The sequence below is a fragment of the Trichosurus vulpecula genome, chromosome 5 (assembly GCF_011100635.1).
Source record: "Trichosurus vulpecula isolate mTriVul1 chromosome 5, mTriVul1.pri, whole genome shotgun sequence".
Classification (NCBI taxonomy): domain Eukaryota; kingdom Metazoa; phylum Chordata; class Mammalia; order Diprotodontia; family Phalangeridae; genus Trichosurus; species Trichosurus vulpecula.
Window position 1 is genome coordinate 86,505,303 of NC_050577.1, and position 288,358 is coordinate 86,793,660.

General features: G+C 37.6%; 1 protein-coding gene across 3 annotated transcripts; it reads right to left on the bottom strand.

Moving 5' to 3' along the window:
- Window positions 1–43,101: 43,101 nt before the first annotated feature.
- On the bottom strand, window positions 43,102–212,443 carry UBE3C (ubiquitin protein ligase E3C). Of its 3 annotated transcripts, none has more exons than XM_036760064.1 (23): window positions 211,845–212,443; window positions 184,319–184,372; window positions 179,951–180,025; window positions 179,190–179,336; window positions 178,615–178,730; window positions 175,371–175,528; window positions 172,025–172,178; window positions 171,163–171,383; window positions 170,434–170,588; window positions 167,640–167,827; window positions 141,226–141,312; window positions 131,442–131,599; window positions 131,063–131,295; window positions 118,123–118,227; window positions 115,855–115,942; window positions 110,990–111,087; window positions 109,393–109,525; window positions 98,576–98,823; window positions 70,725–70,937; window positions 58,602–58,790; window positions 58,433–58,499; window positions 55,837–55,967; window positions 43,102–44,815 (listed from the first exon to the last, which is right to left on the bottom strand). In XM_036760064.1, the coding sequence occupies exons 1-23, from the start codon at window positions 211,908–211,910 to the stop codon at window positions 44,645–44,647; spliced, it is 3,255 nt and encodes a 1,084-aa protein (XP_036615959.1). In that variant the 5' UTR covers window positions 211,911–212,443; the 3' UTR covers window positions 43,102–44,644. The 3 variants fall into 3 exon arrangements, with proteins under 3 accessions (XP_036615959.1, XP_036615960.1, XP_036615958.1); XM_036760065.1 differs by having other exon boundaries at window positions 110,990–111,084; window positions 211,845–212,387; XM_036760063.1 differs by having other exon boundaries at window positions 115,843–115,942; window positions 211,845–212,146.
- Between the last annotated feature and the right edge of the window lie 75,915 nt (window positions 212,444–288,358).

Here is a 288,358-nt window from a genome sequence, read left to right on the forward strand (position 1 = left end):
GTAACAACTCTCCTCACTGAGCAAGCTTCCCTCCCCAAGACCTGGGTAGTCACCATGATTTCCATTGCTGCTTTGGTGGAGATTCCACTTGGGGCAGTCAGAATTCCTCCCCAACACTATGGCTCCCTTTATGGCTGCTTTGTGTGAGACATGTTGCTCGCTCCTAGCAGCTCTTACCATCTGCTGCTCTCAGCAGGTGTGGGGGTCATTGCCCCTTCTCAGTGCTCCCATCTGCTGTCTTTCTCTATCTCCTAACATGTGGTGGCTATGTCCCTGCCAGGACTGTCCTTCTTAGCCCCTCCTCCCTGCTGCTCAGATCTCATTCCATCCCCTTTTCTCTGTGCCCATCTGTGGCTGCTGCTCTCTGTAGGTCAATCAGTTCTGTTTTCCTCTAGCAATTGCTATTTCTTTCTGCAGAAACCATTCAGCTCTCCTTCTGCTTGCTGCTCACTGAGGTTTAGTTCTCCTTAAGCAGATGGCACTCATCTTTTCTCCTGGCACTTCTCTCCCTGGAACTTAGCTCTGTAATGTGGTCTGTATGAAGACAGATCTTTGTGTTCTTTGTAGCTCAGGATCTCCACACCATTGTTTCTGTACCCCAAACCACACCTGGTAACTCTTCCTTCTTGCACCATGTATGCAAGTCTCCAATCCAAGAAGGTTAACGATGAGTCACTGTCCTGCCTTCTCTCTCCCCTAGCATGTTGGGGGAGTACATCTCTTGTTAGGTCTTTTCACTAGGTCTTGGGGTTGAGGGAAGCATCCTCATTCCCTGTCTTTTCCTAGGTCACTTGGCTAGGTTATTTAAATCATACAGGGCTGCTTAGGAAAGGAACAGGAGATGGCGCTGGCTTCTCCCAACATGGGTACCCAGAGGTTAGAAAGAAGGCAAGACTTATAGTCCCTGATACATATAGAACTAGAAAAGAAAGTAGGTTGGTCATGTAACAAGAGCAAGGGATAACAGGTGGCCAGCCCAAATCTTGCACCACCACCTACAAAATGTTAAAAGACCTAGAAGACAGACCTCCACCATACTGGGCTCCTCCTTTTAGGAGGATGTTTCAGAGGCTGGGAAAAAAGAGTTGCACAGGATGAGAGAAGGTAGATAGGTTATGATCTGTACTACTTAAAGTCTTGTGTGTGCTTGAAGTGTACCATGGGAATCATGAAGACCAAAGTGTTATGCAAGGAGATGGAAGTTCAAATCCCAACTTCAACACTTGGTAGCTATGTAACCTCGGGCAAATCTTGTAATCTCTCTGTTCTCTCTTTCTTCTTATATTATAAAAAGGGGTTGGATTAGATGATCTTTAAGGTCCTTTCTAGTTTTAAATTCTATGAGACTGTTTCAAATGATCAAGAACAATGGCGGATGAATGGTTCCCAAAAAATTTGGAAGAGATCTCCTCTTTCATAACCTTCTAGAAAAGGCTTCCATGTTTAAAACTTTGGAAGAAGATTGGCATATAATTTTTACTAAAAAAAACAAAATAAACACTCTCCTTTATCAATCCAGTTTCCCTGTGAGGTAATTGAGAGGTAGAGAAGGAACTTGTATTCATGGGATGATAGATCTATAGAGTTGTAAGCAACCTCAGAAGTCATGTATCCAACCCCTTTATTTTATAGATGAGGAAATTGAAGTCCAGGGAGGTTGTGACTTGCCCAAATTCACACAGGTAGTAAGCTTCAGAGGCAGGATTTGAACCCAGGTTCTCTGAATTCTTATTTTGTAGTCAAGGAAATCAGGCCCAGAGAAAGCCAATGATTTGCCAACAGACACAATCAGTGGCAGAACCAGGTCTCATACAAAGGTCTCCTAACTCTTTGGTCTAGGCCTCTTTTCACCAGACCACCCAAGCTGTTATTCTCTCCGGCCATTTCTGTCATGCCCCCAGAATAATCTTTGCCAATGTGAATTCCTGAGTGCCTGAGAAAGCATTCATTCTAATTACCCACTTCATGCTGGCCATGTTCTGAGCACTGCCAGAAGGAGCCAAATTAGTTGCCAACAGAGCCTGGAAACCCTTTCAAGTCTAATTCCAGGACAAGCTCTTGGAGAGTAGTGCGGAAAAAAAAAACAAAAAAACCCCTACTCCACGCAGGGTCTGACTGAGCTCATGGAGGGTACTAGAAATCACCCATGGTGCACCTTCATACTTCTCACCTGGGTTTGCCCCTCCTCCCAGCAAGGAGGCTATTTTCAGAGAACTGACAAGTTTGAGAAAGCCCAGCCGGCCCAGCAGATGTTTGGGATGGTTGGAGGGGGCCTGAACTCTGTTCCACAGCTGAGCTATTTGGCATCCCAAACAAAATGCTTTACCAGCTCTTCCTGCCAGGGCTTAAAAAAAAAAACAACTGTAGCTAATTTGTTTTTCTTTTATTATAAAGCGGTTTGAGGATAGTTAGCTAGGAATGCTATACATCTATGCTGTTGAAGGTTTGAGAATCACTGTGAAATGTGTTACCCAAGCTTAGGAGAACTTAAAAACAGACTTCTCTGACCTTGATTCACCTTTCCCTTGGCACTTCCCAATCCTGTTTGGGATTCTCATATGTAAGAATGAAAACTGGCATTAGCAGGTGATAGGGTCATCTCTTGTGCTAGGAGTTATGGGTGACAGCTTACCTATATGGCAAAACTTGAGGGATACCAACAAGTCCCATCCAACCAAAAATATTTCACATTTCCTCCAACTCAATAATTATTGAGATGGATTTGTGACCTCACCAATGTGGATGTTCCCTCCAATGATACGGAGCATAATCCAACTATGCCTGCCTTATCATGTACAATTTGATTCTCAGTCATAGCCCACCATAAAGATCCCAAAGGGAGTCAACCCAATGTGGACTTTGTTCCTCTCTCATATTCCGGTTACCCTGACAAGGTACCACTGGAGCACTCTGGCTGTCCAGTTGCTATCCCTTGCCATTGACACATGACCAGTCCATTGTCCCTTCCCATCATAAACTTTTCTGTTGACAGTCCTTTACCACCCTTTTCCTTTGGGTTCCTCATTTGTCATACCCACTTTGTTCCTCTACTTAGGAGACTGCCCATTGTGGGGTACTTGTTTTCAATTCTTTCAAGACTGTTGTATTCCAGCAAAACTACCAGGATGTTGGTATTTAAAAGTTGAGCCACCTTCAATTTCCAGAAGAAGCTTGGGGGGTCATTAAAGGAAGGTTGTTTTTTTTCTGAAAGCAATCAAGCCTGCTTTCTTCTTCCTGTTCAGTTCTGGGCCCAATTTGCCCATTTGTACCGTTTGACCTGGATATTACATACTGATGAATAAGCTCTCTAGGTAGTCCATCCAAATACATATTGTTTTCTGGACAATAGACATTCTTCATCCATTTGGTGTCTCTTGTGTGGATGGTCTAGCCAAACCCTTTTGAGTGGTAACAGATCCCTTCCAGAAGGGCTGCACATTTTCAGAGCTTTATGCAACCAGCACAATGTCATCCATAAGCAGGAGCATCTGGAGGAACTTATCATCCACAGAAAAACATTCTTCAGGTTGGACTTTGTGCTGCTGCTTCTCCACAACACCTCTGGAAGACATGCATCTCTCTGATTTATTCTATACCTGTATATTCATCATAAGAAGGTTACTGAACAAGGTTATTTCTGTTGTTACAGCTTTCAAAGCTTCTAGAATGCATCTCATAGATGATGACTTATTGGAAGCCTTTAATGTGGTATTCTATTTCACCAAATCAAATGCTTTTTCATAATAAAACAGTGGAATATTGTACTCTCTACATTTGCCAGTCAATTGCAAAGTGATAAAGATAAGGTCCATTGCAAAATATAGCTTGGAAAAGGCGATTTGTTCCCTGCCCCTGCCTTGAGTGTGCTCTCAATCCATGTGAAAACGAGTCTCAAAAAGTGTTTGTACAGATGGAAGAGGGTAGCTAGGTGGCACAGCGGATAGAGCAATGGGCTTGGAACCAGGAAGACTCATCTTCATGAGTTTACATCCTGCTTCAGACATTTACTAGCTGTATGACCCTGGGTGAGTGACTTAACCCTGTTTGCTTCCATTTCTCATCTGTAAAATGAGCTGGAGAAGGAAATGGCAAACTATTTGCCAAGAAAACCCCAAAATGGGGTCATGAAAAGTTGGGCATGACTGAAATGACTCAACAACATAGATGGGAAAATCAGCATGGAAGTGGTCTTAGAAGTTAACTCACCCATGTGCTTATTTGTTACATTTTTCCTGTTTTTTCTTTTCAGTTGGGAAAGGAGGTAAGAGGGAGAAAAAAGTAAGTGCTCAATAATTGAAAAAATAATTTAAAAAGAAAGAAATGATCTAGTCTGACCCCTATATTTTATAAACTTGGGGTTGGTAAGTCAGGTCTGACCTTTTGTTGACAGACAAGAAAATTGAAGCTCAGAGGCGTGTACCCAGGGTTATAGAGCTATAGATGACAGAGCTGAAACTTCATCCCAGATCTCCTGAATGTTCTTTCCACTAACTAACACAACGGCTTGTTCCTTTCTTTGGCTCAGGGCATTATCTTTTCTTAAAATTCAAATGTGTTGGGAAGGATAGCAGATTGAGCCATTATAAGGGATTCACTGCCTAAGAATCAGTTTGGAAGGAAGAAAGGACAGGTCCAGAACACAGGTCATTCCCTGTCCAAAGAAGGTAAGCTTATGGAGGTTTTGGTGAAAGGAGAGAGCAGGTGGTGGCTTGAGGGATAGCATGAAGACATTAGGTGTGTGGGAAAAAGGGCCCCACAAGAGAGGAATAAGGAAAAGGAAATGGGTACCAATAGACAAACTTCTGAGTTTGGTCAAAGACTAGCCTTGCACAGAGACATCCAAGACTAATGCAAATGGGAAAACTGAAAAAAGGCAGGTCCAAGAACTTAGATGGGGCCAGTCAAAATGAATAGCCCATAATATGGGCTTATTGCCTGTTGAGTCACTGGAAAGTTCTACCTTCTATTCAGTTTGGAAGCTAGTCTTTTTCTCAGGGCTGAACATCACAAAGTCCCAGGAGATTGTATTAATAATTTGCATTTGGTCTAGTTTCTTTTTTGTTCCCTGAGTCATGGTTCTAATCAGTGAGGTTACTAGGGATTCAAGGCCTCCTAACAAAACCCTGAAAAATAAAAACTTTCTGTACTCTTTGCTTACTGCAAAAGAAATCAGTCCATAGCATCAGCCTCCAGGATCCACCTCTATTTTCAGTATAACTCTCTTTTCCCCGCCTCAATTCAGAGGCTATTTAGGTAGAATTTATAACTATGAAGAAAAAGGAGGACTTTTATGCATTCAGTTCTCCATAAGTAAGTGAGGGAGTCAGTGGGTACCTCCTTAACATTTTGAGAGTTTAGCTGAATTGAACACTGTTATATAATTCCAGTGTTATGTAAAGACTTAGAGATCTATGAATACACTGTCAGTATTCCTTGTTGTACCTGGCATTCTCCCAAGGGTCACCACTAGCTCCTCTTATAAACACTCAGGCTCACAAAGCTTTAAAACATGACAGTCTTATTTACATAGTAAGGGTTACAGAAAGGCCAAATATTGGAGACCACAGAGAGTTGAGATGCCTTCCTAATGGTCCCACCCTCCTCTAGGAACCAGTACAGTCTCCAAAACTTCCCAGTGCTCCTCTGGATGGAGCCCCAGCTTGGGAGGAGGCCAGGACTTGCTCCTCCTCCTCCTTGGTGTCCTACACAGCACTGGCCTTTTCCTGATAGTTTTCTTCTAGCTGCTGCTTCTTCTTGGTGTTCCTCCAGTCCATTCCTGCCAGGTCATAGGTCCTTCTCAGTGCCCTTAGCACTTTAATTAATCAACAACCTATGACTCAGAGAGAGAAAGAGACAGAGAGAGACAGAGAGAGACAGAGAGAGAGAGAGAGAGAGAGAGAGATGCCCTCCCTGTAGGAGTATAAGGCATGGTCTCTTTTTTAAGGTATTAACAATCCCTTTGGGAAGAGAGAACTTAAACACATGTAAACAACAGCAAATGACACAAAGCTACATGTATGTGAATTGGGAATGGAGGAGCAGGACCTAGGTTTTCATCTGTGTGGATAATTTCTGGTGTGGAGAATCTCTTCACCAATGTAGATGGGGTACTCATCTCTAACTTACAGTCATACGGAGTTGACTATGGACACTGGGAGTACCCATGTGATTTGCTCATGGTCATATAACTAATAGTTTTCAGAAACAAACTTGAACCCAGGTCTTCTTAAGGCTTGCTCTCTATCCACTACACTGTACTATATATAAATTCTGAATTGTGGGCAATAGACTACAGTGTTTAGGGAAGAATTCATGAAAGAAGTGGGATTGGAGTGATGCCTTAGAGAATGGATAGAATTCAGATAGGCAGAAAAGTAAGAAGGCATGAGGGAAATAGAGGCAGGAATAAATGTGGCATGTTCTTGGGACTGCAAACCCAGAAAGTGTTTAAACCCTGAGTCAATGACATTCAAATGTGGACAGTCTCAGAAGCAGCACAATTTTATTTGGGACCAATGTTCTCACACCTCTCTCCCAGTGGTAGATTAGTTTCTTTGCATCAGGGGAGAGGTAAGGCTCACTCTGATAGAAGCATCATATTTCTTCCATGATTGAGCATCATTGATTATTCATTATAAGCTGAAAGCAATTAATTGATTGAGTGAATTAATTTAAGCAACTCCCACCATCAATCCACTAAGGAAATAGCCACTCTTCTGTTGGTGTTTATTTTATTCGGTAATTTTAGTAATGTTATGACACTGAAAATGGATTTATGGGAATTTCATTCCTGAATTATTGTACAAGTTAATGAGATGGGAACTAATTCTTTGCATGTGATAGAAACTAGGGCAGAGAAAAGGCTGGTATCAGCTGCTCCACAGCTGGGGTGGGGGTAGCTGGAATGACATCCTAGGCTTTTTGTCTGTCCACACTTAGGGAAGCAAGCAGTGCAGCTTCCGGGTCTGCCCAGCCTCTGTCCCAGGTTTCTTCTTTCTTGGGGCTTCTTCCCCTGGATCAGGTGCAGATGAAGGTCTTTTACTGGTTTCCCTTCCCTGCCCATCCGCAGACCAGCAGTGAACACCTGCTCCAGCCACAGTAAGGGTAGAAAGGTGAGAGGAAGGGTGTCTCTTGGACCACTCCAATTCCTGGTGATTGGCCAGAATGAGAATAGGAAATGAAGAGAGTGAACCTTGACCAACCTCTTTGAGCCTGCCTGGTGCCTTATTCCTCAATCCAGCCCAAGGATTCTTCTGCAATGAATCTCATGGCTTGGGTGAGTCATGAGCCCATGACTGGTGATTTATACTGTACTCTTTGGTGTCCCTGGAAGGGGTCTTAGAGATTGTAGGAGGAGTCAAACTGAACTGACAACCAAAGGATAAGAACCTTTTCTCCAAAGAGCTCAAAGCTCATTCTTCTGTCTTCCCTCTGCATCTCTAACAGACTTGAGTCCTCTGTGGGCTTCAGCTGGAATGAGGAAGGTGTCCATTCCCTCCAAAACTACAAGGCACTGACTGTGGAGTTAGGAAGACCTGGATTCACATCCCATCTGAGTGTGACCGAGGGCAAATCATTTAATTTTTCTGTGCCTTGGTTTCCTCATTAGTCAAGTGAAGCATTTTTTTTGATGACCTCTAAGGTCCTTTCCAGCTCTAGACCTATGATCCTTTGCCAAGGAATCTCATTCATTCACCCCAAAGTCAAAGGAAAGAGGAGTATATACTGCTCCACCCACACCTCTCCCACACCTCTTTTCACTTTCCGTTGCTCTCATTAATGTGAAGGCATTCTCCACCACAACAGAATTCAGTCCATCCCTAACTTCTTAGTCTGCCATTTGTCCACCAGTCCCCATTGAGGATCTACATAATGGAGGCTTCCCTCTAGTTCTTTCAATATTTCATATATATGACTGCTGGCCCACCAACTTTTCCAGGCATGCTCACCAATCAATTAGTCAACAAGCATTTATTTCAGCACCTATTATGTGGCTGGCTCTGTGCTAAACTCCAGTGATACAAAGGAAAAGACAAAAGCAAAACCGTCTTTAACCATGCTTTCTTTTTAAAATACCGCTCCCTATTCTCTTTGGTGAAATGCCGTATCTAGCTTACACCCACCATGTGTCTTTCTATTGTCTGGTGGATCATCCATAACTTTGATTGCTCTGGGACTGTGATGTTTGGTGACTCACAGTCACAGAACATCACTGGGAGTACATTGGGGTTTAAGATGGGCTTTTGCAACAGCAAGCACCTAGTTACCACTGAAGGCACTACACAATTTCCCAGATGCATCCCAACTATTTAGATTCTGGCCCACTCAGGTGCCCAGTGTGTTGTCCACTGTAAGAAATGGGAGGAGGAGTTTTGTTTCCACAGAACTAAAGGTGTATTTCCCCCTCCCCCACCCCAGCTTTAGCAGAAACCAGGCCTCAAGGTCGCTCTGGTGAGAGGTCAGAGGCTTGTATGCATGCACATGCTTTTTGAGAAGGCAGTCAGGGGAACTAGAGAGGCCAAAACCGCTTGAACCAGTTTAAGCTTATCTAGGGTCTGGTCTTGGTCAAGAGTCCAGGCCTACTGATTTGCATAATTTGCATATGTTAAAGAGGGAAGGTTGGGGAAGTAAAAGAATGTAGATTAATCCTAAACTAAGACAAGGAAAATCTAATTAACTTCACTTTTGCTTCTGTATCCTTATTATCCTACCTATATAAATTGTATAACCTAGGAAAACTATGTAAAAAATAAAGATTGTAAACTAACCGTAACTCTAGCAGGAGTGGAGGGAATGGTTACCCCCTGCTCCTGCAGCTATGTCAGTGTGAGTGTTCCAGTGAGCACTATACCCACTCTCTGAAGGATCGTAATAAATGCCTTCCTCTGCCCACTCTGGTCCTGAGTTCTTTGGGTGAGAATGGGTAAATCACATGGGTCTTCCCAAGGTCATGCAACCAGGAAAGCAACGAGCAGCGGAATCTTGTCTTGGACTGACTTCCTGATCCTGCTTTGGGGAGTCCTGTGATCCCCAGTGTGGTGTTAAGAGGGCTACCACTCAGAATTTCCCCGGGGAACCCTATGGTCTGCACAGCTTTCTTAAGGGGACAGCACTTGGGTCTTCTGGCCCTGTCTCAGGAGTCTTGTGATCTTACCGCCATCCTAAAGGGACATCACTTGGGTCCTCCTTAGGGTCTGACCCCTAGGAGGCCCTGTGATCCCCACAGATTAAGGAGGGCTACCACTTGGTCTTCCTCTGGGAGTCCTGTGGCCTGCACAGCCTTCCCTAGGGATTATCACAGGGTTCTTCCTCAGGACTTTGGCCCTGCCGAGGAAGTCCACCACGTTTCTCACATCCACTTAGCCTAAGAGATAATAATAATAGTGATGTTAATTGCTGACATGTACATAGCATTTAATGCTTGTGAAACATTTTATGTGCATTATTTCATTGAAGCTTCACAGCAACCTGGGGAGGAGATAACAGGTTTTATTCCTATTTTATAGCTGGAGAAGGCAAAAGATATCCATGATGATACACTAAATTATTGGGTTATCTGTCTAATTGCAAGAAGTAATGGAGAAGTAATGCATGGGAGGCAGCATGGTACAGTGGATTTGGAGTCAGAAGAACTGGGTTCAAATCTTGGCTTTGCTATTTACTACCTATGTGTCCTTGGGTCAAGACATTTCACCTTTCTCTGGGTCTCAGTTTCCTCATCTGTAAAGTGAGGGAGTTGGAGTCAGTGGCCTTATAAGATATTTCCCAACTCTTAAATCTGTAATTTTTTGTTACTACAAAATGACTCTTTCATATATTTTGATTTCCAAACATCATATATTTTTATTTCTAAACTCTTAAATCTGTAATTCTTTGTTACTACAAAATATGACTCTTTCATATATTTCGATTATATTATATAGGCCTAATGGTGAGATGGTAAATGTTTAACAACCAGCTTTCTGGAAGAAAAGACACAGGCACACACATTTTTAAGTTTAATCTGAATTATTAACATTTCCTCCATCATTTCTTACAGTCTGGAAAATCAACAAAACAATATGCCAAGCCCTGCTTTGTACCATTTGCTGATTTCCAAGGTGTAAATGCTCACACTGAAAATTTAACAGTGGGCTCTCACAAGCCTATTCAAGCTTGTTTCCAACAACTACATTTCTATATAGGCCTCTTTTCAGACCTCACATGAGAAATAAAGAGTAGACAATAATATAACCAGATAGAGACATCTGGGTGGCCTAGCTCAAAGAATAATTGTTAATAGTTCAATGTCATCATGGCAGAAGGTTTCCTAGGAGACCCCTAGATCCTGTACTATTTAATATTTTCATCAATGATTTAAATAAAGGTATAGTTGATATGCTCATCGAATTTGCAGACAACACAAATCTGGGAGGGGTAGCTAATGTACTGACTGGTTCAGGGGATGAAAAGATCTCAATAGGCTAGAGCAGGGATTCTTAACCTGGGGTCCATGGACAGATTTCAGGGGGTCCATGAACTTCAATGGGAAAAAAATAATATCTTTATTTTCATTGACCTCTAACTGGAATTTATTATTTATTTCCTTCACGTATTTAAAGACATCCTGAGGAAGGGGTCCATAGATTTGCCCAAGAGGCACATAAAATGAAAAGGTTAGGATTCATGCTAGAATATTGGGCTGAATCTAATACTATAAAATTCAATAAGCACAAATATAAAATCTTGAAACTGGGTAAAAAAAATCATCTCCATAACAAGAATGATAAGAAAAATAAAAATTGCTAGAATGCATAGAGTTGCAGTTTTGCAAAGCACTTTACAGATGTTCCGTTTCATCCTCAACAACAACCCTAGAAGGTAGGTGCTGTTTGATCCCCATATTACAGATGAGGAAGCTGAGGCAGGCAGAGGGTAAGTGACTTGCCCAGAATCACACAGCTAGTAAGTGCCTGGGAGCCAGTTTTGAACTCGGGTCTTCCTGACTCTGGGCGCAGTGCTCTATCCACCATGCAGGTGTAAGATGAGGGGGTCGTGAGTAGGTCTTAGTGGAGCACAAGCGCAATAGGAGTTAGGAGCATGATGTATAAAAGCTAATGGAATCTTGGACTCCATTAAGAGATGCAGCTTCTAGGCAGCTAGGTGGTGCAGGATGACCTGACTTCAAATCCAACCTCAGACACTTGACATACTTACTAGCTATGTGACCTTGGGCAAGTCACTTAGCCCCAATTGCCCTGCCTTCCCCCCTCCAAAAAAAAAAAAGAAAAAGAAAAAACAAGAGATACAACTTCCAAGAATGGGGAGGAGAGGGCTCTACAGTTGTTGGTGATGTACTCTGATCTCATTAGGCCTTATCTGGGGCATCATTTCTTTTTTTTTAGCTCTGGGTGCCAAGGACATTGATAAACTGGAAAAGGAAGATAACTAAGATGGGAAAGGACGTTGGGACCATGTCATTTGAGGACTTGTTGAAGGAACAGGCCTTATGTAGCCTGAAGAAAAGAAAGGAAGGAGATAAGCATTTATTAAGTGCCTACTGCATGCCAGGCACTGTGCCAAGTGCTTTACAAATATCTCATTTGATCCTCAGAATAACCCTGTGAAGTAGGTGCTGTTATCATTCTCATTTTACAGTAGAGGAAACTGAAGGCAGACTGAGGTTAATTGTGTTGCCAGAGGTCACACAGATAGTAAATATCTGAAGCTGGATTTGAATTCAGATCTCCCTGACTTCAGTGTTTACTGAGTAGGCCACTATCAGAGCTTGTGTGAAAGCAGGCCTACTCCCACACCACAAGGAGGCACCAGGTGGGACTTTGTGGTTAATGCTAAGGTCCTTCCTTTGCTGTTGGTCCTGTCTATCTGTTCTCCTGCTTCCCCTCCCTTTGCTTTCCCATTTCTCTTTGACCTCCTTGTTATTTTCCTGATCCTCTTAATAATACTAATGATGATGTTTATTGTTTGTTTGTAAAATTCTTTGGTCTCTCCCTCCCTCCTCCCCCATTTTGCACATGTTGCGGATGAACAGACAGAAGCCCAGAGTTGTGCAGTGACTTCCTGAAGGTCAGTATTGGACTCGACTAGTGTCCAGCTGTCCTAGGATTACAGGATTTCAGAACAAGAAGGGGCGTGTGTGTATGTGTGTGTGTGTGTGTGTGTGTGTGTGTGCGCGCGTGCGCGCGCATGTGTGCACTGGATCCCTTTGGCAGTCTGGGAAAGCCTATGGACCCCTTCTCAGAATGATGGTTTTAAACTCATAAAATAAAATACATGGGATTACAAAGGAAACCAGTCACTGAAATAAAGAGGTATTCTCCCTCCTCAACCACAGACTACCCAAGGATCCCAGGTTAAGCACTTCAACCCCCCCTCCTAGTCTAGTGCTCTTGCACTGATTCCAAATCTAACACCAAAATCTAAACCAATGGTTAACAAATGTGAACATAGAGTAATATATGTGCATATATATATACATATATATACATATACATATATATATATACATATATATATATACACTATAGTAATATTGTGTACTCACAATCCATGTATACACACACGCATGCACAGGACACGTAATAAGAAGTCGCCCTCACATATCTATACACATTGTGCCATATACTTGTGCGTGGATACACTCATGCCATTTCCCAAAGCAGCCCTCGTAGGTCAGCAGCAGACTGGTCAACACATGGACTTACTTTTCTTCTTTAGATGCGCAGAATCAGCTACGGAAGTCATTGGAATTTTCAGACCACCCACGACTCTGGGAATCACTCTGGCCTTGACTGCCCCAGCCAGCTCTGTGGATTGTAGAGAGGATGGGTTAAAACCCTTCCCTTTGTCTTAATATTCAGCAGCCCCAAACCAAGGCTTAAGTGGATACAGATGGGTCAGAAAGGTTGGATGGTGGGAAGGGGCAGCAGGATCCATTTTCCTCATCAGCAAAATGCAGGGGATTCGAAAGTAGAGGTCCCTCCCCACCCCAACTATTGTGATATGGTGATGCCAGCTCCTTTTGGGGGAGTCTTAATTTCATTTTGTATCTGCTGTGTGAGAGCTGTTCTTTTCCATTTTACCCTTTCTGTCTTCTCTCTTATTACGGGGCTCTCAGCCACCCCAAAGGGAAGCAAGTGAAAGAAGAATATTGAGTGCTGGGTATCATAGACTGGAAGACAGAAGGCTTGACTATCATGGCTCCAGCATTGTGTGATCTTAAACAATTCAGTTCACTTCCTAAAGCCTGAAATAGGGACAGTAATAGAGGTCTTATCTACCAGATAAGATTGATGAGATAACACGAGATTGCAGGTGGGAGAGCACTTTAAGAAAAATTTTTTAAAGTATTATACAAGTATAAGGTCTTATTATCAATATTCCAGGGTGAGAACAGGCCAAGAGGAAGGGACTGAAGGAATAGTAAGAACTATTCTGCTTTCTTTCTTTTTCTCCACCTCAAACCAAATTTATAATCAGGATGGGAAGCATCCCTTTTAAACTCAATGGGTCTGTCAGAGTTTTGGGCTCGCTCAACCTTTTCCGAGAAGGCATTCAGTAAATACTCAACAAATGTTTATTAACAAAAGGCAGCTTTGTATAATGGAAAGAGCCCTGAAATGAAAGATACAGAATCTGAGTATGAATTTTGATGCTGCTTCTATATTACTTTGTACATATCACCTGATAATACCGGCTGACATCAGCTTAGTCCTTTATGGCTTATAAAGTACTCCATATACATTAACTCAACCCCCCAGTAACCCTATCTGTGTTATTATCCCTATTTTACAGTGGATGAATCTGAGGCTCAAAAACTTTATCTTTGTGACGCGTGCTTTGTATGGGATTTCTGGGTCAAAGGTCTGGGTCACTGTCCTCTTTGATTTTATATGCCTCTCTAGGACTTAGCTCAAAGTCTGGCATGGAAATATTTAGTAAATACTCTATGTTCTTTTTAAAACTTTTTGTCCCTATCCATTGAGGGGAATTCATTCCATCTTATGAAAGGGCCATACCCATCAGCAGGCTTCCGAGGACTGTGGGTAAAAACTAGGTTAGATTGAAAGTAAAGAGATTCATTGGCATGCTACAGAATCCACCCTTATTGATAGCAAATCCAACTATCTGGGGCACGGGTTTGATTTTTATGACCTTTCAGGCCTGCTTGGGATAAAGAGTCAATCAGTACTATTCTGAGGCAATTGAGGATTGAAAAGGAAAAGCATTTCACAGGAAAAAGAGAGGGATGATTAGCCATGGGAGAAAAGGAGAGTATTTGAATTTAGAGTGGCAGGATTTATCATCAGAATAAGAAAGTATTCTTATTCAAGCACAGAGACAAGGAGAAGAGAACAGAGACTTTTACAATTGTGAGAGGTATCCTTTTGGACAAAGCTACAAGGTTTCTTATCCAAGGACAGCAAGCAAGCAGTTATCACAACAGTGGATGAAAACATCCCCTCTACCATGTCCTTGCATAGGGGGTGGGAACTTTCTAGTACTAGGCCGGCAGGTGGTAGGGAGATTTCTACATTGTTAATCCATAACGATATTGTAAAATAGTTGTGGTTCCTATTTCCTCCCAAATCTCCAAGACAGATTTGATGCCCTCTGTTTCCTAAATCTAAATCCACTTGTCTTTCTACTACAGCCTTTAACCTCTCTGATCATTATCGGTTTCGCTAGCTACAAAATGGAGATAACCATTCTTGCACGATCCACTTCAAAAGGTTGTGGGGAAACAGCTCTGTAAACCTTAAAGCACAACATGAATATGGAGATGACGTTATTTATTGAGCTCTTGTAAAGCACTGTGTTACGCCTAGTTGGAGGTTCAGTGATCAATAGGACCCCAATCTCTGCCTGGAAGAAATTTATAATCTAGTAAGAGAGAGAAGATAATACAGAAATACTTACAATAAACTATAGAACATGGTATAACAGCCTTTATGTGCTAGAAGAGCCAAGAACAAAGTACATGGGTAAATCTGTAGAAAGATAAGATAACTTCTGACTGGGTGGACTAAGTGTAGGCATAATTTATGCTGAGTTTTAAAATGGGAAGGGTTTCAATAGGTAGAAAAGAGAAAGAGGATATTCCAGGAATAGAGACAATCACGAAGGATGTAGAGTTCAGAAGAATGAGGAGAAGGAAGAAGGAAGAAGAAAATGGAAGAAGGAATAAGCATTTATTAAATGCCTACTATGTGCCAGGTACTATGCTAAACACTCTATAAATATCTCCTGTGATCCTTACAAAAACCCGGGTGGGTGAGTACTATTATTATCCTCACTTTACAACTGAGTAAACTCAGTCAGACATAGGTTAAATGACTTGCCCCGTGTCACATAGCCTGGAAATATCTGAAGCTGGAGTTGAACTTAAGTCTTCTACACTGCAGACTAAATTCTCTATACACTGTGCCACCTAGCTATATAGTCTACTTTGTCTGAAGCATAAAGAATTTGAGGGAGGATCATATGGGATAAGTTTGGGAAAAGAGGCTGGAGCCATCCTGGAAAGTTATGAATGCCAGATTAAGGAGTTGGGACCTTAGTTGGTAGGCAGTAGGGAACTATCGATAGTTTTGGAGTGACAGAGCAAAATGACGAGAGCAGGGTGGTAGAAGATGAGTCTGGCCATGGTGAGAAAATAGATTGAAGCAGCCAGAGTTTACAGGCAAGAAGATCTTCTAGGAAGACAAGGGTAGAATCCAGGTACGTGTCCGAACCAGGCTGGTGGCACTGGGAATAAGGGAATGAGTATGGGTGGGACAGAGAGATATATTGGTATGACTCTCTGGAAGAGAAATTTCAGTGGGTTTTGGCCTGTTAACATGGCTCTGCCTGGAGAAGCTTCTTACCCAGTATTTCCACCTTGGGCATCCAACCTCCAGAGTGAAAATTTTGCCTTGGGATGGTAAGACCATTTCTTAGTGTGGGAGTGTAGGGAACCATATATGATTTACTTCTTCCTTTCCCCACTGCATATGATTCTTATTTTATAACAAGCCAGCACGAGGCCTGTCAATTCTCCGTGAATCTCCTGGCTCTAAGGTAGAGTTACCCTGATGCTGAAAGATTGTAGAATATTAGCGTGCAGTAATTGAGCCACCTCGTGGTCATGCCTAGGAACTGCACCTTTCCCAGAATCCTGATGTCAATCAATCGGCCTTTATTCAGCACCTATTTCAACGAATGTTCATTAAGCATGTTCTTTGAGCAGATGACTATATTGGGTCCTAGGGAATATCGAAACTTTTTATAAGACACATACCCAGCTACATACCCAGAATTCAATTCAACAAAAGTTTATTGCTACTACCATGTATCACAATATGACTAACATGGAAATATGTTTTGCATGACTGCACATGTATATCCTATATCAAATTACTTGCTTTCTCAATGAAAGGGGAAGGAAGGAAGGGAGGGAACAGTTTGGAACTAAAAAAATTTTTAAAAATGAATGTTAAAAGTTGTTTTTTACATGTAATTAGAAAAAAAAGAAAAATTAATTTTTTAAAAAAAGTTACTACCATGTATAATGTAAGTGCTAGTCATGGAGAGAAAAAGATTTAAAATGTCATAGTCCCTGATATGAGAGGCTTATAATTTAGCTGGGAGAAGAGAGATGGGAAACATGCGAAGCAAAGTAATGTATACACAGAAAAATGTAAGTTGGAATCAATTTGAAGAAACCCCACAGAGAAGCATTAGAGACAGAAAGGAGGAAATCCGTTCTAGTTGGGAGACTATATGAAGGCTTCAGGGAAGAAGTGACACTTGAAATGAATTTTGAAGGAAGAGTAGGCTAGAGATAAGGGAGTCAGTGGAGATGTGGGGAATCTCTTCCAGGCATGAGGGTTCTTGTGTCCTTCTTGTTATAAAATCTGCCTCTGATGTGGTGACGAAAGGTTTACAAATAGCGAGTCTACGCTGGCCTCCTAGGCTTTCAGAGTTGGGTCTACTTCCTTGTGTTACAATGGAGACAACTCTGTTCCAAGGTTACACGGGTAATTAGTAGCAAAAATGGGACTTGAACCCAGTATTTTTTTTTCCAGCAAAAGAAAAATAAAGTTTTTTTTAAAAATCTGCCATATTGGCCAGACTCTTAAGAAATCTCAGCACTGGCTAGACTCTTGAGGAATCTGAGCGTTTGTGAAGCTTGTATTGACAAGTGGGCCAGAATGAATCTGAGAAGCCAGCATTTTTTTACTCCCATTCAAGGGCTCCTTCATTCTCACTGACTCCCTCTACTTTACATCAACAATCATTTATTAAGCATCATGTATTAAGCAACCATTTATTAGGCACCTTCTGTGTGCAGAGATGTGTGGCATAGGGTTAAAGATAGAGATACAGATTTTTAATAAAAACAGAATCCTTGCCTTCATGAAGCTTATAGTCTAGGGGGGGGAAAGGAGATACAAATACAGATTACTATAACATACAAACCTTATTAAGTTTGTTAGAGAGGCACAGGGTTGTGTGAGGTCCATTGGGGAAAGTTACTACCCATAGGGTGGGGATTAGGTTTGAGTTGGCCTTTGAAATCAGAATAAGAAATCAACAAAGGGGAAAACATTCAGGAAAAGAAACGGTTGCCTCTCCCCTTTGGGACATAATTTATCAGGGTTAGTGGATCTGAGCTCATTTATGACAACTGGGGGCCTCTAATGAATATCTCCATCTGGCAGAAATTTATAGAATCATCAATTAAGAGCTGGAGAAGACCTTTGTTTTCATCTAGTTTAACCACTTCCTTTTGCAGAAAAGGAAACTAAGGCCCAGAGCAATGAAAAGTTTTGCCTGAGCTTACAGAGATAGTAATGAATAGCAGAGCTAATATTTGGACCTAAGTCTTCTAACTGGAAAAAAAAATGGCAGACCACTCCAGTATCTTTGCCAAGAAATCCCCATGGATAGTACAGTTCACTAGGCCATGAAGACTCAGACACCACTCTCTCCAAATCCAGGAAGCCTTTCTTAAAATCTTCCCTCTCACTAGGGCCTTTCCTCTGTGATTATCTCCAATTAATTCTGTATATTTCTGGTTTGTAAATAGTTCTATCTATGTTGTCTCACCTAATAGACTATGAGTTTCTTGGGAAAAGGGATTGTCTTTTACCTTTGTTTGCATCCCTACTGCTTAGCACCATTCCTGGCACATAGTAGGTCCATTAAGTACCCAACTCACCGACTAAGAAGACAGAACAAGACCCAGGACATGAAAGAGGACTAGAGTGTAGTTGTTGTGAGGAGGATAGAAGATGTTTCTACTCTAAGTATTCCTGCATTTGGTCTAGGGTTTCACAGTTTCAAAGGAGAATTCAAAAGAGTGAAGGGAAAGGAAAGAAAGTCATTGTCTATATGGTTCATTGGAAACAGCACTAGATTTGGAATCAGGAATTGCATTCAAAACCTGGTTCTTCTACTTACTAGCTATACTATGCCTTAGCCTCATTGGATCTCGGTGGATCTGATCACAGAATGAGAAGGTTGGATTAGATGAACACAAAAGTCTCTTCTAGCTTGAAAACTATGATCCTACCATCTTTGGTAACGTCACAAACCTGGGAAGAAGTGCAAGGTGACATCTGTCAATCCACACAAGGTGACAGCATGCAGGGGATGAAAGCCAATTAGTCTCTGTGCCTACTCAGAAACCCAAAGAGAGGAAAAGGACTTTGATGGACTACCCCTTAATTGAGCTCCTCCCATCCCCATGCTAGTCATTCTGGGGATATGCAAGTCCCTGTCCTCAAGAAGCTTACAGTCTAGTTGGGCACACAGGACTAAAAGATATGAAGTGGCATTTCAAGAATAATATCAGACAGCACAAAAAGCATGGGGCTGGCTCCTCCCAGGGATATTCCCAAAGAAGCACCAAGCCCCATAAATGTAAAGCTCTAATGGCAGAATTTTAGGTTCTATAACAGGCAGAGATATGGTGAAACCAGTATGAACTTGCTTGAAGGAGCCAATTGTATTTTCAGTATGAGGCTTTGCACCTCAGAAATCATCAAATGCTACAAATCAGGTTTGGGGTTGTCCAGACTTAAAGTGATGAAGAAAATGTTAATGACGCAAATTCAATGCAGATTAAATGTAAAAGTATGTCATGGCTACGTTTTTTTCTTTGGAGAACTAGTTGTTAAACATTTACCAGCACACAGCAGGTGCTTAGTAAATGTTTATTAAGTGACAGGCTAGTGGGGAGATATTTTGAAGCACATTAGCTTCCTGAAATTCTTTAAATCATATCAAGTAGACATGACCATCAAGGTGGTTAAATGCTAGAATATTTTTCAGAAGGGGAAATAAAATCTTCACTTCCTTCCCTTTCTCCCTCCCTCCTTCCCTTCCTCTTTCCTTCCTTCCTTCCTTCTTTCCTTTCATCCTTCCTTCCTTCTTTCCTTTCTTCCTTCCTTCTTTCTGAGTGGATTATAAAATTGTGAAAGCTTCCTTATGAATAACTCGGGCAAGGCAATATTCAAAATAGAGATAGTACAAATTTAGTTAAGATGTGAACCTCACCAGGCCTAAGTTTCATTTTCTTCTAAATCATATGATTTCGGGGAAACCAGATGATATTCCCCTCTCCCCCTCCCCTAGCCTACTTACAAACTGCCATCTTAGCATTAAAGTTTCATTATAAGGTAATATTGTAGTTTCTGTGCTTGTATTGGGTAAAAATTTATTTCTTTATTCCTGGTTCGATTGTGGGGCCACTCATCTCCGCAAATGGGGATGGGGTTCCAGCCTCTGGGGTGGGATTTCTTAAAATTGTTTGTTCAAGGGTATATATCTCCCTGCTTGCCTTCTGCCCCTCACCTCTGTTCACTGCTATCTCTGCCCTAGTAGTGAGAGATGCCCAATTCTCGGGAGACTTGATCAAATAAAGCTTCTGGTTTTTTTTTTTTCCTGCCTTGAGAAACTGAGACACCTCTGCTTTTTTTTTTTTTTTACTTGAGTCAGAGGTCTTTTGACCCACACACTTCCTTTCTGACTAGGCAGTGGATAAGGTGAACATGGAAGTACCTTTGGAATTCCAATCTGAGGAGTTCATAGTCACTCTAGAGGCATCTAGAGGATTCAGTCTCACTGAATGGCCAATTATAGGTCCAAGGCTAAGCCCCACTTGGTCATTGTCTGGTCCCTGATTGGCTCAGAGTAAATATAAATAGCAATTGTTTCTGTTTTGGCCAGAAACCCTGAGGGTCTTCCCCTCCCAGACTGATTTCTTTCTTTCTTTCTTTCTTTCTTTCTTTCTTTCTTTCTTTCTTTCTTTCTTTCTTTCTTTTTACTAAGTAAAACAGGCCATTCTTTGCCTCATTTCTTACCTAGCCTTAATCACTGAATGGGGTTGCCTCAGTCAAGCTAAGACCTGTAAAAGACTTATCTTAAAAAAAACCCTAGGTCTCCCACTACATCCTGGGCCATCTCCAGTTGTCCTGATAGATATCTGGCCACTGGACCCATGTGGTGAATTGATACAGCCCTCTCTCACTTAAATCCAATCCACTTGCGTATCATGGCATCACCTCCTTGATGTCATGATCCTCTTCAAATACCAATGACAAACAATAACAGATGATACAGTGGATAAATTGCTGAGCCTGTAGTCAGGCAGACTTGAGTTCAAATCCTTCCTCCTGCAATTATTAAGCTGGGTGACCTTGGAAAAAGTACTTAATCTCTCAGCCTCAGTTTCCTTATCTGAAGCTAAATGGGGGTGTTTGGACTTAATAGACTCTGAGGTCCCATCCAGCTCTAAATCTCTGATCCTATGATTCTAGGAATAGAGGCAAAATACAAAGACAAATGAGATGATGGTGGAGAAGTGCTTTGGAAGAAAGGACCCACATAAACACTAAGCTTCACCATCTTAATCATCATTTTTAAATGATATCACTTAGAAGCCTGAATTATGCTCATTCCCTTTTTCTTTTACCCTGGGCTAGCCAAGTGTCCCAAAGGGGACAAGCGGGCCTCTATAAATCTCCTCTTTGGTCTCTGTGGCTAATCAATGATCATCTTGGCTGTCAACTCATTTTAAATGTATCACTTACAATGATTATGTGATTCAGCAGCCCCACACATTTAGTTGAAGTGCTTCCAGATTACCAGTCATGCTGATTTATAGCCAATCTCTGACACCCAGTGCTAGAGATGGAGTTGAGATCAGTGAAACAGCGAATTCCCCTAAGGCCCTTATTTACAGATGAGCTATCTTAGCATCAGTCATAGCCCAGTCCTGCAAGGCCCCAAGCACGTCCATTTCTAAAAGCTGCTTCACCTGAAAGGCTTACCATGCCATCACTTTCCTACTTGGGTTGTCACTGTGGAAATGGCAGAGAGAAAACCCAAAGATACCCATCAATAGCTAAATTCAAATTCTGGATCCTCAAGTAAAATTGTAGAGAGCTGGGACTCTTAACCTGGGGCTAATGAACTTGGATACACACACACACACACACACACACACACACACACACACACACATATGGTTTCCTTTGTAATCCTATGTATTTTATCTTATGCATTTAAAAATATTATTCTGAGAAAGGTTCCATAGACTTGACCAAATTGCCAAAGGGATCCACGACACAAAACAGATAACACACCCCTGAGGGATCTTCCCATCCCTTCCCTGAAATTAATCCACAAGGAATTACTGGGCACCCATTAAGTGCAGGGGTCTGGGCTGGGTGGATACAAAGAACTATAAGACATGGTTATATAACAATGATAAGTGATACATTAGATGGTCCAGATGATCATTGATTGACCAAAGAAGAGATTATGAACGTGAACTAGTTTGGAAATATTGGCATTTGTTGTGCCTTTAGAGATGTTACAAAAGACAAGAAGCAACATAAAATGCCCCCAGATCATCTTTATAGGATGCGTTCCATTACAAGGGTGGTGGTAACAGATTCTGGGACCCAGCCAGCTTCCACCAGGGAAGCCACCTGGACCACCAGGGAGGTGCCACCTGGTTTAGAGCAGCCGAGAGAGGGAGAAGCTTGGCAATCTGGTAGCTTTCTATTTTAACTAATTGTTCTTGAAAGTTTAGCACTAAGTTCAGGTGTTTGCTGCTGAAGGAGTATAAGGGCTAAAAGCACTTCCCCAAATTTTAGCATCCTGGAAAAAAGCCCTACTGACTCCATTCTAATTATGGCACTGCTTGGTTGATTCGGAGTCAAAGGAGAAAGGAATTGTCCAAAAGCAAAATGGATACCCACAGAGAATAGCTACAATGTAGTAAAAGCAATAGCAACAGCTAGAATTTATACAGTGTATCAAGATTTGTAAAATACTTTACAAAGTGATCCTCACAATGACCCTGGGAGGTGGGTGCTGAAATCATTCCCATTTTAGAGATGAGGAAACTAAAGCTGATGGGTGAAGTGACTTGTGTTGGATCACACAACCAGTAAGTGTCTGAGACTAGATTTGAACTCAGGTCTTCCTTCTTCCTGACTCCAGGTCCCACATTTTCTGTCCATTGAGAATGGTGATGGAGATCCTTAGCTGTCCTTAGGATACAAAACCTAAGTAGAAATGCTGTGATAAAATGATTTTAAATGCTGCAGTTTGGGTCAGCAAGACCCAGCCCGAATCCTACCTTTGACTAAGGGTGTGAATGAACTTGGGCTAATCCTTAACTTCCTGAACTGCATTCTCTTCATTGGATAATGATACTTATGGCCACTACACAGAGTTGTTGTAAGGCTCAAGTGAAGTCATTCATGTGAAGTGCTTTGCAGACTTGGCTAGGCTACGTAAATGTTGGTCATTGTGAATAACCAACCATTATATTGGCTATTATACATGTTGGTTGATGAATGTATAAGTGTAGGACAACTTCCCTTTTGAATGGTCTCTGGAAGGAGGTTTTCTCCCTTTTAGACTTTGAAGCTTGTAAAGACTGTCAGATTTTGGCCTGATTGCATATGAAAAGGAAAGGAAGCTACTGAGGACTGCGATTTGTCTTGCTTTGGCCTCTGGGGGAGATTCTGGGAGACAAGCAGTGAAAAACTGGAAGAGTTAACAAGGCTTAGTCTTTCCATCAGAAGAGGATGGAGCTTGGCACATGGAGCTGGGATCTGTCTTGCAGATAGCCGGCCTCTAGGCCCACACTTGGGATATTCCTAGGGTATGGGTACCTCTGAAAGAGCATAGCTGTGCTAGAGGCCAGGATTTCAGCTGAACCCAAGGAGAGCTAAGCAGCAGAGAGGCCACCTTCAGGGAGGAGCAAGTCAGGGGGTCCACCAGGTGACACCCCCTCCCCAATTACCTCTCTAAGGGAGCAGTGGATAGATGTCAAGAGAAATTTGCTTTTACAATGGGATATTTATTTCAAAGATATAGCAGTGATGGGGTACAGACTCTGGGAGTCCCCTTGAACTCTCCTTGAGTCTTCCCGCTAGATGAGGCCATAAGCTTTTCATTATCCCTAGGTCCAAATCTCTAGGTTACTCTTAACCTAGCTTAGCCCTCCATTGTCCAGCTACTCCCCACCCTTGATCCTATCAAAGTGCCTAATCCCAAATCTGTTACCCTTAAACTAGCCTAGCCCTACATTGTCTGTAGTAGCCTTCAGCTACTTCCCACCCTTAATCCCATTCTCTTGGTTCCTGGAGTTGGACTTCACCCCAGTCGCCCCAGTCCCATTCTTAGACTTCTCCTCAAGACTCTCCCTAAACCCCTCCTCCTATCACCCCAAAACCACCCTAGATCCCTCCCACAATCTTTTTTGTATATAAATCTCATCTTGCCTCCATGAAGGTGCTCAGATGAATCTGGCCTGCTTGTGAAAAGTGTCACAAATGGTGAGATTTCTTAAAAGTCTACTCAATATGGTGAGTCTTTAATAAACTTTGTTTTTCTTTGGCTGTGAGAATGCTTGAGTCGAATTCATTCAAGCGGGACTTGGCGTGTTGGTATTTTGGGGTCTCGAGCATAGCTTTACCTAGTATTGGTCTCACCAAGTTCAGGTACAAATATGGAATAGCCATCAGAAGAGTCTTCATCTTATCACTGGGCTGGTTCCCAAAGTTTGGCCCTTGATCCTCAAGCCATTGATGTCTGGACTGACTGCAAAAGCTGGCCTGTGTTCTAACTTCTGGATGTACACATCCAATATTCTTTACCTAAAATGAAGGAAGAAATGCCCACGCAAAGAACCAAGGCTCATGTTCACAGGCCACATGTGATTCTTGGATGGAGAGGACACTTTATTGTCTCTCTTCTCTCACTGGAGTGCTGACAGGCAGTGGGAAGTCAAACCAAGAGAAGATACAGGTTTTAGGCAACTATTGCTTTTGAGGGGTCTCTCAGTTCTAACTATGATACCAATCAAAGGGATTAATAGACTAGAACGGTTTTAGAATGTCTACACATGCTTCAAAATTCAGGTGGGGATTCCATCACCTGAACATTCTGTGTATGCTCATAAGAGCTGGAGTCATTGGCCAGCCGCCTATTTTGTGCACATGTCACAGTACCTCAGCAAGGAGCGAGCACTGATCCACAGAACATAGAAGTGCTCCTCACCAGGCCATGTCCACACAACCTTTGTGGCAACACTCCTTTAAATTCTGCACCACCTCTGAGCAATTCAATAAAAAAGAGGTGGTACATGTCCTGGTGTAATTCTTGCACAAGCTTTGTGCTGAATTTTTTAAGAATAGGCATTGGGAGACAACTTGGCTCGTACAATTCAGATCCTTCCTCCCTATGTGGGGGTATTAGAGCAACAAAAGTCACAAATCTGGACTGACAGATGGCCATGAACAGTCCTTTCCCCCTGTCTCTATCATCAAGTCAAAAGAAGTGAGAAAAGCCCGAGACAAATACTGCCATCCCATGTCTTCTAGCCCTTACTGGTGTCTCCCTAGGAAGCAATCTACTGACTAACCCAATGCTCTTTCTCTCCACCAAATAATACTGATCTACGAAGCCACCAACTGTTCATATCTACCTTCTTACTATCTGGCACCTTTAATACTTCATCAGCAACGCTGCTGCAATCCAAAACTTCCCAAATCGATCCACTAAAAGAGGATGGCAGAGGAGGTAACTCTTTCTTGTTGATGGGTGAACTTTTGTCTTATCTGGCCCAGAACCGCCAGCACTGTCACTTCCCAGCCATTTCCAAATCACATCCCGATTCTCCTCACCCTCCTCTCCTACCCCATCTCCTCTCTACCATTAGAATGTAAGTCTATTCAGGGCTGTGCTGCAAGGTGCTCAAGATCGTGTGTGGATGGTTACATTTTCAGCTGGAGCATTTGCACCTTAGAAATCAGCAAGCTATAAATCAGGGCTTGATTTACTGTTTGGTTCATTGTCTACACCTAAGAAAATGTTACTAATGTACTTTTATTTTCAGTCAACAAATATTTATTTTTATTTACTGAACTTTTGAAACATCTATATCCATTATTTAGTTTTAGCATTCTTTTCTTTTAAATTTTGAATTCTAAATTCTCCCTATCCATCCCATGTCCTCCCACACCTCCTGAGAGGGCAAGCAATATGATATTAATTATATATGTGAAATCATGCGAAACATATTTCTATATTAGCCATATTTTTTTTTAAATCAAGAAAAATAGGGGCAGCTAGGTGGCACAGTGAATAGCGCAATGGCCCTAGAGTCAGGAGGACCTGAGTTCAAATTCAGCCTCAGATACTTGACACTTACTAGCTGTGTGACCTTGGGCAAGTCACTTAACCCCAATTGCCTTGCCTCCCCCACTCAAAAAAAAAAACTGCCGATAAAATCAAGAAAAATAAAAAGAAAATTATACTTCAATTTGTACAGAGTTTGTCAGTTCTTTCTCTGGAGGTGGATAGCATATTTTCATTATGAATCCTTTAGAATTGTCTTGGATCATTGTATTGATCAGAGTAGCTAAGTCTTTTACAGTTGACCATTATTACAACATTGCTGTTATTGTGCATAGTGATCTTCTGGTTCTTCTTACTTCACTTTGCATCAGTTCATACAGCTCTTGCCATATTTTTCTGAAACTGCTCCCCTCATCATTTCTTGTAGCACAATAGTACTCCATAACAATCATAGGCCACAACTTGTTCAGCCATTCCCCAATTGGTGAGCATCCCCTCAATTTTCAATTCTTTGTTGTCACAAAAAGGGCTGCTTTAAATGTTTTTGTACAAATAGGTCCTTTTACTCTCTGGATCTAAAATATCAGGAGAGTTTTCTTTGATAATTTCTTGAAATAAGATGTCTAGGCCCTTTCTTTGATCATGGCTCTCAGGGAGTCCAATAATTCTTAAATGATCTCTCCTCAATCTATGTTTCAGATCAGTTGTTGTTTTTTTCCGATGAGCTATTTCACATTTTCCCCCTATTTTTTCATTCTTTTTGACTTTGTTTTATTGTTTCTTGATATCTCATGGAGTCATTAGCTTCCATTTGCCCAATTCCAATTTTTAAGGAATCATTTTCTTCCATGAGCTTTTGTACCTCTTTTTCCATTTGGCCAATTCTTCTTTTTAAATCATTCTTTTCTTCGGTGAATTTTTTTTAACCTTTTTTCCTATTTGGCCAATTTTGTTTTTTAAGGTATTATTTTCTTCAGTATTTTTAGTGTCTCTTTTACCAAGCTGTTAATTCTCTTTTCATAATTTTCTTGCATCACTCTCTTTTCTTTTTCCAATTTTTCCTCTACTACTCTTATCTTTCTTTAACTGTTCTAGGAATTCTTGTTGGGGTTGGGTCCAATTAGCATTTTTCTTTGAGACTTTATTGGGTAGCTGTTTTCACATTGTTGTCTTCTTCTGAGTTTGTCTTGGTCTTCCCTCCCACCATAGTAGCTTTTTCATGGTTAAATTTGTTGTTGTTTTTTGCTAATTTTTCTTGACTATTTCTTGACTTTGAATTTTATGTTAAAGTTAGGCTCTGCTCCCCTGGGTGTGGAGTGACAGTATCCCATACTTCAGGCTTTGTGTTGCTATTTTCAGAGTTAGTTCTACCGGTCAGCAAGTTTTTGGTGTTTCCAAGGTGGTGTGATTTGGAGAGCATTATGGTCACTGCTCTTCTGGTCTGCACTCTGGTCTTTACTCAGGAAGGGCCTGTCAAGTATAAGTTTGCTTTGGAACTGTGACCAGCACCCCTGCTCTCTTGTGACAGACCACAAGTGCACCTCTCTGCCCTGAAACTGTGACCCAGAACTGGCATGGGCAATAGAGTTGCCAAGCAGCACCTGCTGTACCCAGTGCTAGTAATAAGTCCCCTGTAATCTCTTTCTGACCAGTTGTCCAACCCTCTTACTGTCTATGGGCTGAGGGCTCCTGAAGCTGTTGCTCCCACTGTGCGTGGGGGCGGCGGGAGGGGTCTGGACAGGCCTCTGCCCCACAGTCGTAGACTTCTGCCAACCTATTAAGGTTTTTTAGGCTGGAAAAATGTCTCACCCTGACATTTTGTTGGGTCTACCACTCCAAAATTTGGTCTGAGGTGTTATTTTAAAGTTGTTTCAAGGGGAATATTGGGAGAGTTTCGCTGGGTGGCTGCCCCTCATCTACCATCTTGGTTCCCCATATCAAACTTAAAAGTGTGCTGTCTGTGCATTTTTTTTTTGAGAGCGGGTTGTTAAATATCTAATAACACACCACTGCCCTGAAGGGTAGGGACATCTTGCTTGCTTGTATTTCTGTCTCTAGCATTTAGCACAATGACTGACATAATAAGCACTTAATTATTGTTCATTCATTCATTCACTCTGGTTCCCCCTTCTCCTAATACATCTTTCATACCAATCGCAGACTAATTCTCCTTGCACCTTTCTGATGATGTTACTTATCAATTCAGAATCTTCAATAACCCCATATTGCCTGAGGACTATAGTCCAAACTATTTAACCTAACATTCAAGGCCCTCCACTATCTAGTCCGAAGTAATCTTTCCAACTTTATTCCCATATTCCTCTACATCCACTCTATATTCCAGACAACGTGGACTACTGACCACTCCCCATGGAGGCTTTCAACATTTCTGACTCCACCACTTTGCCCATACAGTTTGCCCCTCCTTACATGCCTATTGAAACCCTATTGATCTATGATCTCCCAATAAGCAGATGCTTGCGTTGATTGAACTGGCCTTCTTGCTGTTCTTCACAAGCATGATTTCTTTCTCATCCATGTTTCTTTGTACTGGCTTCCCCCCATACCTGGAATGCTTCTCCTCTTCACCTCATCTTCTTGTTACCACCTTCTGTATATAAAAGGCCATCCTCTCTAAGGTTACCTAGTATTGGCTCTAGTCATTTTTCAGTAGTGTCTGACTCTTTGTGACACCATTTGGGGTTCTCTTGGCAAAGATATGGGAATGGCTTGCCATTATGCTTCTCCAACTCATTTTACAGATGAGAAAAGTGAGGCAAAAAGGGTTAAGTGACTTGCCCGGTCACACAGCTACTCTGAGGTCAAATTTGAACTCAGGTCTTTGTAGAGGGCCAGCTCTGAGAAAGTCCATTCTGGGATAAGATATAGGCCAGGTTTTCCCTGAAGCCTGTTCTTGCCCTTGGGCTGATAACTCAGGATGTGGGCTCTCCAAACTCCCTCATGCTAAACACCACCCGTGGGCTGTTAACATGATATTGTTACAGCAAAAAGGGAACAAAGCATGAGGAAATCACGCAATGTAACAAATGTTTCCCACGAGAACTTGTTGATCTGCTTGCCTAAAAAGTATACAAGCCCTTTCCCTCAGCTTAATGAACGGAGCTGTGCCATACTCTTCCGCCTGGCCTGTGTCTTCTTTTCACTCTCTGCAGCATCCTTTTTCTCTCTGGTGACCTGGCCCCACAGCCGCTGGCAGCGGGTCTTCCTGACTCCAGGTCCAGTGCTCTATCCACTATATCCAAAAAAAGTTGACTGGACACTTGCAAAATGCTGAGCACAGTGCAAAGCAGAAGATCTAGCTAGAAGCAGGACAAGTCTCTTTTCCCAAGGAAATTACATTCCAATTGAGGAAGATAACACTTAGGGAGGAGCCAGAGGTGGGTGGGGAGAACATCCAGTTGCTAGGTTTGTAGATAACCAGGAAATGAGTGGAGGCTTGGATCCAGGCAAGGTAAGGTGGATCATCCATAGGAGCCCAGGGATGTTCCTGAGTCAGAGTCCATTCCAGTGGAGAGAAAGCAGGTGATAATGGGCAGAGAGCAGGCAGGCATTTACACATATCTACTTTCTATGTATCTTGTCTCTGCCTATATGTGGACATGATGTACAAAGTAAGTTCTTTGAGGGCAGTGATTGCTTTCACTTCAGTCTTTGTTTTTTAGCACTTAGAACTGTGGCTGGGAGAGTCAGCACTTAATGAACGCTTGTTGATCAATTGTGACAGAGCCAGGACCACGACTCCACTGTATCATAATGCTATTCTCAATACCATGATGAATCTCTGAGACTCAGTTTACTTATCTATAAAATGGGATAATAACTCTTACTTTAACAGGATTGTTTTGAGGCTAAAATGAAATTACATACACACACACACACACACACACACACACACACACACATATATATATATATATATACACATATATCACTTTTCAACCTTAAAGCACTATATGTGATCTATTATTCCTTTTAATAGCCAACTGTTGTGAAAAGACATTGTTAGTGAAGTAGTGTTATGCAGTGGTCAGTGAGCTGATACATTGTATGAAGTGCTGAACAAAAGACTCTCAATGAGTTGTTAACCTGCTCACTGCACCCATAATGTCCTTAGGGTTTGTAGACTGGAGCAGGAGAGTTGAGTGAAATCAGAAATTCAGAACAAGAACAAGACTTTGGTCTTCATATTGAGTGGGATGGTGAAGCCCTCTCATGGAATCTGGATCTCAGCCTTTCTGTGAGTTGAGTGGAATGAATGGGGGGACCTTTCCGCATGGCTCAGGGCATCTGATTGACAGCTAGGACAAAAAAAATCACCTGAACTGTGTCCTCGCCAAATAAGGAAAAGAGTGTCTTTAAGGATTTGGCATCGGCTAAATTGTACCTGGGGTAGTAGACTTCCTCGAAATTGTGAGCCTGGACTCCACCAATGAGAGTAAAAGGGCAGTGGTGGTGGGGCCCAAGGTGGGGGGGAGTTGTTTATGTTAGAGTATAAGGCTGCGTTCTGCCCTCTGGGCCCCACCTCTCCCTACCACTTGTCTATGGATTCAGAGACAGCCCTTTCCCACAGGATCCTAATAAAGAAGTTTCTCTCTTCCTAAATTTGGGAGAACTCTGATTTTTTTAATTAATTGCTGGCGGGTGTTCTCACCCCACACAATATGAGATTATGATCACCTGTCCAGGAGAGCGTTTCTTAAGCATCCATCTGCAGAGGAAATGGATAAAACCTGTGAACTTTGGGTTGGGGAGATACTTCTCACCAGAAAAATATAATCTTAGAGGTCAAAGAAACAGAGCTACAAGGTTATGTAAATGGATACCCTGAGGGTGGCAAGGAAGGGATGAGCCTTACTGATTTCTTCTGGAAGGCAGCCTCCACAGTCTTAGATATTCCTTGCCCCACCAGAATATTCTGGTAAAACTAATCTCAGAAAACTTCATTATCCCACTGGAATGCAACTTCCTGAGACCTCTTGGACCATTCTCCCTCAAATTGCCTGATAAAGTTGTGCAAAATTATGTGTGTATCTCATTTTGCTATCCACTTGGCAAATACCCATCAGCTGATGCTAATTAAATTTTTTTTTTATCCTCTAGTCTAGCCCCTTTATTGACTTCTAGTCAAATGAACCAAGGTGGAAGGATTAACTCTCTGGGAGGATCTTAGGACCTGGTTGAGGACACAACACAAACAGGGGTTTAAAAACAGGGCTTCTTTATGAGAATGGCCCATTGTCAGCCATAGGATGAGTCAGATTCTTTCTCCACTTTCCTTTCTCTCTCCAACAATTATAATGCTCAAAGATAAATAGCCTAGACTTGGGAATGGAGGGTAACAGCTAGCATCTTGCTTCCTCACTGGTGCCCCTTAGGAAGCAAGGGTGTAGCCTTTACACACATCAGAGATGAGACTTTTCCAGTTTAAAAGGAGAAATCTGGGGAAATCATCTTTGGCAAACCATCACCCCCTTTTCCTCCCTACTCCACTCCAAAACTGTGTTGGATATTGTATCAACAATTCAGCCAGCAGCTTCCGAAGGGGTGTAAGATCCACCAACAACCAGCACCCAGAAAGCTGCCAACACAGGTCCTTTTGATCGGCTTTACTTAAGGAAAGCAACATTAAGGGGTTAACAATCTTACTTTAATCCAGCATACAAATAACATCCACCTAGCTCAGGGTAAAAAGCCAGCACCCTGAATTACAGACCAAACATAATTAGTAGTTACCAACATCTGGGTGTGCAGCCGGGGAGCTCATTAGAATGGCTGGCCCAGAGTCACTCACCACTCCTGCTGTGGCTCAGAGCTCCCAGAGAGACCTCTGCACTTATATATCCTGTTCAGGGATGTGACCTTACCCAGGCTGGACGTGGAAAAGTTCCCCACTCCCAATATCACATCAGATACAAATCAATGGCTCCCAATTGTCTCAGTGCTGAGAAATACAAAAACATCCCACTTTATCTGCCCCATTCAAACAAAGGCCAGATTCATTAAAGGTCAACAGCAAAAAGTCCCACCTTAAATACTATTACAGATATATATTTGGAGATTTGTAGAATCTTCATCTCTAGCCCTCCTCAGTCATTGGCTATGCTTGAATATATCCTATTGGAATACGTATATTTTGTGTATGGGTTTTTCCCCCCCTTTTTTTTCCTCCTGTGTATGCTGATTTACCACAGTATTATGCATTTCTGACAAATGCAGGGATTAAAATGAGTGGGAAGACTTCAGCAGTGCTTTTATTTTAAGGAAAAATCCTACAAATTCATACTAATAACATCAATTCAAAGTGGTACCTCTTTAGCGTGGATGGTTTCAACGATTTGGTACCAGAAGGTCTGGGTTTGAATCTTGACTCTATCACTATTTGTATGACCTTGGGTAAATAATTTCCCTTTCCTGATCATCAGTTTCCCCTCCTTTAAAATGAGTGGCTTGTACTACATGGTTGATTTCTAAGGTCCTTTGGAACTGTAGAGCTTCTCATACATATTATAAGAGAGCTTGAATGCTAGGAGTTGACTAACATATGGCTTCCAGTCCTCTTCTTCAGTTTTGCTTAGTAGAATCAAACGGTGCTCAATTAAAAAGCATTGTTCCCCCCCCCCATCTCGGCCATCATTTTAGCCACTGGACCCAAATCTTTCTGAATCACTCATTCTTCTTGACACAGTCTAACCAGATGGAAAAGAAAACAAGGCACTGAAAATATATGAGAGAGTATAATTCAGCCCTGGCATGCGATGAGCTAATTATTACTTTGCAGCTCTTAGCTTCTGTTTCTATGAAATATGACAGGTGAACTCAGAGCTATTACCAGAGAGCAGGCAGGGCAGCTCTGTTTAGAGTGAAAGGCAAACAGAATGATGAGAAACAAAGTTGACTTTGGGAAGTTGGGGTCGGGGCAGGAGGTGGCAAGAGCAAGAGATTGAGCTGGCAGGGGTGGTGAGTGCAAAGGAGGGCGTCTGGTGCAAAGCCAGATAACTCCTCTCCCCCACCACAATACACAGACACATATTCACATGCATATGCACACAGTTTCTGGGAATAAGGTAGAGTCTGAGAAAACAGCTTTGCTTTGATAAAGCATCACTTGGTAGGAGCACCACATAAGTAGGTATTTTTATAGTGGAGCCAACAAGTTTACAGATGACCCAGAACCTACAACCATCAGGTCTTTTCTGGTTTCCCTTTAAGCTTTTTCTTTTGTTTCTCTCATTTCCCCAATGCTGCCCAGGACTCAAAACCTATGCTTGGGGTAGAGGAGATTGTTAGTTTGTGAGAGAGGGTAGATTCAATTTTCAAATACTTCTATCAACACTAGTGTTGCTTGATAGGATGCCATAGACCTAATTGCTAGGAAACTTCTTAAGATGAATTTTAGTTCTCAGGATAGGTTGCTACAAAACCAAGAAATGGATGTGATCTGTCTTCTTTCCCTTCTCTTTGCAATTTTCAGGGTAGGGAACTCTGCTGGTTCCTTAGCGCCCTCAATACTACCACCTTTCAAAGCCACTTCAGTTCTGACCTTCCCAGACAAGCTCTAGATCCTCTTTCTGTGCTTCTGTTCTCTCCCCTCACCCTCAATTAAAATTGTACTTATCCCCTCAGGCCTTCAGAGCTCCAACTTCCAGTTAATTTGATGAACTAATAATATCTAACGGATGTCTCAATGTTTTGTGACATAGAAGAAACCTAGGATTCTCCAAGGCTATGTCAGCAAAACAATCACTGTAACAAATTATATTCAAGATGGAAAGGTTTTGAATGTGGGTCCCATCCATCTGTCACTTGGGGGATAGCCTAGACAAATTTGGAGAGCCTGGTTCCCAGGTTGGCCACAGCAGCTCTTAAAGACTGCTTACTAAAAAGTGTAAAGAGGATGCAATCTAGTTTGGTTGCAGTATCCACCCCAACGAAATAATGAAATGAAGTCCAGTGTTCCCTTCCTTTAGCTATTCTTCTACCTTCTGATAGAGGTCAGGATTTCTCTTTGCCTCTTCAGGTCCTTGGTTTTCACCCAAGCCCACCTTCTGTTTTTTTTTTCTAAAGGAACGCTGATGGATGACCAGGAGGATGAGCCTTTTGAACTTGTCTAGGAGGAAAACCAATTTGTACTTTGAGCACCACTTAGTGTTTTAGCTGTGGCAAAAGTGTCTAGCTCACTCTATACAAGTCATTCATTCATAGTCTCCGCCTTCCGTACTTAATAGAAATCAACTCCTCAGATTTTAGTCTTGCTAGCAGCTCTTGGAGGTCATGATGCATGTGCCTGGCTGGCTAGGACTTTAAAAACTTTTTTATGGTCAACTGTTGTAACCTTTGAGAATCCAGAATTACCCCTATCAAGTAGGAATTAAGGAGGGATTGATAATCACTCAATTTACAGTGTTTTAAAGTTTGCAAAGTCTTTTCCTTAACTGTTGAGTGAGTGGGGTAGTGCAAGAGTTGTTTTTTCCAGTTTTATAGATGTTAAATGACTTGGCCATAATCAGGGAGATAGCCAGCACTATTCCACCGCATCACACAGGAGTAGGCATGCAAGAAAAGTAATTTTTTTTTTGGAGGGGGGAGGCCAAGGCAATGGGGGTTAAGTGACTTGCCCAAGGTCACACAGCTAGTAAATGTGTTGTAAATGTGTCCAGTCTGAGGCTGGATTTGAACTCAGGTCCTCTTGACTCCAGGGTCAGTGCTCTACTCCCTGCACCACCTAGCTGCCCCAAGAGAAGTAATTTCTAAACATAAATTACTGAAGAGTGTGAACAGGTCTGGATGACGGACTTTGCATAGTCAGAGGATGGGCATTAGGAAGGCATAGTGAGGTATAGGAGACAAATGGTACTTGCCAGGTTTTAGCTACAATTAAACAAAATTCAGAATTAGCTAGATTTTTTTCTCTGTACTTAATTTTGATAAGACAATTTTTAAAAAAGTTGTCAGGTTTAAGTTAATCAGACAATGAATCCTCTGCCTATCAGGTGTATCGGGGTGGTATCACGGGTGTTATTGGACATTTAGTTTACTCCTACCAACCTTGGACAATATGAATCCATATTCATTACGATGACTTGTGGCCTCAAAGCCACATGTGGCTCTCTAGGTCCTCAAGTGTGGCCCTTTAACTGAATACAAACTTCACAGAACAAATCACCTTAATGAAAGGATTTCTTTGGTAATCAAACAGAACATCAATTCTATTTACTAGGGTCTGTTAAAGGTAGGGAAATGGATTAAAAAAAATAACAATAGGAAGAGAAACAAAAAAAGGTTTTGACTTAATTCTCACCACCAGAGGATTATTTTTAAAATTAACAATTTCATTTCTTTCAATTAATAAGCATTTATTTCTCTTCCTTTCCCCTCCCCTTTTTTCCCCTCCTCCATCAATTAAAAAAAGAAAATCCTTATAACAAATATACATAGTTAAGCAAAGCAAATTCTCCCATTGGCCATGTCCAAAAATGTGTGTCATTCAACATCTTGAGTCCATTACCTCTCTGTGTCAGGAAGTGGGCAGCATGCTTCATCTTCAGTCCTTTGAAAATGAAGTTTGTCTTTGATCAGAGTTCTCCAGGCTTTCAAAGTAGTTTTTCTTTATAATGTTGTTTTGTGTAAATTATTGTGGTTCTGCTAAATTTATTCTGCATTAGTTCATACCGGTCTTCCTAGTTTTCTCTGAAACCAGATTTCGTTATTTCCTATGGTGCACAAACATTGCACAATTTGTAATCATTCCCTGTTAGATGAGCCCTCAAACAGGGGATTCAGTTAACCAGAATCCCACATTCCCTCAATATTTCAGATTGCATGAGGTGGCATGGAGCAGTGGAAGGTGGGCACCTGTTATTGGTATGCTTTATTAGCTGTTCCTTACATCTCTGTTTTCCAAAAAGGGATAGCATGACATGACTCAAAAGCCCCCAGTGCCAGCAATCACTGTATAACTCTTGGATTGGTAGCAGCTTAGGAATGAATGGAACAATTCTCCTGTGCAGGAGACAAGATATAGAGAGCTACAAATCTTTAGACAGCATCCCCAAATTCTTGGTGTTTTATGACCAGCTCCCTGACCAATCAAAGCAATAGGAAGTCAAGGTACACTAATCAAGTAGGTGAGGGAGAAGGGAAGGGAATAAGCATTTATCAAGTGCCTAATACGTGCCAAGCACAACACTTAGTGCTTTTTACAAATATAGCTTCAGACCAACCCTTTAAGGTGCTATTATTATCCACATTTTATAGTTTGGGAAAACTGAGCCAAACAGAGGTTAGTGACTTACCCAGGATCACACAGCTAGTGAGTGTCTAAGGTCAGATCTGAAGTCTGGTCTTCTTGACTTCAGGCCTACCACTCTATTCACCATACCATCTAACTGCCTGGTGGTACAGGAGTACTAGACTCAGAGTAAGGAAGACCAAGTTCAAATTCTGCCTTACTAGCTAGGTGGCACAATAGATAGTGTGTAGAGCCTGGAGTCAGGAAGCCCTGAGTTCAAATCCGACCTCAGACATGTGACCCTGGGCAAGTCACTTAATCCTGTTGGCCTCAGCTTCCTCTTCTGTAATAAGCTGGAGAAGGAAATGGCAAACCACTCTAATATCTTTGCCAAGAAAACCTCAAATTGGGTCATGAAGAGCTAGAGATAACTGAAAAAATGAGTGAGCAACAACAAGCTATGTAACTATGGGCAAGTCACTTATCATCTGCGAGCCTGTTTCCTCATCTGTGAAAAGGGTACAACGAATGAAAATTGTTAAATAGCCTATGTTAGCAAACTGTAACAAATGGTTAATCTCTTTTACTGCTAGAGTAAATAAGCATTTATTAAATACCTATTGTGTTCTAGGCTTTGGGGATACAAAACCAAAAATGAAAGTCCCAAATAAATAAATAAATACAAGGTACTTTAGGGGATGAGGTGGGTGGGCATTAGCACCCGGGGGAAAGGAAGAAATTAGGAAAGTCCTTGGTTGTACTTAAGCTGAGCTTTGAGGAAGGAGTTTCTTCTAGGTGTGGAGCACAGCCTGTCTTGAAAGGCAAAGGGACAGAGGATGGAATGTTGTGTATGAGGAACAGTAACAGGCCCATCTGGCTGGACTGAAGTGTGCATGAAGGTGAGTAATATGAATATGAGTTAGTCAGGTCTATGGAGGATGGACCGAAGGAGAGATCTGAGGCAGGGAGCCAATCAGGAAGCTATTACAGTAGTCCAGGTGAGATGTGCTAAGGATCAGAGGTAAGACAGCGACCATGAGTGGAGAGAAGGGGGCAGATGTGACAATCAAGACTTGGCAACTGATTAGTTATGGGGGATTAAGGAAGAGTTAAACAGCTGAGAATTTCTTTGAGGTTACAAATGTGGGTGAAAGGATGGACGTGCCCTTGACAGAAATGGGTGAAAGTTCATTTAAAAAATTTTTAAATTTTCAACATTCATTTTTATAAGATTTTGGGTTCCAAAATTTTTCCCCTTCCCTCTCCTCCCCCCTCCACAAGATAGCATGCAATCTGACATAAGCTATACATGTACAATCATATTAAACATATTTCCACATTAGTTATGTTGTGAAAGAAGAATCAGAACCAAAAGGAAAAACCACAAGAAAGAAAAAACAAAAAAGATAAAATAGTATGTTTTATTGTGTATTCAGATTCCATAGTTCTTTCTCTGGAGGTGGACAGCATTTTCCATTATGAGTCCCTTGGAATTGTCTTAGATACATTGCATTGCTGAAAAGAGCTAAGTCTGTCAAATTTGATCCTCTAATAACGTTGCTGTTACTATGTACAATGTTCTCCTGGTTTTGCTCACTTCACTCAGCATCAGTTCATGTAAATTTTTCCAGGTTCTTCTGAAATCTGCTTGCTCATCAAGAAAAGGGATGAGTATGGATGGAAAGGTGAGTTCACTTTTGGGTATGTCAATTTTGAGTGACCTCTTTTGAAATGATCCATTTTTGATCCATTTTGAAATGTTCAATAGGTAAATGACAGAATTAGAGCTTAGCAGAAAAGATGAGAGCTGAATATATAAATCTTTAAGTTATCTGCATAGTTGAAGACGTGAGAGCTGATGAGATCACTAAAAGAGAAGATATAGAGAGGCCAGAGGGCCCAGGACAATGCTTTGGGGGTAACAACTACAGTTGAGGGGTGGGACGGGACGGGACGGGACATACAAGGTGAGGTAGCAAAATAAATTGAAGAGTGGCCAAGAAAGCAGCATCACAAAAACCGAGAAAGGAGATAATATCCAGAGGGGTGTTAAACAGCATCAAATCCTTTTTAAGTCTAGGTAAATGATAAATGAGAAAAGGACATTGGATTGAGTAATTTAAAGATCACTGATAACTTTGGAGACAGTTCAGTGAAATGAGGCTGGAAGCCGCATTATGAGGCTGGGAAGTGAGAAAGGAGGAAGTGGAAGCAGCATTTTTAAGAGTCTGGCTGACAGACAAGGGAGGGAAAAATAGTTTGAGGACATAGTATTTAAGTATGGAAGAGATGTGAGCATGTTTGTAGGCAGCAGGGAAGGAGCCAGTAGACAGAAAGAAAATGAAGATTTGAGAAGGGGCATAATTGCAAGGCTAATCTTCCAGAGATGGGATCAAGGGTAAAAACTGAGGCAAAGTTAGCCTTGGCAAGAAGGGTGGCCTCTTCTTTTGAAACTGGAATAAAGGAGGGGAGAATATGATATTCGAAGTAGTGGAGAAGAGGAAGCTAATGGCATGTGGCCTTTATTTTCACAGCAAAGTATACATCAATGTTCTTTGGCGGGGGTGGGGGGCACAGTAGGAGGAGAGTGGCTTGAGAAAAAAAGTGAAGACTTAAAATAGCTGTACTGGGGAATTGGAAAGGTAAAGAAGAGTAAAAAAGACAGCCTTGCTGCAATGAGGGCATGGCTGAGATTAGAGAAATACAAACTTGTAAAAGACCTGGATAGAATGTTGCATGAGCACTGTTTAGAATCATGAGTGGCAGCAGAGGACAAAGACAATGAGAGTAATCTGGGGTTGGGGTCTGGCAAGGCAGAAAGCAGTGATGGGGCAAGAGTTTTAAGAATAGAGAATGGTGCAAAGTTGAACTAGATTAGAAAGGGAGGAAAGTAAAGCCAGAACAGAAGGGATGACAGCCTGTCAGAGAAATGAGGAGCGGTGGAACTAAAGGTCATAGTGAGGATAAAGAACACATTTAGGAATGAGGCATAAGGAAAGACAGACTGATAGCACATTCAGATAAAGGAAATCCAGAATTGGAATTCTGGAATTCAACCTATGGCGGATGGGGCAATCAAGGGTGTCCCAATTTCTAAATGTCTGAAGTGAAAGGTTTTGAGTTTAGAAACTGAGGATGAACTGGAAGGCCAGGATGTCTGAAATAAAATCAAAATGTATCTTAAAGCCTCATACTGCTTAGGATAGACAAGAAATGTGAACTAAGCATCAAGTTACTAGAAAAGGAGGAAAAATGACCTGGGAGGAGTACAAGTTTGAAAATAAAAAAGGCCCGTCTGCCTTTCCCAGGCAGTACGGTTTTTCTGATCTCCCTTGAAGTAAACTTGCTGCCTTGCTCTTGTTCTGTTGGTTTCTTCTTGTCACTAGGTGGCTGAGTGTATTTGTGGGAAGGTAGGGGGGAGAGGCGTGGAGTGGGGGCCGAGGATGGTTTTGGGATGGAGTGGTTCTCCACTGCGGTATTGTGTATCGAATTCTTTGCTGCTGTGATGGATTGGACTTACTGGTTATTTGGTGTTTGAATAAATGGTCTACTTCTTCTACTTTCTATGTGGAACTTCATATATTTTGCAGTACAGAACCACATAGGCATTTTGACAATTATCTATACTGTGATTATTGTCTTGTTGATACAGAGGTCAGGAGAAAAAAGGCTGGAACTTAGCACAGAAATGAGAAATCTCATTCATGGGAACTGGGTTTATTAGAAGAGGACGCAGGAAAGAGCCTTGGGGAACAAAGTAAAATGGAGAAAAGGAAGAAGTGAAGACCTAGTATGCTTAGAAAGGGCTAATGCTTCCTAATAACCTCTGTGGAAGGAATCATAACCAAGATCCACTTTTATAAAAGACTAAGGGCAATAATAAAACTAGTGTTGGAGGTGATTTGAAAGGAGAAGAGTTGACTTGCAGTATATACAAATCTATATAAAAACCATGTGACTCACTTCATGGATCTTTGAATTTACTGGTGTAGGTAATCCTGCTGCCAATGTGGATTACAATCCTTCTTGACTATCTTCAGGATTCTCTGTGGCTGAGTTTATTGCTTGCTGATCAGCCTTGTAGGGAATGAGCTAGTAGTTTCAGAACTGGCCAAACTAATTCTTGGATAACAGATATGAGATGAGCTAAACTATAATGAAGTATTTTTAACCGAGTTCTATTATAATTGTATAATGTTCCCCACCTCCATCCCCCACCCAAAAATATACTCACATTTTTTTTTTTAATCTCATGTTGAAACATTCTGGTGAGCCTGGGGGTGGGAGGGAATTCAAAGATTATCCGTTTCAAATGGAGAGTTAGAACTGGGACCAGTAACCTCGAACTAATCCCTTTTCAAGCATTGGCTTGCAAATTGCTAGTCCAAGAAGGACCGCTATTTACTTACATACCCAGATTATATCAGAGTCCTCTATTTTTCCTTATGCCCATTCTTACCCTGACAAGTCAGTGAAAGCCCCTTGAGCTCATCAACTTTTAGACATTCCTACACTATGAAAAAGACTTCCTGAGCTTTAACTGTACACGTCAAGATAGTTGTTTGCAAACATGATTGTTTAAGAAGCATGCCGTGTTCTGACAATCTTTGTGGCAGAAATCACAAGGTCTAACCCCTGCACTTACAGTCAGCAGTCACATATCCTCATATTTCCCATTTTACTGGCCTTGTCTCTCATGTGTCTTCCTGGGAAATGTCATATTTTGATAATGTAAAAACTAGATCTTTTCTAAGAACTCCCTAAGCTTTTTGTAAAAGTGTGAACTTGATTTCTTAACTACCATTCTATCAGAGACTATCCGGCAAGAGAAACTAGATAAATTACTAAGCAGTTGTTCCAATAGCCACTGAGAGAATTATCTTGTACTTAGGTAATGGAATCAAGCAAACTATCCAAATTCTTTAGTTTAGTAGTATTCAATACCAAGAGATGGCTAGATCTTGGAAATCTATGTGTTACATTGCAGAGATTCTTTTATTAGCTGTAATGGCACCGTACCTTTAACAATCCGTATGTGAGCTGACCCTGAGGTTGAAGAGTTCCTAATAATTATTTCCTTTAGTTTTCTGCATGATGGCAATTCACTCCTAAACCAATGGTAGTTTTGATATGGAGGATGACACTTAAATTGTGTGTCCACTTGATGCCACAAAACTGTTTTGCAGAACATAAGGTTGGCAGAAGAGCATTTCATCTTAGCATGACTGTTGGAGCAGCTGGCTTGGTCAGTCACAGATGAGTATATGTCTAAAGGATAATGACGGTTAGATTGTAATCAATAAATGGGTTACTGCGGAAGGGGGGCAGTCCTTGGAACCCAGTTATGATTAAAAAGGATTCTCACTTGGTTGCTGGCATTTTCCAACTAGACTCAGACCTCCTCTGGTTCCTTGGGTAGGATGCACTCAAGTGAAGAATGGAAATGAAGGTAGTAATCCAGAGGAAGACACGGGAGTTGGAATCAAAGCTCTTCTCTTCCACCATAAACTGAACTAAAGTTCCCTAAGTGGACTAGATGAAATTGACTAGCTAGGATAAAGGTGCTCATGGACCCTGCAAAGATATCACTATGAATTCCTTTTCAATGGTTGGTTGCTATCTTTTCATCACAGAAACAATGACCGCAGCTGTAAAGGGCCTTGCCCAACAACATGAAAACAGCATCACAGAAAGAGAAACAGCTATTTACCGTTCCCTGCCAGCCCCTCTCAACTAAGATAATCGGTTTTCTGTCTCTCACACAAAATGCCAATTTCCACCTTCATGCCTCAGTTCACACTATTCCCCTTAACTTGGAATGCTTTTCCTGCTCACCAATTCATGTCAAATACTTCAAGACCAGGCTTAAAATCCAGCTACTTCAAAAGGTTTCCCTGGAAAACTGCTCCTTTGTTCATGTCCCCAACACATTTACTTTTTAAAGTTCTCTGTCACTGTAAGTCTTGGGGCATTTTATGTGTTTACTTTGCCCAACTAAACTGAATGCTGCTCAAAGGCAATGACTATGCGCACCCTCTACTTCTGAATGCCTTGTACTACAGGAAACTACTGTACTAATATTGTGTTCTATGAGTGCTTGCTAAATAATATGTTTCCAACATCTAGCAGCACTAGCAAGAGTCTCTTAAACATGAAATTTAGTAGTTTAAAATAGTAGATTAAAATACTGCAAGAATTGTGGTAATAAAAACACCTTTAAAAATGAAGTCAATGTACAAAGGTTAATTTATGCATGTTACAAGGGGCAACCCATTACAGGACCAAGGGCAAGTCTTCAATAGACAAATCTAAGACAACTACTTCTCTAACAGTGTCTTTGGCTTCAGGCGCATAGTTATCAGTACATTACAGATAAATAGGTGTGTACTCAAAGACAGCAAAGATCTGACCAATGATTACAAGGATTTATCTACAAAAAAATCTTACTAACTACTGATAAAGCCAAGTTGTTTCCGGAAAGAAGTGGTAGAAACCCTGTCACTAATCTTATACTATAAAAAGATAACGGACTGCCAGTTAGGTATGTTCCAAATCACTGGTCCATGACTATACACAAAACTCAACATAGACCTGGGAAGAATATGGTGCTACCTTCATTTTACTAGGTCATGGTTCCATATCCTAAGGAAATAGATACACTAAAAAGCTAATGGAACAGAAGTCTTTAATAATATTGATGTTAGGGCCTTATAAGTGAGGCATGCTCTATCAGGTTTTTCTATCATGGTATTAGGTTTTAGGGATAAGATTTCACCCATATGTGAATCAATATTATGAAGACTATATTAACTGGTGATGAGAGGGTCTTGTAAAAGAATCTGGATTAGTGCACTTAAATGCAATCAACCACATTAGCTTCGGGCATGACTGACACAACCTTGGAAGTATGAGCATTTAATACAAATATTTAATTTGCATCAGAACTTATAAAACAATAGTCTAGGGAAAAAAAAGGAAATCAACTTAATCCCAAAATAACTTTAAAATACTTAAATAATAAGGAGCTCAAATAAACAAGTTCAGATTTGAATAAAAGAAAGCTAATAATAGCAACCATTGATCTCTCTTCCATACTAAATATTTAGTTTTCATAACAGTGATAAAATGTACATGAAACCAACTTACAAGTAAAGAATTTGTAGAGTATGCAACATTCAACATAAATAAAGCAGTCTAAAGCAAAATAAAAAGAAAAACAGTTATTTTATTTCCGTATACCAAGACTACAAATAGCATTTGAACACTTCATTTATTACCCAAATTAAGAAATTATACAATTTATATTGATACCGGTAAAGATCTTACAAGCATCATTTAGTCTTCCCACATTTATAAGTATATTGCTGGTTACTGTCAATTAAATATGACATCCAACAGAGACTCCAGTGACAGTAAAATATTTTCTGCATAAGAGATGACCAAGAAACTGATTATAAATTCTGGTGATTACCCACCCACCCCTTCCCTCTCTAACCTTAGAGAAAATGCACTTTATTTTCCCAATGAATGCTCTGAGTTGTTTACCGTTTTTAATCAGTTAAATTAGATATGAACACAAATCTTGAACCCATAAAGTGCCTTATTATTAGAGAATAGCTTCTTTCCTATATCAAAGAAAGATGCTTCCCTGGCAATCAAATCATATTCAGCGACATGTTCCTCCCCACCTTCTTGTCTAAACAGCAGCACTCAACTCAGCAGCTGAAAGCGGAAGCTGCTAAGCCACAAAAATAAGTTGGTTTCTACAGCCCAGAAATGACAATTGAAGGCAGCAAAGTCATAGAAAGAATATGATCACAGCAGGCTACAGATACAAAAGATGAAGCCTGTTATTTCGGTTCAAATGATTTTTAATAGATGTTACAATGTATCTTCTTTAAAGTCATTACTATTGCAGGTAGTGTGTATGTCATGGGAATAGGATACATACCAAAAGAAATCTGTACAGGCATGAGGGGTAGGAGAAAGGGGAGAAACAGAAAAAAGAAGCATGTATACTTCACATCTATTTAATATAATGTCCAACTCATCATGATGCAGCCCAATGTAGTACTTAAAATAAGCATGCTAATCCCATTTCTGGAAAATGGTTTCAAAAGCACAAATAAAATATTACCAATGTTACATATTTTTCAAGCTTACCATTTCAGGAGAAGGCAGCAGAAAAGAGATGCATTTAAGTTTTAGTTGCAACAACTAAGGATTGTAAACAATTCAACCACATGAGAAGCAATAAGGGGGGGCTTAATGGTAAACATTTTTAATCTTCCAGGCCCAGGATGTCTGCATACATCTTCAAGATGACATTTGCCCAGTTATATCCCATTAAGCAACGTGCTGCAACTTATAACTTTATTGCTAGCTCATAAAGTTATCTTTATTCGAACAGCACAGAGCGAAAGCTTCATCTTTGGTTAATTCACTGAATATACTGAGTTTGCCACTGTTCTTAAAATGTGCTCTTCTTGGCATAAACACTAAACCAGCCACACTGCACACAGCATTGGTTATTTTGAGTCACTGGAAAGCGGTGTCCATGTAAATAAATGAGTTACTTAATAAAATCATTTGTGTTTTAAAAAATAAACCTAGGAGGACATCTGGTAAGAAAGAAGAGCTGCAGAAACCTAGCCTGAGATCCCTTGGTTTGTTGGTGGGGGCGCTGCTTATGGTGGAGGCACTGCTTAGTTTCTCTCTGCAGAACACTGCATTTAGCCTCTGCACAACTCAGCTTAGCTCAAATCCAGCAGCACATTCAATGGCATACAGAAGCTTGCTTCGGAGAAGGTTCTCGTCGTAAAACTCAGGCAGCTTCAGGAGGTTCATGCAGGTACTGGCAGTGGGAAGTCGGTCTAGGTCAGAGCCCCCATTGTGAATGCAAAATGCAGGATACAGCTCCTGAAAGAATACATTAAGTGGGAAAGGTTATTTTTGTTTTTGAGTTTACTTAAAAATCACAGTCCTTAAAAGTCAACGAAGAAAGCTTGCATGAACTGCTTGCCCAATTAGACATTAGAGAATATTTTCTTTCCCTTGGCATACTAAGAACCACCTTAAGAGGCAATACGTTATAGTGAAAAGACCTGGATTTGAGTCTGCTCCACCACTGACCGTGAAGAGCAAATCACTTAACTTAGCAACGTCTTTTGTCTGCTCAACTATAAAATGGGTATATTACTACTCCCCTCACGGGGTTATTGGGAGCAAAGTGATTCATAAACCTTCAAATGCTAGAAAAATGTGAGATGTCAATATCAGCATCTATCTCTTGGCACCTTTATTACATTATTCATAAGGAACATCATGTACTTGGCCCTACATACAAGGACATAGTAAGGACAAAAGGATATGGAAATCATTCCTATAGAAACTTTGTGCCATTCTTCCTTTTTTTTGGGTAAAATGACAATTCTAAGCTTAGCTAGCTCCCAACCGAAAAAAATAATAAACGAAAACGAATGTGCATAACACCGTATTTCACATAATGTATGTTAAATAAAAGTGTATATTGAACTTTAACAAAGCAATAAAAACATCCTATTTGCTTCCACATTCCCTTCCGATCTTTTTTTTCAAACTAAAAAAATTTTGGTTTTATAATTATTTAAATAATTGTTACAGTGAATTACTGTTCTGTTCAGATTCCGCTTTTTTGACTGATACATGTTTTTTATATAGCAGTCAAATATGCAGAAACCCAATGCTACCCATATTCTCCCAAACTATGAAAACAACACAAAAGAGTGGTTGTAATCGATAACAAGCCACCTTTCATTTTTTGTTTTTGGTTTTCAGTTGTAAGAAACTTGTCTTTTGTTGCCTTTTAATGCTCATTTTATTTATCTTCATAGACAGAAGGGTTTAATGGATGGAGAAGTGGCTGGAAAAACCTGAGTTCACATCCAGCCTTTGAAAAATCCTGGTTGGGGAAGTCATGTAACTTCACTAATTCTCTAAATTCCATAAAAGGCAGAGATGTTAATCTGCATTAGCAGAGGAAATTTCCTTATCTGGGAATTCCCTAAACCAATGAAATCACAGGTCCAGTTACTATTACTATCTTTTAATTTACCTACTTGTAGTAAGTGTGTACATTTTTCTTTGGGAACTGTTTTGTTTTCTTTTAAATCTATGTTAATCCATTTAAATCTTTCCCTAATTTGAATTTTTCATACTTTTTAAATGCCAGTCTTAGTGGGAGCTCTGAAGAATAGGGAAGGACATTCAGGTAAAACAGAAAGAAGGCTGTATTTACTTTAAAAATTTGGGAAAGATCTTCTAAGTGTTAACAATGATAGTAAAAACAAAAATCCTAAAGTAAAATTTTCCTTGTTACTATAAATACTAAGTTTATTACTGCAGTATGCTAGCATACTTTCATAACAGTATATACTTAAAATGAGCCTGGGCTAGACATCAGTAACACAAGGGATCTGGCACTGAAGTGAACACAATGAAAAGAATCTCAAAGGTCCCTTAAAATAAGTCTGCATTTTTCTATTGCCAGCCAACAACTTAATTTTCCTTCTTCTGTTTACTTCTTTGGCCCTGCAGGAACCTAGATGAAGATATAGTTAATCTTTCCAAAAAGCAAAGGACAAAGTGTGGGGAAGCATGTCATGTAATGTTTCCAGACATTTTTCCTGAAGGTGGAGGTTATTTTTTTTCCTGAAACCCTTCAATCAAATATGAAAAATATTGTGTCTACTGTTTTGGGAAAACGCTGCATGAAACAAATGCATTTTGTTTTGACCACAGCAAATGGCCAAAGATAAAAATAGGTCTATTTTTAAGACAATGGTGGAAAAAGTGATGATCCGTTATTGCCATGACTGTAAAAATTACCATCAAGAGAAAGTCTCTTCAAAATTATTATGCATTTTAAGAGTTAAAGTAAACTTCTAAAACTTCAAATCTAACTTGCTATGCCAATAACAACAAAAAGAAAATCATCTGCTTGAAATCAGTCAATTGGAACATGTCAATTCCTGTTCAAAACCTTTTAAGGCAACCCATTCCTACAGAATAAAAATGATTTAATCTATTGGAGTTTCAGAGACCATCACTGGTTTTTTTTGCCCAATGAAGAAACTGAGACACTGAGACAGATTAAGTGACTTGACCACATTCACGAACCAAGTCAGTGGCAAAGTCAGGGCTAGAATCGAGATTTCCTAACTCCACATCCCAAGGGACTGGTTAGCTAAGGTAATCCTTATAGTTCTATTATTCATACATTCTGCCCACCCTGGGCCCATGCTAACTAGTCCATCAATGTCCTATGCCTGATTTCCCAAAGTTGTCATGCCAACTAATGTTAGATATTAGTGGCGATAACATGTGCATTTTACCAGAGAACGACTGATGACAGAATGCTTTAATCTGAGATAATCAATCTAGAATTTCAGGCACCATGGTAAGTTGGTAGGAGAAATATTTTAGGCCGGGGCAGGTACCTCTTTCAGCATCCTACAAGGAACATCATGTAGAAAGTTATTCCTTTTACATGTAAGGTTGGCCCTGCTATTCTCTGCTGTGGTGAAATGTAAAGATATGTATCTTTCATTCTTATTTCTTTCTTCAGAAGTTTTTCTCTTGCTGGAAGCATTTACATGAAAGAAAACAGCAATGATGGTTTTTTCTTTTTCCCTATTATAATTTATAAACTGAGAAGCCCTCTGGTAGGGCTGGACTTTGTTCACATATATCAAAGAATTGAACAAACCAATATTTAGCAGAAGTTGCTGCAAGAAGGTGATGGAAATGATATCTGTACCGTTCACTCTGATTTAAGGATACTGAATTAATGGGTCAATAAACTGCTCTAAGTTTCATGCACCTGCTTTTCTCACTTCTATTTTCCCTATCACAAGAAATTAATTTAAGTCCCTGTTTATCTTTCATTGCACTATTTGGTTTTTGAAACAGAAATAATATTTATCAGCATTATGGTGTTAGGAACTGTTAAATGTATCCTCACTACAACTTAAAGTGACAAATTTGATGGTGGCCTGGCTCCAAATAAAACAATCACCATATATATATATATATATGTATATATATATATATATATATATATATATATATATACATCTTGTGCACGCATGCACATGTGTTGTAACTTTTTAAATTTTTAAGTATTTTTTTTGGTTAAATGTTACTCAACTACATGTAAATATTTTTAGCAATCATTTTTTAATATTTTGCTTTCCAAATTCTCTTCCTCCCTCCTGTTCCTTGTCCCTTCCTTGAGAAGATAAGCAATTTGATCATTATAGATGAAGTCATGCAAAACGTATTTCTATACTAGCCATATTGCAAAGGAAACACAGATAAAAAATAAAACAAGAAAAAATTAAGTAAGCTTCAATCTGCATTCAGAGTTTATTAGTTCTTTCTCTGAAGGTGGAGAGCATTTTTCATCATGCGTCCTTTAGAACTGTCTTGATCAGAAAAGCTACATTTTTCACAGTGGATCATCCTTACAGTATTGATGTTACTGTACACCAGAGCTGTCCAACCTTAGGTTTTTATTGAAACAATAGACAATATATTTTGAGTTGCCATTTTAGCGAGAGCTCAAACATTTATGTAAATTTCTATGCTTGTAGGCTGGCCGCATAAATCACACTACGGGCTACATTTTGGACAGCCCTGCTGTATACAATGTTCTTCTGGTTCTGCTCCCTTCATTTTGCATATGTTCATGTAAATCTTCCCAGATTCTTCTGGAATGATACCACTTATCATTTCTTATAGCACTTCATCACAATCATATACCACAACTTCCTTCAGCTATTCCCCAATTAATGGGTATCTCTTCAATTTCCAACTCTTTCCCACCACAAAAAGAGCTGCTATAAATATTCTTGTACAAATAAGTCCTTTTTCCTTTCCTTTGGTTTCTCTGAGATACAGACCTAGTCGTGGTATTGCTGGGTCAAAGGGTATGCAAAGTTTTATAGCTCTTTTGGCATAATTCTAAACTGTGCTCCAGAATGGTTGGACTAGTTCACTAATGTATCAACAATACATTACTGTCCCTATTTTTCCACATCCCCTCCAATATTTGCCATTTCCCTTTCTGTCATGTTAACCAGTTTGATCATGCGGGGTGGCATCTCAGAGTTAATTTGCATTTATCTAACCAGTAGTGATTTAGAATACTTTTTCATGTGACTATTTGATAGTTTTGATATCTTCTTCTGAAAATTGCTTGTTCATCTTTTAGCTATTTATCAACTAGGGAATGGTTCTTATTTTTATAAATTTGGCTTAGTCCCTTATATATGTGAAAAATGGAGCCTTTAGCAGAGAAATTTGCTATAAAATTTTTTCCCCTAGTTTCTTGTTTTCTTTCTAATTTTGGCTAGATTAGTTTTGTTTGTGCAAACACATTTTAATTTTACATAATCAAAATTACCTATTATACTTCCTGTGAGCCTTTCTATCACCTATTTGGTCATTAACTCTTCCCTTATCCAGAAAACTGACAGATACATTTTTTCATGCTCCCCAAATTTGCTTATATCATCTTTTTAGACAATCATTTATTCATTTTGACCTTATCTTGGTATACAGTGCAAGACGTTGGTCTGTGATAAGTTTCTGCCAAACTGCTTTCCAGTTTTCCCAGTAATTTTTTTCGAATGTTGGGTTCTTACCCCCAAAACTTGGATCTTGCGTACTATGGTTATTTACTACTGTGTATTCTATATTTAACCTAATCTACTGATCCACCACTCTATTTAATAGCCAGTACCAGATTGTTTTGATGATCACCACTTTATAATTTAGTTTGAAATCTGGAACTGCTAGACTGCCTTCACATTTTCCCCCCATTGATTTCCTTGATATTCTTGACCTTTTGTTCTTCTGAATTTTTGTTAGTACTTTTTTTCTGGTTTTATAAAATAATTCTTTGGTAATTTGGTAAGGCACTGAATAAGTAAATTAACTAAATTAAGTAAACTGTCATTTTTATTATGCTAACTTGGCCTAGCTGTGAAAAATCAGGCAGAGGCCTATCATCAGCAGTTTAAATGGAATTTCTCTATCTCTTTCTGCCGTACTATATCATGGGTTTATTTTATCTGCTATACCGTTGCTGAGGTTGTTAACTGTTTCAACTAGTTTTTCAGTTGATTCTCTAGGTTCTCTAAGTATACCATGGTATTACCTGCAAAAAGTCATAATTTTGTCTCCTCTTTGACTATTTATATTCCCTGTTTCTTTTTCTTGTCTCATTGCTATAGCTGGCATTTCTAGTACAATCCTGAGTACTAGTGGTGATAATGGACATTCTTACTTTACCTCTGATCTTACTAGGAAGGCTTCAAGCTTATCCCTGTTTCAGATAATGCTTGCTCTTGGTTTTAGATAGACACTACTTATATTAAAAAGGGCCCCATTGATTCCTATATTTCTAGTATTGCTAATAGGAATGGGTCATATATTCTGTCAGCTACTTTTTCTGCATCTACTGATACAATCATTTGAATTTTGTTTTTGTTTTGTTTTTATAATTGATATGGTCAATTATGCCTATAGTTTTCCTAATATTGAACCAGCCCTGCATTGCTGGATGTACACATCTTAATATATCAAAATCAATAGAGGTTTGTATGTATCTATACATGATATGAAGAATGTGATTTATTTATGGTTCCTTCCTTAGTAACCAGTAAAATTAGATTATCTTTACCCTTCAAATAGTCTTAACTTGCTAAGGGTTGTAGCTGTACCTCACATGGATTTCAATGTGCTGAATCAAAAAGTTATAAAATGTTAATGAGAGAACTAGAAGATTATCTAGCCCCGGGCTGTCCAAAATGAGCCCGCAGTGTGATTTATGCAACCCACCTACAAGAACAGAAATTTACATAAATGCTTTAGTAAATTAAGCCGACCTACCGCAGAGCTCTCACTAAAATGGCAAATTAAAATAAAAACCACGAAACCACATTCCAAATATGATGGAGCACTGACAAGGCTAGGACTATATTCTTAAAGGGATATTTTAACACCTCTTTTCCAGCTTAGTACTTTCCCAAGCTGGAAAAAAGTCAGTGTTCTATTTATTTTTACAATCGACCCCAGAAATAGTACGGTAAATGTCAATTAGAACTAAAAGAGAGAGTAGTTCAAGTCAATTAACACTGATTAAGTGCCTACTGTTTACAGAAGCTAGTACTACATATGTTCTTTGTATTACATAACCATAATTTTGATAACCCGGAGTCCCAGCCTTCAAGGAGCTCAGAAGGGAATAACACATATGCATGTTTCACATGAAAATAAAGCTGAAAGAGGAGACATAAGAGAGCAGAGAAGGAATATTATTAAAGCTCTTTGTCAACATTCACCAACAGAGGAACATTAATGTTCTCAAAATCACAACTCTGAAAGGAGAAAATTTGATTTTTGAACTTAAAAAGGATTTTTTTTTAAAAGGCCATACAGTCTTTAGTGTAAAACTCAAAAGCCCTTGAAGGCAGAAGGTCAGTCAGCACTAGTTAAGTTATTGTGTAAGGGGAAAGCTTAAAATATATTTCACAGCTAATGCTGCATTTTTACTGTTCCTTTCACATTGCTAATTGAAATTTCTACTTTGAGTCTTAAAAGTGTTAAAAATGAAGTTCTACATTGAAATGCTAAGTCAAGGGCACCATTTCTTGCATAATTAAACACAGTAGAACGGGAATTTGCAATAGTTTAAAGTGAGAATCATCATCAATTTATTATGTGACCTGATGGTAACTTAACAATTTTCTACAGCACTTTAATGATTTTTTTTTGGTCTGTAACAATCACATTTATTAAACTTATTAAAGTTTAATTAGCTTTAGCAAATGTTATTCTTCTCCAATAATCTGACACTAAAGGTTCTCATAACTTTCAAATGATGCCTCCTTGCCTGTTCTATTTATAGTCTCAGAACTGAAAGATATCCTTTTGTCTTAAACAAACCTGAACTAATTCTAACAAAGGTAGTTCTTTTGCTAAGTGTACTGGGTTAAAAATTTAAAAAATTTAAATTTTAACAGTCATTTTAAAAACAAGCTTTAGGGGCAGCTAGGTGGTGCAGTGAGTAGAGCAACAGTCCTGGAGTCAGGAGGACCTGAGTTCAAATCTGTCCTCAGACACTTGACACACACACGCTGTGTGACCTTGGGCAAGTCACTTAACTCCAATTGCCCTGCCTTCCCCCTTCCAAAAAAACCCAACACAACCCCTCCAAGCCCCAAGCTTTAGTATTTAATTTAACATCATTAGAAACTTTAGATATTTAAGGCTATTAATCAATTTTCATATTTAACCTACCAGAAGTCATTTTACAATTATTAAAAAACAATATATAAAAACAATATAAAAAGCATAATTCCGAATGAAAAAAAAAATGGACATTTGATCAACTGGCAGGCTTTCAGGACTCTCTTAAAAAAAAACCAAACAAACCCAGAACTCAATTGAAAATGTGACATATGAGAGACAAGAGAAATGCAAGGTACATACCAACGTCCAATTACAAGGCACTAAATAAGGATAGAATATCTACCTTTTATGTATGGAAAATGTAAAACTTATGTCTAAGATTGTTACTAGTAATTATAAGATTAATTATAATATTATATTAATTATAAGCTTGTAAGAAGATTGGAGTAGACCTGAGCATGATGTGACTTCAAAAAGTAAAACCGTTCATGAACAGCTAAAAGAATAATTACCTTATACAAATGAGGTGCAAAAGGAAGAATCAACACAGGATGGGGGAGGGGAGCTGTTAGTTCTGGAAACCTACTTTCATTGGGAATGGGTTTAAGAGGGGAAAATACATACACATCTAGAAGAGTATGAAAGTTTTCTAAATTTAAAAAGAAATAAAACTCTAAGGGATAGGGAAAGGGGAGAGTATAAAGGAGGGATCTTTAGAAAGGAGGGTGAGGGAATAGGTTAAAAGGGGGATATAGGAGGATCTTTAGATTTAGGGTAATAGAAGGATAAGGTAAGGATTGATGGAATGGGGGTAGGTTAAGTAATAGGAGGGCCAGGTAGCAGGTAGAAGTAAAGTTGAGGAGTTAGGAGAGATAGGAAAAAAGATATTCACAAACATAAAAACAAGCTTAGGAGTAGAAGCTCTTAGGCAAAGTATATGTGTGTGTGTGTGTATGTGTGTGTGTATGTATGTATGTATGTATGTATGTATGTATATGTGCATGTATATAACAATATCTATATATAAATATATCTATGCTCAATTGTAGCCTTGGGGAGGTGGATGGGGGGAGGTAGAGTGAAAAAAGAACAAAGTAAAAAGTGTACAGCAGAAAACAAAAGAAAACCTATAAGGAAGCAAAGAAAAGATGGATAGCTTTCAACATAATGCACAGTATTTAATATATAGGCTTTCTTGAAAAGTTATTGCTATATATTCTGAATCCTCTCCTATGTTTTGCTGTGCACATGACATGTTTTTTTATATTTATATTTAATGTTTCTTTTTCTTTCCTTATTATTTAAGTTTTCATATTTGTCTAAAATTTTTAAAATGTAGGAAAAAAAAGAATGTAACTACTTCATCTTATACAAACAATGTCAGGGACACAATTCACAGGGTCTCCTGACTCAGGAGAGATGGAGGGCAGTGCTGGGTAATCTCTGCTAGAGCCTCATACCAATCATTTTGGGCTATCCTTTGTCTTTGGGATATTCTATCAAGCTCTTCATTCTCCACAGAATTGTCTTTGTCATATTCAGTTCTTCATTCTCCCCCCTCATTCCCTTTCTTCCTTCTGTCCTCTTTGACACTTGTGATTTACCCTAGCCCCTTCTGATTTACTCATGGTCCAAGAAAGAGAGGAGAATTAGGTAAAAGGAAGCCTAAAGTGGAAGGGCCTACCATAACTCTGTAATTCACTGACCCAAAGTACTTTTATATCAGTGAAATAAATATTTCTGATGCTGAAAAACAAAAATGCCCCCTCTTATGTTTCCAGTCTTCTTACACCTTATGCTTCAATCCAGCGAAAGCCTCTGGCCTATTCCACAAACAAGACGCTCCATCTTCTTGGCTTTAAACCTTCTCCCTGGCTACTCCCATGTCCGGAATGCTCTTCCTCCTCTGCTCTAACTACTGACCTCCCTGGATTCCTTTAAGTCCCAACTAAAATCCCACCTTCTACAGGAAACTTTCCCAAACCCCTTTTAATTCCAGTGCTTTCCCCATCTTAATTATTTCCTATTTATCCTATATATAGTTTGTTTATACATTATTTGTTTGCTTGTTGTCTCTTCCATTAGATGGTAAGCTCCATGAATGCAGGGACCATCTTCTGCTTCTTCTGATATTCTCAGTGCTTAGCATGGTGCCTAGCACACAGTAGATGCTTAATAAATGTTTACTGATTAACTGACAATCTAATTCACTCATTTTGCTGATGAAGAAGTCTAATTCGCTCATTCTGCAGATGAAGAAAGTAAGGCCAAAGACATTTGCCCAGTTTCTGAGCCATATTCTTAGCTTGGGAGAATTCTCATAATGCCAAATTTGGCAATCGTAATAAACTCAAAGCAAAAAAGGAAAAAAGCGAAAATACTTATCTGTATATCTGAATAAATTTTTCTGCTGTGTTTTACTTGGATATATACAATATTTGAAATGATAAACATCCCCTATTTGGCCTGGATCACTAATGTAACAAGAAAAAGAAAATTGAGTCTATACCCCAACTAGTGGACGATCTAACTACTTTGTAGTCTGATGCTAATAATCTTTCACTGAAATGAAAATGGTTTACAGGCTTATATTTATGCAGAGAAACACAAATTACTAATCACCTTTTTGCTAGTTTCACAACCTAAAACTGTCAGACTGTGTGAAATAGGAAAGGTTAAGAAGAATTTCATTCAACAACACTGCAAGATAAGAACTCAGCAGAACTCCTTAAACAAAGGTTATTTTAAAGTGAATGTCTATCTACATATTCTATATGAGCACATCTGATGGTTAATTAGGCTGTATTCTCTATTAAAGTGTTAAAACCTTGCCTTATTCTTTTTAAATGTTTATACACACATATACATGCATATGTGCGTGTGTGTAAAATAAATACACAATATTTACTAGACTATTTTAAAGACAAAAGATAGGCAAATCTACAAGAGGTGATTTTTTAGGGATGGTAAAATAAAGGGGCCCATGTACTTTAATATAATAAACCACACTAGAAATCACATAATAATCCCCTTCATAATGGACTAAAATAGTATATCAATATTTAATCCTCTACTTATATAATTTAAGATGCAATATTTAAGTAAACAATATACACTACAAAGAATAAATGAATCATTTCAGCACATCATTACGTGCCTAATATACAGCTTAAAATGGAAGAAAATATAACTGTCAAATGAGAAGGAAAAAACCAACAATTCAACGACGATAATAACAACACCCAAAACCAAGTGACTCCAGACTAAAAGGCTGCCCTCCTGCTACAGGCGTCTTCGACTTCAACTATTCTCTGCTTACTCCACCACACAGAAGTCTCTCCAAACTTCAGGGACAAGTATTTAAATTTAAGTAATGGTCTGTACTACTATCTCAAATTATCCTGGGCATCATATAAACATTAACACAAATAATACATTATGTATCTATGTGTATCTCACACTGAAACCAATCCATGGAAAATAACTTCTGAAAAAAATCTGTAATCACTTAAAATCGACATTTTTGGGAACTCAAACTTTCAGAAACCAAAGGAAAGAATGACTTTCCCCCCCAAATAGAAATTCAATTTAATGTTTTCTCTTCAATATTAAAAAGGCCATCAACTAAATCCATACTATACATATTTCCTTTAATTTTTCAATGACAACGAATGCTTATAAGCCAAGGTTACCAAAAGCCATACCTTAAACCCCAAAAGAGGTGGTCGAGAGCAACTTGTTACAAATTTGAGCAATTTGCGCTTTTCTTCATCAGTGAAACTTTCTACAACTTTCCAAAAGATTTTAATTACAGGATGATCTGCAGAATAGCCTCCTGTGAAAAAATGAAGAATTTTTATTAAAATTATAATGTATCATGAGAGGGTTTTTAAAGTACTTTTTTTTTTAAACACTAAAGACTTCACGGTGACTAGTTTATTTCATGGCCATGCTTGAGGCCCTCTCTCCACCTGTCAGATGAATACAGGCAGATTTCGAAGGAAGACCCCTTCTCTTGGCCATTGAGGTACAAAGTAAGAATCTAACACAAGGGGGAAGTGGAGAAAATTAAGAAGGAACAAGGGTGACGAGGACACTGTAGCATGTAACTGTGATCTAACCACCCCAATCTGCGAAGTTGGAAAATGAAAAGATATCTGTGATGAAGTGGATATTGGTAACAGAGGTTTTAAGAAATTTACCCTTAAAAAACATACACATAACCAGATTATATCTCTTGTGCTTGATCTGTGAAAGCCCTAAATAAATATAACCAAAGGTGACAATTACATGCGAAAACCAAATGTTTGATATTCATATGACTGGAATGGAAAGGCTTCTTTCATTTTTCACAAAGTTCACATGCCTAGTCACTTAGAAAATGCTTTACCACTCCTAATTCAAAATAATTCCTCATGTCAATGGTTTCTGAGTCTAAATTAATTCTATCAGGAGACTGCTGACTGCTGTTGGTGATGCTAAAAACAGGACTAACAACCCACCCCAGGAACTGATTAGACCCTATCTGAGAATACGGCATGAGGCTGTTTATGGTTCTTCATCAAGATAAATGCTTATTAAAACTAAAATAATTGTTTTATATCATTCCTTTATTGTTAATGTGCTCAGGAATATCATCAATAAAGTGTCTTAATTGGTGCCTAAGTGAAAATGATAGTATTTTAAACCTATTTACTGGAATAGCTAGGATCTTCAAAAGGTATAAGCTCTCAATATAGATAAAGATTATGTAGACAAGAAGAGAGTTTCTTGGTATTAAGAAAAGTAAGACTGATTGCATTTTTTAAAATTATGACTTGATAGTGTAGACTGCTGACACTGTTTGCCTTTACAGAAGGCACTGAGGTCTCACACAGCATAAGAAAGTGTCACTGTTGTAAAGAACTTTAAAAAGAGAACTTTCTTATGTAGAGCCTATATTGGGTTGCATACCATCTAAGGGGAGAAAATTGAAAACTTATGGAAGTGAATGTGGAAACTAAAAATAAATAAATTAACTTATTAAAAAAAAAAAGAATTGAAGCAACCACTAAGTAGAGTCCCTGGCACACAGTAGGCATCTGCTAAATACTCAATTAATTATATGGCATAGAAACACTTCCAGAGAATCAAAGAATTTTAGAATTGGAAATAACGATACAGTAATAATCCAATTTAATTCTTTTGGGGGGGGGAAACTAAAAAAAGATTTGTTGTAGGTTAATTTGTTTAAGATTACACAGCTATTTAGTGTCAGAGTCAGGACTAAAATCTAGGTCTCCTAATTCCCAAATTCAATTTTCTTTCTGATACTTAACACTGTTTCACATTATTCATTCCATTTACTACCTGGATCTCAAATACAGAATCTCAAATACCATAATAACTACTGCTTGGCATTCTACCATTTAAAAAATACTTACTAAGCCTCTAACTATGCACAAATCATTTTGTGGGGAAAACTGTGGGAGGTATGCTGGGGAAAGATAAAGTATATGATACAGTTCTTATACAAGGGATGAAATGTGAAACATGGTGTCCAGATCACGGTGGTGATACACTCAAAATGCTGAATAAGACATATATTACACACATTCTGGGAAATGCCCAATGCAGCTATCTACTTTGTTTGACTAACCCCATTTGTTATGAGGATTTTCTTTTTCTTTGATTTTTTTGTTCAATTGGGGATGGGTGAATGAGAGAAAATAAATGTTTGTTAACTGAAAGAAAGAAAATTAAACTTTAAAAAGGACATACATCTTACTGTCATGAAATTTAAAATCTGGCTGGGGAGAAAAGATACATGTACAAGAATGCTCTATGAACTCATTTATGTAAACATATGGTACAATAATAATGGATGGTTCCTAATGATCATCACCACCAAGGGAATTAAAACATCCCAAAGTACCTTCTAATAATTCAAAAAGGAAAAATTAAATTATTTCAATGTAATCTCTAATATTTTATATTTCACTCTATTCTGATGACCTGAAAATTGGTAATTCATGGATGTTATTATACTAGATGGCAATTTATAATTAGCTGGGATGTTCTGACCAATTAGAAGTCTATTTTCTAATTATGCATAATAATTGTTCTCTGAACCTGCTTATTTATTGACTAGAATTTTCTTCCTTTACTAAACATAATACTGATTATTTTCGACACAAAGATGTTCACGTTTCACAGAAAAGTTATATTGGACCTGAAACAACTTATGGAACACTTGGGAGTTCTTCTAGAACAACTAAACTATAAATAAAGGCTGTTTACAACAGAGTAGTAATAACATACCTGAATAGTTTGTGAAGGATTTGAGGTCCTCTAAACTGATGGGCACTTGGGCACCAGAAATTAACACCTGAAATGCCAAGTTTAAAAATTTAAGTTTAGGACAGAAATAAGAAACTTCTTCTATCACAGTGAGGCAATCTCTGTTCTTAGAGTCAAACAAGTATAATACCTGGATTTCTTGCTGGTCAAACATTCTGAGCCATTCAAGATTCACAACATTGGCCAGACCTTGTCTGAAGGCTAGACAGTGCTGTCGGATCTGCTTGTTTAGTCTATAGTCTGCTACCAGGTGGATATATGCAATTCGGTTAGCACTGGTGACAGGAATATCCTTTCCACCTGGCTTCAGTTCAACTACCTATAAACATAAAAAAAGGAAACATATAAATATTAACAATACTCAAAGTATGTTTGGAAATTTGCAATGAAATTGAAATGGAACTACTTCAGAGGAAATGTACTGTATGAGATGGCACCCTAAAATCCATAAATGTTCAGACTTGTAAAAAAAATGTTTAACAGGCATGTATATATTTAAGCAACACATCTGTTGGGATTCTATTAGCATTGTGTTCTATCTTTGAAAAAGAAATGCTTTTTTTAGATTTACACCCTGTTAATGATTCACTAATGAAAAGATGGCTATTTCATAAAATGAAAAGAAGAAATCAAAAAGTCTGAAATAAGTCAGAAATTACGACAGAAATCAATCTAGAAATTCAACTTGGGAAGAAAATGAAAATGAACTTGGTGAAGCAAAAAATTATTTCAATGGATTGTGATCTTAATGATATGAGGATTTTCTCCATGAGTTTAGATCCCATTTCATCTAGGCCTATTCATATATGACTTGTGTTCATTTTCTCCTCTAAGGGAAAGAAGAGCAGGTTGGCTTATTTTATACACATTCGCACTTATACAATAGCTAATGAAGGTCACTATAAAGTAACTAACGTCTGGGGAAATCCTCTTTCACCCAAAATGAACTTTCGTTTGTGACAGAATGTTAATTAGACAAGAACATTCAATATACTGGCTGCATTTGGAAGTCTTTACAGTGAACTTACTCCCTAGTTATTTGAATATAGCTTACAAAGATGATAGTTTAATCACCAGTTACCCATTAAAGCTGAATTATGTGGACCCTCTAGATAATTATCCAGTATTTCAAAGGTAAGTCTCTGGAATGTATACTTCAAAAATTTGTTTCTTCTGACTGCTTCTTTCACATTTTGGTAGGGAAATTTTTTAAAAACATAGGACAGTTCTTGTCTTTTCAATGACAAAAATACAATGCATTTAATTTGGACCATCAGATCTTAGATGCGTTGAATCCATGTTCTTAATTTTTTCAACTTTTTAAATTGTGCTCATTATCTTCATTCCCTCCCTTCTCAGCTGACATTCCATCTGTTAACTAACTCTCCTGAGATTAATTGTTACTTACAATGCATCAAATAGTATATCCTATAATACCCAAGCAAAATGTGCTAAATTATACACACTATTTCCTTCCTGTACTCTTCCTGCAATGACCTTGCTGTTTCTTACACAAAATTCTCCATCTCCCATCTTGCCACTCATGAACTAATAAATGCAGTCCTCCACCTCCATTTCATCAAATTCTTCACCACAAGACTCATCACTAAAAAAGCCTTTTGGATTTCTTGCAACAAGGTAAAATCCCTCAACCATTCTGCATATACTTATATATGTCATAGTGGAGAGATAGCCTTGGGGCCAGGAATACCTGGGTTCCCCTATATGACCCTTGGCAAGTTATTTAACCTCTCAGTGCCCAAGGCAATTCTCTAAGACTGGATATTGTAGAGAAGATGATAACTTCTACCAGTAGAGAAAGGGAGCTTCCTCATCACAGCATTCCCTATAGATTTTGTCTCTGTATTCCCAATACTTAGCATAGTGCCTGAAACAACCTTAATAAATTCCTTTAGAGTGATTTAGCTCCTCTCTACCTCTTTTATGGATGGAAGACAGGTAATAAGATGTACTTTAGTGATTTAGAAGGTGTAAGTCTAGAAGACTGATAGATCTAATATGAAAGAACTCTTAAAAAATCCTTCAATATTTATTTTAAACAATATACATATTTAAGAAATTTTAAAAATGTTAATAATTTATAAATTATTTAAAATGGCTGAAATGCAATAAATCATAATTAATTATACTTATGCTACCATAGTAAAAAGTATAAAACTGAAGTTTTAAAATTTTTTTACAGTATTAAATAGTACAATTGAAAGTGATTTTTAGTGTTTTGTAATTACCAAAAAAAATAAGAGTTCTAACTAGAATGTTATCTAACCTGAAAAAGTTGGTATTTTTCTTAATTACCACACTGTATTATCATCCACACTTTTTTAATGGATTCCAATATTTGAACAGAGCTTTAATGGAACTACTGCTTACCTAACAGCTAAGTTATTGTAATCTATTTCAGATGGAAGAGTACGAAATATTCCCATTAGCAATAGCTTTGGAGAATTCATTATAGAATTGGTTGATGTAAAGATTTTATTCTATTTTTAACTAATACCACTAGATGGTGCAAGGCAATAGCGTACATAATTTTATAGCACGAACTCTCTTAATAATGGATGATGTACAATAGTGAGGTCTTCCTATATAGTAACCCATTTTTCCCTACTCTTTTGACCTTTGTGCCCCTGTGAAGACCTTGAAAAGCTATAACTCTTAAATAATCAACCCTATTAGCTATTTGTGATACCCTATTGGAAATGATTCCTCCCTTTATTGCAGAGATGTACACCAGACACTTATTGGCCCTTGTTATGTCTCCTCATTTCTAACTTCTGAAGAAAGGGGGAAGTGAAGGAAATAATAAGAATTCTGTAACCACTTCCACAAGAAGCCAAGACTTTGGTGTGGGATTGAATTGTCATATGGAAGATACAAAAATCCTACACATTGTTGAAGAAGAAAGATGGGGAGCTTAGTAAGACTAAGATGTGCCCAGTTCAGGGGCAGCCTCTCTAGACTAACACTAATACAAGCCTTTTTCCTATTATGGCCTAAATACCATTACATTCAGGGATTTAGCAATTGAATTCTCCAGTGACCAAGATTCAGTTGTGTTTTTCCCCAACAGCTGTATCTTATGGCCTGAATAGCTCTTCCTCCTCCAGAACCCATCTTGTCCCTAGCTACCTCAGGTTAGTAGCCTTCCCTTCTGAAAGAAAAATACAGAAAAAACTGAGTTAATCTTCCTAAGAAAATGAGTTTACAGGACAATAAAAAAATGCAGTACAATAAAAAATTTATTAGTTTAACAAAAAGTGGAAGAGAAAGAAAGAAATCAAAAGGAGCAGACACTGAAATGTCACAATATCTCATCCCAATCCATCTTCCATAGCATAGGCAGGACTTCACACATACGAGCAATCAATGAATGGATAGAGTGCTGTGCCTGGATTCAGGAAGACCTGACTTCAATTCTGGTTTCAGGCACTCACTACTATGTAACCGAGGGGAAGTCACTTAACCTGTTTGCCTTAATCTACTGGAGAAAGAAATGGCAAACCACTCCAGGATCTTGGCCAAGAAAACTCCATGTACAATACTGGCATGCTACGGTATACATGGTCACAAAGAGCTGGACACTGAACAACAAAAAATTGTGATAGATAAGTAGACAGATAAGGTACTTTTCAAGCACTATATTCTAGGTACTGTTCTAAGAATTTAAGCCTCACTCTTTCTTCCAGAGTCACTGATGTCCAGTGGCAAGGCAAAAGTCAGGACGACTGGCAACAGCCCGGAATGCAGTGGATGACCTCGGCACCTCTGATGTCTTACCAAGCTCTAAGTGCTCCACAGTGCCTGCTTCAGCTGCCTTCATGGCAACACATTGTTCTCATCTGCCCATTCTGCTGGAAAAGTCTTCATATGCTTGGGGTAGGCATCCCTCTAATTCAACAACAGTTTTAAATCCCACTGGCTATGTTCAACCTGATTTAGCCCATCTATCAAGATGGTTTACCAGGGTGTAGCTGCTGCGCATGCTACAGTTTCTTGGAGCCACAGGTGAGAGTTGGGTGACAGGTGGACACTCAAGGTGGATGAGTAGCCCTGAAAAGGAAGACAACCCCTCCCTTCAAAGAGTTTAAATTTGAATGGAGGAAGACAATAAAGGAGAGCAGGTAGGGCTGGGGTTATGGTGTGGAGACTTGAGCCTGGCAAGTTAAGGCAACAACTCACCTATAAGAGCTGAAAAATGCAGGAGGGGAGTCTTGGTTACTGGGAGGAAGAGGTACTGTTCTAAAAAGGGACGGCATCGCGTAGAGTGGGCTGGGAAGAGTTAGAGGAGTTATGAAAACTTAAGCAAACTAATGCATTTTTAGTAGAACTATGAATTGATACAACTATTGTGGAAAGCATTTGTGGAATTACGCAAATAAAGTGTCATAATGTCCATATCCTTTGACCTAGCAATTCTACCATTAAGTATATGCCCCAAGGAAGGTCATTAACAAAAAGACTCTCTAAACACCAAATTATCTGTAGTAGCACTTTAAGAGAATAGTTAAAGTTTAACCATTTAAAGAAACTGTGTTACATGAATGCAGTAGAACATTAGTATGAGAAACAATAAACATGTTAAATATATAAAAGCATGTTAAGATAGAAGAACTGATGCAAAATGAAGTACTCAGGGTCAAGAAAACAACAAGAATAATGACACAACAATGTTAAATGCTAAGAACGTCACAAAACAATCACACCTGTTGTGAAATTATAATGACCAAGCTTGGCTCCAAAGAAGAGATATGAGAAGACACTCCCCCTCCTGCTTCTTTGCAGAGATGAAGGTCCATGGGTGTGGAACACTGAATATAATGCCAGATTTTTTTTTTATATACTGTTTGGTTTTGCTCATTTTTTTTCTTGTTCCTCTTTTTAAAAACTTCCTTGTTATAGGAGCGAGATAGAGGGGGCAATATAGGTAATATAAAAACAAATGACTAATAAAATCTTTTGAAATGTTTCCACTAAAATTATTTCCCTGATTAAGCTTTAGTTGTATAGAAATTCAATTGTACTAAAAATAACTTATTCTCCAACAACAGAAAGGACCAGCAACAACCTTCTTAAATATTAAGTTCTGTAGGACTAAATTTAACCTCCTATAAGAAAAATGCAGTTCAGTTGAATAACTGACAGATGATTGTACACCGATTTTTCTTTAGGGTGATTATTATTATTATTATCATCAATAATAAATGAAAAGCTGGCTATGTGATTTAAAAAATTATACTTTTCAGGTTTTCTTGGTAATTCAGTTATCTACTATTGGTACCATAGTCTTGAAAAGCACATTGCACAATAAAACAAAAATAAAATAAAAACTGTTGGGAGGAATCTCAAGGAAGACCCATGCATTAGACTGTGCTGGTACAATTTAATGTTGACTCACTCCACTCAGTACTCTGTAATACTTTTAATAGTTCTAGGAGAAAACAGACATTGGATAAATATTGCAGAAAATGTTATTAGATTATAGGTTACTGCAAGCTCCAATATTCATATATTCAATCACTATATTCATAATGCAATAATTATTCAACTGTAATGAATACAGATGAAAGGCAGAGATGATCATGTAGCATGAGAGAAGTGTCTTTGGTATTTTCTTTTAGTGTAACCAATCTATATTAATGGGGAAAATGCTATTAGCAAGTCATTGCAGTGGCAAAAGTAATTTAACAGAGCAGCTGGAAAACTTTCAAGGTTTTAAAAATGCAGTCTGTTTCCATGGCTCTGTAGCCATAACCATTCCTGAGTTATGCATCAAGATAAAATTGGTTACTCAAATTAAGTGCTGAGGTCACAACTTAATTATTTAAATAACTAAATCACTGTTAAAACTACTTTTACTTTTCATTAAATCCCTTTAAAAACCATGTTTTATCATTGTAGTGACATAAAATCTGACTTGATTAAAATATGTCAGCCTCAGACACTATTGAATTTTCTGTATTTAATGTGAACCACTTAAAGTATCGAAGATTATTAAAGGAAGGTAGGGATATTTGGATTATATCCCTTACCCTTTGGTATCGTTTTCAGAGACAGCAGCTACATATTCTCTGAGTGTTACCACCATCGAGCCAGAATACCGAGATGCATAGGCCATTAACATGAATATTATGATAACAAAGATAGCTTACAACAGGTGTCAGTTATTAGTTGTACTTGGGAACTTCATGACTCTCATGAATAGTAGAATTCTCTATCTTCAAGGTAACTGATAAAGCCTCACTGAGGGCTGACACTTGGTGATATACACTGACTAGTTCTAAAAATAAGAAAACTCCTGTCCTAGCAAATTTTAAAGATTTGGTGAGCGAGGAAAATATGTTGGTTTTGACCTCAAAGATAGTGTTGTAACTGAAGTTTGATAATGTAGTAAGAGCAAGAAATTAAGTACAACCTTATTCCAAGTTAAGTTGGCATAGTTTGACACATTACTTTAAAGAAATTAAGACATAAGATTTGCTTTTCTATCCATTTTGTAAAAAGATAAGGAGATGAGATGATGGGTTTCATGTAAAGATACTTGAAAATGCAGGCATAATTTTTATCATGAGTTGAAGACATGGCTGGTCCTTTGACACTGAAATACGCTTTTCTTCAGAAAAAGACAAGTTATTCAGTATAAGAAGATTCTCAGATAACATAGAATAGAGCTTCTCAAACTTTTTCTACTGGTGACTGTACTGACAGCACAGCTGAACAGGTAGAAATTATACAATATAGCTTTGGCAGAGAAAGCACATGATTCCCTTCCAAGAAACATGTTCAGATCTGATGTTTTTGTCTCTTCTTCAAATGATGGAGCAGCAAAGCCAAAAAAGAAAGATGTTGATGGTCAAGGCCAAATAAAGAACAAATTTAGGATAAATGAGTCTTTTATTTTTAATTACCCCTTGTTTTCAGAAGTCCTCCTTCCCTCCACCCCTTAAATGAAACATGCCTTCCCACCTCCAAGCCATCACTTTCCCAACAGCAGCCATTATGTTTGCCCTTACTAAATAAATGAGACTTGTCTTTTTGGAACTTAAGTTGCAGTTACTAGCCTACATATTTACTGATGAAAACAACAAACCTAATGCCTTACCAGAAAGGCAAAGAAGAATTTCCCTAGAACTCTCTAGACTAGAATGATTGAGTGGGATTATGTGATATGACAAAAATCTATAACAACTACACCATTTCTTATTTTTTGGATAACAAAGTACTTTATAATTCGCTTTCTCTTGCTTCTCACAACAGTATTATTTGATGGGCAACAGAAATATTGTTATCCTCATTTTATAGGTGATGAAATTGAGATTGAGAGAGAAGATATTAGTTTTCCAAGGTAACTCTGCAATAAGTGATAGAACTGGAACTCAAATTAAGATCATCTGACTCGGTCTAATGACTTTAAAAAACCTTTTTTACTATGCCACGTATCTTTCTCATTATGAAAGGAATGGATGAGAATGGGGTTAGTCAATAAAATATTGACCTTAGCTCAAATCCTACCTTCTGCAAGAGGGCTTTTCTGGTCTCCAGTACTTCTGATGCTTTTTCTCTGAGATTATCTTATATCAGCTCTTTATACATATCTTATATGTACATAGTTATTTGCATGTTATCTCTCTCATTAGAAATTTGAGTTCCTAGAGAGCAGGAAATATTTTTTGGTCTTTCTTTGTATCCCCAGCACTCAGTATAGTAAAACAGTAAGCAATTAATAAATGATTGTTGACCAATGATTAGGGAGAACCCTTGATAAAGTGAAAAGGCTGTTTAGATTAAATAATTTGAAGACCAATATATAACAGTTTAAACAAAACAAAAAAAAATGACTGGGAGTGTATCTCTAATATTTGAAGCTAATTAAAAGAGAATAACCAAGTCCTCCCATATTTTTCACAATGTTCTTTGTGTACACTGTCAGAGAAAATCTTTGGCTACATTAACCACAGATCTGACCTATTACAGAAGTTCTCTTATTCATTAATATAATTCAGATGCACTCTATTTTGGTTAACATGAAACATTATGTGTAACATTAAATGTGTTAGCAAAGAAAAAGAAAGCAATGCGATGTAGGTGATTAGACAATAATTATGAAATCTGCACTAATTCAAACGTTCTCAAAATGTACTTACTAAGTCTGAAACAAAATTAGGTATTAATACCGACTAACATTCCATAAGGGTCTACATGGGACCACTGTTTCTTCACTAGTGATATGAATGAAAGAAATGGGCCTTCTTGATAATCATGTTGGATTTTCTAACACCTGGAAAACTAAGAAAAGAAATCAAAGTGATCTTGAAAACAAGAGGAATGGAATGTGAAAACCAGAATCAATTCCCCATACAAAAAAGTCTTGTAACCAAATCTAACTAGATATAGTTGAGATAACAAGAAAGAACAATTAGGAAAAAATCAGAAACTTTAGAACTAGGAGAAACTAATGTTTCTATTATCATCCTAGGAGATGATTCTATGGTCTATCCGATATACAGCAACAATTTAAAATTTCCAAATATGTTTGATTTATTGGCTACTTGGCTGGGATGCATCAATCAAAAGATCAAGCGGACCTTAAAATGATTGAAAGTTCAGGCTACGCGGACAAACACCACGCAATATTTAGGTTTTACCAACTCTCAGAACACACATTTTCCTTTCATAAAATTTTTGAAATTGAAGTTGAGAACTAGTGATTCAAACCCAGTATTATATTCTTTGACTAAAATTCAGCTCCAAAATTCTCAAGTATAGCTGTCTATTAGGACTGTTTAAAGGTTATCTGTTTCTACCTAACTTATTTATCAGTGCAAGATCCTCTTTATGTTATACCCATAGTTCTCTCAATTTGTGTGACTAGTAGCAACTTTATATGTACCACCTTTTGTGGTCCATTTGATGATTTTCTCTTCAATGTTTATTAAAAATAATAGATTCTGGAGATAAAGATTTAATTGATATATGTATAATATATTACATATGCAGAGATGCATGTAATAATATTTAGCATTTAAATAAGACCTACTATGTGCCAGGCCCTGTGCTTTTACAAATTATCATCTCATTTTATCCTGACAACAACCCTGGGAGGTAGGTGTTATACCCATTTTACAGTTGAAGAAACAAGCAAATAATGGTTAAATGATTCGCCCAGAATTGCAAAGCTAGTGTTTGACGCTGGATTTGACCTCAGGTCTTCTTGACTCCAAGTCCTAGCATGAAATGGCCCTCAACAGAAACGTTGGTCAATAAACATTACTGACTACCTACTAAGGGCAATTTCCTCAACTGTTAAACCTAAGAGCTTAGATTTGCCCAGTGTCATTCAGTTAGCTAGTAGTAGGACCCTAATTAGAACCCATGTCTTCTGACATCTAAACTAGGGCGAAGTATGGCATAAAAAGACAGACACATATCCAGTGACAAGTGAGTCAGAATTATAGTGCTGTCATTAAAAAAAAAACACCATACTAGAAATATTAAAGTAATTTCTGATGACAGGAAGTGATCTTTCTACTTTATATCTAAGAATTTCATAAAATGTGAGGTGCATTTAAAAGAATGATGGAAAAACTGAAGAAGATCTAAAAGAACCATAAGACTGATTATATGTAGAGAAAACATCCTACAGGGAAATTGTTAAACAAGTTGAAGTTTACTAGGAAGACTATGAAAAGACTAAGAGATGATAATTATTATCTTCAAGGAGACTAAACAGATGTGTTCTCCATCTTTACTTTGTTCAGAGGCCAATGAGCCCCAAAATTCCTAATGTCTCTGTAATGTTAATGGAATAGGAAGATCTTTCCCATCCATTAATAGGCCTATGTGACCTGCTTTGAGCCTGAGTCACATGGAGCCTGTGGTGGAAAGAGCATGACAAAAGAGTGGAGCAGGAAGCGAGAGTGAGGCAAAACAGTTAGTGTGAGGGAGAGAGGGAGGCATTTTGCCTACAGGAACTTGTTTGTGGGGAGGGCTGACAGAGGGAAGTCTTGGGGATGGTGGTACTCCCTGCATTGGTGATGTGTACAGACTTCTTTGTTACTATAGTGAATCTGGCTTTCTGGTATGTGAATAAATATCTTAGTTTTGTCTTTGAGGATGAGAGTCTATTATACATTGCGATTCAAACCTGGAAATACACCTGCATATTCATAGCAGCTACTGTGGGTATCGCATTGGCGATATAAGTCTCCAACTAGATCATCAAAGTTTCTGACTTCAAAGCTTCCAATGAAGGGAAACTCACCATCTCCTGAAACAACCTATTTCAATTCTTAATACTTCTTATTGTCAGGAACTTTTCTTTACATCAAACCTAAATCTTCTTTTATGATTTCTATCCATTACTCCTAATTCTGCTCTCCAAGATCAAGAAGATTAGGTTTCTATGGTACCTTTTCCATATTATAGCACCTTAAATACTAGAACACAACTATTGTTTTCTATCCTCACCTCCAAAGGTGGCTTATTTGGGGGAAAAGGAGGAGACCAGACCTGTGATTTCATGAGTTTAGGAAACTCCCAATGAGGTAACTCCCTCTACTAATATAGACTGGCATGTGCTCTTCAACTCAAGTCTTTGAGAGTTTCCTGGGGCACTGAGAGGTTAAGTGCTAAGCAGTTCAGGGTAAGATAATCACTGGTTGTCAGAGGTAGGTCTTGAACCCAAGTCTCCCTGACACCAACACCAGCTCTCTAACAATTGTACCATCCTGCCTCTCTTTCATGTCCCTTTTTAAGTCTTCTGTACTTTCAGGTTAAATAGTCTCTAGTCTTTCAATAATTAATTTTGGTTACTCTCTTCTTGAGAAGAATCTCTACTACTTATCTATAGTTTATCTATGTCTTTCCTAAAATATGGCACCTAAATCTGAACATATTACTATTTCTAGCTGATTTAGAACTTTTCACATCCTGTCATCCAAAGCATTGGCAATCCCGCCTAGATTCATACTGTTTGTTAATCTCACATGCATACCAATCTATACCTTCATCTAAGCCAGTGACAAAAATGTTGACCAGCACAGGACCAAGAATATGTCTTTGGATATCAGAGGGCAGGTCTGATTCATGCAGGTAAACTGGTATTGGGAATTGGAACAAAACGAAATATTCACTGATCACCTAATAGTTAGGAGGTTTACTTAGAGCATGGAAGAGACTTAGCAAAGATACAGCACTGATTAAATTTAAAACAGCTTTCCTGTTTGTGTTGGTGCCAACAACTGCTGCCTCCTCGTGGGCTGTTTTTGTACCCAGGCTGACAGGAAGCTACATCAACAGCATAAGCCAATTTTGGTCTCAAAGATAGTTTTTAATACCTTTTAAGAAAAAAAATCTGTCTGGTCAGTGTCGGGGTAGACATTACTCCTACATCAATAAGAGTGAACCACTATACACCTACCAAACTGACATGGAGCCATTAATGATAATTGTGTCTAGCTACAGATCCACATCACTCCAGCATGTAATTAATATTTTTGTCTATTTTGTCGACAACCACAGAATGAGTGATTTTGTTAAATGCTATCCTGAAATCTAAGTATACCATATCTATGGAGCTATTTAATCATGTTATGTGGTTAAAAATAAAAGGAAATTAAATTTGTCATGACTTGTTTATAATGAAGCCCTGCTTAATCTCTTTTATCATTGCTTTCTTTGTGAAGTGGTCACAAACAGTCCTCTTCATGTGTTCCAGAATAGAAGTTAAGCTTACTTGTCTTTAGTTTACAGAGTCTACTTTTTTCCATTATTTGAAAAAGCAGCTATAGTCCTTATTGAAAATCTACCTTTCTGCACCTTTTCAGACCAAGTAAAACACTGTTAGTAACTCTTCAATAGGACAGCCCTTCCAATACTGGAAAACATTTATCATATCCTCTTCTCTGCTAGTCCTCTTTTCTCCAGGCTAAAATGTGAAGTGTCTTCAATGGATCTTTATTATCATGTGCTTCAACAAGGGCTTCCAGAAGCTGATTTAAGAAGCTAAAGCAATCTGTAATCATGAAACAGACATCTTTTTCTTTATTTCTTAATTTATAGTAAATTCACAAACTCTGAAATAATAGAGGCCACACCTTTATTGAGAGTGACACAAGTGTGAGTGTTCAATATGTGCCTTATCTCCTCTATCGTCTAAGGGCAACAGGGGTTGGGAAGCAATCATTAACTTGCTGTGCTAAGAAAAAAGGAGACACCTCAAATGCCCCAGTCTTACCTGTGCCTCTCCAAGATCATTATTCACCACAGTAAAGTTTAGTCCAAGTTCCTCCACATCACCTTCATAGCTCTTGAGGAAAAGCAAATTTTTGTACATTTCAGGATCTAATGATGCCAGGTGATGAATATCCACATCAGCACTTGTCCCAAGCAACTTGGAAAGGAAAAAACCAGCAAAGGGCAGCTCCACTAACATATTTTCATAGAGAGCCTATAAATAAGAATAATGGACAATGCAGTTTATTGAAAATTTACAGTTACAAAAAAGTCCATACCCTTTTCCCCAAGATCCCACTACTAAACATATACCCTGAAACATCCTACATGTACCAAAATATTCACAATAGTACCAAAGAATAGGAAAGAGATTACATGCCCACTAAATGGGGAATCGCTAAACAAATAGTGGTACATAGATGTAAAGAAACAGTAATGTGTCATAAGAAAATGCATATGAAGTCTCCAAGGAAGTAAAGGAAGACCTAAATAAACTGAAACACAGTACCGTAAGACGAACTAGGAAAACAACATACACAAGCACTACAATAATATAAACGGAAAAAACCAATAAAACTGGATGCTGTGTAATTATGTTAATCAATCTTGACTCTGAAAAGGAACTGAGAGAGGGGCAGCTAGGTGGCACAGTGAGTAGAGAGCACCAGCCCTGGAGTTAGGAGGACCTGAGCTCAAATCCGGCCTCAGACACGTGACACATGTGCTAGCTGTGCAACCTTGGTCAAGTCACTTAACCCCAATTGCCCTGCCAAAAAACAAAACAAAACAAAACAAAACAAAAAAGAACCGAGAAATCCCTTCCCAACCTCTCACCCATGTTTTCATTGCTAACATGAGGAACTATGATATGGAATACTGTAATACTGTCAGATAGAATCAATGGATAGGCTGGTTTTGAATGGCTTTTTTTCAACTGTCTTTTAAAATCTCTGTTATAAGGAATGGTTCACTGGATAGGGAAAGGATATACTTGGAATGAATGTGATGTAGAAACAAAAAGCATCAATGAAAATAAAAAATTACATTAATAGTCTTAAAAAGCTCCATTTCTGTTTGTTTCTGAAACAGGATTTTTCCTTATTTTAATGTGGATATCTTCACATGAAAACTGTAACATTTTCTTAGAAGACACACCACATGGGCACACCACAATGACATTGTCATATCAGAATTTTTCAAGTACAAGGGGACTAGGTGATCATCTAATTCACCATTTTACAGATGAAGAAACCAAGGCCCAAGTGATTGAGTAAACTGATCAAAGTCACACCACTAGTTTATTGCAGGGTTGAAAGGAGCTATCTATTTACTATTGTTTGACTATGGGCAATTCACTTCCCTTAAGGGCCTCAGTTTATTCATCTTTATAATGCAAGTTCAGAGTTTTTTTCTTCAAAATAGAGCACTCCATCCCTTAAACTTAAAATTCAAATACACAAATTTTAAAAGCTAAGTGAATTTTGGATAAAGTAATAAAATATAATTCTTAATTAATTTCCATTTCAGACCATCTACCTCATCACACAAAATATTTTTACAAGGATGAATGTATTTATTTGATTTTCAAGTCAATAGACTTCAAATGTAGAAAGCTTATTTATCTCATTTCCCGAGTCATCACAGAATTTTAGAATTAGATGGGTCCCTAGACCCATTATATTACTCCATTCTCCATTAGTAGCTCTGCTTGGTTTCCACTTCACTGAATAACAAGGGCTCATCCCCCAAAAGTAGACCACTTGAATCTCAGCACCATGAAAGATGTCTCAGGTTTTTAAGTTTACACCTTCTTAACTCACTCAGCCTCCTCTCCCCTCTAATTGGAGGGTGGAGTACTAAACTCCTCTCCAAGCCTTCCTAAGTCTGTTTTCCCCCTAAGATGGTCCTTAAATTATCACCTAATGTCGCCACTTTCTCTCAAAGGCTAATTCTGTTATGCTCTGATCCAATGCCCTTCTACTTCCTCCTCCAGATCCTTGCTTCACTAATTATGCTTTCAGATCTCTTCATTATGGATTGGCTCCCTATTATCTGATTACAAATGACAGGATTTTTCTGCCCTCCCCCCTCATCATCCTAAACCTCTCTTCTGCATATGATACTGCTGATCACTGTCTCTTCATGGATACTCTTCTCCTCTACTGGTTCTCATTACAACACTTTCTCTGGTTCTCATCTTACCTAAGTGCTCTTTCTCAGCCTCCTTATCGATCAGGTCCTTAAAGGTGCATGTTTCCCAAGGTTCTATCCTAATGCTCTTTTCTTGACCTCATTAGCTTCAAGGTCTTATCACTTCTATACAGATGACTCACAGATCTGCATCTCCAGCTCTACTCTTTCTTTAAAGCTTCATTTAGACTCCTAATACTAATTGCCTCTTGGAGACCTCAAACTGGGCTTCACAGAGATATCTAAAGTGCAACATGTCCAAACAAAATCTATGTTCTTCTAAACTCCCTTATTTCTGTTGAAGGCACCAAATATTCATCAAGAGTCTTAGCATCATAACCTCATCATCATTCATCCATCACCTAACCATGAACACTGATTAAACACTGACTGTGTGCTAGGTTCTGGAAATGCAAAGAAGAGAAATCAGTCTCTACCCGCCAAAAGTTTATTATGTTAACAGGCAGACAACAATTACGTACCTTAGTACGCATGGAATATGAGGAGAGTAAGTACAAAGTACTAAGTTACATATTGTCATTAAATACAAAGCAGTATGATAAAGAAGACATGAAAAGTTAAGAAGATCACAACAAGCTTCATTTATAGGGTAATACTGGAAGGTGTGAAATCCAGGAATGGGGATGTCCAGTAAAAAACCATAGGGATGGGGCACATACTGAGAAATGTCAGGACAGAGACAGGGCCAGTTTGGTTGGATCTCAGAATGCAGGAAGGGGAGTAATATACAATGAGTCTAAAAAGGTTAAGATAAGGTTATATAGGACACAGAGGGCCAAACAGAGAACTTTAACTATGATTCTAGAAGCAACACAAAGCCACTGGAGTTTACTGAGAGGAAAGGGGCATCTGTGGTTAAAGAAAAGGACTTTCAAAGATGGACTGAAGAGGGAGAGACCAATTAGAAGTAAATTGTTGCAATAATCTAGGCAAGAAGTGATGTAGGCCTCACTCCTCCTCCTTACTCTAAATATCCAATTAGTTGGCAAACCTTGCTGTTTCCACCTATATAATCTCTCTCACATTTGACTCCTTTTTTCTACTCTCTATTCATACAGCAAACACTTTAGTTCAGGTTTTCTTTACCTCTTATCTAGATTATTACAATGGCCCGCTATTCAGTTTCCTAATTGGTCTCCATACCTTATAGTCTCTCCACTCTAACACATTCTTCAGACAGCTGCTAAGGTGAATTTCATTAAGTGCAGAACTGATCTACTAAAAAATTCTAGTGGCCTCCTGGTGCCTTTAGGAAAAAGATGTAAACTTCCTCAGAATGTACTCCTCTTCTTATTTCCACCTTCCAGAATACCCCTCCACCCTTATGGCTCTGTTAAGTACCATGTTTTACAGAAGTTCTGAGCATATTTTGTGTCTTAGCCCTCTTTGGCAGTCTGGGAAAGCCAATAGGTTCCTTCTCAGAAAATGTTTCTAGGTATATAAAATAAGACACTTAGAATTGAAAGGAAATCAATTATATCGAAAGTTATCAAAATATTTTTAAAAATCATACACAAATTTATGGCTCTTGGGTGAAAGTCCCTTGTTCTATATGAAGCCTTTCCTGATCCCTCTAGCTCCTAGTGCCATCCTTCCCAAAGTATCTTGCATTTATTCTTTTTGTATTTATTCTATACATATGGATATAGGTTGCTGAATTAGAAGGTAAGCTCCTTGAGAATACAGATTGTTTCACTCTTTGTAGTTGTATGATGCCCCGTACATATGACGGACACAATGTTTGTTATTTGAACGATACAAATACACTGACATATAAACATACCAGATATTGCCTGACCAGAGAAGATTACAGTAGGACAACTGTATTGGGGATCCTTGAAGAGTTTGGCCTTTGTTTCCTTTGATTAATTCAGTGTCTGATTAAATCTTACTAGGTGCTAAGCCCCAGGCCCAAACCCCTATTAGGTGCTAAGCTTATGTGGGTGTGAATTGGTAACTAAGGTTGGGCTCCAGGTGGGGCCAATGAAGGGAGGTGCTAACACCAGAGCCAATCATAGGAGCCTAAGTATAAAAAGGGAGAACAGAGCTATCAGCCTAAGGCTCTCACTCCTGGAGGCCTGGGACTCTGGGCAGCCGCTGTAAAGGCCTTCCAGCTGAACTCAGATGTTGATGGTTTTCTTGGTAACTATGAATTGTATTTGGTCTGTTGATGTTTGTAATTTGTTTGTATTTGCTCTGAAGTTCAGGGTGCTGCCTTTTTCCCCTGAACTAAGTGAATGATATTTGTATGCTGCATTAAATTGAGATTGTTAACCCCTTAACGTTGCTCTCCTTAGTAAAGCAGATCAAAAGAATCTGGGCTTGCAGTGTTCTGTGAGCTGGTTGTTGTTGGTTTTACACCCCCCCACAGCAGCTGCTTGCCAGACTGGTGAAACAACAACTAGCTTCCTGGCCCTAGGTACTCTGATTCTCAGTGTCAGTGGACTAAATTTTGGTTGCCATGTCACACTGTTGAGTCTTCTACTCCACTAAAAGTCTCAGCTAATTCTCTTTCTAAAAAAAAATTGAAACTTTTTTTCCCTATTAACAAAAAACAAATTTCTCTCCTCTTACCCAAATCCATTCGAAAAGAAAACAGAAACAAAACCCTTGTAAACAGACAGACAGACAGACACACAGTCAAGCATAGCCAATTCTTGCATCAGCAATATTAAAAAAAAATAATAACATCTCATTCTACAAGCTGGAGTCCATTTTCTCTTTGTCAGTTGGTGGGTAGTACGCTTCCTCACAGGTCTTTAGGAATCATGGTCCTAAATATTTCTCAAAATGCTAGTTAGTAATTTCACTCACAATACCTAATTTGTGAGACTGACTTCTAGACCTGGATGAAAGATTTTGTTATGATGAAATAATTTCATCTTACTAGATTTGGCCCAATGTTTTAGCCCATAAAGAACTTTTAAAAATTTCTGATTATATATTATTTATAAACTTAAGACTGAAAAAGAATATACCTAATTAAGCTTGCTTAGTAAATATTTCCATTAAATTACTTTTAATACATTAAAAAAGAGGTTTTCAGTCACTTCAAATCTCCATCAACATTCTTTGTCTGTTCCTTCTCATTTATCCCTCCTCTTATATGGTCATATTCAGAGCATATTCTAATACTGAAACACAGGTCTGACCATGTCACTCCTACTATTCAATAAATTCAAGTGGCTCACCATCACCTCCAGGATCAAACACAAAATCCTTTGGTATTCAAAGCCCTTCATAACCTAGCCCCATCTGCCTTTCCAGTCTTCTTATATCTTACTTGATGCTGCCGGGTATACCTGATCCAGTGACACTGGCTGTTCCAAGAACAAGACAAGCAATCTCTTGGCTCTGGGCATTTTCTCTGGCTGTCCCCTATCCCTGAAATTCTTTCTCTCCTCAATTTTGCCTACTGGCTTCCCAAGTCCAAACTAAAACCCCCTCTTCTACAGGAAGCCTTTCCCAACCCCTCTTACTTCTAGTGCCTTTTCCTCATTTATTTCCTCTATCCTGTTTATAACTTGTTTGTACATTTTTGTTTATTGTCTGCCCTACTGGACGGTATGCTCCTTGAGGGAAGGGACTATCTTTTACTTTTTTTTTTTTAAATCTCTAAAGCTTGTCACAGTGCCTGGCACATAGCAGGTGCTTAATAAATGTCTAATGACTGAATGAGAGAGCAATGAAGTTGCAATAACATTTATGTTCAAGTCCTGTCTCTACCACTAAGTAGGGAAAGTAACACTTGAATCTCAGTTTCTTCATCTATAAAATATATAGCACTAGCTTCTTCAGCGTTGTAAGGATAAAAATAACCAATGTATATAAAGTACTTTGTATCCATAAGGTATTATCTAAGTGTTAGCTACTATCTAAATGTGAGCTATTATCATTACCACCATACCCAAACCTAAGCTCATAATCCATTACCAAAGCTACCAATCCTGCTTCTATTAGCCACAAACACAAATGTATAAATTTTTTTTTAAAAAGGCACTAAGTGGTTGAAGTTATGTTATTTTCCCTTTTGCTATGAGATAACTCTATATGTGTTACCCGATTTTTCTTAGATAAAACAAAACTTTCTGGCAGGAAACATTTTAAAAAAGCTTAAAAGCTCTTAACTGTTTTGTTTTACTCTAAGACAGAAGGGATTCAAGTGTCCCTAGAGTTGCTTAAACTTTGAAATGTTTAACCTCATCACACATCCATGTAGATCATCTGGATCCACCACTAATGCTATATGAATAATGAGTCCAAAGCCAAAGTGAGCAGTCTTCAGAAAATAGCATGATTTATTCAAGGTGTTGAAGGCAAACCCCTCACTTGTGTAGCTGACTTTAAAAGTAAACTGGAAGTATAAATCATTGATGTTCAATGTATAAGGTCAATGTTTGCCATTCCTGCATTAGTAACAATAAACCATTGTAATTCTTTAAATATATCAGAGCTACCTGAATTTTAAATGGAAATCCCATCTGTGAGTCATAAAATGTAAATGTAGAGGTATAATTTTTTACATAAGGCAGGTTTAAACCTTTAAAGCATTTAATATACAAGCACTAATAAATGATAGCACTAAAAACTATGATTGCATCAGCTAAATGGATTATAAATTAAATTTCCATAATGTATGCAAGTTAGATACAAATGCAAACATAAATCAAGGTATTTTCTAAACACAGGTTAATTACACAACTTCAAAAAGTGTCTATTTTTATGCAAAATAATCCACTTAGCATTTTTCATATTGGTCTTAATTCTTAGCCACTTGCAACATTTGCTCCTAGAAGCCTATCAATAACTTCATGTCACGAAAAAATAGCAATAGGTATATTGAAGAAACTTGTAAGTTATTTTTCAAGTGTCTGTCTTTTATGAGTGTTTATTGCTAGAAATTGTGCCAAGATGATTTGAAATAAAAAGGATTAATTATAGAAGAAGCCTTTTAATATAAGTAAGTGCAGTAGCAATGCAATTAATGCAAATTGTGGCGCTATCAAGAGAATAAATGTGAACAACATCACAGGCCATTTCTGTTTGCTGCCAAATAACTTTAGTAATTTACTACATTAAGAATCAATAAAAAAATAATGCTTTTCAAATGCATCACTATCAATCTTCAGGTACTTCTAAAGTGAACATTTATAACTTAATCTAAAAACTATATAAGAAATGATGCCCTATTTTAAAGGCATATTAATTGGGCATGAAGATAATAATTTTAATTATTTCAGGTTATACTAGTCAAGTACCTTCAAAAACATAAACATAAGGGAAAATAAAGAGGATAACCAGTTGACATTCTAAATATTTTAAGGTCAAGTTCTGTTAATCAATTAAAACTTGAAAATTACATTCCCCAGTCTAGCTTTGTTTATTTGCAATAATTTGTAAACTCTAAATTCTTAATGGCAAGCACTATGTCTAATCTTTATTGTGTGCCCCTAATTATATAGCATTATACATTACATTTGTTGGTGCTAAATAGATATTTGGTCTTTTTATATTTCTGTAGATTTTATTCATATCTTTCAAAAAGTGCAGGTTCCTCACTGAATTCTTCCCCAGATAATTTACAAAGAACTCTTTCTCTTTGCCCTGAACTCCTATAGGGCAGTTTTATCTCTAACAGTTATCTGGATACTTAATCAAAACCTTTTATTGCTTTCTGTTTCCAGACTGTAGGAGTATAAAGCTGAGTGTGTCCCTGACATTCTCTGGACCTCAGTTTCTTCATCTTCAAAATAAGGAGATTGGACAACATGATTTCTAAGGTGCCTGCCTTCTAGCATTAAAGTACAATAATCAGTAGGAAACCCTAGACTCCCTGGAAGACAGGATCTATTTTCTTAATTTTTTGTGTGTAATCTGCTGCTAAGATAGTGCTTAGACTCTGTAGATACACATTAAATAACTTGTTGAATTAAACCATGTTTTAGAATAATACAATTTTATAGATGGAAAGAAACTAAAATATCAATTTGTCCTGTTTCCTTTTTTATCATTGAGGAAAACAAAACACAGAAGAATAAAGTTAAATGACTTTCCAAGGTCAAACTATTACAACGTGTTATTAAACTAGAACAGAAAAACCATATTCTGTTCTTACTTTCTGGACAGAAGCTGTAAGTACAACAATACAAAGTTCTCGGGCCAAACTTACCTGACACATTAGTGCTGTTAATATGTGACAGATTATTTTACCCTAACAAAAAAACTGGTTGACAGTAACAGATAATGAACACCCAGGAATACCACGCATTCACTGGGCTTTTTCTTTTTTTTTTTTAATAACTAGCATTTATATGGCATTTTAAGATCTGAAAAGAGCTTTACCGATATTATTTCACATGATCTTTACAACAACCCTATTATTATCATTTCCATTTTACGAATGAAGAAACTAGAGCTAAGAGTGGTTAAGTCACCTGTCCAGGGTTACATAGCTCTTAAGTGTCTAAACTGGGATTTGAACTCAGATCTTCCTGACTCCAAGTCCAGAACTCTTAAGGCACTGAATCACTGAGCTGCTTGTAATCCAAAGTTCGGGCCTAGGATTTCATGGGTTACTACAAACATTATGTAAGATATTACAAAGCAATTGTCCCACATACTCCTTGTAGAAGTCTGAGATTAAATATAAAATAAGCAACAACAACAAAAATTTTGGAGAATCTAGGAAATCTAAGCATTCTTTGTCCCCTTGCTATGCTCCATCTCCAAACTCCAAAAAGGACTAAGCAAAATCTAATTAGGACAATTAAGTCCTAGCTAAACTCACACATTATTTGACATGAGCACAGAACTCTCCCTCATTCTCCTTGATTAAACCATTGCTTAGGGCTGGACCTATATATTTGATTATTTTTGGTCTGGCCTTGTGGTTTCATCTGCGAAATGAATGTTCCATGTGAAAACTCTCTCCACCACCAATTCACATGGATAAGTTCACCTCATCTTACAGTCCTTTAAAAGATTTTCTCCAGGCAATGAATTGCCCAGGGTCAAAGAAACAAGTGTTGAATCTACCTCTTCCTTATATCTTCCCTAGCTCTATAATGATATTCATATGCAAAAGGTGCCCTAGGTACCTTGGTATCAGAACAGATAAAATGACAGGCTAAGAGGATATCTTATAGAACATTTTTCAACTATAAGGAGGTATTACAGTAACATGAAGCAAAACCTTCACTGATCAGGTTTCATTAAAAAGAGTGACAAATTAGGATACTAAAATATTTTAAATTAATTCTGATAAGATGCTCAATTATCCAAATGGCTACTTCTACCGATTATAGAATCCCACCGTCTTTATGCTACAAGAAACTGAGGTCATGTGAAGCCTAATATATTAAGTTCCTTTATACAGTAGACGTGATCCTAGAAAGTTAATGTGTAAAACAGAATTCCAAATGACACCAAACATAAGCAATATTTTAAATTCAAGGAAAGTGGAATCTCATTTAAATCTCCCCATATCTAGGCTCATAAAATCACAGATTGAGAATTGGAAGAGACCTCAGAAGCCATGTGGTTCAATTCTCTCATTTTACCAATGAGGAATTGAGAAGTCCAAAGAGATTAAGGCACTGGCACACTGCTGCAGAGGGGAGACAGGGTATGAAGTCAACTCCCGGATGCAGATGAGGTCCTACTGTAAATGGCACTTATAAGGATTCCCACAGACTATGATGATGATATATATTTAGGTGGTAGAATTAACATTTGGAATAAAACAGCTTACTGTGCATTATGAAAAAAATGACAAACTTTGCTGAAACAACATATGCAGATAACAGTCAAATTTGAGCATAAAAAACTTTTTGATATAGATGGCTCGAGTAATAGTGTACACATCTCTGGACAATATTCAAATAAGCAGTTTCACAGGAGTGAGAGAATAATGGCCTAATTCTTAGTGGCTTTTTATTAACATCAAAAACCCATGCACAGAAAAAGGCAAATCTCAGGAGGGGCAAAATTCTCAGATAAGGCAAAGTCATTTGTAAATGGACACTATCCTTGATTTTCTGACTCCTGGAAAAGCTGAAGGTCAACATAAAAGCAAGACCATAAAAACTACAGCCATTTTGGATAAATGAATGTTTCAAAAGAAAGCTTGCTTGTGAAAATTTGCTGAACTCAAAGAAAAAAAATCTAAAATTGATTGGAACTTTGTGATAAATGGAGCCTGGAGTAGAGACTGAAAGTTGAACATTACCCTACAAAAATCTGAGTTTGCATAACACCACTCAATTTGGCTGAAAACTATAGCCAGATCAAGACAAGACTTTCAACAACACAGACCTTGAGTTTTTGGATTAAAAAGGCCATGTCCTAAAGGAAATGTTCAGTGAGAAGGTGAGTAATTTTCAAAACGAAAGCATTTTTTCCCCTGACTTTAAATTACCAGCATTCTCTACAATAGAATATAATACCCTCAACAAATTAACTAAGTACTTTTAAAAGAAGGGTCTAACTTATAATATAGCAGAAAATACCTACAGTATTTAATACTATTAAATATACAGATCCCCAATCTTTGATAACTTTAAATAGATTCTACAAAAATACAAAATCAGAACTCACGACATTTCATAATTTGTCAATTAAACTTTTGAAAACTATTACCCAGATACCATGAAATAATTTGATTTATAAGCATTCCATTGAAATTAAATCAATATTCTATAGTCAGAAAGGAGCCATTTTCTAATAGAATTCAAATATGACAAAGGATTTACTTCAATAAATATTCCAAACTTAATTGACTTAAATGGACCTAGGTGCTTCTAACTGTGAAAAAAGATCAAGATGCCATTACCACATACTTTAACTGTTTATTTATTCCCTGTCCAGAAGTCTGATTTACAGGCAATAAAATGCAATCACTACACAAACCAGAAGCAGGAATCATCTGCTAATGGAACTTTTAATTGAGAAGTGACCAGTGACATGAGGTAATTCTTCCCATATAGGATTGCTTGTGAAGACCTCTTTGCACTTTATCACAGTAAACAATCACTAACATATGCATTAAAGAAAATTTAAATACATTATGACCCAATAAATATCACAATCAATCAATATATTCTTTTCTCTCCTTAAAGATTTAATGTTTAAATACCACACTATTAATATTATAACACACTCTTTTAAGATCAAGACCATACTTACAATGTTAATATAAAATTTAACCATTTGTAATCAAACAATAATTTAAAGTTAAGCAAAAGATCATGGAAACCATTATTAGCATAACTAATAATTCATATACAGTAAAACCAATTGAATGGATTCAAATCAACCAAAACTATTGTGCTCATGGGATTTTATTTGTTTACTTATTTACTGCAGAACTCTACTCCTTCATTCACATTAAGGAGTAAGCCAAAAGAAAGTCTGATGTTAAAGAGTTTCTCCAACTCGCTTCTGTGTCTATATGTACACAAATACATACGCTCTGTACTGCCTGAAGTACAGCATTCAAAACAATTTCTTAAAACCTCACACATAAGAACAACACCCCTTCAAAATATGTTTAAGGTTTAGAAATTCATAGTAGAAATTTGCCATCAGAATGATAAATAACCTGAAGGGATAGCAAAATCTGTTATAAATAGGAAAAGATTCAATTTATGTTTGGACTACACTCATTAAGGCAAAGCTATTTTTTAAAAAATATTTAAAAGTCTGAAAGAAAAAGGTTTTCAGTTAAAATACTGCCATAATAAAAAAAATGTCAATTTTACTATTCCTCATACAATGCATAAACATTTATAGGGGGATTTAAAGTTTGCAAAGGCCTCTCCAAACATGAGCCAAACAAAAACCCTCAGAGAAAGGTACTACAGATAGTGTTATCTCAGTTTTTCATAAAGTACACTAAAGTTAAGAGAATTGAAGTGAGTTGTACACAGTCACAAAGCTGACTACTAGGAGCAAGATCTGAAGCCAGGCCCCAGGGACCTTAAAGTCCAGCACTACACTACACTAGGCAACAGACCGAGGTAGCATTATCACATTTCCTAGGGCTTGATGGAACAGGGCTAGTTTACAAAAGAGAGAAGGTAAAATTGTTCAATTATTATTTTGTTTCTATTTTCTCTGGAAAGAATAACCTTATGCTCAAAGTGACAGAACAAAATTGATTGACAGAAGTTGATAGCCAAACTAAGAAAAGCGTGTATGGGTCAGAGACCACTACTAACATTAAAAATATTCAGAGACCATTCTTCAGAAAAGGCTTCACTATTTCAGTATTCTACTCAAGAGTTAATGAAGAACAACTCACTAGCTGTCCTTGATGACTTAGTCAACTGGTAAAGGTGAACTATACCCTCAGGTCTTAAATTAAGAACTGGTAGGTGTAGCTGCTGAGCCACTGTCAGTGATACTTGAAAGATCATGGAAAACAAAACAGTACCACTCTTAGTGTCTTTCAAACAATACTAAGAAACAAACAACTGGTATAAGCTCTTTCACAAGATGAAGAAGCTGTCATTATCAAAACAAATTAGTACTGGCTAAAAAATGGAAAAGCTGATCAACAGAACAGATTTGGGATACTCGTCCAGTAAACAAAAGAATGTATACAATCATAGCGCTTGATCAACTCAAAGACTCAGCTACTGCAGTAACAACGGTGGCAGCTACTATTTCACTATGTTAAGTGCTTTATCAATACTATTTCATTTGATCCTTAAAATACTCTGAGAAGTAAGTGTTATTTTTTCCCCTATTTTTACAGTTGAGGAAACTGAGGCAAACAGAAATTAAGTAATTTGCCCGGAGTCTCACAGCTATTAAGTGACGGGAGCCAAATGTGAACTCAGGTCTTCCTGACTCTGGACTCAGTGCTCTATCAACTGTACTGCCTCACTATTTAACAAAAACTGCTGTTCAGGCCCAGAGCTTCATTCACTGCGCCACCTTGAGGCCTTTAGTAGGCAATTAATGTTTATTCACTGAAAAGTCTCAAGTTGCCCTTTTTACAGACAATGCTAGCTCTGTTTTAAAGTGATATTATTTACCATATTAAGAAAAAGTCTATTTATTATGAATTTTAACATAAATCATTACTATAGAAATGCAACTCACATTGGTAAAGATGACAACAAAAGAAAATAACATTGGGATGGAGGGATGTTGTGAAACAACAGGCACACTCATACACTGTTGGTGGAACTGTGAGTAAGTTAAGCTATTCTGGAAAGCAATTTGAAATTATATTCCAAAATTCACTAAAGTGTCCAGATTGTTTAACCCAGACATAACTATAATAGGTGTATGCCCCAAAGAAATCGAAGAGGAAGGAAAAACGTGTATAAACATATTTACAGAAGCTTTTTGTTGTAGCGAAAAGTGGAAAACTAAGGGGCTGCCTACCAAATGAGGAAAGACTGAACAAATTATAAAATGAGAATGTAATGAATATTATCATGCTGTAAGAAATGACAAAAGGGGAAATTTGCAAGATGGATAACATGGAAATGTTTTACATGACTTCACATGTATAAGTGTATACTGTTAGCCTTCTCAATGGGTAGGAGAAAGGCGAGAGATTTGGAACTCAGAAATTTTCAAAAATGAATGTTAAAAATAATTAACTGAAAAAAGAGGTGAGAAGACTAATGGTAAAGTGAAAAGACGCAGAACTGTTTGTACAATGACTATAGTAATGTAAAGGAAAACAACTTTGAAAGCCTTAAGAACTCTGATCAATGCAATGATTAACCATGACTTCAGAGGACCAATTATAAATCATGCTTCTCATATTCTGACAGAGGTGATAAACTAGTGGTGCTGACAAAATTTTCAAACATGGCAATGTGGCGATTTGTTTTGACCAGGCTTATATGTTACAGAGGAGGGCTTTTATCTTTATTTTTCAAGAGGGCATGTCAAAGAAGGAAAGAGAGAAAGAAGCATCAGTGAAACATTTTTAAACATATAGAAGAAAGCAAAAAATTCAGCGGGAGATAGACAATTAATTAGGGCAGCTCTGGAACTACCATGATAAGTTTGTTGCAAACTTTAAAAACAAACAAAAATCTATAGTGGAGATGCATGGTTTCCTAAACAATCCTTTTTTCCCTGTGTGTGTGTGTTTTGGGGTTTGTTTGGGTTTTCTTTGGTGGGGGGCGGGGGGGAGTTTTTAAAAGTGTATGGTTGATGCATGTCAAATTCAAAATAATTAAAGAAAAAAAGAAGTAGAACGATAGACTTCTTTCCGGAAGATCCAGATCTAGAACTGGATTGACAGATAAGCTGACCCCATCATCTTGAACCAACAAAATCTGATTCATTTCGGTTCAATAAATTTATGTATTCTGTGTGTGTTGTGTGCAGAATGCTGGCACAGATAAGGAATTTAGATAATAAAGACCTCATGGAGCTTATAGGCTAGTAGACAAAATCAGATATACAAAATTATAGTGCAAAATAATATATCAGAAGTACCATTAGAGAAACACAAATTAAGTTTTAAGATCAAGGAAAAAATGGCTATTTATCAGTTGAAGGTATTGGGAAAGGAGGGCTTCAAGGAAGTGGCATTAAAGTTGGGTTTGAAAAGATAAGTAAGACTTAAATAGGTAGAGCTGGACATTATAATCACAGGAAAAATACAGGGCATATAGTCGTCCAGTTTATTTGAAACAAAGTAAATGAAGGCTACTGAAAACAGATTATGGAGGGCCTTGAGTGTCACACAAAGGAACGTGAGCTTTTCATTAATGTGAATATTTCAATTTTTGTCGTATCTTGATAAACTGAAGTTTTACTGGGTATAGAGTAAACATTCACAAGTTAAGAGAAAAACATTTTCTACACTATTATTATCAAGGAAAGCAAAAGGGGGCAAGAGAGCATTGAAGATTTTACTAATCACTTAAGGTCCAGTTTAAATACCACGCTCTGTATTAAGCCTTTCCTGACCTTCATATTGGAACTCTTCTCTCCCTCCTGCAATTCTCGCAACACTTTTAACCTCTTTTAAAGCACTTACCACACATACTCTACCTCATAAAAGTAAGGAAGCATAAAAACTATTTAAAATGAACAGAAGAAATAAGAATATACTGATCTAGGCCACTGAATATATGTCCAAATAACTCTATGTACTTAATAAACCTTCAGAGTGTCATGTATCACAGCACAGTACAGTAATTGTCATCCATTCATTCAATGAACTGCAAAAGTCTGTGTAGGCTGCTGTGGGGGGATATAAAAGAAGCTATAGTATGTTGCTGCCATTATGGAAATTACAGTTCAATTAGAATAAGAGGACATGTACATACCTAGGTATAATGGAAGATAAAACATGAAAATGTGTTCAGAAGTACAAAACGCTATGTAGAGGAGATGTTGTTTCTGGCTAGAGAAGTGAGTGTGCAACTTCAGTTCAGAACGCATAAAGAGGTGAGAAATGAGTTAACACATGAGGATGTATCCTGCTTTCATCTTTTCTTCTTTCTCTTTCCTCCCCTTTTCCTTTTACCTGATGTCTTCCCCCACAAGCAGCTTGAGGGCAGGGACTGCTTTTCTTGCCTCTACTTGTATTCCAGCACTTAGCACAATGCCTAGAACATATTAAGCATATAAAAATGCTTCTTGACTGACTTAAGTAGAGAAGCAATGATAATAGCTTCTTTCAGGAATTTGGCTTAGAAAAGAAGGAAATGTATAGAATAATAGCTTGAAGGGTTAGTAGAGGTAATAAAGACGTTTTAGGAACAGCATAGATCTAGGCATGTTTGAAGGCTGTAGGGAAGGATTTAAGACAGATTTAAGATTCGAGAAGGAATGGGTGACTGAGAGACAATCTTCAGGATAAGATGGGAGGGGATAAAATGAAGGGCACATGGAGGTGGTTGGCCTTGACAAAGATAAGTGCCATCTCATTTTAAGAGACTAGAGGAAAGGAGGAGGATGTTGGGGATGAGAAATGGTTTTAAGATGATGAGACGGGAAGAAAAGGGACTTCATGGAAAATGGCTTCAATTTTCTCAGTAAAGTAAAAAGGTCATTAGTTGCATCGGTAGGGACAGGGGGAAGTGTAGGAGGCTTAAGTAGAGAAGTCTTCAGGTGGCAATGATCATTTATAATTACTATCAGGGGCCATGATCACACAAGTTTTTATCATTCACTCCCAACTAAAACACATATTTCTCCCAAGGGTAAGGATGTCTTGAATACTTTTTTAATTATTTTAGTATCAGAGAGTATATAAATATTTTAAATGCTAGGCACTTAGTTCTTGATTGACAAAAACCAGAATCAGAGAGTTTAATTACAGACTATAGTAAAACAAGGTTCCACTGCATAATATACAAAGGCACTAATACAGAATATTAAATGAATAAGTCATAACAATAATATAGATATGGTGCTTTTCTGGACATGAAGTTTCTTTATACTCTACAAAGAAAATTAATCAATCTCTCTCTCTCTCAAAAGAACCTCTCTCTTAAGTTGTGTGGCTCAGTCTAAGAGAGCTGATAGGAATCTCTCAGTTAACCATTCTCCATTTCCAAAGCCCAACTCCTAAGTTCCAGTTAAATAAATTAAATTAAAACTTGTAATTGGCTACTTTGTTATGTTTAATTTTAATAATATCTGAAAAGTTTAATGGTGTTAAGGGTAAAAATTATTTACAGTTAATCAAATGTGTTATATCTAATGATCTCTATGGAAAACTCAAGTAGTATGCCCTTAGTCAGTCACATTACCTCCATGCCATTAATTCTATAACAAAATTATATTCCATAGGGAATTGTTTACTAACCACTTTGTCATTTGAGCAATTACTAAAATTTAAAAGCTGAAACTATATTTACCTAAGAGATAAGTTAAACAAATCTAAAAATATATGAATTCTTCTCTAGTATCTTGTAGGAAGAAGTAAGCTACAAAAAGCAATTATTATTGATGTTTGAGTGGATCAACAAACAAATTCTGCTATTGGCATTATTTATCAATTTGGGGGAGAAATGGAAGTCATCCTAAAAGAAATGCATTTTTCAACTAATTTTCTCTTAAAAATAGGTAGTTTTCCAAAGTACTGATTCAGTTAAGTCCTCAGGTTGAACTGTCCTAACAAATAATTATATTCCTGAATAAGTACAAAATGGTTTCCTGTTACATGACCTAGCCACACCAGCTTCAGTGACCTTCTTTCAACTAATCTTTTTGAGTATATTTCAAAATATTTTGTAGCCTTCCTAAAAGACAGCAGAAGTTACAAGCTTAGAGGAGATAAGAAACTTAATCATGGCGGGGAGAGCCATGATGGAGGAGTAAAGTCTGGGACTCACATGAGTTCTCACAAATTCCTCTCTAAAAAACCTTTAAAATAATGCCTCAAAACAAATTTTGGAGAGGGAGAACCCAAGAGAAATTAGGTGGTTAGCAGAAATGGTCTATTTCACTGGTGTGAGAGTGGAATGCAGACCAGCAAAGGCTGTGGACCTTCAAGCTAGCAGCAGGCCTTACGAGTAACTGAATCAACAGAGGCAGTTTGTGGACCTCTTGGCCTCCAGACAGGAAGGGGGTCAGGCAATAAATCAGAAGATTACAGGGGACCCTGTGCTAGCACTGGGTGCCAGTCTCTGTGGTATTACCCATACTCAGTTCTGGGCTGAAGTCCCAGGGCAAGGAGGAGCACCAGCACACTACAGCTTGTGACCACAGGGAAGTGTGACCCTGGTCACAGTTCAGGGTAGAAAAGAGTGCTTGTGGTTGCTCACAGATCAGAGCGCAGGCCAGAAAAACAGTGACCACATCTCTCCTTAGATCATACCACCTTAGAAGAACTGAAAACTTAGAAACCTCTAGCACTTGCTCTGAAAACAGCTGCATTAAAAAAAATGTGAAGCTTGGAAGAGTGGCACTTCCACCCTGGGGAGCAGAGCCCAACTTTAACATAAAGTTAGAAGTCAAGAAATAGGTTGGAAAAATGAGTAAACAAATAACAACAAAAAGAAACTGACCACAGAAAATTACTGTGGTGACAGGGAAGATCAAAACACAAACTCAGAAGAAGACATCAAAGCCAAACCAGCCACACCCCAAGTCTCAAAGAAAAATATGAATTAGCCTCAGGAACAAAAAAGAATTCCTGGAAAAGTTCAACAAAGATTTTAAAAATCAAACAAGAGAAAGAGAGAAGAAATTGGGAATAGAAATGAGAGTGATGCAAGAAAATCATGAAAAAAAGTTGACAGCTTGGTAAAGGAGGCACAAAAAACACTGAAGAAAATAACATCTTAAAATATATAATAGGCCAAATTGTAAAAGATTGCAGAGAACTGAAAAGGTGGTATAAATTTTACTGAAGAAATTAATTCTTTAAAAAGCAGAATTGGGCAAATGGAAACAAATGACACCATGAAACATAAATGATAAAACAAAATCAAAAGAACGAAGTATTAGAAAATGTGAAATAGCTCACTAGAAAAACTGACATAGAAAATATATTGAGAAGAGAAAACTTAACAATTATTGGACTACCTGAAAGCCATGTGTATCTCTGCTTTGCCTATCTTGGCATCTATAATTTCTTTATCTTATTATTATTGCTATAATTTACAGAACTATATCAAAAGAATGCTTGCATTATTGATATTTAATGATAAAGAGTTGGGTGAATCCCCAGTGCACATGATGCCTACTTTTGGTTTTAAACAAATGTTTTCATTATATATTTTTAAAAAGATCGTTCTAGGATAAGTATAGTTCACATTCAAGTGAGGGAGATAATATGCAAATAACTATTTAGTGTGAATATATATGAAGAGTTAAATGGAAAGTAATCTTAGAGGAAAGGCTCCCACTGAGGGGTAGGAGGTATAGAGAAAGGAGTCCTTTTGAAAGTCGGATGTGAACTACATCATGAAGGAAGCCAGGAGGTGATAACAAGGTGATAGATCATTCCAGGCTTAGGAGACAGGCACTACCAAGATAAAGAACTGGAAGACAAAGTGTTGTTTGAGAGGACCCAGCAAGAATTCCAGTGCAGCCAAATCATAGGGTGCCATGGAGAAGAATAAATTATAAAAAGACTGGAAAGCAAAGAAGGGGCTAGGTTGTGAATGGTTTTAAATACCAACGATACCATTTTATATTAAGCTAGCTCCCAAGGTTTATGTGCTTTTTTCGAGGCCCAACAAAAGGCAAGTTGGAAGTAAGTAATCCTGCTAACACGGTCTGGACTTGGCAGCTAGAATGTAAAATTGAGCATTTGGACCAAACAGAAGAGAACTGTAGAAAACAGCTATATTCTTGGAAAGGTGAGAGTTGTACATAACTCCCAAATCAGATCATTAAGGACAGAAATTGTACTGGCCATAGTTAAAGGCATGCTAGTTACACAGTAAGGCAAGCTACCATGTGTATCTAATATTAAAAATACCAAGTGACACTGATTTAAGTTTGAAAACCAAACAAAGTATAAATCTACTTCTATAATCAAATGAATGCCATTTTAAATATTCATTCAATCTTAAGACTATAGGATTTTTTTTAAATGGCTAATTCAGCTGTTACTGCTAACCTTTTCTCTAGCACAAACTGCATTCCTTTTTTCTTCACAAATGAATCTTCTTGGATTCACCCCTGCATGAACCAGGAACTTTCTTTTTTAGACCCTATCTAAAAAAACATTAGGACCTATTTACCTAAATGACATAAATATCCAAGTAAAATCATTAAGGCCATAATTCATCAGGTTCCTATGAAAACTACTGAAATAAAAGCACTAGCATTTGTACAACAGCATTCTCGCCTACTTCTATTAAACTGATATTGTCATAGTTGAAATGCACTAAGTATATTAAATACATAATAACAATAGGATACTGTTCTCAAAAAATTCTTCAGGTACACTATTTACTTGGTGAACATTCTACAGGAATCTGACTGACTATAAATTCTTAGAATATTTAGAAAAATGTGAATTGTTTCAATCAACAGTATCTGAGTCTACTAGATAATAGCTAGAACAGGACCACACAGTAAATGTTAAAATTTTTTAACAATTAGTCAAAACGTAAGCTTTCAGAAGGTGAGTGTAATCAAACCGTCATATTAAAAAATTAATTTGGCAACATGGTTGTGCGTAAAATAGATGAACTCAAGACAAAATACTTATCTTCAGCCAGGTATTTATCTTTAGCTTATGGTCCTTTATCAAATTATGGATATTACCTCCTCCTATCTGTTATTTTAAAGTGCAAGGAATAAAAACATGTAAGGAATAAATGTGTAAGAAATTCAACTTATCAAAAATATAAAAAGATGTTGATAATATCTGATTGTTTCCAGTCCTGAAACTCTTCAAGGGCATTCAGGATTAACAAATGAAGTAGTATACTAAGTATCCTTGTAACATCTGGCTAACTAGGAGAAAGATGAAAAGCTAGAACTTGGTAGATCCAGCACTACTCTATAGATCATGCCCAATTAAATAATAATAAAACTCTGATTTGATATGGGTAGCAAATACTAAAAAACAAACAAACACATTTTTATCCAATGTTTATGAATATATTACAATTATTCTTCAAAGAATAGAAATAAACTAACGTAATTTCTGCTTTGTAAAACTTAAGAGCACTATTTAAATACGATCTATTATTACAGTAAGTTAGAGATTATCAACCTTTATATAATAAGGAACTTTTGACCCACGCCTCTGTGGAAGGATTACAGGGAGTTGATGGAGAGGTTATGCCAACAAAAGGAAGGGCTATACTTCTCTTCAGTAGTTCAAATAACTTTAATTCCTAGTTAGGCCTCTCCCTACGGGCAATATTAAAGAGAATATCATAGGCTTACAAGAAAACCATCAAAAAACGTTTAGTTTTAAAGAGTTTAAATACTGTACTTCTATCTTAGAATATTTCTAAAATATGTGGAAAAGGTTTTAACTCTACCAGTATCAGAATAACATTCTCTTTAAGAAAAGACAGAACTTCTGAGACCACAAAGTAACTATGACTCTCAATATACTACTGAAATAAAAGACCTCTAAAATTTCATAATTTAGTAATTTTTAAAGTAATGTGCAATCAAGACTCTAAGCATAAAGGCAAAATTTGAATCAAAGGGAATAATAATTATAATTCCTAGGGAAACTGCTTTAATATTAACAATAAATCATTTACTTTTCATCTACTATTGTTAAAGAGAATTAAATTCAAAATAAAGAACAAGATGATAAAATAGGCTAACTAACATACTATAGCATATAAACCCACATAGCTCTGAAATTATATTAATTTGGATTGGCAATGACTACCTATATACCTATTATTTTAAATAAATTATGAAAATTTTAATGTTATTTATTTTTTGATAGTGTGAGATGTAAGATAACTCACCAGGGTTACAGTGTTTACATTTTACTTTTATACAAATATTAAATTGCTGTGGATGCTAAATTGCTTCCTTTGTAGCAGGTTCAATTTATTTACAAAGAACCTTTTAATAATGTACTGCAGGTTTTGAATAATATTCTGCAAATGGATAAATGGAAGCATTCTTTGGAAATGGATGAATGAGTATTCAATAAGGTCTTTAACTTAGACCATAAAGCTGGCAGTTATTGAACAGCAAGGACGTGCCTTATCTTTCTGTTTAATTCGTCAGTTTGGCAAACATGCCACAAAAGAGGTGCCTACACACCTGAGGGAGGGAGGGGAGAGAAAGTTATTTAATAGCACTGTCACTTTATCCTTTGGCGAATATGTATAATACTCAATAAAGTAATAATCAAGGGTTTTCTTTTGCTGCAATCTAAAAAGTTAATTTGCTATGTCCCTTCAATTTATTCACAATTATCACCTTTTTTGTTTCTGAAAAGCCACTTTGTAAGTAATCAGAGTTCCAGTAGTGCTTTATGTTAATGTGCAGAGAATATATAAATTTCAAATTGGCAAGTCATCCTAGGGATTTTATTATTCTAGCCATACCACCTCAAAAAAATGTATCCTGTTACTATCATCTTCTATTTTTTCAACTGAGTTAGTCCACTTTCACATAGGCAGTTTAAGGCCTGAGTATCTTTCATTCCAGCAAATTTATGATCTGTTGCATCTGGTTGTGTTATGGCTTTTCTTCTTCATCTCCCAGCTTCTAAGCCACATTATTGACTTTTGTCAAGTATCACAACAAAAACTTAAGTATCAGACACTGCTAAGCTCTGAGGATACAAAAAGAGGCAAAAAACAGTCCCTTGTCCTCAAAGGGCTCACAACCTAATGGGTAGTAATCAGTCAAAAAGGACTCACCTTTGGAAATCAATCGTGGGGTAAGCATTAGTGTTTACATCATAGGTGAAATGTAATCATATGATCAAAAAATATTTATTTTTACAAAAGTCTTTTTGGTTACAGTCCTTAGCACAAATTCCCTAACAGAATGGACACTGCTTCTTCTGTAATGAGCAATTTTAAACTGGGAAGAAAAAATATTAGCTCAACATAGAGGTATTATACAAAATACATTACTCCTGAAGAGTATATGCAGAATTTTTTGAATTTTTATAAATCAGATATATTAAGAGGATGGCTAAACCACACTTTCAAAGTTATATTAGTCTTCAAATATAACTTTCAATTACTTGCAGATCTTTACGGGAGATTTCTCCTTTCCCCAAATAACCACCAAATAAATTCCAGTAATGAATGAAAGATAAATAAGTAATGAATGCAGCACTAAGGAAATCTGCAATTTCAAGGGTCCCATTACAACTCCCTTCTGTAAAGAAAGTACCTTTTTGTAATAGAAATCATCCTCTCCCCAAATTCATTTGTTTTTGTTATTCTGTATTTAAATATATGGAAGGCAGCATTATGTAGCGGAGTAATCTATTAATAATCAAAGGACCTGGAAGGAAATTATGACCCAAGTAACCCTCAACAACTCATATCAAAATTTGGAGCTCAATTTCTTCTTCTGTAAAATGAAATATGACTTCTAAATTCCCATTCAACTTTAACTCTATGATTCTACTAACATATTAATTTTAATAACTTCCAACTTCCGGGACTGGAGCCAAGATGGCGCCTGGAAAGCAGGGACTTGCGTGAGCTCCCCACCACATCCCTCCAAAAACCTATAAAAAATGGCTCTGAACAAATTATAGAACTGCAGAACCCACAAAACAGCAGAGGGAAGCAGGGATCCAGCCCAGGACAGCCTGGATGGTCAGAGGCCTATCGCCCACGGAGTGGAGCGGAGCAGAGCTCAGCGTGGGAGGCAGCAGGACCAACCAGACCAGGAGCCAGGCAGGACAGGCCCTAGCACCCTGAATCAGTGAGCTGTGGCAGTTACCGGACTTCTCAACCCACAAACACCAAAGACAACAGAGACGGTTAGTGGGAAAAGTTGGTTAGTGGGAAAAGTTGCGGGGGACAGAGTTCCGAGGTTCGGCCACCGCCCTAGGGGCAGTGGGGGAGGTGCAGCTACAGAACTACAGCTGCAGTTACTTCCAGCCCCAGGCCAACGTGGTGGGAGGAATTAAGTGGCAGATCAGAGCAGGAATGCAGAGCCTGCTGAAGTTTTGCGTCAGGTCCGGGTTGGTGGTTCTTGAGGAAGGAGGAGTGCTAGGGTGGCAGAGCTGGCTATATAGAAATAGCTCTGAAATCAATGGCGCATCCTCTCAAGCTTGGAACAAAGTACTCTTTCCTCTACAAGCAGTCATATCCTGACGAAAAACTCAAAGGTCAAGTAAGTTGGATGGGAACATGGCCAGGCAGCAAAAACGCACCCAGATTCAGTCTCAGACTTGGGAATCTTTCTTTGGTGACAAAGACGACCAAAACATACAGCCTGAAGAAGTCCATGAGCCTACACCAAAAGCCTCCAAGAAAAACATGAACTGGTCTCAGGCCATAGAAGAGCTCAAAAAGGAGTTGGAAAAGCAAGTTAGAGAAGAAGAGGAAAAACTGGGACGAGAAATGAGAATGATGCAAGAAAACCATGAAAAACAAGTCAATGACTTGCTAAAGCAGACCCAAAAAAATACTGAAAAAAATATTGAAGAAAACAACCCTTTAAAAAATAGACTAACCCAAATGGCAAAAGAGCTCCAAAAAGCCAATGAGGAGAAGAATGCCCTGAAAGGCAGAATTAGCCAAATGGAAAAGGAGGTCCAAAAGACCACTGAAGAAAATACTACCTTAAAAATGAGATTGGAGCAAGTGGAAGCTAGTGACTCGATGAGAAATCAAGATATTATAAAACAGAACCAAAGGAATGAAAAAATGGAAGACAATACCAAATATCTCACTGGAAAAACCACTGACCTAGAAAACAGATCCAGGAGAGATAATTTTAAAATTACTGGACTACCTGAAAGCCATGATAAAAAAAAAGAGCCTAGATATCATCTTTCAAGAAATTATCAAGGAGAATTGCCCTGATATTCTAGAGCCAGAGGGTAAAATAGAAATTAAAAGAATCCACCGATTGCCTCCTCAAATAGATCCCAAAAAGAAAACTCCTAGGAACATTGTCGCCAAATTCCTGAGCTCCCAGATCAAGGAGAAAATACTGCAAGCAGCCAGAAAGAAACAATTTGAGTATTGTGGAAACACAATCAGGATAACACAGGATCCTCTAAGCATCTCAATTCTCTAATTTGTGGGTTCCTAGAATGAAAGGCTACTTTAGTAAAGGCTAAAAGTGTGTTTATGAGGCCTGTGAAATCAAGGGAAGAGATAGGGGCATAAAAAACTGAAGAGCCAATTTTCGGTCAGGTTTAAAATTTTTTTTAAATGCAGTCAATGGGAAAAAGGGTCAGGTCACTCTCTATTGCCAGTCACATCTGTAAATGAGACAATTAAAGAGAAACACGATTCAGTTGTGGTCTGTCTGTGTACAGACCACATCTGTACTATTGTATTCTGTTATGGATGACACATTTTAGGAAGGACATTGATAAACCAGGGAATGATCAGAGGAGGGAGAAATGGTGACAGTTTCATATTCATTTCACATGAGGATCAGCTGAAAGAAACAACTATGTTCGGTATGGAGAGAGAAGATGTAAGGGAAATATAACAGCTATCATAATAGACTTTGTACAGTTGGACCCATAAGGAAGAATAAGGTGTGTAGAAGTTGCAAAGAAACAAAATGAAGTTGTGTGTAAGGAAACACTTCCTAACAAATGGAGCTATCCAAAAGTAGAATAGACCAGCAGATCTTAATCTGTGGGTCACAACCACAGTTTAAGAAGAGCTGAAGGGGTGGTCAATGGAAAAAGTTTATGGAGTTCTGGAATAGACTACCCCGGAGATAGTGGCTCTTTATTACTAGAGGTTTTCAAGTGAAGTTGGATGAGCACTTACTAGTAAGTATGTAGCAGAAGAAGCAGTTATGCAGTAACAATTTGAACTAGACAAGGAAAATAGACAGTGTTATATTACCAATCCCGGAGAGAGAAGAAAAAGAAGTGAGAAACAGACACATCCTCTTGGATCTGCAGGTTCTTTAGATGTAAAATGAGAATTACAATACTTACACAACGGAGTTTTTGTGAGGATCAAACGATCCTCACATATCAAGTGTTATAAACTCACTTGTATAACAAATTTTATAAAGTACTATAACTACACTGGCAAGTCTATTATAAATGATTCTACTGAGTAAAACCTGAAATTAAGAATAAGTTGTATGAAGAAATAAACTTAAGGAATTTAGTCTAATCTCCAATTGATAAGACATTGACTAAAAAGATATAGCAAACTCTAGTTTATCCAAAATTGTGAGGAAATGAAAAATTTTAAATCACTTGATTGCCAAAATTGTGGGATTGTGGGCCTTAAGAGTCACAACAAGGGGTCCAAGAATCCATATGCACATTAGGCTTCCAATCTCAGAAAGTTCCAAAACAGAGGCACAACCGTCTCAGTAAAAAACTTTGATAGACTCAATGTCTAGATCATACATGTGCCTATGGCTGTGACTTGTAATATACAAACTGTGTTAATGAATTAACAATGTATTTTTTTTACCATGTATTTACACAAAGAGACACAAATCGTATCTATAAAAAAAAGAAGTTTAATGTTGCAAGAGAAGGGGAGCTAGAGGAGTCTATAAATCCTTCATTCTTGAAAAGGTTGGGAACCAAGGCTTTTACCTTAAGCATCTATATCAGTTACCATATAAATCATCCATGTAAGACTATTTTACAAACAATCAGAAAAAAATTTATTTTAATATATAAGAAAAACTACACTAAACAACTGAATTTTTCTTTAATAATCTCAAAAGTACTTCAAGATTCTGAAGAACATAAGGGTAATTATATTTCAAAGCATTTTCCTTAAAGGGAAAAATACGGCATGACTATCTCCATTTTAAAATGGAAAAGAAAAATAACCAGCACCGCCCTGCCCAATCAGTGAGCTTAAGTGACTTGTTACTAACAACACAGATAGTGTTAGAAACCCAGCATACAACATGGCCTCGTCTTTATCTTTACATCCAGTTCCTTTTGAGTCACAGATTTAGAACCAAAAAGGACCTTAAAGGCCAAGTTCAAACACTAGTTGAACCACATCATGTTGCAGGTAAAGAAAGTGAGACTCGGAGAAATGAAATGACTTGCCCAAGGTCACACAGGTGACAGAAGCAGGATTTGAGCCCAGGTCCTCTGTCTTCCAAGTCATACTTCTACTCTAAAACACTGCCTATATCTTACCCGATAACCCCCAATGACCAAAAACAAAACAACCACAAGAATAACAACCCTCCCCAACCTATTCTGCCAAAACTGCGACAAAATTCTGCATCCCAGTGACCTATATCTTCGCTGTAAAATAGCTAAAGACAACGGTTAATTTTTCCTTCTTTTCTTTGCTGTTTGGGGGTGAGGTGGGGGTAGGGAGGAGTGCTTGGGAGTGGGGAGGGAAGAAAGCACAGACTTTTGGCATCACTGTAGTAAGAATATCCCAGGGAGTAAAGACCCAATATCAATGCAGACTGCAACTCTTCTGCAATTAATAGTCTTAAGAAAGTTGCCTGGGAGTACAGAGATGTAAGACTAGTCTAAGGTCATGCAGCTAACATATCTCAAAAAATATATGCTATTTGAGGTCAGAAGCTGCATCATCTGGTGGCATACAGTAATGAATTAGATTAGAAACAAATTATTATTAATTGATTCCTCTATACATTTATGCAAAGCTGAGCTGACTCTCCAGAGAAGTACCCTTATGTAACAGCAAATGAACACTTTTTGAGTCTGTTAATTATTATATATGGATGCACCAGATCATTCTTTGAAATTTTAAATGTATTTTTAAATGTATTTGTATTTTGGAGGTGAAGGGGAACATTATTTCTATCACACTAGCATATAAACTGAACATATCTGATGACAACCACATGGGCTATTTCTGTTCTAGTTTTCATGGATTGTAGTCTTTCTAAAGAAGTTAAATATTTTTGAATAACAATCATTTTAGTATTTCATATAAATCTAGGGTAATGACAAAAATGCTTCATTTTAAGCAGAAATCTATAGGTTGGGTCAATAACAAAGAAACCCAATATTTTCCAAGAAAATATTTCCCAAACACAGGTTTTCATATTTATTCCAATATAAAATAAATTCTTTACCTTTCCCAGCATTCTGCCAAGAAAGTAGTAATGTCTGGCAAAAGAATCTCCAACAAGCATCTGTGCAGCAGGGTTAGGATACAGAAGCCCTTCATTAGTGGTCTTAAAAAATCCTTGGTTGGGGTTAAACCCTGATTTCAGTAGTTCATTCAGGAACTCTCTAAATATGCCACCACCATCAATGCCAGCTTCATCTAGGCCATGTGCATTAAGTAAGTGCACACGAATCCGCTTTTTCAAATCAGGCTCTAAAAGAAAAACAACAACAACAAAAAAACAGGTGAACAAATGAAAATAATCCCAACAGATTAATGCATCAGGACAGTTTATGCAAAAGAAAAATCATAAAATTACAATGAACCCAAACAGCATCTTAATACAAAGAAAATAATTTTCCCAGTTTAGGATAGGAAAACAGTATAACCACCACAAATGTTAAAAAAAAAAGTGGGAAAAACAGCATTTTTGAATGAACAGTAAGACTGAATCAGGTAGGGACAGAACAAAAAGACCCTAGCAAAAGAGAAAGTAATGACAAGAGGTAGAGTTGTTTATATAATCTCTTTTACTCAATAAAAAAAGCATTCTGAAACACTGTAGGAAAAATTTTCAATGCAAACATTTTGAAAAAATTATTAATTGCCAATATATATGAATTATTTAAATATTTACAAGTACAAATAAAACATTTATAAAAATTATAAATTTTTCAATACAGCTGGACTAAATCATAGCTCTACTAAGAGAATATTGATATAAAAATGTACTCACAACCAATCCAAACAGCTATTTCCACCTTTTTTTACCTTCTTTGCCAAACTGGGTGTGAAGTGATGCATCAGAATTGGTTTAATGTGTACTTCTCTTATAATTAAGGGTTTGAGACACTTCTATATGTAGTTATTAATTGTTTGCATTTTTTAAATACTTTTCCAGTTTTATTAATACATTACAAAAAAACAAACAGGAAAATAGAAGGTTACATATTTTACAACTCTGGTGAGAGAGAATTCAGAAACAAAGAAGAGAGTAGCCTCCAAAATACAAAATATACAATTTTGATTAAATTAACATTAAGGGCTGTTGCATAAAAAAAAAATAAGCACAACTTGGAGAAGAGAAAGGTATAGGGGAAAAACATTTTACAGCAGCCATTTCTGATATAAAATTTTGGTATACAAATTCTAAATGGTACTGATACAAATATAATTTAAATACAAAAGCTATTTAAGTGATCAAAAGAATAGTTCCAGAAAAAAGAATTTAAAGCTATGAACAACTGTATGAAAAATTGTATTAAACATTACTAGTAAGAATGCAAATTACAACAACTCACAACGTTCAATGTAGCAAAGACGCTAGAAGTATAGGCCTTCAACTCATGAGGGTTAAAATGCTTACTCAAACTTACTGAGTATGTATCCATGATCTAGACACTTGAACTGCAGAAGCTCAGGCTCTTGATTTTTTAAAACAGATATGAAAATTTCCTTAGTATTAACCTCACAGAGTTTTTATGAGGTTAGAATGGAATAATGTATATGAACCACTATGAATCCCTCAAAATGTTATATAAATATCAGTAGTTATTTTGTGACTCAGCTTTCTCATCTTTAAAATGAGGGGGTTGAAAGAGGTAATCAATGAGGTCCCTTCCAGCTAAGAATCTATGATTACTTTAGAGTCTGTTGTGGTACATGGTGTAAGGGGCTCATCAAAACCTGCTTTCTATCACACTGGTTTACATTTTTGGAGCAATTCCTGTCCAACAGTCCTTCACCCAGTAGCAACCTGAAGAACTGCAAAGCTCAGCAGAATAGCAATCATGTCCATGAAGATCATTTTGCTACTCTGGAACAGTTTCATTCATCTCACACACTCCTCTATGGAGTGAGTGGGAAAAATCATACCCACTCTATCTGTCTGACCCCAAACCATACCTTCTATCCCATACATCTAATCACCAGAAACCAGGGGTCTACCCAGCAAAGAAATCTTCCCATTAGCCTAACAGACACTTATATAAACATAATTGCCAATTGTCTTCAACCACTACCAACTTGTTATGCGAACAGTAGTCAAATCAATACTACCTAAGAGATCTAGTAGAAAGGATGAGACAACAGACTGTCTTATTTTTCTACTCACAAACCCTGTGACTCCCTAGACTGAAACTCCTTTCTCTGGTCTCTACTCTCCAATAGCTGTCATATCACACCTAGCAGAACAGAAATTCCCATGGTCTTAGTTTTGTGTTTGCATCTCCAGAGACTAGCACATGCTAGTTCATTCATTCATTCCTTCATTCATTCATTCATTATTTCATAGAATCTTGGACAAAAAAAACAAGATCCTAATGTCAACATGTTGTGTTTTTCCTCGCAGCTACTCGTTGATGGCAAGGGAGACAGAAGAGAAAAACTGATTTCAGAAATGAAATGTTTGTCTAAGAAAATGAACACTGTACAGAGTAATGATCCAAAGACAATTTCGAAGGACTTATAAATAATGCCATCCACCTCCAAAAACCTGAAGGAGTATGCATGTAGCTTGAAGCATAATCTTTTCACTTTTTTTTCTTGTCTTTTTTTGGGCCAATATGGCTAATATAGAAATGTTTTGCATGATTTCATATGTATAAATGATAGAACATTTCTTGCCTTCACAGAAAGTGAGGAAAAAAGAGAGAAAATAGTATGCTTCTATCTGCATTCAGACTCCATAATTCTTTCTCTCATTTTCCATTATAAGTCTTTTGGAATTGTCTTAGATCACTGCACTGCTGAGAAGAGCCATATCTATCAAAGCTCACTGTTGCACAATGTTGCTGTTACTGTGTACAAAGTTCTCGTGGTTCTGCTCACTTCATTCAGCATTATTTCATATAAGTCTTCCCAGGTTTTTCTGAAATCTACCTGCTCATCATTTCTTACAGCACAATAGTATTCTATTATATTCACGTACCACAACTTGTTCAGCCATTCCCAAATTGATGGGCATCCCATAAGTTTCCAATTCTTTGCCACCACAAAAAAATCTGCTAGAATATATTTGCACATGTGGGTCCTTTTCCCTTTTTTATGATCTCTTTGGGATACAGATCTAGTAGTGATATTGCTGGATAAAAGGGTATAAACAGTTTTATAGCCCTTTAGGAATACATCCAAATTGCTCTCCAGAATGGTTGGATCAGTTCATAACTGCACCAACAATGCATAAGTGTTCCGATTTTCCCATATCTTCTCCAACATTTATCATTTTCCGTTTTTTATCATATCACCCAATCCAACAGGTAAGAGGTGGTACTTCAGAGTTGCTTTAATTTGCATTTTTCTATTCCATAGTGATTTAGAAAATCTTTTATATGACTATAGGTAGGTTTAATCTCTTCACCAGAAAACTGCCTGTTCATATCCTTGTATTCCTATAAATTTGACACAGTTCTCTATATATTTTAGAAATGAGGCCTTTAATCAGAGACACTAGCTGTACAAATTGTTCCCCAGCTTTCTGTTTCCTTTTAATCGTGGCTGCAATGGCTTTGTTTGTGCAAGTGTTTTTAATGTAACCAAATTATTCACTTTGCATTTCATCATGTTCTCTTTCTCTTGTTTGGTAGTAAATTCTTCCCTTCTTCATCAATCTAACAGGTAAACTATTCCTTGCTCTCTTAATTTGCTTATAGTATCACCCTTGATGTCTAAATCATGTACCCATTTTGACCTTATCTTGTCATACAGTGTAAGATGTTGGTCAATGCCTCGTTCCTACTGTACTATTTTCCAGTTTTCCCAGCAGTTTTTGTCAAATATTAAGTTATCCCAGAAGCTGGAGTCTTTGGGTTTATCAAGTAGCAGATTACTATAGTCATAGACTACTGTGTCTTTAAACCTAACCTACTCTACTGAAACACCACTCTCTTAGCCAGTATCAAATAGTTTTGATGACTGTTGTTTTATAAAACAGTTTTAGATCTGGTATAGCAAGGCCATGAAAGTAAAAAAAAAATGTTTTTATTAATGTTAAAAATAAATTATAATTAAAAAAAAAAAAGGAACAGCAGTCAAGAAGACAGAAATTCACAACAGATAAAATCCAAAAAAGAAACCAGAAATAAAACTCATAGCCTCGGACGTCTATAGACAAATGACCAGAGAAAAGCCACATGCAAAAATAACTAGAGGCCACAAGCAGGCAAATTTTACCTAACAGGTATCAATGAAACTTGGTACCATGAATTCCCAAGTTATGGAAACTTTATTCAAAAGAAAAGGAACAAGGAAAGTGTGGTGGAATATCAATGTATATTAAAGAGCAGCCATGTGAGGAAATTCAGGAAACAGAAAAAGAGCAAAATGCAAAAAGAGTAAATGCAAAAATGTCCTGTGGAGGGACAAAGAGACATGATTTTGTCATCAGTATATACTATAGACATAGAAAATGAGAAAATGAAAGAGGATTTGGGAAAACAGGCCACAAATATGACACAGGCAAGAAATGTTTGATAACAGATTTCAATTATACAGGCAGCTGAAGGAACTTACTCTCTTTCAAAATGCTCAAAAACATCTTGACTTGTTTTAATGAAAATTTCATTCTTCAAAAGTTGGAAGAACAAGAAAGGGAAATTATATACTTGATGCATGTGAACTGGCTGGTGGGTAGAAATTATAGAAGCTTTGGGAGAAATGATCACTTCCTAGGGTTTGTGATGAAAGAGAAGTAAATAGGCTCTAAACCCAAAATTTGGGGAGAGCAGATTTCAAGCGATTTGGAGGAAAGACTAAAATTCTAGAGGGAAATTCATTCTGGAAGGGATATGAAATCCCCAAGAATGAAATTATGAAGAGACTGAGGATGAAAAAATGAGAACTGTCTAAAGAGTCAATTTTAGTCAGAGAAACCTGGAAAGACTTGTATTAACTGACAGAGGGAAGAAAGCAAAAACAAAATAAAATTAGGACCAAAATGCAAAAAAATAATAAACAAAAAAACCCACCAAAAATAGTTTATAACTCTGATACAAGAACTAATCATGACTTCCAAAGAGTTATAATGAATCTTTCCACCTACCTCTCGGAAGACCAAAAATAAAATATGAAATATTATATGAAATATGTTTTCTGACATAGCCAAGGAGTTGATTAATCTTAATTTGGAGCTTCTATGTTTTGAGAGGAATAGGGATGTGTAAAGGAAGTAATTAGCAGGTAGTGGAAGATGCATAAAAGAACAGTGATAAAGCTTAAAAAACACAGAACACTACAATATTCCAAGGACAAATCAGGGCAATTTTATTACTACTATATTAAGTTTAGTACACATTAAAAAAAATCAAACTGTATGTAACAGAAGTCCATAGCTTCATATACTACTCTCTTTCATGTCTGCAATTCATAAAGTTACATACTCTGTCAATTCAAATCATCGTGTTAGACTGTTTTACTTAATAGATTGTTGAGAAAAGTATTGGAAGGTGCTATTTTTTATGAAAAAACAAAAATGCATCATTAAAATTTTTTAAATTACAAAGTAAGTGGAATTAAAAACTAGCACAAGGTAAGCAGCTTTACTAGATATTCAATGTGAATTGTCACTAGGATTTTTGTTTTATATTTAGTTTAAACTTTCAGGATATATTCATCTTATTTTTATTCCAAAATCCTGGTACAGATTCTAAAGTTGCTTACATTCTAGCTGTTTTATTGTTCCATCTTTGGGTTCTCCCCAGGCAAAATCCATCCTACTTTAAAACCATAACAGGATAACTGGCTAGCAAACATACTTTATGATATGATTCGTTAACTTGTATGAGTGCTATAAAAGTCATCGTCTTTTATCTTTTTAAAGGCAGAGTGCAGCACTTGCACTTTCAAATCCACTAATCTTTATAATATACTACACTGCCATATCTAAAATAAAAACCTAACTGATTAGAAATCAAGGAAGTGATACTTAAAGACAAAATACTGAGCTACAATTTTTCAAAAATATATATGGTACTCCCATGGTAATAAGTCATTCTTTAAAAAAAAGCAACATCTAGAAGATAAACATATTTCTCCTATAGTTTAAGTGCCAATGAGTCAAATCAGTCATCACATAACCTGTTACAACTAGTACACTAAAGTCGTTGTCAAGCATGTGATGAGAGAAAAGGTCAAAGTGGGGAGGGGGAGAAAAGAATATAAATAAGAGCAGAAAAAGTCCAGTTAACTAAGGGTTAATTCAGATTAGACCAGGTGCTCTTAGTCTTAGCATTTCCCAGGATTTTTCTTAAGACTCTCATGTGAAAGTAAATCACAATTTTCTATAAGAACTTGGTGAGGTATAGATTGTTTCATTTCCCTCTTTCCTAAAATATGAAGGAATTGTAACATTACCTTTGGTTTGATTTTGGATAGATCCCCCAAAAGATCAGATTCTAAAATATGAGCTCTAGAAATTTCCACTTTATAAAGAAACTAACAAATTCTGTGTTCTGGATATTGCTAGGTAAACCTCACATTTTATTTCTATCAAAGTTCCTATTCCAGAATGCTAGATATCACTAGAGAAAGACAGGAAATACAATCTTAGTTGTGTCCTCAGTGCTGCCAATTATAAACTCCTTATCTTTCACTATGGCAAAATGGGGAGAAAAGAAAAGCAGCATCCATTTAAGTTACCTAACCGGACTAAATTTCATTGTCTTTAGGCCTTAAATATCTGTAAGTTGGTCATACCTCTCACAGACAGAAAAATTAAATTTTATTCAGTTTCTTTTTGGCACTCTGGAAATTAACTGCAAGTAGTCTTCTGTTTTCTGTAAGAGTTATAACACTTAAAACCTATTAAAAACCATTCTCTCTTTTTTTTTTCCTATGAAACCTAAGGCCCTTAAATGCTTTTGTTGAATTTCTAGGCGTTTTCATCAAGAACATATAAATCATTTTCAAATTTGAGTTAAAAAAAAACCATAAAAATCAAGGCAGGTCCTTTATTTATTCTACTCTTAAACTGCTAAAAGTTTTTAATGCATACTAGATTATACTGCCAAGCACAATTAAGGGGGAACAAGGTGGCAAGCAACTTAGTCCCCCAAACTGAAACCTAAATCATGCATGCAATTCCTTGATTAAATTAAAATACTTAAATGAAATTAAAATTTAAAAGCCTTAAACTGAAAGTACAGATACCATTTTCTAATATACTGATACGGGATATTTCCTTGGCATCAAAGGCATTGGCCATTAAATGCTGAATGTCTCAAAGTTTTTATTTGGAAGAATATAACAAGAATAATAGCAGCTTATATTTCTACAGTGCTTTACAGTTTGAAAAGCTATCCCTTCATGTTAACTATTAGTAAGATGATACAAATACAATTACAATAGTAATAGCTGAAATTTTTATAGTGCTTTAAAATTGGCAAAGCACCTGATAGGTATCACTTCATTTGCTTTTAATGACAACTCAACAGAGGATACATTACAACTATCATGAGTTCATTTTTGAAGATGAGGAAACTCAAGCTCAGAAGTACCACATATCTAGTAACAGAAAGCCAAGTGAGATTCAAACTCAAGTTTTCACCAATCCAAAGGCACTACTTCCACTGAATCACACTGCTGAGTTGGTACTCTCAAATATAAGGAAAAGGACCAGTCATGTACTAGCACCAATGAAATCTTTTTTGTCCAGCTCTGTCAATTCATCAGTGTAGAGAACACGGAGGGAGAAAACTACTTCGTCACACATGTTTAACAATTTGTCCTCTTTAGGACTGACAGGTCAAGGAACTTGCCCAAGGTCACAATGCCATTTTGTGTTAGGAGATTTAACTTGGTTATTCCTGACTCTTTACCACTCAACTGCAAATGGTCATATTACGAGGAACACAGGAAGGAACACTTCCCCTGTCTCAATCTATTTGAGATGAGTAAACCCTCACTAAAATTTAGACTGAGTCAAAGTCTTACCTTTAATAATTCTGAGTAAAATATCAGGATTCTAAAATAAGAAACATTTTAAAAGTACTTCAAGGTTGACTAAAACCTTAATATGAGTTAACTGTGCAATGCAGTCAACAAAAAGCTTGGATATTACTGTGGGTTGTAATCGTGTAAATACAATATACACTTTAAGGGAAGCTCAAGTTTCACTATTTTCTCTGCCACTGAGGCTCCATATGGTAGAATCTGTTCAGTCCAGATCTACAGTTCAAGAATTGCTGACCACAAGAAGAATTCGAGACGATCAAAAAGTACAAAAATAGATATTCCATGTAAATTTGTCCCGGCTGGTTCCCATCAGTGTGATCTTAGACAAGTCACTAAACCCCTCAAGGGCTCAGTTTCTTATCTATAAAATGAGGCAGTTTAACTTTACAATCAATAAGGTCCCTTCCAACAGTAAATCTGTGATCCTATTAAAAATCTTTCACATTAACAGAAACCAATGCAGGTAAACTAAAAAAAAGAAACTATTGACTGGGGAAAAAACATTTGCATCACATTTCTCTGATAAATGTCTGTGTAATTCATTCATATTCTCTCTTTCTCCTTTCCCCTACTCCTCAAACATGAAATCAGAGTTTTTATGCCCTAATTCCTTAACAAGTCATTTCTCAATTGGTAAGGAGTGGATAGCCCCTCCACTGACATATATCGCTACCTCTTTATGTCCTTAACACCAACGTTTCAAAAATGGTATAATCAAAAAATTAGATTACTAAAGAAAATGTTGATCATCCTGCATCCTTTTTTAATTTTTCACATTAGTCATTGTGTAATGCAGAATTAGAACCAATGGGAGAAACCATGAGAAAGAAAAAACAAACAAAAAAAAGAGAGCACATAGCATACATCCATCTGCATTGATATTCTACAGTTCCTTTTCTGGATGTGGACAGCATTTTCCATTATAAGTCTTTTGGAGTTGCCTTTAGATCCTTAGATCCTTGCCCTGCTGAGAAGAGCTAAGTCTATCAAAGTCAGTCACATCACACAATGATGCTATTACTGTGCACAAGGTTCACCTCATTCTGCTCACTTCATTCAGCGTCAGTTAATGTAAGTCTTTCCAGGTTTTTCTGAAAGCAGCCTGCTCATTATTTCTCATGAAATAATAGTATTGCATTAATCTGACATAGCACAACTTGTTCAACCATTCCCCAGTTGGTAGACATGCCCTCAATTTCCAATTCTTTGCTACCACAAAAAGTGCTGTTTTTTTTGTACATATGGATCCTTTTTCCTCTTTTATGATCTCTTTGGGATACATACCCAGAAGTGGTATTGCTGGGTTAAAGGGTATGCACATGTTTATAACCCTTTGGGCATAGTTCCAAATTGCTCTCCAAAATGGTTGGATCAGTTCACAAATGCACCAACAACGCATTAGTGTTCCAACTTTCCCACATCTTTTCCAGTGTTTATAATTTTTCTATTTTGTCAGGTTAGCCAATATTGTAAGCGGGATGTGGTACCTCAGAGTTGTCTTGATTTGCATTTCTCTAACCAGTAGTAGTGATTTAGAGCATTTTTTCATATAACTATAGACAGCTTTAGTTTCTTCATCTGAAAACTGCCTGTTCATATCCTTTGACCATTTATCAACTGGGGAATGACTTGCATTCTTATAAATATGACTCAATTCTCCATAAATTTTAGAAATGAGGCCTTTAACAGAGACACTGGTTGTAAAAATTCTTTCCCAATTTTCTGGTTCCTTCTAATCCTGGTTGCAATGGTTTTGTTTGTGCAAAAGCTTTTCAATTTAATGTAATCGAAATTATTCATTTTGCATTTCACAATGTTCTCTATCTGTTGTTTGGTCATAAATTCTTCCATTCCCCATAAATCTGACTGGTAAACTATTCCCTGCTTTCCTAGTTTGCTCACAATCTCAACCTGTATATCTCAATTGTGTACCCATTTTGACTTTATCTTGGTATACAGTGTAAGATGTTAGTTTAAGCCTGGTTTCTGTCACACTATTTTCCAGTTTTCCCAGAAGTTTTTATCAAATAGTGAGTTATCCCAGAAACTCTAATCCTCGGGTTTATCAAACACTAGATTACTATAGTCATCTTCCACATGAGTCTTCCTGACTCCAGGCCCAGAAGTCTATCCATTGTACCACGAGCTGCCAAAGGTAGCATAAAGCAATAATACCATATTAAGAGTAAGCATCTGAAAAACTGTGAAGTTTTTTTAATAACAAGGGTTATGCCTACAATTTTATTTGTATTAGCTGGACTGGAAATTTGCCTAAATTTGGCCTATACTCTACTTATTATTTAAAACGTGTGTTGGTCAATATATCTTCTGTTGCTTCCATCAAAAAAATTGTTTTTACTCAAATTTAAGTTAGACAAAGTCTGTACCAATCCTTGAAAGAGCTACCTACCTATAATTTTGAAAGCAATATTAAAATTTCAAAATATAAATCACTATAAAAAGGAGGAAAAAATACCTACCTTTATATAAAGCTGGCTATTTTTAATCCTTAGCAACATACAATTCTTTAAATCAGATTCAATATAGCTCTTCTGTTTTCAAGACAGGGAACAATTTATACAAATTGGGACCATGTATTTAGTTTGAGTAACTCTAAAGAACATCTAGACTAATCCTCTTCATTTACAGATGAGGAAACCAAGGTCCAGAAAGGTAAGTTTACTTCTTCACAGTATAAGAAGAGGCAAAGAAAAGATCTGATCTCAGTTGGAATTACTCCAAACTACACAACACTGTTTCCCACAGAGAAAAGATGTTGATAACTTATTGTTTTGATGATCAGTAACTGCAGAAAAACAATATTGTTAAACGTACCATTTTCTGGGGAAAGTTTATCATAAGCATCTTCATAAATATAATTTCTTCGGATTGTAACATTGATTCCATCCAGAAATGGACCATCTCCTTGTACTTCTTGTTTATCAGCATAGATTAATCTTTGAAAAATCTGACAAACAAGAAAAAAGATCAAAACTACAAAATATTCCTTAGGTGAAAATCAGCTAATAATGTCCTAATTGCTCCATAATCAGAGTAAAAGTTCGACTAAATGATTATGAGAAATAATTATTTGAATTACATTTTGATGCGCTATTACCAAACCCCTCGGTCAATGAATTCTTGATATTTATCATATATATCAAAGCAACTTCACAAATGAAGATGCTTGTTTTCATAATCATGTATCAATACTGTCATAGAAAATACCTTACATATAATTTGAGTTTTTACTGTCTTTCATAAAACATTTACGGTAATCAAATATACATATATATGTATATCACTGATATATCTATCATGATATATATGTATATAATTTTCAATAGGATAAATTTTGCATTAACCTAAAATTATTTTTCCTGAAACCCTTACTCCAATTACTCATGCATATTAAGAAGTATGGGAAACAACTCATGCAAAAATAATTGGTACAAAAGATCCAGCAGAGGGAGCTCAGAAAGTGTATAGTAAATTTTAAGGTTTTTTTTGTCTTTAAAACACATAAATAAGATCTAGCAGTGGTTCTAAAAGAAACTCATTTAGGCCTTTCAGTAAACACAGTAGGACTGTGGAGGGGGGGATCTCTCCAGCGGCCATTTTCTACCTAATCCAAAAAAGACAGTCATGACAAATGAAATTTGGTCATCAGAACATATCAGACTTCTAGGTATCCATTTTGCTAAAAGACCTATACAGACTACATATTATTATGACTAAGTTTATCCACATACATGTGAAACAACAGCACTCTGTGCTAGTGCAGGTGCCGGTCTCAGCATCAGGAGACCAGGCTGGATGCCCCCCCCAGCTCCCACACTTACTAGCTGTGAGCTGCAGCGCCATTCACTGAGCCTCTTTGCTTCAGTTTCCTCATCTGTAAAATGGAGATAACACTCGCACTAACTAACTCACAGGGCTATTGTGAGGAAAGAACTTTGCAAATCAGAATGGCGTCTATGCAGTTCAGTTTTATTACAGTGTGTCTCAAGTCCATTATGTTTTTTAAAAGCAGTATTTATAATGAATGTCTATGTACAACAATTGCCTTCAAAATAGTCCTACTCAACAATTGGGCAATATTATTGGAAACAACAGTTAACTCCCTTTGTAGTACTACTATTGGGGCTGTTTACAGGCAAGCTCTTACCTTTTCAGAATTTAACTTGACATGACTACACACTAAAGTATATATTAATAAGCAATGAATATTTAACAGGGTTCCATTAAGGTAAAAAAAATGTTAAACCTTCCGTGCTATATAACTTGACATTACAAAATTCAAATAAGAGTCAGCTGAGGAGAAGACAGCTTAATAAAATTGTAGTTAGTATTTCCTGTTTTCTTTTAACAATAAAATAAGGGATTTGGAAAATACGGTGATCAGAGATATGAAATAAATGAAATCACCTACCTTTACCCTTTCTTCAAATGGAACTACAAAAGGCAGTTCTGTGAGAATCGCAAGCTGCCTCTCCTCAGATACTGAAAGTGGAGCTGGTTCCAGACCTACTATAAAAATAAATTTTTAAAGTTTGGTTATTTCATTCATAACTTTCTATCTCTACTGTATGACTTTGTCAGCTTTGTACTTCAATAACTCCCCAAAATCACTCCCTTTGTAAAATTCTACAATTCTAAAAAGACACATTGTTAAAAGGTTCATTTTCCAAAAGTCACTACTATTATTGTTGACATTTCCCTACCTCAAAACCAACAATGGTTCTCTTTCACCTATGCACCTTAGCCTGGCATTAATAATCCTTTGCATTTTCACCCTACTGTATCTTCCTTCCTCAATTTTGTCTCTTATCTGTTCTACCAGAGATATACTCTGACCCTACGCCTTTGCTCATCTAATACTCTCAACCATAACGGCTCCTGTTCCATCTTCCCAAACAATTATCTTTCCAATCTTTTAACAGATGATCATAGATCAAGAGCTAGAAAGGATACTAAAAGTCATCTAATCTCGGGCTTCTTAAACTTTTCCCACTTGCAATCCCTTCAATGCTGATCTAATCCAATCTTTTCATTTTACAGAGGAAGATCGACTGAGGACCAGAGAGGTTGGGTGACTTATCTAAGGCCACACATTTAAAAAATGGCAAAAGCAGTATTTTAATTTAAGTAGTCTCACTCAAAATTCAGCCATGTTTTACACTGTATGACACTGATTGCTTAAGTCCCACAGGAAGTAAATAACCAAAGACTAACCCTAAATTCAGCATACTTTCCAATGTTCTCTTTGCTCCTTCATGAAGCTGTCCACAACGATCACATGTATTAGCAATCCTTTATTCCTTAATACTCTAGGACTGCTCAAATTAGACCATGAGATATACAAAACTCATATGATCTTACATTAAATGTATCTGTATTTTAAATCAGTCAACAAATATTTATTAAACACTTACTATACCTGTCAGGAACTGTTATGAAAACAGCTCTATACATACAAGATAGATAGAAAGCAAACTATAAATAATCTCAGAGGAAAGGCACTATCAGTGTTTTTATATCTTGGAAAATGTAATCCTGCACGACGCAATTCTAACTCAATCAACAGAAATGCTGGATTAACTTCCAATACCTTTCTTAAAGAAACAAATTTATCAGCATTTATTAAGCAATTATGTCTCAGGTATTATGCTAAGTGCTGAGGATACAAACACAATAATGAAACAACTCAGGACCTAAAGAAGGTCACCTATCATTAGGGAAAATGTGTACACAAAGTAATTTGGGGATAGAGGTGCTAGAAGCCAAATTATCAAAGCTCTCATATGGGAGGTGACACTTTAACTGGGCTCTAAAGGAAGATGGGGCTTCTAAGAAATAGGCATGAGACAATTACTGCTTTATAATATACTGTGAGACCCACAAGTGCCATGCTCCTTTTGTTCCTCTTATTTTTTTCAGTACCTCCTTAAAGATTCCATAACAAATAGTCTTCCAAATGAATTTTCCTTAGTAGTTTGATGGTTGGAATAATAAGTTAATTTTGGTAGTATATACATTATTATATTGCTCTAGTGCAACCATGAACAATCAATATTCTTCCAATTATTTAATTCTGCCTTTATTATTGTACTTGTAATATTTTTAAGCATGCCTTGGTAAGCTGACTCATGGAGATTTTCTTCTTTGTTTTTGCTATTCCTATGGAGAAAAGCTGAAAAATTTTATGATTATATTTTTATGCTTTCATTTTACTGAAGCACCTAATTATTTTAATTACTTTCTACTGTTGATTCTCTATGAAAGCTATGTCATCTGTTAACAAATATACCCTCTTTTGCCAATGTTTAGACACTTTGTTTCTTCCTTTTACCTTACTGCAATAGCTAGCTAGCACTTCTACAACTATGTTAAATAATAGTGAGAGTGGGGACAGCCTTGCTTTATTTACCACTGTAGGCAGAATTAAATAATTGGAAGAATATTGATTGCTCATGGTTGCACCAGAGCAATAAAATAATGTATATACCACCAAAATTAACTTATAGCTTTAGTATTCCAACCATCAAACTACTAAATAAAATTCATTTGGAGGAATAAATGTTACAGAATCTTTTAAGGAAGGACATATGGACAAAAATAAGAGGAACAAAAGGAGCAGGGCACTCCAGGTCTCAAACTATATTATAAAGCAGTAATCGTCTCATCTCTATTTTTATTTCAATAAAAACAATTTGTTTGAAAAGCAAGAATGACTCTATTTTATTTATATTATAAATGCAGATAAGTATCTTCAAATTTTAAAAAAAATAGAGAGAGAACCAAAATTGCTATACAATCTTTTTCACATCTATTACAGAAAAATAAAAAGGAGACTTATGATCTAATTACTCTTCAAATTATGGTGCATTGATCAAATTCAGTGATGACGAATACCTTCTGATATAACTCAAGAAAAATTTAAAGGGGAATTGTTTTTCATTTTCAAATATGAATAAAACTTCATATATTAAAAAAAAGATAAAACTTGGCCAGTTTTTCACAAAACATCACTTGCCAGATTATAAAATAATCCAGAGCTTCTATTTAATAAATCATGTCTTAAGAGGCATTAAAAGGAGAAAAGGCTACATAATTTTCTCTCATCAGTACCATCTCTAACTGCGTCTGATGCTAATCTGGTCAGCAGACATTGCTCGTTAGCTTGAGTTAAGAAAAACAACCTACTGAATTACTATATACCCTGGCAAAGAAATATAGGCATATTGGACAATCCAGGCATACAGAGGCAAGGAAAACAATTACTAGACCATTGTAATTGTCCAGGAGAGAGGTGATGAAGGTCTAAGTCCGAGGTAATGACTTTAAGAGTGAAGTGAAACTATGAGTTATTTCAGCATGTTGAGTTTGAGATGACTGTAGAATATTGGGGTGCTGATTACCTAAGAAGCAACTGGTGATGCTGGACTAGGGCTCAGGAAAGAGATATGGATGAATATAAAGACATGGGAGACATCTGCACAGGGATAACAAAACCATGGGTGCTTTTTTAACAAAAAAAAATCTTAAAATGTCAATGCTTTATCTACTACAGGTATAGAATACCTACCTATCAAATGTAAGTTTTAAAGAAAGAAATTTGAAGTTTATCATTAGAAAGGCATATACTTATGTTTTAGGATAAACACTGCTTACACATAATACTTAGATCCAACTATTTATATTCTCCACTAACAGATTAGTAACAGTTTACCTGATGGCTACTATTCAAATGAGTCAACTCTCTAAATATCACAATTTGGATTCAAGTCCAGAATACTGTCTGCTTTTTCTTTAACTTATCAGCTACTCTGGGGGATATTGTTAGTAAGTAAAATAGGAGAAACTTTGTTCTTTGATCTCCTTTAAACTGCTTTTTATTAAAACAATGACGCCTAAGTATTATTTGCTCTTACTTTATTAGTCATTCGTAAGAAGGACAACTAAAATTAAAGGACATAATGGAAACAAATGAACTTTTTTTTTGCAAGTTCTAATTACTAAAGGGAAATTTCATCTTACGTTATGAAAAAACTCTAAGCTTAAATATCACATAAACAAAAGTTCTACACAAAGTAACTTCTGATCAGTACCATCACAACTTTAGAAAATAAGGAAACCCTACAATCACACACTGGGGCAGCTACTTGGGCAGTCTACAGCGTTCTAGGCCTGGAGTTAGGAAGACTCATCTTCCTGAGTTCAAATCTTGCCTCAGATACTAACTGTGTGACCCTGAGCAAGTCACTTAACCCTGTTTGCCTCAGTTCTTCATCTGTAAAATGAGCTGGAGAGGAAATGGAAAACCACTCCAGTGTCTTTGCCAAGAAAACCCCAAAAGGGATAACGAAGAGTCAGACATGACAGAACAACAAAAAACCCCCACATACTGCTCAGAAGTGTCCATGTGAATGAAACAGGAAGCAAAACATACTGTTACCTAAACTAACACTAAGGAAATGAGAGAATTATATAAATCTAAAAATTAAAACATTTGGAAGACAATTAATCTAACGGCTACTTGTCTACAAAATTTTAATTGTATTAGGTTTTAAAACCAATTTTGTTTTCTCTTCCCTTTTTTATGGATCAGACCTATGGTTTGTACCTCTCTGGAACAGGCCTCATGGAAGCTCCCACAGCTGATGAGATGCAGTCATCTCATATCAGTAGGATGTTAAGCAATTCCTCCATATTTATAGAGCTTGTGGAGACAGGAGAAGGACTTGAGTCCAGGTCCCCCTGGCGCCAATGGGAGCTCGCTAGCTATTACTCCATGTTTGCTGTCTACTGAGGATTAACTATCATTAAGTAATATCAATTAGCAGTCTACCTATTCCATAACCCTCACTTATTATCTATAAATGAAGAAATGTTATAGGCAAAGATCTAAGTTCAAATCTGGCTTCAGACACTTAGGCAAGTCACTTAACCCTGTTGGCCTCAGTTTCCTCATCTGTAAAATGAGCCGGAGAAGGAAATTGCAAACCACTCCAGTATCTTTGCCAAGAAAACCCGCAAAAGGGGTCACGAAGAGTCAGACACAACTGAAAAACCACTAAACAACAACAACATCACAAGATAACAGATTCAACAAATCTCCTGATGACCTATGTATTGATAGTATATAAGGGAAGGAAGGCAAAAGCCATGAAAAACCATGTATCATTCTCCCGGTACCTAATAGTACTTTGAGATGTGCACTTTCGACACGGTAATAATATGGCAGTTAACCAAAGGAAGGTAAGAAGAAGGAAATGAACCCACATTTGAACTCACCATCCAGGGTAGACTGCAATGGACCTATTCTTCCCATTCTTCGGACTCTCCATACGTGTCTAGCCGAAGGCACATAGAGCTGTGTAACCTATGTAATGACCAAATCTTGTTAATGAGGTCTTTCTTATATTAAATCTTAAACTTTAAATTTACAGTTTCTAAGCTGAAACCAGGCATAATATTGATAAATTACGGCAAATACCATCCCATCCTTGCATCACAAGTATCTGCCTTCAAATTATTCTAGATCCTTTTTGAACCTCTATTTCTCACTCTGAGTATTCTTTTCCTATATTTAACATGACATTAGATTTTTTTCTAATATATACATTCTTAAACTCTAACTATTCTAGCTAAGACTTCAGTTGTATAAAATTATGTTCCAAAATAAATGGAAAAACTGCAACTTAAGGGTTCAGTGATCACTAGCTCAGTAAATAAGGAACATAATTAACCAACCTGAGTGCCAACAGGCCTTCAGGGAGTATGACTGCAAGTATGGCAGTTGATCATACGGTTACCAAAGAAATAATGCAAATTTTGTCAATTCCTCATTAATTAACTCATGTGCAAATGTTCTGTTGATGATGGAAAGTCCATAGCAAAATCTTGAAAGGTAAAAAAAGTCTTCATAAATATACATTTTAGTCATTTGGTGAATAATCTTCCTGCATTTACATATCAATTCTAAAAGTTATTTATTTTTGTGATTTGATCAGGTGTCTTAACGGATTTGTATTTCTGGAAGATGGCTTCCTGGCGTAATATATAAAACCTCAAAAATCCAAATATACTTGTCAAATTCAAATGTTCAAATTTCTTATTTACTTTCCTCTAATAAATAATACAGATTCTTGTTTGGTAAACAAATAATTAGCCAGAATATTTGCTTATGGCTACTTCCTATTAATAAATTAATATATCTCATAATAAATTAATATTAAAATTCTCTAAGGGGATGATATTTTGATTTTCCACAGAAATCTTTTTCACAGTGCCATCAAGTCTTCATTAAATCAGAAGAGTAAGGAACACAGATTCCTTCCTGCATGAGGCTACATACATGGCCAGTTTTATCCAACTCCCCAAGGAGAAATCCTGTTTTCAGTGAAAATCTTAACAGGAATTGGCAGAAGAAAATAAACAGGAGAGATGTCTCAGGGAAAATGGAGGAGAATATAGGCAGTGTAGCATGGCACCAAAGTTGATTTCAATGCTCCAACTGCTCTGTCTAGTCCCAGCCCTGGCTGTACCACTCAAAATTTCCTAGGATGTCATCTCTGCATATGTGCCAACGGCCATGAAATTTTGTGCTATAACCTAACAGCCACCTTATTCTCAGGATCTGTACTGTGGAATCATGTTTTAAGTGATACAGTCTTCTAATGAGGTCCTTCTGGTACTTCTAGCATTAAGCTGCCATGAACAGATTACAAGGTAACCCTACCTTATACTGAATCCCTTACACCATCTTGTGCTCTAGATGTTTCTAATATTTACTTTCTCCCCGATAAGACTGCAACTTTCTTGATGGCAGGGACCATGTCCTCTACTTCTTTTGTGTTCCTCCCAACACCCAACACAGTGCTAGGCACATAGTACAAGCTCAAAAAGTATTTGCTGACTGACTGATTCCATGGTACGGTAGGCATATTCTTAAAGTGAAGCAGAAGAAATTTGTGTGAGTATGCACACCTCATCCATGTACGTATTTCATTACTACCATCAAAAACAAACATTTATCGAGAAGCTACTATGTGTACTGCCTATAACAGAATTAAGAGTCAGAATGTCATATTTTAAATAGTTTTTAAAACATGCTTCTATTTAAACATTCATTAGGATAGGACTCCTTAAGGAACTATAGAAGTCCTACTGTTATAAATAAAAATAAGGACAAGTCCTATCTCCTTTAAGCTAATAGTCCAGTCTTCTCACTCCTGGAAAAATCATTTCGATCCAAAAAAAAAAATAATAATAATCATTGGGTTCCAATGTAATTTTATATTAAACAAAGTAATTCAAACTTAACACCTCATTATAGAACAAATCTAATTTTTAAAAGGCAATTATGTTAACTCTGATAATACATTGTTTTCTACTATTTAACCTTATAAAATTTCAGTTGTTAATATAAAAAGTCTATATAATAAAAGCAAATCTCAATTCTCAACAATTAATTAAATTTTTATGAAAAGGTCATTTTTAAAAAGGAATCTGAGCAGGGTGGACTTTATGCAAAAGATTACAAAAACACTTCATGAATACCTTGTCTGCCTTAATATTCTCTTGTTCTGACAGCCAGTGATTTGGTGGACAAAAATTTCGTCTTGTATCCCTGGACTTCAACATTTTTACTAGATTGGTGATAACCTAGGGAGGAAGAATAAATCTATTCAATATAAACAAGTTTTGCTGTAAGTACTGTGCAAAGGCAAGCAATACCACTAATTAGAAATCAAAGACAACAATATAACAGGACACTACCAAATTCTTTCATTTAAATAACTTAAAAGAATACATCATTAAGTAATTTAAGAAATGGCTATAAATCACCACCAGAACCAGTTTACCTAAAAGTGCTTCCTCTTGTAAATCATAGCAATGTATCTTACATACAAAGCAGTTATCTGCCAGAGAAAATGAGCCAAAATTAACAGAAACAGCAGCAAATGACTTGGTCAAGATGATAATTTACAAAAACCAAGAGATTGTTTTACAAAATTTAAAAATGGAAACATCTGGTAATATATTAGCGCGTTAAAACTTGTATGATTCACAGTTATAAGGAGAGAAGTATACATTTTTTCCTGACAAATTCATAGAAGTAATGACTTTTGTTCCATTTCCACGAATATTCAATATATCTAGCCAGAAGAAATCCAATGGACTCAAAATCATTTGACAGCATTATCTCCTAAAAATAAATATTAATTCCCACTACACCATGTATATAAAACATCCTGCTTTTGTCAGAACAGTTTGCTCAACTGTCACATTTTCATGCTTTGGTTCTTCTCTATTTTTTTTAATTTAGGTTTCATACTCATCCAAAGTCTTGCTCAAGACTTTTCTCTTTTTTCTGAAACATTTAAGCATTCTCATGTGTATGCTGGTCATTTTAAATGCATGTCTATATATCATCTGGGGTGTGTGTGTGTGTGTGTGTGTGTGTGTGTGTGGACTGGTACCAAGTGTTATCAGCACCTATCACAGCAAGTGGGCATGCATCCAATAAATAATTTAATAATAAGAGCAAAGCTGCGTATTGAATGACTTGAGAAAATCTAATAATAGTGATCAAAAAAATTTTTTTTTAATTACAACTTCTCTGGCGTAAAATCTAATGATACTTATAAAAAGAACTAATCTTTGGCATGGTCAAATATCACTAATAGAAAAATAGAAAATCTTAGTTTTAAACATAAACCCTCTACAGCCCCAGGATCTACCAATTCAACAGGAAAAGAGGTAAAAAAAATGATACAACAAAACACTAGAATTCTTCAGGAAAAAAAAAAATCAAACAGGCTTGCTTGGAATAGAACACTAAACAACAGCATTCATCTATCTGAATGTTTTAAGGCACTTGCCAAAGAAAATAAAAGTGGCCTCACAATTTACTTCCAAATTATGTACTTTTGCGTCTTTAAGCAGGGGATCTCAACTTTCTTTATGCATCATGTATCCCTTTGGCAGTCTGTTAAAGCCTATATAGACTCCTCAGAATGTTTTGAACTGCATAAAATAAAAAACTACATTGATTAAAAAGGAAACCAATTGGAGAGGATTCTGGGAAGATGGTAGAGTAGGTCAGAAAATTCCAACCTCTCAAAGATTCTCCCCCACAAAAGAGTTAAAATAGCACCTTAGCGTGAACAAAGCGTGGATGGAGACAAAGAAAAATAGGGCACAACTGGGTCTTCCTCGGACAGTTTGAGAAGATCTGAAGAAAAACCCCAGGACCAGGTTTGGCCCCTGCGAGGAGTAAACACCTCCGGGCTAGGTTCCGTTTTAACAAGTGGCAAGCCGCTTAAATAACTAGTGGCAAGCCCCAAGATTAGTTCGGTTGAGAGGCTGCCTTGGCCTCTGCACTAGAACTTTTCACCCTGGGATAGTGAAAGTTATGATCAAAAAAAGAATCTTGATACAATGATACAAGAAATAATTAAAGAAAATTGTCCTGAAGCATTAGAACAAGGCAGGGAAGTAGAAATAGAGAAAATCCACCGAACACCACTTAAATGATATCCTATGAGGTAAACTCATAGGAATATCATAGTCAAATTCCAAAACCCTCAGCTCAAGAATAAAATATTAAAAGTATCAAGATTAAAACAATTTAAATATGATGGTACCACAGTTAGAATTACACAAAACCTAGCAGCAGAGACATTAAAGGACCGCAGGTCTTGGAATACAATATATCGAAGAACAAAAGACCTGGGGCTCCAGTCGAAAATATCATACCCTTCAAATTTCAGTTATTACCTTGAATAAAAAAAATGGACATTTGACAAACCCTCAGACTTTCAAGACTTTGTGAAAAAGAATCCCCAACTTAATAGAAGATTCGACATATAAGAATCAAGAGAAACATAAGGCACATACCAAAGACTGACTTTGGATTCAAAAGAACAGATTGCTTACCTTTTATAACATAAAATGTATGTCTAACATTCTTATTAATAATTGTCGAGCTCATAAGAGGGGGATAAACCTGACTGTGATATGAATTTAAAAAGTAAAACCATTTAGTAACAGCTAAAACCAGTAACTATTTTATACAAAAGAGGTGCAAGAAGAAAGGATACAGAGGATTTAGATGGGGGAGGGGGACTGGTAGTTCTTGTAACCTACTTTCATCGCAAATGGGTTTAAGAGAGAACAATGCATATAATTTAGTAGAGTATAAAAGCCTTCTAAATTTAGAAGAAATAAAATGGTAGGGGCATAGTGAGGGGGCAGAGGACAAGGGAGGGATTAGGACAAGGGAGGGATTTTTAGAGGGGAGAATGAGGGAATAGGTAAAGGGAGTTAGATCAACGGGAATGGGAGGATAGGGAAGGGATCCTTAGAGGGGGTAAGGCAAGTAATAGGAGGTCAGAGTGATTGGGGAGGGGAGGAGTAGGCAAGTGATAGAAAGGCGTTGCAGCAGGTAGAAGTAGAGGAGGCAGGAGGGATAGGAAACAAAAGATACGTGCAAATATAAAAAAACAAAGAGCAGGAGTAGAGTATGTTTGGGAAAGTATATGTCTATATATGCATGTATACATGTATAAGTGTGTGTATATATCTGTATGTGTACATATATATCAAGAAATATATCTAAATTATATTGTAGCCTTCTGGGGGGGGGGAGGGAAAAAAAAGAACAAAGTTAAAAAGTGCACAGCAGAGAACAAAAGAAAACACAAGGAAGCAAAGAAAAGATGGACAATTCTCAACATAAGGTGTATTTGTCATACAGGCTTTCCTGAAATGAAAATTTATCGTTACATATTTTGAATCCTCTCCTATGTTTTGCTATGCACATGACATGCTTTTTTTTCTTTCTTACTTTATATTTAAGTTTATGATATGTTTTTGTTTCTGTTCTCTATTTTGTATTTGTGTTCTGGTAAAATAAAATTAAAAACTGTCAAAAAAAAAAAAAGGAAACCAATTAAATCATATTGAAATTGTTATCAAGATGAAATTTTTAAAAACTTTATATGTAGCCTGAGGCATCAAGCCAAGCTTGGCCTCAGAATCAGAAGGATTCTACCTCTGACACATACTACCTGCAGGACCTAGGCAAGACATTAAACTATGTATGCCCTAAGGAAACCTTTAAGACTACAAGTGGCACTGTGGGTGCTAATCTGTATTGGCAGAGTAAGTACCCTCAAGGAGGCGTTCCCTATACCAAGCAAATCACAAGCTCAGTCCAGAAAAAAAATGTTTTTAAGGTATAAACCTAGAATATGATTTGGAACCTGAGTCTCCTAAACAAAAATAGTAAAATGCCTCCCTTTGCCCCATCTGGTGAATGAAAATGAAGGGAAATACAGGTTCCCTGAAATACAAGGACAACTTCGGTGATCACTCCTATGAAGAAAAGTGAGAACATTTAAAATGGCATTTTCCCTACGCACATTTCCATGAGTAAATGATGTTCAATGAACTCAATAAATCTTTACCTAGTGAGTATCTCCTACAAATTTAGAAGTCAGTATTATATTCATACATATAATGTATGCCAGGTTATAAAGATGTCCTTTGTGAATACTTTTGTTTTGTTTTGCTCTCCATGACCAAAGAACAGACATCTACCACAGGCCTGCCACCTTTAAAATTTATGCCACTGATCTTGCCAAAAGGCAAAGAGTGTATGAATCCATCAGTCTAAATAGCTACACTCTAAAAACTGCTTTTAACAGTGAAACAGTAGTAACTTTTTATGTGAAAGAAAACATGTTTTTTTCTAATTCAAAACAAATACCAATATTTTTAAAGAAATTCTAATTTTAAGATGGGTAGAGACAAAATACCAGTAACAGAAAATTACTTATTAAACTAGGCACCATATTCTAAACAATAGAGAATAAACAAAAAATCTAAACATGCCTAGCTTACAAGAAACACACATTCTAATTAAGGAATACATACATAAGGAGGAGTAGCTTCAGGACAGAGGGAAAAACAAACAAAAAAAAATATCTAAAAGGAAAGATTCCTAGTCATTAGACCTTTGGGAATCAATGATAGAACAGAAGCTCCTTAACCAATGGCAGCTGGGATGGCGTAGCAACCCATCAGCTAGAGTACAGCAGGTGTATGAGTGAGGGATGTGGAGGAAAGAAAGGAGTCAAAAACTAACCTGGAGGAGGCAGCCAAGCGGTAGGAACTAAACAAAAGAAACTATGTACATATACATTCATACATATATATATTCTCTCATTTTCTCTCTCTCTCTCACACACACACAGAGTTTTCTCACTGAACTCCTATTCAGAAATCAGAGTTCTCTAAAGGCACAAGGATATGCACAGGGTCTCAAAGGCTAGACCTCTGGAGTACATATTTGGTAGTTGTTAGAAAAATGGAAAGACTTTTAGCATGGATCTCATAATGGCCAATGCGTTTGGGGAAGCTTCTCTACAAGGTTGACCAAGTCAGCCTAGAGGTGATAAATAAAATAGAGGCCATAGAAACTGACTCTGTTTACCAAAGTGTGGAAGGGCTGCAAGTTGTGGTAATGCATGAAGTACTCACATCAATAGAAATTACAACTCCTTTGGAATACTGAAGTATATATTTATATGGCTACATACCTATTCCACATATATCAAAACTTATGTGCAGATAGTTATCTAACTAGGTTCTGGTGAGATTCCTTATGAAAAATCTCTAGAAAACACAATAGGAAGAAGTAACATCTGGAAGATTTCAAACCATTGCTGTATTTTTTTTAAATCTTGTTATTGACATAGTTTTTATTTCATTTTTATTTCCAAATATATCTCTTCTATCCATAGCAAAAAAAGATTTTAAAAAGAAAAAACAGCAGTTCAACAAAACCAAACAACTCATCAATAGTACCTAATAATACAAAATATTTTACATCCACAGTCCCCATCTACAGAAAGAGTAAGGAAGTATATTCTCTCAATTGGGGCCATGATGTCAACACGAATACACAGCATCAGGTTTCTTTTTTTAATTCTTTTGATTTACGTTGTTATAGTTATTTTACATACTATTTTACTGATTCTACCACAAAAATTGTAAAAATTACAGTTTTAACATAAATTATGAATTGCAAATCAATTCTTGCACTAGATCAAATTTTTTGTCGTATCACATTCTTATTGCATATAAATATAAAGCTAAACCAACATATGACCACTTAAGCTTTAAAGAACTGTTATTCACTGAGGAGATTGTTTCAGTTCTGAACTTCTGTTTATGTTCTTTCATGCCCTCAAATATAAGATAATGAAAAACAACCCATTTATACAGCAGAAATTAGGACTCAAAAAATCACTATTCTCCCTAAGAAAGCAAAAAGAATGGAGGAAGGAATTATGTGGGGGGAAATTCATTCTATAGCCCTTTTAGGGAAAAAGGACAGAAAAAGAGAGAAATGGGAGGCTACAAAAAAACTAAAAAGTTTTAACAGCAAAGAACAAAGCAAATTCTGGGTAAAGTCCTGAACTATAAGTATTCTTCAAAGACAGCCACAGAGATATCATGTGTAAAAACTATATTCTCTGAGAAAAACATTTTCTTTTAACTATACATTTTGTCCTTTATCCTTGGGACCTTACTATGATATAGAATAACTACAAGACGAAATACACATAAAAGGAACAAAATTATCAAATATAATCCCAAGATGCCAGAATCCTGCTGTCACTACCATTAAAATAGATTTTATTTTCTCAAAATTAACTTTCATCACCACTATTCTGATTCTTGTAAAAAATCTCTATTGTTGGGAAAAGTGAAAAGAGGTAATGTGAAAAGTAATCAGAATTTGGTAAATAACAAGAAGGAAAGTATATGTTTATCAACTGAGGAATGTATAAACAATTGTGGCATATTAATATAATGAAATTTTACTACATAAGAAAAATATAGCCATGAGGAAATACAAATACAAAGAAATTAGAGAAGAGAAACATCAAATAGTGTAGAATGAAGCCTAGGAAAAAATATATATGACTACAATATATACAAAAAGAACTATCTGCCCTAATGATTAGCTCAAAATTCTCAATCTTTTGCTGCTTAGAACTGTGTGACACTGGACTGGTCCCTTGACCTTTCTGGGATGTGGCTACTTGATGATACAATGAGGAGGTTGGGCTAGACACCCTGTAAGTCCCCTCTGACTCTGAAATTATGAGTCTATGATCATAGGTATATAATTATTTCTCAAGAAAGCACTTTGAAAACCATAAAGTATTACATTTAAACCATAAAGTATTATTATTAGAGAAGGCTGGACTAAAATATGAAATAATTACTGGATTTCAGAGTAATCTAGTCCCATCTCCTACCTTCTCTGTTTTAGAGCTGATGAAACTAAAGCCCATATAGTTTAAATAAACTTCCCATGGTCCCACTGCTAGTTAGTGCTAGTTCCAGACTTAAGAAATTAAAGAAAAAATGACCATCTACAGTGACTAAGTTCTTCCTCTATAAAATGTCTCCCAGAAGTCCAAGGGCAAGTGAAAACAGGGCAACCAGCAAAATCAGAGCCAGCACACACAAACAAGTTCACCTTTTCAGCACGACCAGACTAGTGAAGCTTATGATATTAGATCTTTAGAAGCAAGGCTTTCCCACTGCAACAACAATGCTGCTTGCGCCTGCTGTGGAAGTGAAAGGCCAATAACACCAGCACACAGGAGGGCTGCTAGCACAGGTTCTATGATCTTCTTTTTTAAGGAAAGCAACTTCAAGGGGTCTACAATTTCACTTTCATTAAACATAAATATATCATTCATTTAGTTGAGGGGGAAAAGTCAGCACCCTGAACTTCAGAGAAAACACAAACAAAAATTATAAGCAGAAATTATATAAACAGAGCAAATAACAAAAATCAGTACACAGAGCTTCTGCCTGTCCATAGCACTACATACATAGTTACCAGAGAGAGAAGCACCAACCTCTGGGTTTTCAAAGCTAGAGACTCCTTAATGTCTACCCAGAGACTTCTCTGAAGAAATCACAGGAACGCTCTTCTAATGAGTGAGTCCCCAAAGCAAAATGCTCACCTCAGAGTATATATACACTTCTTCAGGGTCAGAGGGTGTCACAACCATGTGACTCAAACTCATGTGACTTGGGCTTTCTTGTGACTCAAGCAGGTCATCAAAGACTCTTGATTCAATAAAAGACTTTTGATTGAAACAAAGGCAAGGCTCAAAGGCACTTGATTACCTTAGTGCTGAGAAGCACTAGAACTCCGAAAGAAAAAAGAGGAAAACAAAAAGTGCCACTTTGCTTGCCATTACAGCCACCCAGAAGGCCTCAGGAAGATCAGAGCCTTAGGGTACATACCTGGGATGGTAGAAAAAGACATCAAACTTAACAGGAAAACAAGCTAGGATGGAGAAGGGACAGTTAAAGATTATGGAAAATACTGGAGGAAAGAACAGCGACAAGCAAAATAAATTTCCTCACAAGGGGTAATTAAAAAGGGAGGAAAAAAGAAAATAAAAATGAAGAACTGGCATCTAAGAAGACAAACTGTGTCCATCAATTGGGAAATGGCAGAACAAATTATGGGATGTAAATAATGTAATATTATTGCATAAGAAATTGCATAACACATGATTTCAAAGAATCTTGTGGTGCCACGAATTGAAACAAAGTTAAGCAAGCAGAACTGGGAAAATAATTTGTTAAAATAACAATACTGTCAAGAAAAATATTTTTGAATCCTGATCAATGCAATGTCCAACATCCTCTCCAGAGGACCTATGATGAAACGTTACTTAACTCCTGACAGAAGTTATAAACTCAAGACGCCACCGCCCCCCACCCCCCGCCAAAAGGAAAGAAAAGAAAAAAAGACTATATATTTTTGGGGGTATGGCCACTGGGCACATTTGTTTTGCTTTACTATGGTTAGTTAAAAAAAATCCTCTCTTTCTACTCCCATTTTTAATTGGGGAGATGTGGACTTATAATGGAGAAGGGCAGTTAGCAATAGGGATGTCCAAAAAGTCACTGAAACTTTATTTAAATGAACTAAAGAGAACAGAAGGAATTCAGAAGAAATCTTTGAATCTTTGAAAGAGAGAAGCAGAATCATTTTCAAAGTAGTGTATAAACTTTAGTAAATACCCTTAAAATCCAAGTGGCATGAAATGGAAATTATTGATTCATATGCAATCCTATTTTCTGGTATGTGTGTGTGTGTATGGAAATGCTCTCTTTTGATATTTGAGTTCAAAATTTTAAATACAACTTTTATTTAAAGAATCATGAATCTTCTGGATATGGTTACCAATATCAATTTTGAGTACAGATATGCAGTACACCAAACTGGAATGAATGGAAAAATTAAATAGTTTAGATGATATTTATTAAAGTTCAAGCACAAGTGACCATGACCATGTAAATTCTTGAAAATTATAAAGCACTAAAAAATGCAAAATGATTTCTATATTTAAATGTCATTAAATACTATGCATGTAAAAATGTAGTAAGTTGTAAAAGGGAAAACACTTAAGATACCAATTATAATTTATTTTAGCCCAGAACTAAGATGCAGATTTCAGAGAACAAAGGCTGTGAGTTACTTTCTTTCAATTTTCCCAACTGTAAAATGTGAATAAGGGCTTGTAAGGAACAAATGAGATAATATTTGTGAAAAGTTTAGCACTGTGCCTGGCACATACCAGGGGTGGCTTAATAAATGCTTGCTTCCTTCCTTCCTTTGAAATAAAAAGTCCTTGTTACATTTGATCTCTCTGTAGGGGAGTAATACTAGATGTAATTTAGACAATGTAAAAACAAGGGATACATATAAAAATTTTTTCAAAAAGGGGAAATATTACCATACTTGTTTGATCTATTTTTAGCTATACACAACTGGTGGGTTTTTCCCCCCTTTCATTCTTTGATATAAGGAATGAATCTGGGAAGGAAAGGGAGAGCAAAATATTGGAAAATGTAGGTGCTGTAAAAAAGTGAGCAAAAACTTTCTATATCTGGAGGATATAGAATGTCAATGAGATAAAGAAGACTTAAGGAAAAGAGAGGAAAAATAAGCCAGTTTTCAAAGCAAAAAAAAAAAAAATATACTGTCACAAGTAAACCTGGTATTCACCTAGTATGTTCAAAACTATATTAACTTTGTTCTGAAGTTAGCCAACCATATCCAGACAGGTTACAGTTCTTACCAGTGCTGAGAAATTGTTCTTAACTTTGATTAATGATTGTTTGCTCTTGCCGGATTTTATTTTAAATTTAAGTACCTGTTCACCACTACTATCTTGGGATAGTCAATAACTTGTCTGGGCCTCAGTCTCCTCACCTATATAAGACAGCAGCAGATCGCCACTAAAATTCTATTATTATTTCAGGCTTCAGTCCAGAGGATTTACATAATTTAAAGTCATGTATTTTCATAATTGATATTTTAGAGAAAATATTGCTAGCACCTTAATTTTCTTATTTGAATCACAGAGAAACCTTTAGTTCAACCCAATTTAAGTGCTTACTACTTGTTAGAGAGACAGCACAGCATAGTAGACAGAACTGCCTCCAAGATAGAAGGTGACCTCTGACACACACTAGCTATGTGACCCTCTCATACCTCTCACTTAACCTCTGTATGTTCTAGAAAATCTCTAAGGTGCTGATTTGCATTGGTAGAGAGTTTCCTCATCTGGGATTTCCCTGTACCAAAGAGATCACAGGTCTAACATCCTACTATTTGCTAGGTGCTAGGGATGTAAGAACAAAAATTAATATCAAATAATAAATCTTTAGAGTCAGAAACATGATTTAAAGGGTAAACTAACATTTCTTTTTGAGCAACCATTTGACTAAAAATGGTTAGTTTCCTTCACCTTACCGAAGGCTTGAGATTCCATTTTCACTACCTACTTCTTTGTCTATCCCCACCAATTTGCAGCAATGAATAGAGAATCCTACTGTAGAACTCATACTGTAGAACATTTTAGCTTCTGTGACTAATTTCTCAGAAGTTAACATTAAGTGCAAGACACTCATTTGTGCCTACAAAAGGGCACATCAAAAATAGGATTTTCTTTCTCATCATAAAGCAAAAGCAATTATGGTTGTAAATTAAACTTCAGGAAGAGTTTATAAATGTGATAAATGTGTAAACTGTTTTAGTCGTGTCAATGGAAGGTTTAGCAAATTGACCTCAATTCTTATCTTGACAAAGAAAGATGACTGTATCCACTTAAAACTCAATGTTGTGCTATCAGCCAGAAGAACCTCTCACACAAATTATTTCAGAAAGTCTATCATAAAGCTAGAAAATGAAAATAATTGCTACTTAAAAGTCAGATATTCCCACTCTGAAATTTGAGAAAATCAATTCAAACTAGAAATTAGTCAGGTTAAAATTTTTCTTTAATTTGCCTTTTCATAAAAATAAGCAGTTTTATTTCAAATATGGCCAAGACATTTGCAAAATCTGTATTAACTAAAATTCCTAAGACAACAGAGTGGTGTTCAACGAAAATAAGATTTTGCTTTAATCAATCAACAAGCATTTATTAAGTAACTACTTTAAGCTAGACACTGTGGATACAAAGACAAAAAAGAAGTCAGCAAGGAATGAACATTCTAGTCTGAGACAACATGCAATTATGTATGTGTATGTATGTACAACCATATACACAAGTACATATAAAAACACAAAAATACAAGTTACTCAATACTTGGGTGAGGGGTACCCTAGTAGTTGGGAAAACAAAGAAAAGCTTCATACAGAAGGTGGCATTTGTACTAACTCTAGAATTTTCTCCTGGCTATAGAATTCACTGTTTTAAACTGCTATTTTTTCCCCTCCCAGGAATGTATTAAATACACAGCTGAGGAAGACAGAAGGGAAAGGGACACTGCCTTTGTCTTTATTTTTTATGCTATGTGTTTTTCATCCAATTAACAGTGATCTAAATTTCCTTGTCTTTAGAATAATTTATTTTCAACTCCCCAAGGCTATTGAAACAACAATTTCAGAAGTCCAAATCTTTTGAAAAAAGGAAGATGAACTTTCACTTCAATCGTTAAGAACTACATGAATTAATTGGTAGTAAAAGGTTCTGGAGCTTAACAAAGAATTCTAAAACTACCATTTTGTATTTTTTTTTAGCCTAAGGAAAAAAAAATTCTCAAGAAAAAATGTATATAATAAATGGCATAATTGAACTGAGACTTCTAAGTCCTAAAGAAAAGTTACATGGGCAACTATCATAAAACAATGCTTTCTGATATTGTATATGAATTCTGGTAGCAGTTAACAAGATGATGGAGTTTAATTAAAGAAAAAGAAAATAACTTATGTCCCTGTAATGACTACAACTAGAAAAGAAACTGGCAAAGATAAATAATTAAAAGTACCAAACAGATAAAATGGATTATTCCAACTTAGAAACTAAGTTCTAATGAGGTACTAATCTTTTAAAGAGACACACAAGGAATATCCTTATATTTAAAGTTTATTTAGAAATATAAAATACAAGTAATTTAATTAAATTGCGCAAATATATATTACAGTAATCTGTACAAATTATAAATTCAGTGATGGATTAGTATTATAGTCAGTGCAATCCAAACATTATCAGCTATCTTCACTGCTACTAATGCTGATGCTCATAAGTGAAATGTGTTGTAAAATCAGGCAGAATGGGCTGGATAGAGACTATAGTAGACTTGTAGAATGAATAAGCATTCCTTAATTAGCCCATCAGGTTAAGTGCAAGCATTAATGGGCCTTTCCTAAAGTCTAGCATGACATCTTTCTCCAAACATGGCCAAGAAGAAAGTTCCATTAGCAATATTAATACAAGCTTAGTTGATCATTTTCATTCAATTAACTTCTTTCAATTAAATAGATAGCTTGACAAAAGCAGTGATAAAAGACCTGAAGGGACAGCTGATGACTCGAACTGAACATTAGTGTGCGAGAGGTCGCTAGTATTAAACGGACTGTAAATCTAGCATTCAATTTGGAAAATGCATTTCTTCTGCTCTCAGTCTGTTAATGAGCAATTTTAGCTGACTAGATACGTTTGCGGCAGAAATTTCATGGCAAGTCAAGCACCCTTTTTCTCTTCTTTTTTCCCCTCCAATAGTTAAATTCTTAGTGGTGGTGGTTTCTTGCCAATATTCCAGCCACTGTAACTTACAGCTTCTTGCCTGCCATAGTTAAAAGATAAGAATATGCTGGATATTTTGAAATAATTTACATTAAGCTCACATTAAATTCTCTTATTTTTACTGCAGCAAATCAATTAAAATGTGACAACTAGAAAAAGAAAATCTGTAAAAGATCATCTAATAAAAACAACATGCCATGAGGGTAACACAGATTATTTGATAACCGGGAGAAATTTGCAGAATCCCAACAGGCATCCTAAAACAATTTTTTTTAAATTAAATTGAAACAAGCTGAAATAAAGCTATATTTCCTTTGAATTACACTAGTTTAAAAGGAAAAACACTATACCTTGAATAACTGAATCCACCGTTTTTGTTCCATTTGTATACATTGCTGCATTTCAGTATTAGTTGTAACTCCCACACTTTTAAATGCTACAATATACTCTTCACGAACTTCTGGCTTGGTTTCAGGATAAGCCAATTTAATGATTCCTAAACAGGCATCTCGAAGGCATCGTGATAATATTATAAGCTCTTGTAATGTAAAAGGCATCATTGATGATTGTCTCTGACCTACAACTAAAAAAAATCTGTTATGTTTTCTTGTAAAATTAATGTCATTTTTTATACGCAGTTAAATGTCTGATACACTCTACTATTCTCATGCTATTTGCTAAAATTATTAAGCTGTGTACTCAGAGAAAGTCAATCTTCAAAATGCTTACCTTCTATGGGATCACCGAAGAATTCATTATCATGTATGGAAATTAGTGAATGGCTAAACAAGGAGCTAAAAAGGTAAAAGAGTGGTATGATTCGACTGGAATCTTCTAAAGACATGGGAGAACCTCTTGATATGACCTGAAGCAATGGTACCATGGACCTTGAATTGAAGGAACAAAAGAGAAAACTCACAATCCACATAAAAGTAGTTATAGTCTGTGTATAAATTAATGATTGTTAGTATCTCAGAATAGGGCAGCCCAAAAATTGAAGAGATTATTTCCTGAGGTAGAGTACCAAAACCATCAGAAATGTTCAGGAAGAGGCAAAAGACTGAGATGTTGTAGCAGTGATTCTTACAGCCTTTAAAGTCCCTTCCAACCCAAAGGTTCCACAGTTCTACAAAACACTTAGTAACTTTGCTTCTTTGCAGGTACAAAATCCAATAGGGTAAAAGGTATCTGAAGTCTAAAACAGAATCTTACCACCAAGGACACAATTAATTAACATAATTCCAGAAGGTACTGAGGTTTGAAATGCCAATATCTGCAGATGACTTCCTTTACAAGTCATCATCACTCCACCAATACATTTTAGGAGTCTCTGACAAAAAACTGTAACCCCACCACAAGAAATATTTACCTCTTCTTTTAGATTATGAGTTCCTATGAGAACAGATGTTTGGTTCTTAGCAATTGTCTCAGGAACGAAATATAGTGCCTTGCAAAACAAATGGGTGTTTCATAAACCTTTGCTAAAATTAATAAAAAGTTCTTTACTTTTTCATTTTTAATAAAATCTAGTCAGTAATAATTCTAATAAATTGTCTGTGCTTACACTTTTGCTCCAGCAGGTAATTATGGAGATTTTTTTTTAAACACTCTTTCCTCTGACTCTAACCCTAACTCCAACTCCCACCATAACCCTAATGCTGACTCTTATCTATAGTCACACACAAGACTCTATCACTGTAGATTTGTGAATCTGTAAACAATAGTTGTATGACCTTGGACAAATCATTTAATTCTCCTGGGGCTCAATTTTTCTTTTTTGCCAACTCCAAAATTCTCTGATTCTAGAAAAGCATATGAATAGCAAGAGATATCTTAAAAATAAACAAGCTTGACTTTGTTTTAAACAAACCCATAAACCTCTGGGAGACAAGAAGAATTAAGCACTCATATTTTAAAAGGAGAGAATGACTGGCAAAAAGAGTCAAAAATCTTGCTCCTTATGCACCAAGGAGCAACAGTTGATGAAACAAATCTCTTTTTCTTCTACTGACTTCTCCCCCTATATGCTTCAATTCAAATACTCATTTTTAAATGTATCAATCTCGAAAGTTATGAACAAATGAGAGATATTAAGTAGCTCTAAAAGAAAAAAAAGTCTAGGAGCCAGAAAATCTAATACAAGAGGATCTAGTACAGACCACCTATGACACCTTACACAAATATTTCAATTTCTGTACCTAATAACTTCAGAATAATCCAAGCTTTTACTAAGCAGTCCCTTTACTACTCAAGGACATGGGAGGAAAATGATTCACCATCTATCAATTGCTGAGAGATTATCAAAGTACATAAATTTAGGGTAGGGATAAGAATAGGGATACTAGACGTGTCAATTCAGTTGCATAGGCAATTACTAGTGAGAAAATGCCTTCTATCTATGCCAGCTGTCACATTCTTTGCAACATATATTCTTAGCTTCCTAAAGCGCTGAGGAGTTAAATGACTTGTCCAGAATTACAAAGCCTAAACTTGAGCCCATGTTTTCCTGGCTCAAAGGACATCCCTGTATCTACTACACCACATTACCTCACCATTTACTTAAATGTGTACATTGCACAATAACAAGATTTCGACTAGACCAATATCCCAAACTAATTTTCTCAGAGCACACTTTGCAACTTAAAATGTATGAACAGAATCCATCCAGAGCTTGAAAAGATACAGTATACAATCTCTCATGTAGAAAAACAAAAACAAAAAACCCAATATTGTTACTACTAAAAATGCAAAGGGGGCGGGGGGTGCGCAAGATGGCGGCTGGTAAGCAGGGACTAGAGTGAGCTCCGTACTGAGTCCCTCCAAACACCTATAAAAAATGGCTCTGAACCAATTCTAGAACGGCAGAACCCACAGAACAGCAGAGGGAAGCAGGGCTCCAGCCCAGGACAGCCTGGATGGTCTCTGGGTGAGGTCTATTCTACACGGAGCTGGGAGCTGGGAACGGAGTGGAGCAGAGCCCAGCCTAAGCAGCGTGGAACAACCAAACTTGGAGTCGGGCGGATGGGGCCCCTAGCGCCCTGAATATGTGAGCTGCGGCAGTTACCAGAACCCTTGACCCACAAACACCAAAGGCTGCGGAGAAGGTTAGTGGGAAAAGCTGCGGGAGTGGAAGGAGTTCGCGGTTTGGCTTCCAGCCCCGGGGGGAAGCGGAGTTGGGGCAGCTACAGTTGCTGCTGCTTCTGGCCCCAGGCCCACCTGGTGGGAGGAATTAAGTGGCGGATCAGAGCAGGAGTGCATAGCCTGTTGAAGATCTAAGCCCAGCCCAGGCTGGGGGTTCTTGGGGAAGGAGTAGTGCTGGTGTGACAGAGCTGGCACATCCCCCCCAAACGTGGAACATAGAACTCTTTAGTCTACAAGCAGTCATACTCCACTGAAAAACTCAAGGGTCAAGTTAGTTGGTTGGGAATATGGCCAGGCAGCGAAAGCACACCCAGATTCAGTCTCAGACTTTGGATTCTTTCTTTGGTGACAGAGAAGACCAAAACATACAGCCTAAAGAAGACAACAAAGTCATAGAGCCTACAACAAAAGCCTCCAAGAAAAACATGAGCTGGCCCCAGGCCATAGAAGAGCTCAAAAAGGATTTGGAAAAGCAAGTTAGAGAAGTAGAGGAAAAATTGGGAAGAGAAATGAGAAGGATGCGAGAAAACCATGAAAAACAAGTCAATGACTTGCTAAAGGAGACCCAAAACAATACTGAAAAATACACTGAAGAAAACAACACCTTAAGAAACAGACTAACTCAAATGGCAAAAGAGCTCCAAAAAGCCAATGAGGAGAAGAATGCCTTGAAAGGCAGAATTAGCCAAACGGAAAAGGAGGTCCAAAAGACCACTGAAGAAAATACTACTTTAAAAATTAGATTGGAGCAAGTGGAAGCTAGTGGCTTTATGAGAAATCAGGATATTATAAAACAGAACCAAAGGAATGAAAAAATGGAAGACAGTGTGAAATATCTCATTGGAAAAACCACTGACCTGGAAAATAGATCCAAGAGAGAGAATTTAAAAATTATTGGACTACCTGAAAGCCATGATCAAAAAAAGAGCCTAGATACCATCTTTCAAGAAATTATCAAGGAGAACTGCCCTGATATTCTAGAGCCACAGGGCAAAATAGAAATTGAAAGAATCCATCGATCGCCTCCTTAAATAGATCCCAAAAAGAAATCTCCTAGGAATATTGTCGCCAAATTCCAGAGCTCCCAGATCAAGGAGAAAATACTGCAAGCAGCCAGAAAGAAACAATTTGAGTATTGTGGAAACCCAATCAGAATAACCCAAGATCTGGCAGCTTCTACGTTAAGAGATCGAAGGGCTTGGAATGCGATATTCCGGAGGTCAATGGAGCTAGGATTAAAACCTATAATCACCTACCCAGCAAAACTGAGTATCATGTTCCAAGGCAAAATATGGACTTTCAATAAAATAGAGGACTTTCAAGCTTTCTCAGTGAAAAGACCAGAACTGAATAGAAAATCTGACTTTCAAACACAAGAATCAAGAGAAGCATGAAAAGGTAATCAAGAAACAGAAATTGCAAGGGACTTACTAAAGCTGAACTGTTTTGTTTACATTCCTACATGGAAAGATGATATGTATGATTCATGAGACCTCAGTATTGGGGTAGTTGAAGGGAATATGCATATATGTATATATATATATATATGTATATATATATATATATGTGTGTGTGTGTGTGTGTGTGTATATATATGTATATATATGTATGTGTATGTTTATGTATATATAAGTGAATGTCTATGTATATATGTATCTATGTGTATATGTATGTATGTGTATGTATGTGTAGATGTATATGTGTATATATATGTGTGTGTGTATATATGTATGTGTGTGTGTGTATATATGTATGTGTGTGTGTATATATATATATATGTAAAAGAGAGAGAGCAGACACAGGGTGAGTTGAAGATGAAGGGAAGATATCTAAAAGAAATAAAATGAAATTAAGGGATGAGAGAGCAACATACTGAGAGAGGGAGATAGGGAGAGATAGAATGGGGTAGATTATCTCGCATAAAGGTGGCAAGAGGAAGCAGTTCTGTGGGAAGAGGGGAGAGGGCAGGTGAGGGGGGAATGAGTGAACCTTGCTCTCATCAGATTTGGCCTGAGGAGGGAATACCATACATACCCAGTTGGGTATCTTACCCCACAGGAAAGAAGAGGGAGGAAGATAAAAAAAAAAATAAAAGGGGGGGGGATGATGGAGGGGAGGGCAGATGGGGGTGGAGGTAATCAAAACAAACACTTTGGAAAGGGGACAGGGTCAAGGGAGAAAATTCAATAAAGCGGGATGGGTTGAGAAGGAGCAAAATGTAGCTAGCCTTTCACAACATGAGTATTGTGGAAGGGTCATACATAATGATACACGTGTGGCCTAGATTGAATTGCTTGACTTCTTAGGGAGGGTGGGTGGGAAGGGAAGAGGGGAGAGAATTTGGAACTCAAAGTTTTAAAAACAGATGTTCAAAAACAAAAAAAAAAAGTTTTTCCATGCAACTAAAAAATAAGATACACAGGCAATGGGGCGTAGAAATTTATCTTGCCCTACAAGAAAGGAAGGGAAAAGGGGATGAGAGGTGAAGGGAGTGATAGAGGGGAGGGCTGACTGGGGAACAGGGCAACCAGAATATATGCCATCTTGGAGTGGGGGGGAGGGTAGAAATGGGGAGAAAATTTGTAATTCAAACTGTTGTGAAAATCAATGCTGAAAACCAAGTATGTTAAATAAATAAATTTAAATTAAGAAAAAAAAATGCAAAATGATAGTAACAGCTTGCTTTTGGAAAGCATTTCCATATTAACTGGGGAATGGCTGAACCGATGACAATATATGAATGTAGTGGAATACTACTGTGTTATAAGAAATGATGAAGAGGATGGTTTCAGAAAAAACAAAGATGACTTGTATGAACTGATGCAAAGTGAAGTAAGCAGAACCAGGAAAACTATTTATATGGTAAAAGCAATATCTTATAGATAGTAACTCTGAAAGATTTAGTAATGCTTATCAACACAAAGAATAAACACAGTTCCAAAGGATTCATGATGAAACCTACCATCCAACGCCAAAAACAGAACTAATACACTTAGAGTGCAAATTGAAGCATATTTTCTTGTTTCTTTCTTTTTCTTCCTTGGAACATAGCTAATGCAGAAATCTGTTTTGCATGTCTATAAATATTTGTATTATGTTTTATTTTCCTTACTTTCTCAAAAGGTAGGGGAAGGGTAAAAGTGAGGGGAAAATATGGAACTGAAAATAAAACAAAACTGAATTTTTCTTAAAAAACACTTTAATTTATGACTGCTTTCCTTTGTTTATTATACTAAAAGCCTTTTATGCAGTAGGGAGGAGAGGAATTATTATCCTCCTACTACTGATGAAATTAAAACCCAGAAAAGTTATTAAAGTCCATGTCAATCTAGAGTAAGGAACAAGAATAGAATCCTGGATATGATAGTGTTGGTTGTTAGGGGATCTGGGGAAATAAAGTTACTAGGATGCCTATGAGATAAGGAGAGTAGGGGAGATTTCAAAGCACAATATATGAAATTAAGCTTATTTTGATACCAAAAATTTGTTGCATTTTATTATTTCTGGTCATTTCATATTAAATATTTTAAAGAAGAAAGTATTACTAGTAACACAATTTGCACTGCAGAGATCACCAGTTTTTACCATAACAGTATTTGGGAAAGGTTACATTAAGGAGATAGAATTATGGAATGAAACCACATTATAGTTGTTATGATTTCACAATATGTAAGTGTATTAGGGAAATAGATGTTAACATCTTTATTAAAGGGCTCTATGAAAGATTTTTGACCAGCTTTGGTTCATCTATTACTTAACAGAAAATGGATTTAAGTTTCAGTAGGACGAATAGAGATTAGAAATATGGGAAACCATCTATTTTGCATGGGACTCTTAAATAACTAAAGAAGCCTGTTAACATTCCTCCCCAGGAAGCTGCTTTTAAAACAATATATAAACAGTTGAGAACTGCCACCTCAGGAACCAAACTTATTGATGCTTATTCTGCAAAAATATCTATCAAACCAGATATGGCTGATATCTAAAAATTCAAATAGTCTAAATTGATAAAGGCAGAATCATAATAGAAAAATCCAGTACTTTCCACAGACACAATAAGAGATGCAAGAAGGTCAACACAATGACTTTTGGCCTTGCCTCTTCTTTTCCTTCTTTTAGCTATTTCTTCACTTGATAAGACACAGAGGTTGCACAGAGTTTAACTGCCTCTGTTGCCCCTTTCAATATCAAAAGAACAACGAATGACTGAGTAACAACGAATAAAGGTTTCACTCCACTGCCTTGACACTTGCCTGACTGGCTATTATCTGGCTATTAACATAGTAAAAATGCAAAGCTATACCAAGTTCCTGGCAAACTATAAATGCAACTGATGCAAATGCCTTTTTTTGTCATTGTTCAAATGATTTTAATTACTGTATTGCACATTTTAAGTACACAAATAAGTTTTGAAACCTTAAAAAAATAGCATATAGTTACCCTTTTAGGATAGTCTAAGCATAGTATTCATGTGAGTTAAGAAGGGAGACCTAGAAAACTTAGAAATTTCTTTTAGAACTATAACATACAAGATATTTCCATTCTTAGTGCAACTTTAAGCTTTAATGCCTTACAGCTACAAAGACTTTAAGGCCACCATGTATTACACTTCAGTAATTACTTTCGAATTAAACACAAAAATCATTTCTCTGCCCTCCTCCCAGAAAGGATATTTTACAGCAAGATGCCTTAAAAATTCGCTTCTAATTACCAACAATGATTACTTAAGATTTCATATATTGAAAATGAGTTCAGTATAAGAAGAGTCACACAATCAAATAAGATAACATTTGTAAAGTACTTACCACAGGGCCTGGCACATAGTAGATGCTTAATAAATGCTTGCTCCCTGCCCTTATTCCCTTCCCAGACTACGAGAAATATTTAATCATTTAGCACAGTCTAAACATATAGTGTTCATAGCAAATTTCTGTCTAGAGTGTAACTCAGTTTACTCTAGGCTTGTACTAGTGTACTTAAAATTTAAAATTTTCACAAAGTAAATAATAGCCAAAATCATAATTTTAAAACCTCTGTCATTATATAATAACCACACCAACCCTATCAATAAACATGGGGGAGTGGAGGTTAGGGGGTGCACACCGCAATGTTAATTAAGAATTTGATAAAATTAATATCCTATTTTTCTTTCACAGATCATGGCTCCATTTCCTGGCTAAGGGGCATCTGTTCCTAACAAATAAGGAATGATCAAGCAGAGTTACAAGCAATATCTGTTGCTAAGCTGTGGCACTACAATAGGTAAGTGAAAATTTCCTGCCATACTGATTCCCAATCTCCCTCTCTATTAAGCTAGGTTGCACCAAGTACAGGCAACAGGTGTTAAGGTCATAAGAAGTGACAAGGAAAAAGTCAACTTCAAACCTCAACAAATGAAAGTTAACACTATGCTGGAGTGAAAAAAGCAATTAGTGAGTTCAAATCATTGTTTTATGTGATGTCCTACAAAATAATGCAAAGTAGGAGTCAAAGACATTTTGGGTTTGAATTCTGGCTTTAGCACTAATTTAATGCAGATCTTTGCAATAACCTAATTTTTAATTTTGTCTATTAACAATAGGAATAATATCGAGCATATCTACCACATAGTACTATTATGAAAACCAAAGGAAAAATGACATATCTCAAAGTGCTTTAAAGAGGCAACATATTCACCCTAAATTTACATTCCTTTCACAGTAGCGGCATCTATTTCTTTTTTATAAGAAAGATCTGGATGATAGGTCTAGTCCAGGTAGGGAGGGATGTCTATGGTCAACGCCAGAAGGCACTAAAAGGCAAAAGGAATCACCCTATATGACTCCTACGGAACTCTAACCCTCATGGGATCACCTCTTAAGGTTTTCATTTTGGCGCAATATATCCCCACGCAAATATGGGCTACACAAGAAGATGCTGTAACAGCTGGCTTAGCCCTTAACCTTGGACCAACAAGGAACATGATGCCGTGATTTCTATGCCATTGCCTCCAGTAACCAGAATAGCTCTTGGTCATTTAGGAATTTGAGGTGTGAATTGAGACTTTGGTCTTCTGAGGCTAGCTCATGACTGAAATACTACAGGAACATTTTCAATTTTCACAGCTGTCTTTTTCCTACTTGGACAGTAAGAGTCACAGACAGTCTTTCTTCCCTTTTCTTTCTTTCAGAAAAATAACACTCACTGGGAGGGCAGGGGTCTTCCAAGTAGAGCTACCTTGTGATAGTAGGAAGAACAGGGAAACCTCTCATTCACAACAGTAGAGAGGTAACTTGGAAGCAACAAAAGATCCTTTCAGCTTCTAGGCTGAAGCAAATCATCTATTCACAATTCAAAAAGTAAAGACCAATAAGTAATAAAAAAATTATGTTTCAAATTGGATTCAAATCTAAAAATTGTTTGACTTTTTTGTTACCTTAGAGAACATTTGTACTTTACTCCGGGAAACTGGAAAACTGTACCAGCATGCTACTAGGAAAGAGCACTTTTTAACAACGGACCTTTATGCAGGGAATTCTCTGCTTACTACTGTCTAGCAAATATCACAATGATCTATAATTTTAAACTGGCTCCTTTGAATTTAAGACTGAATGTGATATTCTGATTAGTTGTCATTTAAATAAATGATGTTTAATAAATTTTAGCTGTATATATGGATTCTTAGATAAACACAAAAATTTCTCTAGGAACAGTATGGCATAGTGTATAGTTCTGGAATTAAGGGTCAGAAAGACCTGGGCTTAAATTCTGAGTTTCAGTTAAAATGGGAATAATCATGTCAATAATACCTCCTTGATAAGGTTATTGGTAGCTTCAAAAGAGATATAATATATGTGGCACTTTGGTAATGCATTTTGTCAATTTAAAGTGTTTTTCAAGGGCAGCTAGGTGGTACAGTGAGTAGAGCACCGGCCCTGGAGCCAGGAGGACCTGAGTCCAAATCCGGCCTCAGACACTTGACACATGTACCAGCTGTGTGACCTTGGGCAAGTCACTTAACCACAATTGCCCTGACAAAAAGCAAAAAAAAAAAAAAGTGTTTTTCAAAAGCTAGTTATAAAGGAAAGAAAAGTTCTGAAATTTTACAAAAGAGAAAAGGAAAAACTGGAACAAGATAAAGTCCACATTTTTAATGCAACTGTGGAAATAGACTGCGTGTACCATCTTAAAAAAGCTATATGTGCATATATAAAAGTCTCCTTATTTGAGGAATAGAAAGCATTAAGAATTATTGCCAATTACAAACATATTGAAATGGCTAGCAAAATGCCTACTTGCAATAAGCTTTGTCTGTATTCATTTACTTTGTATACCAAAACTTGATTGCCCCATATCACTTTATCTCATTTTTGCAAGCATTTAAAATACACACCCTGTAATCATCCGGGTTGTCATTGATGATATTAGATACCAAAGGTGTCTCAGAAACCTGGCATTGAAGGCTAAACTATAGAGAAGCCTAAAAAGAGGAAAGAAAAAATTAAAGTAAGTAACAGTTTTGACATTCACACAATAAATATTTATTTTTCATGGATAACATTTTGTAAAAATAGTAGAAATATTTAAACTATCAGTTTAATAATTTCATGGGGGCTTTTCCCAATAATTGATAACTAACAGCCATAGGCATTTAACATAAAACACTTGGGCTGCAAGCCCTCATTAAATCACACCAAGACCAATATGGTAATCTGCTGTTGTTCTCTCACTATCAAGCCCCATTCTAGTTCATTTGCCACTTAGCTGTCAAACTGATCCTCATAAAGCACAGGTTTGACTATGTCAGCCCTGTAGACAATAAACTCCAGAATCAAACATAAAATCCTGGTTGGCATTCAAAATCCTACATAACCTGGAGCCCTCCTACTTTTCCAATATTCTTTTATCTTACTCTTACCTGACCCCTCACATATTCTGGTCTGGTTCCTGTGATGTTCGACTCACAAAATTCTATCGCCTACTCCAGGCATTTTCACTGGCTCTCCTCCATTCCTACACTACTCTCCCTCCTTATGCCTTCCTCCTGGATTCCCTAACATCCTTGAAGATAAACTCCTACCTTCTGCATGAAGTCATTCCTGATCTCCTTTACCCCTAATGGCTATGCTGTACATATTATTCTTTAGTTGTTTGCATGTTGTTTCTCCCCAAATAAATTGTGAGCAACCTAGAAGAAGGGATTATTTTTTGCATTTCCTTGTATTCCCACTGCCTGGCACACAGCAGCAAATGCTAGTTGATTTGCCTTGACTTCAGATGGACATAGATATAACAAAAGTAAAAAGGCTAGATGGTAATGGCAGAGACAGATTTAGAACACAAGTCACACTATCCCTGCTGCTACTGTACTATACTATTTCTAGTAAATCGCAGTATCTCTCACTGGGAGTTGAAACTTAGCAGTATATACTACCACCTCAGAGTACTGAACCATTTTAATTTAATTTACTCAGTTAAAATGACTGGCATAAAACTCAAGGGTTCCCAAATGATAAAGAGAGCAACTGATAATAGACAAACTATCAGAGCAGTAATCTAGGCAATACATCTCAACCAATTCAATAGGTAGTAAGCAGATGAAACCTTAACAGTATTTTCCCAAAGGCCTGACCTCATAAGATCCCTCAAATTCAGTCAGGATATAAAAACAGGAAAAACTCCTGACCCATAACTTGTTCATTTCCATAAAAGCTTTAAGAATAGTTTACACTTATATTGATAACGTTCTTGATTGATTCATGAGAAGAAAATAAGGAGGTTTACAAACCATATTCTAGAGCAAATCCCATGTTTACAGTGACACAACTGCGTAAATGTTAGAGAGAATACAGGGCCCTATTGAGTTTATTGTTGATCACAAAAAAGCATTGTTTCATTTACCAGAACAAAAAACGATGACCACCAGTAAGATGTCTCCAGTGGATATATTAAAATCATAAAAGATTTCCTGATGAAACAAGATAAATTTGTTCAACGATTTTCCAATTATTTCTATCGAAACTCAAAACACCGCAAAGCCTATCAAATGAGATCTATGCTAACTCAGGAGAATCAGCCTAACAACCCACACAGGAAAAACCAAGTAGATTTTAGAAACTGTGCTGTACACGACTGACAGTAGAGGGCAGCATGATGTAGCCGACAGAAGACTGGACTTGGAGTTAGGAAATCTTTGCTCCAACTATGCCTTACTAGCTAGGTGACCTTGGCCAAGTCACTGAACCTCACTAGGTCTGTTTCCTCATCTGTAAAATGAAAAGAGTTGTAATTTATGACCTCTGTGAATTCTTCTATTTCTATACACATGATCTCCATGATAGGACAAAAAACTGCCCCATGAGTCAGATATCTTGGACAGATGCTGCAGATGGATACTTCACTGGGCCTAGAATTGAATAAAAGGAAGACAGTGGGGGAAATTGCATTTGGAAATTGTGTAGTATGTTTGATATTTTCAAGCTTCTGTCTAAAACACAACCTTTATTTTTAACACCAATAATTCCCCTATTGATGATATATAGTTTTGATCAAATTAAAAAACCATGGGTCTCTCAGGAATCAAAATTTCAGGTCATTCGAAGGGCAATGTAGAGATGTGTGATAGGCATAAATAGTCTATAGCAGATTGGCATTTTTCTATAAATGATATCAAAGTGATATATGACTGGAAAAGGAAGTGGACAGGTCATATAAACAGAGCAAAGGATAATAGTTTGACGGCCCCCAAGCTGCACTGGCATCCACGCTGTCATAAAATCTAGAGCAAAATGCCCAAGCAGGTTGGACAGGTCTCCTACTAAAACTTTGTGGGAGAACATGCACAAGAAGACATGATGGTTTAATTTGTACTACTAAGGGAACTCATTTTAATGAGATAACAGATCCAAATGAAATATGAAGTTATATCTTTATTGTTGTCATTACTAAAATCACATAGGCTAAAATTGTAAAGAAAATTTATGAAAAACAAAAGACTATAGAAAGACACCCCACTTACAGTGGGAAGGCAGTTTCAAAATCAATCTCAGTAGACAAATGATAAAGGCTGGACATGCTAAATTACTTAAAAGAAGAATTAGAGGTGGTTTCTAACCAATCTAGGAAGCCTAAAGGTGAATTAAAAAGGAAGGATGGAAGAAGCTTTCATGTACTTTTAATTATCCGATGTCAACATTCTCTCCACTACTCTATGACTCTCACTATACTCTCTCATACCGATCCTAGAATGGGAATATGATTATTCCTTTTCTCCCCATTGCCACTTCCTGACCCAGGTCTAGTCATCCTTAAGCAACTTCTCTTCCTTTGAGATTCATTCTATCCAAATATCCTTTGAGTGGTTATTCACCGATCTCTACTCACCACCCAGGCCTATGATCACTTTCTTCAAAGAATGTGGTACATGGCTCACAGTCTTTCTCTCAACCCCAGACCCTGTACTCATACTAGGTAACTTTACCAAACATTCCTGCCTCTAAAATCCCTCAAATTCCCATGACCCACTCTTTCAAACTACTGAAAGGATCATAACCTCTACTTCACTGTCACCCACAAATTTTCCACTCTGATGACTATGAATTCTAAAATTCCTTTATTTTTAAACCTAAATTTCTATATAAATGTTAGCTATTATTATTACTATGTTTAAAACAGAACTCACTATCTTTACCCAAAAATCTACCTCTCTTCTGAACTTACCCATATCTGTCACGGGCACTACCATCCTTCTAGTTATACAGATTTAAAAACCCTAGAATCTGATATTTTGATTTTTTGGAGACTGTCATATTCATAGCCAAGGAGGATCTCTTATCTCAAGCATCTCCTTGAAATAAAAAACCACAATCTTTTAAACATTCAAGGGTGACTTTTGTTTCAAGAAGCAGTTAGGGATAGTTAAAAGTGCTATGCATTTTCCCATCTGCAATGTCTACCTAAGAATTAAGTACTGATGGATTAGTTCTATGGGCTACCTATCCAGGTTATCATAGTCTAAACAACAGGCATTCTTAATCCACTTAGATTTTCCTGTGTAGATTATTAAATCATATTATTTTGAGGGATTATAGTTACATTTAGGAAGCTCTGAACTATTCCCAGAATAATTGTACTAAAAGTTACACGTGTGAGCTGTTTTATTTCTGAGTTAATAGCTTCTAATAATAGATATGTGCATGTACACAAACACACACACACAACATAGTTTTCCATAATTAATCTTTTAAAATCAATCCGAAGGGCAGCTAAGTGGCGCATGGGGCAGCTAAGTGGCACAATGAGTAGAGCACCAGCCCTGGAGTCAGGAGGACCTGAGTTCATGCAGCCTCAGACACTTGACACACTTACTAGCTGTGTGACCTTGGGCAAGTCACTTAGCTCCAATTGCCCAGCTTTCCCCCCCTAAAAAAAAATTTAAAAAAAAAACCTCAATCCAAAATCTTCATGGGTAACTCTTAAGAACTACAACTCTAGCAGGGCAGTTAGAAGGAGTATACATAAACAGAGGGTGAGAGTACAAGTTGACTCTGATGTGATGATACAAAATCTTGGTGGGCAATGAATACAGTATATAGGTAAAACACTTCTAATATATGCAATATACATAGTTGTTATATAAGTACTACACTTGTGGGACTGAAGAGCTGTAAACTAAAAATAAAAAATAATTTTTTTTAAAAAGGAAAAAAATGTATAAGTATTGAAGGAATACAGAATAAGAAAGGATTACTTCTAACTAGGAAAGACTTCATGGATACACATGCTATTTAAGCTCTTATGCACCATTCAATTTATACCAATTCTTTGGGACCCTCGTATTTTCTTTTATGTTCATGTTAATTGTATTTGAACTGCAAGTTCCTTGGAGAGAGGGGTACATTTTAGACAAAACTTGTTAGACTAGATCATCAAAATATCTAAGTCCTTTCAACCTCTAAATCTATGACCCATCAGAGCTGGTGAACTTCTCTGTTCTTGTTTTCTTTTGCTAGGTGGTTTGGGAGTTAGGTTAGTTCTGACAGTAGCAATGTTAAAGAGAAACGGACAATTCAGGTAAATAAAAGGACATAAAAAAGCTTAGCTATTCCTCTGTTCTTCCCTTCTGCCCTGACAATGAAAGCAGCCAAGAATTCAGCAGGTGACTTTTATTCCTGTTTCGTGAACAAGGACAAGGTGGAGAAAAGGCTAGAATTGGAATCCAAGTACTTGAGTAAAAATCTGAATGTCTTGCCACCTGTGGGATCTTGGGGACCTCTCTGGCTATTAATGTCTTCATCTATATACGCTAGATGAACTTTGAAGGCCTTTGCGTCTCTAAACTTATAAGCGCAAGTTACAGATAAGTACAGTAGAGCACAGAGGTGAAAGAACTTACTGAGTCAAGTAACAGATACTGAAATTTGATTCAGGTCGTTTGACTCCAAATCCAGTATTCTTTCTAATATACCAGGCATAATCCATTTTAAATACTTGAAAGTCATTTATCTCCATGAAATATTTTCCAGATCCCTCCCTCCACCATTTCTCACAAAACTAGATTTCCCAACCCTTTAAAATGGGGATTGACCTTCTCTGTAAGAGCTCCAGTTTGTAAATAGCTTTCCCCAAATATTACAGTGACATACTTGTGGGAAAGATGATTACCTGAACTGGATGCAGGACTTCAGCTCCCAGGAATAAGACTCCAGTAAAACCCGAAGTTCCCTTTAGACCAAATAATGATGAAGAAATCAAATAAAAACTAAAATAGGCAAAATTTTTCACCTAAATATTATACAAAAAAATCAGTCAGGAGCCCAGGGGAAAAAGAAATGCTCTCCTCCTCCTTTCCCCAAAGCTAAACAAGAATCAGAATGTGACAAGAGATGAGGCATTTGTAGCCTGCAATGCTCTATGTCCAGAGATAGCAAGATTGGAGAGCTCCTTTGAGAAAGCCTTGGGGTGGTCAGGTTGGAGATGCTGGAAATCCTGGGAAACAGTAGAAGGCAGCATCCAATTTAGTATAGCTGTAACTTAGTGTTGTAGCACTAAGAATGGGACAGACCAGGCTTAGGTAGTCTGAGGTCCGTAACACTCTGTCCTGAAATGCAAGAGAGGGCCCTGAATATCCAGCACTTTAAACTACAAAGACCAGGGGTGGGTCTAACCCCAGGAGACAGATATCTGCACAGAAAGTGAGGAGATTCAAAAAAAGACTAAGCAGGGACTACAAACCCAAGGCAACAGGGGTGGAGCCTGACTCTGGCACGAAACATAAATTTAGTAACTAAAGCTATGGAGATAAGTAAATCAAAGAAAATACAGACCAGTATAAAAAGTCATTGCAAATACAGCTCCATTAAAAAATTATAAGCAGAGTCTCAAAAGAAAAATAGTTAAGGACTATGCGAATACTTAGATAAACCAAGAGATAAAAAATTAAATAAAAGCCTTGGAGTCAAGATTTAAAATAAGGAGCTGAGAAGAGAAAGTAGTAAACTTTTCCCAAATAAGTTAAAATGATAAACCCTGACCAAATAACAGACTCCCTGAAAACTAGAATAGATCAAAGAGCCAGTCAGTCAATAAACATTTATTAGGTGCCTACTATGTGCCAGGCACTATGCTAAGCACCTGGCAGAAAATGAAGAGATGGGTACCCTGAGTCCACTCCTGAAACAGAGAATCTGGGAGAAGTTCTCCATTGTCTACCTTCCACCCTCTCCAAAATGACAGGGAGGAAGAAACCTCAGGGGCAGGGGGTACCAAGGAAGTGTGATTTTCAGAGGTGATTTGATCTTGCAGGAAGATGAGCTTCTTAAGACAATAAAGAAGTCCAAAAGAACAATCAGTTAAGAAATGATGAGATGGCTGCTCTGTGCCTCCTCCATAAATGGAGGATATGCGAGAAGCTTTTTCATGAAAACATCCTCTACCTTCATGAATCCATGAGACAACAAAAAATACTAGAACATAATTTAAAAATTGACCAGAAGAAAACTTAAAGTGGAGATTAGCACAGACAGATTAACTGATATAAAAAAGTAACCTGGAAAACAAGTCAAGAGAGATTTTAAGAATCACCGAATTCCTGAAAACTATGGTGCAAAAAAAGTCTAGACACAAGAAATCATAAATGAAAACTCTCCCTTGACAGTAAATCTGTCATAAAAGGGGAAGGAGGGATAAAATAAACAATAGGAGAATACAAGGAAAAAAGACTAAAAACACCAATGATCTCAGGAGGAAGAAAACTCAGTTGTCTGTACAAGTGTATAGATCAAGAGGAAAGATATTAAACAAAAGGGGAAATAGCTACAAAACATCTATAAGACTGTAAACATCTCTAAATAAATATGGCAAAACAAAAGAAATTGAACCAACAATGGAAGAGAGAGATCTCTGAATTTCCAAACCAGCACTGAACCACATGAAGAAGAATGTTCCTGAACGATGTAAGAAAAGTCAGAATCTTGAATGAAAACAACAAACGGCAGAATTTATGGTCTCCACAGTAGAAATAATTGGGAATATAAATATACTGAAGTAAAAGACAATCTGGAAGAAGAGAAGAAAAAAGCAGTAACATTTTTTAAACTCTAAGATAAGAAGATATGGGTTAAAATCTCACCTCTAACACATTGGCTATGTAACCCTAGTCAAGTTACTTAAAGTCTCTGATGCTCTTTAAGTCAGTGGTGTCAATCTCACATAGAAACAGATCCTTAAGGTAGCATACTGACTTAGAAAACTACAAATTAACATTACCTAAGTTGTATTATATTTTCATCTATTTTGTTATACATTTTCAATTACATTTTAATTTGTTTCAAGTCTCACTGGGGAGTTTTCCAGGCAGATGCCCAGCAGAGGGTTTTGCAGGCATACTCACCTCTGCTCTAGGTGACTTATTCTAATAGAAGTTGGTGAAGAAAGTGAGAGTCCGCATTGGTAAAGGAAGTTTCCTCACCTGAAAGTTCCCTGTGCTAATGAAATCATAGGTATAATCCTTATCCCCAACATCATTAAAAGATAAACTCTAGTATCACACGATCATCTTCTATTGAATATTCAGAAATATAATTATCATCAGACCAATGAGATTTCAGCGTCTAGATGTCTTAGTTTTGTTTAAGAGCCAACATTTTTCTTCAACTATTAAAAGTGGCAACTATAACTTGGGCAACTAAGTAGCACAGTGGATAGGATGACCTGGGCCTTGAGTCAGGAAGACTCAACTTCCTGAGTTCAAATCTGGCCTCAGACACTTACTAGCTATGTGACTCTGGGCAGGTCACTTAACCCTGTTTGCCTCAGTTTCCTCATCTGTAAAATGAACTGGAGAAGGAAACGACAAAACACTCCAGTATCTTTGTGAGGAAAATCCCAAATGGGGTCACAAAAGTTGGACATGACCAAACAATAAAAACAAAATTATATCTTAGTCAAAATAAGAAACCAACATGAGTATTTGTATGTGGCACTAACAACAGGTGATATGCATATAAGCCACTTTAATATATATAAAGCAGGGCTTTCTAAATATTAGTTATTTGATCCTCAGATCAACCCTGTGAAGTATGTAATTCAAGCTTTTATTTTTTTGCTCAGATTTGCAATTTCATGGTGTAAAGGAATATTCTATGAATAAACTCTCTCTATTAATGCAGAGATCAACTGTTCTTAAACTTGTTTCAGGGGCACTGAGAAATTAAATGCCCAGAACCACATAACCAGGATGTGTCAGAAAGGAAGGAAACAAGAACTTATTAAGCATCTACTATATACTTTACACTTTACCAACATTATCTCATCTAATTCTCACAACAGCCCTGGGAAGTAGGTGCCATATCCCCTTTTACAGCTGAGGAAAGAGGCAAACAAGTTATATGGTTTGCCCAGGGTTACAGATCTAGTGTCTGAAACCGTCTTTGAACTCAGGTCTTGCTGACTCCACGTCCAGAATTCTACCAGGATTTCACTAACTTAATGCCAGCAAGTTCTTTTCTGATCCCAAGGTCAGTTAATTATCTATTTCACCAGTGTCTCTCATGCAAGATTTATAATTTGGAAACTAAGGCTTAGAAAGGAGAATTAATTTGCCCAAGTTAAGTGTCAAGAGTAGCTCAAAAATTTGAAATCAATTCATAAGAACTATAGGTCTAGAGTTGAAAGGGTCTTTAAAGGCCATCACGTCCAACAACTTTGTCAGATAAGGAAAATGAGACTTGCCCAGGACTATACAGCTAATAAATGTCTGAATGAGGACTGGGACCTAAGTCTTCTGACTCCAAGTCCATGGCTCTTTTCCCTATACCATATTTTGTAGATATGAAAATTATTCATCAAAGAAAAAAATCTTTAAAATCATGTTCCTTTTAAATATTCTTGTATTTCAAAATATACATAGAATCAGGTCATAAATTTTGGAGGAAAAATCCCACAAACAATGAAGCACTTCTTCAAGCAAAAAATACCCCAAGTATTAAAATACATAAAATGTTATACATATATGTAGATTGCTTTCTAAAAATCTGAGCTTTTAATTTAGAAGTGTAGACTTCTAACTGGCATCACCACTACTGAAATTAAAATAAGCACAGTCAACTATATGTAGCAACAATATATGAACTATTTTTGAGAGTATCTAGTAGGCATTAAGTAGTTGCTTACATAACATACAAACATTAAAAATCTTTTGTCCTGGTCCTTCTTCTGATGACAGTGAGTCTATCCTAGTAGAGAAACATGTGAAATTCCTCCCCACCAAAAGGATAGATTAAAACTTATCCATTAAGCTTTATTTAGCTGAGATACCACTATAAGTTAATTAGTTAAAGGCCATATTTTCAGCCCAAGTCATAAATTGAGACCAGTTTCCCACAGAGATCATTTAAGTTAATGAAGAGAACACAAAAGAAGAGACAAGCTCAAGCAGAGTAATAAAGGTCACCAAAACAGACTAAGCACATTTCAACACCTCTTTTGAATAGCAAGATGTCCCAGGTAAGAGACAGAAATTCAATGATCAATTCAATAACTCCAGTATACAACTGCAAATTAAAAATACTTTTATGCTTCTACTGCATATGGTACACTTCACAAAGGAAAAGATTCTAAAACACAATAGCTTACCTCAAGACATAATTCAAGTTAAAAAGAAATTCCAAGTTTCTCAGCTATATCTTGCTGACAAAGAGTAAGTTTTGTCTCTAAAAAGGAAATCCCCAAAATGTTTTGCCTTTGTTTCATTGAGCAAATACTCTCCTAATATACTCCTTACCTTAAAGTTATACCACCATGTTAATTTCTCAACTTTCATTTTCTAAGAGTAAAGATTAGTGGTACTGAGAAATCCCAACAGTAAAGAAGTATCAAGATTTGGAAGCAAGTTACACAGAAAATTTGCATTTATCCAAGAGAAAAGAACAGGAAAGTATAAGTAAATGAAGAATGCCTAGTTGGATAGACAGCCCATAGAGCTACAGTCAGTACCGAATCAGAAAATGGATACTACATTCAACAACCTCAAGCTCCTCCTTGATTTTTTTTTTAAATTGTGGCTTTTAATTTCACGGAAAAGTTTAGGATAAGTGATGCTCTATGGCTATGAATCATAGAAGTGGTAAATTTCAGTCTGATGATAAAAATCAATGGTCTAGCTACCTAGGTGAGGTGCAGAGTTAAGATGGGGTAGAGGAGTAGGCTATGAAAAGAAAATGAGTAAAATGACGAACTGGTAGGATAGGGTATTTGAGTGAATATCATCCATATGTATGTTGAATCACAATTTCCAAAAAGCCAAAATTTTAGGTGAATCAAAGAACAACAAAGAGTTGTAGAGTAGATCAAAGTCAAGTCTGAAAGCATTTATTAAGTACCTACTACATGCAATGGACTAAGCACGTAAGGATACCTCCCCCCCTACTTCTTCCCCCAAAAGAAGGTGAAACTAGTTCCCCACCTTCAAGGAGTTCACAAAACAACAAGTATTTATTAAACACTTACTCTGTATGCTACAGAGTTAATGATGTGGGTACAAACAGAAGTAATAAGAAAGATAGTCCCTGCCCTCAAGAAACTTAAGATTCTAATGAGAGAAGACTATATACAAAAGGGGACTGAAAAGTGAGGTGAGGGGGAAACGTACTCACAAACCAAGTCAAAGTCTAGAAAGTCAAAAAGCAGATCCAAGAAAAGGGAATAAAAGGTGGCCAGGCTGGGCCCCTCCTCAAAGTAGAGGTCTAAGGAAGAACTCACCAATGAAGGAAGTGAGCTAGAAGAGCATGATTTCACAACCAAATGGGGTTAATGTTGAAATTATGCATAATTTTACACACACACACACATACACACACGACACTAATGTTAAACAAGATGGAAAAGGCTTCTTAAAGAAGGTGACATTTTAGCTAAAACCTAAAGAAAGCCAGAGAATGAAGGTGGTATAAGTGATAAGGGAATTCCAGACATGTAGTATACAATACAGCCTATGAAAATTCCAGGGAGGTGGAAAATACAGTTTCTTCTACAAGGAAAAGCAAAAAGGTCAGGAGTCACAGGACCTCAAGGTGCACAAAGACTGGCAAGTGATGAATGAAGCCATCAGAGGGGCTACCTGACCTGGACTCCATGGTTAGAGCAGGTCCCTAACAGATGGAACTAGTCTTGTGAAACTCCCCTATGCTGCACCCGTCTGTTCTGACCAAACATTACCACTCCCCAGTCTCTACAGCCTTCCCTATGGACTTTTGGTTGTTATGCAAAACAATATGTGTAAAAGCTTTGCAAGGTTGTGCCTTCCATGAGACTACTTCCCTGCTGAAATGTATTCAGACCCTACCCGTTCTGCCAGGACTTATGTGCTTTGGGGTATCCTGAATTACAATTCCTTTGCCCCAATTAAAGATACTAGTTTTTGCTACTTTAGTAGTCTTCTTTATTTCAGGCTGACAAAAGGTATGAAGGTGCGAGGTTATGAAAGGTTTTAAAAGCCAAAAGATTATATACAGGATATCCCAAAAGTCTTAGTGCAGTTTAAGAGAGAATGAGGAGTTAAACATATTGGCTGTAAATTTTCATGACTGGGGCAGATAGTGGTATCCTCAAAAGTAAGAGAAGTTAGGAAGAGGGGAGGATTTAGGAGAAAAAGATGAGTTCAATTTTGGATACACTGAGCTTGAAGAATATCCAGTTCAAGATATCCAATAGACAGGGTTGAGAGACTGGAGGTAAGTAGACAAAAGTTTGGTTAAATAGAGAGGAGGATCATTTGCATAGAGATGATAACTGAATCCATAGGAGCTGATGAGATCAGGAAGTGAAATAGTACAGAGAGAAGATGGTACAGGACAGAGCTTTGAAGGCTACCCATGGTTAGCGGGCATTCCCTGGATGAAAATCTAACAGAGGGGAGAGAAAAGAAAAAGTCAGACTGGTGGGAGAATCAGGAGGGAGCAGCTTCACAAAAGCCTAGAGAAGAGAGAGTATCCAAATGGAGATGATCAACAGCGTCAAAGGCTGCAGAGAAGGTCAAGAAGGATGCAAAATGAGAACAACGAGAAAAGGCCATTAGAGCTGGCAATGAAGAGAACATTTGTAACCTTAGAGCATTATAAATAAAGCTGCAGTATATTTCTAAAAAGTATAGCATAGCAGGTAACACACAAATGAGATGTATGACCAAGAAACAAAGTAGGTTGCCCATGTAAGAAAAGGAAGGAATAACAGATGAGCTGATCACATTGTTGAGTCCCAGAAAAACCCCCAAAATAGTAGGTAGACATCCTGAGAATTCATGGGGTCATTTACAAGAGTCATATAGGGAAGTAGCATGACCCACACTGCTGGAAATTACAATTCTATTAACGTATATCAAAGATGACTACATTGCTTGAATCAGCAGTAATTAGAATATTCAAAATTTAAGTTATTGGTAGACTATGAAAACTAGCAAATTCATACTAAACCATACTACATAAAATTTTATTAAATGAATGTTATACTTGATTATGCTCTCTCAGAGTATAGCTTATACTTCAACGTAAAATTTAATCTAAATAAAAGTAGATGGTATTAGGATATATGTTAATCTCAGGCTTGAAAAAGCTTAATTTATCCATTTTCTTTTATGAACTCTATTGAACTTATAAAAAAACAAACAAACCAAAAAAAACAAAAAAGATTTATCAACTTTACATCAATGGATTGATAAAATGTTTCATGATCTATGAGCATAACTTGAGATTTCTCCCTACCAAGTTATCTTTTAAATAAAATTTAATGAAAATGACAACAAATAATACTCTCTATTTCCAGTAAATTGAAAGATAAATTAATTTTCTTCACTGCTACAATTGAAATCATCATTCCATCCAAGACCTATTTTGAAGCTAAGAACTGAGCTTCTAAACCTAGTGGTGAAGAATATTGATTACTAAGGCATAATTTACCAGTTTCGAGTACACATAAATACTCTAAAAACATTCAGCATAAGAGGGATTTAAGCAGCGTATTCTTAAAAATACCTGGCACAAAAATCAAGCACGTGTGAAAATTAGGGAACCCCATTTGAAATGTTCACAGTCAATGCCTTTCAATGCCTTTGCACGGTAATAGCAGTCAAGTTCTGATATTCGTGACTTGCATGTCTCCTTGCAATTTTAGTCCTCAAAGTACCCAGATGAGTGGAAATTATTATTTCAAAACATATAAGGCTGTATCCCCTTTAGCCCAAATTAGCACTATTGGTCTGTTTCCCACGGTGATTAGGGAAAAAGGAGAATGACCGATACGTTCTAAAATATTTGTAGCAGCTCCTTTCGTGGTGGAAAAGAACTGGAAATTGAGGGGATGTCCATCAACTGCAGAGTGGCTAAACAAGTTGTGGTCTATGACTGCGGAGGACAACTACTGTGCTGTAAGAAATGATGAGCTAGTTTATTTTTGAAAAATATGGAAAGACTTGTTTGAAGTAATGTAAAGTGGAATAAGCAGAACCAAGAGAACAAGGTACTCAGTAATAGCAGTACTGTCTGAAGAACTGTGAATCACCAAGTTATTCTGGGTATTATAAATATTCACAACAACTACAAAAGACCTATGAAGATGCTAGCCACTTCCAGAGAAAGAACTGATAAATAAAAGTATGCACAGTATGATTTTACATATATTTATAAATACATATGAAATGGTGGCCTTCTCTAGTGAGGGGTGGAGATGGAGGGAGACAGTTTGGAATTAAAAATGTAACAAAAAAATTCATTTAAAATTTCAATTAAAAAAGGTCAACATACATAATATTTTCTTTAAAACTGTGGTTAGTAGTACAACTACTATTATTTGTCTTGCAAATAAGGAAACTGGGGTCCAGAGTTCATAAGTGATTAACTGATAGCTTCAAAGCTAGTGTTTCAGAACCAAGATCAGAAAATGTTTCCTCAATCTAAGTCTTACAATGTTTCCACTATACAAATCTGACTCTCTACGTATGCTGAAAACAAAATGAATTTATTTTTAACAAACCAAAAAACCCCACCATTTGAAAAGATACTATTAATAAAGAGAATGACTAAGAATTTATGGGAGATCTAAGTCTCAGTGACACAGCTTGTGACACAAGTAAAAAAAAAATTAGCTTCTCTCACATAACCTGATAGTCATATATTCTGGGAAAACATACACAATACAAATTCCTACCAGGTTTCCCAAGCAATTTAATAATACATCATACCACCCCACCTACCATTTACTGAATTATTACGAGCACAATTAAAAGAAGCCATCAGTTTGAAAATAAATACAAACTTCATTAAAAGCTACTTTTAACAACTTCAATGGCAGAAAAAATATTTGTGCTCATGTTCTTAAAGCATACTTACGCACTGAAGAAAAGGAGGCCAAAAAATACTGATTCAAATATCAGCCTGGGCCATTTCATGTCAACCTTTATTTTTCAACTATTCTTCAAGTCACATAGGTATTCTTCCTCAGGAAGGTTAAAAGTTCATAACTAGTCAAGGAGAAAATACTGCAAGCAGCCAAAAAGAAACAATTCAAATATCATGGAACTACAGTCAGGATCATGTAGGATCTTTCAGCTTCCACTTTAAATGACAGGAGAAATTAGAATATGAGATCCTGAATGGCAAAGGAGCTTGAACTGAAAATCAAGGATCAACTACCCAGCAAAACTAAGCATAATTTTTCAGGCAAGAAGATGGACATTCAACGAAATAAGGGAATTCCAGACCTTCCTGATGAAAAGGCCAGAACTCAACGGAAAATTTTATCTTCAAATACAAAACTTAAGAGAGATATAAAAAGGCAAACAGAGGGAAAAAAAACCCCACAAACCTTGTTAATAAGGGCAAACTGTTTACATCCTTATATAGGATGATATTGTTTTATATATGCTATACATATATATATATGTCAATCTTTTTTTTAAATTTAATTTATTTATTTAACATATTTAGTTTTCAGCATTGGTTTTCACAAGAGTTTGAATTACAAATTTTCTCCCCATTTCTACCCTCCCGCCCTCCAAGATGGTGTATATTCTAGTTGCCCTGTTCCCCAGTCAGCCCTCCCTTCTGTCACCCCACTCCCCTCCCATCCCCTTTCCCATCCTTTTCTGTAGGGCAAGCTAAATTTCTACTCCCCATTGCCTGTGTATCTTATTTTCTAGTTGCATGCAAAAAACTTTTTCTTTTTTGTTTTCGAACGTCTGTTTTTAAAAACTTTGAGTTCCAAATTCTCCCCCCTCCTCCCTTCCCAACCACCCTCCCCAAGAAGTCAAGCAATTCAACATAGGCCACATGGGTATCATTATGTATAACCCTTCCACAATACTCATGTTGTGAAAGACTAACTATATTTTGCTCCTTCCCAACCCATCCCCCTTTATTGAATTTTCTCCCTTGACCCTGTCCCCTTTCGAAAGTGTTTGTTTTTGATTACCTCCACCCCCATCTGCCCTCCCCTCCATCATCCCCCTCTTTTTTTATCTTCTTCCCTCTTCTTTCCTGTGGGGTAAGATACCCAATTGGGTATGTATGGTATTCCCTCCTCAGGCCAAATCTGATGAGAGCAACATTCACTCATTCCCCCCTCACCTGCCCTCTCCCCTCCTCCCACAGAACTGCTTCCTCTTGCCACCTTTATGCGAGCTAATCCACCCCATTCTTTCTCTCCCTATCTCCCTCTCTCAATATGTTCCTCTCTCATCCCTTAATTTGATTTTATTTCTTTTAGATATCTTCCCTTATATATATACATAATATACACACACACATATATATATACACTTATATATATACATAATATACACATTTCCTTATATATATACATAAAAATATATACATATATGCATATTCCCTTCAGCTACCCTAACACTGAGGTCTCATGAATCATACATGTTATCTTTCCATGTAGAAATGTAAACAAAACAGTTCAACTTTAGTAACTCCCTTGCAATTTCTTTTTCTTGGTCTTTTTCTTGATTACCTTTTCATGCTTCTCTTGATTCTTATGTTTGAAAGTCAAATTTTCTATTCAGTTCTGGTCTTTTCACTGAGAAAGCTTGAAAGTCCTCTATTTTATTGAAAATCCATATTTTGCCTTGGAACATGATACTCAGTTTTGCTGGGTAGGTGATTATAGGTTTTAATCCTAGCTCCATTGACCTCCGGAATATCGTATTCCAAGCCCTTCGATCTCTTAATGTAGAGGCTGCCAGATCTTGGGTTATTCTGATTGGGTTTCCACAATATTCAAATTGTTTTTTTTCTGGCTGCTTGCAGTATTTTCTCCTTGATCTGGGAGCTCTGGAATTTGGCGACAATATTCCTGGGAGATTTCTTTTTGGGATCTATTTGAGGAGGTGATCCATGGATTCTTTCAATTTCTATTTTGCCCTGTGGCTCTAGAATATCAGGGCAGTTCTCCTTGATAATTTCTTGAAAGATGATATCTAGGCTCTTTTTTTGATCATGGCTTTCAGGTAGTCCAATAATTTTTAAATTCTCTCTCCTGGATCTATTTTCCAGGTCAGTGGTTTTTCCAATGAGATATTGCACATTATCTTCCATTTTTTCATTCCTTTGGTTCTGTTTTATAATATCTTGATTTCTCATAAAAATCACTAGCTTCCACTTGCTCCAATCTAATTTTTAAAGTAGTATTTTCTTCAGTGGTCTTTTGGACCTCCTTTTCCATTTGGCTAATTCTGCCTTTCAAGGCATTCTTCTCCTCATTGGCTTTTTGGAGCTCTTTTGCCATTTGAGTTAATCTGTTTTTTAAGGTGTTGTTTTCTTCAGTGTATTTTTCAGTATTTTTTTGGGTCTCCTTTAGCAAATCATTGACTTGTTTTTCATGGTTTTCTTGCATCCTTCTCATTTCTCTTCCCAATTTTTCCTCTACTTCTCTAACTTGCTTTTCCAAATCCTTTTTGAGCTCTTCCATGGCCTGGTACCAGTTCATGTTTTTCTTGGAGGTTTCTGTTGTAGGCTCTTTGACTTTGTTAACTTCTGTCTGTATGTTTTGGTCTTCTTTGTCAACAAAGAAAGAATGCAAAGTCTGAGACTGAATCTGGGTGCGTTTTCGCTGCCTGGCCATATTCCCAACCAACTAACTTGACCCTTGAGTTTTTCAGTGGAGTATGACTGCTTGTAGACTAAAGAGTTCTATGTTCTACGTTTGGGGGGGATGTGCCAGCTCTGCCACACCAGCACTGCTCCTTCCCCAAGAACCCCCAACCCGGACTGCGCTTAGATCTTCAGCAGGCTGTGCACCCCTGCTCTGATCCGCCACTTAATTCCTCCCACCAGGTGGGCCTGGGGCCGGAAGCAACAACAGCTGTAGCTGCCCCACCTCCACTGCCCCCAGGGCTGGAAGCAGAACTGCGAACTCCTTCCACTCCTGCAGCTTTTCCCACTAACTTTCTCTGCTGTCTTTGGTGTTTGTGGGTTGAGAAATCTGGTAACTGCCGCAGCTCACTGATTCAGGGCGCTAGGGCCCGCTCTGCCCAGCTCCTGGTTTGGTTGGCACGCGGGATGCTGGGCTCTGCTCCACTCCCAGCTCCGTGTGGGATAGACCTCACCCGGAGACCATCCAGGCTGTCCTGGGCTGGAGCCCTGCTTCCCTCTGCTGTTTTGTGGGTTCTGCAGTTCTAGAATTGGTTCCGAGCCATTTTTATAGGTTTCTGGAGTGACTCGGCAGGGAGGTCATGCTAGTCCCTGCTTTCCAGCCACCATCTTGGCTCCGCCCCCATATATGTCAATCTTCAGAATAGTACAGTTATGACAATCGAAAGGGATACACATAGACTGTGGGTGTCAGTATAAAATAACTGATATAATGATAAAAAACATAATTAAGAGATGAAAAGGGAGGGTTTTGGGAGAAGAGGTAAGGAGGTAGTAGAAAAGGGTAAATTACATCACATGAAGAGGCACAAAAACATATTATAGTACAGGGAAAGAAGGTAGGGAGAAGAGTAGTATATGAGCTTTACTCTCATCAGATTTGGTTCAAGAAGAGAATAACATACTCTGATAGGTACAGAAATCAAACTTGTCCTACAGGCAGTAGGAGGGGAAAGGGGAAAGAAAATGGGGGGTGGTCAGAAGGGAGGGAAGAAAAAGCAAGAGGAAAAGGGTAGGATGAAGGAGGGAAACCAAAAGGGAGGGTAAATTGAGGAAGGTGGTGGTCAAAAGCAAAACTCTTTTGAGGAGTGGAAGGGAGGAGGAAGAAATAAAAGCATAAAAGGGGGGGGAAACAGGATGGAGGAAAAGACATACCTTGTAATCATAACTGTTAATGTGAATGGGATGAACTCTCCCATAAAATGGATGCAGATAGCAGAATGGATTAAAAACCATAATCCAAAAATATGTTGTTTACATTTGAAACAGGGGGATACACACAGGGTAAAAGTAAAAGGATGGAATAGAATAAATTGTGCTTCAGCTAAAGTAAAAAAAACAGGAGTAGCAATCCTAATCTCAGACAAAGCAAAAGCAAAGATAGATCTAATTAAAACACATAAGGAAGGACACTATATCCTGCTAAAAGGCACCATACACAACAAAGCAATATCATTATTTAACATATATGCACCAAGTGTTATAGCATGCAAATTCTTAGAGGAGAAGTTACAGGAAGAAATCTGGTGGGGGACCTCAACCTCCCTCTCTCTGAACTTGATGAATCCAACCTCAAAATAAATAAGAAAGAAGTTAATGAGATGAATAGAATTTTAGAGAAGGCAGATATGACAGACATGTGGAGAAAACTGAATGGAGATGAAAAGGAATATACTTTTTTCTCAGCAGTACATGGCACATACTCAAAAAGATGTACTAGGGCATAAAAACCTCACAATCCAGTGCAGAAAGGCAGAAATAGTCAATGCATCCTTCTCAGATCATGATGCAATAAAAATTATTTGTAATAAAGGACCATGGAAAGATAAACTAAAATTTAATTGGAAACTAAATAATTTAATCCTAAAGAATGAGTGGGCCAAAGAACAAATCATAGAAACAATTAATAACTTCATTCAAGAGAATGACAATGAGACAACATACCAAAACTTACGGAATGCAGCAAAAGCAGTTCTTAGGGGAAGTTTTATATATTTAAATGCTAACATGAATAAAATAGAGAAAAGGGAGATCAATGAAATGGGCATGCCAACTGAAAAAGCTAGAAAAAGAACAAATTGAAAATCCCCACTTAGATACCAAATTAGAAATACTGAAAATCAAAGGAGATTAATAAAATTGAAATCAAGAAAACTATTGAATTAATAAATAAAACCAAGAGCTGGTTTTAGGAAAATACCAATAAAATTGATAAAACCTTGGTCAATTTGATTAAAAAAAAAAAAAGAAAACCAAATTACCAATATCAAAAATGAAAAGGGTGAATTCACTTCCAATGAAGAGGAAATTAAAACAATAATTAGGAATTATTTTGCCCAATTGTATGCCCATAAATTTGATAAACTTGGGGAAATGAATGAATATTTACAAAAAATACAAATTGCCCAGGTTAACAGAAGAGGAAGTAAATTACCTAAACAACCCCATCTCAGAAAAAGAAACTGAGCAAGCCATCAATGAACTCCCTAGGAAAAAATCTCCAGGGCCAGATGGTTTTACATGTGAATTCTATCAAACTTTTAAAGAATAATTAATTCCCATACTTTGTAGACTATTGGGGAAAATAGGTGAAGGTGTCCTGCTGAATTCTTTTTATGACACAAATATGGTACTAATACCTAAACCAGGAAGAGTCAAAACAGAGAAAGAAAATTATAGACCAATTTCCCTAATGAATATTGATGCAAAAATTTTAAATAAAATATTAGCAAAAAGATTGCACCAACTTATCAGGAAAATAATACACTATGAACAGGTAGGATTTATTGCAGGAATGCAAGGCAGGTTCAATATTAGGAAAACTATCAGCATAATTGATCATATCAATAACAAAACTAGGAGAAACCATATGATTACCTCAATAGATGCAGAAAAAGCTTTTGACAAAATACAACACCCGTTCCTATTAAAAACACTAGAAAGCACAGGAATAAATGGAGTCTTCCTTAAAATTATTAAGAGCATCTACCTTAAACCATCAACAAGCATTATTTATAATGGGGATAAGCTAGATGCATTCCCAGTAAGATCCAGGGTGAAACAAAGATGTCCATTATCACCACTATTATTCAATTTGCTACTAGAAATGTTAGCTTTAGCATTAAGAAGAATAACTTGAAGGAATTAGAATAGGCAAAGAAGAAATTAAATTATTGCTTTTTACAGATGATATGATGATTTACTTAGAGAATTCTAGAGATTAAAGTAAAAAAAACTACTGGAAATAATAAACAATTTTAGCAAAGTTGCAGGATATAAAATAAACCCACATAAATCCTTGGCATTCCTATATATTACTAACAAAGCCCAACAGCAAGACATAGAAAGAGAAATTCCCTTAAAGTGATTGCAGACACTATAAAATATTTGGGAGTCTACTTGCCAAGACAAACCCAGGGCCTATATGAACATGATTACAAAGCACTTCTCACACAAATGAAGTCAGATCTAAATAAATGGAATAACACCAGTTGCTCATGCTTAGGCTGAGCTAATATAATAAAAATTACAATTTTACCCAAATTAATTTACCTATTCATTGCCATAACAATCGAACTACCAAAAAATCATTTTACAGAGCTGGATAAAATAATAACAAAATTCATGTGGAAGGACAGAAAGTCCAGAATATCAAGGGAATTAATGAAAAGAAATGCTAGGGAAGGTGGCCTAGTCATAACAGATATCAAATTGTACTATAAAGCAGCAGTCACCAAAACTACCTGGTACTGGCTAAGAAACACTGGTAGATCAGTGGAATAGGTTAGGTACACAAGATGGAGAAGTCAACGACTACAGCAATCTACTCTTTGATAAACCCAAGAATCCAGCTCCTGGGCTAACAATTCACTATTCCACAAAAACTGCTGGGAAAATCGGAAAATGGTAGGGCAGAAACTGGACATAGACCCGTATCTTACAGCACATACCAAAATAAAGTCAAAATGGGTTCATAATTTAGGAATAAAGGCTGATACTATAAGCAATTTGGGAGAGCAGGGAATAGTTTACCTATCAGATCTACGGGAAAGGGAAGAACTCATGACCCAACAAGAGATAGAGAGCATTACAAAATGCAAAATGGATAATTTTGATTATGTTAAACTGAAAAGTTTTTGTATAAATAAAGACAATGCAACAAAGACTAGGAGGGAAGCAGGAAATTGGGAGAAAATCTTTACAACCAATGTCTCCGATAAAGAACTCATATCTAAAATATACAGGGAACTGAGCCAGATTTATAGGAATAAAAGCCATTCCCCAATTGAGAAATAATCAAAGGATATGAAAAGGCAGTTTTCAGAGGAAGAAACTAAAGATATCTATAGGCATATGAAAAAATGCTCAAAATCACTATTGATTAGAGAAATGCAAATTAAAGGTACCACATCTCTCCTGTCAGATTGGCTAACATGACAAAACAGGAAAAAGATAAATGCTGGAGAGGATGTGGGAAAATTGGAACATTAATACTTTGCTGGTGGAGTTATGAACAGATCCAGCCATTTTGGAGAGCAATTTGGAACTATGCCCAAAGGGCTATAAAAATGTGCATACCCTTTGACCCAGCAATACCACTCCTAGGGCTATACCCCAGAGAGATCACTCCAGTGGGAAAGGGACCTGTATGTACAAAAATATTTATAGCAGCTCTTTTTGTGGTAGCAAAGAATTGGAAATCAAGGGGATGCCCATCAACTGGGGAATGGCTGAACAAGTTGTGGCATATGAATGTAATGGAATACTACTGCACTACAGGAAACGGTGAAGATATGGACTTCATAACAATCTGGAAAGACCTACATGATACGATGCTGAGTGAGGAGCAGAACCAGAACATTGTACACAACCAGACATTGATTCAGTGATGACTAACTTTGATAGATTTGGCTCTCCTCAGCAATACAAGGCTCAAAGACAGTTCCAAAGGACTCATGATGGAAAAAGCTAGCTACGTCTAGAGAAAGAACTGTGGAGTCTGAATGCAGACTGAGGAAAACTATTTGCTCTTTTTTTTTCCCACTTCTTTTTTGGTTTTGTTTCTTCTCTCTCATGATTCATTCCATTGGTCATAATTCTTCTTTGCAACTTGACTATTGTGTACATAAGTTTAATGAAAAGGTTTATGTAGAATCTATATCAGATTGCACGTTGTGTCAGGGGGAGGAGGGAGAGGAGGGAAGGTAAGAAAATCTGAAACTCAAGGACATGTAGAACTAAGTGTTGTAAACTAAAAATAAAAAAATCTAATTAAAAAAAGTTCATAACTAGAACTTAATAAATTATTTACATTTTAATTTTAACTGCAGTAGGATATTCATCCTACTATTCTAACAAGAAAATATTTTCCCAATTCAATTCCCACTACTAGAAATACAAGACATTTTTATTTTATGTTAACAAAAGTCACCATAAATGTATACTATAAATACATGCTTCTAGAGGAAAAAAGTAGAACAAAAAGAAATGATCAGATAGGTCTGGCTAAAATACCTGAATGGAAAAAAATATCATCTAGGAGAAAAATCATGAGGCTTGAACTCATAACTTAGGCTACAGTCCTGAGTCTATCGCTGTCAGATCTTTGAAAGACGAATTACAGTTACTTAGTATCTGTGTTTTAGAAATCTAAGTTCTGAGAAGAATGGTGTTATGTAAGTAGTTATTATTAATTAGATGCCCCTTAGGATTTTATTTATGTATAAAAAACAAAAATTAATGCAAAGTTTAACTTCAATCTTTATAGAGATATCTATTACAACTACTAGTATCAAGAATATTTTTAAAATGCTAAATATTCTCAGGATAATTTTGGTAGTCACTGAAAATGATCCAAGAAGCAACCAGAAGTATAACAGGAAAGAGATATTTCTATATGAAAACTGTGAAGTTGCTACTTTATACTGCTGATAAACTAAGAAAATGAATTCTATACAACAATAAGAACATGGGGAGACCTATTTTGGTAAAAGTAAACCACAGCCAGAAGACACAGTATATAGATTACTGGCCTTGGAGTCAGACCTGACTTCAAATCAGAGTCAGGTACTAGTTCTAGCTGTGCATTGCTGGGCAGGTCACTTGACCCTTCTGTGCCTTAAGTTTTCTAAGCTATAAAATGAAGAGGCTGGATTCAGCGGCCTCTGTGGTCCTTTCAGTTCTAAATATATGATCCTACGATTCCAATAATTTCATGCCTTATTTTGTTCATAAACTTTACTCCCTCTCAATAATGTCCAAGTTAGTTTCTTTACTTTTGTTTAAATTACACAGTACAAAAGTATGCAAAATTCTCAGAAGTATGCTTTATTTTGTAAGGCGTGCTCAGATAGGAAGCTGAACTTGGAGCCAGGGAGAGTTGTATTCAAGTTTCACCTTTGACAAAGATGGGCTTTGTAACCCTATGGCAGGTCAGCCTTTTCAGTATCCTAAGCAAGCTCTCTAAAGCATCACAAGATGTCGAAGCAGCAGAGAAGCTGCTGACCTATACTGGTAGGGAATACTCTTCAGAGTTGCCAAGACCAATAAAATCCAAGGTCCATGGCTCAACCTCCTGTCCTGTACTTTCATTCCAGACATGTGATTTCATTCTTGCAGGGATTGCCTGGTATGATGCAAATGGAGTCTGAAGTCTATAGATTTTTTAGACTGAAGAGCTGTCTGGGCATCCTCAGAGGTTAAGTGACTTTCCCATTGTGACAGAGCTAATATATAAATGTCAGAGACAAAACCTAAACCCAAGTTTTCTCGACTCTAAAAATCTTATCCTATATCTGTCAATAATTATAAACATAAATTGGTTTAACTGAATACACTCAGTAAAAACTCCAAAGACAAAATGTTTGTAAAATCCTGGTTTTTATAATTTCTCAAAAAAGAGGCATAATTAAGTCTTCTTTTCAAATAAGCTGCCTTTAAACAACTAACTTAATTTTCCCCCAACAAGTTATCCAGTTAAAATGGTACTTGATACATAGTTATTTTATATTTAAAAATCATTAAAAAAAATTAAAAATTTTTTTCAAGCATAAGTAACCACTTATAGTAATTTTCAAATTGCTAAACAAAGTGAGATTTTGAAGGCTTTTAAAGAATATCTTGAATTGAAGATTCATTTAAATATCCCTAACATTTGAAAAAAGAGGTACAATAAATAGTACTTTCCTCAACCTATTGTAAAAAAGCAATAGTACAAATAAATGGAAACAAGCAGTTCTAAGTAACTAGAAACAGAATCAAATTAAAGTTAAAAAATTTTTAAAGTTCTATTTTTTAAAATGTCTATTTGAAATGTATTATGTAGACATGAAGTATTTAACCTCAGATAAAAAGTTTTAATAAATGTTTATTGCAATTAGAATATAAAATGAGAAAAGGAGATCAAATATCATTACCAAGCAGGACTGACATAATCACCAATATTCTAGAAAAGCAACATATTTCTGGTTTATGTCTGTTTTCCTTTCACCTTTCCGTGTTGTATATGTTTTAGTTGAAGTTCTACTGCAAATCTTCTCACCATTGTACCGTGAAAGACATTCAAGCACTCAAAACCTAATATATTTAAACCATAAATAAAATTCCAAGAGTAGTTTCTCAGAGGAAATGGGTGCTGTACTCATAAAATTAAGGCTATATATAAGGTTTCTTTACTCATTATGCACCTTCTGGAAACAGTTCAATAGTAAACCTCAAGCCAGAGCAGTGATGCATTTAAATCCAGTAATTACCATACAAAGCATTGGACTCTGCAACAATAAAGGTAAGTGTCCTAGTTCAGCTGCAAGGATCCTCAATCTCACATCCTGCTCTAATACAATTAGTCTACAAAGAGCTAACTGCCTAATCGAGGGATCACAGTTTCACTGACATCTTACTTCCTCCAATAGCAATAAACACCAGTAAGCTAAGATAGCACCTAATTAGTTTGCTGTATTACTGTTTACAAGGCAGTTTCAACTGATGATGCTTTCCGTATATTCATTTCTTCTCAATGCATGCTTTCCTAAGCAAGAGAAACATCTCATATTCTCTGATACAGTGAGATATATTTTATATAAATAGTAAAGGATTCATTATGGATATGCTGCACCCTAATAATTATTAACGGCAATGGGCAATTTAATTAATTTGATGGAATCATAAAACATTTAATTGATGAAAGGATTTTATTAATTTCTGGTCTGCAAACTACACGCCATTTCAGCCACCCATGCACACATCATTTCTGAGTAGTAAATTTTTTTCACTATACTTAAATAGGAAATTATCAATTTTTCTTCAGCAACTGATATTGGACAGGGAAAAATATTATGTATATCATGGCTTTTCACTCACAGGTCACAATAACTCAGGCACCAATTAAGACGACAGTTCGGTCACGGGCTTATTTTGGAATCCTCAAATATTGAACCATAACAAAGAAAGAGATACAAAATGCAAACTATACAGACTCTTTGACAAATACAATAAATGTAAAAAAAAATAAAGTGTAGCTAGGATAAATAAATCAGTGAATGAAATATATCACTGCATTTTTTTAAATTTAGTTTATTACAAAGAGTTTTGAAAAAACGATGGGAAAGAGGTCCAGAAAGCATTTACGAGCAATTCAATTCAAGGTAAACTGAAAATTTATTAAAGTGTCTATTATGACTGAGTCTAAATTAAAAAAAAAAAAGTCCCTGCTCACCTTCTAATAATGTTTAAATTTAAAAGGGCAGCCAAACTGACAAAAACATAGCTACGAAAAAAGCCATCATAAAAGACCTCTCATAAGTCAACTCCCACAGTATGGGAATCAGCATTAATAAAATCATGCATTTTTAAATGGAATTAAGTCAATATTTTCTATAAAGCAAACACTAAACTCTTTTATCCTTCTCATGAATGTCCAGAAATTAATAGAAGAAATTTGTGAGAAGATCATCAAATCTATTTCCAACCTTATAGCTTAAAGGAAGCAATCATATAAACAATACTCATTTGCTTCTGAAACAAATATTTTAGTTGCCTATAAAATACTTGGACCATTAAATCTGATGCACACACAATAAGTTCACAACAAATTACCATACAGTTTCATTTTTGCTTTACCAGAATTATATCTGCTCACTTAATGATAGCACTGGACTATACTTACCTGACTCTTGGCACCATCATTCGGTGTTGCACCATTAGTGTGTGGCAGATAGATGCCATCATTGTGAATACATCTTCACTGGCTGAATCTCTCCACACCATATTTAGTAGGGTGTTGGTCTGTTGTTTTGTATCCAACTTTTTTAGACATTCCTCTGTTATGTACTGCACTGATATTCTACCATCTCCCTAAAAACACCAGAAAAAAACCACTAATGATGCTGTTAGAAATTAACCAATGTTTTTAGTTTACATAAGCAGCACATTGTATCCTTTAATCTTTTTCTCTAATAAATCATCATCACAGTGTATCAGTGAAATATTTCTAACAATGTTATAGTTCCCACTTTATAGATGGGAAGACATCTCCCCACAAATACAACTTTCTTCCAAACTTTCCTCTTTCTGTCCCAGACACCACCATTTTTCTAACAACCCAGGTTCACAACTTTGGAGTCATCCCTAACTCCTAACATTGACTCTAACCCACCAAGTATTTTCAATTGGTTGGCAACTCTTGCTATTTCTACCTCAAAATATTTCTCAAATACATCCCTTTCTCTTTACTAACACGTTCTTTTATCTTTACTCACATAGCCACCACTCTAGAGTTCAGGGCCCATAGGCCACATTTCAACTGGTTTATTTCAAAACTGTCCTATCTGTTCTGTCTCTAGTCTTAACCCACTCCAATCCACCTTCCACATAGCTGTCAAAGTGTTTTCCTAAAGCCAACACTGACAATGTTATTCCCCTACTCAAACTCTCAAGATTTCCTATCATTTCTAACAGCAAATATAAACTTTCCTGTTTGACATTAAAAGTTTTAACAACCTGGCCTTGACCTGCTTTGCCAGCCATGGTATACATTATTCTCCCTTCCCATATTTTCCAATAGCTACAACTTCTTACTGTTCTTTATACATGCCATTCCCTATTTCCTGGCTACATAATTTTGTATTGGAAGTCCTCCATACTTGAAATACACTGTTTCTCATCTTCACCTCTCAAAATTCCTAGTTTCTTTCAATAATCAGTCTAATTGTCACTTTCTACATGGAGTTTTTACTGATTCTTCTCAGTCACCAGTGCTCTCTCAAAACTGATTTGCATTTATTTGGTAAATATTTTACATGTTGTTATATATATGCATGTTGTCTCCCCTAATACAGAATACGTTCCTTGATGAAAAGGGCTGTTTCAATTTTATCTTTGTATCCCCAGCACCTAACACAGTGCCTGGCAAGTAGTAGGCACTTCATAAATGCTAATTGATCAAAGAAGTCAATTTAATATTTTCTATTACAAGATCTACATTACATAGCAACACTATTCTCTAAGTAGACAGAGGTTTGTGTCCAATACTCCAGTCACTATTTTGTTTTAATAAAAATCCTTTTTTTGTAAAGTCATATTGTAGTAAACCAGGAGATGTGAAAATAAACAGAATATCCATTATGAATTCATTCAGAAATGTTTCAAACAAAATATCATTATATTAAAAGACTGAATTCTGCATGTTGTATTTTCAAAATTCAAATGACAAACAGAAAACAAAAGGTTCCAGTCATCTTTTTTGGTACCATAACAACACTCAAAAAGGTGAGTTCTTTTGAGTAAAATCTGCCAAGTAAATATCTGATGATCCCTAACCATTTATGCCATTAAATATATGAACACGCAAAGTAAACAGACTTCTGAATATGTTTTCAAGAACACAAAGTGGACACTGACTAATTTGCTAACTGCACTGCCACTAATTTACTACTTGTGCAACCTTGGGCAAGTCATTTAACTTCAGTGTTTTGTCCCCATTTTTGTGATATTTCTGTGCATACCGCAAGAAGAAGAATTTTTAATCTTCATTCTAGTTACACTCAGAAATAATGGTCACTGTCAGTATCCTCATCTTCAAACACAGAAAAGATCTATACAGCTGTATAATACTAAAACTGGAATTTCTTTATTCAGAAGGTATTTTAATATTTAAAACTTACATAACTTTCTTCTAAAAAGAAATGTTTTTTATGTTCTAATAACTTTTAAAGACAAAAGGCACAATTCTGTCTTCTTTTGGTGAGAAATTTAGGTGAGTTACATAAATATTATTATTATTATGATAACTATGGTTAGCAATTACTCTGGTTCCTTACATCTAGGAGCTAAGCAAAATTTCTCATTTATAATAGTATAGGCACATAAATAAGTACTAAAATGGTGTTCTGATAATTAACCTCCCCAAAATGAGGAATTTTAAAGATATAACTTATTCATTATAGGACTATACTTATATAGATACATGATTTCACTGATTTGGGAGCTCCTTTCAATGACACAGACAGCAATTGATCTGGGAAAGAGGCATTATATGCCTCTTGTCTATGTCACTCCTTTAACATAGCTGAGTTGTCCCAATGTACTGAAGGACTTCCTTGATTTTTCCTGATGTCACTGGAAAAATCTAGCTATTTACCTATCACCCCTCATCTGCACCATGTGACCAGCCTACATTTTCTTTCTGTCATACATTTCTTGAATGATTTTTTTTTACTCCTGTCTTCTTCCAAATTCCTAAATAAATGGTTTAGTCTATTCACACCCATCAGTGCCCTCCAGGTTTATTTTTAGGACTATATTTACTCCGTAGGACTATATATAAAGTATTTATTTGCATAATTATCTGCTACAAAAAAAATGTTTTACAACTACTAATTGTGAAATAGCCACCTACAACATTTCATACGGGGGGGTAGTAAGCAAGCTTTAGTTTTTCTAGGCAACCCCATAATGCTTACAGGTTTGGTCATCATGCTATCAATCTCTTCATCCTCATCTTCAGAGTCACTGGTAGTATCTTGACAGTTTGCACCAACAGTTGAAACAGGCAACTGAGAAAGAAAGGTCTGGAGTACTCTTAAATACACAAGTAGTCCTTCCTCAGAGAGAGTCCCTTTGTAAAACAACCATTTAAAATAATATCATTGAAATTACAAAGCACTGGAAAACCCCTGAGTAAGTTTATTTTTTTCTTATACTCAAGAAGAATTTCTGGCCAGAACTAAACAGCCCTAAATGTCTAAGTATTTATGTATGTCAACTATTGCTATTTTAAATAGTAATAAAATTATTACTATTAAAAATATCAAGAAATATCAAAATTGGGGCCAGGAGAATTAAATCCAAAGATTTAGTATATAAAAGGTTAAAAAAAGTTCCAGAACCATATAAGAGTATACTCGCCATATTGGAAAATACTTTGCTTTTTGCTTTACGGTCCTAAAAAATAAAATATTTGCTAAACCAGATGCTCATACAAGACCACAAAGTCTTCATTAGGGGTACACTCTAAATTAAAACAACTAATCCATTAGAGCATCACCTTCCTGAAGGGTAACAACCCCTTTACAAAGTGATATCCTCCACTATACTCTCTATTTCCTTAACCTCTAGAGGTGGTGAATAAGTTAAGGTTAGACTTTCGAATCCTCAGCTATTTGTTAAAATATATACTATTTTCTTCATACCCAAATACGTTTCGCCAATAGTTAAAACGAAGTAGAAAAGCCATGGTGCTCTTTCACTTTTTTTTGAACATCTACTCTCTGTTAACAACAGTGCATTCAGAAAAAGTTCATACGGAAAAATGATTTGTACATCTGTTAATGCTGGAATGACGAAATGAAAAATTTGATCTGTGAAAGGTGCTGCCAGAAACTCCTCTGTGAAGGCTGAAAAAATCTGTTGTCTGAAAAACAGAAAAAAATGTTATTTGAAACAAAATCTAAACATAAATTTTCCATAAATTCCCTAAACAAAATTATATCTCAGAATATTTCTATACAAGCCATTAATTCTAAATCAACCTAAATTGATCCACCTAATATTTCAAATTAGTTCACTATAAAATGAACTTCATTCTATCTTTTCACTATTAAACTGAACAGTAGGTATATTTTTTCCTGCTTCTATAGGAACTATCAAGTATCAGAAAATAGAATTTTAAAGATTTACAAAGGTTTCCCTCATAACAATCCTTTGAAGTTGTTAGCAAAATATTATTTTCATTTCACACTTCAATTTTATACTTCAGAAAACAGAGCTTCCAAGAGTTTAAGTAACTGACACACGGTCATATGATCATACAGATAAGTATCACAGCAAAAAACAAAAAAACCTACACATGACCCTCCATGGAAGAAGTGTTCTTAGAATCATAAAATCCTAAAATTTTAGACCTGGAAAAGATTAAAGAGATTATCTAGTCCAATCTTTAAAAAAAATTTTTTTAATAAAGCTTAAGTACAGAATAATAAACTTGCCCTAAAGTCATACAATTAGTATAGGTGCTATAAAACCACAAAACTCAGGCACATATCCAACTTTTACCTTGCGCCTTCTGGACAGGAGCTATAAGTAAAGTGCAATGGTTTCAGAATGTTCTCCAGCAGAATTTTTGCTATAGGAACTCGAGATACATCAGAATATTCAATACTTGATGGAAGCTTATTATTAATTAACAAATAAAGGGACCTGTAATATCCTGAAAGAAGCAAAATTACATAATTAAATACCTAAAACCAAAAATTGGGTTGTAAAAAATTCTCAACAAGTTCTTTCCATAAGTCTATACACAATCCATTTGAACTACATATACGTTTTTGGAGGCACTAGCATGTGTTTAAAGTTGAAAAAATTATTCATAAAACCTGTATAACCTTTTCTAAACTTTAGTTTTTATAGGATTGCTATGTGTATATATACTATAGCTATGTGTATATATACTATAGCTATGTATATATAACATAGTATATATGCTGTAACAAGCATCAATCCTGTAAAGAGCCATTTAACCAAATTAATTAATCTCTAAGTAATAGTATGGCTGTAATTTCATGAATCAGGTGTGGCTTCTAAAAGCATCTCCTGACTTTAGTAAACCTCTTTATACTTTCATACAGGCTAGAAACCTATCATCACAATTTCACCAAGAAGTTTGACGCTGTTTCCACATAGGTGAAAAGCATCATGCACAATAAAGTGACCAGAGTTATTAAGAATGAAAAGGGCCTTGGAAACTTTTAAGTGCTCTAAAAATGTCAGCTATTATATCTGCTATTCTTCCAGTTGTTGGTTGTTGCTGTTGAATTCTGTTTCTGTGTATGTTGGGATTTTTCAATGGTAAGTACTAATGGTCTATTTGATGAGATGTGACCAAAAAATGCTTCATAATTACATAAATGATTTTCAGACACTCCTAGGAGGACATCTAGTTAAACATCCTTTTTTCACAGAGAAGGAAACTCAAGTCAAGAAAAGTTAAGTAATTTGCCCAAAATGAATAGTGAATGATAGAGCTGAGATTTTTAACCTATGTTCTCCCTTAAAGACTTTAACATGACATTAGATAAGTGAATGAACCACCCATAATTATTTTAGGTCAAAATGTCTTCTAGTGTCTATGTTGAAAACAGAACACTAAGCTAAATAAAATTGTTTTGATGTTGAGTATTTTATATTCTTACATAATATTAAACACCTACATATAAACAGAAATCTAAAAATACAGTAAGATTTAACTGTAAAATCATCTTGACATGCCATTATATTTATTACATTTGAAACCAGGAAAAAGAGCTAAAAAAAAAAAATTTTCTCGGGGCAGCTAGGTGGCGCAGTGAGTAGAGCACTGGCCCTGGAGTCAGGAGGACCTGGGTTCAAATCCAGGCTCAGACACTTGACACATGTACTAGCTGTGTGACCTTGGGCAAGTCACTTAGCCCCAACTGCCCTGCCCCTCCCCCAAAATTTCTTGAGTGTAAAGTCAAAATAATTGCTGGATTTTTAAATAACATGGAAAGAACACTTCTTAGATCTATGCTTCAAAAGAATCACATTCTAATAATATTTACATCATCAAAAGCATGTTATGAACATCACTGGAATATCAAATACACAAATTGAAGTTGTAATTATAAAGAACTTTGTTGTGAGTTATATCATCTACCCAGAAAACATATAAACCATAAAATGCTATAGTTTTAAGCACTAATATTTTCAGACAGCAATTTATGCTTTAAAGGCTAATGGAAGAAAGCTCTACTACAAGGGATTTTGGAAGTAGTTTTAATTGAATGCTATCAAATAAGAAAACATGACAAAATGGAAAAGAGTAGGGTCAGGAGTGCTGAATTTGAATCAGATACTGGCTGTACGTGACAAATAGCAAGTGGCTTATCTCTCACGAACTTGGTTCCCCTCATGGGTAACAGCTATTCTACCCACCTCATTGAAATTAGTACAAAGCATGATTCTCATGCCTACTGGTACTATTCATTCTTAAATTCAAACACAAACCTAAACATACATTGAAAAATATGCACTAAAATCACACAAGTTTTTGTTGTCCACACAACTAACACTGTTAAATAAGTGTAGTGGGAAGAAAAAAAAAAAGACGCATCTACTAGATTTAGTTTAGCTTCCTATTGCCTAAGAAAATAAAATTTCTTGCGAAATTTTACTTTCACCACTAACTCTAATAGGTATTTTCCAATCGTATCAGTGCTTTTCAGAAATTTCACTAACTCATTATATATTAAGGAGAACTCTTTCAAAGCCTATTGATTCTCCAGCTGATTTATGTAATACCACTTTTGTGAACCCTGAAAAATAAACAAATACACTCAAAGTTTTTTAGGAGAAGCCGTACTAGAAATAGTCACGCATAAATTAATATATAATACCCTATTCCTGACACATTCTTGTTAAGTGAGATACTATTGTGCCACCCTTTCAATAATGATTTCTTTGATAAGGTCGACTTTTTAGCAAGATATTAATCTGTTAAATTAAGGTATATAATCTCCTATAATGATACACACAGAGACACAGTAGAGTATGAATATATAGTATGTATTCTAAAAATTTTTAAACCTTCATATTTAAATGTATACAGTATTTAATAGTATGTATAAACACATGTATTAAACTACATATATAAATGTGTGTGTGCATATATCTCCTGCATGTGTGTGTGATACCTATAGTGACACTACTGAAGTGATAATGGGAATTCACATCTATATAGTATTTTCCAGTTTTCAAGAAGAATCACAAGAAGAGAATCAAAGAATATAAGGAAGGCAAAAACAAACAGCAGCAACACTAAACTGCTTCATCTGAAAAAATGTCTAAAAAAAGGGTTATATACTTTACAAATGACTATTATTCTCATCTTGCAGATGAGAAAACCAATGCTTAAAGAGGTTAAATGACTTGTCCCAATTATGTGATTAACAACTGGCAGTAGCGTCAAGACTTGCATCTAGGTGTCCTCTCTAACGCACCAGGCTACCTCTCTGAAATTAATTCCCTTAAACCACAAACAAAAATCAGTCTCATCTTTTGATAGTTACAGTACATCTTGATTCCTCTCAGCCAAAGCTGAAAGCATAAACGGAATCTAGAGTAGCAAACATGTCCTCATTTCTAAGATAGTAAGAAAATAAATCTAATCTCTCCAACACAGAAAGGGTCAAAATTTTATATCTTATATAATAGTACTCTCTCCAACAAAGTATCTTCAATAATTCTTTTACAAGACAACATTTCTAAAGCAGCCAGTATTTAAATATAACCGATTTAAATTTTTAAATGTGGTTAGATAATATGACCTGCATTTATCTATACATGTCAAAATGACTACAGTACTCCTATTCCGCCTATTACTGACCTTTTTGAATCATGTAGTGCAAAATTTGTTCAATCAATGATGCCACATAGCTGGCATCTTGCAAAACAGGTAAATATGTATTCTCAGATGAAAATACCTCAAGCATTCTCATAGGAAGTGCAACATTCAAACTGTCATCATTACAGTTCTGTAGTAACCTGTAAAGGAAATGCAATTAACACATTTACCAAATAGCAGTAACTCCATCATATCTAACAAAAGACCGTCTGAAATTCAGAATATTTTCATTTATTAGTCCAAAACTCAAATTCTTTTCAAAAGGGAGATGTTTTAACTCTCACCCTTGTCCAATATGCTGTTTTTTTCCCCTCCAAAACTTAGCTTTTCATATAAAAGCTAAGTACAACCTGAAGTTATGGAGCTACACTGTGGGATGATCAAGAAGAGAATCAAAGAATATAAGGAAGGCAAAAACAAACAGCAGCAACACTAAACTGCTTCATCTGAAAAAATGTCTAAAAAAACCTTTCACCGTAGTTTTCCAATACTTTATAATTTTTTCCTGTAGACATTTTGTTTTTCCTTTCAGAGATTTTATTATAGAGATGCAGCCTACATTCACAAGATTATAGGGCCTGGAATTAGAAGGAAACTTAAAGATCAACACTCATAGTTTACAGATGAGGAAACTGCAGTTCAAGGAGGTTAGGTAGTTTCTCTAAGATTAAAAAAGTTAGTAAAAGTGGCAAAGCTAGTATTTAAAACCAGGTCTTCTGACTCCAAATTCTATCAGTGCATCTATTGCCTTAGAAGATGGGAGAGGAGAAGGAACCACATGAGCAGCAGCAACAGTAGCAAGGGGAGACCAAGTAAGTAGAGGCAGAATTCACAACAAACACTTGGATGAGTAGTACGCGGCAAATTGATTATCCTCCTGCTGACTGAGCAGAGCCCCTTACTTGAAGCCCAGGCAGCATCAGGCAGGCAGCAGCAAAGAAGCCATGATGTGGCAAAGGCGGGCTTCAAAAGAAGACAACAATGAAGAGGCCAAGGGTTTTGAGGATGCATTTATCATCCCTCTAGATGATCAGTGTAGAATTCAAGGATCCAGAAGAAGTAGTTCCAATGGGTTGGAAGAGCCTCATCTTAGTAAATGTGTTTTGGACTAGCATTTATAAATACTGGTCTGTTCCTTAGAGAAGCATTCCTGCACAAATATTTCGCATTTCAACAGGATGATGTGTCCATTAAAGAAAACTTGATCTTAAACTAGTCTGCTACAAATGATCTATCCAGATGCTTGCTTCCAAACAATTGGAAAAAGAAAAATTAAGATCCCTGAGAAAGGTAATTAATATATCAGTGTGCTCACCCCGAATTTTTGAATTGTGGTCCTGCCTACACTGTTCATGACTTTCACAAGAGCTTATGGCCTATCTAAATCTTAATTTGGACATGGGCTATACAAATCTTCTGAATACTTTCACTATCATGCTTACAGAAACTTACTGGAGCACATCAGTGCCAAGGCTACAACCTATCTGCCACAATACTAGCTAAATGATAATCTTATTATCATCATTGACCACATCAAAACTCTTGATCAAGTTTGATCTCTGCGCCATGGCAAGGAAATTTACAAATTACAGAGAAACCAGTAAGTGTATTCAGCAATGGGAAGCCAACAATTGTGTTGATATTGAGCACTTTCAAAACACTTTTGCCAGGCAAATGCATGTTTGTGCATTATCTAGGGTAAAAATGCAACAGTCCTTAACTTTAAGGAGCTTGCATTCCAACAAAAAAGACAAGATATAGAAACTAGAACCTATAAGACAAATACAGAGTAGAGTGTGGGTAACCTTGGAGGGAATACCACTAGCAGCAAGGGTAGACAAAACAGAAACCAAAAATTCAGGAAACAATTAAGTGCTAAAGCTGAGAATAGAATATTAGGTGCAATAATTGTGCAGTATTTTCAATGTGACTTTTAACTCTTTGTGTTATTACCAAATTGATGTTTTGATGGGCTATGGTTCTGCTCTAACAATAATTCAGAAAATGTATGGAATTTAAGAACTTACTCAGATTATTATCTATAAAAGAAAGAAAAATGTCTCCTTATTTGGCACTTCACCACAGTGCTTAGTGTAGGAAAGTGTATACCTGGAAATCTTAATTGAATTAATTACTTCAGAATAAAAAGTGAGAGGAAAAGGACCAATTTATAGTCAATACAATTTCAGATATGAAGCAATGCTGTGATCTCAGAAAGCCTGAAAAACAATTATTGTTATTCTGAAATACCAAGTATTTATATTTTAAAGATCATTATCTTCAAAGATATATTAGTTACAGCAAATATAAATAGCATTTGTTTTGTTTTGAAATTCCTTGAAAAGCAACAGAAGGTAAGGGAGGGTAATAACTTTTTATAGTTGATCTCAATAAATGTTTCAAATTGAACTATTCACTTTATGGTTCCATGTCAATTTCTGCTTCCCCACTTTCAGTTTACCTGAGGAACTGTAATAGGCCTCTCTGGAAAGACCAATTAGTGCCAAAGATATGTGTGTCATGTGAGGGCTACAGAGATTTGTTTCTAAGAGCAGGCCTAATAAAATACTTGGTTTGCATCTTTCAGGAAATGGATATTGACTTTTTAAAATAAGATTTCCTGAGAAACTACATCACTGATGTTCAAAATTTGGATTTTGCAAAAAATCTAGTATTCAAAAAAGACACAGACTGAAAGGATTTTTAAATGGTTATTAAATACTGTATTTCTCTCTCATGAATATTCATATTTAGAACTGTGCATAAAGATCAAATGCACTTTAGTTCACTGCCAAATTAAATTTAAAAGACACAAAAAGTTAACAAGTTTTTATGGTTCACATATGTATGTTAACAGCAAAAAAATAAAAAGACCTATCTTAAAACAACAATTGAATGATACCCCCTTAGTGATTTTAAACAGACTCCAATCAGAAGTGTCACTGAGGAGATTCCTTCAATAACAATGAACCAATTTCTTCTTTCTATGGAAATCCAGGGATCTACAAGGCATTCCTCTGGATTCCTTGAAATAAAGTATTGTCATTGCAGGTATGTCTCTGTTTACCTCTTATACCCTGTCCAGCACTAAAAAAATTTTTTTCAAAGCATCAAAAAGGTTAGGGTTGTTTTTTATTTTTAAACATTTTCCTAGAAGACACAAACTCGAAGGCGAAGAGTTTAAAATATCATATCATAAACGCTGTTAAATGATAAGAATTTTTACCTGCAACATAAGCCCAATAGTCTCTTTATTTGAAATAAGCAGGTAAGTCTGTCAGGACCATCCAGTTGCTTAAGGAACTGAGAACTTTGTTTAATTAAATGCTGACACATCCATATCTGAAACAAAATGCATACTTAAAATTAATTTTAAAATATTTAAGCACCATTTTTATGATGTTATGTGCAATTTTCTGGATAGAATGTTTGTAAAAAAGCTCAACAAAATTAGAAGTGATATGAATCACCTATAGGCATATAAATCTATAAAAAACACAAATGAGCTTTTACTAAGTATGTATCAAGTTTGTTATCTTAAAATAATGTAAAAGCATTAAATATTACCAGCTTTCAAATTTATGGTAATGTTTTTTAACAAATGTGATAAACAAAACTCTTACTGCCAAATAATCAATCTTAGATTTACCCCGTAACTGGCTAAGAGTTCCAAACGGTCAAATTTTTGCTTTATGTGTTAGAAGGGTTAGTCAATACCTTAATCAGCCAATTAATAATCCAAATAAAAAAAGCCGTTTCAAAATATTTAAAGACTCGGTGAAGTTTTATGTAGAAACTTACCAAACGTTTTGAATCTTCATTCTGTTTATAAAAAAACAGAAGTTGCCGAACTAAAAGGGTCAGGTTGGGTCCATTAGCAACAGAAAAAGTTCCACCAGACTGTGCCAAATTAGCACACTGATCAAATTCACTTCTTTGGATAGAATACTTAAAAAAAAAAAAGTACAAACTTTCAATTATGTTCTGAATGAATTTTAAGCTATTTTTTATTACTGTGGGGTATATTAACAATTGAGTTGCTATTACTTTAAGTTATCTTATCTCTGGAAATTCAATAAAAACTTGATGTAATACACGGCTCTTAAATACCTACTAAAACATAATCATCCACAGCTTCCTTCTATTATCAGCTCTGTTTATATGTAATTTTAACCTGTTTGTATTTTGTTATCTGTACTCAAACTGTTGCTAGGTAATTAAGAAAAAAACTACCTCATAAAATCTTAGGGAAAGAATCTTACATACTATTTCATTTTCATTTGTACTATAATACAAAAGTAATAATTACAAAGTATTTTAAAGTTAAAATTAAAAATACATCTTAAAGATAACATATAATGTGAACAACAGCTCTGTTTTTAAAATCTTAAATCTACTCTAGTGAAAAATTATTTTTAAGAGAAAAAATCCAACCCTTCACTTTCATTTTAATAGGCTTATAGATCTGAAACTAAGATTACCAAGCAGTAGTCAAGTCATATCAAAGTAAAGGGTTGCAGGTGTTTTTTCCTAAATATTTTGTAGTATTAAAAAATACTTACTTGCTGTTTTCTGTCCCTATAACCTCGGACAAAGGACTGAATAATTATTGCATTTTTCAGCCTTCTCCTTTCTTCCTAAATAATTAAAGAAACAATCATTCAACTAGTAGGAATTGAATGTTAAGTTAAATGGTTATGAAAAGAATACAGGTAACGTTCTTTTTATAAATATTTCATAGTTTCAGAAAGTCTTCATATATGTGATCTCCTACTGTATTCTCAACAACAACCCTGTGAGGTAGGCAAAAGAAGTATTAATACTCTCATTTTATACATGTTAAAGATGAGGAACCTAGATCAGAGAGGTTAACTGCTTTGACCAAGGTTCTACCATAGCAAAGCCAGTACAAGAATACTACCGCTATTGTGCTAAATCCTCCTAAAAGATGTCACAACAGTGCTGACTGAATCCAGTAAAAACTGGTACTGTCTAATCTAGGGCTTCTCCTTTTTCCACTTGTGACCCCTTCAGCTCTTCTTAAACTGTAGGTCAAGACCTTTAATCTCAACTGACCTCTACACAGCAATAGTTCTGCTCCTCCATGACTGACTCTCTTATCACACACCATTTGGACTCTATTCCAAATCTCTCAAGTCACCTATACTCTCTCTTCTACCAACCAGCCCTCAGTAGAGGTCCCTGCCTCATACCTTACCAAGAAAACTGAGGCAAACCATAATGAACTCTTTTTTCTCCCAAATTCTACACATTAAATCCTTTTATCTGAATGCCTTATCTATTTATTCCCCCAAACCCTCCTTCTACCTAACTTCCCTGTTACCACTATCCTCCTAGTCACCCAAGTGCATGACCTGGGTGTCACCCTCTCACTCACCTCCCATAGCCAATCAGTTGTCAAGGTAGCCAAGTGGCAAAATGAATAGATTGGTAGGCCTGGAATCAGGAAGACCTGAATTCAAATGAGACCTCAGACACTTCCTAAAGGTCTTTGGGTAAGTTACTTAATCTTTGTTTGCCTCAGTTTCCTCAACTGTAAAATGGGGATAACAGTGCCTACCTGGAAGGGTTGTTCTGAGGATCAAATGAGATAATACTCTAAAGCGTTTAGCTCAGTGCCTGGCACATAGTAGGTGATTAATAAATGTTTATTTATACCTTTCCCATTCCCCCTACCTTTTCAGTCTTACCCTTTACTCCCCTCTCCCTGTACTCTGCCATCCAGTGATACGGGTTTTCCTGAAGTTACTCACACATAAGATTTCATCTACCAAGTCCATGCATTTTCAATTGGCTATCCTCCAATGCTGGAATTCTTTCTCTCATTATCTCTTACCTCATAGCTTCCCTGGCTTCCTTCCTAGTCTTAGTTAAAGTCCCAACTTTCACAAGAAGCCCATCTTGTCCTCCTTAATCTTAGTGCCTTCATTTTGAGAATGCCCCCAATTTATCTTGTATCTATCTTGTTTGTACATAATTGTTTGCATATTGCTCCCCCCATTACTGGGAGCTCCTACACAGCAAGCACTGGTTTTTGGTTTCGGTTTTTTGTTTTGTTTTGTTTTTTGTATCCCTAGCACTATGTAGGTACTTACTAAATACTACGTGATTCAATCTCACCTCCCATTCTCTCATGCTACTGATCCCATTCCTTTGGAGAGCTTGTCCTTTTGATCATCACATCTCTCTTTATTCACTGGTACCTTTGCTGCCTACAAATGTGCCCACTTCTCCCTCACCATTAAAAAAAGAGTCTTTACTTAATATGACCATCTCCATAAACTATCATCTACAACTTGTTTTTTTGGCCAAACTCCTAGAAAAATCTATCTACACTGTCTCTCCTTACTTACCTCCCCTAATAACCTGACTTCCAATATACATCTCAACTGTAATTGTTCTCTCCAAGGTTACCAACAAATCTCTTAATTATTAAATCCAATGGCCTTTTTTCATTTTTTTAGATGCAGGCTGCATAGAGTGCCCTAAAGGGCAAAAACTCTCATTATGCAGAGAATGGGGACTATCTGGAAAACCAGCCTAAGCCAATCCTCCCAACCCCCTATCTTAATCTGGTCTGGAACCCCAGTAAGATTCCAACACCCTCCAACTCCTTGAGCAGACTACAGAATGTCAGTCTCATGGGTCTTTGCAGCCACAAAAGGGAGAGGGGCCAAAGATCGAGAAGAGAATCCAGAGAAAAGCAATAAAGAAAGATGCCCAAAGAACAAAAAATATTCATTAGCAGACAAGCCAGTAGAAAAGCTCATAAAGACACTAGGAAGAATGAGCAAAGAAAAGCCAAAGTACAACAAAGAAGTCTCATATACTGCGAAGGAAAATTAAGCAAAAACCATTCATCAAAAAGAAATCTGAAGATTCTTTTGAGATCATGGAACAATGAGAAACTCCAGAATGGTTGAAAAGAGAAATAAAATTATCAGAAGATTAGTGCAGCAATAAAATTAGCTCAGAAATTGGAGCTCTCAAAAATTTTTTTAAAAGACTATAAATACAGAACTCAGAAGACAAGATGGTTTTTCCAAAGAAGTAGAGGCTCTGAACAAGTAACATATTTGAAACACATATGGAAGAAAAATTAGCAAAAAGCCAAAAATATTAGAAGAATCTAAGCTTTGCAGTAGTGGAGGGCACTACTGGGACCTAGCACCTGAAAATTTAGAACTGAAGGTCTGTTCTGGAAGAAGATTTCACCCTTTCAACTCCAGAACTACAGTTGTGAAACCATAATCAAATCAATTCTGTCATTGTTCCTGGAAAGAGTATGTCCATCTACTACTCTATCATTCCACCATCCATTTCTATAACTTTCCAAACCAAAACATCCCTCTTTGGCCAGCATTCCATTCTATGTGTGGTGTCCCTGCTACATCGTAAGCTCCTTAAGAGCAAGAATTGTTTATTTTCTTTTGAATTTGTACACCCCAGCACTTAGCACAGTGCTTGACATATGGCAAATGTTTAACAACTGCTTTTTCATTCACTTGTTCATTTGTAGTCAAGAATAGGCATAGCTTTTTTATTGTGCTTTACAAATAGTGCTTTAAAAAAAAAACAAAAAACAAATTGAAGGTCTGTGGCAACCCTGCATCACAAAAGTCTATTGGTGCCATTTTTCCAACAGCATGTGCTCACCTTGTCTCTGTGTCACATTTTCATAATTCTCACAACATTTGATACTTTTTCATTATCATTTTATCTGTTATGGTGATCTTTGATGTTATTATTGCAATTGTTTTGAGGTGCCATGAACCACGCCAAGATAAGACATCAAACTTAATCGATAAATGTTGTGTGTGTTCTAACTGCTCCACTAGCCAGCCATTCCCCATCTCTCTCCATCTCCTCAGACCTCCCTATTCCCTGAGACACAATAATATTGAAATTACGCCAATACATACCCCTACAATGGCCTCTAAGTGTTCAAATGAAAGGAAGACTCAATCTATGTGGCAAACTTCATTGTTGTCTTATCTTGTTGCCACAGTCACTCCAACCTTCAGCAACCACCACCCTAATCAATCAGCAGCTACGATAGCATCAAGGCAAGACCCTCCAACAAAAAGATTATGACTTGCTGAAGGCTCAGAAGATGGTCAGCATTTTTTAGCAATAAAATACTTTTAATTAAGGTATGTACATTGTTTTAGACAGATTACAGCATAATGTAAATATGATTTTTATATGTACTGTGGAAAACATTCATGTGACTTGTTTTATTTTGATATTCATTTTATTGTAGTGGCTTGGAATCAAACCGGCAATATCTCCAAGTATGCCAGTATACATCTTCTAGAAACCAGGAAATAAGCAAGCCAATCAATAATCTTTCCCCTTTTTCTATTCCTAACTACAAAAAGGAGGGGCAATTCCTTGACTGCAGTGAAAAGGGAAAAGGTAGAGGAGATCTAGCCCGTTGTAAGGAATACCTAGGTCCAAATCCCATCTTTGAGAACTCTTCTGAGAAAGTCACTTCTCCCAGCTTCAGGTTCCTGAGCTGTACAATGGGAGTAATGATAGCCATTTCATTTCTCTATAATGTTAAGAGTCTCAGATGAGATCATGTATGTCTAGCACTCTGCAAACCCAGAAGTGCCATGTCAGTTATTACTATTATTTTAAGAAGTTGCTTTTTAAATCATTTTTCCAAATGTTTTCTAGTAGACAAATACATATAGCAATGTTACTAAAGTTACCCCCAGTACCCAGTAAAATGCCTGAGGACAGGGACTGTTTCATTTGTCTCTGTATCTGAAATTCCTAGCACACTGCAAACAGTAGGTACTGATTAGGCATTTGTTTAATTGGACTGAAATTCAATATAAGATTAAAAATGTATAAGTATGACAGTGAATACAACTTAGAGACTGTCATAAAATCTACTTTACCTCTCTTTTCCTTCTTTCCTCCTGGGTACGATGCAAGAGAGATGCCTTTTCTTCCTAAAACCAAAATAAAAAAGAGATAAGCATTATTTTTCTTACTTTTAAATATCTCCTTATAAAAACTGTGTGACTTTGGAGCCAGAAACACCCATCTAGTAAATATATTCATTCAATAATTTCTTTTAAACACTATCACATTTTTTGAGAACCTACCACTTAAAGCGTTCAAACTCTATTCTAGCATACAGAGATGAGTATGATAGAAAATGCTCATTTTTACAGAACAGAAAACTATTACAGAAAACTAAAGTATACAGAGAGCAAGAAGTAAATTAAAGGTAGTGTTTCAGTAATTTTCTAAGAATGACATGTAACGACTCTAAAATCACTGAAGATTATTTTTTTCCTTTTTTTTTTGGAGGGGAGAAGGGGAACACAACTGGGATTAAGTGACTTGCCCAAGGTCACACAGCTAGTAAGTGTGTCAAGTGTCTAAGGACACATTTGAACTCAAGTCCTCCTGACTCCAGGGCTGGCGCTCTACTCACTGCGCCACCTAGCTGCCCCTGATTATTTCTTCATAAATGTAAAAATGGAACTAGTCGATGTTTCAAATACACCTTGAGCAGAACAATAAATTATCCAAGACAACCCAAAACATCAGCAAAAAAAAAAAAGACAACTAGAAAATAATATCGCTATATACCTCAATCCTTTAGAAAATTTTGACATTTTAATGTTACAACGTTTAATTTGTCAAATAAAAGATTATCAATTATCAATGAAAGGAAAATCAATTTAGAAACAGTTAAAAGTATCCAGAGATATTGTTACATGAGAAGTTAAATCAAGTCAATAAGCACTTAGTAAGTGTGTAGGCAGTGTGCTAAAAGTGCTAGGGTTACAAAGGGAGGAAGGAATAAAAATAGTCCCAGTTCTCAATTCACAGTTTAATGGGGGAGACAACATGCAAACAACTATGTGCAGATACAGGAGAAGTTCAGGGCAGTCTCAGAGGGAAGGTACTAAAATTAAGGAGGACTGAGAAAGGCTTGCTGTGAAAGGTGGGACTTTATCTAAGACTGGGAAGGAAGCCAGGAGGGAGAGAGGAAAAGAAAATTTCAGGCTTATAGGGCAACCAATAAAAATGGAACAAGTTGGGAGGTGGATGACCTTTGAGAAGTAGCAAGTAGATGCGCTGGAATAAGGTAAAAATTGAAAGGTAGGAAGAGACCAGATTATGAGGCACTTTAAAAGCCAGAGACTTTTATATTTGATTCTACAGAAAATGGGGAGCCACTGGAGAAATATTAAGAAAACATATCAGGCATAAATGTCAAGCAAAAAATAACTTAATCAAAAGAGTATATGGGGAAGTTTAACCCATTTAAAGCTGTTTGTATATATGTGAACAAAAATCAAAACACTTCTAGAAATAAACAAGTAGTTTATAAAATTTCAAATTAAGAGTCAAATGTTTCCAATTTTTCTTATTATGAAAAACTTATCCTCACTAAGAAAGTGGTGCTTGATGTGAGTCTTAAAGAAAATCAAGGAGTCCAGGTGGGAGAGCTAGGAAGTGGTAGGGGTGGGGGGGATCCTGCATTCCTGCATAAATAGCCAGTATAAAGGCAGGTCGAATGACTTGTATGAAGAAAGGTAAGGCCACTTTAGTTGAACCACTGAGTTCATGGAAGGAAATAATGAGTAACAAAGCAGGAAAGGTAGAATGAGACCAAGTTGTGAAGTTTAAATTGCCAAACAGCATTTATATTGGATTCTAGAGGAAAAATGAAGCCCCTGGAATCTATTGGGGGATTGGAATAGAAAGACTTGAATCAGGGAAACCAATTAAGAGTCCCACTGCATACCACTGCTAGGTCTATATCCCAAAGACATTCCCAAGAAAGGAGAAAGGACTTATTTGTACAAAAATATTTATAGTAGCTCTTTTTGTGGTGGCAAATAGTTGGAAATCAAGGGAATGCCCATCAATTGGGGAATGGCTAAACAAGCTGTGATATATCTCTGCAATGGAATATTATTGTGCAGAAAAAAATGACAAGCAGGATAATTTCAAAAAAAACCTGGAAAGACTTACATGCGCTGATGCAAAGTGAATGGACAGAACCAGGAAAATTTTGTACACAATAACAGCAATATCATATGATAAAGAACTGTGAATGACTTAGTTAATTCTCAGCAATACAATGATCCAAGAAAATCGCAAAGGACTAATGAAGAAGCATACTATCTACCTCTAAGGAAACAACTGATACTGTTTTAGTACAGACCGAAGCATACTATTTTTCACTTTCTTTTCTTCATTCTTATTATTTTTTCCATGTCTTCTTGTACAAAATGACTAATATGGAAATGTTTTACATGATTGCACATATATAACCTGTATCTTACCATTTCAGGGAGGGGAGAAGAGGAGGAATGGAGGAATAGAATTTAGAATTCAAAATTTTTTAAAAAGTCTACAAATTGTTTTAATATGTAATTGGGGAAAAAAATAAAATATGTGAAAAGATACATATAAAACGAACAAAAGGAGTCCATTGCAAAGGCATGAATCACTTTTTTAAAAAAAGACTGGCAGGAGATAAAAACCAAAAAAACTATACAATCCAGTGAAACAAGTATTAAGAATTTCTGAAAAGTTCACAAAGTAGTTATCTTTACTTTATTATCTTTATATCTTAAGAATGATCATAATCATCTCATTAAATCCCCTGTGTTTTAAAGAATTACTTAATGTTTAGCTACGTTAAACTCAGTTTCTACATATGTAAAACAAAGGAGTTAAATTAGAAGATCTCCAATTAAAAAAAAAAACATTCTTAGCTCATGGTCTGTTTGGCCCACAGGCTGTAAATCTGCTGGCCTGCAGACTGTCCAGGTAAAGAAGTTAAGAACCAAAAAGGGAAAGGGATTTGTCCAAGGTTACATATGTGGTAGCAGGAGTATGGAGAAGAGTCGACAGTCAAGTCTTCTGAGTTCAAATCCAGTATTCTCCTCTCCCCTCAACCATTCTTACCTTCTCCATCCCTCCTCTCCCATTGCCCCCTTGCATACATCCAAGTCCAGGCATTTAACAATGACATGGATGGGACAGGACAGGGAATCCTTTCCAATCTAAACAGTCTAATGTTTACCCTAAAGCCAGAAAGAGAATCCCATTTCTCTGAGTAAACAAAGTGTCTTACCAACGTTCTGTGAAAGGAGGGGTGGGCCGGAATGGGGGGAGATGGGGAGCAGAGGTCATAGCCAAGTCACCTCTAGGACATCCACAGAACAGGCTAGTGTGCCCCAGTCCCCTTCTCCCTTAGCACTTCCACTTAGGAGGAAGACAGGTGCTGTTAAGCTCTGGGGAAGTTCAGAACAGAGAATAGCAGATGAATCAATTAATACCATGTATTTATTAAGAATCTACTATATGTCAGACACTGTGTGAGGCACGGGGATTTAAAGAAAAGAAAAAACTGAGATTGGGAAGGGGAAACATAGGGAAGAGGATTCACAACTCACATGGATCAGTGATCTCATTAACTTCCCCTGCCTGCCCATAGCAAGAGACTCTTGTCCATATCTTCACATGAGTCTGCCACAGGGAGCCTACCCAAAATGCTGTAGGCCTTCCTCAACTTCTCCTAACATCATGAGAGTGTCCATGGAGCACTCTAGCTGCCCACCTGTTATCCCTTGACAGAGGACCACCCCATCTTCTCTTAGCACAGTGCCTGGCACATAAGTACTTAATAAATGCTTGTTTCCTTCCTTTCTTTCTCTTCTTAGTATATATTTCTTTGATGATATATTTTACTCCTGTTCTTTGAAGTTCTTCATTGGTTATATGTTGTACTCCCAATGTGTTCTATTGACCACTATGCAATATTCATCTTTAACTCATATTGTATTCCATGTCTTGAAAACATACAGAAACAGTGGCACAAAAGAGTTATTAGTAAAAGCTTTGTATAAAAGATGGTTCTTGAGCTGAGTCTTGGAGGAAACTAGAAAATTCAAGAGTCAGAGGGAAGGAAAGCATATTCCAGGCACTGAGTGACAATCTGGACAAAGGCACAAAACAAGGCCAGTATGATTGGGCCAGAGTTCATGAGGGAGAACATGTATAATAAAAGTAACTGGAAAGGTAACTTGGGCCAGGTTTTGGAAGGTTTTAAATGCCAAACCTATCATTTTATATTTGCTTCTGCAAGTAATCAGAAGCCATTACAGTTTAGGGACAGTGGCTCACTTAGACCTGTAATTTAGGAAAAAATCTTTGACAGCCCAATGAGAGATGCAACTGCAGTAGGAAGAGACTTGAGGTAGGCAGGTCAATTAGAAGGCTACTGTAACAATCCAGACAAGAAATAATAAGAGCCTAGATTAGAGTGGTGGCTATGTGAGTAGAAAGGAAACAGATTCAAGAGATATTGTGGAGGTAGAAACAAGATCCGGCAACTGACTAGACATGTAGGATGAGTGCGAGTGAGGAAGTCAAGGATGACACTAAGGTTTCAAATCTGAGTGGTGGCATCCTTGAGAAAAACAGATTGAAGGCCCACGGGGCAGTCAATGCCAGGCACCTGCCAGGCACCCAAAGTTACTTTTTGAAGGCAGCTTTCAATCTGGCTCAAGAGATGATTCAAACTTCAAGAAACACAGAAGCATTATATTAACAAAGGCAGATCAGGCTAGACTCTAAGGGAAGTATCTGAAAAGGAAATTAATGAGGGTTGGAGTGATCAAAGACACAAAGTTGTCTGGAAGAGATAACCATCTGTGCAGGACCCTTAATAACAAGTAGGAATCATAGGATCAGAGGATTGGGGACTAGAAAGGACCTTCAAGAACATTTGGCCACTGGATTATTGTAAGGCAAGTACTTGTAAACCCTAAAATGCTAGGTAAATATGAGTTGTTATTATATTATGAGACCTAGTATAGAGCAGAAGAAAGCGCACTGAACTTAAAATCCAGGAGACTTGGGTTCAAATTCTATTTCTGGGCACATAGCAGATGTGTAACCACATACTCTCTCTAAAAGCCTCAATTTCTCATTTGTAAAATAGATATAATACCTGTAGAACCTATACTATAAGACTATGGAGGTCAAATGAAATAATATAAAATGTTAAGCAAAATCAATCAACAAGCATTTGTTAAGCAACTATATCCCAAGCACTGAGCTAAGTGCTGGAGAGACTCAAAGGAATAGCAAAAAGAATCCTTCTCCTCACAATATGAATATAAACAGGTACATACAAGATTAAAAACAAAAGTGATGGAAAGTGACTTTGGAGCTGGGAGTACAAGCAGCTATAGGGACTAGGAAAAGCCTCCCATAAGAAACTGACATTTAAGTTGGCTCTTAAAACACTACATAAAACCCATTAAAAAGTCTTTGTTCAAATTTCAGAAAGCTTCTAAAGCTCATAAGATGTAAATTTTATAAAATAAAAAACTTTATATAATAGGTAATAAATTTTAATAACTTGTCCTAAAAGAAAAAATTATGTAAACAGATTCAAAAAGTTTGAATTCCAAAGATTAATCCATTATATATAGTAAAAGAAATGAAGATTTTAAGTAAATAACCTAACATTTTGAAGTGAAAACCTCAGAAATCCACATCCTCTTATAAAACATCCCTTGGTGCCACTATCAAAGATGGTAAAAGAGGCTGGATATGTAATAGAAAAACACAGTACTGCTCAGAGTCAGGGAGTGAGGGGCCCTATTCAGCTACTAATAAAAATACCTTGAAACAGTTTTTTCATTTATATGCATGACTTACTTCATTAAAAAAAGCTATTCACATATTAACACAACCCCGAAATTCTTAGTTCTTCAGACTCACAAGAAGGCTTTAGAAAAGTATTAGAAAGAGGAGTAGATTTGGAGTCTCAAAACCTGATGAATTTGAGTTTGATGTCAAGACAAATATCTGAGCTCTTCTGTTTTTCAGGAACATTACTATAGGCAAGTCCCTTTACATCTCTGAGACTGTTTCTGTCTATAAAAGAGGGAAACCTACACCTACTTCATCAAGCTGCTGAGAAGAAAGCATTTTGTCACGGAAAAAAAAGGAATGGTTGGGGTTGTGGGAGGACAAGTACACTAACACATAGTTGGTGGAGCTGTGAAATGAGTTCCCTGTCCTGGAAAACAATTTAGAATTATACCCCCCAAAAGCATGAAGGTATACATACCCTCTGACCCAGCAATATGATTGTTAGGCATGAAGGCAAAGGAAGACAAAGACAGAGAGAAAGGACTCACATAAGCAAGACAATTTACATCGGTACTTTTGTTGTGGCAAAGACCTGACAAGCAACACAGGTGCCTATAGCTGAATATGGTAACGTGTAGAATATAAAAGTAATGGAAATTTATTCAATTATAAGAAACTATAAATATATGACTGATCCAGAGAAATATGAAAAGACTTAGATGAACCGATACAGTGAAATTAAGAGAACTAGGAGAATAATATACACAATGACAACATGAGGGGAAACAACTCTGAAAGAACTCAGAACTCAGACCGAGACAGTAACCAATCATTTCAAAAGACTGATGAAAAACATGCCACTCAGACAGGTAGCAGGTCACAGCTGATAGAGAGCTGGCCTTAAAATTAGAAAGGCCTGAATTCAAGTCTTGCTTCTTATGTCATGACTGTGTGACCCTTAGCAAGGCACTTACCCCCTCAGTGTCCCAGATAAACTCTAAGACTAGAAATTACAGAACAGTTACTGATCTATCTGCATTAGTAGGCATTTCCTCACAGACTCCTCTACACCCATAAAATCACAGACCTGATCCAAAAAACTAACAAAATCACCCAAAAGAGCAATCAACTTTTCAGAGAGATAATAGATTAGATGTACAAAATTACGCATAACTAACTCTGAATTTGTTTTACTTGATTACACTGATTAGTTAGAAGAGAGAATTTCTACTTGTAGAGAAGGGAAGTGGGTAGTGATAGCCTTGGAGGGGAAAAAAAGAGCAAGAGCATCAAAAAAATATTTTAAATGTACATAAGGAAAGAAGTATATAGACAGGGACACAAATACAACAGTTCTGTTACTACCTTGCTAAACTTTATATATTTAAAAAAAAACAACTTTAACAGAAGCTTATTTTTTACACAATTCTCTTTCCTTTTCTTTCTATCCTGAAATGACTGATGAAGGTTAAATTCACAGTAAAAAGAGAGGGGAGCAGTAAGTACTTTTTAAAGCCTAAAGTACCGTGTAAATATGAACTGCAGTTAGTTTTTGTTTTTTTAACTCAGATGAGTTAAAATGTCACTATCAGTGCTAGGGGGCTGGGGGAGCATGAGGAGGTCCTCACGGAGTTGGGTACTCTTAGAAATATCAGTGAACTAGATGACATTAAGAAAAAGTATGACTTGGTAGAAAGATTACAGAATCCAGAATCTTAGGACCAGGATCCAAAGCCCAAATCTGTTGCTTAGTATCTGAGTATAAGTCATTTTAACTTCTCTTGATCTCAGTTTCCTCATCTGCAAAATGAGGTGACTGGACTATATGATTTTTAAGGCCCTTTCAAGTTCTACATCCTAAATATAATCCTAAATGTCTCATGTTACAGCTATCATCTGTATATTAGGGGTCTTACTGAAGACTAACCTAAAGTAAACTGTCCATTGCTGCATATACTTTGACTTTGAATGCACTCTTGACTTCCTGTTTGGACTGCAGTGAAATTTATTAGGCAAGTGATAAAATGAAAAAAGGGAGACAGATCTGTTTCCAGCCTTTTATAGCACATTTGGGAACTTAGATATTTTACAAACATATATTGCCATCATAATTACTGTCACTCATATCCATCCTCGTCAAAACCATATGAAGAGGAATAAAGTAACAAAACGCATTAGGCACAAATCAAGAACATCTTTTGTAACAAACTTAAGTGTTCCAAAGCATGGTTGGGAAACCATGCAATAGGGTACCATTTATTATACCATTCCTTTAGGAAATTAGTGTTATAGATTGAATCTCTGCCTACCCCATCCCTCAAGGCCTGACAGATTCTATGGACCAGCCAGCCAGTCTCCAGGGCAATTAGATACCTCCTTCAAGATGAATGCCTTCAGTTGTTAGGTATGAGTCTCCTACAACACACAACTATACAGATGTGGGTTGATCAACTGGTAAAATTTGGGCAGAGTATCAGAATAGTGGTAGCCACAGCAAATGCTATTGTCAGTGCCAACAGGTTTCTGGGGACGGAAGGGAAAAGGAACTGTGCTCTACATCCTACTATGTTGGCAGAAGACGGCGACACCCTCTCCAAGAATGAGCTTTGAGGATACTTTCTGGAACACAAGGTTAATAAAAAAGTAATTTGATGGCTTGCCTATAGGGGTGCTAGTAAAACTATACCATGAAATCCAGCATGAGAGCAAGCTCCACTCAAGTCCAAGGCATTCCTTGGTTCCATTTGTATCATCCTCATTAGAAGTAGTGTAGCACTGGATAGAGCACTGGACATTGAAAGGCCTGAATTCAAACCTAGTTTCAGATTAACATTAACTATGTGACTCCTAGCAAATTGTCTAACCTGTTTGCTTCAATTTCCTCAACTGTAAATTGAGATAACCTACCTTCTAGGGTTGTTGTAAAGAATAAGTGAGACACTTTTTGCGGTGTCCAAGAATTGGAAATTGAGGGGATGCCCATCAACTGGGGAATGGCTGAACAAGTTGGGGTATATGAATGTAATGGAATACTATTGTGCTATAAGAAATCATGAGCAAGCAGGCTTCAGAAAAATGTGGAAAGACTTGTATGAACTGATATTGAGTGAGGGGAGCAGAACCAGGAGAATATTGTACACAGTTACAGCCATATTGTACAATGACTAACTTTGATAGTTGGCTCTTCTCAGCAATACAAGGTTCTAAGACAACTCCAAATGTCTCATGATGGAAAATGCTATCCATATCCAGAGAAAGAATTATGGAGTCTGAATGCAGATCAAAGTATACTATGTCTCTCTCTTTTTTGTTTTGTTTTATTTTGTTTCTTCTTTCTTGTGATTCATCCCATTGGTTATAATTCTTCTTTATAACATGACTAATGTGAAAATATGTTTAATACAAATGTATATGTAGAGCCTATATCAGACTGCAAGCCATCTTGGGGAGGGGAGGGAAGAAAATTTAAAACTCAAAAGCTTGTGGAACTGAATGTTGTAAACTAAAAATAAATTCATTTTTGAAAAAAAGAAAAAATGAGGTAACATTTGTAAAAAGTGCTTAGCACAGTGAATGGCACATAGTAGGTAGCGTATAAATGTTTATTCCCTTCGTAAGCTTGTGGAAGACAGCATCTGTTGGGGGCCCTTTGAACAACTTCTATGTGGGTTATTGTAGGCAAAGCAAAATGGAAATACTTGAAATTGACGGAACCATTTTGTGGTTTTGAGGGGTTTTGTTTTTTTTAGAGACTAAATGGAAAGGATTCTGGGAAGATGGCGGAGCAGGTCAGAAAATAGCAAGCTCTCAAGAGTTTCCCCTACAAAAGAGATAAAATAGAGCCTCAGGGTGAACACAGAGCTGGCAAAAATAAATAAATAAATAAGACTAGGGGCAGAACTGGGGTCCTCCTGGACAAACTGAGAAGATCTGAAGAAAAATCCCAGGATGAGGTCTGGTCCCAGTGAAGAATAAACACCTTCAGCCTAGGACTACTTAAAACAATAAGCCGCAAGCCCTGGGGTAAGTGGAGTTGGGAGGCTGCCTCTGCCCCAGCCACAGGAACTTTCACTCCAGGAGACAGTGGGACAGTGAGGGGAGTTGGGCTTCTGAGTCAGGAAGATGGAGGGAACCTCTGCTAACAAGGAACACTAGACCCAGCTGTGCTACAGAGTCACAGCCAGGGCAAGAAGGAACCAGCACCCAGGGTGAGTGAAGAAGCCCAAGTACCCCACTGGCTGTGGGCACTCACAGGAGGCTGGAGATCTCGGTTTCAGTTCCAGGCCAGAGGGAAGAAGAAGTGAAGGAAGATCTGAGGCCAAAGGCACCATCCCCCATATCCCAGGACTAGAGATGATTACAAAAAACTAAGCTACAACAATAATAAAAAATGCACAGGCAAAGGAGAAAGAATCCAACCATAGAGAGTTACTATGGGAATAGAGAAGTCCAGGGTTTGTCTTCAGAGGAGGACACTGAAGCAAAGAAACCCTCTTTTACCGCAAAAAATAACATCACCTGCCCAAAAAGAACATAAAGAACTTTAAAAAGACTTTAAAAATCAAATGAGATTGAGGAAAAACTTAAAAAAAAAACCAATCCAAGAAAAATAAGATTATGAAAAGAAAGTCAACCAATTAAAAAAGGAGATCCAGAATCTTAAGAAAATGACTCCTTGAAAATCAGAATTGGGCAAGAAGAAGCCTGCTGGCTTATGAGATCAAGAAATAATAAAACAAAATATAAAGAATGAAAAAATATTAGATAATGTGAAAAATCTCATTAAAAAAACTGATCTGAAGAGCTGATCAAGAATAGAAAACATAAGAATAATCGGACTACCTGAAAGCTCTGATGAAAAAAAGAATCTTGATACAATAATACAAGAAATAATAAAGAAAATTGTCCTGAAGCATTAGAACAAGACAGGAAGGTAGAAATAGAAAAAAATCTACCAATCACCACCTGAAAGAGATCCGATGAGGAAAACCTACAGAAATATTGCAGTCAAATTCTGAAACCCCCAGCTCAAGGATAAAATATTACAAGCAATAAGGAAAAAAAAAAAACAATTTAAATATGGCGGTGCCACAATTAGAATCACACAAGACCTCGCAGTAGAAATACTAGAAGTCTTGGAACTCATATATCAAAGAGCAAAAGAGCTGAGGTTCTGGCCAAAAATATCATACCTAGCAAAGCTAAGCATAATCCTGAATGAAAAAATGGACATTTAATGAATTGACAGACTTGCAGGACTTTGTTAAGGGAAAAAAAAAAACTTGAACTTATAGAAGATTTGCCATACAAGAGCCAAGAGAAATATAAGGTACATACCAAGACTAATTACGAGGGACTCAATAAGGACAAACTGTTTTTACATTTAAAATGTAAAACGTATGTCTAAGACTGTTATTAAGTAGTTCGTAAGATTGGTGTAGACCTGAATATGATGTTACTTTAAAAAAACCGTTTAGGAACAGCTAAAAAGAGTAATTATACAAGTAAGGTGTGAGAGAAAGAACCCACACAGAGTAACCAGATGAGGAGGAGGGCTTTTAGTTCTGGAAACCTATTTTCATCAGGAATGGGTTCAAGAGGGAACAACAGATATATATCTATATATAGACATATATAGATACACACACACACACACACACACACACACACACACACACACACACACAGAGAGACGAGCATAAACGTCTTCTAAATTCAGAAAAAAATAAAATGCTAAAGGGACAGAGGTGGGAAAGGATAAGGGAGGGATCTCTAGAAGAGAGGGTGAAGGAATAGATTAAAGCAGGGTATAGAAGGCAGTTCAGATTTATGGGAATGGGAGGATAAGGGAGGTATCCTGCAGGGGGAGGAGGGAACAGTTAAGGTAAGTAATATGACAGCAAGGTAGACAGCAGAAATAAAGTAGAGGAGTCAGGAGGGATAGGAAATAAGAGATATACACAAACATAAAAACTAAGAATCAGGAGTAGAATTTGTTAGGGAAAGTATTATGTCCATGTATGTATACGTGTGTGTGTATCCACACTTAATTGTAGGCTGGGAGGGGAGAGGAAGAAGGGTAAAAGAACAAAGTAAAAAGTGTACAGCAGACAATAAAAGAAAACTTACAAAGAAACAAAGAAAAGGACAGCTCTCAACACAATGCAAAGTGTTCATTACACAGACTTTCTTGAGATGGAAACTTATTGCTATATATTTTGAATCCTCTCTTACATTCTGCTGTATACATGACATGCTTTTTTTCTCTTTTCTTATTTTGTACATAAATTTCAAGTATTTAATTTTATAATGTTTTTCTTTTCTTATTGTGTATTTAACTTTTAGGATTTAAGTCTAAAATTTATAAATAAAAAAAAAAGACTAGGTGTCATCCAGAGAAGGAATTATGTAGCGGCAGCTAGGTGGCCCAGTCAGTAGAGCATCAGCCCTAGAGTCAGGAGGACCTGAGTTCAAACCTGACTTCAGACACTTGACACATGTACTAGCTGTGTGACCTTGGGCAAGTCACTTAACCCCAATTGCCCTGACAAAAAACCAAAAAATAAAAAAAATTAAAAAAAGAATTATGTAATCTGAATGCAGATCTAAGCATGCAATTTTCACTTTTTTGTTGTTTTTTTCTTTCTTGTGGTTTTTCCCTTTTGTTCTGATTCTTCTTTCACAAGATGACTAATGTGGAAATGTTTAATGTGATGATTGTACATGTATAACCTAAAAAAAAAAAAGACTAGGTGTCTATATTAGGAAGGCAGAATTTATGATTTCAAAGAGAATCTCATATGTGCCTAAAAGGTCCGGAACCGCAAGATATAAGGAATTCTCTAGGCAGAAGGCAGGAGAACTAAAGCATGTATTTACACTCCACAATAACAAGCCCACAAACCAGCGTCCCCATTTTGATATTTTCATCAAAAGCTTCCAGGCCCAATAAGTCCGCCTTACAAGGGTAACCAGGAGGCCACAGAGAAGAGAGATGGTATAAGGCAAAATCGTATACATGCTTCCCCTCTACGGTAAGAAGATTACCCACTAGCCTCTAGTCAGCTCTGCTACCAGCAGCTCAGCTTCGGCTGTAGGCGTCTCTGGCTCCAACCCGAAAAGGAAAGGAGGATCTTCAAGCTGTCCTCTCCCCTCTTATAGAGTTTTTGACATCATCAAGCGCCGCCTGAACGACCAGGGCCGATTGGTTCTTGACTTGGCCCCTCCCCCTAGCGTAGACCACGTTAACACACCTCCCCTCAGCCAGCCCCACGACTCATCACACAGGAAGCTCTCTGATTCCTGGCATGGTCACTGGGCCTCCTGCCCCGGAAGAGCAAGCCCCAACGTCCAGGGAAGCTCAACGAGGCAAGCTGAGTCATTCAAAGAAAACAAAGTCCATTCTGGCTACAGTGTCACCACATCTTGACCTGGCTAGCAGTACATGGATGAATCCCAGGTCCAACAGCTGGGCCATTTCACTCTGCTTTAGGTAACCTGGTAGACCTCTGCTTCCTAGGGCTCACCATAGTGATTCTGAATTTAGTGTGGTCACCCAAATACCAAACCCCGCTGCAGCTTGAAATTCCCAAGTTCAAGAGATCAGCTAGCCTCAGCCTCTCTTGTAGCTAGGATTACAAGAAGAGTGTGCCAGCACACCCAACCATTCCTCACAGCTTCTACCAAATATCAGTTCCAGAGGAATGAAAGATAGTTCTTGTCTAGCAATGGAGCTGGAGTGCTTCATAATCACCAACTCCCATTAAAACAATACTGCATGGCCTGCGAAGAAGGCACCTAGCAGTTTATGGTGGATTAAAGACAGCTGAGCAAAATCATTGTACATATTACTGAACTATCCTAACTATCACTATCAGTATGGTAGACAAGGTAACTCAAGCCCAGGGCAAGTTGAAGGGGCTTAGGTACCTTCACCAAGACAATTTTTTTCCTGTATTCTTGTGGCTGAAACTAGTCAGAAACAGTTTGCTTTCACTTGGGAAGGAAAGGAGTCCAATATACTTTTACTGTCCTTTTCCAGGGGTACCTGAATACTCCTCATATTGCCACATTCCAGTAAGCAGCGAACTCAAAGAGGCTTCCTTTAATGAAGGCACTGACAAATACCACTCACAAAATGACATACTTTTGACTTGCCTAGAAGAAGTCACAGTGGCTAAGGCCCCAGACTGGATGGTAGCCCACATGAGGGGAAAATAGGGATGAGAAATCAACTCTAAGAAAATTCAGAGTCCAACATGCTCAGTCAAATTTTGGGAGAAATACAATGGGTGAAGAAAACCTAGAGGATTCTAGGCACAGTTTGGAAAAAGCTGCTGATACATGCTTTTAGAATAAGCTCGTTCCCTCTCTGAGGAAGCCTAGAGATTTATTGGAACTTCCAGGTTCTGGAGAACCCAAATTCCCTACTTGGGTATCCTGATGGCTCCCATTCACCAAGTTACCCGGAATGCATTTCCTCTGCTACTTATTTTCTATTTATCCTGTACATAGCCAAATTTATGTATATTTGTTTGTATGTTGTCTGGGTCATTACATTGTAAGCTCCTGGAGGTCAGGGGCTGTCTTTTACCTTTTTTTTGTATCCCCAGTGCTTAGCACAGTACCTGGCACATTTTTGAAAAGCAGCTGCTCAACTGATTCAAATTCAAATTTGTAAGAGAGCAATTCTCCAACAGATAAAAAACCTTAGGATATCAACAGACAGTTCTCAGAAGAAGACATCCAAGCTAGCAACAGTCATATGAAAAAATGCTCCAAAATATTATTAGAGATTATTTTGGGATAAGAATTCATTATTTGGTAAAAATAGTTGGGAAAGCTAGAAGCAGTATGGCAGAAATTGGGCATATACCAATAACATACCAGTACCAAGATAAGGTCAAAAGAGATACATGAACTAGATAGATATAGAGAGAGATTACAAAAAAATTTAAAGAACATGGAACATATTACTTATTAGACTTATGCATAAGTGAACAATTCATGAACAAAGAGATAGAGAGCAGAGTGAGATGTAAAATGGATAATTTCAATTATATGAAATTAAAAAGGTTTTGTACAAATAAAACAAATGTAGCCAAGAGCAGAAGGAAAGCAGAAAATTGGGGGAAAAAAATTGTATACAGTTTCTCAGATAAAGATCTCATATGTCATAAAGAACCTTGTAATGAATCATTCCCCAATTCAAAAATGCTCAAAGGATATGAACAGGCAGTTTTTTGGATAAAGAAATTAAAGCAATGTATTGTCATATAAAAAAAAAAAAGCTCCAAATCAGTACTGATTAGAGAAATGCAAATTAAAATAACCTTGAAATGTCATTTCACACCCATCAGATTGGCTAAAATGATTAAAGGGGAATGCAACAAATGTTGGAGGGGATTTGAAAAAACTGGGACAGTAATTCACTGCATAACTGTGAACTGACTCCAAACATTTTGGAGAACAATCTGAAATTATGCCCAAAGAGTTATTAAACTGCCTATACCCTTTGATCCAGCAATACCTCTACCAGGTCTATTTCCAAAGATGATTAGGGAAAAAGGAAAAGAATCTTCATGTTCTAAAATATTTATTGCATCTCTCTTTGTGGTGGCTAAGAACCAGAAATTACAGGGATGCCTGTCAACTTGGGAATGGCTGAACAAGTTGTGGTATATGACTGTGATGAAATACTACTGTGCTGTAAGAAATGATTAGCAGGATGATCTTAGAAAAGCATGGATAGACTTGAAGGAAATAACAAAGAGTGAAATGAGGAAAACCAAGAGAACTTTGTATACAATACCACTCATTGTTTTATGAACAACTTTGAGTGAATAAAATATTTTGACTATTATAAATAACTAAACGAATTACAAAGGACATATGAAGAAAGACACTATCAGCACCCAGAGAAAGCAATGATAAATAATTATGTATACAATGATTTTACATATATACACATACTTGTGTCTAATGGTTGCCACCTCTGGGGGGGAGGTGGAAAAAAGATATCTATGATAACTATTACATATTTAAAAGGAATAACAAGTTATACATAATAGGTTTGCAGTTTCATGTGCAATCATTTTTTAAAATTATGCTATGTTATGGAAATGCTTGTTTTATTCCATGAAATAAAAAAATTTTTAAATGAAAATTTAAAAATATATTAGAGTAATGCAAATTAAAATGCAAATTAAATCAACTATATATTTGTACTTCTCACTCATGGGAACGATAAAGACAACAAAAAATACTGAAGAGGCTGCAGGAAAAGAAAAATTAATACACTACTGGTAGAATGGTGAACTGGGATAGACATTTTGGGAAACAATTTGGAACTATGTTCCAAAAGACATCGAATTCTGCATACTCTTCGATGAGGCCTCATACTATGAGGCTTATCCCTCAAAGAGAATAAAGTAAAGGAAAAAGATCAATATGTATAAAAATATTTATAGCAGCTCTTGTTGTGGTAGCAAGGAAGTGGAAACTAAGAGAATCCCCACCAACTGGGGAATGACTGAACACATGATGGTATATGAAAGCAATGAGATGGATAGGTTCAAAGAAAACTGAGACTTGTTTGATCCAATGCAAAGAAAAGTGAATAAAACTAGGATAATTTATACAATACCATCACTGTAAAGGCAATTTGGAAAGATTTAAGAACTCTGATGAATGCAGCAACCAATCATGATTCCAGAGGGCGGATGGATTCAATATTCAAAATCATAGCATAATTTTTGGATAGGGACAACGTGGACATTTGTTTCTCTGACCTTGCACATGCATGATATGGGTTTTATTTTTTTTTAATTGAGGTGATAAAAGAGACTGGGAATATGAGAGACTGAAAAAAGAAATACTTAATTGAAAAATAAAATGGGGAGGGAATGCAAGCATGCCCCACAAAATGCTGAAAGCATTGGTTTCAAAGAAATCTAGAAAGACTTGTGCAAACTGGTAAAGATTTCTGTGAATAGGACCAAGAGAATAATTTATACAATAGCAAAAACACTGTGAAGGCAAATAACTTTAGAATACTGTGTGGGATAAAAGACCCTCACCAATTAAACAGCCATCTCAGGATGGGAACAGAAATAAATTTTATTCAATTCTAGAGAATTGGGCATCCCCGCTAGAACAAATCCAGCAAGGGAGGCGCTTTACAAGTGGCAAGGCACCCATAATTATACCTAACACAAGAGAATTCCCGCCCACCTCTAACCCTTCTCACCATTGGCTGGGAGGTGGGCTTACAATCTGAGCATGAAAGCTAGACAAAGAATCGGGAAATTGAGGCACAGAAACTCCAATTCCCATTCCCTTAGTTAATGATTACAACTGAGGTGACATATATAAATCTAAAGAAGGAGAAAAGGATAAGGGGAGGGGGAGACCCTCTCCATTCTTTACAGTAGATAAAAACAGGTCATTATGACCCTGTTCTTACTGAGCAAATCTTTAAACCAGAACCAGAAGAACAAAAAGTTTCAGGATAAACTTTCCCAGAGCGATCAGACTCTCGTGGCCTCAGAATTGTTTTTTTCACCTTCCTATTTCTTGATTTTTAAACATTTCTTAGTATAGATATAGATATATATGAATATTATACACATCCTCCCCTGTGAAGTCTTCACATTTCATTTATTTACCTTACACAATTACATAAGATGTCTGATCAGTCCAATGACCAACTATGTCCCTGATGGCCCAAGCACAGTGTTCTACTTTCCAAGATGCCATGTCTACAGCAAATCAAGAAAAGGGTCTAGAATGAAGTTTTATGGAACCAGTCTTGGTACTTACTCAATAAGAATGAGCAGCTTTTTTTGAACAGAATTCTGGATGATCCCCTCCAGCCTTTACTTATTCCTCCCTCAATGAAGAATCAGCTGGCCCTCCAGGCCCTTTGTCCTGCAGAGGGGTCCTACCCTGGAAAAGCAGTTCAACTACCTCTCAGCTGAGAGGCTCCCTTTTCTCAGTGAATGTGTCAGAAAAGGCTTGGGGGTGAAGCCAAGATGGCGGAATAGCAAGAAGAACAGTGAGCTATACCTTCAAAAAATTCCTCCATACAGCTCTAGAAAACATACCAGAATAAATCCTGAACTGGAAATCCAAGAAAGAAAAATTACAGTACGTTGTATTTCTAACCCAAGTCAGCATGGGAAGACAAACAGAAAGGTCTGGGGACAAGGTCTAGTCTGGAACTCAATGCAGAGTATTCTGGTGCTGGAAGAGGCTATGGACCAAAGAAGAGATCCTAGATACAGGGGCTTAAACTTGTGCACTATGCAGGAAGCCTCAACTTTCAGATTACCTTCCATCTACTTTGTGTGTGTGTACACATAGACATGTGTGTACATAGCAAGACAGAAGAAGAAAACAACAACCCCTTGAAGACAGACTGTTTTTGCCTATCACTATCACCTGAGCTTAGCACAAGGCCTGACACACAGTGGGCACTGAATAAATGCTTGACATATTAAAAGTTAACCTCTCAATCTCAATTCCCAACTTCACAATGGTTTCATCGGGAGTTGTAAGAAATGGGAGGAGTTTTGTTTCCACAGAACTGGAGGTGTACCTTTCCCCCTCCCCCACCCCAGCTTTAGCAGAAACCAGGCCTCAGGTCGGTCGGGTGAAAGGTCAGAGGTTTGTACGCATGCTTAAACGAGCCACTTGAGGATGGCACGATGTAGGCAGTCAGGGGGTTGTATCTGGCCAAAGAAGAGCCTGGAGGGAGATTTGAGGTCAGGATCTATTAAAGGACTGGCATCCATCTGAGTCCTTTGTACTTTCTCCTGTACTCTGTTCAGGGGAGGTACCCATTTATTCAGGGGTAATAAATGCAAATTATAATTAAAACGTTCCTGACTTCCCAACGAGTCTTGTTTATTCCTAGACAATGTAAGTATGTTCTAACAGGAATCAAGGGGCAAAAGAAACAAAAGCATTAGGCAATGCAAAAAGTGCTACAGGAATTCACTTATTTCCACCTTCAACGGCCAGAATGGCCTCAGCTTCCATTACCTCTCCTCTATTTCTCCAGCACACAAATGCCAAGACTTATCTTTCTAAAACAACACCCAGACTACCTTTCCTTTCCCCAGCTCAAAAACCTTCATTATATAGCGGAGAACTCCTTCAAGGTCTTCCACAATCTGACAGGGGCTAGTAAACTCACCTTCCTTGGATTTTCTACCTCCAATCTTAGACGTCATGAAGAACTTTCTAATTATAAGACTTAAGAGACAGGCATAGGATGTAAAGGCAGTCACATAATTTTCCACTGGAGATTTTTAATAGAAAATTATGGGGGGGAGGCATGCAAAAATATACTGTCTTCTCTAGTGTCAAAGAGATAGTTCAGATCAGGGGTTCAGCAGTTCTACACCTGTTCAAAAAAGCAAAAATACCAGTGCAACATGGGATAGGTAAAAAATATACTGTTATTCAGGAGACACAGATTCTAACTTCAGCTCTGCCAGTATACATATTTATTCTACCATTTTTTTTTAAACTGGAACAATTAAAATCTCAAGTAGTTTCATTTATGGTTTCTTGAAATAGAGCTCTGGAAAATGAGGCTTTTATAAAGCTCTTTGGGATTCAAATGAAGGTACTTGACTAAGCCTTAAACTCAAATCATGCTAGGCTCTCACAGATTGGCCAATAAGTAAATATAAATAAAGATAAATAGCAATTCTTCCGGTTCTGGCCAGAAACCCCGAAGATCTTCCCTTCCCAGTTTAATTTTTTTTTAGGCCATCTTTTGCTTCATTTCTTACCTTCCCTTAAATCACTGAATGGGTGCTGCCTCAGGCAAATTGAGGCCTGGCAAAGATCTTAGCTTAGAAAAGCCAAGGTCTCACTGCACCTGGGGTCATCTCCATGGCCCTGACCTATGCCTTGCCATTGGACTCAGATGACCTGGGATGAATGAGTAAAACTGAGGACTTTGCACAGCCCAACCTCACTTAAATTCAATTCACTTGCAAGTCAAGACGTCACCTTCCTGAAGTCATTGGTCTTCTACAAGTATGAAAGACAAACCACAAAACTACAATGTGACAAGTAATGGTGTACAGGCTCTGGGAACCCCCTTGAACCTGATGGGGTACAGTCTCTGGGAACCCCCTTGAACTCTCCTTGAATCTTCCCACTTGAGCTGGCCTTCACCTGAGGCCATAAACCTTTCCTAATCTAGGCCCAAATCTCACCTAGCCTAGCCCTCTCTAGTCCAACTGCTTCCCACCCCTGATTTCATCAAAATCCCATTCTCTCATTCCCTCGGTTCTTGGAGTCTAGACCTCTAGTCACCCCAGTCCCATCAAGATCCTCCTTAGACCCCTCCTCCAGTCATCCTGGGCTACTTGACCACCCCTAGATCCCTCCCACAACCTTTCTGTATAGAAGTCTCGTCTTGCCACCATGAAGGTGCTCAGATTCTTCTGGCCCGCTGGCATTAGCATCACAAGCACTCCTAAAAACATGGTTCCCTAACCTCATCATAAGTAATTTTCAATATTTCTCTACTGAACTATGCTGCTACAAATAGAAAGTACATTTTTATTCTTACCACAAACAGCATCTTATCCAAAAGTTTGCTATTCTTGAACTTTACATCATGGATCTTAGAGCTAAAAGGAACATTAAAAATCATCTAATACAACCAACTAATTTTTACAGATGAGGACACCTGAGCATCAACTTACAGTTACTTAGGGTGCACTGTATGCATGGAAGGCACGAAAGGCAAATGATATTCTCTGGAAGAAAATTATTTTTAAAAGACACAATGTGTGCTTGCATCCAGAAATCTATATAATTACAACTAAAAATTCCAATTTCTCTCAATTTTATTTTTGATGTAGTAATGAAGTTTTCATAAACAATCCTATAAAAACAAGTAGTATATTAAGTCTACTTTGTGAATAAGGAAGATCAGGGTTACTGACAAGACAGGTCTAAAACCCCCATCCTAGCTAACTTTCAACAGCTTTCAACTCTGGTGACCATTCCTCACTAATGAATATTCTCTGTTCCTTCAGCTTCCCAGACATCCTATTCTGCCCTAATAAGTTCTACCCTATTTTCTTTACTGGCTCCCCAATCTCTTCCCATCCCCTGTGTGTTCCCCAGCATTCTGTCTTTCGCCATTCTTTTTAAGTTCCAAGACTTCAACTACCACTTCTATGCAAATAATTCCCAAAGTGGACAATGTCTCAGTCTCTGAGTCCTGACTTTTCTTTTGGGTTCTAATAGACGACATTTATCCCCCAAGCATATTGCTCCTTCTAACTCTTATTATTCACTATACTATGTCCCAAATCTTAGTCACTAATTACTTTTGATCCCACCTCAGCAATATATCTGGCACCCACCCCCTCTTCTTTATTAAAAGTCACTCACTAGCAAAATATATAGGCCTTCACGGCTTCTACCATCGACATTATTATAGTCTAATAGTTCTCTCTTCCTTTCTCCAAACAGTCCTTTATAACATGGACAGAATAATCCTGTTCAATAATTATCTTCATATATTCATTCAACAAGTATTCATTAAGCAACCACTGTGTCAAGCACTCAGTTAAACAATGGAGATACAAAGATAAAAAACAATGAGCATACAAAGACAAAAGTAAAACAGTCCCTGCCGCTTAAGGAATTTATATTCTAATAGAGCAAAACAACTAGAACAAGTAAATAGATAAATGCAAAATATATACAAAATAAATACACAGGGATGGGTGACAAGTGAGGGATCAAGATAGGTTAGTGTAGCAGCTGGAACTCTATATAGTTGAGCCTTGAAGAAAGCAGAGTAAAGGAGGGATCATATTCCAGGCAGGAGGATAGATAGCCCATCCAAAAGAGGGGGGAAATGTTATCTAACAATGACAAACAAGGAAGTTAATTTGACAAGACACTAAAATGTATTAAGAGAGGTAATGTGTAATAAGCCTGGAAAGGCAAGCTAGACTGTCAGGAGATTTAAATACTTAACATATCCAAGCTTTTGGACTCAATATCAAGAACTCAATATCTGACAAAAATTACTGAGAAAACTGGAAGGCAGTTTGACAGAAACTAGGTACTAACCAACATCTCACACTCTATGCCAAGATAAGATCAAAATGGGTATATGATTTGGACATCATTTGGTGATAATCACAAGCAAATCAGGGGATAACAGAATATTTTACCTATCAGATCTAGGGATAAGGTAAAAATCTGGCACCAAACGAGATAGAGAGTATTACAAAATGTAAAATGGATGATTTTGATTAGATTACATTAAAAAGGTTTTGCACAAACAAAACCAATGCAGCTAAGATTGGAAAAAAAGCAAAAAAACTGGGGAGGGGGTTTTTACAGCAAGTTTCTCTGATAAAAGCCCCGTTTCTACAACGTATAGAGAACTGAGTCAAATTTATAAAAATACACGTCATTCCTGAATATAAATGGTCAAAGGATATGAACAGGCAGTTTTCAGAAGGAGGGAAAAAACCAAAGTTATCTATAGTCATATGAAAAAATGCTCTAAATCACTACTGATTAGAGAAATGCAAATCAAAACAACTGTATGGTACCACCTCACACCTATCAGATTGGCTGATAGAACAGAAAAGGAAAATGACAAATGTTGAAAGGGACATGAAAAAATTGGGAAACCAAAGCACTGTTGGTGAGTTGTGAATTGATCCAACCATTCTGGAGAGCAATTTGGAACTATGCCCAAAGGGTTACAAAACCGTGTATACCCTTTGACTCAGCAATGGTTGATTGTTGTCCTTCCTTTTCAAAAAGGACCAAAATGACATCACTATATTAGAGTCAAGTTACAATGTGTTCAACTGTGGCTAATCAGACCAATACAAGCTCAGAATGCTCTATCACAGGCCAGGCACAAGTAGCCCATACGAACATTTGGAGTGGATTCTCTAAATCGAGTATATATCCCAAAGAGATTTTTTTTAAAAAAAGGAAAATGTAAAATATGTGTATTTATTTATTTATTTATAGCATCTCTTTCAGTGGTGGAAAAGAACTAGAAATTTAGGGGATGCCCATCAATTGGTGAATGCCTGAACAAGTTGTGGTATATGATTGTAATGGAATACTATTGTGCTCTAAGAAATGATAAAGACAATAGTTTCACAAAAACCTGGGAAGATGATGCAAAGTGAACAGAACCAGGAGGACACTGTAGACAGTAATGGCAACATGATCCAATGATCAACTGTGAATGACTTAGCTATTCTCATCAATACAGTGATTCAAGACAATTCCAAAGGACTTATAATGAAAAATGCTATCCACCTCTAGAGAAAGAACTGATGAAGTCTGAATGAAAATCAAAACATACTTTTTTTAAACTTTCTTTTTCTTGATTTTTTTTTTGGGGGGGCGTGTTGTTTTCTTTCCCAACATGGTTAATATGGAAATGTTTTGCACTACTGCATATGTGTATCAAATTGCTTGACTTCTCATGGAGAAGAGGGAGAGAATTTGGAACTCAATTTTTTTTAAATGCCAAAAATTGTTTTTCCATGTAACTGGAAGAAAAAATTAAAATACATATTTTAAAGATACCAAACAGAGAAGTTTCTACTTGACTTTTTGGCAACTGGGAGCCACTGGAGCTTACTGAGCACGAGAGTGACATGATCAGACCTACGTTTGAGGAATATCACTTTGGCTGGCATGTAGGATGGATTGGAAGAGAGATTAGAAGTAGAGATCAATTAGGATGCTACTAGAATAGGCCAAGGCAGAAGTTATACGCTGATGCACCTGAGCTAGACTGGTGAGTGAATGAGTGAAGAGAAAGAAGTGGATGCAAAAGATGATGATGGTATGGCAACTGATTAGATAGAGAGGGTGAAAACTAGCCACAGAAATTGCAAGCCTGAGTACCTGGAAGACTAATTGGTCCTCAACAGAAAAGCAAGTTAGGACAGCTAGGTGGCACAGTGGGTAGAGCACTGGGCCTGGAGTCAGAAAGACTAGAGTTCAAATGTGACCTCAGACATTTACTAGCGGTGTGACCCTGGGTAAGTCACCCGAAAAAAAAACTAGAGAGGGGCATGGCAAAGCATTCCAGTATCTTTGCTAAGAAAATCCCCATGAATCCCCATGGAGTGTCCCCAGGTCAAGTCAGATATGACTGACTGAATGAACAATAAACATAGGACTTCCTGGGCGAATCAGGAATGCCTTCTTGTAGTTATCACATGAGCAGAGCTTTTAAAGAAACTATCCAGTAGATACAAGGCCCATGGGATGGATAGCTTTGGAGGTAAAAGTCTGATGTGCCAAATATCAAGAAAGCCATGTTAACTGACTATAGTGTTTGTAAAGAAGCAATATATAAAAAGATTGGAAAGGTAGGCTGGAGCCAGATTGTGATGGAGGAAGCTACTAGAGCAGGGGTGAGGAACCTGTGGCCTCAAGGCCCTCTAGGTCCTCAAGTGTAGCCCTTTGACCAAATCCAAACTTCACAAAACAAATCCCCTTATTTTAATAAAAGGATTTGTTCTGTAAAACTTAGACTCAGTCAAAACGCCAAACCCAAGGACCTAGAAGGCCTAGTAACTAGTTTATTGAGCAAAGACTATAGCAAGCCCAGACGTGTTCTTAAGGAATATGTTTGGTAGCTATGTAAAGGTTAAGTGGAGTAGGGAGACTTGAGGCCTGAAGACCAATGAGAAGACTACTGTAAAAGTCCAGGGAAAAGATGATAAAGGCATGAACTAAGATGGTAACTATAAACAGAAAGAAGGGGTCGAATTTGAGAGATGCTGTAGAGTTAGAAACCACAAAGCTTGGCAACTAATTAAATATGGGTGGTGGTGACAGTGAGAAGTAAAGGGCAATGCCAAGGTGACTGAAAGGACAGTGGTACATTGTTGAAAAATAATAACAATAATAGCATTTATAACAGTGCCTAGTGTAAGCACTTTACAATATTACCTCACAACAACACTGGGAGGTAGGCATTATTACCTCTCCCACTTTACAACAGAGGAAACTGAGGCAAGCAATGACTTGCCCAAGGTTACATAGCTAAGTAATTCAATAAACACTTATTAAGCATCTACTACAAGCACTAGGGATACAAAAAGAAAAAGACAGTCCCTGCCCTCAGTAAGTTTACAATCCAGTGGGAGAGACAACAAATGTATAGAAAGCAACCTATATACAGGACAAATAGGAAACAATTAAAAGAGGGAAAGCATTGGAATTAAAAGGGGACAGGGAAAGCTTCCAGGAGTGGTTGGGACTTAAAGCAGCCCAGGGAGGTCAGTAGTAGGATGGGAAGAGGGAAAGCCTTCCAAGCACTGGCCACTGGAAAATGCCCAAAGGCTGGAGATAGAATGTTTTCTTCCAGGTACAGCCAGGAGTCCAGAGAGTAAGGTTTGGGGAGTGCAAGAAGACTGGAAAGGTGGTGCCACCATCCCCCAGCCCCAACCCTAGCTTTTGAATGCTTAACGGATCATTTTTTATTTGTTCAAGGAGACAAAAAGAGGCCCTAAGAGTTTAACGAGTAGGGGAGTGGCATTAGCAGACTCAAAAGAGTTTTAGGAAAATCACTTTAGTGCCTGAATGGTGGGTAGATTAGAGTGGGGAGAGAGAGGCAGGCAGACCCACCAGCAGGGTATTGCAGTAAACAAGGAATGAGGTGATGAGGGCCTACACTACAGTGATGCCAATGTCAGGAGAGAAGAGGGTGTATTAGGTGATATTGACAGACTTTGGCAGCAGAATGGATGGCGGGGGAGGGGACCCGAGAGACAGTGAGTGTCTGAAGCTGAATTTGACCAGGGGTCTTCCTGACTCCAAGCTCAAACTACCATGACAGCTAGCTGACCCTAAGTAGAAAATGGCCCTCCACAGAAATGGATAAGTTTGGAAGAGGGATGGGTTTGGAGGAAGAGATAATGAGTTCTGCTTTGGATAGCTGAAAATGTCCAAGAGGCAATATATGTATGTGCTTATGTGTATGTATACAGGCATATACAAATGTTATCTCCCCTCCCCTTCCTTTCCCTCAAGAATGTAAGCTCAAGAGTGCTGCTGCTACTCAGTCATGTCCCACTCTTCATGACCCAATTTGGGGTTTTCTTAGCAAAGATATTGGAGTGGTTTGCTATTTCCTTTTCCAGTTCATTTTACAGATGAAGAAACTGAGGCCAACAGGATTAAGTGACTTGCCCAAGATCACACGGCTAGAAAGTATCTGAGGCCAGATTTGAACTGAAGAAGATGAGTCTTCCTGACTCCATCGAAACTGGACCATTCTCTGCAGACACTCTCCCCCCAATTTGGCCTGTATTATCCTATCTCTGTGCCTTTGCTTAAGCTGTTCCCCACCCCTGCAAAGTTTACCTTCCCAACTTGTCATGTTGCATCCTTCAAAGACCAACTTAAATGCCTGTTCCATCATAAAGTCATCCCCGATGCCCACCTCAGAATTAACAATATTAATCCTCAGGTTCTACATTAAACTGTCTTGCAACTTTAATACAACACCAAACAGTTCTTTGTGTTGTATCCTCCACTAGACTATAAATTCTCTGAGGAAATGGACCAAGCTTAATCTAAACTTTGTATCTCACCAGCTCCCTTTGCTACACTACACACAACTGAGTTTGATGTTCGTTGTACTGAAGGTATTTTAAAAAGCAATCACAATTTGATGTCAAAGGTACAAAAAATACCTAATGTTTATTCCTAAAAAGATATGCTCTCCCAATTGCCACTTCTGCATATTAAAATTTCTTAACTTTGAGACTCAAAACTCCCAAAATGTGGCTTAATGAAAACCAACTTTGGCATCAGCAAAGGTTATAATAAAGTCTCCCCTAATCCAGAGCATACTTGCTGTCTGAGAAATGCAATGGAGAGAAATTCTCCTTGATTCTATCTAAGGAAAGAATTATTTTATTCCCTCAAGCTATCAAGTCGTGATTTTAAAATGCCAGTGGTCCAGAGTCCTTTTATTTCCTCCCTAAATGTATATATGAGGAATACTGCCTCCCTAGTGAAGTAAACAGCTCCTCACCTATGATGACCACACAGAAACCATTTAATTGCCATTTCTAGGAGTGCCAATGTTGCTAACTAGAACTATTTTCCGTTGGTTTTGACCTTCCACTATAAGGCCCAAGAGGATGCTGAAGCTAAACAAAACCCGACCAAATTACTTCTTCCTGCTCTTTTTAAAACAGCTCAATACATCCCTCTAGAAGAGCAAAACGCCAGTAAGAAGGCCCGAGATCTGTCCGTCAGAATAGCCCCTCTCTGCCCTGTTTAAGGAACTCAAACGGTCGCTCTAAAACAGCAAAATGCCAGCGAGCCGGCGGCCTCTCAGTGACTCGAAGTTTTTTCCATCTGATTGAAAACTTAAGAGACGGTGGGACGAGGGGTGGCAAAGACTAACAACAAAGAGAAAGCCCAATCCCTCGGAGCGGGCCAGGGGTGACAGAGGGCCGGCCGGCCCAACCCTGCGGACGAGGGTCAGCGCCAGACCACCTTCGGGGTGGGGCCTCAGGTGTCTCCGGGGGAAGGGCATCGGTGGGGGCGGGGGAAGGAGAGTCGGGTCACAAGCCGGGCGCCCCACGGGCCCCGGGGCCGGCCAGCGGGGGGTGGGGTGACTGGGGTTGTCGCACGGTCCTCGGGGGAGGACGAGGGAGCAGGGGGAGAAGGGGGGAAGGGGAGATGTGGCGAGAATCCCGGGCGGCCGAGAAGAGGCTGGTCTCTTACCTTCCTACTTGCTCCTCCAAGGGACACCTTGGGCCTGGTTTTGAACTCCCCTTCAAAGCTAAACATCTTTACAGCTTATCCCATCTAGGAGAAGGTGGGTGCAGACCCTCGGCACCGTCTTGGGGGTGGGGTTGGGGGAAGGGGCAGGTGTGGCCGCGGGGCGTGGGGAGGGCAGGGGGAGGGGGAACCGGACTCCGGCTCAGCTCGCCCTGCCCAAGGCCTGAGGGGAGATGAGGGGAGGGGCGGCGGCGGCCCGAGGAGGGCAGCCGGGGCTCCCCGCCTTCTCTCTCCCCTGGGGGACCGCTGGGGGGCGGCCGAAGGAAGTGGGGGAGGCGGGGGGGCTTGAGCGCGCTAGGGGGTAGTAACGGTGACCCTGGCGGAGGGCGGCTCCTCCTCGCCGCCACCGCTGCCGCCACCACTACTGGTCGCCACCGAGGTCGCGGGGCACCCAGACCCGAGGTGGCGGAGTCTTGGACCCGCACTAAGAAGCAGCCGGCTTGGGAAAGAAGATGGCCGCCGACTGCAGTTCCCGTCCGCGGCCCCGCGGCCCGGCGAGCGAGCGCGCTCCCGCCATCGATGACAACGGCGATCCTCGCACCGCGCAGGCCAGAGGAATCGACCCGGCGGGAGCGCGCCCCTGGGCGTGCGCGCCCCCGCGGGGCACGTAAGGGGCTGCGGGCCTGGGCCGTGGGCTCGTGCTAGCACCTCTGAAACGTGGGACGGGGAGCGGGCGGGGCCGAGGCCTAGGGTCCTCAAGGTCAGGATCCCCGAGGCTTCAGGACGAGCCTTTTTTATCGTGCATCGCTTGCCCCACTCCCCTCGTCTGTGTAATAATAGACAGTGTCTCCAAAGGCTTAGGTTTTCAGCCTTTTAGGAAGCTATATGTGGGATTAGGTCAGGGGTCCTCGAACTTGTGTGTGTCTGCATGTGTGTGCACATATACATGTGTGTACATATACGTGCACCTGTGTGTATACATATGTATTGCATATACACGTATGTATGCATGTGAATATATGCATGTGTGAGCAAAAGTGTGCAAACTTGCCTGTGTCTGTGTGCACATGCATGCTCTTGTATATGCATGTGTGCTTGTATGTACTGTGCATATATATAGTGTGTTTGTATACACATAAACATGTATAAATTTCAATATCATTAATTTTGCATGTAATTAATTTTATATGTGTATATATATGTATATGTATATAGTATTCATTTAAAAAAGTCCTGAGATGAGGTGTGTGTGTGTGTGTGTGTATGTGTGTGTGTGTGTGTGTGTGTGTGTGTGGTTTGTCCTTCATTCTCGAAGAGGACCATGACATCAGGGAAATGATGACATGACTTGCAGTTGACTGTGATTTGAGTGAAGGAGGGCTGTGCAAGGTCACCAGCCTCACTTTCTCCTCCAGAACCATCTGGATCCAGTGACCAGATATTCATCAGGACTACTGGAGATGGCCCAGGATTCCATGGGAGGATCTGGTCTTGCATTCCAACAGGCTGCCAAAGTGGACCATGAAACACACAAAGAGTTTTAGAACCCCTCGACTATTCAATTCAAGTTATTAAGTGCCTATTACAGGGTTGGGAAACCTGTGGTCAGTCTATAGGCCAGTGTGGCCCTCTAAGACCTCCAGTGCAGCCCTTTGACTGAATCCAAATTTCATAGAACAAATCCCCTTAATAAAAGGATTTGTTCTGCAAAACTTGGACTCAAAAGGCCACACACAAAGACCTAGAAGGCCACATGTGGCCTGGAAGAGGCAGGTTCCTCACCCCTGATCTATTATATCCCAGGGACCGTATAAAGCTTTGGCTGCAAAGTATGTAATCAGTCTGATTTCGACAATGTCCATGTGTAGAGTCATCTTTGGGTTGTTGAAAAAGAGTGTTTGCTGCAATCAGTGAGTTATCTTAAAAACTCTATTAGTCTCTGCCCTGCTTCATTTTGTACTCCAAGGCCAAACTTGCCTGTTATTCCAGTTATCTTTTGATTTTGGGTGTTTTTGGTGTTGTTTCTAGAAGATGTTGTAGGTATTCACAGAACTGATCAACTTTGGCCTCTTCAGTGTCAGTGGTTGCTGCATAGACTTGTATTACTGTGATGTTGAATGGTTTGCCTTGGATCCAAACATATCATTCTGCAATTTTTGAGATTATATCCCAGTATTGCTTTTCTTACCTTTTACTGACTCTGAGGGCTACTCCATTTCTTCTAAGGAATTCTTGCCCACAGTAGGCTATGTAGTGATCACCTGAATTAAATCCACCCATTCCCATGCATTTAAGTTCACTGACACCCAAGATGTTGATGTTAAACTTTGCCTCTCCTGTTTGACCACATTCAACTTACCTTAGGTCATAGATCTTACATTCCAGTTTCCTATGCAGCATCCAACTTTCCTTTCATCACCAGATGCACCTGCAGCTGAGCTTCCTTTCAGCTTTGGCCCAGCCATTTTGTTAGTTATAGAGCTACTTGTAATTGTTCTCCACTGTTCCTCAGCAGTGTGTTAGACATCTTCTGACCTGAGGGGCTCATCTTCTGGTGTTAGCTCTTTATAATTTTAATACTGTGTATGAGGTTTTCTTGGCAAATTACTGGAGAGTTTGCCATTTCCTTATCCAGTGGATCACCTTTTGTCAAAACTCTCTGCTATGGCTAATCCTGGGTAAGCCTGTATAGCATAGCTTATGGTTTCAATTGAGCTACATGAGCCCCTCTGCTTTGACAAAGCAGTGATCCAGGTTAGGATTGAAGAGGTCAGGGAACCATGTTTTTAGGAGTGCTCTGTACCCCAAAATACCAACACACCGGGTCCTGCTCGAATGAATTCGACTTAAGCCTTCTCACAGCCAAAGAAAAACAAAGTTTATTACAGATTTGCCATAATGGGTAGTCAAATCTCACCCTTTGTGATGCTCTTTTTCACAAGCGGGCCAGATTCCATCTGAGGTAGATGGAATCTGAGCACCTTCAGGGAGGCAAGATGAAACTTATATACACAAAAATTGTGGGAGGGATCTAGGGTGGTCCTGGGAGGGGAGTTCAAGGGGGCTCCCACAGTCTAAACCCCATCAGGATTACCTGTGTGACCTTGAGCAAATTACTTAACCTCTTGGGGCCTCAGCTTCTTCGTCTTTAAGATGAAGTGGTTGGACTAGATATTCTAAAAGATTTTTTTCCAGCTCTGAACTCTAAAACTTGTTAATTGAATTGCATTCCCCACAAAGTGATGAACAAGCAACCAAAATCTGAACTGAGGAGTGTACAGCTTAATCTAAAGAAGTGTGACAATCCTGATAATTTTAATGTTAAATGGGAAGCCAAATGTTAGCTTGGACAGGCATTTATTTTCTGTTCATTTTATGCAGACGAATGTTTATTAAACACCTGCTGTGTGCGGGGCAGACACAAAGAAAACAGCCACTGCCACAAAGGAAGTTACATTATTCTATTGAACTGTGTTTCTTAACCTAGGGTCCACAAACCCCTTGGATGTGGGAGGAGGGGATTGCATGTTTATTTTCACCAACCTCCAGTTGAAACTTAGCATTTCCTTCAATTGCTTTTTTAAAAATTCTGATTAAGGGGTCCATAGGCCTCATCAGATTGCCAAAGAAGTCCATGATACAAAGAACATTCAGGAATCCCCTCCTTCCTTCCTCCTCCCCCATATGGATGAGTTTTCCTGAAAAGGCAATAGAGATGTCACTGAGAACTAATTAGTCCCAGCCTCCCTTTAGCTGCCTGGTCACCCAGGGGCATAAAAAGTTGCACTCACTGGCAGTTACCACACCCTGCCCAACCACTAGACAAATTTCCATATGTAAAGGATGTGGGGGAAGAGGGGTGGTAGGAGGAAGCATTCTTACTGAAGCTAAGTACTGCAATATCTTTGTTGCATATCCTTGCTGTTAAGGCAAAATAAACCTCCTCTTCAGTGATTTATAATAGGGCTCATTTTGTTGCCAAGGCCCATTCCTCACACCCTGCTCCAAGAGGTAGCAGCTGAAGCAAGCCTTCAAGGAAGGGAATGATTCTGCAAAGAGTAGTTGAAGAAAAAGAGAATGTATTCCAGGGTTGAGAGATAACAACCTACCTATAAGAATGCTAAGAGGTAGAAGATGGTCCTGTTTGACTGGAATGTATATTTGGTGAAGAAATGTAATATGTAATTTCTAAGGCAAGTTGGAGCTGGACTGTGGAGGGTAGGATGTTGTTGAGTCGTTTTAGTTTGTCTGACTCTCTGGGACCCCATTTGGGTTTTTCTTGGCAAAGATATTAGAGTGGCTTGACATTCCCTTCTCCAGCTTATTTTATAGATGAGGAACAGAGGCAAATGGCGTTAAGTAATTTGCCCATGGCCACACAGGTCATATTTGAACTCACATTCTCCTGACTCTTAGGCCAACACTCTATCCACTGAGCCACCTAGCTGTTCCTCGATGTTCATATTTTTATATTAAAGGACATAGTGAACTACTGATGATTTTTGACCAGTATAGCAGGTGAAAAATTAAGTGATTGAGGAAACAAAAGTTCAAGCTTACAAGCATATCTATTTATTAAATAATGCGTATCAACTGTGTAAGAAATGGGAGGGGGAGTTTTGTTTCCACAGAACTAAAGGTGTGCTTCCCTGCCCTCCCCCACCCCAGCTTTAGCAGAGACCAGGCCTCAAGGTTGGTCAGGTGAGAGGTTAGAGGCTTGTATGCATGTGCATACTTTCTGAGAAGGCAGTCTAGGGAATTAGAGAGGTCAAACCCACTTGAACCAGTTCAAGCTTATCTAGGGTCTGGTCTTGGTCAAGAATCCAGGCCTACTGACTTGTATAATTTGCATATGTTAAAAAGGGAAAGTAGGGGAAGTAAAAGAATATAGTTTAATCCTAAACTAAGACAAGGAAAATCTAATTAACTTCACTTTTGCTTCTGTATCCCTATTATCCTATTTATATAAGCTGTATAACCTAGGAAAACTATGTAAAAAAAACAAAGATTGTAAACTAACCATGACTCTAGCAGGAGTGGAGGGAATGGTTACCCCTGCTCCTGCAGCTGTATCAGAGTGAGTGTTCCCGTGAGCACTGCACCCGCTCTCCTGGGGAGCGTAATAAAATGCCTTCCTCTGCCCATTCTGGTCCTGAGTTCTTTGGGTGTGAATGGGCAAATCACATGGGTTTTCCTAAGGTCAAGTGAAGGGAAGCAACAGGCAGCAGAAGCTTGCCAGGCTTACTCCTGGATCTTGTCTTGGGGTGTCCTGTGATCCCCACTGCGGTGTTAAGAGGGCTACCACTCTGGATTCCCTTGGGGAACCCTGTGGTCTGCACGGCCTTCTTAAGGGGACATCACATGGGACTTCTGGCCCTGTCTCGGGAGCCTTGTGATTTTACTGCCATCCTAAGGGGCCATCACTTGGGTCTTCCTTAGGGTCTGACCCCTAGAAGGCCCTGTGATCTCCACAGATTAAGGGATGGCTACCACTTGGTCTTCCTCTGGGAGTCCTGTGGTCTGTACAGCCTTCCCTAGGGATTATCACAGGGTTCTTCTTCAGGACTTTGGCCCTGCCTAGGAAGTCCAGTGATCCCCAAAACCACGTTTCTCACAACTGCTAACAAATTTGAACCAGTTACCTTCTTCGGTTTTGGCACTAGACCCCAAATACAAGGGGAGACAGACTTTTATGAATTAAAAACAATAAAATAAGACCAGTTAATTAAAATAAAACAATTTAACAGGATACAAAATTAGGTAATCTGATTTCTAATTAGAGGAAAGATTAGGGACTTTCCAAGTTGGAAGGGGGAAAGTGAACAGGTGGAATTCCCTGAATACCGAAAAAGAGATATCCCACTCCCCCCAAGTGTCTATAAACAATCAAAGGAACATGAAAATGATAGCTGACTGATCCGTGTAGGGCCTGTTTTTGATAAGACATATGGGTTACTGGAGATATATAATTGTATGAAAACTCCTTGCATCAGACTTTGGGTCTGACCGGGTTTCTGGTCATCATAATTAGGTCTCTAAACAACAAGTAAAGGTGGTCCAGCTTCCCAACCATGCAAGGCTAAGTTCAAACAATGAAATATAACATTCCCTCACAATTCCTACAATTGGATAAAGTTTTCTCATAAGACAGAAATTGGACTAAACCCATAATTGAATAAAAAGGGATCTGAGGTAGCTCCAGAGTTGAGTCACAAGATGGAGTCAATGTGGTTTATCCAATTCCCACTACTACTTGCTGTTCAAATCCCCTCAACTGCCTCAATTCTCCCTTTTGATTCATGGGGGAGTGGCAACCCATTCCCCCCATAGATCATTTACCTGTAAGCCTAATCTATAAGTTTTTCATGTATTTGAAATCAGAATTATGTAATTCATATGTATGTCAGGCTACAGATCAAACTATTCATAGGGTTAACAATGGACTAATTTTGAAGAAAGAATTTTACAGGTCATCAAGGTAACCAAGAAATCTGAAACATAAACACCATGAAACAAAAGATCAAAGCAATAGCAGTACAATAATGATCAACATTAACTAGCATCAAATCTCTTTGTACCCTCGTAACCCACTCCCAGTGTCCATTTAAAAAGTCTCATGTAGTCACCTAGTCCCTGGATATTTTCTCTGGGACATTTTGGAATGGGCTTCATTCTCAGGACAGCTCTGAATGGGGCTCTGCTTCTGTGGTCCCAAATTACTTATAGTGTTGTACCAGAAGCGAGCGAGACACACCACAGAGTATAAGTTTTAAGTGGAGAATTTATTAGCCGGTGGCCATTGGGGTACGGCACCACAAATCAATGGCAAATGTGTTGGGTTGATGGCTTGGCTTATATAGGATATGGGGGTACAGGGCAGGGGGGAACAGGAACAAAGGTCCTGGCTGATCCAAAGATTCAGTCAGGTTATCGTACTAGTGGGATAATCTCATTTACATTCCTTGGTGGAGTCATGGAGTCCCAGGGGGTTTGCTAAATGCCAAAGATATCTGAGTCCATTCTTTCTGGGGGTGCTTGTCAGTAGCTAGGGGTTTCTCAGGGGTTCCTAATTTTCCTTGTATTACAATAGAAACTTCTAGATAATTCTGTTAAAATCTGCTAGTAACATGACAATTTAATATATCCTACTACATTTGGTTTTCCAATAACTAGCTCATGTGATGAAAACCAACTCAAACCTTAGGGAGCTAATACTATTAACTACAGAGCTATGAGAACATCAAATTAAGAACCTATAATTCACCTGAGACTTTAGAGATTTTCAGTTTTTATATACTAAACCCTGTACCTGATATAAGAATCTTGAAAAAAAAATTCATGAGGGTCTAACTTGCAAAAATGAACTCTTTTATCTTTTAAAATTATCAGACATTTTTTTAAAATGGGAAAATTATTTCACTTTCTTCACAATTATCAATACAATTTTATATGTAAAATCCTTAATCCAATTTTGAGAACTTATTACTAAAATATTCCCTACTAGATACAAGCCAATCATATATATGTGTGTGTATATATATATATGTGTATGTATGTTTGTAGTTCTTAGAGAAAACAATCTAATGCTGTTGCTTCCTCAAAACTTATTATTCCATTTTATTAGAAAACTTTTATATTACATCTTTGTCTTATTACTTTGTTTAATTATTCCCTTTGGAGGATATCATCCCTGTATTTTAATTTCATCTCAAGTACAGATTAAAATTGTAAGATTTTTCATACTTGAATTCTATTACAGTAACTCAGATATATTCCAGCATCAATCTATTAATTAATAGATTTAGTATTGTATTTATATAGCTTCTACTGTTCATCTACCATGATTATGAAAATTTGCTATAAAAGGAAAGGAGGGAAAAAGTTACAACATTGTTAAGACTAGTACCCTCAAGGGCACAGACTGACCTGACATACTGGAACAAGGGGAAACTTCCCTTAGTTCTGTTTGATTCCAGACATGAGTCATATCTGACAGCTAATGATGTAGTCACAAGGTATCAAAATCCAGGCTAACTCGGTAGGGAAACTTCCTGTTCAGAAAGGAAATACCACGATGGGAAAATTAAGTTAAGAGGATCCTACCTTAGGCCACCCCAAAGTCATCCCCTCAGCTATTCGCAGGGACAGATATCTACCTGTAGTTCTCAGACTGCAACACATGACACTTTCTACTATTGGACTCATGACAATTTAGACAACCAACCCTGTAATCAAAAACTCAAAACAATAGTAAATTATAGTCCCAAGAGTTTTTACCTCCAATAGCAAAATTTCACTAACCACAGCTTAGGGCCTGAATATTATTAATTTCTTATGTTTCCCTAACAGTTACAATTCATTTATCTTTTACTTATAAATTAAAACTAGCCTTATGCTGGGGTTTTAGACATACAGCAAATACCTGAAAGTTGACTTATATTAATGTATTGAAGTTACATATTTAAACCACCCTATATATTTTCATAATTCCTGGAAATGATAGCCAGAAATTTTCAAATGAAAATTCATTTTATTATAGTAAGTTTATTATTATCTGTTTTAAAACAAAATATCCCCAATTAAATATTTCAAATATCTATTTTAAGAGCTTAATACATAATTTAACAGCATCCAGATAAAAAAGAAGTTATCTTTTTAACAGTATTTCTGATTCAATGATATCCTAAATTTTAAAATATAAGAAAAATTTTCAGAAATCCAATAATAACATATATGATACCATGTATTTAAAACATAAAACAAAACTTATTACCAGTCAGATGACATAAATTCAGCTTAATGCATTTCTACACTATTTTACATAGAGAATCATTAATCTTATTACTGTGGGCATTTTATACTAATCACATCTACAATCTGGTATACGGTTATCAAAAATGGAGTAATTACATCAGTTTAATAATAATAATAGTCAATATTTATATATAGTGCTTCCCATATGCCACTTTCTGTGTCAAGCACTTCACAATCATTTTATCATTTTGATCCTCACAATAACCCTGGGAGGTGGATACCATTATTATTTTCCTCCTTACAGATCAGAATATTGAGGCAAACAGAGATAAGATACCTCGTTTAAGATGTCACAGCTAATAAATTTCTGAGACCAGAGTGTACGATGTTTTTTGTTGTTGAGCGTACTTTATTTATGAACCAGATCTGAGATGAGAATCATTAACAGGATCAGAAGGGGAGGGTCTCTGAGCTGGGGTGGAAGTCAGAGTAGAATCTCTGAGCTGGGATTGCTGATTTAGGAGTCCCCTGATCTGGGATAGGGGTCAGCTGAGCTGGGATGGGGTTTGGGGGTTGCGGTCAGGGAGTCCCTGATCTGGGATAGGAGTCAGGAAAAGGATCTCTGAGCTAAGGTGGGGGTGGGGTGAAATGAGGCCCCTTTTCAGTTTCAATCACTCCATTCCTCAACTAAATTTTAATCACTTTTAAGTTACTCCCTGAGTTAAGCAATCTTTGCTCTTCTCATGGTCAGGGAAAGGTTAATAAGAGGCAAACTGCAAAACTCATTGTAAGTAAAGTAGATTTTAGTGTAAGTAAGGTGGATTTTAGTATGTGTAAAGTGGATTTTTGTTATTATTTCTTAGAGTTCAGTTTCCCAGAATCCACAGGCATAACAATTTCTGTTTCCCAGGCTCATGGTTCAAAATATCTTCACCATGCTTGTGCAGCATTATATAATGATAAATAATATAAGCATCTGTGCTTAAATTGTCAACATCTACTGCGGCTGCACAGTGAGATACAGGGATGAGATGATGTAAACTCGTGAGGCTGTTGGTGGCAATATGCCTTCTTTTTCTGTTGCCCTATAAAGCAGGTGGGCACTGGTCAGTGAGTTGGGGAACATTTAGGGTTGAATGCACAAGCTGGAATGCTGTGTGTGCCTTGACCAGCCCCCATCAAGGCTTGGGGGGAATCTGTGTTTGCCTCAGCTGGCCCCCGTTGAGGCTTGAGGGGACTTAGGGGAATTCACAAGCTGTGCCTGTCTCTATTGACCCCATCTAGACATAGAGGTGGTTGTCTCCCACTCCTCCCTGGTCCCTGCAAGAAGCGTAATTAGGGAATGCTGTAGGAGTTGGTGCTCAGCAACTCTCTTGTGAGAACACTAGACTAGAATAAAGATTATTAACCCCTTAGAAGATCAGCCATCCTGTGTGCTAGTGTTATTTGTTTTACACACACACACACACACACACACACATGTTTGTGTGTGTGTGTATATATATACGCATATATATATACACACACACATATATGCATTCACTCTGGGTTTACTTTCAAACTAGCAGCCTTACTTCATTACACTAAAACAGTAAGTCTGTCAATCTTCAGGGGAAAATTTATCTAAGTTCTATTTACCCCTAAAACTTTTGCAGAATTTAGTTCTTAGTGTTCCTTAAAACAAATTCTACAGTATCACCTCAAAACTCACCAAAATATTTACAATGATAAATCTCTAATCTCCTTAATCTCCAAACCTCCAAAATCTACTAAGATCAGTTCTACAAACCAAGAAAAAGTTTTTCCTTTCTTTGACATGACTTTATCTCTGTAATTCCAATGTGAATTGGAGGCTGAAATGACAGAGAAAAGGTATTTTACAGGTTTTTTTTGTTTTCATCCAAATCTCCCATCGAAAATCTAAAGTGGGAGTTAGTCCTACTTAGTAGGACAACTACTTTAAGTATGAAACATTATTAATCTTCCCCTACATTATAAACTCTTTGGCTACAGCTTATTAGCAATTTTTCAGAGTAGCTGTATTTTCCCTTTAGAAGTCTTTCAAGGTAACAGAATCTGCAAACAACACTAAACACAACACAAGATGAAGATTTCTCCAGGAAAAACACAGACAAAATGATAAGACAAACACCTAAGAGGCAGATGAGGAGTAGAAAGAACTGGATATAAAGAAGAAACCATCACTTAAAGCTGCCCCAGCAAAACCGATAGTTCATCTGATCAGAATAAGCTAGCCTTAATTTCTTCAATTTCCAGCAATGAAGATTGACAAATTGGGGCCAGTACAAATTACCACTTGAATCCCTTGCTGATTTATGCCATATATCACATAACTCAATAGCCTGCTGTTCAGTCATTTCCATAACTATCAGACTCTCTGATCCCACACTAACAAAAGTTTATTTAAGGGGAAACCCACCAATATTTCATTACCACTGGAACTCACAATGCTTCCCCAAGGGAAAACCTAATCATTACCTTAAATTTAACCTTAACTTAATCCTAAAGTTAACACTAAGCTCTCCTCTACTGGGGGAAAAACTAATCCTAAACTTAAGGCTAAGTTCTCCTCTGCTGGGGGAAACTAAACTTAAACTTAAGCTAAATCCTAAACTTAAACTTAAACCTTACCTTAGCTCAGAAGAATTTGGGATCGAGAGCAGGAGTCTGACTTTCAGGGCAGTCTTCCATGAAAAAGTCCCTCAATGAAAGATTAACCAGAGTACTCTGGGGAGTTATTCTGGAAGGTATTAGGGCCAGGGGTCAGAGTCCTGACTTTACTTGGCTCAGTTCATCAAAAACTATAGTGGGTGAAAGATGAAATGACAGGAAAGAAAGGTTCAAGTTTACAAGCAAATCCATGAAATAATGCATGCCAATTGCTAACAAATTTTAACCATTGGCCTTCCTCAGCTTTGGCACTAGACCCCAAATACAAGGGGAGACAGACTTTTATGCATTAAAAATACTCAAATAAGACCAATTAATTAAAACAATTTAGCAGGATACAAAATTAGGTAATCTGATTTCTAATTAGAGAAAACATTAAGGACTTTTCAATTTGGAAGGGGGAGAGTGGACAGGTGGAATTCCCTGAATACAGAAAAAGAGATATCCCACTCCCCCCAAGTGTCTATAAACAATCAAAGGAAGTTGGAAACAATAGCTGATTGATCAGTGTAGGGCCTGTTTTTTTTAGATAAGATGTATAGGTTGCTGTAGATATATAATTATGAGAAAACTCCTTGCATCAAACTTTGGGTCTGACCGTGTTTCTGGTCAGCATAACAGATGCTTGCTTAAGGATCTCTGAGCAACAGATAAAGGTGGTCCAACTTCCCAGCCCTGCAAGGCTACATTCTCTCATAATTCCTACAACTAGATAAAGTTTTCTCACAAGACAGAAATTGGACTAGGCCCATAATTGAATAAAAAGGGAACTGAGGTAGCTCCAGAGTTGAGTCACAAGATAGAGTCATTGCGGTTCATCCAATTTCCCTTACCACTTGCTGTACTAATTTCAATTCTTTCACCAGGATATATAATGAGTCTAACCTGTGCAATAGGAAAATTACTGTGTGGAAAATGGTTTATGGTGGGAAGAGATTGTTACTGGGGAGGCCAATTAGGAGTCTGTTAGAGTAGTTCAGGCTCTCAGCTTGTGATAGCCCTTCAATTAAAAGGATGTCCTTATACTTGGAGAGAAGGGGACAGATGTAAGTAATGTAGAGATAGAATAGACAAGATTTTGAAATCCTTGAATATATAGCAAGTAAGGGAAAGGAAAAGTCAAAGATGACCTCAGTGACTTCATATCTGGGTAAGTAGGAGGATGCTGGTATTTAGAAGAAAAGTGGGTTTAAGGGGAAAAAATGAAGAGTTCTGTTTTGATTATATTAATTTGATTTGACCTATCGATATCCAGGTGGATATCATAAGAGCTTGGGAGCCACCATCTGTAGAGAAAATGGAATTCATGGGAATAAAAGAACTCATCATTCTGTTTAGTCTTCCCACTCCATAACATTTAATGAGTACTCATGTACCTGATAGAGTTTGACTCTGTCTGATAATCTTCATGTTATATGTAAGGCAAAGGTGATGCCTAACCCACCAAAAAAAAAAAATCTTTCTAAACAAGCTGTTTATACAAACTACTCAGCCTCCAAGACCTATTAATTTTTTCACACCAATGAAATCACAATTCAATATTCCCTCTTCACTCCTTCCCAAAATTATATGAATACTAAACTTTAAAATACATGTGAATATCTACTTGTGTGTTTAGTAATTAGTAGTCAATTTTCGAGTCATTATTCCAACAAACATTTGCTAAGCTCCCACTATGTGTTCGATACTTTTTATTCTCAGGGAAGAGTTTTTACCTAGCACTGAGACTGAGAACTTATCTTTTCTTAGATTATACCCCTCCTTTCACACTCCTTTCTGACCTCTCCAAGTTCACTCCACCCTGAGCTTTTTATCTCATTCCTTCTGGAATTTGCCCCCTCCTCCCCAGAAAACAGGAAATAAAATCCAAAATTCTACTCCCAGTTCTGTCTTCCCTCCTCTTCAGTTTCAAAGATAACTTCTCAGATACCATTATGGAATACACATTAACTATATTCATCCAGGCTGAAATGAAAGTAATTTCTTTCTCAGAAGGTCTTCCTGACTAGCTAACTCCGTATTAGGCTTCCTCTCTTACCTCTAGAAGGTTCATTTTAAGCCATTTCTCCAAAATACTAAGTACTCTTTGGTAGTTTACCAAATAATAGTGTACCAAACCTGGTCAAAATTGTCAGTGTGTTCAAAAGTTATAATGAAACAAACCAATTGACAAGTGTGCTGAAACAAAGAATTTCTATGCACAGATTAATGTACATATTTATCATCTCCTATCAGGTATTCGGAGCTCTAGTGTTTTACTATAAGTACTTAATTTTCCTTTGGTGTTGATATTTCTTATTCTTAGCCCCACAGTCTCTATTTTGTAAATGTCCCAATGTCACCCCCAGCCTCTTGTGCTAAAAAAAAAAAAAATTGGGTGAAATGCCCTATTTCATAGTGATGAGGTCAGGGAACCATGTGTTTTAGGGGTGCTTGAGACCCCAAAATGCCAACACTCTGGGTCTTGCTCGAATGAATTTGACTCAAGCCTCCTCACAACCAAAGAGAAAAACAAAGTTTATTACAGATTCGCCATAATGGATAGTCTTAAGAAATCATTTTTTATAAAATTTTTTATAAAATTTTATAAAATTTTTATAAAATTTGTGATGCTTGTTTTCCAGAAGCCAGACAGATTCAATCTGAGGTAAATTGAATTTGAGCATCTTCATGGAGGCAAGATGAAACTTATATACAGAAAGATTGTGAGAGAGATCTAGGGTGGTCCTGGGGTGATGGGAGGAGGGGTTTAGGGAGAATCTTGAGGAGGAGTCTAAGGATGGGACTTGGGGTGAGATCAGACTCCAGGAACCAAGAGAATGGGATTTAAGGGTGGGAAGTAGCTGAAGGCTACCTGGAAATAACAGACAATGTAGGGCTAGGCTAGTTTAAGGGTAACAGATTTGGGCACAGGCACTTTGATAGGATCAAGGGTGGGAAGTAGGTGGACAATGGAGGGCTAGGCTAGGTTATGAGTAACCTAGAGATTTGGGCCTAGAGATGATGAAAGGCTTATGGCCTCAGGCAAACGCCTTTTCTGGTGGGAAGATTCAAGGACAGTTCAAGGGGGCTCCCATAGTCTAAACCCCATCAATAGTTCCCTAGTTAACCTAAGTTAATTAAATGGTGCAACAAAATAAGACATCTATAGTTCCCATGAAACACAAAGCCAGCTTAGGTTGGAAATATATCCAGTATGCCAAATGGGGATGAGAAAGTATGAGTCAATAGTATATCCTTAGAAAAATGCATCTAGATCCTTTGGTATGACAAGAAAAGATCCTTAGCATATCACAGAGGCTTGGCTTTCCCCCCTCTCCTTTGACACATTTTGATCAGGGGTCTGGGAAATTGAGGTAAGTAACCATGATGGTTAGTGAAGGGAAGATAGCTGTTGTGTATATGGTTGGAATATAGCTGGATAAAAGGTTAGAATGGGGGTGGGGAATCTGAGGCCTTGTCCCCATCCCTGGGTTAAACCAATGGATGACAATGTTAGTGTTTTTTCTCCCTTGAAATTGCTTTGTATTTACATTTATTTATATGTGTACATGTTGTATCCTTCCAGTAGAATGTAAACTCCTTAAGGGATAGGACTGTTTTATTTTTGCTGAATTGATGGGAGAGGATGCCTAGATAGAGGAGGGAAGGTAACTAATTGGCCCAGCCTCTCCTTTCTCCCCAGCTAGGTCAAATCATATCCATCCTTATAAGACTGGTCTTCTGTTTTTTAACTGATAGCTTTAAGAGAGCTAACTTCCTTGTAACATTTAGTCTAACCTCATTTTACAGATAAGAAAACTGAGGTGGATAGAGATTAAGCCACAAAGCTAACTAAATACTGTGGCAGTCAGGTTTGAAATTCTATCCCTCTGACTGCAAATACATACAACACAGTAGTTTAAGGACTAGACGAACCCAGTGGTATGAGCTAGAGTTTCAAGTCATAACCACTGATATGTATATAGTATCCTCAGGTTTGCAGAGGATTTTACAGCAGCCTCTTAACTATGTGTTGCTTGCAGAATAAGTAGATCTCTAAAAGACAGGTCCTTTCTTTGCCTATAATGAATGGTTCTTCTCCCTACCTCAAGTCTCCTCCCTGATCCATCTTCCATAGGCCTGGCCAACTAATATTCCAGAAGCACAGGTCTAATCATGTCCTTCTGCTGCTCAGTAATCTCAAATAGCTACCTATTACCCCTAAAATAAATTACAAACTCCTTTGTTTAGTATTTAAAGCCCTTTACAAAGCCTACCTTTCCAAGTTTATTACACATCACTCCCCTTCATACATTCTTTATTCCAATCAAACTGGCCTGCTAAGTATTCCTGTACATAACATATCCATTTTTCATCCTTTGCATAGTGTTTCCTCAAAGCTTGAAATGCAAGCCTTCCTTAAGTCCAACTCCTGGAATCCCTAGGTTTTTTCAAAGCACCCATCAAGTGCCACCTCTTACTGGAAGCCTTTCCTGTTGTGATACTCTGAAGCTCCCCAAGTGTTTTTCCCTGCCATCACATTCTTTATATTAATTTGTATATAACACATATACGTGAATATATACACATACATACACACACATGTTGTCTCTCTTTATAGAATATAAACTTCTTGAGGGCTGAACCTGTTTCATTTTCATCTTTATGTCCCTAGTGCCTAGGACAGTGCCTGGCATATAATTGTTATTCAGTCATTTCAATCACATCTGACTCTCGGTGACCCTGTGTGGAGTGAGACCGCCCGCCAGCAATTAATTAAAAAAATCAGAGGGCTCTCAAATTTAGGAACAGAAAAACTTCTTTATTATGATCCCGGATCAGTAGGGAGAGGCGGGGCCCAAAGGGCAAAACCCAGCCTTATACTCTAATGTAAACAAGCCCCGCCCCACCACCACTGGTCTTTTATTCTCATTGGTGGAGTCCAGGCTTGAAATTTCTCGGAAATCTACTGCCCCAGGTACAATTTAGCCAATGCTGAACCCTTAAAGACACTTTTTCCTTATTTGGCTAGGACACGGTTCAGGTAATTTTTTTTTTTAGTAACTGGAGACTTAGGCCTAGCTGTCAATCAGAAGCTCTGAGTCCCCACCTCCATTTATCCCACTCAATTCACAGAAAGGCTGAGATCCAGATTCCATGAGAGGGCTTCACCATCCCACTCAATTCCATTTGGGGTTTTTTGGCAAAGAGTAGTTTGCCATTTCCTTCTCTAGCTCATTTTACAGATGAGGAAACTGAGGCAAACAGGGTTAAGTGAGTTGCAATGACTGAACGATAACAGCAACAATTTGCATGTTGTCTCCCCCATTAGATTTTGAGCTCCTCAAGGGCAGGGACTGTCTTTTACCTTTCTTTGAATCTCCAGTTCTCTCAAAAAATGTTGTCAGTCTTATTGACCAACTGACTACTCAAAAATCTTTAGCTTCCTGTATGAGTTCAAAAATCCTTATCGATTCTAGGATAAAATACAATATCCCAGCCTGGCCTTTAAAATCCTTCACAATACCACTTTCTGATTAGTTTTTGTTTTACTTCCCTTCACATACTAGGTTTCAGTCCACTTGGCCTGATAGCTGTTCCCCAGACGTAGTGTTTCTTTTCCCCAAGCACTCCCTCATTTCTATAATGCAGTCTCTCCTCAGCTCTGCTGCTTTGAAGCCCTAACTTTGTTCAGGGCACAGCTCAATTTCTGCCTCCTACTCTAGGCCATTTCTGTTGCTCCCTGCTTGGAGGGGTGGGGGGAATGGGAAAGGGGACCCTAGTTCATACATTCTCCTTCTTCAGTGATCTTTGTGTTATTTTGTATATACTTTGTATTTAATTCTCCGTGTCCCTATTCTATCTCCCCCAAAGAATATGAGCTTGAGGGGAAGGTTTGTTTCACGTTTGTAATAAAACTAACATCTATATAGCACTTTAAGGTTTGCAAAGCACTTTATGTATATGTATGTATCTACTGCCTAGCATAGTGCCCTGCCTATAGTAAGCCCTTTATAATATCTGTTGAATTGAATTGTGAGCCATGTACATCAGCGGATCAATTCCCGAATGCATCATGACAAGCAGGACCAGCTTGAGTGCAATGAATTCAGATGTGAAATGAAATAGATTTTTGATCATTTTGAGTTTGAAAACAGCAAGTTCAAAGACGATTCAGTTCATTTTTTAAAAACTACTTATAATGTTTTTTAAAAATTAACTTCATTAGGAAAGACTTCCATTAACTTTCTTGCTTTTTAATTTATTGTTTTTTCTCTTCAAAGTAATTATTAAATTAATTCAGTTGATTTTTAACTCTAAAGCAAACTGTTCTTCGTATAGCTTCTGCCCAGAAAAGCTCCAATAAAAATTTACATTATATAAGGAAAGGAGATTTGTGTGTGTAGGAATACACAGCCAAGAGGTGAGATGTGAAGCATGAAATGTGTTATTTATAATTTAATGCTTGGGATGGGTCTGAATTTGAATTCTAAATTGTTCGTGTGCAATGTCTTGTCTAATTTCTGTGTGTTTAAGAAAAGTTTTATGTTTTATGTTCCTGTAGAAATTTTTAACTTTAGGAACTGAGAGGTTAAAAAGAATTAATTAGCAAAAGAAAAATGTCTCTGGAAGGCTGTGGAGAAAGAAAACTGAGGTTGGGGGACAGAGATAAGCTCCTTTAGTACGCAAATTGTCAGTAATTTAATCTTGTTTTAAGGTAAAAACAATTGGAGAAGAAGCTTGGTGAGTATATTTTTTTATTTATTTGAAATGTTTGAGGTAGTTTGAGTCAAGATTAGGAAAGAAAGAGATTGAAATTGGAATGAGAATATGGAGGGCAAAATGTTTGAGTAAAGATTTGGAAAGAAAGAGACATAGAAGCTGTAGATAAAGGATTTGGTCTTACAGCTAAGACCACGTGGCTCTGGATCCATGTGCTCTTAGTCACTGCCTCCCCCCCACTCCACATAGGAAGACTGGGTGTGTCAATCAGGAGCTGAAGCTAAAAGAAACTTGTAGCCTGATTGGAAAATAAGGCTGATTAGTTAGTAATCAAAGGTTTTATAGTAAAGATATTGATTTGTATAATTATGGAATAAGCTTTGCCTGTGTAAGGTGTGTTCAATTTTGTTTCCACAGAGATTATATAAAATTATGATTTGAAGCATATGCTAATGGCTAGGGATAGGAAATTATGCTAGCCCCCTGAATGTGCTCTAAAGAGTCCAAAGCTTTTTGCTTGGAAGGGAAGTGGCCACACCTCCTTAAGATTCCTTAGGCATTTTGTTAATTATGTGTAAGGAATTGGAATGCCTAAGATAGGGCTTGGTGAAAGCTGACCAGTGAGGGTCAGGGTGCCAACTTCAAATATGGATTAATTATAAAAGCAAGTAATGATATGAAATAAAAATCTTTTTTTTTTTCTAATTCACTCATGACCAAGAAAATATTCCTAATACCTGGGCTAGAGGCAACAATTAGAAGAAGAGCTGTTCAGTGCTAAATAAATAGATAAAATGTATTTAAGGTATTAATGTGTTGATATTATTATGTTAATGTATTAATATATATGTTGTATATGTATTAATATATAAATACCAGAAGTAATAGGATCAATAATTTCTATATGTGATAATCTGAAAATGTAATTGAAGTCATCTTATTTCTAAATTGTATTTTTAGAGTTATCTTAGGTTGTAAAATTTGAGAGACCCTTGTAAGGTCTGAATTTTTTTATATATGAATCGATCTTTTAAAAAAGGGTGTGATAAAAATGTGATAGTTTGGAAGTTATATTTGGTTATAAACAAGTAATATTATGGCAGATTTTCCTTTTGAAATCTGGGCTATTTATAAAAAATATATGCAGTGGTTCAGGGCGTTAATCTCCATGTGTTGGTAATGAGATGAATAACTTCCTGTGTAAGGAGATGTAGAAATGCATTCACCTAATTTGATGGGTAGTTTCAAGTTTTAAATACATAAAAATGTTTAAGGCATTAAATGATATGGTTTAAATAGTTAAATTTGTATGGTTTAAGCATGCATTTGTATGGTTTAAATATTGATAAGAATTGTACTGTCAGAGAAAAATGATGAATGGGTTAAAAAGCTGTTATTGAATTATTGCTGAAATTAATTTTTGTCAATCATGTACAGAAGAGTTTTGTGACAATTTGGCACTTTGTAATATCTAGGAATTTAGTTGCTATATAATACTTTGGGAGTTTATGAAAAGCAATTCCCCTTATTATCTAGATGTTGTTAGATTAAGAATTGTACTTAATCAAGAATTGAAGCTGTTAACTAAAAAAGGGATTTTTGGCATAAATTCTTATCAACCCTGTGTAAAGTCCTGAATTTTATGAGTCTTTGGGTGGGAGCAGGCACAGAAGATGAGTTAGACAGGGAAATTTTATGACTCATGGTGGGGGGGCAGAGATAGGAAATTCTACAGGAGACTTTGAGACGCTTTCAGTTTAAAAAGTTTGGACTGCTTTGAAATGCCAGTCTCATTCCCTTCCCCCCCCCCCCACTCTCCTTTTGTCTAGATAAGAAGAGAGTGCTCTATCTATCCCCACCTGGTAGAAGGGAAGGAGGGGGCAGGGGCAGCAGTTACTGGGATTTAAGTTGTACTGAAAGAGAACAGCAGGGGTCAGAAGCCAGCCAACCTCCAAACCTGGCTTTTTAAAGCCAGCAGAACTGATTCCTAGTGATTGGTTTTTAGGATAAGATTAGGATTTGAGATGTGGGTCCTGGTAAAGTTTTTAGTGAAATTTGCCATCTGGTGTAAAAAAAATAAAACCCACCCTCTGGGGAGATGCCATTAGTTACTAGAGAGAGAGTAGGTAGATATGATGCCTTTTTTTATGGCAGGTCTCTGTAATAAAAAATAAGTAGTTAGTGATAAAAGGAAAGGTATCTATCAGAATCTGTTACTGTTGTGAAGACCTAGAAGGTTTTAATGGGGAAAAACAGAAAATTTGATTAATGAAAATATGTGAAATCTTGCAGTTTTTAGTCAAATGATTCGGTAAATTGGTACTCTTATGTAGTCATATGAAGGATAATATTCTTTCTAAATATTAATGGGAGTAATTAGACAAAGGGAAAAAGAAGTTTGTGAAATAAAGATACAAATGCAATGTTGAATCATAATCCCATAGACTAAGGCTGGGATTTAAAGTTACTGCGTATCTATGTGGTATAAGGTCCTTAAATGTTTCAAAGAGATGTAAGAGCAATTGGGTATTAATACATATGGAGTAATTAATTATTGGAATTAGATCAGAGTCATTTTCAGTTTGGGGAAAAGGATTTCAGTATGTTTCTTAGATAACCTGTAGAATATACTTTTGCATTGATGGGAAAAGTTAAATGTGGTTGTTTGTATTTGAATTCATTCCATGGTCTAAAATATAAAGATAAGGTCAGCGTTTGAAGCTATCATATTTACCTGGTTCAATTCTTGAAGTATATCTCATTTTTTCATATCAGGCATAGTTATAGGAGAATAGAAAAGCCTGGGAAGCTAATGCAAATGTGTTAGAACAATAACTTATGACATTGATGGGAAGATTTTATGAACAAGAGTGGAAATGCATGCAAGCTATTTAGGGCTTGCTTTGGAGATGTTCCTTAAGCAATATGAGATTATAGTCATATCTTTAAACTGAGTATTGGAACTTGCAATTCAAAGACTAAATGGGACTGTTAACTAACTGTTTCTGAGTCTAACTTCAGGTATGGATATCAAGGAAGGCTGTCTGAGCCACTGATCCATGATGCCAGCAGCCCTGTGAGGGGCAAGTATGAACTGCAGGTTTTATTTCATGGGTGGGAAGGTTGAGAGAGCAACTGTTCCGCATGTGCTAAGGTGGGTGTCTCTTAACTTGATTCCTTAACTGAAACCTGGCAGACTTTAAGCCTGGCTCAGTGAAGTTTGCAGTTTGACATAACTTCTGCCTGAATTTGACATGAAGTTGGGGAAATGTTCCCTTACTATAAATTACACCCTAATCTCTTGGTGGCAAATTTCTATAATCAGAAGATTTTGTAAGTACAGTAAAAAATCTATTAAAATAATTGATTATGGAACATCTTGGGTTACCATGGGACTGGGACTAGTGTTCCTGTGTGTGTTCCTGTATAAGTCAGGGCCCTTTAAAAGGGCCTCGTATAGAGTCTTGTATAAGTTAGGGTCTTTTAATTCTTGGTAGTGGTATGGAGACAATTAGGTCAAGGGCTTGTGAGAATATTATTTTGTTATTTGGTTAATACCATGCTTGTCTAAAGTTTTATTACAATTAGTAATGTTAAAAGGAGAATGGCTTGTGATTTATTTTGTAAATGCCATCAAAGAAACATGGCATGACTATAAGTTTATGATGTTATATGTACTGTGTTAGAAATTGATTATTTAGTGTATTTATGTTTGTTCTGGAGCCTGTTGTTAATTCCTTAGTGAAATCTCATTCTCCTGGTGAGCAAATTAATAATAGGTTAATGTAAAATATAAGAAACTGGGTTATGATGTGAATTTCCTAAAGATGACAATTGGTCAAGGTTCCAATTTTGAATTAGTAAAAATGATCAGGGTATATGGATTAGAAATGGTAACTTAAAATTGTGCTAAGGTCACTTTTGTAGGAGAATGAAAAAAAAGCTGGTTCCTACAAGAAGACAACAAGAAGAAGATGCTGAGATGCTGTGCTGGTGATGGCTGGAACAAATACCAAGGACCAGAGGACTTCATTGATTATGTTCCCTGCAAGACAGCTGTTTGGGAAGAGACCTTTGAATTATTGCATTATCGTTTTCTTTTGGGTCTCTGTATCTGTATTTATAAAGGGGACTGCCCCCTTTGATTTGTCAGTACATCAATCCTTCCCATATTTACTTAAAGGGGTGATGGTTAAGGGGAAAAATTCAGATGAGAAAGAGAGTAAAGGAGTATTAAAGATGTGGAAACAAAAATTTGAATAAAAGAAGAGGGGGAAATTGTAAGGGATTTTGGGAGCAGTTTTGTTTCCACAGAGTTGAAAGTATCCCTCTTCCTCCCCCTGCCCCTCAGCTTTAGCAGAATGTAAGTCAGGTGACTGATTAGAACTAGTTCTAATCAGAGCTCTGATCTAGTAGAGACCAGGACTCTGGTCAGGTAAAAGATTAGAGGCTTGTATGCATGCTTAAAGCCGTTTGAGGGGGGCATAACATAGGCAGTCAGGGTGTTGCATCTGGCCAATGAAGAGCCTACGGGTGATTCGAGGTATGGGTCAATAAAAGCACTGGCATCCATCTGAGTTCTTGTACTCTCCTGTACTCTGTTCAGACTGAATAAATGTAAAATATAATTAAGATGTTCCTGGCTTCCCAATGAGTATTGTTTATTCCTGGACAATTTAAGTGTGTTTCTAACAACCATCCTTCCAGTCACTCAGGTTTTCACAATACAGATTCCTCACTTTCACTTACCCCCCTCATCCGCTTATCTAGTCAATGGCCAAATCTTGTACGTTCTACCTCCAGCATGTCACATCTGTCTCTTCTTGATTAACACATCCAACACCCTAGTTAAAGCCCGTATGGTCTGGACCATTGCAATAGCTTCCTAATTGGTCTCCCTGCCTTAAGTCTTGCCCCACTCCAATCCATCCTCCACACAGATGCCAAAATGATATTCCTAAAGCATAGATATGGCATTTTATACACACACACACACACACACACGCACACACACACATACACACACACTTTAATAAGTTCGATTGGTTTCCTAGAAACTCCAGGATCTATTTTTTTCCATCTTTATCGCTTCTCTTTTTAATTTCTATTTTGGCATATGTTTTATAATGTACCTAATTATTAGTACAATAGTACATGTACATAATTTACAAATAAGCAAATAGACATATATCAGGGATGCATGATCAAAAACTTTCTATTGATAGCATTCATAATCAAAAAAAGTATGGTGACTACTGGTTTAGAGCATTTAGCCAAAGTAGGTTATATGTTGTGTGTATGTGTATGTATGTGTGTATGTGTATATGTACATATGATTGTGACCCTAGAAGTATCTGGTAACACTCTAGAAATAAGTTTTTTAAATTAACAGAACCTAAAATGAGAGAAGATAAGTCTCATTATCAGGTTAATTTCTTTGAGAATGGGGGAATTCTTCAGGGGTCCAAGGTAGGATAGAACCTGGGTTCCCAGTTTCCTAACAACATGGATTAGTTTTCCCTAAAAAGAAACAAAGCTGTTCCCTGAACCTGAATAGCCCCTGATTCCCTTGACTCCCCTGATGACTATGTTTCCTGGTCACCAAAGGGCATAAGAAGTATTTCCCATGTGGAGATGGAGTCCCTCTCTCTTAGCGAGTGTTTGAAGATCACAAGAGTTACTACTGCTGACCAGGCAGGTTTCCATATGGAGACCATGTGAAGTGGGATGTAGGGGTGTATGGGATTTCAGGAAGACTAGCACCTCTTATGTGAGGGCTTGCCAAGCCCTTTTCAAGGCTGATTATCCATCTTCGGTATCCACCTGATTCACCCAATTCTCACCTGTGGCTCCAAGAAGCTGTAGCATGCACAGCAGCCACACCCCAGTAATCCAACTCAGCAGAGGTGCTAAACAAGGTTGAGGATAATTCACAGGCCCCAAACCTATCGGTGATTAGAGGGATGTCTACCCCAAGCATGTGAAGACTTTCTCTCACAGAATGAGAAGATAAGAACATTTTGTTCCAAAGTCCATGGAGGCAGCTGAAACAGGTGCTATGGAGTGTTTATCAAAGACACCAAGGTCATCCGCTGCATCCCAGGCCATCACCAGCCAACTTGACTTTTGTCCTGCTTCTGGACTTGGATGACTCAGAAGGAGAGAGTGAGACTGACAATTTTGTCCACCTCTGCCTAACTCTAGTCCAATTTGTGCACAAGTCAAGACATTACCTGTGATGTTGTTGGTCCTCTTTGAAAATGAAGGATGAACAACACATGTGATGTGAGACAAGGATATGTCTATAGAAGCTAAATACTACATTATCCTTTTTGCATACGCTTTCTGTTTTAGGGCACAGTAAATCTCCTTTTGTTACATGTTCGATGCCTTAAGAGTGTCTTATTTCCTCCCACTATTGAACCTGAACTAACAGGATGTTGACATCAGGTCTGCCCCTAACACAAGGCATTATGTACACCTGGGGACTAACCTTTTATGAAAGACTATTAGGACTGTCTTCCATTTAGAATTTTCCTCTTTACATCATACCTTCTTTATCATAAATTTTTCATTCCTTCTTCTATCCTCCTTGATTGTTCATTTGTTCTCCTTAGCATAGTATAGTATAGACCTGCACAATTTGGTAGTAGGTAGGGTCCAAAATTAAAATAGGCTAAACTTCTTCAGTCTTCATATAGGTTTTTAGCAGCTCACTTTCCAAGTAAAGGTATAATTAATGATTAAACTATTTTGCAAATAAACCATATTTTAAAAAGGGAAATTTCAATTAGTATCAATTAATTAAACTTATTGCTTAAGATTTTTATCATGAAATTACATTAATGTTTAAAAAATTAGTTTGCTAAGTGGTACAAGTTTTAATCCATTTTTCAGGTTTTCTTACTGTTTACATTTAATTAATGAGATGTATTACACTTCTTGTCTAGAATCATGTTTGAAATCGATTTCTTTATAAATCTGAAATTAACCTTAGTAGTCACCTCATTTTCTGAGTTTACTTTCTTGAAAAACAATTGTTCCCCACTGAGATTTTCCAACATTTTGGACTCTTTAATTTGTTTTTCATCGGTGTCCAATTTGCTTAAGTCAGGATGTTTTGATTCAAAATGGCAGTGGAAGATTGTATTCCTTTGGAACGGCTATTACTTTTTGGCAAACAAGGCACAGTATTTTGTCTCTCATGTAAGTAATCAAGTATCTATTTGTCCACTCTAGGTTAAAGACTCTACGTTCTGATTCGATCTTCCATTTCTTTTTATCACCCGTTTTGTAAATTCACCCCAAAAACTTTAATGTTAGAACCAAAGTATCTCCATAGCAGCTGCTCACATACAAAGAAATACTGAACTGAATGTCTGACCTTGGAGAGAGCTCCAGTCACTCATGAAGGTTGGAGTGGAGTTGTGCAGCAAGAGAGGGGAAGAAGCCCTCAAGTTGTCTCTCATCACATAGTAGGCATCAGCTGTGTTGGCGCATGGCTCAACCACTTTGTCCCTGTTCAACGCCGAAAACACAGTGAAAAGATATGACTCTCCTCTCAGATTAGAGACAGACTGATGATGGTTGGTTGCCATGGACAAACAGGAGAGAGCACAGTGGCAACCCACCTGCCAAGTTTCATGGCAGACACAATAGTGATTAGTGGAAGGCCGGTTAAGCTCAGCAGGGACAAAGCACTCATTACGTCTTTGCTTTCTTTTACATCCTCTACATTTTTCATGGGCCATCTGAAATCCTTCGGTGGGCCCCAAGCAGCCCGTGGGCCATATGTTGTGCAGACCTAGTAATAGTGATAGTAGAAAAAGCACAGTCTCTGGTATCAGAGGATCTGAGTTCTAATCCCAGCCCTGACAGTCACTGACTGTGGCCTGGGGCAGTCACCCTAATGACTCTGAACCTCAATTTCTAAGTTGTAAAATAGAAATAACAATACTGACACTAGCTACCTCAAAACTAACTATCTCAAAGAAGCTAGTCACAATCTCATTTTTACCCCTGCCCATTCTGGTTTATTTCCTTCTTTCTATATTACTATTCTGATACCATACAATTCTGCTTATTATAATTCTACTCTCCTGTCCATCAGGACAAAGTTGATTGGAAAATACCACTCAAGAAGCAAAATAAATTTTAAAAAATTATTTACGTCAGGACTGCTATTCTCTGCATTCTTCCATCTCCATGTTGCTGTAAAGCTCCGTGAGACCAGAGATTATAGTTTCTTTGGTTAAACAGACTGAGCCTAATGCAGTACCTATAGAGTCATCAAGCTGACATAGTTATTATTGTTTTTAAAATCCTAATAGTTTTCATTGAGTTTCACATCCTAGACTCCTGCCCCAATAGAATGGAAACTTCTTGTAGACACAAAATGTCTTACTTTTGTATTCATATCCTCAGTGCCTGGCGCATAGTAGACATTTAATAATGCTCACTGATTGATAGAACCTAGACAAGCTCTAAAGGAAACTCCTTTTGACTAAGTGGTAGATCATGCTTTGACATATAAAATAGTAAAAGGAGCACTATGCTAGGAAGTGTGACAAAATGAAAAGTCTAAGAGACATAGTTTCTGGATAATTAGTAATCAGTTTATTAATTATGGCTAGAAGATAATCAACTGAAGTCAGGAGCTTCTCTTGTAAACCAAATATGAACCTTGGGGACTACAGAATGCTTAAATGCCTTTGGGAAAGGGATTGTCCCTGAGGGGTGGAAGTTGGCTTTAATTGGTTAACAATTAATGAGAGAGTGAATATCATAATGAGAGGTGAGCTTATTCTAATGAGGGGCTGGAGGACTTGACTTTGATCATGACAAAAGATTCATCTCCACACCCAGATCATTTTGCCTCCAGCAAGCTATACAAAAGGATCTTATTCTCCACCCAGTCTTATGTAAGTAGAACAATGGACCCAAATTCATCTAGGTTAGATTTTCTTTACCCTTTAATCAGAACTAAGCCCTCCCACTTGGGTGGGGTCCTGCCCAAGATTGAGGAGTATGTCTCATCAGTCCTGTCATCCACAAGAAAGTAAAAAGAAAAAAGACTCTTTGGGTATAAAATTTGTTATTAATATAATAAGAAAATAATCATTTTTGTAAGAAGCAAGCATCAAACCATGCTTACTTGGTCAGCCATAAATTTATGTGACATAACTTCAACTGGGTCTCACTGCTGCAAGACAATTTTTTTATACTTCCCTAATTAACTATCCTACTCATCACAGTGGCTTTTCCAAACCTTTTCATCCCTCCTCAAGTGTCTTATGGCTCCCCTTTCCTTCCCTCTTAGTAAAGAGCTTCACCTCATGTTTTATGGAAAAAAAAAAACAGGCCATGGATTCAGAAAAACCTGGGAAAACTTACATGAACTGACCCTGAGTGAAATGATCAGAGCCAGGAGAAGAATGTACACAGCAACAACAACATTGTACGAGGATCAGCTTTGATAGACTTAGCTCTTCTCGGCAATACAATGATGTAAGACAATTCCAAAAGACTCATGATGGAAAATGCTATCCACATCCAAAGAAAGAACTATGGAATCTGAGTGCAGATAAGAGCATACTATTTTCTCTCTTTTTTTTTTGTTTTCTCTTTTGCGTGGTTTTTCCCTGTTGTTCTGATTCTTCTTTCACATCATGACTGATGTGAAAATATGTTTAATATGATCGTACATGTATAGCCTATATCAGATTGCTTGCTGTCTCCTTAGCCCTTGTCTCTTAAGATGAACTGGCTCTTCTCCTTGCCAAGAATAACCCCTCTGTATACACAAATGATCCCATTTCATTCCATATTCAATAAATTGCCTCTTCCATCACATCCACTATCTTACTTATGTTCAGTCTCTCTTTGTCTATTGGCTACTTCAATACTGCTTTAGAATATGCCCATGTCTCCCCCTAAGAACCAGCTAAGTTGGAATTCCATCACCTCCACTTGCCTTATTATTAGCAAAGCTTCCTAAGGCCCACTTTATTTTGTTTTCCAGGATATCTGACTCTAGATCAATAACCACACCATCGTGATTATTGGTGATGTTAAGATCTTTCTTATATAGTGCTGTATATTTTTGCTACCTCTTCTTAATCTCTTCTACTTCTGTTAAGTCCCTACCATTTTTTGTCTTTTATCCTGCCCATTTTTTGCAGGAAACTTTCTCTTGATATCTCTAATTTTCTTGAAGAGATATCTTGTCTTTCCCATTCTATTGTTTTTTTTCTACTTCTTTGAATTCCTCATTTAAGAAAACCTTATCTCTTCTTCTTATCATCTGGAGTTCTGCATTAGTTGGGTACATCTTTCCTTTTCTTCTTTACCTTTTGCTTTTCTTCTTTCTTCAGCTATTTGTCAAACTTCATCAGATGGTCATTTTGCTTTGATGCTCTTCTTTTTCTTTGGAATGTTTTTTGTTTGTTGTTATTATTGTTGTTGCCTCCTGTACAATACTGCAAATGTCTGCCCATAGTTCTTCAGGCACTCTACCAGATTTAATCCCTTAAATCTATTCTTCACTTCTGCTTCATATATTATGGTTATTGTACCTATACAGTCTGATGGTTTTCTCCAATTCTTCAATTTAAGCCTGAATTTTGCAATCAGAAACTCATGATCTGAACCACAGACAGCTCCAGATCTTGTTTTAACTGACTGTATAGAACTTTGTCTGCAACATATATAATCTGATTTCTATATTTGCCATCGGGTGATGTCCATATGTAGAGTCATCTTTAGGTTGTTGAAAAAGTGTTGACCAGTGAGTTATCTTAAAAACTCTATTAGCCTCTGTCCTGCTTCATTTTTTTTGTTTTTTGTTTTCCCCCGTATATATTTTATTTTATATTTTAGTTTTCAACGTTGATTTCCACAAGATTTTGAGTTACAAATTTTCTCCCCATTTCTACCCTCCCCCCATTCCAAGATGGCATATATTCTGACTGCCTCGTTCCCCAGTCAGCCCTCCCCTCTTTCACCCCATTCCTAACCCCCCATCCCCTTTCGCCTTACTTTCTTGTAGGGCAGGATAGATTTCTATGCCCCATTCCCTATATATCTTGTTTCCCAGCTGCATGCAAAAAAAAATAATAATTTTTTAAGCATCTGCTTTTAAAACTTTGACTTCCAAATTCTTTCCCCTCTTCCCTTCCCACCCACCCTCCCTAGGAAGCAATTCAACATAGATCACACATGTATCATTATGCAAATCATTATGCAAAACACTTTCACAATGCTCATGTTGTGAAAGGCTAACTGTATTTCCTTCCATCCTATCCTGTCCCCCTTTATTCAATTTTCTCCCTTGACCCTGTCCCTTTTCAAAATTGTTTGCTTTTGATTACCTCCTCCCCCATCTGCCCTCCCTTCTACCATCCCCCCTTTTTTATCCCCTTCCCCTTACTTTTCTGTGGAGTAAGATACCCAATTGAGTGTGTATGTTATTCTCTCCTTAAGTTGAATCTGATGAGAATAAGATTCACTCATTCCCCCTCACCTGCCCCCTCTTCCCTTCCAACAGAACTGCTTTTTCTTGCCACTTTTATGTGACATAATTTACCCCATTCTATCTCTCCCTTTCTCCCTCTTTCAATGTATTCCTCTCTCACCCCTTAAATTTATTTCATTTTTCTAGATATCATCTCTTCATATTCAACTCATCCTGTGCTCTCTGTCTATATTCCCTTCAACTCCTCTAATACTGAGAAAGGTCTCCTGAATTACACACATCATCTTTCCATGTAGGAATGTAAACATGACAGTTCAACTTTAGTAAGTCCCTCATGAATTCTTTTTCTTGTTTACCTTTTTCATGCTTCTCTTGATTCTTGTATTTGAAAGTCAAATTTTCTATTCAGCTCTGGTCTTTTCATTGAGAAAGCTTGAAAGTCCTTTATTTTATTGAAAATCCATATTTTGCCTTGGAGCATGATACTCAGTTTTGCTGGGTAGGTGATTCTTGGTTTTAATCCTAGCTCCTTTGACCTCTGAAATATCATATTCCAAACCCTATGATCCCAGTGTTTCCACAATATGCAAATTGTTTCTTTCTGGCTGATTGCAGTATTTTTTTCCTTGACATGGAAACTCTGGAATTTGGCAAGAATATTCCTAGGAGTTTTCTTTTTGGGATCTATTTGGGGAGGCAATCTGTGGATTCTTTCAATTTCTATTTTGCCCTCTGGTTCTAGAATATCAGGGCAGTTTTCCTTGATAATTTCTTGAAAGATGATATCTAGGCTCTTTTTTTGATCATGGCTTTCAGGTAGTCCAATAATTTTTAAATTATCTCTCCTGGATCTATTCTCCAGATCAGTGGTTTTGTACTCTTAAGGCCAAACTTACCTTTTATTCCAATTATTTTTTGATTTCCTGCTTTAGCATTCCAATCCCCTATGATGATTATGATGTCTTTTTTGGTGTTATTTCTAGATGTTGTAATTCTTCATAGTACTGATCATCTCAGACCTCTTCAGCATCAGTAGTTGGAGCATAGACTTGTATTACTGTGATATTGAATGGTTTGCCTTGGATTCAAACATATCATTCTGCTGTTTTTGAGATTATATCACAGTATTGCTTTTCTCACCCTTTTATTGCCTATGAGGGCTATTCTTTTTCTTCTAAGGCAGTCTTGCCCACAGTAGATATGTATTGATCACCTGAATTAAGTTTACCCATTCCTATCCATTTAAGTTCAAGATACTGATATTTATCAAGATATTGATGTTTAATCTTTCCATCTCCTGTTTGACCATATTCATCTTACCTTAGGTCATAGGTGTTAGATTCCAGTTTCCTATACAGCATCCAACTTTCCTTTCATCACCAGACACATCTGGAGCTGAACTTCCTTTCAGCTTTGGCCTAGCTATTTCATTAGTTTTAGAGCTACTTGTAATTGTTCTCCACTCTTCCTCAGTAGTGTGTGAGGGACTCATCTTCTGATGTTAGCTTTTTATAATTTTAATACTGTATATGGTTTGCCATTTCCTTCTCCAGTGGACCACCTTTTGTCAAAACTCTCCCCTATGACCTGTCCATCTTGAGTAAGCGTGCATGGCATAGCTCATGGTTTCATTGAGCTACACAATCTACCTCCTCTGCCACAACAAGGCAGTGATCCAGGAGGGGCCTGGTACATAGTAGGTGCTTAATAAATTTTTATTGACTGGCTAATTCTAGTCCTACTTACTATTTGTGTTACTTGACCTCTCTGACCTTCAGTTACCTCATCTGTAAAATGGGGCCCATCATACTTGAATATTAGGATCAAATGACCTCTTGAGAGACCTTCCAACTCTATGATTTCTACTTTTGAGATTAAAAAACTGAGAGAACTAGAAATTTTCAAAGTATCGCTATAAGTACAAAATATATTCTATAAAGCATGATGTTGAATTCAGGTTTTTTTAAGCGATAAAGACAAAGTACTTGCAATTCTTTGTTAACATTGTACTGATTCTATTTCTGTCTATTGTCATCATCACCACCACCACCATTTTCATCTTTTAAAAAGGATAGACAATTAACAGTTTGTTTGGCAGCCATCCAATAACAGGGGCTCTTGAAGCCAAATCACAAGTGGTCTACACTGCTTTAAACATCTGTTAGCTAGCCAGAATGGTGAAGGAGAATTCCTCCCTGAAAATGCTGAGCAGATATCATCAGAGCAGCCTCAAAGTGCCTTGTGTTTTGCTGAGATTAATACACTTATGTTCAAAGTCACCTAAAAATATATGGTAAGATCCTAGAGTATATAAAATGCTATGTTCTAAAATTACTCCAAATGCTTTATCTAGCCAAGGTTACACTTCTAACAATATGTATGAACATTTACTACAAAGACATAATGAATAAAAGTGGCTTTCCACCTTCTTTTCTTTATTTACTCAGAGTAAAATGCTGAGAATTGGGTATCTTCTATAAAAGGAGACACTGGCAAGACAATAATGTAAAAAGCACTTCAATTAAGTACTTTTCTATAGTTAAACATCAGGCCAGCACATGTTGCCAAAGAATGAAGACATTTTATTTAAAATTACACTGGCAAGGGACCATCAAATTATCCTTAACATTTTCATTAAATTGAGATACAGATATAGTTAGGGTAGTAAATCTCTTCTGAAACAAGGAGTTTATTCAAGAGCCAAGGCCAAAGGCAGTAATAACCCTAAAGAAATGGCCAGCGTCTAACAGAGGAAACAGAGATGCTGGAGATTTTTTCAGTGCTTCTGGGATAGAATCAATGCACGCTGTGGTAAGTTTAAACTTAAACAAGATTTAGTTAATTCAGTTTAACAAACCTTTGTTTAATATCTGCATATTTTGATACTTGAGTGAATTCATAACTTCTAATACACCTTCTATTTATGTGCGTTGTGACCCATCACCACGCCTTCTTCATCCTGCCATGACTCTTTTTGGCTTATTTTGTTGAATTCTCCATAGAGATCTACCTAGCATGATGAATGCTAATAGAATCCAATAAATTCCACCTGCGGATATTTATTGTAAGCAAGAGGGTGATAGACATAGAAAACCAAGGAGATGATGGTCATGGGTTTGATTCCAAATAGATTTGTTTGGGGAACAAAAGGATAGCATTATCATCCAAAGACTAAACACATTTTACTGCATCGGTCAGAAAAGGTGTCAGATGAAGGAGTAGGAATGTGGAAGTATGTCCCCACCACTGGAGAAAACAACTCAGAGCTCATAGCATACTATTGCTAGAAAATAGCATCTCTTCATAGATAAAGGACAGAATTATTATCATTATATAATGCAGAAATAGTTTTAGTTTAAACTAAAGTTGCTGAAATAAGAACGTCTCATTTTGCTTTGAAATGTTTTTAAACCACCTAGGATCATATAGTTTTAAAAAAGTAAACCTTTGCATATCACTTAAAACCTAAACCATTTAATATCTCTACTTCCCTCTTTCCTTTTTATTTTTTGGTTAATTGATGGTTTGTTTTTTTTGTTTTTTTGTTTTTTTTTTTTGCTGTTCTCTCAGATCTGTTTTGACTCTACATGAAATTGTGGACTTCTGTCAAGGTCGGGCAACTTGTGACTACAAGGCTCTCAGGAATCCCTGGGAAAAGGAAAGGATTCTGAGGATGTCATCATTTAGTCATGAAGCAAAATTAATCACCGCGGTCCAAGACCTCAAGTAGGGCTGTGGCCAGTATGTCTTCTATTTTTAATCATATCTTTTCCCAAGTGATATCCATTATTCCTAATCTTCTTTGAAGTTCCTTATTTGTTATATGTTGCAAACTACTTACACGAGCCAGGCACCTTTCCATTGCTTTTTGTGAAATAACTTATTTTTATTTTCTATTTCTCAAAGACTGTTGTCCTCCATGTCTCATAACTATTTAAATCTACAGGCATATATTAAGCACTTACTGCTTGCTATCTGCAGGTCAAGAATGAACATACATGTTTTTCTTTTTCCCAAGCTTTCAACTGGAAGGCCTTTGTAGAGGGAACCCAAACAGTGTGGGGTAGCTGGGCCTGTCCTCTCCTCCTGGGAGATTCTGATTCCTCCTTCAGGGCAACCGCCAGCTGGTCCAACCTTGCCTTGGGACTACTACATCTCTCTTTCTTTATCTAATGAACAAGTGCTGTGTTAACAATGTTTGTACCATGGTCAGCCCTTTGGGCTCCAGCCCATCTGATATTTTGTAGCTGTATTAACCTTGTCCTAAGGAGAAAAAAAGAAGGGGTGGTGGGGAGAATGCAGTGAGGTGGCCTAGTTGATAAAGCTCTGGGACTGGAGTCAGGAAGACCTGAGTTCAAATGTGACCTCAAACATGTACTACCTGTGTGACCTTGGGCAAGTCACTTAACCACTATTTGCCTTAATACCCTGGAGAAGGAAATGGCAAACCAGTATCTTTGCCAAGAAAATCCCATAATGGGGTCATAAACAGTGAGATATGACTGAACATGTGCCAAGCACTGTACTAAGTGCTTTGGGATGCAAATAGAAGCTAAAAAAGGCCTATTGTGCCCCCTCAAGCAGTTGACAGTCTAATGGAGGAAGACATCACATTAAAAAGAAGCTTAGGGTAGGCGGAAGTTTGTGGTGGAGAAAGCAATCCAGAGCCAGGAAGGAACAGGGCCCCAGGGAAGAAGGAAGGAGCAAACACAGCCACCTGGAAGCTCTTCCTTAAAATGAAAGTTCCAAGAGGCAGTCACTGCTCAGAGGAAGGAGGCCCATTGTGGCAGAAGGACCTTCCATTGTGAGAAGGCTGAAGGGGAAGAGAGATCATCCAGCCTGAGATATCTGTAGGAACAGAGGGAAATTTCAGGATGACAAAGCTTGCTGGGGCAACAGAATACTGGTCTTAAAGATATGGACCTTTCCCTGGAGAAAAACTGAGAAAATGCGCCTTCTTCCCTTCTTCACAGAGGTGGAAGACTGTGGGTGTGGAATGTTGCATATACTACTGTCATTCTTGGTTCGTGTCTTTTTCTGAACTCTCTTTGGGGGAGAAAAAAAGATAAACCTTTGTTTTGGGGAGAATATTGGGGTCAATAAAAGAGCGCTATAGTTTCCCGAAGACAATTCAGGCTGCTTACTTCCTCCTGTTTAATACTAGGCCCAACTTATCATCCACTTGTACTATCTGTCATAGATCGATTGGTAGATAGATAGAAAGACAGATAGTTCTCTACAGAGCTGCTGGCTAATAGCTAGCATTTCTATAGCACTTTAAGGTTGGTGAAGTACTAAGTAAACATCGTCTCATTTGATCCTAACAAAAATGCTGGGTATTAACTGTTTTATTATCTCTGCTTTACAGATGAGGAGAATGAGCCAGAAAGAGGTTAAGTAATTTGCCCAGGGTCACATAGCTAATAAGTATGAATCATGTTGGAACTCACAACTCTAGTCACAGCACTCTACTAGGCACAACTTAGCACAGTATATGTGTGTATATGTGCCCGGTTTTTGTTATTAAGTCATTTCAGTCAGGTCCGGTTCTCCATGGCCCCATTTGGGGTTTTCTTGGTGGAGATGCTGGAATGGTTTGCCATTTCTCCAGCTCATTTTGCAGATAAGGAACTGAGGCAGGTGGGGGTAGGTGACATGTCCAGGGTCACACAGCTGGTGTCTGGGGGCGGATTTGAACTTGGGAAGATGAGTGGTCCTGATTCCAGGTCTTCATGGTGTACTCTGTGCACTATGGCGCCACCTAGCTGCCCCATGTGCTCAGTAGATACACACTATATATCAGTATATTCAGGAGTGTGCTGGTAAATAACTAACAATCAAGGGGGTTCGGGAATGCTTTTAAGCTTAATTTGCATTAACATTTTCTCCTTCTGTCTCTTAAGTCTAGACAATAAACAAACAATAAATCAAGCCCTGAGTCAGCCAATTTCCAAGGTGTAAATGCTGATATTAAAAATTTAACAAATGGCTTTTCTGAGCCATTCAAGCTGGTTCTAGCTCACCAGCTCACCCCTTAAAATGTGTGTATGTATGCAATGTTGTATTATATATAATTATATATATACATATTATGTATGTATATATATGTGTGTATATGCACATGTGTATATCTATATACATATATATGATATATACACATACACACGTGTGTATGCATACAACATTGTATTATATATAATCATATATACATATTGTATATGTGTATATATGTATGTATACATATATGTGTGTATATCTATATACGTATATATAAGATATACATACACACATACACACATATTCCGATATATAGGGACAGCTACGTGGTGCTTGGTAAACTGACAGATTCTCTAGGCAATAGACATTTATCATTCACATGATTTTTCCTCTGTGAATAGTTAGTAGAAATTATTTTGAGTGGTTACAGATAAAGATCTGAAGAGCCCAAAAGCTTTACAAGGTTTGGGGCTTGGTGAAACCAGCACAATGTCATCAGCAAAAAACACCCTATGTAGCATCTCACAAACCACAGGGAATTGCTCTTCAGCTTGGACTCTGAGTTAGATTGTCTCCATGATGGCAGAAAACACCTTTGGTGAGGTGGAGATAGCCAGACTCAGAAAGGTTAGCCCTATAGGCTGTCTTTTATAGGATAGCCTCAGAAGTGTTGGGAGGGTAATGGTCTCATGAGGATTATTGCCAATAAGCTGTTGCTTTCCTGCTTCACAAACCAGTTGCTTTGCACTCCTGATTGTAGCAACAGATTCCTGAGAAGGTGCTCCATCCAGGACTCCCCGGCCCCCCGCCTCCACCCCCACCCCCTCCCCGGTCTGTTCTTCTAGCCGGTTCTAATTCATCCCTGACAAGGCTCCCGAGAAGGGCTACATGGACTCACTAGGCATCTCTCCAGGAAACTGAGTCTGTCGCAGATCCTTGCCATGTCTGACTTCAGACCTCTGAGCCTCTTGACTCCTTTTAAAGATGAAACCAGCTATGAACTTGAGTCATTGCCAAAACAAAAGTCTCCTAGGAGCCATGAGGACTCAGTATGAGAGTAATTCACACCCTAGTCCATACTTTGTTAAGGACACAAAGAGGGAGAAGGAGCTTGCCTAATTCTTCCTGGGTATACTTAGGCTGGCCAGCACATTAGAATCACTTAACATTAAAGGAAAGCAATCTAGCTGCTGTACAGCCCCATCCTTTCTTTTGCAGTTTTTTTTTATATCCAAATCCAGTCCTATTTTCTCAGCTCTTAAGGGAATATCTTAAATGCTAGAGACTCCTCTGCTCTCACTTTCACCAGTGAATCCTTCTGGTTAAGAAGGTAGCTTTTTACTATTAAAGGAGGTGGTTCAATTTTTTTTCTTTTTTTTTCCCATTCCTGGTAATAAGGGTTTCATAGTTATACATCTATATTTAATAGCTGCTTCTTGGAAGTTGAAAAAGGGAAGATGATGCTAACTTGGGTCCTGAAGACATCATCCTTCCCCTGACTTGCTCCATATGGAATGGAAGGTAAGCATTCACTCCACTTCTGCTATGCATAGTTGAGCTTATATTGGGGCTCATGTCCTAGACATTTCCCCTGACCTAGAATCTAAGAGTGAAATACCTAAAGCACAGCTGGTATCTTTTTTTTAAAATAACAATTTCCAATTTAAGTTGGAAAATTAGGCTTATAAGCAAGTTCTCCTTCCAGTTTGCTGCAAACAAGGCATTATTCTTCCATGCACAACTCCACTGAGGTATGGTGAAACATTTGCCAGAGGGCCTGAAGAGGAAAAATATATTAACGGATATCAGCTGTGGCTATGCAGGGGGAGAGAGGGGGGCAGAAAATGAAAACTTGCTGGAAAACTCATTAAAGTTTTCCTGCTATATTCCTGTGTACCTGCCCCTAGAATCACAGACTTATTGTAAACAGAAATAGAAAATGACTCTTGAGAATATCCAAGGCTGAATTTATAGTGTAGAATCTTATATTTTTCAGATGGAAGAGTCTTTAAAGATAATCTAATCCAACCCCATCATTGAATTCACTCCTATTCCAATAGTTTTCTTTAGCCATACTGTCTTTTATTTGTATTCAATTTAACTCAACTCAATTTACTTCTTTAAAACAAGATTATTGAAATCTTTTGTTTTTATATCACCTACATTTCCCAGTATAACTTTTCCCCTCCCAGAGAGCAATGCCATATAATAAAGAATAAAAAAGGGGGGGTGGAAAGAATAAACCCATCAAAAAAAGGTCTGACACTATATGCAGTGTTTCACAGCTATAGTTGCTCACATCTGCAGAAAAGTGAGGGGAGCCTTAATCAAGTTTCATGAGGTGTTCCTACATTCAAGTATTTCAGGATTTAGGGACTATTACTACCCCTAGTAAATATAGACCATTCCTATAGCTGGAGCCCAGCTTAGGGAAAGTTGTAAAGTGGACAAAATTCACCTTTATCTTTTGTGTCTTACCCCTTCCTTCTATGGCCACCTACACATAGGTTTGGACTTCCAATATAAGCTAACTCCACATCCAGCAAAGAAGCAATCATATCCTAGACCAGTGCATGAGCTGAAGGCACATGGGACAAGCCTTCGGCCCCACTCCCCTCCCACTTTTTTTTTTTAACCTGATTGCATTTCTTGGCAAGCATTTGCAAAGTTTCACAAAGCATACTACATTTCTCTCACATACTCAAGACTATACCTTTGTCCTAGAGAACTTTTGAAAAAAATTCAGATGAAGAGCTCTTAACACCACTGTGATAAGCTCTTTTCTAATTGATCGCAACGTCGCCTCACTAGTATCTCTGCTTTCCAGAAATTCTCTCTTAGAATCAAAAGTAAGGAAATGCTTCATTTTTCAGAAAATCACTAATTGCTAACAGCCAAGGGGGTGAATTATGGCTCCTGTCACTATTGTACTAAAGGCCAAAGTGCACATTTATGGGGCAACTAACCACATGCTTTTGATTAGATTGAGGACTGCCAGGTCTCACATTTTAAAATAATGATGGTTTGACTCAAGAGTGTCATCTGAGCGCAAAGGGGGCCTTTGATACTCAGAAAAACATTCCCGTGGATCTGAGTTCAACATAAATCCATTCACCTTTCCCTAGCCATACATCATTTCTCTGGTCATGTTTGCTAATTTTCAAAGCCACAGGGATGTGTCCCAGGTGGAATTTACCTAGAATTCTGCAGAGGTAAGCAGTAGTAGATTAGTTTCTGGATTGCTTAAGTACATAGCTCTTGATTTCAAACTTATGTTGGAATGTTTTCGAGTTCCCAGATTCTTTTTCTCAAATAGAAAAGAAAAAAACAGGTGTGTGTGTGTGTGTGTGTGTGTTGGAATTTGTTTCTAATCGTTCTACTTTTCTGCATCCCTCTCTGCCTCAACCCTGACTTTATGAATGGACATAAGAACTTTCCTTTGTTTTCCCTTTTTCACAATCTCAGAGTTGGAAGCAATCTCGGAAGTCATCTTATCTATCCTTTACCTGAACAGAAATCTCTATAATACACCCAACAGATTATGCTGCCTGTAATTCAGAGGTTCTTAACTTTTCTGTGTGTCATGGACCCCTTTTGTTAGTCTGGTGAAGCCAATGGACCCCTTTTAAGAATAATAGTTTTTTTTATTTTTTAAAAAATTTTCACATTAGTCATGTTGTAAAGAAGTGTTAGAAGCAATGGGAGGAACCACAAGAAAGAAGAAACAAAGCAACAAAAGAAAAAAGCAATTAGTATACTTCCATCTGCATTCAGACTCCAAAGTTCTTTCTCTGGATGTGGACAGAATTTTCCATCATGATTCTTTTGGAGTTGTCTTAGGTCGTTGCATTGCTAAGAAGAGCCAAATCTATCCAAGGTAGTCATTGCACAACGTGGCTGTTACTGTGTACAATGTTCTCCTGGTTCTGCTAACTTCACTCAGCATCAGTTCATTTAAGTCTTTCCAGGTTTTTCTGAAGTCTGCCTGCTCATTATTTCTTCTAGCACAATAGTATTCCATTACATTTATATACCACAACTTGTTCAACCATTCCCCAATTGATGGGCATCCCCTCAATTTCCAATTCTTGCCCACCACAAAAGAGTGGCTATAAATATTTTTGTACATGTGGGTCCTTTTCTCATTTTTATGATCTCTTTGGGATACAGACCTAGAAGTGGTATTGCTGGGTCAAGCGTATGTACGTTTTTATAGACCTTTAGGCATAATTCCAAATTGCTCTCCAGAATGGTTGGATCGGTTCACAACTCCAACATTGCATTAGTGTTCCAGTTTTCCCACATCTTCTCAAACATTTATCATTTTCCTGTTTTGTCACATTAGCCAATATGATGGGTGTGATGTGGTAACCTCAGAGTTGTTTTGATTTGCATTTTTCTAATCAATAGTGATTTAGAGCTTTTTTTCATATGACTATAGATAGCTTTAATTTCTTCATCTGTTCATATCCTTTGACCATTTATCAATTGGGGAATGACTTGTAAGGAATAATGTTTTTAAATACATCATATAATATACCTAGGATTACAAATGAACCCAATTATGAACAAGTTCATAATAAAGAACAATTATGAACAAGTTCATGGATGCCAGGTTAAGAATCCTTGCTCTAAAATGAGGAGTCTAGTTCCTCCCAAAACAACCTATTCCATTTTTTGAAAACTCTTAATTATTAGGATTTTTTTTCTTCAACATCTGCCCTCTTTTCTAGTTCTGCCTTCTGGGGTGAAGCAGGATAAGTTGAATCTCTCTTCCCCATCACTATCCATCAAATAAATACTTGAAGATAAATATTTCCAGTCTTCTCTATTTCATGCTGCACATCTCCATATAGTATAGTATCCAGTCCCTTCATCATCTTAATTGCCATCTTCTAGATATTCTCTAGCTTATATAATGTCCTTCCTAAAATGTGATGCCTAGAACTGAACACAATCGTCCAGATGTGATGAGTACAATAGAACTATAATTCCCTGTTTCTTTTTCCTTCTCTTCTATAGGTACATTCCTCCCCTAAGAATACTCTCACAGCTTATACTCACATTAGTAGGCTGGGTCCCTGAGACTGGCTCCTCTAGAGGTTCTAAAGTTCTAGGTTCTAGAGGTACCCTTCTGATACCCACTCCTAACTCTACAACTCATGAACCCCCTATTAGTGTGCTTCCCACTAGTAGGTGGCGCTAGGTGGCGCAGTGAGTAGAGCACCAGCCCTGCAGTCAGGAGGACCTGAGTTCAAATGCTGCCTTAGACACTTGACATATTTACTAGCTGTGTGACCTTGGGCAAGTCACTTAACCCCAATTGCCCTGCCTTCCCCCTCCAAAAAAAAAAAGAGTCAATAGTAATGATTGGCTCAAAGCAAAGACATTCACTAATAAAGGCAGCTATAAAATATCCGTCCCGTAAACCTGCTACATACTCTCCCACAAGCATATGATGCATTCTTGGGAAGAGTGGACAATGGCAGGAGTAGGAAATATGTAGCCAAGACATCCCACCCTTCATGACACCAGAACCACAAGCCAGGTCTTCTGGCTCCAAGTCCAGCACTATTTCTAGTATGGCACCGACTATCTAGGTAGGGTCTATATAGGCCAGGAGTTGACACACCTGTGGACACTGGTGCAGCTGAGTAGGATCTGAATCTACAACTGGTAATAGTCTACCCCTTTCATTCAATATAGCAAATATTAATGTAACACCTATTAAGTTCCAGCCACTGGTCCAGGAACTGGAGGTACAAGTACAAAAACAAAATATGCCCTGTCCTCTAGGAGTTTACATTCTCTTCTTTGGGAGGAGGGGAGGAGTAGAATAACATTTTCACTGTTATGTAAATATAAAGTCATTAATTTGGAAGGATAGACCTCTTGCAAAGGCAGAGATAGGAAATAGAGAGTCAAGCACAGAGAATGGTGAGGAAGAAGGCATGAGTTGGAGAAATGTGCAATAAGTCTAGAAAGATAGGTTGGAACCAGATTTTGAAGGGTTTTAAATGTCTAATGGAATAGTTAATATATTATCCAAGGGAAAATTGGGAGTCATAGAACTTTCTTGAGCGAGGGAGTAAGTAACATGATAAGACTTATGCTTAGGAACTTTTAAAAATATGTATTTTGATAACTGTGTTTTAATATAATTGGTTTCCTTTGAAAGCCTACATATTTTATTTTATGCATTTAAGAGCATTATTCTGAGAATGGGTCCATCACACAAGAAAGGTTAAGAACCCTTGCCCTACACCAAAACTCCCATCCCTCACCACAACCTTCCCATGTGTGATGCCTCCTTCCATCATAATGCAAGCTTCTTGAGGGTAAGGCCTTTCTTATTGTGTCTCCAGTGTCTAATACTATGCCTGGCACATAGTAGGGCCCTTAGTAAATGCATTTTCATTCATTCAGTCAACATATATTCATTAAGTGCCTATGATATACCACACGCTATGCTAGGAGCAGGGGATAAAAGTACAAAGAAACATGTACATATAAAAATATATATAGCATAAATATAAAATTAATAATACAAGGTATTTGGGGAGGAGAGAAGGAAAGGAGAAAGGGTGGAAGCATTTATTAAGTGCCTACTACATGCCAACCAGTATAATAAGAACTTTACAAATAAAAGCAGTTGGGAGAATTAAGAAAAGCTTTATACAGATGATAGTGTGTGAGCTGTGTCTTAAAGGAAGAGAAGAACTCTATGAGGCAGAGATAAGGAGAGTGCATTGCAAGCTTGTAGGCTGACTGATGGAAAGGCAAGGAGTGGAGTGTCATTTGTGGGAAGGGGAGAGAAGGCCAGTTTGTCTGGATCGCAGCATGCAGGAAGAGGAGTAATGTCCAATGAGGTCGGAAAGATAGGTTGGGACTAGATTGTATGGAACGTTAAAAGTTTAGCAAAAGAGTTGGCGTTTTATTTCAAAGACAATAGAAAGCCACCAGTTATTGTCATGTGGTCAAATCAGTGTTTAAGGAAAATTACTTTGGCAGCGATATGTAGGATGGACTGGATTGGGGAGAGAACCGAGGCAGGGAGATCAGTTAGGAGACTGTGGCAATAACCTAGTCATGATTTAATGAATTAAGGTAGTGGCTATGTGAGTGGAAGGAAGGGGCAGGATTAAAAAAGATGTGAAGGTAGAAATGGCAACGTTCAGGTCTTCATTCATCCTTTTATTCAAGTAGACAGGAGCAAAATACATAATGACTACAATAATGTAAATGAAAACACCACTAAGAAGAAGCTGAGCTCAGCTTAACCTCAGTGAACAGTCTGTCTTGATCTCAGGGAATATATGACAGACACACTCCGCTTTTTAAGAGGCACAGTACTACAGGGGCAGGCAGCTGGATTTCAGAGGATAGATGATAGACTCATCTTCCTGAGTTCAAATCTGAACCCAGACAGACATTTACTAGCTGTGTGACCCTGGGCAAGTCACTTTACCCTGTTTGCCACAGTTTCCTCATCTGTAAAATAAGCTGGAGAAGGAAATGGCAAAGCACTCCAGGATCCTTGTCAAGAAAACCCCAAATGAGGTCATGAAGAGTCAGACACAACCGAGAAACAATTGAACAACACTGCAGGGGCATGATGCTGCTGACACTGTCAGATTCGGTCATTTAGTAGGGTGGCTTTACCTGACTATTTTTCTATGTCACAAGGAAGGGTGGGACAGGGAGGTGGTAGAGCATAGTACAATACAAGACGTTTTGCAAAAAAGCATCATTAAAACTTAAAAGGGTAAGAAAAAGGAGACCAAACAAAGGAAGGATGTAAGCAGAGGTGGGATTCAGCCAGTTCACACCGATTTAGCAGAACCGGTACCTAATTTTAGGTAGAGTTCAGTGAATTGGTTGTTAGCGGGGGGTGGGGGGGGGGTGGGGAGGGGTGGCGCTGTGCCTACCACATCAGTGGTGGCTGAGGCACCTCGGCTCAGTTCTGTTTAGAACCGGTTGTTAATTTATTTGAATCCCACCACTGGATGTAAACATTGCCCAATCATCTTTAGCAGCATCTCCTGATTGTGTATATAAGAGCTATGCCTTTACCTAAGGCTGGCTATAGAATGAAAACATTTAAGAATTACAGCTTGAGAACAAACTCCTCAGATTTCCTACTTCAATGTATTTACAAGCCCTAGAAATCAAATCACAAAACATCTCTTCAGTACTTACACTATTCAAGGCAGAGTACTAGATGCTATGGGGGAGCTATAAAGATCATGAAACACAGTCCCCTAGGAACAATTTTCCAGCTTAATACTAGAAAGAGAACACAACAGAGTCTGTATTAAAGGTAAACCAAGCTTATACAATGCTGTTAGGGCTGAGGAGTGACTCTTATCGAGCTCCATGACGGGGGCACCAACTTGGAAAAGGAATTCATTTTCAGAAATTACTTTTAAAAGCCATGAGTCTCTTGAAACATAAATCACAGCTTGTACAAGAACCCATAAAATATACTGTGAGTGTGGATGAAATGAAATCAGGACAAGCCTAACCTTTGTGCTTGCTAGTGTCAATCACTGGCCTAGATCTAACTACCTATTTCCACAGAAGCAATTCAAAGGCCCAAATTGGGGCATAACGTAGTTAATTTTACAGAAATGTCCATGCTTTGTAAATGTCAGCATGTTGCTACCCCACTGATAAAGCCATATTTCCCTTCAGTAAATGTGACTGCAGTTGCCACTTAAGACAAGTTCCATCTCATTTATTCACCTCACATTTTAATCTTATTTCTTATTTTTCATATTTATCTTATTTGTAGGAAATATGCTCAAATTCCCCTTTGTAGGCATTTGAATATACACTGTATCACTAAGGCAGCACATTTGTGGGATGTTTGTGAAATCCAGCTCGGTATTGACAGCACAGGATAAATACGGTTTTTTCCTATTTTTGAGATGGAGATCAGTACAGGAAAAAAAGATCATTCATTGGCTCTGGAGACAAAGGACCCGGGTTCAAATTTTGTCCCTGAAACTTACCATTATGACCTTGGGCAAATCACTTAACCATCTTGGACCTTGGTTTCTTCATCTGTAAAAAAGCTGTGATCCTGTGATCTTGGCTACAGCTGGAGATCTTTGAGACAATCTGCAATCCTATGAGTGGTTCAGCCAGTGAATCAGAAACACAATTCAGCCAGTGTGTAAGACTGACGGAGCACATGAAACATGAGAGATTATGCTTATGTCAGAGATTTTTCAAAACCAGAGTTTTTGACATGTCAAGACATCTCTAGTGATCTCCAGAAGACCTCAAACTTTCTGTATCTGTCTTTCTCTCTGTGTGTCTTTATGTCTCACCCACTCACACACACACACACACACACATACACACACACACACACACACACTAGAACTATCTCAAAAGATAGTTCTAATTCAGTTTAATTTTAAAATTAGTAGTAGTAGTAATGGTAATTTATATATTTTAGTGTTTACAAAGTGCTTTACGCATATTATCTTTTGAGCATTAATACATATGATAGAGACATTATCGTTGTCATTGTACAGCTGATATACCTGAGGCTCGGAGAGTTTAAGTGACTTTGTACGTGGTCATGCAGTTAGTAAATGTGAGGAGGCAAGATATGCCCCATTTGACCTCTCGATATCCAAGATCAGCATTCTGGCAGCTACAACAAGCTGCCTCTGTAAGTAAAGAATATACAAAATGGCTCAATTGCTTTTTCTAAATTAAAAGATAGTAAACCCCCATGCCCATTTCAGTCAAATCAGACTAAGAGTTAGTGATAGTGGACCTTGCTAAAGCTGTAGCCTCTCCTCTGATAGACCACAGAGATATCAGGGTATCATTCTATTGTTTTGGGGTTTTTTTTTGGAGGGGGGAAGGCAGGGCAATTGGGGTTAAGTGACTTGCCCAAGGGCACACAGCTAGTAAGTGTGTCAAGGCCAGATTCAAACTCCTGACTCCACAGCAGGTGCTTGTTTCAACAATCCGGCTAGCAGCTACTGTGGGGGTGTAAGATCCACCCACAGCCAGCACCCAGAAAGCTGCCAACAGCACAGGTTCTTTCGATCTGCTTAACTAAGGAAAGCAAGGTGAAGGGGTTGACAAGCTTACTTTAATTCAGCATACAAATATCATTCACTTAGTTCAGGGAAAAAAGCCAGCACCCTGAACTTCAGAGCAAATTACAAACAAAGTACAAACATCAACAGACAGACCTTGTCTGATTCAAATCCTGATACATAGTTACCAGAGTTCAACAAAGTCTCAGCATCCAGGTTTACGAGCTGGAGGTCTCTTAGCTACAGCTGCCAGGAGTCTCTGCATCAGCACCATCACCAGTGAGAGCCCTTCCGCAAATGGCTCTGTCCTCTCTTCTTACAGGGCTTTAGATGTCGTCAAACGTCATCTGAATGACCAGAACTTAGGCTGCCGTGATTGGCTCTTGAGTTAGCCCCTCCCCTTAGGACCCTGGGAGGTTCACATCCACATAGGTTAGGTTAACACCTAATAGGGGTTAGCACCTCCTCTTAGCCAGCCCCACCTTGGGCCCCACCCCAGTCACCAATCCACACCCACATAGGTTCCACACCTAATAGGGGTTTGGACCTGGGGCTTAGCACCTAGTAAGGCTCAATGAAATATACCAAATTACTCAAAGGAGACAAAGGCCAACTATTCAAGGGCACTTGGTTGAACTAAATGCTAAGGAGCCCATTTTGCTTACCAACACAGTGCTCTTCTCACTGTGCCACCTAGCTGCCCGGAAGTGTCATTTTTTACACCAAAGTTCTAACACGCTTAGAGATCACCTCTATAACATTCTTAACATGCAGTCACACAATTTTTGCTTGAGACGGACCACTCCGTTTCTGAACTGCGCTCATTGTTAGAAAGCTCTTCCTTATACTGAGCTACAATCTATTTCCCTTAACTTACACCTAGTTCTACACACCCTTGGAACTCCATAGAAGAACAGTCCCTCTTTCACAAATTATTGTCTTGTCCATCCTTCATTCTTGAAGAGGAACAACAATGTTGCAAGGATGATGGCTTGACTTGCCGGTGAATTGGATTTAAGTGAATCAGAACTGCTCAAGGCTATCAGCCTCACTCTCCTCCATCCTTCAAATATTTGCAGACAACCGTCTCTTTAGTCTTCTCACCTCTTGACTAAATATGCTTCCTCTTCTCCAGATTAGATAGATTTCCAGACCCCTTGCTATCCTAGTAACCTTCCTCTAGACTCACTTGTCAACGTCTCTTTCAAAATGTGACCACCAGACCTGAACGAGATACTCTACGTGTGGTCGGATCAATGCAGAGTACATTGACGATGCTGTTTACCTTGATTGGGATGCCTATAAATTCGTTAATGTAACCTTCCAAGTTGACATAGATCTAATAGTTAACACTCTTTAGATACGGTTATTCAATCACCTCTGTGACTATCTAACTGTAATATATCATCTGACCACATTTCTACTTCTTCTGCAGAAGAGTATCACAGGCAACTTTGTCAAATGTTTTGCTTAAATCCAAATACACTTTGATTTTAGAATTTCCCAGTCTAATAATGTTATCCAAAAATCAAATCAATCTAATTTAATACTGCTAGTTCTCAGGAAAGTTTGCTGACTTCTAGTGATCATTGGCTTCCTTTTCCAAGTGCTTACAAACCCCATGTTTAATAATCCATTCTAGAATTTTTACCAGAGGATTCATGTCAAATTCTGTATTTTAGATTTATAGAATCCACCTTTTAAACACTTTTTTTAAAAAAAGAGACAAAATTTGAAAATCCAAATCTTCTCCAACTCCCAAAAGATTACTAATAATGATAACTTTTATTTGGAGGGAGAGAGGGGAGGAAGACCTGTGATTTCATTAATGTGGGAAATTCCTGGTGAAGAAACTTCCTTATCAGTGCAGACCAACATTTTTATTTTGTTTGTCTTTGCTTTAGCTTCGTGTTTGGCTTATGCTATCTGGTATTCTTGTTCATATACTTGAAGGCTTGTACATGTCATTGGAAGCTAGATATGCTTCTAGCAGTGTTGAGTACAAGGTGAAAGGTTAGTAAACAGAGAGCTAGTTATTTCTTAGCTCCCCCTACCTTGGTGTGGGTGGTACCAGTTGTTCCAAGCTCCTCCTTTAGGTCAGTGCCCTAGACCTAGTGAGTACACTAGACTAGGGGTGGGGAACCTACAGTCTCAAGGCCACACATGGCCCTCTAGGTCCTCAAGTGTGGCCCTTTGACTGAATTCACTGAAACTTCACAGAACAAATCCCCTTAATAAAAGGATTTGTTGTGTCGAATTTGGACTCAGTCAAAAGGCTGCACCCAAGGTCCTAGAAGGCCACTTGTGGCCTTAAGGCAGCAGGTTCTCCCTCTCTGCACTAGACTCTGCCCCTCAGGGAGGATGGGCTTCCTTTTCATCTGCTTTTGGAAGAAACAATGGAAAGGAGGAAAATGCCTCTCACCACCATGAATTCTAGTTTTAATCTCCAATAAGCTGCTTGATTAATTTGTGCCTGAGAACTGGTCTGAATTCACTTTTTTTTCTGTCTTTGAGAAGTTATAAAATATATATCAATAAAATTTCTTTGGTTAATATCAAGCCCCCAGAAGAGAGGTTCCTAGCAATTAGAGAATCTCTTTCTCTGACAAATACAAATACACACACACACAGAGTGGTATTACTGTATTTCCTACTTCCCTTACCCTACCACCCATCTGTTTAATCCTCCAGGGACTCATACACAAATCAGTCCTTCAGTGTATGAGCACATTACCTTAGAGAAACTGGTTTCTTTTTCAATAAGTTGCCAAAGAGAAAGCAAGCCGACTCTTCTTTTAAAATATTTTTATTTCATTAAATATTTCCTAATTACAAGTAAAAAATTTTGACATTCATTTTTTAAATATTTGTGTTCCAAATTCTTTCCCTCCCTCTAGCTCCATTCCTACACCTTGAGAAGGCAAGCAATATGTGAAGTCATGTTAAACATATTTTCATATTAGCCATGTTGCAAAAGGAAACACACACACACACACACATACACACATGCAAGAAAAACAAAGAAAAAAAAGTATGCTTTAATCTGCATTCAGATTTCATTAGTTCTTTCTCAGGAAGTGAATAGCATTTTTCATCATGAGACCTTTGTAAATTTCATGGATCATTGTCTTGATCAGAGTAGCTAAGTGTTTCACAGTTGCTCATCTTTACAATTGTGCTGTTACTGTGTGTCATGTTCTCCTGGTTCTGCAAACTTCACTTCATATCAGTTGACATAAGTCTTTCTAGGTTTTTCTGAAACCATTGTGTTCTCATTTCTTTTAGCACAAGAGTATTCCATTACAATCAATCATATACTACAACTTGTTCAGCTATTCCCCAATTGCTGGGCATCACCTCAATTTCCAATTCTTTCCCACCACCAAAAGAGATGTTCTGAATATTTTTGTACATATAGGTCCTTTTCCCTTTTCTTTGGTCTCTTTGGGTTACAGATCTATTACTGGTATATTGCTGGGTAAAAGGATGTGCATAGTTTTATAGCCCTTTGGACATAGTTCTAAATTGTTCTCCAGAGTGAGTTCACAACTCCACCAATAGTGCAATAGTGTACCAATTTTTCCACATCCCCTAGGTATCATTTTCCTTTTCTGTCATGTTAGCCAATCTGGTAGGTGTGAGGTGGTATTTCAGAATTGTTATAATTTATATTTCTCTAATTATTAGTGATTTTTTTTCATGTGACTACTGATAGGAAAGCAAGCAAACTCTTTTTTTTTTCTGTGAAATAAATTTTATTGAAGTCTTGTTCTTCTCCATCAGCAGAATTTCACCCAGGCTTTCCCCACTTCCCTTCTCTCCCAGACAGCCATCTCAGATCACAAAAGTTTTGTTTTTCAAAAGCATGAAAGTTGAAGAGAAAAATCAGTTGAACTGATGGACATAGGAAGAAAATCTGCAAAATACAATTCCTAAGAGCCTTCCACCTGTGCAAAGTCATAGGTTCAGGATTCCTTCTCTTCTCTCTTCTTTGGGGAATGGAGTTTTCTGTATAAACTAGCCATATTGGCTTTTTCTGAGCCCTTTCGTTTGCGGTTTCGTTGCGGGAGGTTCTTGGCATGCCTTTGACTTTTCCATGGCCTCAAAGAGTGCCTGAGGAAGAGACAAGGCAGGAAGTTGTGGTGATGCTGGCTGCCCAACTGTTATGAACTTTGCCTCCCTTCATCTCCCTACTAGGGAAATAGACAAGGTGGAGAGAAAGAGGGAGTGAATCTGAGGCAAGCCCTTCATGCGGATGTCCAAAGTGACCTCAGCATCATCTCTGCTTCTCAGGTGGTAGGCTCTAGATCAGTGGACATTGGCTGTCTGGAGTTTCCTGCAGACATTGGAAAATGGGAGCTGGTGTCCCCTAGCTCCACTCACAGAGGTCAAAGTCAGGAAAGGCACTTCAGCTGGGACAGAGCTCTGGCGCCACCCATGCAGCAACGAGAATGCCTCTTGTTCCATGTCTGGTAGTCAGGTGGGAGCTCTGGACAGAGAAGGGCATCTTCCAGATCTTGCAATTGTCCTGGGACAAACTGGGGTGACATGATGAGTCCTTCATCAGAAGTCACTTCATGTCCACGGTTCCCTGGGTGACCAGATACTGAGATGGTGACACCGTCATCGAAAATGGAGCCTGAAAACAAAGCTTCACGATCTTTCCATTGGCATCTTGGTTGCCACTCTTTGTGCACTTCTACCACCTTCCATTTCACTCCTACAACTTTTCCACTTCTCTCTGCAGCTCTTCTGTGGCGGAGTCCCAACTTGGCTGGCATGTTGTGAAGGTGGCAGCCAGCAGTGGACTTTCTTGGTTCCTGGAGTTGGACATAGCCATTGCTGTAGATATGACTGGCATGATGATCCTGGCTGTGATTGTCCCTGTGATAATGCCTGCTGCTGTCAGAATTGCCACCATCACTGTCATCACTGCTGTTGTCGTTACTGTCATCAGTCTGGTAGGCAGGTGGCAGGTCAGGACACAAGAGGGCATCTTCCAAGTCTTCCAAATGTCCAGGGATAAACTGGGGTGGCCAAGTTGGCAAAGGAAACAAATGGAGTCCATCATCAGAATTCAGTTCACTTCCACTGTGCTCTGGATGACTTGCAACTGACATGGTGGCACCTTTGATGTCCTTCCTGGAGTACTTCCTAAAGTCGGGGGGAATAGAGCTCCAATTGTAATCTTTGCTCTGAGCAGGTGTTGCTGAATGTGAGCTGGGGCTGGCCTTTTATATGGTTTCCCCCAAGGATCTCTTGCCCTGTCCACTCTATGTTGAGAAGGTGTCAACCCCCATCCACAGGATGAGTGCCACAGGAGAAAAATCCTTTCCTTCCCTCCAGCCCTTCTCCAAGATTCACACCTATGTGCTCTCTTCCCTTCCACTGCCCTCCCCCCACTTAGCTCCGAAGCACCATGGAATGACCTTTAGTCCTGAGACACTTCCTGAAGGCATCCAACTCTGCCTTCCTCAGAAACAATCTTTCTCCATGAATCTCAGGAGTCTCCTAAACACTTACCCTGAATCCAGGGCTTAGAGAGCGAATGGAGGATTGCCGTCGTGTTGCAGTAGAGATAGCTTTCACAGCAAGTATTGAGACAGCAGGTGTGACAGCAGCATGCCAATACACCTGGGACATAGAGCTAAGGCACCAGTTTTAGCTGTTCTCCTCTTCAGACTAGACAGTTAAGACTTTCTAGATAGAGGGAGTCAAATCATCCTCAGTCACCCCAGGCCTTGGAGCTCCTAAGTCTTATTGTCCACATGTTGCAGCCATGGCACCAGGAAACATGCTAGTAGAGAGACCAAGGGAAAGCAAGGGGCTTCCATAGGCTCAGAGATAATCCTTGAACGTTTTGCAAATGGAGCTGGCTGAGTTTCTAGGAGAGGCTAAAGGATTCAGTCTAAGAGAGTGAATCCCCCAGTAGTCTAGGCACCTAGGGCAACCGGCAGAATCAATGTGACTGGACCTGAGGGTGTGCCTTCTCCTAAATGCCTTGACCATCTCTGGGGGCCAGATTGGGGAAAAGACCATCCAACATAACAAGAAATGCAAGCCATAAACTTCACTTCTATGAAAGAGGGAAACCTGGTCATGGTGACCTGTTAAAATTCATAATTTGGACAGAGTCCGAAGTTAGATACTGTGACCAATGACAGCCATAGTGTGGCCACAACACCCAGTTCTTGACCACTATATTTCCAATATGCAATCTTTTGTTTGGACATTTACCCATCCACCTTTGCTTAATGTTCAAGCTTGCACATGATGTTATTACTAAGCAGAAACTCCCAACACTCTTCCATCAGTAATGATCTACTCTATAGCTCTTCTTCCATTTGTCTGATTTCTTTTTTTTTTAATTTATTTAATATATTTAGTTTTCAGCATTGATTTTCACAAAAGTTTGAATTACAAATTTTTTCCCCATTTCTACCCTCCCCCCACTCCAAGATGGCATATATTCTGGTTGCCCCGTTCCCCAGTCAGCCCTCCCATCTGTCACCCCACTCCCCTCCCAGCCCCCTTTCCTTCTTCTCTTGTAGGGCAAGATAAATTTCTATGCCCCATTGCCTGTGTATCTTGTTTCCTAGTTGCATGAAAAAACTTTTTGTTGTTGTTGTTGTTGTTGTTGTTGTTTTTGAACATCTGTTTTTAAAACTTTGAGTTCCAAATTCTCTCCCCTCTTCCCTCCCCACCCATCCTCCCTAAGAAGGCAAGCAATTCAACATAGGCCACATGCGTATCATTATGTAAAACCCTTCCACAATACTCATGTTATGAAAGGTTAACTATGTTTTGCTCCTTCCTAACCTATCCCCCTTTATTTAATTTTCTCCCTTGACCCTGTCCCTTTTCGAAAGTGTTTGTTTTTGATTACCTCCTCCCCCCATCTGCCCTCCCTTCTATCATCCCCCCTTTTTTATCTTCTTCCTCCTTCTTTCCTGTGGGGTAAGATACCCAATTGAGTGTGTATGGTATTCCCTCCTCAGGTCAGATCCGATGAGAGCAAGATTTACTCATTCCAAATCACCTGCCTCCTCTTCCCTTCCTACAGAACCACTTTTTCTTGCCACTTTTATGTGAGATAATTTACCCCATTCTGTCTCTCCCTTTCTCCCTCTCTCAATATATTCCTCTCTTATCCCTTAAATTGATTTTATTTTTTTAGATATCATCCCTTCATATTCAACTCACCCTGTGCCCTATGTGTATATATATATATACACATATATATACATACATATATACATATGTATACCTACATATATACACACATAGACACACACATATGTATATATATGTATACATACATATATATATATATATGCATATTCCTTTCAGCTACTATGATATTGAGGTCTCATGAATCATACGCATCATCTTTCCATGTAGGAATGTAAACAAAACAGTTCAACTTTAGTAAGTCCCTTATGATTTCTCTTTCTTGTTTACCTTTTCATGCTTCTTTTGATTCTTATGTTTGAAAGTCAAAGTTTCTATTCAGCTCTGGTCTTTTCATGGAGAAAGCTTGAAAGTCCTCTGTTTTATTGAAAATCCATATTTTGCCTTGGAGCATGATACTCAGTTTTGCTGGGTAGGTGATTCTTGGTTTTAATCCTAGTTCCATTGACCTCCGGAATATCATATTCCAAGCCCTTTGGTCCCTTAATGTAGAAGCTGCCAGATCCTGTGTTATCCTGATTGTTTTTCCACAATATTCAAATTGTTTCTTTCTGGCTGCTTGCAGTATTTTCTCCTTGACCTGGGAGCTCTGGAATTTGGCGACAGTGTTCCTGGGAGTTTTCTTTTTGGGATCTTTTTGAGGAGGCGATCTGTGGATTCTTTCAATTTCTGTTTTACCCTCTGGCTCTAGAATATCAGGGCAATTCTCCTTGATAATTTCTTGAAAGATGATATCTAGGCTCTTTTTTTGATCATGGCTTTCAGGTAGTCCAATAATTTTTAAATTATCTCTCCTGGATCTATTTTCTAGGTCAGTAGTTTTTCCAAAGAGATATTTGACATTGTCTTCCATTTTTTCATTCCTTTGGTTCTGTTTTATAATATCTTGATTTCGCATAAAGTCACTAGCTTCCACTTGCTCCAGTCTAATTTTTAAGGTAGTATTTACTTCAGTGGTTTTTTGGACCTCCTTTTCCATTTGGGTAATTCTGCCTTTCAAGGCATTCTTCTCCTCATTGGCTTTTTGGAGCTCTTTTGACATTTGAGTTAGTCTATTTTTTAAAGTGTTGTTTTCTTCAATATTTTTTTCAGTATTTTTTTGGGTCTGCTTTAGCAAGTCATTGACTTGTTTTTCATGGTTTTCTTGCATCATTCTCATTTCTCTTCCCAATTTTTCCTCTACTTCTCTAACTTGCTTTTGCAAGTCCTTTTTGAGCTCTTCCATGGCCTGAGACCAGTTCATGTTTTTCTTGGAGGCTTTTGGTGTAGGCTCTTGCACTTTGTTGACTTTTTCAGGCCATATGTTTTGGTCTTGTTTGTCACCAAAGAAGGATTCCAAAGTCTGAGACTGAATCTGGGTGTGTTTTCGCTGCCTGGCCATGTTCCCAGCCAACTTACTTGACCCTTGAGTTTTTCAGCCGGGTATGACTGCTTGTAGAGCAAAGAGTACTTTGTTCCAAGCTTGAGGGGATGCACTGTTGATTTCAGAGCTATTTCTATACAGCCAGCTCTGCCACCCCAGCACTCCTCCTTCCTCAAGAACCACCAACCCGGACCTGACACAAATCTTCAGCAGGCTCTGCACTCCTGCTCTGATCTGCCACTTAATTCCTCCCATGCCAGAAGTAACTGCAGCTGTAGCTCTGTAGCTGCACCTCCCCCGCTGCCCCTGGGGCTGTGGCCGAACCACAAACTCTGTGCCCCGCACCTTTTCCCACTAACCTTCTCTGTTGTCTTTGGTGTTTGTGGGTTGAGAAGTCTGGTAACTGCCACAGCTCACTGATTCAGGGTGCTAGGGCCTGTCCTGCCCGGCTTCTGGTCTGGTTGGTCCTGCTGCTTCCCTTGCTGAGCTCTGCTCCCCTCCACTCCGTGCGTGATAGACCTCATCCAGCGACCATCCAGGCTGTCCTGGGCTGGAGCCCTGCTTCCCTCTGCTATTTTATGGGTTCTGCAGTTCCAGAATTTGTTCAGAGGCATTTTTTATAGGTTTTTGGAGGGACGGGGTGGGGAGCTCACACAAGTCCCTGCTTTCCAGCCGCCATCTTGGCTCCACCCCCAGCAAACAAACTCTTAAAGAACAAGCATCAGAAAAACAGATTCACCTCTCCTTTAAGAGAGCAGGAAGGCCAAAAGTGAAAACAGGGGATGAGAGCAGGGATCTCCAGCTTTGTTCTCAGTTCCTGATCATTCAGTTTATTATGTCGTCTCAGGGTCCTCCTCTCCTTCTCCTGGTCTGTGCCTCTCTTACTGTGGATCTAGTTCAGGAGCAGCAGAGGCTATCTGCCCACCTTTCCTGGTAGCAGTCATACCACAAGCCTGGATATGGACTTGGTGGGACTGGTGCAATGCAGGGACTGAATTAAGTTTTGAGTCTACTTCCCCAGGAGACAGCAGTAGAGGGGAAATATCCCCCAGCCATCCCCCAAGATGTTAGGGAAAGAAGTACATTTGTTCTTGTTCTATCTTCTAAGTATACATCCCTTTGCAAAAGCTAATTGCTTTTAAGTTGTTAAATGGAACTGGAACGATAGTAATTGACCCCCAACAATAGCAGGAACATAGCTAGTTGGGGCTGACGTTGATAGTGTCACTCCAACTCCTCGGGGTACCCTAGAACCTTGAGGAGGCAAATGGGACAGCCTGGCTCTGGGAGAGTGAACCAGAATGTACTTTGCTTTAGTAGCAAAAACATGGCAACAATGGATTCTGGTCTCTTCTGGAATGACTGAACCAACTTGCATATGAATGTAATGGAGTATCATTTTCCATTAGAAGGGATAAATATGAAAAATTTAGGAAAACTTGAAAGGATTTATATGAAATGATAAAGATCAAAGTAAGCAGGACATGGAGAACAATTTCCACTGTAACATCATCAGTGTAAAGGGAAAAGGCATTGAAAGATATCAGAACTCTGATCAATGCAGTGACAAATTATGACTTCAGTAAATTGACAGTGGCATGTGCCACTCTCCTCTTAGTGGGAAGACGTACTGCAGGTATAGAAGGAGTCATACATTGTCAGACATGGCCAACATGTTTATTTCTTTGCTTAGCTGTACTCCTTGATTATGAGTGCATGTTCTGCTGTAGGGTGGTGTCTAAGGAGTCATTAGGAGAGGAAATCAATGGGGGCAGTGAAAGAGGAAGGGCATCAATAAAACATTTTTAGAGCCTATTTATATAACTCAGTTCTTCCAAAACATGCTTTTCATAGAATTACAGGCTTTTAAGAGCTGGGAAGGACCTTAGAAATCATATAATCTGACTCATTTTACTGATGAGGTTAAGTGATTTGCCCAAGGCCACATAGCTACTTGACAGTAGAGATGGGACTAAAACCCAAATACTGGGGTTCCTAATCTAGGGTTGTTTCCACTATATTACATTATCGGATTAATTTAGTTTTATTTGGCCCTAGTCTGAAAAGTGTCCGTCTTCAATGGATGTTGGATCTCTCAAAAAGCAATGGGGAAGAGCCCATTCACCTCCTATAGATAAACCACCATTAAAAATTTTTTTCAAGTGAAGAAAAAAATGAAAAGATATATCTTTGGGAGCTGTCTGGTGCTCCTTGACTTTATATAAATTCACCTGGTCTACTATTTAAATCTTTATCCGACACATAAATGCATTTCCTAGGCCAGGGGTGGCAGAACTAGTTCAATTCATTTAAATTCAATAAATATTGATTGATTGGCTACTTTGTGCCAAAGATTATGCTCTTGAGAGCACAAATGGAGTAAATTATATAGTACCTGACTTCAGGGTGCTTACAGTTTTTTAGGGGACAAAAACTGTTTGATGCCTAAAACAGTTAGAGAACCATACAAAGACAGTATATAAAAATATAATAAATTGCTTAATGCTAATGGTCCTATATGCAAAATACAAGTGATAAATGACAACAGACAGCCAGAAATAGGAGAAATAAATGGGACTGGGGCATCAGGGTGGGCTTTATGGAAGGGGATTGGAAGGTAGCAGCAATGGCTAGATGGACCAGATGAAGTCAGAAAGACCTGGGTTTAAATTCCACCTTAAACTCTTACTAGCTGTATGTCCCTGGGCAAGCCACTTAATCTCTCTTGACCACAATTTATCTGTAAAATGAGAGGCTTGGGCTAAAAGGCTTCTAAGGTCCCTGCCAGCTCAGCCATGATCCATGATCCCATGATTGGAATAGAGAAAGGGAAGTGAGAAGAGGTCATTTCATTGCCTGGACTTTTCAACCATTTACTTAAGCATTGCCCCCTTCCACAAAACTTTAAAATTCTGCACTAGGTACATGCATAAAATCCCAAGACCTTTCTTATCATTCAGCTGGATCCAAAAGCCAATTGGAAGCTAATTTATTCCTTTCTCTCACTGGACTCCCACGCTGCCAATGTCAAAGCTGATGAATCAAAATGGCTGCCACCTGATATAGTCGGGAAATTGCCAAATGCCATTAAAAAACTTTTATTTTTAAATAAATTTCATAGCTCAGGCATGAAGAAAAGCCATGCCTCTTACCTCGTGACTTCCAGACTGCTGGACGATGCAGAGAGCAGGCTTCTCCTTGAAACCATTAGAGCATCTCTTTCCAATCAATTTTGTTCAAGGTTCTATAGACATATTTCACTATCAGTTTCCGAACTGTCTTGAACAATATGATCTAATGACCCTTTATCAGTCTGATTTGGGGCACTCTAGTGCAGCCTTTCCCAGGTTAGATAAATCATGTGCCTTAATTAACAACGATTGGCACCATTGCCAGAGCAATGAATGAGTTTGTGCGCTACCTGTGGGTTCACAAAAGTATAGTAGTTACAATTAATGGATTTAATTTTAAATGCAAGGGCCTCTGTGTCCAAGTGCCTAAGAAGTCCATTTTGGCATTCTTATTACTCGTTAATTATAATTGATGTACCTGGGAAAGCTGTCAGCAGTACCCTTATTTAGACAGGTGACAGACTTGCTAAAAGAGCTTCTGGACTTTGCTTGAAATGGTCCGCGAGAAGCAACATGATTTTGATGAAACCCAAATTTATTAGGGTTATTAAAAGTCATTAATTATTTGGCACCATCTAGATTTCATTTGCTTCATTCTTAATGAAAATTGACAGCTTTATATTTTAGGTTCTAGAAAGTAAAATTTATTTTTAAATGCTTCTTGTCATTTTATTATTACCGTTGGACCCCACATCTCTTCCCCATTCTTATCCCTGACCTTTGCACCCTACATGGCCCCTAATGATTTGTGAGGCTTTTCCTTGCAAATAAATGTTTTTGTGTCTTTTTCTTTGTGTCTTTTTCATACATCTTGTACAAAAACTCCATCACCAGAAGGGTGAACAATGGTTTCATGTTCAGAAGTGGTTTCTGATGGGGTGAATTCCATTATCCAGCAGAAAAGCAGATCAAGTAAAAAACATTTAAACCCCTCACATTCTGAAAAGAAACATGACCTTTAATTTTACATTTGTTCTTTCTCTTGTCTCTCTTTTCTTTTGGATTTAGGGAGTCTCACCATTTAGCAGTTACAATTGAAAAACAAAACAAAGCAAAAGAGGAAGCCTTTTGTAGGGTCAGTCACCTCAGCAGATTCAAGTCTGGCCAAGCCATCTGCCCTCCGTTCTTGGAAACAAGTCTGGCAAATAAGAGTATAAATATTGTCAATGGGTGCCCTTACCACAAGAGGCTGTCACTTGCACACATGTGATTTAGCCTGGGAAACTTCACTTTCAGAATGTAGAATTTTACAAAAGTTTAGGTCAGAAGCAGAGGGTCTATGCTAATATAGCCTGCTTCCCGACCCCCCACCCCCATGGAAAAGTTATTACTATTATTAAATGCTAGTCAGGAGCCCATGTGGCAGATGTAGTGTAGAACACAGACACAGACACAGACATACACAGACACAGACAAACACACAGACACACACTACTATCCCTGCCTCCCTAGAACTGAAGGAACGCTTGACCATTGGAGACTGTTCTTTAGCTCTAAATAAGCTGCCAGCCAACCCAGAAAGAAATAACAAAGCATTTTTCATATCTTAGTTTCAAAACAGTTCTTCCTAGGGGAAGAAAATATTCTAGTCTGCAGAACATAATCCATACATTCATCCAGGGGAAGAGTAAACGTCCAGAGGGAAGTCATGTGAAATAAGACTGGAACAGTGGGTTGAAATTAGATTTATTGAGTATTTCCAATGTATAAGGAGCATAAGTGCCATATGTTATCATTCCAAAGTGCTATGTGAAGGGATTTAAATGATTCAATTCGATAAACATTTATTAAATACATACTGTGTGCTAAAGCACCATGGATACAATGATGTGAAAATCCTCCCTGCCATGAAGAAGCTTACATTCTACTGAATGTACTGGTGTAGTAGAAAGAATGCTGGCTTTGGAGACAGGATTTTGGTTCAAACCCTAGCTCTGCCAACTTCACACCTATGTGACTGTGATCAAGCCTCTCTAGGTTTCGGTTCCTCATTTGGACTAGATGACCCTCTTTGGTTACTTCCAGTTCTAAGTCTTATGATCTTATGATTTTACAAGTAAGTGTAATGTAATTTGGCAGGATGGGAGCTGGGAACATTGGTAACTAATGGAATTAGCAAAGGCTTCTTATAGGAGGTAGCATTTGAGCTATACCTTTGATGGGAAACAGGGATTCCAAGAGTCAGATAAGTGAAAATTGAAATCTTTGTGTGGCAGAGCCTTATAAATGACTGATAGTATTGCATTGACACCTCAATTCGGGAGTCATTTTTTAAAGTGTCTAATGTGGAAGTATCTAACTGTGCTAAGCTCTCGGTTTGGAATTAGACACGGTTCAGAGTCGGGGCAAGGCTTGAAAATTGTGCTCCTTGTAGATTACCTCCCTACCTGAGATTCTGAGTCTTCACTATAAAACATATAGTTTAAATGATCCCAAAATCATTACCTACACGCTATAGGAAGCAGAACTTTCTGGCATTAAAAAGATGTTAATTAATAAAAACAATTTAAATGCGTAAGCATCCCTCATTGTGCACTTTGCATTTTGTACCCTAGGTGGCTACCTATCTTTCCTACCCCTAGTAATAGCTTCCCCTTGTCCCTGCTCTTGTTTCTGGCATCAAGGACCTTACACTCTCTTGGAAAGTAGTACCTTGTACAAATCTCTTTACCTCTATGAGCCTCAATTTCCCCATCTGTAAAATGAAGAGATTGGATTAGACAGTCCCTAAGGACTCTTCTAGCTCTAAATCCTGTGATCCCATGTATCCCCTAATATAAATAAGAATGTAACAAATACACAGGAGAGGCCCAAACAAAGTGGAGAAAGTCATGTGAAATAATACTAGAGCTGCGGGTTTGAACCAGATTACATAGAGCTTTGAATGCTAAGCTGAAGAATTAATACTTCAGTGGGTAAGCATTGAAGAAGCAATGAAAAGTTTCAAGCAGGGGGAAGATAAGATGAAAGTATATTCGAGGAAAGTTACTCTTACAGCTGTGTGAAGGAAGTGGGCCAGGAAGCCCTCAGTTCAAATGTGGCCTCAGACACTTCTTAGCTGTGTGATCCCGGACAAGTCACTTTACCCTGTTTGTCTTAGTTTCTTCATCTATAAAATGAGCCGGAGAAGAAAATGGCAAACCTCTGTGGTATCTTTGCCCCCAAAAAAACCCCAAATAGGGTCCCAAAGAGTCAGACACGACTGAAACAATTCGACAACAACAGAAGGAAGTAGAGAGAATGGAGGCAAGAAATATAGGAAGGAGGCATTTAAAATAGTCCAGGCAACAGTTAATGAAGGACTGAACTTGATGTCAGTGGAAGTAGTCAAGTAGAGAGAGATGTGAAATATATTATTATAGAGGTAGAAGCAACAGAATTTGACAACTATTTGGATGTTGCATATTATTGGAAATAATTTTAAATATGTATTCCAACGAATGTATGTGAGGGGATGTATCAAATGTGGCTCCACATTTTCAAGTCTGGGTGAGAGAATGGTGGTATCATGAGTAAAACCAGAGAAGTTAAGGGGCAGGGGAAGGGTTTAGAGATAACAGGGCGAGTTGAGTTTTGGACTTGTTAAGTTGAAGGTATTCTAGGGACAACCAGTGGGAGATGTAGAACAAAGAGCTAGAGTTTATAGGACTAGAATTTAGAAAACCGGTTGGAGTTACAGAGAGATAGGTGGTATTTTTTTTTAATATTTACTCAGTTGGGTTCCACAAACATTAAGTACCTACTATATGCAAGTTCTGTGGACGCAGATAAGACATAAACCCTGCCCTTAAGGAGTTTGCAATCTATTGAGGTGGAAAGGCATGTAGAAAAGTAACTATGATACAAAGGAGAAATAAGTACAAAGGAGTGATCTGGAGAACAATATGCTGAGAAATATTAAAAAGAGAAAGTACAATTTTACCTAAGAGAATTCGAGAACGCTTCATGAAAGGAAGGGATGGAACCGTAGTTGGACTTTGAAGAGAGGGAGGGAATGAAACAGGTAGAAGCAGAGCATTAAGAGTTGGAAGGGGAATGACTTCTGAGTCAAAATGAAGGCTTAGACATTTTCTCCTGTCCTCACAACTCCTCAGACCTCTCCAAAATAGGAGTTATGCCCAAGAGATAAAGCAGTTTCCGTTGTCTGCGTGGTCGAGGGCACCGAGGAACCTAACAAAATAAAAATCCAGGGAACCAACAGGAAGAAGGCCGATCCCTAACCATAACACCCTCATCCAGCACTCCCCTTCACCACAGCCCACCCCGCTCTGACAAGGTCGCACAAGCTGAACAACAGGATTGCAACAGAACTTAGTTCTACCCTCCTCTCTCTCCTCCTAGTGCTGTAGAAAATCAAAAGGCAGAAGCTTGCTCTGGCCAGTGCTCTACACTGCAACAGGGCCTAGTTACAGACCTAAGGAACAGAAGGAACTGGGACAGGAAGCCAGAGCCTGCATCGATCCATCAGGTCTGCCACAAGCAAAGGGCCCAGGGGTCCAGCCGGGGCCGGTTCTATCTCCCTAGAAGTCACTTGGGGCAGAGACTCGGGCCAGCAAAATTTGAATTGCCCTGTGTGGAAGAAGGCTGAGATGAATTTGACATCTGAGATGACAAGACCCCAGAGAAACCTCCATCAAAGGAGAAAGAATCAGAAAGCGTGCAATACCATATAAGGGGGAAAGACTGAAACTGCCAAGATCTCAGGAGGAAGAAAACTCAGTTAAAGATCTGGAGCATAAACAGATAAACCATCAGGAAAGCTATTAATAACAGAAGGGAATATGGCCTCCACATCAGCTAAGTGAGTCCAGACATCTATAAATAAATGATGCAAGACAAAGAAAAATGAAGCCAGTGCCTGAAAAGGCAGAAAATCTATGGATTCCAAAGAGAGCAAGACGTTCCTGAATGGCTTAAAAGAGAAATAAGAATGTGAGAGCAGAATTTATGACCTCCAGAGTAGGAATAATTGGCAGAATAGAAAAACAAATCCGTGATGGCAAGTCTCACCAAAGAAACAAAAGAGAGAATAACAAATTGGGAATGCAATGATACAGAACAATCTGGAAAGAGAGAAGCAAAAAGCAATAACATTAAAAGAAAGCATGATCTCCATATAAGCAAAATATATTGATCTAAAAGACAGGATACTTGGAGACAATTTGAGGATAATAGGTTTCCCAGAAGAACATGACACATTAAAAAACTTGAACATCACAAACAAGAAATAATGCAAGAAAACTACCCAGAAAACAAAGCGTAGATTGAAAGAATATACAAGTCACCTCCAGGAAGAGTTGGAAAGGGCTTTGCAGGTCATCTAATCCAACTACTTTGTTCTACAAATGAGGACGCTGAGTCTCCAAGAGACCAAATGGCAGAACTGGGACTCAAACCCAGATCCTCTGACTCCAGCTTTAGTATCCTTTCCACTATACCATGAGCAAGTGGCAGAATTGATTTATTCCAAGGATGAGACATGACACGAGCAAAGGCATTAAGTTATGAAGAAGGTAAGGTAGCTGGAGTCAGGAGGACCCAAGTTCAAATCCAGCCTCGACACTTGACACTTACTAGCTGTGTGACTTTGGGCAAGTCACTTAACCTCAATTGCCCTGCCTTCCTCCTAACGAAAAAAAGGAAAGGTAATAAACTAGGATGGAGCATGGTCTGGCTTCTCTGGTATTTACGATATATGAAATAGAGTAGCTTAAAATAAGTTTGGAAAAGAAAGTTGTATTAGCAACAAAATAAACACAGGCTGGAGGAATTCAGCTGTGACTGTGTACTTGACATGAGGACAAGTTCCCATCCTAATTAAAAAAGGCAAGAGCTACTTTTTAAGCCATATCTGCACTGCCTTTGGTTTTGGGATACCCTTGTTGAACCAGCCCAATGCTTGTATATGTGAGAGTGCTACGTACTGTATCAGAAACTGCGGAAATAAATAACATATGAGGCTTTGTCTTTATTCATAGATGTCTAGACTCTAGACTTTACATGGTTCCACAGTCAGGATACAACATACATCCAAGAAAGTATCTGAGCAACAACATTTTCTACAGATCTGAACTCAGACCTGCTAGACTGAGCTCAATACCCATTAACTGAGGAAGACTGCCCAGTAATGGGCATCTTTGTGACATATGATTGTAGGTTGGAGCCAGATTTTGGAGAGCCTCAAATACCAAAATAAGGAGATTATTATTAGTATTTGCAGACAATAGGGAGCCACTGAAGGTTTTTGAATAGAGGAATAACATGATAAATGTGATATAAGAAGCAGCCTTACATAATATAACAAAAAAATGCAATGGATGCCAATCAAATTACCTAGGACAGAGGTTCTTAACCTGGGGTCCAAGAACTTTAAAAAAATTTTTATTTCGTAATGTGGAAAGACTTATATGAACTGATGCTGAATGAAATGAGCAGAACCAGGAGAACATTGTACACCGTAACAACCACATTGTGTGATGACTGACTTTGATAGACTTAGCTCTTCTCAGCAATGCGAGGATCTAAGAAAATTCCAAAAGACTCATGATGGAAAATGCTATCCACATCCAGAAAAAGAACTATGGAGTCTAAAAGTAGATGGAAACAGAGTATTTGCTCTCCTTTTCTTTTTTTGTTTTGTTTTGTTTCTTCTTTCTCATGGTTCCTCTGATTAGTCCTAATTCTTCTTTATATCATGACTAATGTGAAAATTGAATGTATAAGTAAAGCCTATATCAGATTGCATGCCATCTTGGGGAGGGAGGAGGAAAAGGAGGGGGAGAAAATTTAAAACTTAAAATCTTATGGAAGTGAATGTTGAAAACTAAAAATAAATAAATTATACAAAATTTTTCATAACTATTTTAATATGATTGAATTCTTTTGTGATCCTAAGTATTTTATTTTATCCATTTAAAAACACTGTTCTGAGAAGAGATCCATTCATTTTGCCAGACTCCCAAAGGTACACAAAAAAGGTTAAGAACCACAGATCTAGGAGATACTTTATAGAATTAAACAAAACAGTAGCAGAATTCAGCTGGAAAAAAAACAAAAAGTCTAATATCTCAAAGGAAACAATAAAAAGATGAAGGGATATACCTTTAACAACATTCAAACTATAGTATTATGAAAATAGTTATAAAAACTGCTTGATAGTGGATAAAAATAATTTTAAAACTAAATCTGTGGAACAGATTAGATAAGTAAAAATCAACAGAAGCACTAAAACAATATTCTAGTGTCTGATAAACCTAAAACCATAAATTGCTGGGGGAAGAACTTCCTTTTGACAAGAACTGATGAGGAAATGGGAAAGCAGTTTGGCAGAAATTAGATTTAGACTGAAATCTTACACCAGTTACCACAATAAGCTCAAAACGAATGCAATTCTTGAATAAAAAATGGTCACATCATAAAATTAGAAGAGAATGAGATGAAGTACCTTTCACCACTATGGCTACAGGGAAAATTCTTTTAAAATAATATTTTATTTTTCCCTATTTACATGTAAAAACAATTTTTAACATTCATTTAAAAAAATTTCCAGTTCCGAATTTTCTTTCTCTCCCTCCCTCCTCTCCCCGCTCCCTGAGACAGTAAGGAATTTGATTTAGGTTACACATGTTCAATCATGTAAAACATATTACCATAATAGTCATGTTGTGAAAGAAGACACAGACCCAAAGGGAAAACACACACACACACACACACACACACACACACACACAACTGAAAGAGAAAAATACCTGCACTCAGGTATTTTTCATTCAATCTGCATTCAGACTCCACCAGTTCTTTCTCTGGAGGTGGATAGCATTTTTCAACGAGTCCTTTGGAATTGTCATAGATCATTGTATTGCTGAGAATAGTTAAGTCATTCACAGTTGAATATCGTACAGTATTGCTGCTACTGTATACAATGTTCTCCTTGTTCTGCTCATTTCATTTTGTATCAGTTCACGTAAGTCCTTCCAGCTTTTCCTGAAATCAGCCTGCTCACCATTTCTTATAGCACAGTAATATGCCATTATAGTGATATACCACGACTCGTTCAGCTATTCTGGGGTTGGGGGGAGAATTCATAACCAAATAAGGGATAGAAAAGATCTATATGAAATAATGTAGAGTGAAATAAACAAGGATGAAAGGGCAATGTACACAACGACTATAATGTAAACAGAGAGATGACTGAAGGGAAGCTAAATTCTAAGTAATTGAAAAAACAGCAAAGGTCCTGGAGAATGGCTTGATAGAACATAACTCCCTCTTCATGGCAGAGAGGCAGGAGAATACCAGGATAGGATGAGCTCTATTTTTAGGATTTTAGACATAATAATTATCTTGGACCTGGAAGTAGTTACCCCCCTTGAGGACCCAATTTTCAAGTACTGGGAAAAGGTGTATGCTAGCCCTGAGGGAATGTTTACATCTCAAAAATCATCAAACATTACAAATCTGGGCTTGATTTATTGTTCTGTTGATTGTCTAGAGTCTAGACAATCTAGAGTCTATACTCTATACTTAGGAAAGTTATGGAGAAGAAGTCAATCATGCAAATTAAACTTAAAAATATTTCCCTCTCCAGAGAGGGGAATCATTTGGATTGGTGGACAGAATGCTGAGGCAACTATGTGTGACTGCATAAGTGGCATAATTGTTGCAAAGCTCTTGTTTTAGAAAGGAGAAACATTCTTCTTTCCTCCTCTAAGAGAGAATTTATGCGGTTCCAGAGTCTCTTGAGAACCAACTCTACAGAGAGTCAGACAGACAGACTTTGGAAAGCAAATATGTAGAAGACAGCTTCTTGTGTCCTGGATTTCTAGATTGCTTCCCTAGAGACTTCATCTCATCTTACTCCCAACTAAGGTGTTTATTCACTATTAATTTACTTTCTGGTATATTCTAATTTATAGGAATATCTCTGTTTTCTGTTTGCTATCTACTTGGATAAATGAGTTTATTCACTCTTTGTGATGGTCTTTTGCACAACTAGTATTTGGTGGGAAGGAGTCAAAACTGGTAAGCATAAAATAAGAGTTATCTTCCCTTTAATATATAGTGACCAGAAAAGTAAGCAGCTTTGTGTTTTGAACCTAAATATTATACCCCTCAACCAGCAATATTTAGGGGGGGGTAGATATAAATCTAGTCCAGTACCTGCTCTCAGAGAAGAACAAGGCAGCCAGATTCATGAGCCCTTCTCCTGCCCCCCTTAAAGTAGAAACTGCAGTCTCCCTTGGAGAGGGATGAACAAGATTTCAGAGATGTCAGTGCCTCCACTCAAGCTGCCTGCCTATATGTTTAGATTTTGTGAGTAAATATATGTGTGTGTGTGTGTGTATGTGTCTATGTGTCTACATACATTTATATTTATATATCTCACAAGGACAACACACATCTTACACTTAAAACAGAATTAGGGCCTAGGTACCCCAGAGGGTAGAGGTTAAAAACAAAGACAAATTGCCAACTTCACAATTTTGTCAAAGGTCAATCCTGTTCCCCGGATAAATGAGTGGCTCAATTCTTTACTACACTCTCCCTAGACAGAGACAACTCCCTAGACAACTGAGTTGCCTTTGTCATTGAATTTAAATTTTCTTGTTTCTCTATTTTTCCTTTTTGTGGCTTTACACAAAGTTTGTATTCTTATCAGTTTAGAAGGGCCAAACACTGTTTTCAGTATGAACCACTAATGAAGCTTTTTTAATTTCATTAGCAAGCTCCAGGTTAAAAATCTGGAGACATTTCCCCTGTGAGACTTGCAAGGTTAATGCAAAAACAATGAGAACTGTTCTTTGAATATGTAATTACGCACTCTGATTTCACTTAGGCACAGTGTCCTTGGGTTTTCTTCCAGTCACTTGGATAATAGTAGAAATGAATTTTCAATCTGGCCTTGGTCTCAAGTTCAAGCAACAATGTCTGACATGAGACAAAATAATAATGTCTCATATTTGTATGGTGTATTTAACTTTCCAAGGTGTCACATTTATTTTTTAATTTGATTCTTACACCAACCCTGTAAAGTAGGTAAAAAGAACAGGAATCAGGATACAGTGGAAAGAATGCTGAATTTTGGGATAGGGAACATGGGTTCAAATCCCACTTTTGCTATCTGTGTGGCCTTGAGTAATTCACTTAGTTTCTCTGGGCTCAGTTTCTTTATCTGTAAAATGAAGGGGCCGTCCCAGATGGCTCTTAGAGTCCCTTTCAGAGCTACATCTATGATCCTATGATCTCTGTTTTACAGATTAAGAAATAGTGACTCAGAGATGTTAAACAATTTGTTAAAAGGTAATAGCAGAGCCCAGATTAAAATCTAAGTCTTCTGACCCCTTGTGTGGTGCTTTTCCATATTCAGAGAAATGAAAATAATCAAAGTTTATCCCTCCAAGATTCCTCTTTGCAAGCTAAATCACAGGGGTACCCATGCCTCTTCTAGAGATTTATCTATGTTCTCATTCCTTCTTCCCTTGCCCACTTCTTCACGTGTATGTCAAGTTAAGAGTCTTTCCTTGTGTGAATTTAAACTCACCAAAGGCCTATTATTGCTTGGTTTATTTCACCTGTGGAAATTTATAAGTCCTGAAAGAGAAACTGCTTTCTAATGAGACACCCTCCCTACCTAAGATTTTTTTACAAAAAAAGTTGGTTTTTTTTGCTGAAACCAGGCTTTCACCCAAACGTGGAACATTTTGTATGCGGCTGCATATGTAGAAGATTCTGACTCTGGTTTAGTAGAGAGAATTCTGAGCAAAGAATGATACTGGATAAGGGATTGATGGATTTGGTGATAGAGCTTTTACCAGAAAATACACAAGAATAAATGAGTTCTTTAGCTGGGCACGAGATGAGATCTCAGTTCAAATCAGACAAGAAGGCCCAGTCTCACCTAAGAAGATCCATTCTAGCGATCATGAACATGTTGAAAAGCCAGTTTGCTGCTTCTATTCCTATATGCCTCTTCCAAATTGATGTGGCACCAGCTCCATATACAAGAATGAGAATTGCACCACACTCGGCATTCTCTCTCCCCATCTATATCTATCTATCTATCTATCTATCTATCTATCTATCTATCTATCTATCTGTCTATCTATCTCCTTCCCCATACACAGCCATGCTAAAAATGTCCTGGGGTGGGTAAAATTTGGCTATACTTAATTAGTTAGCATGCATCAACTGGTAAGCTAGTAGATCCTAACCATTTCAATTTTACGATTCAACAAGCACTTACTAAGCACCTGCTGCATACAAGGTACTAGAGATACAAAGATGAAACAGTCCCTGCTCTCAAGGAGCTAACATCCTACTGGAATAATAGAACATAGACTCAAGTAAGTATAGTATAAGGCACATGAGAAGAAAGGGATCATAACCACTAGAGAATCCAGGAAGGCTTCAGAAAGGAGATGGCACCTGAGCTGAGCTTCCTTCCTTGAAGGGAGATGAATTCTGAGAGCCAAACACAGGGAGGGAGTACAACCATTTACTCACTGCTACTGTTGTATAACTAAATACCACCAGGTATCATGCTCTCAGGCTGGTATCAATCAGTAATCTTAATTGTAAATATGAATGCAGCCAGCACATATACGTTTTGGATCATGTGATCCACCGTTGAAAAAACTTGGAGAGCCTTAATCTGGTTCATTACTAGCCATTAACTCCTTTTTTTTTTTTTTGAGAGAATTAGCTATCACCTTAGAAACCTAGAGACCAAGGAGCTGAGACTTGGCAAGGAAATGGAGGGATACTCCTTTACCCTGTGCAACCAAATTGAACATACTCTCAGATGCTGAGGGAAGAATTAAATCCAAAGCGGCACTGTGGACATTTTGGAAAACTGTCTCAAAGATGTCACTCTGGAGCCTCATCCTTGACCTAGACAGACAATAAGTCCCAGGAAGCTCAAACTGCATTGCAGCAATTTAAGGCACCAAGAGTTGAATGGCCATCTTCCACCATGGAGGGCCCTGTGCCTTAATCACACATTAGTGTTAATGATTGACTACTGGTCACAGGGGAAAAAAAGAAGCAACATAGGCTAATGACTAATCAAAATTATTATCATGCTCTTCGCAAAGAAAAAAAATGCCTCTCATGCTTGAGAATATCAACTAGGATTTCTGCTGCAGCTCAGCTACTTATTAATTGTGTAACCTTGGACAAATTATTTTGCCTTTCTGGGTCAAAAGATGATCGCGTAGCTAGTTAAGAGAGCTAAAGGCAGAATCCCAAATCTTGTACTATTGGCCCAGGAATGTTTCTACTATGTTACTCTGCCTCTCCAAATATTTCTAGAGAAATTAAAAAGGGGAATTTAAAAAATATCCTCCTGTCCCATTCAATCCAATGGAGTTTTTATTCTACTAAAATGAAAATGCCACTGGGAAGACCTTAAGCTGCTAGATGTTGACACCTAATTTATTCATTTCGAGAGATCTATCTTCCCAAGTAGATGAAATTCCTTCAGGCCCTAGTAGTTAGTTTCCTGAGTTGTTTTAGACCACAAATTAGTTGCCTGATGGCTATTTTCCTAGTGATGAATTCTCCAAATTTAGCTAGTCTAGTCCTGTAAGGACAAGCAAAATGTTTATCACCATCTCAAACATGTTTTTGGGACCTACCAAAGATGTTATTCCACATTAGCTCTCAAGAAGCCAGTATTCCCTGAGGTCCAGGAGCAGTAACAATTTAATGGAGGGTCTAGTGGTTGTTACTTAATACCTTTACAATCGTGAAAAGGACCGATGGGTAGGTAGGTGTGCTAAGAGGGAGGAAAGGTCCCTTGCTAGTAGAGATGAGAGGTCATGGAAAGACACACATCACAATCGTGCATAAAACCCTGAATGTGACCATCGTGGTCTATGGTACAAAAGAAAAGTGAACAATTTGTATCAACTGTTCCTCATGCCCAGGGAGCTCTGGGTTGTAATTTACCAGGCTGTTGGAAATTGCATGACATCATGATGGTAGTAAATTACATTAGTGTATCCCCAAGGAGAATTCAAAAAACGTGGAAGCTACCCTGAACACAGTTTAAGGAATCCTCATACAATCTCATAAACATTCCGAAATGTTACAAGGGGCAGGTGCCAAAGAAAATTGCATTTCTCCCCTATCCCCTCCTCCCCCAAGAAAAGAAAAGAGCCCCACACACTTTTCCAGTATTTTAGCTATAAATTCCTTTATAAATAGTTCACCTATTAAATTAGTCCTATGTGATATTAAAGTGATTAGGTCTGCAAAAAAAAATCATCAACTGGAATGAGCTCTAAGACTCAATACAGGGCAATACCCCAGTTTCCCATCAATTTCTTCCTGATGTATGGGCAGGAATGGGAGTACTTTTGCTCAAAGTTGGCTTCCAATCACTCCCATGATTCTCAATTAGGTAGAAATTTTAGGAGCAGCAAAAATTACAGAAGAATGCGGCTTCATCAGTCATTTCCCCAGCAGGAACAGCAGTGATTTGAAGAGCTTTAGCACTCTGAAGGTCAAGATTAAAAACCAAGTAATTTATTACCACTGATTTAGAGATTAACATTGTGCCAATTAATCAATTACTCAATATGAAGAATTGACAATTAATTGACATTTCACTTCCAACCTGGCAAAGCTTTTTGATTTCCATGATGAATAATAGAAAATCACTAAATTGAAAGGTTATGGGTGTTTTTTTGTTACCACTAAAAAAATGAACAATAAAAGCCTACAGAATGATAACCATTCACAGCATCTTAATGTACAATGTATTGGCTATATTTTCCTATCAGTGAACAATTTAATTTAATTGAGCAAATTGATCTTAAGTACTGCAAAAATTATAATAAAACCTATGTTAGTACCTTGGGAAATTTTCTCCTCTTTCCCCTTCTGTTGAAACCAGCACTTTAAATGGTTGTAGAAAAGCATCCAGATGTTCCCTATTGTTATTAACATCAATTTTAAGCTCTCCCTAACATTCAAAAACAATATAATAATAATAATACTTATTATGTAACATTTTTGATCCTCACAACCAACCTACGAGGTAGGTGTAATTGTTATCTTCATTTTACAGATAAGGAAACTGAGGCTGAGAGTCTTGCCCAGGGTTATAAAGCTAGTAAATGTCTGAGACAGGATTCGAACTCAAGTTTTCCTGATTCCAAGTCTCATACACTAACTACGGAGCATATGGCTTAATTTTTCATTACTCCTTAACTTCAGCTAGGTCAAGTCTCCTCACTGACTTACTCCCACCATGATCATATTTCCTTTTACAACTTTGCTAATGCTGTACACCCTGCTTGGAATGCCCTCCTCTTTATAGAACCATAGTTTAAGGGCAGAAAGGGATTTTAGGGAAACACACTCAACATGGTGAAGAAACTTGCCTGAGGTCACACAAGTATTAAGTGGCAGGATCCAAACCTTTCCCCTGACTCCAGATTAAGATCTTCTTCATTGTCTGATGCTGTCTTCTTCTAAACCTATCCAAAACATACCTGTTCTACAAGGTCCACGTCAAGTAAAAAGAGTCTGACATTTATAGTTAAAGGACCTGCGTTCGAATCCTTCTTCTGCCACATACTACTTACGTGTCCTCTCTAGTTCCCAATTTTATTTATAATATGAGGGGGTTGAGGTCAATGATCTCTAAGGACCTTCTCACATCTCTGTCTGTGATCCTGTTATTCTGACCAACATTGATCTCTCTCTTGTCTGAACTTCTAATAGCTTTTATAGTTTGTATCACATCATTTAGCACTTAATTATACACTGTCTTGCATTGTTCCCTAATTGTTTCTTCTGCATTTCTGACTGTCTGATCTCTCCAACCAAATTGGAAGATGTTTCAGAGCATGGACAACTCAGTTCAATTCAACAAACATTTATTAAGTACCAATTGTGTGCAAAGACAACTGTAGATGATGAATAGAAATCTGGTCCTCAGTAAGGAAGACCTGAGTTCAAATTTCAACTGGCTGTGTGACCCAAACAAGCGACTTAACCTCTAAATGCTCTAGGTAACTCTATAAATCACAGACATTCTTAACTTGGGGGTCCATGAACTTTTTGTTGTTGTTGTTTGAGTGTGGATTTTTTTCTAGTATTTTGATAATTAAATTTCAATATAATTGGTTTAATTTGTAATCCAATGTATTTTTTATTCATGTAAAAACATTGCCCTGAGAAAGGGTCTGTAGGCTTTGCTGCACTGACAAAGGGGTCTAAGATACACAGAGTTAAGAGCCCCTGCATAGGACTATAAATTGCAGAAATGGAGCCGATCTTCATTGGTAGAGGGAATGCTTCATTGCGCCTGAAGAAATCACGAATATCAACAAATCTGCATTAAGTATATCGCTTAATACATTTAATTTATTTGTGTAGGATCTATAAGTAAATATTTTTACTTATACATATATGTATATACATATATTTTGTTGTTATTCAGTCATGTCTGATTCTTTGTAATCCCATGGACCACACTGTCTGGGGAGTTTTTTGGCAAAGATACTGGAGTGATTTGCCATTTCCTTCTCCAGTGGATTAAGGCACACAGAAGTTAAGTGACTTGCCCAGGGTCACACAGTTAGTAAGTGTCTAGGGATAGATTTTAACTCGGGTCTTCCTGACTCTAGGCCCAGCCCTCTATCCACTGAGCCACCTAACTGCCTCCTAGACAAACAGAGGTTAAGTGACTTGCCTAAGGTCACACAACCAGTAAATGTCTGAGATGGGTTTTTCTGACTCTAAGTCCAATGCTCTATCCACTGAGCCATCTAGCTGCCTCACATGCATACATAACATGTAAAGCACGAGACCAAGGGAGGGTTTGGGACTAGACCTGTGTGATTTCACTGGCATAGGAAACTCTCAGAAAAAGAAACTGTGCATGGTCTTGGAGGAAATAAAAAGTTTAGATAAAGGGGCAGCTAGGTGGTGCAGTGAGTAGAGCACCAGCTCTCGAGTCAGGAGGACCTGAGTTCAAATCCGGCCTCAGACACTTGACATGCTTACTAGCTGTGTGACCTTGGGCAAGTCACTTAACCCCGATTGCCCTGCCCCCCCCCAAAATTAGAAAAAATAAGTTTAGATAAGACTCAGTCCCTGCAGGAACATGACTCAAACAGAAAACTGCAGTAGAAAATATTACTTGATAAGTGTATTAGTGAAAGAAATGTTCTGCATAAGGTTGGAAGGGAAAGATCTTTACTGAATGGGGAGGAAAAGGGGAGGCTTCCTAAGAGCGATAAAGTGATTTCTGAGATAGACTTTACAAGACAGGTAAACATTCAACAGGTTGAAGAAGGAAGACATTCCAGACATAGGAAAGAAAGTCACAGAGGCAAAAAAGAACAAGACCTGTATCAGAAATGGTGAGTGATCGAAGCTTAGAACACATCTTTTACTTCTCATACGTTGATATTTGGATATATCTGTAAGTTCATCTACAAGGGCACTCCCTACAATGGTGCTGATAGTAACCTACCACACCACCTTGTCCAACTCTTGTCCATGTCTTATAAATAATGCACATGATTTTGGCGGGGGGGGGGGGTTTCTCCAGATTTCTTGATATGACGTACATACCAACAGAAAAGCATGGGCTCCTTTAAGTTATTCCTGGCTCCCCCTATTATGACTACTCCTTCTCCTTTTCCAGTGCTACATTTCTCTGATGACATCCTTTCAGTTGCTTCTCCCACACAAATCTTAGTTGTATAGTATGTTACATCCTACTCATGCCTGCATGTGCCTTTCCATTTCCTTTTGGATAACCTACAATTTTAATTCCTTTAATGGTATTGCATTAGATATGGCCATGCAGCATCATTGGAAGAATATGGACATTTAAAAGATGGGCTTACATTTCAGGAAGACACTTGGGGTCATTAAACACAATGAATATTTTCACAAAGGCCATAAAGAAGTAGTACTAGTAGTTAGTATTCATATTATACTTTAAGGATTGCAAAGCACTTTACAAATATCGTCTCGCTTTTTCCTCACAATAACCCTAGAAGGCTAAAGAAGTTGTGGCATATGAATATAATGGAGCACTACTATGCTATAAGAAATGAGGAGCAGACAGATTTCAGGAAAGTCTGGAAAGACTTACATGAACTGATGCTGAGTGAAGTGAGCAGAACCAGGAGAACACTGTACACAGTGATAGCAACATTGTGTGATGATCAACTATGATTGACTTAGCTCTTCTCAGCAATACAATGATCCAAGACAATTACAAAAGACTCATGGTGGAAAATTCTCTTCACATCCAGAGAATGAACTGATGGAGTCTGGATGCAGATTAAAACATACTATTTTGACTTCCTTTGGTTTTTTTTTCATGGCTTTTTCCTTTTGTTGCGTTTCTTCTTTCATGATATGACTAATGTGGAAATATGTTTTACGTGATTGCACGTGTATAATCTATATCAGATTGCTTGCTGTCTTGGGGAGTGGGAAGGGGAAGAAGGGAGGGAGAAAAATTTAGAACTCAAAATCTTATTAAAATTAATGTTGAAAATTATCTTTACATGTAATTGCAAAAATATTATTTACATAAAATAACTCTGGGAGGCATGTGCTATTATTATTTGCATTTTACAGATCAGGATACTTAAGGAGACAGGTTAAGTGACTTACCCAGGTCACACAGCTAATAAGTGTCTGATGCCAAATTAGAATTCAGGTCTTACGGACTCTTTTATCCACTTTATCCATTGCTCCACCAAGCTGTCTATATATGGATATTCCACTCTTGTCCTATTCAATTTTGGATCCAGTTCATTGCTCATTTGCAGTGTCTTTCCAAGATATATGTAGTAATGGTTGGCACATCCATCTGTATATTATATCATAAACAACAAGCAGTCTTTAGATTAATTAATTTATAGTTTTCGACATTCACTTTTATAAGATTTTGAGCTCCAAATTTTTCCTCTTCCTACCTCTTCCCCCTCCCCAAAATGGCATGCAATCTGATATAGGCTGAACATGTATAATCATTTTAAACATATTTCCACATTAGTCATGTTGTAAAAGAAGAATCAGAACAAAGGGGGAAAATGACAAAAAAGAAAAAACAAACCAAAAAAGAGAGGAAATAGTCAGCTTCGATATGCATTCAGACTCCATAGTTCTTTCTCTGGATGTGGATGGCATTTTCTACCATGAGTCTTTTGGAACTGTCTGAGATCATTGCATTGCTGAGAAGAGCTAAGTCTACCAAAGTTGGTCATTGCACAAGGAACAACAGGGATTCTTTATCCACTTAGTTTTTCCTGTACAGATGAATAGACCAAACCCTTTTGAATGATTAGAGATTTCATTTAGGAGGCTCTGCAGTGTTCTAGGGCTTAATGAAATGAGAATAATGGCAAACACATCTAAAGGACTTTATCACCTGCGGGAAATAGCTTTTCTGTTTGGACTCTATATTGGACATCTTTCATGACAGTAGCTAACACTTTTGTTAAGCATGTATATCTCTTTTATTCTTCTCTTGATATGAAATTCAGAGGTTTGTCAGAGCTATCTCTGTTATCCTGTCTTTCTTTTTGTAAATCCTGTCTTTCAAAGAATCTTATTTTGTTTCAGCAAGTGCTTGGGAGACACTTTGAAAGAAGAGGGTTTAAAGGGGTCATTTTGCTCTACCAAACCAAATGCTTTTTTTATAATCAATAAGCAATTAACCTAGTAGGAGATTGTATTCTCTACATCTTTTTGTCACTTGCGTAACTGTAAAAATGTGGTCTGTTATGGAATATCATTTGTGAAAGCCTGCCTGTTCCTATCTCGTATTTTCATCACAGATGCCCTAAGTAAGTGTGTAGATTATTCTCTTACAGATTTTGTAGAGATGGAAAAGTTGGCATACGGGTCAGTAGTTATCTATATGTTATCATTTATTTTAGGCACTTTAAGAATCAATCCCTCAATGCCCTCGAGATTGTTCTGACTCCAGCACACTGTCTCCTGTGTAGCTACCTTTTTTTGGTGCCATTTCTACTTTCTCATGCAACATTGAGGACTGCAGCATTAAAGTCCAAAAATGGGTGACTCCTCTATCATTTATAGAGAAAAGAATTCCCCCCAACCTCTGCCAAGAATATTAACAGATCTCTTTCATTTTTTTTATTTTT

What these genes read in the sequence shown, in the direction of transcription:
- UBE3C (XM_036760063.1), bottom strand. Translation starts at nt 211,910, where the DNA reads ATGTTTAGCTTTGAAGGGGAGTTCAAAACCAGGCCCAAGGTGTCCCTT. An exon ending in ATAGGGACAGAAAACAGCAA is followed by an intron (nt 179,337 to 179,950) that starts GTAAGTATTTTT and finishes TTTTTTTTTAAG; the next exon opens with TATTCTATCCAAAGAAGTGA. An exon ending in CTTCGGTGATCCCATAGAAG is followed by an intron (nt 131,296 to 131,441) that starts GTAAGCATTTTG and finishes GATTTTTTTTAG; the next exon opens with TTGTAGGTCAGAGACAATCA.